The 288,358-nt window shown below is 37.2% G+C and overlaps 15 protein-coding genes, 2 long non-coding RNA genes and 1 pseudogene across 45 annotated transcripts; 6 read left to right on the top strand and 12 right to left on the bottom strand.

The window, feature by feature from the left end:
* Positions 1–59,791: 59,791 nt before the first annotated feature.
* On the bottom strand, positions 59,792–66,689 carry eef1a2 (eukaryotic translation elongation factor 1 alpha 2). Its single transcript, XM_027144641.2, has 8 exons — positions 66,536–66,689; positions 66,082–66,293; positions 65,494–65,673; positions 64,623–64,919; positions 64,378–64,528; positions 63,035–63,291; positions 62,508–62,742; positions 59,792–59,942 (listed from the first exon to the last, which is right to left on the bottom strand). The coding sequence occupies exons 2-8, from the start codon at positions 66,223–66,225 to the stop codon at positions 59,815–59,817; spliced, it is 1,392 nt and encodes a 463-aa protein (XP_027000442.1). The 5' UTR covers positions 66,226–66,293; positions 66,536–66,689; the 3' UTR covers positions 59,792–59,814.
* Positions 66,690–67,041: 352 nt separating this feature from the next.
* On the bottom strand, positions 67,042–70,584 carry LOC113641706 (MRG/MORF4L binding protein). Its single transcript, XM_027144620.2, has 5 exons — positions 70,363–70,584; positions 68,782–68,903; positions 68,537–68,618; positions 68,175–68,249; positions 67,042–68,054 (listed from the first exon to the last, which is right to left on the bottom strand). The coding sequence occupies exons 1-5, from the start codon at positions 70,496–70,498 to the stop codon at positions 67,843–67,845; spliced, it is 627 nt and encodes a 208-aa protein (XP_027000421.1). The 5' UTR covers positions 70,499–70,584; the 3' UTR covers positions 67,042–67,842.
* Positions 70,585–72,020: 1,436 nt separating this feature from the next.
* Positions 72,021–77,336, bottom strand: sac3d1 (SAC3 domain containing 1). Its single transcript, XM_027144653.2, has 4 exons — positions 77,087–77,336; positions 74,627–75,024; positions 73,793–74,069; positions 72,021–73,216 (listed from the first exon to the last, which is right to left on the bottom strand). The coding sequence occupies exons 2-4, from the start codon at positions 74,978–74,980 to the stop codon at positions 72,753–72,755; spliced, it is 1,095 nt and encodes a 364-aa protein (XP_027000454.2). The 5' UTR covers positions 74,981–75,024; positions 77,087–77,336; the 3' UTR covers positions 72,021–72,752.
* Positions 77,337–79,457: 2,121 nt separating this feature from the next.
* haus8 (HAUS augmin like complex subunit 8) lies at positions 79,458–85,575 on the bottom strand. 4 transcript variants are annotated; one of them, XM_027144649.2, is made up of 10 exons: positions 85,420–85,575; positions 84,359–84,420; positions 84,156–84,214; positions 83,904–84,054; positions 82,474–82,581; positions 82,279–82,379; positions 80,361–80,519; positions 80,137–80,278; positions 79,756–79,897; positions 79,458–79,640 (listed from the first exon to the last, which is right to left on the bottom strand). In XM_027144649.2, exons 1-10 carry the CDS (start codon positions 85,482–85,484, stop codon positions 79,520–79,522), a joined length of 1,110 nt encoding a protein of 369 aa, XP_027000450.1. In that variant the 5' UTR covers positions 85,485–85,575; the 3' UTR covers positions 79,458–79,519. The 4 variants fall into 4 exon arrangements, with proteins under 4 accessions (XP_027000450.1, XP_027000451.1, XP_027000452.1 ...); XM_027144650.2 differs by having other exon boundaries at positions 82,474–82,584; positions 83,925–84,054; XM_027144651.2 differs by having other exon boundaries at positions 83,925–84,054.
* A 704-nt stretch (positions 85,576–86,279) lies between these two features.
* snx21 (sorting nexin family member 21) lies at positions 86,280–90,636 on the top strand. 4 transcript variants are annotated; one of them, XM_047807394.1, is made up of 4 exons: positions 86,280–86,653; positions 87,788–88,059; positions 88,488–88,645; positions 89,079–90,636. In XM_047807394.1, exons 2-4 carry the CDS (start codon positions 87,798–87,800, stop codon positions 89,784–89,786), a joined length of 1,128 nt encoding a protein of 375 aa, XP_047663350.1. In that variant the 5' UTR covers positions 86,280–86,653; positions 87,788–87,797; the 3' UTR covers positions 89,787–90,636. The 4 variants fall into 4 exon arrangements, with proteins under 4 accessions (XP_047663350.1, XP_027000413.1, XP_027000415.1 ...); XM_027144612.2 differs by lacking the exon at positions 86,280–86,653 and adding an exon at positions 86,660–86,928; XM_027144614.2 differs by lacking the exon at positions 86,280–86,653 and adding an exon at positions 87,014–87,185.
* Positions 90,637–91,887: 1,251 nt separating this feature from the next.
* On the top strand, positions 91,888–94,011 carry wfdc2 (WAP four-disulfide core domain 2). 2 transcript variants are annotated; one of them, XM_027144944.2, is made up of 4 exons: positions 91,888–92,099; positions 92,204–92,329; positions 93,127–93,264; positions 93,482–94,011. In XM_027144944.2, the coding sequence occupies exons 2-4, from the start codon at positions 92,233–92,235 to the stop codon at positions 93,613–93,615; spliced, it is 369 nt and encodes a 122-aa protein (XP_027000745.1). In that variant the 5' UTR covers positions 91,888–92,099; positions 92,204–92,232; the 3' UTR covers positions 93,616–94,011. The 2 variants fall into 2 exon arrangements, with proteins under 2 accessions (XP_027000745.1, XP_027000744.1); XM_027144943.2 differs by having other exon boundaries at positions 91,888–92,329.
* Positions 94,012–94,900: 889 nt separating this feature from the next.
* Positions 94,901–105,710, bottom strand: pigt (phosphatidylinositol glycan anchor biosynthesis, class T). The gene is made up of 12 exons (XM_027144936.2): positions 105,310–105,710; positions 104,902–105,079; positions 104,458–104,585; positions 104,250–104,350; positions 102,885–102,971; positions 101,897–101,984; positions 101,682–101,779; positions 99,582–99,738; positions 97,154–97,354; positions 96,220–96,385; positions 95,969–96,052; positions 94,901–95,748 (listed from the first exon to the last, which is right to left on the bottom strand). The coding sequence occupies exons 1-12, from the start codon at positions 105,656–105,658 to the stop codon at positions 95,499–95,501; spliced, it is 1,887 nt and encodes a 628-aa protein (XP_027000737.1). The 5' UTR covers positions 105,659–105,710; the 3' UTR covers positions 94,901–95,498.
* A 1,247-nt stretch (positions 105,711–106,957) lies between these two features.
* Positions 106,958–137,541, top strand: phactr3a (phosphatase and actin regulator 3a). 3 transcript variants are annotated; one of them, XM_027144938.2, is made up of 12 exons: positions 106,958–107,244; positions 122,705–122,866; positions 123,442–123,597; positions 124,066–124,284; positions 124,372–124,591; positions 124,988–125,130; positions 125,328–125,481; positions 127,908–127,963; positions 130,217–130,278; positions 132,464–132,604; positions 132,738–132,814; positions 136,649–137,541. In XM_027144938.2, exons 1-12 carry the CDS (start codon positions 107,145–107,147, stop codon positions 136,662–136,664), a joined length of 1,506 nt encoding a protein of 501 aa, XP_027000739.2. In that variant the 5' UTR covers positions 106,958–107,144; the 3' UTR covers positions 136,665–137,541. The 3 variants fall into 3 exon arrangements, with proteins under 3 accessions (XP_027000739.2, XP_027000740.2, XP_027000742.2); XM_027144939.2 differs by lacking the exon at positions 106,958–107,244 and adding an exon at positions 120,497–120,669; XM_027144941.2 differs by lacking the exon at positions 106,958–107,244 and adding an exon at positions 121,295–122,099.
* A 153-nt stretch (positions 137,542–137,694) lies between these two features.
* On the bottom strand, positions 137,695–163,679 carry sycp2 (synaptonemal complex protein 2). Of its 8 annotated transcripts, none has more exons than XM_027144930.2 (48): positions 163,590–163,679; positions 162,957–162,996; positions 160,560–160,697; positions 160,102–160,230; positions 159,137–159,241; positions 159,008–159,032; positions 158,804–158,889; positions 158,537–158,631; positions 158,409–158,443; positions 157,676–157,818; positions 156,748–156,800; positions 156,606–156,651; positions 154,326–154,430; positions 154,117–154,180; positions 153,793–153,941; positions 153,497–153,571; positions 151,127–151,255; positions 150,083–150,188; positions 149,737–149,888; positions 149,586–149,660; positions 148,082–148,148; positions 147,934–147,985; positions 147,715–147,809; positions 147,324–147,574; positions 146,958–147,073; positions 146,832–146,868; positions 146,495–146,541; positions 146,322–146,364; positions 146,190–146,230; positions 146,048–146,096; positions 145,454–145,616; positions 145,042–145,106; positions 144,768–144,926; positions 144,411–144,672; positions 144,253–144,314; positions 143,876–144,137; positions 143,570–143,790; positions 142,659–142,904; positions 142,515–142,563; positions 142,219–142,389; positions 142,003–142,065; positions 141,484–141,623; positions 139,744–139,838; positions 139,550–139,649; positions 139,336–139,394; positions 138,370–138,448; positions 138,236–138,292; positions 137,695–138,146 (listed from the first exon to the last, which is right to left on the bottom strand). In XM_027144930.2, exons 2-48 carry the CDS (start codon positions 162,978–162,980, stop codon positions 138,075–138,077), a joined length of 4,857 nt encoding a protein of 1,618 aa, XP_027000731.2. In that variant the 5' UTR covers positions 162,981–162,996; positions 163,590–163,679; the 3' UTR covers positions 137,695–138,074. The 8 variants fall into 8 exon arrangements, 6 of the variants coding, with proteins under 6 accessions (XP_027000731.2, XP_047663149.1, XP_047663148.1 ...); XM_047807193.1 differs by lacking the exon at positions 163,590–163,679 and adding an exon at positions 163,423–163,571 and having other exon boundaries at positions 142,515–142,542; XM_047807192.1 differs by lacking the exon at positions 163,590–163,679 and adding an exon at positions 163,423–163,571 and having other exon boundaries at positions 146,048–146,093.
* A 111-nt stretch (positions 163,680–163,790) lies between these two features.
* Positions 163,791–166,117, bottom strand: ppp1r3da (protein phosphatase 1, regulatory subunit 3Da). 2 transcript variants are annotated; one of them, XM_027144704.2, is made up of 2 exons: positions 165,888–166,117; positions 163,791–165,672 (listed from the first exon to the last, which is right to left on the bottom strand). In XM_027144704.2, the coding sequence occupies exons 1-2, from the start codon at positions 165,901–165,903 to the stop codon at positions 164,735–164,737; spliced, it is 954 nt and encodes a 317-aa protein (XP_027000505.2). In that variant the 5' UTR covers positions 165,904–166,117; the 3' UTR covers positions 163,791–164,734. The 2 variants fall into 2 exon arrangements, with proteins under 2 accessions (XP_027000505.2, XP_027000506.2); XM_027144705.2 differs by having other exon boundaries at positions 165,901–166,116.
* A 364-nt stretch (positions 166,118–166,481) lies between these two features.
* On the top strand, positions 166,482–170,054 carry fam217ba (family with sequence similarity 217 member Ba). Its single transcript, XM_027145324.2, has 5 exons — positions 166,482–166,798; positions 166,942–167,158; positions 167,245–167,362; positions 167,443–167,510; positions 167,607–170,054. The coding sequence occupies exons 2-5, from the start codon at positions 167,052–167,054 to the stop codon at positions 168,937–168,939; spliced, it is 1,626 nt and encodes a 541-aa protein (XP_027001125.2). The 5' UTR covers positions 166,482–166,798; positions 166,942–167,051; the 3' UTR covers positions 168,940–170,054.
* Positions 170,055–173,789: 3,735 nt separating this feature from the next.
* Positions 173,790–174,859, bottom strand: LOC113641959 (protein BTG1-like). The gene is made up of 2 exons (XM_047807548.1): positions 174,722–174,859; positions 173,790–174,369 (listed from the first exon to the last, which is right to left on the bottom strand). The coding sequence occupies exons 1-2, from the start codon at positions 174,837–174,839 to the stop codon at positions 174,143–174,145; spliced, it is 345 nt and encodes a 114-aa protein (XP_047663504.1). The 5' UTR covers positions 174,840–174,859; the 3' UTR covers positions 173,790–174,142.
* Positions 174,860–183,445: 8,586 nt separating this feature from the next.
* On the top strand, positions 183,446–184,815 carry LOC113641747. The gene is made up of 3 exons (XR_007139328.1): positions 183,446–183,999; positions 184,191–184,253; positions 184,327–184,815. It is a non-coding gene; the product is annotated as an uncharacterized LOC113641747 (long non-coding RNA).
* Positions 184,816–186,621: 1,806 nt separating this feature from the next.
* LOC113641746 lies at positions 186,622–188,050 on the bottom strand (annotated as a pseudogene).
* A 4,026-nt stretch (positions 188,051–192,076) lies between these two features.
* On the bottom strand, positions 192,077–198,575 carry ttll9 (tubulin tyrosine ligase-like family, member 9). Of its 3 annotated transcripts, none has more exons than XM_027144711.2 (14): positions 198,421–198,575; positions 197,691–197,737; positions 196,870–196,962; positions 196,623–196,734; positions 196,316–196,501; positions 195,685–195,753; positions 195,475–195,565; positions 195,350–195,390; positions 195,104–195,191; positions 194,935–194,993; positions 194,049–194,245; positions 193,685–193,798; positions 193,347–193,471; positions 192,077–193,130 (listed from the first exon to the last, which is right to left on the bottom strand). In XM_027144711.2, the coding sequence occupies exons 1-14, from the start codon at positions 198,433–198,435 to the stop codon at positions 193,060–193,062; spliced, it is 1,308 nt and encodes a 435-aa protein (XP_027000512.1). In that variant the 5' UTR covers positions 198,436–198,575; the 3' UTR covers positions 192,077–193,059. The 3 variants fall into 3 exon arrangements, with proteins under 3 accessions (XP_027000512.1, XP_027000511.1, XP_027000513.1); XM_027144710.2 differs by having other exon boundaries at positions 197,691–197,796; positions 198,421–198,553; XM_027144712.2 differs by having other exon boundaries at positions 196,870–196,983; positions 198,421–198,531.
* A 7,717-nt stretch (positions 198,576–206,292) lies between these two features.
* On the bottom strand, positions 206,293–209,514 carry LOC125140013. The gene is made up of 2 exons (XR_007139199.1): positions 208,166–209,514; positions 206,293–207,532 (listed from the first exon to the last, which is right to left on the bottom strand). It is a non-coding gene; the product is annotated as an uncharacterized LOC125140013 (long non-coding RNA).
* A 358-nt stretch (positions 209,515–209,872) lies between these two features.
* On the bottom strand, positions 209,873–216,898 carry LOC113641707 (choline transporter-like protein 4). The gene is made up of 22 exons (XM_027144621.2): positions 216,723–216,898; positions 216,453–216,501; positions 214,699–214,772; positions 214,491–214,569; positions 214,223–214,322; positions 213,835–213,966; positions 213,669–213,729; positions 213,472–213,583; positions 213,300–213,383; positions 213,090–213,202; positions 212,837–212,959; positions 212,422–212,524; positions 212,185–212,277; positions 211,932–212,034; positions 211,426–211,685; positions 211,259–211,353; positions 211,061–211,170; positions 210,725–210,798; positions 210,503–210,573; positions 210,302–210,396; positions 210,087–210,171; positions 209,873–210,012 (listed from the first exon to the last, which is right to left on the bottom strand). The coding sequence occupies exons 1-22, from the start codon at positions 216,757–216,759 to the stop codon at positions 209,921–209,923; spliced, it is 2,145 nt and encodes a 714-aa protein (XP_027000422.1). The 5' UTR covers positions 216,760–216,898; the 3' UTR covers positions 209,873–209,920.
* A 7,240-nt stretch (positions 216,899–224,138) lies between these two features.
* On the top strand, positions 224,139–275,817 carry si:dkey-178k16.1 (protein 4.1). Of its 10 annotated transcripts, none has more exons than XM_047807332.1 (24): positions 224,142–224,379; positions 240,399–240,480; positions 242,396–242,557; positions 248,146–248,250; positions 256,978–257,020; positions 258,163–258,238; positions 259,139–259,357; positions 260,369–260,456; positions 261,347–261,499; positions 262,761–262,858; positions 263,050–263,225; positions 264,086–264,273; positions 264,824–264,862; positions 265,733–265,768; positions 266,180–266,332; positions 266,717–267,910; positions 268,904–268,954; positions 269,720–270,103; positions 270,481–270,726; positions 271,153–271,212; positions 271,765–271,854; positions 271,974–272,054; positions 272,162–272,278; positions 273,076–275,817. In XM_047807332.1, the coding sequence occupies exons 2-24, from the start codon at positions 240,409–240,411 to the stop codon at positions 273,079–273,081; spliced, it is 3,837 nt and encodes a 1,278-aa protein (XP_047663288.1). In that variant the 5' UTR covers positions 224,142–224,379; positions 240,399–240,408; the 3' UTR covers positions 273,082–275,817. The 10 variants fall into 10 exon arrangements, 9 of the variants coding, with proteins under 9 accessions (XP_047663288.1, XP_047663287.1, XP_047663289.1 ...); XM_047807331.1 differs by having other exon boundaries at positions 261,347–261,511; XM_047807333.1 differs by lacking the exon at positions 265,733–265,768 and having other exon boundaries at positions 261,347–261,511.
* Positions 275,818–288,358: the final 12,541 nt, after the last annotated feature.

Genomic DNA, 288,358 nt, shown 5'->3' with positions numbered 1-288,358 from the left:
CTGAGACAACCTAATACTGCTTAAGGAGTAGCCTCTTGTGAAATAGGAGGTCATATAAACACTAAACACATTCCTTAAAGGGCCTGGCTCTACAGAGCCAAAAAAGTCATACAGTGGTTGTGTTATATGGGTGTGTAACTAGGGCCAGCTTTCCAACAAGCTAGTACACCTCATAAAAGCAAGGGTGTGTAAGTTTGTTTGTATGTGGGACAGAAAGATCTTTAATATGTCATGACTTAAAGACTATAAGATACACACATAAAAGAATGTGTGCAAATATGAATCGGGTAATTGGGTAGATAGAAAAACAAATGAGTGTGTATTTTCCTTAAAAGTATATCTGCATATCCTGTTCAATAGCATGCATCACAGCCCTAGTTACACTTAGTGTGGGACAAAAAACAGTGCCAAATAGCAAAGTTGAGACATGCTAACCATGTTTGTGTGTGTGTCTTTAATCTTTGTTTTTTTGTCTCAGTTTACCTGCAGTTTTATGCCTATTTAACTAAGTGAATGAAAACCAAATACTGTAATTATACCTGCTCCTTTTATTAGACTGACAGTTCTTTGTGTAATTTTGTATTGAACAGTTTTATTATTTTTGTTTGGATAAATTATTTGGAATTTTTACAAAAATTACAGTATTTTTTAACAATAAAGTGTTTTTTTTTTTTCTTTAAAACACGTGTCATGCTCCAATAAGCTTCACAAACCTGAGCGTCCTTTCAGTTTGGGCGAACGTATCCCGAGGTGAAATTCCCAAGGTGGCATAGTGTCCTCTACATTTTAGCCATAGATTCAGGGCTTACAAATACTTCACTACATTTGGATTGATTTCACCCTAGATCAAAAACCACATTTCCGGCAGATATTTAAATATCATCATTGTGGCTTTTTTAAGTCACTTTGTAGCTTGAGCCTGCCAAGGATGAAAATGTCATAAAATTTGCGACTTGAAAACAGACAACAATTTCTGAGGATGTGAATGTTTTACTTATTAGTGTGTCATGACTGAAAAACCTGAAAAAGGTTTAGCATGTTAAGGTAAACATACTGCCTCCCTTTAATCTGCCCGACATTTACATAAGGTGGTATTAATATAAAACAAAAAACGATCAAATACCTTAGGTTCCCACAGTTTGTTTTTGTTTGTTTGGAAGGAAGGCAAACAGGTTTCCAAGGAACGTTTGTGTTGTCTTGACATGTACAATGTGAAGAACTATGCTGCTTTTAGTATCTTGGTCTGAGAGAGAGATTTTTTTTGTTATTTACAGTTTGGGATTATTGCTATTTTGTCCAGCACACCTGAGCTGCCTTAAAGATCTACAACTACCTGCTATTTTGGCATTATTTTTTGTCTATGTATGTATGTTTATTAATGCAAGAAATATCACACTTCATACTATTACTATATATACATATGCTGCATATTAATATTTATAGAGAGAGCTAGAAAGAGAGAGAAAGAGATCGAAAAAGAGAGACAGTGATAGCTTGCCAAATTCACCTGCCTGTCCTTGCTCAAGTATTTACTTTTCCCATAATTCAACAAAAGCCTAAACTAGGGATCATGATTGCCAGGAAGTCCGCCTACACTACTGGCCCTGCCCTTAGAAAGTTTCATGTTGGTAATGTCTCATTTCTGTTTAGAAACATGTCATATATAAGCTTCAGCATTGGTGGAACATTTAAAGGGTCTTTATGTAGATCCCTACAAGTATGTATGTAGATCCCTACAAGTAATAAGATTTTAGAGATCTTAAAACCTTTAACTATGCAGAAAAGTTTTTGGATTCCAAAGAAACGTTCTGACTTCTTAAGCTTTTTTCTTTTTGTTTGTTTTGCTGCACTTACAGTATGTTTCTCTGTATTATAAGATGGTCTTAAGTATCAGAATATAAGTTTATTTCCTTGATTACTAGTATTTAATCACAAATGATGTTACAGATTCAATTAAGGTTAAATTGTGAGTTTGGATTAAGATTGTAAGATTATATCTGGATATAATATTATGTTTTATCTGTATCTGATGGGACATTACAGTCCCATTAGATAATTTTGACTTATTTCCCTAAGGTAAAAACAAACACATTCAGAAGCACAGTAACATTGTATATTTTTTATTCTATGCTTTTTGGGAGAAATCCTACTGCATTCTGCATTTGCAGGGCAGTGCACAGGAGCGGACACAAAAAATGAACTTTAGTAAAGGATGATAATTCAGCTTAGTGGTTAGCACGTTCTCCTCACACCTCCAGGGTTGGGGGTTTGATTCCCGCTTCCGCCTTGTGTGTGTGTGGAGTTTGCATGTTCTCCCCGTGCCTCGGGGGTTTCCTCCGGAGGGTTTCCTCCGGGTACTCCGGTTTCTTCCCCCAGTCCAAATACATGCATGGTAGGTTGATTGGCATCTCTGGAAAATTGTCCGTAGTGTGTGAGTGAATGAGAGTGTGTGTGTGCCCTGCGATGGGTTGGCACTCCGTCCACGGTGTATCCTGCCTTGATGCCCGATGGCGCCTGAGATAGGCACAGGCTCCCCGTGACCTGAGAAGTTCAGATAAGTGGTAGAAAATTAATGAATGAACGAATGATAATTTATAGAAATACTGTATGTCACCTTAGAACCCATTTACACAATCTGCCATGAATCAAACACAGACTGACAATGCTTTGTAGTTAAAATATTTTGGAGCTTTGTGGATAAAAAAATTAACAAGACTAAGCTTGTATGTGCAGACTACATTTGAAACAATTTTGACATTTTTGCTATATGTTTTTTTTTTTTTACTTTTTATTTAAATCACTAGTAAATATATTACATTTTAAAGTCTGTGTGGCCCAAGAAGTGAAAAGGATGAAAATTTCCTACTATACTTAAAGCAACACAACGATGATCTAAAACAACGACTATATATTGATTTCTTATAACATGTGATAAATAAAATATAGCAATAATATATTTGACTTTGATAACTGTCTGATTTCCTACCATCCAACAAACCCTTTATTTGTTTTACAAAAAAAAATATTATTAGAATGCTTGCAAAATAAGTGTTCAATAACTCTCATAGTTTGTCATCACTATATTCTCTTGATTGGTATTAGTCCTGTTTTAACCTGATTTATTGTTATGCTGAGCTAACAGACTATAGCAAGCAAATTTCTGGAAAAAACATTAGTGATGGTGCCTAACAACACTAGGGTCTTTGGTTTAAGCCTTAGCTCAGGTTACACCATGTGCAAAGGTTTGCATTTTCTTCACATGTCCACATTGGGTTTATCTCATTTTGATGTCTCTCTCGACAGACAATCAACACATACATCATAATTAGGGGCGTGTGCAAAGACGCCAGGGAGGCAGTTAGACTCATGCTAACAATCCACTATAATTAAAGAGTAGCCAGTCAGTCTGTGCAATCCTCAGTAGAAGCAGAGGATTCAGTGATGAGTAAGTCCCATTCCTTTTTAGCTAATAAAGTAGTGGAACATTAGCACGAGCAATTAGTTACAAGTAATTCAAGTTCTAGTGAAAAAGGTCAACATACATTTATGACATAAAATGAATTTAGCAGTGAGAAATATTTGTGCTGATAACCTTTCTGGTGTTGAGATGATTCATATTCTTGCAGTTCATTATCCTGTGATAGTTTCATATGACAGGGATGTCTGAAACACAGGCACATATAGAGTATATAAATGAGTTTCCTTTTGAGTCCATGTCATCTCACGGAGTATTTCCTTGTCACTGTCTCCTCATGGTTGAACTAAACTGAAACGGTCCAGATGTCGAGAGGATGCTTTTCTTTTTGGTCTATTCAAAACAAATATAAATGTTTAGTGCCACTTTTACTTTTGCATATAGTGAGAATCCCTGTAACTTGACAAAACATAATTATTCATGACTTTATTCTTATATAGCTATTCAATTACAACTAAAAATCTTCATCTCTAATTAAATATATACCCTACAAAGGGCCCCCAGTTTTCAGTGCCAAAAATTTGAAAAGCCCCATTATCACATCGCATAAATTGTATTTATCATCCAGATAGTATCTCAAGTTTCTGACATTAACATTAGAATAAATACAGTATCAAGGAAGGTGGGTAGGTTTATCACTGTGATATCTTACCACATGAACTCCTCTCACTGTCCTCAAAACCAAGTACATGCAGTGCAGCACAAATACACTATTGTAATATCATATGACTAGATATTTTAGTGTTAGAAATAACTAGCTGTCATTGCTGTGTCTATTCTTTGAGTTTTCATTAATATTTTAGCAGTGGTATCACAAATTTGCAGTCTTGGAAAATCAATTGCCAAAAATTGTAACTAAAACTAACAATCGTAATCAAAACAGGCAAGAGATCTAAGATACCACAATCCAAAGAAATGTTATACATGTGTCAATGTTTTCATCCATACTGAGACCTGAAAAAAGACCGATAATTAAATTGCATTTATACAGAGTTAATAGTGCATTTATAGAGATGATACAGTATTTTTTTAAGAGCACATGCAGAAGCAAGCATATGTATAGGCAATTACCAAGATAAATTTGGTCTTCATGATTGAACATTGAACAGAAAAGACTTCATATCAATGTACAGTTATAGAAGAGAACTTTGACATTGGAGTGTCTGCCTGTTTTATGTTCCAGGAAGCACTCTTGTCTTTGTCACCTACTGGCTCTCCCTTTTAGTTTTAAGATCAGTCCCTGCTTGCTGAAGTCCATTCATTGTCTTTTACCGTCATCACATTCTCTCTCTCTCTCTCTCTCTCTCTCTCTCTCTCTCTCTCTCTCTCTCTCTCTCTCTCTCTCTCTCTCTCTCTCTCTCTCTCTCTCTCTCTCTCTCTCTCACACACACACACACACTCACTCTGTCAAGCTGCTCATACTACTCCAAGCTCCCATTGTTCCCACTTCTGCTCTTTTTACCCGATCCATGCTCATGTCCTATTTATTATCTCTATAAGGTGCAGGAGACTGGAAATACATGGGACTGCTCTGGACAGAACCACTTGAAGACCATGGTAGTGGCTTTGAATTGCTTTCGCTGTGGTCGGTTTTTATGCTCGGGTCGTCATCATTGAACATTTGATGGCTTAGGCAGGAAGGAATTTATGTTAAATCTATAAAAAAAAAATTCTGAAATTAACCAATGCTCCTACTTGTATATTGTTTAAAAGTTCCTGGTTGCCATTTACAGCATTTGGCAGACGTGTTTATCCAAAGTGACACTGAAGTCTTTATCAACACTGGTTTACTAGGTTGCAGACTTAAGATACCATCAACCTACATAATTTACCTGTATTTTTTAAGAATACATAAAAAAACAAACAGAGATAATAAGTGCTAGTTTAAGTGTTTTAAGAAGCGGTAGTTCTTCACCCCTTTTTTGAAGAATAGCAGCTCAGCTGTTCGAACATCTAGGGGGAGTTCACACAACCTTGGTGCCAGAATATAAAAAGAGTCTTGATGTATACCTACCTTTTACCCTGAAAGATGGTGGGACCAGTCGAGCAGTGCTAGTAAAGCACTGAGGGAGTGAGGTGCAGTGCAAGGAGTGACAAGAGCTTTGAGGTAAACGAGTGCTGGTCCATTTTTGGCTTTGAAGGCAAGCATCAGTGTTTTGAATCTAGTTGAAAACATGTAATCCACCTGCATTTTTGGATCATTTGCAGAGAATGAAATGAACTCGTACTTTGAACAGGTAGATCTGTGAGTTTCAGTAGTCCAGTCTCAAAATTACAAGAGCAATTTGTGCGGATAAAAATGGTTAAAATGTTCTGAGGTTGTAGAAAAGAAATCTACATGAGTATGTCACACATTAGCAACATGTGCGATAACGGGTAGTTGATTGTCCATGCTTACCCCAAGTTTGTGAGCAATGGCTGAAAGGGAGATCAGATTGTTGTGTAGGTATAGTGCAAGATCCTGACCTGGGGATGAATTACCTGGGATGACCAACTGTTTAGTTTTGCTCAAATTGAGTTTCAACTGATAAGTCTTTTATCCATGATATGTCCGCCAGACATGTTGACTTCCGAGCAGAAACCGTGGTATCTGAGGGAGGGAAGGAGAAGATAAGTTGAGTGTCATCAGCATAGCAGTGGTAAGAGAACCCAGGTGAGGTTATAACTTTGCCAAGAGAGTAAGTATATAGGGAGAAAAAAGGACTATGTACTGAGCCCCAGGGAACACCAGTTGAGAGTCTATGTAGAGCAGATATCAATTCTCTCCATGTTGCCTGATATGAGGCCGGGTAGAAAGCAAACCATTTCTATGCTGATCCATGAATCCCAAGACTCCTGAGGGTAGACAGGAGAGTCTCGTGGTAGACTGTAGTATCAAATGCTGCAGAAAGGTTGAAGATATGACTCTGGACTTTATTACTCACAAGCCCTTTTGCACAGCACATGACTACAAGTGTAACCCAGTTAAAAAAAATGCAAGAATTAGTTTGTGTATTATTAATGTTTTTGTTGGTCATTTGGTTGTTCCTTGTTCTGTTTACACTGGATGCCTTTCAAGACGCAACCCTCAATTTCATCCAGGCTTGGGACTGGCACAATTTCACGGATAGGCATTCAGATATGTTGTTGGATAGCCACCAAATATGGAATAAGGTACGCACATTATTTTTAGTTGTTGTTCCTGTGTGAGTGAAACAACTACTGAGGTTTTTGGTCTCAACAGCCCCAAGCATTATATTAGGCTTGCAATTTTTGTGTTTTGAATAAATTTGGCTGTTATAATTTGGACATTGGTAATTGAGAAAAGAAAGCACGAGTAAGCCATTTTGTGTGTAATTTGGGTTAAACATCTCAAGAGGGGTAAATGTGATTGTACAAATTTGAAATAGTGGGAAGTTCAGCACAGCAATTTAAATTTTGCATGTGTTTAATTTAATTTACAGCATCTGGGAGGTGCTCTTATCCAGAGATACTTACATTTTTATATAAGTGAGCAATTGAGAGTTAAGAGCCTTGTTCAGGGGCTTAGCAGTGGTACCTTGGTGGAGCAGGGATTGGAACTCAACCTTCTGAAAAGTAGACTGACACCTTAAACTCTAGGCTACCACATAACTTGCACAACACAAGGGAAACTATCATTTATTTCTAAAAAAATGTATGTTTTATTCATGGTGAGCCCAAAGCATACACTGTAAAAGTTTTAATGGGTGTTAAAGTAGGAATGCATTCATTTACTATATTCTGTTCTTAGTATTAGGTACTTGAGAAATAAGTTTTGTATTTAATCTGTAATTAATCAGATGATGTTTGCAATTAATTCTGTTAAATTAAGTTAGATCAGAAGGTTCATAATGAAGATACTTTCATTTTTCTAAGCTAAGTTGTTTGTTTAAAGATTTCCTGTGAAAACCAAAGCTATATATTTTAGTTAAAGGAAACTAAATCATAACTCCAAAGGGAGGGAATACTGTGATATCTGTCTATATCACATCATAAAAAACTGAGTCTATTTAGGGAGTGAGAGTTTTAGGCAGAGATAAATATGGAAGGAAGAGGAGAGGGATGGTTGCAGGCTGATGCAAAAGCTGCATTACTCATTTTTATTCAATACAATATTTGCTTCTTATGTTTGCTTATGACCTCAATAAAAATGCAGAAAGGGATTGTGGCCTGTGGTGAAGTACTGCTAAGATGCCTGAGTCTATACTTTGCTTTCAAATCTCTAATCACTCAGCACTTAAATCGTGCTGGTTTTGATGATTTGCACTATCCATAGCCACACTTCAGCTGACTTGTAATCTCACTCATGGTCCTACACAACCATACAATTTTTGTCCTTAGTTTTATGTCCATATCTGACTGTACAGAATGGTTCAGAATTTGAATGAGAAATTAAAAAATTCATAAAGATTTACAGGCAAATTAAATTAGTGCAACAATGCATTCAGCCCATGTACAAGTAAGGCACATGGGATGCTTTTTTACTTGTATTTTTAAAGCACATATAAACCTACAAAGAATAGTAGCTGGCACTAAAGAACATAATTACATTGGATGAGAAATCTTAAAATGAAAATGAAATGAAATCAGCAAGACAGATCTTGCAAGATGGAGGGTATCTCTCAGCTGCACTGACTTACCCTGTAGTCAGTAAAGTATTGTCTGTTAAAAATTCATAGCATTTTGGCATATAACATAAGTCTGTTTGATATGTTACAAAAAAACGTTAATCAAAATTTTACTTTGGTCCTTTCCCTTTTGTAAATGTTAAAAACATCCTAAAATGTGGTTGTGTGTAACACTACACTACAAAAGGATTACAATGTGGCCTAGAGTGTCTTTACAGTGATTTACACTGCCATCCGTGAGAAAACAGTCTGCTCTTGATCATCTCATGCAAGAGGGTTATCATCAAGTTTAAAACCTTAGCTGTGTTACATTCTGAGTACATTCTTCTGCATATGTGCAATATTCCCAGTTCCTGATTTTACTCCCCCCAAAAAATGTGTCCCTTGTGAGAGCACCGTTTAGCACCATAACAGGATTTGGGTTTTGTGCCACAGTTGTGCCATTTGCAGCTTTGAGTCCCAGAGGATGCAGCTGACCTCATTCTTCTTGGGAGGGTACAGACAATTAGGGTCCTCTTTCCTCATTGTTAGGGTGTGTGTTACACACTCATGCACAAAATGGAAACTTTTATTTTAATGTCAACGTGAAGTTAAGAAACTTCAGAATCCTCATATAAGAATATCCAAGTGTAGCAGTATACTTTTTGCTGTTAAAAGAAAGAGAAAAATCACATTATATCTATGTGTATATGTTTGCTAGGGAATGGTTTTGACTTCTCAAATTTGTGAGTCTTAGGCAATTGAACCTTTTTGGGAGAAATTGCAACTTCTGCACGATGACAACTATTCACTTTTTAAATTGTATAGTTTTTCTATTTATCTTTTATTTATATATATAGAATGATAGAAATATATATAAGTATATAAATAAAGAAGAATTTAGAATTAGCACCCACTGTGATTTAGTGACTTTTTTAAATTTTATCTTGAGTTTAAAAAAAATTTAAAGGCTAATAAATCAAAAGCTCTTGGAAATAATTGCTTTAGATTAGGTCTTCTTAATGGTGTGTCTAGACATACTGTATTCTGTTTCAGCACTTCGTGATAATTATGTGACATTCATGACCTCGGTAAGGGAAATGTTTTCCTCTCATGGCAAAAACGAGTCATTAACCCAGAGCTGACTCCTTAAAGCATGCCCTACTATAGCAATGTAGAGAAAGAGACCTTTAGATAACTTTAGATAGTTATACACATATTTCCTGGATTTCTTTCTTTCTTTCTTTTTTATTAAAAACAACAACAAAATTTCAACAGAAAAAAATCTTTCCTTAGTTGTGCACTTAACTGTGTACAAGTTTTCATAACATTTGACTTTGAATTCTTATGAAACCTTTAAACATTAGGTCACTTGAACAGAGAAAGAGGAAATGTAGTGCACTACTATAGCAACATGGTATGAAGAGGAGAGTCTTGAAGTAAGGAAGTAAGAGGAACATTGGTCTGATTTAGTATGACTTATTTTCCTGTCTGCCGATGAAGATTAAATAAATTGTGCTGAGCGCATCAAAATAAAGCATACATGAGTCCTTGTTGGCACATGGTGTTTCCACTTTATACATCTGAAATATATGAACCATTAAACCAATACCACTTTCTTCCAGGGCCTGCCAAACACTTATGTTCATGCTTATTCTGGGAATAAAGTTACATATTTAAGTAAGCAATGCTGCTATTATCAGGACTTGGAGCACCAGGGGGAGTGAGTTATACAAATATAGTCCATGACCTAAAAAAATATAGTTAAGCTTCACTGTACATTAGTCACTGTAGAAAAATGCCTTATGTGGCTAGGTATAGATTTCTGCTGTGCTGTGAGTTTAAGATGGAGACGCTTCCCATATGGACTCTCTAGATGTCATTAAGATGGTATGAAGGAAGAGAAAATGTTAGTGCTCATAGTCAGTAACTTAGGAGGAAACATTTCCACACCTCTTCTTTCAGTTATTTTGTGCATCTATTTCTAAACCAAGTCTATGTTCATTTTTTTATCCGTCACTCACTCAGTCACTCACGCACTCACACACTTTTTCCAAATATTTTTCTCTCACACAATTTTTTTTCTAAACCTTGCAGAGGATCATTTGGATGAACTTAGTCATCTGACATTTGCTTTATGCACTTATTAAAACGGGACTAACATCGAGAACAGAGCTACTGCCATCTTGTAAAATGCTACCCAGAACCGCTATCCAGCCCTGTGGTTTTCAAGAAAAATGTGTTGTCTGTAGAAAATGATATTTATTTGTTTATTTTGTTTTAGATTTTTGTTCGTTTTCCGTCTTTTTCTTGTTTTTCTTGTTTAAAAATCAGTGCAGGTTTTATATATATAAAAATATGTGCAGGATATCTGATGGAGGAAAAATAGAAATTAGAGATCTACTAAATCAGTTTTTTTAAACAATAATGCTGAGTAGAGAACTGCCAGAGAATAAGATTTTGTTCTAGCTCAGCTCCTCAGAGACATATCTAAGGTTATGCTCATTCATAGTGTGACAGCTCAATGAGGCAAGAAGTGAAATGTCTCTGTAAAGCCCTACAGAAAGAGGAAAGAGGAGGTAACAGAAACAGTGTGTTGGTTTTGTATGAGTTTTCTTTGTCTATGCCTCAGTGTTCTACATATGAAAATATCTTAGCCATAAGTCTCTCTTTTCTCTTGTCTAACCTTTATCCATTTATACATTTCTTCTCCTGTCATGTTTTCCATTCACATTTCACAACTTAACAAAATATCATAATCCAGTTAGGTTCATGCTGGGAACAGTGAGTATACTTTAAAGTTTTTATCACACTAAAAACTTCATTAGTGAATATATCTGTGTAGAAATGTGAAAAACATGAATGTATTTATGTACTTGTATGCTTATAGTATCTACTGACTACTGGCTTAAGGTTATATAAGGGTTAACAGATTGCTTACAGTAAATGGTTAGCAACAAACTGTACACTTATTAGTCAAACGTTTGTGAGTGCCTAAATATCACACCCATATATAAGCCTATATAAGAAAACAATTTTATAGGATGTCTTTGTATGCTGTAGCATTACAATTTGCCTTTTTAACTAAGTTTAACTAAGAGACCTAAACCTGTTCCCTGTGCACAAAACAAGGTCTTGGATTCTGATCCTTTATTTGATTGTGTTTGCCTAATTTATATTGTTCTAACATTATTTTTGGATATTTTGTTTCCTATTTCTTTAATCCTGGCCATCCTTCCTGGTGTCTTGGTTTAAAAAAAATAAATCCATAGAGATCATCCAAATAAGGCTCCCACTGGAGAAAAGGTTATAAGTGTCAAGTTTTTATTGTGAAAATAAGGGACATTTTATAAATATGTGTAGTAGGTGAGGCCCTCTACTGCTGACACTACTACTCACATGATTGCAAGCGAGAGTACGACACTGCATTGGTCTCTCTTGGGGATCTGATACTCATTTTGTTCTTGCCTTCCCAGATTCTGGAACAGTCTACTTATTATCCCATGATTATTTAGAGCAAAGTTTAGCCCATAACATGAAGTGAAAACTGCTTTCACCATTGTCTCTCTCTCCCCTGTCTTTCCGCCCATGTAGGAAGCCCTGAGGCTTAAAGTACCTTGACCATATTGGAGCCCTAGAGAGACTGTATTCGGCAAAATATGAGATTACCTTGAGATTGTGCCATTGATCATTTTGTAAGTATTGCTCGTGTTAGAGGCCATTTCTACCTCTTCCAGAGCCCAAATCTAGGGAGAAATATGTCTCTAAGACTCAGGCTTATCATTACAGCCATCTCCCAAAGAGGTGGGAGACTCTCACCTTGAATACATTACCAGAGTCTCAAATCTCTCACTGTTAACTATGGTATTATTACGCATTACCCTAGTTACCATCAAACAACCGATGTATCCACAAAATTAGACAAGTGAAGTACCTCTAAATTAATAAATTTTAGGGAGAGACAAATAGAAAACAGCTTTAATAACAACCTTGGGTAACTGTGAATATCTGGTTATGCCTTATGGATAATGCGCCATTGTGTTCTGAAGTGCTGAAAAAGTTCCTGCAGTTACTGTATGTGTAATTATTTAAATTAACAACATACTGAACTGCTCCTAACACATTCATCAGGTACAAGCATAAAAAAGATAAGGAATGATCTGTATGTCACATCAGGAAAAAAAAATCTAAACTTTCACCAACACTCAGTAAAGTGGAATTTGTCCAGTAAAGTGGAATTTCCTGGCCAGAACCAAAGGTCTCCAATGATTCTTCGGCTTTACAAAAGTCTACAAACAATTAATTCAAGGCTTCGGCTTGGTTGCTGCGCTACTGACCGCACTACTAAGAGGCAAGGCCAAAACCCTTAAGTGGACCGTGGAAGCATGACAAGCTTTTGAATCTCCAAGAGATTCATTGAAGCCCCTTTATCCTATGTTACACTGATCCTGATTTGCTGTTTTTGGTATAAGCAGATGCCTTAGAATGTAGTGTGAGGGTGTTCCCATCACAACCCCCAGATAAACACTCTAACTTTTTAGGTAAGTAAATTGGAAAGCAAAAAGTTTAAACCTTCATCAGGCAAGTTGGGGTCAAAACTTTAACTTTTCATCATCATCTTCTTACCCTGCTCCAAGAATGGTAAGCCAGCATATACAGAAAGCATATTTACTTTCACACCTCTTTGAAAACCACAATTTAAACAAAATCTTGAACCTATTCCTCAGTGTTGTTCTCTATCCTTTTTAGCCTTAGTTAAGAAAAGTTATTAAAAGATAATAAAGGTTGCTAATTATATATATGCTACCCATATATACACATGATACAAATCCAGAGAATACAAAATTTCTCTAGGCAAAATTTTACGAAATCTGTATATATTGGCAATGAAATAGAGGAGATAATTAATTAAATACATGGCATATGGGTTTGTACACCCATTAAATAAGAATATGCACCAGACCATCCTGACTCATCCTATTACTTCTGCTTGGAGTTCTTTAACCTGAGAAATAATTGCTGAAGAAGAGGATGGCCCCACATAGATAAAAATTGTTAGATCTAAAAATTGTTAGATTGTTTTCATTAACAATTAACAACAATGTTCTTCTTACAACAGTAATCATAAACAAGAAATAAATAAAGATGAACTGGTAATCATTAATATTACTATTACTTACAAGCACTGTAGTTACTAGCACTGTATTTATATATTTTTTTTTCTCTATTTGTCCTGCTGTGTCTTATATCTGTTGCAGTTCTCAATGATTGTTTTCCTAGTGTTAGTGTTCACATATGTATTACTTTGAATTTTCCCTCTCTATGGAATCATAATGGAATTATTTTATTAACACTAACAAAGTCACAATTGTTCTCCAAAGATGTTTGGTGGTGGCTAGTTTAAAAAAAATAAGATAATTTAAATACATCACAAAGCTATTTTCATCACCAAGTACAACATTTGTGTCTTCAAATATTATAGATTAAAACAACATTAACTTTGGAAACTTTATCAACCCCCTGAACCAGTAATTACTTCAATTATATAACGCTAGTGTTTTACTCCTCTGCTTAATCTTAATAGGTTGGAGTCTTTTGTTTTGTACACTTATCTAATTCCATTCCCTCTGGCGTGTGTGTGTGTGTGTGTGTGTGTGTGTGTGTGTGTGTGTGTGTGTGTGTGTGTGTGTGTGTGTGTGTGTGTGTGTGTGTGTGTGTGTGTGTGTGTGTGACTGGTATGTTTAAAATCATCTTTTGTTATTGAACGAGATGCTAATCAGCCTATTATCAGAGAAGATTAAAGAGGAAATGTGCAGGCTGGGTTATGAGTGTTTAAACATGACTTAACGAAACACAATACAGAGGAGACACAGACAGATTGCTAAAGAGAGTCTGAGAATGAAGAAAGAGAGGCAGAGAGAGGAAGTGAAAAGAAGAATAAGGAAGAAATACTAGCTTTTAAAATAAAAAAAGGTCAAAAAACTACCATGGTCTGACCAGCTACCAGCTGCCAAAACAGTCTGAGCTTGGCAAAGATGATATGCCATCTTGACCAGCTAAGCCTGTGTTTTGGCAGCTGGTAGCTGGGAAGATCAAGGTAGTTTTTTGTTTTTTTTTATAGCAGAAAGGTAAATACTAATGGAGACTTGCAATAGTAGACTGCACAAATTCAGGTCATTTACCCCTTTATTTTTTTATTCTCTAAATATATTACTGCAGTTGAAGCTGTGGCCAATGTTCTGTAAAACTGTGACCAGTGTAGCCTCAGACTTATTTTCATGAACGCTATTATAGTCCATTTGCCTTAAGTTTTGACATATGGACTTTTCTGTCTCATCATAGTGTTCCTGTCATCTTGATCCTTCCTGGCCAATTTCCTTGAACCTTTCTCATCAACAAAGCATTTCCAAGGGCAAAAATACAGACAGACATAATTACACATCAAATCACAATGTGACAATTTCCTGGGTTTGGTCTTCTTTATTGCAAAAATATTTTATTTCTCTCATTTCTTAATATTCACTTTTCAGCAATTTTATCTTTCACACACACAGCTCTGCTCTACTCATCTCTCTCTTGCATGTGGGTTGGTGAGGAGGACTGAAGGCACAAAGAGACACAATAGTAAAATTTTGCTAATAAGACACAGGTGAAAATCACCATATGTTGCATGCCCAGTTCAACCTGTCTCTATCCACAGCCGACCATGTCCCTCTAGCATCCAACTCTAGCTGTCTAGCCTGCAACTGACTCCCCCTGCCAGCAGGAAAGGTAATCTGCCACCACCATCTGCCTCTGGACCACCTCAAATTTAGATGTCTGAAGTGCCAAATACCAATGAGTGAGTTGCTCACAGAAATCCTTCATGCAGTGGAACATTGGGAGAAGGATGTGAACAGAATTCAGGGTAAAAGGGAGACCCAGCAGGTAGTATAGGAGCTTGAGGACCACCCAATTGATGGCTTTTATCCTTGATGGGGATAAAACCAGCCCTCTTTCAATCTGTGGAAAAAGAGGAGAGAAAAGAATCCCAACAATCCTGAATCCTGAAGTGAATTGGGGAGGCATGTGCCCATGGCCTATATGCTGCTGCCTATCATTACTATAAATGGAGGTCATTTAAATAAGCAGCAGAATAATGTGCAGGAGAGGATATGGATCAAATTTAGAATCCACCCAAAATCAAATCCACCCAAAACTGGATTGACTTGTTAAGCTTGGGCACCAAGACCATAGGCTTCTCCAATAACTCACTGTGGACTCATCTCATTGTGACTCCTTAGTGTGAAGCACAGCCTTATGTTTATCCCAAACTACAATTTTTTTGTGATTAGGTAACTAGTGTACATAGAAAACATGGAAGAGTCTCGGTGTGCAAACTGTTAATATTTGTTCTCTGGGACAATGAGAGGGAGACTTTTTTGGATTTACCTCTGGTCCCTGTGCCTCCCTCTCAGGAATCACCAATACCCAAGCCCCAGGAACCAAGGTTTCATGAGGGACTTTAAAACCCCAATATGTGGCCTTTCAAGTCAAGACTGTACTTTATTGTGTTTCTGCTGTTAGATCCCTTTTTCCAATTTAGAATAATGCCAAGGAGTCTTGTGATACCTCTTGTACAACAAATAACGGGCTCAATTCACTTACCATTATTGTGAACAATTTTGCAAATGTTTTTATGCCCCATCCATCTGTGGATGGTAAACACTGCTGCAAAACAATTTAATCCCAATAATCCTTTTTGTGACATGAGAAAAAGTGAGTAATCAGTCAGGATTTCTTTTGGAATCTCAACCTGGGCGATAACATGGAAAAGTGCCTCAGCAACACTGCATGCTGAGATGTTGTGCAGAGGCACTTCTCCCAGGTGTTGTGTTGCATAATCCTGCAGAACAAACACAAAGTGATATCATCATGTGCACATTTCTAATGACCTGATGTGGTCAGTGCCACCGGAAATGCCCAGCCATGGGATAAAGAAATCCTGATCTACACTCCATGTTGAGTTTAGGCCAATTTAAACAAATATGCATTTATGTAGAAGTATAACCTTTACCTTTGTCCTGTTTACAAATTCTCCCTGTGTCTGTATGGGTTTCCTCTGGATTCTCTGTTTTTCTTCCGCTTTGCTACAAAGTGGCTATGCTACATTGACAAATTTTACAATTGTAAAAGTGTACATAATGTCATAATGGGAACACCTTGACCCCAGTATTCCTGAGGTAGTTTCTGGATAACCACAGGATGAATTTTTTACTATCAGTGTTGTAATGTAACAAAGTACAAATACTTCGTTACTGTACTTAAGTAGAAATTTCACGTATCTGTACTTTACTTCGCTATTTAAATTTATGTCAACTTTCACTTTTACTCCACTACATTTCTAGATAAAATGTATACTTTTACTCCGCTATATTTCCACTAAGCATCTTCGTTACTTGTTACTACAAAATAAAATCAGAAGAAATGTGTGTGACTTCAATAAGGGAGGTTTGGCGAATCACTGCTCCACACACTCTATTTCAGCATAATGTTGCCAAAAGGAGGCAGAAGCACAACTGAAACCACCATGGAAGCACCTACTGGAGGACCTCCCGTTATCGTAGACCAGGGGTGGCCAACCGGTCAGAGACCAAAAGCCACATTTTTTACTGTGTTACCGCAAAGAGCCACATCATACACATGGGCACACATGATCATCACCTTTTTTCCCCTGCCATTTTGAGAGCAAACTTGACACAAATTGTTTACTCAAATGATCTTGCTCCTACTGGGAAACTTTTTTTTTCTTCCCTTTCTTCCCCCTACTGGGAAACTTTGAGGTATTTTCATCCCATTCACATGCGCGTTTGACTAAAATACCATATTGAACTCAAGTGAAGCGAACACACATATTAAAAAGACACAAATACAAACTTCGATATGAACGTAAGAGCCACATGAAACCAGGCAAAGAGCCGCATGCGGCTCGGGAGCCACGGGTGTGCCGCCCCTGTCGTAGACGACCACCCCAACGATAGTGGTGAACAGGGTGAAAAAGATAACGTTATACACCCGTGGCCGTATTTGCAAGAAATGTTTCTGTACGTTGGAATGAAAGATTCTTCCTACCGGATGAAGTGTCTCTTATGCCTACCAAAAATCACTGAAATTTTACTTTTTACTTTTACTTCAAATACTTAAGTACATTAAATATCAGAAAATGACTTTTGATACTTAAGTACAGTATATATCAGATTTTTTAAGACTTTTACTTGAGTAATGTTCTAAAAGGTGACTTTTACTTCTACCAAAGTCTTTTTCTAGTACGATACTTGTACTTTTACTCAAGTATTGCTTTCTAGTACTTTATACAACACTGGTTACTATAGACGAATGAACGATTGCTTTACACAAGAGTAAAGACTTCTGAACACAGTTAAATTAATTAATGAAAAGGGGGGGAAATAATGTTATCACTGAAGAAATATTTTTAAACTCATTGTAAAAATGTATGCATATTGATTGCAATGGGTTTGTGATTATAGATCTTCAATATAGATCTATATACCTTTTTGTATATACAATACAATATAGATCTATATACTTTTATTAGATCAACAGAAGGCAAAAACTGGGAGGTAGGCCTTGTTGCTACAATAAATGTAGTGATTATATTTTTTAGGCTTAAATGCCTAAAATTTTAGCTTAATTCCAAATATTTTTATCTGTCTGAAATGTACTTTTTTTAGACTCAGTTGATGACCTGCCAAAAGGGGAATGTTACTCCTTGTACTGGTATAATGGATTTTGTGTGCACATTGCATAAAAAGCCTCCCTGTACAATACATAAACTGTAAAACCCAAAAATTATTCCTTTGGCATTTTATATTGGATCTTGAACCATCTGCACCATTTCTGAGCTGCAGCTTCCCTGAGCTCTCAAAGGCATCACCTTAAAACCCATATCCCTTGAGAGTCAAACCATAACCAGCCCCATTCATCCTCATTTAACTCCATTCATCTGTGCCCAACCCCATTTGTCAGTTGCACTTGGCGGTTTCACACACATTCTTCCTGTCATGCCTGGACTAATCACAGCAATAAACTAGAATTATGACTTTATGTAAAAATTAATGTCCCACTTAAGCATGAAATATGAGTATGTTGCATATGAGTACAGTCTTATGGAAAGTAAAAAAAGAAATTACAAAATAAACAAAAAAAATATGAGAAAGTGAGAAGTGAATAGAAATGTGTCCACTGAAGGATCTGATGCATAGACCTTGGTATAAAGGAAGGATTAGAAGAATGGAAGGATTTTATATGTAATTTATTAATATTAGACTAGTACAGTCAGAATACTGATTAGTTTTATAACCTGATATGCTAAAGCATCTCTAGATCAAACAAGCTTTTCTTTAAAATATCAAACAAGATATACTATAAAAAGACATTCATAGGCTTTATATAAGGCAACTGTTCCAGCTCCACTCATAGGAGACAAATTGAAGGTTGAATCCTAAATGGGCAAAGGTGGTGTATATGTTGTGAAAATATATTGTCATAGTGCACTTAATCAGCTCTTGGACAAATCAGCTGTCAAAAATCATGTTTACTTTGGCTTTACCATTCCTTGAAAATGTATAGATCTAGGACCATGAATAAAAAAAGTCACTTTGTATTTTAAGAGAAGATGAAGCTTGACAAAGCCTTATATATTTCCCTAATTATTTTATATACAAGATATAGAATTCCCAAACATCTGTATTTTCCTTTTAGAAGGTTGTATCACAGATATGCAAATCAATCAGTGCCATACTATGTTTTAATATGTGCATTCAATGACTTTTCCTATGCAGAAAATCTTGAATATGAGATCGCTTTCTGCTAAAATATGGATAATCATTGATACTGTAGCCTTCCATCTGTTTAATCAGTGATTATCTGTCCACGTCTAGAGACAAACCAGATGCCGCAAGAGCCATTAAACATGCTCTCATTCACCAAAAGGGTGAGTGATTTTTTCAGTTGGCTGGTCCAGTGTAAAATGTCACTGCAATTAGTGGACAGGTGGTCCGAACTAAGAGGAAATGCCAAGCTCTCAATGTGGAGGGAAAATGGCAGTGCATAACCTTTCCACACAGAAGGAAATAACCAATAAACACCATCATATCACTGTTTACACAAAAGCCCTTTTGGGTCTGTCCTTTCAAAACTAGATTAAGTTCTGGTTTCTTTTTATTATTCCATTGTTGTTTTACAGACTTGGTGGAAGTGCTGTAAAAATGTAGAGCGAGTATCAGATGAACAGTTGGACAAAAAGGTTGCTGGAGATGTAAGGGACAATATGTAAAACTGTAGAGACATGGAGAGAGAAAACAGTAACAAAAAACTGACAAATAATTCATTCATTCATTCATTCATTTTCTATCGCTTATTCGAACTACCTTGGGTCACGGGGAGCCTGTGCCTATCTCAGGCTTCATTGGGGATCAAGGCAGTATACACCCTGGACGGAGTGCCAACCCATCGCAGGGCACACACACACACACACACACTCTAACAAATAATATTTGAAATAATTAAAAATAAAACATCAGAAGTGCTAAGCAAGCAGCATAAGCACAAATACAGTTGCCTACAATGCCATAAAATATGAACCATCTACAGGGGAAAATAGAGTGCTTATGGAAACTGCACAGTCTCAGACCTCAAGACCATACAGCAGATTGTGAGAACAGCTGAGATCATCACCTGTGGTTCTTAGAACAACCACCGCATCTGGAAGGCCACCAACATTGTGAACAACCCCTCACACTGCTCTCATGGACTCTTCATCCTCTTGCTCTTTGGCCTATCATCTACCACCACTACACCAGATTCAACAGACTCTTCTTCCCTGAAAAATTCAGATTATCAGTTTACTCTACAGCATTTGGAAGACTTGTCCAGTGCAATTTACATTTCATTTTTATTTTTATATTTTTAAACGACTAAGCAATTGAGAGTTAAGGTCCTTGCTCAGGGGCCCAGTGGCAGCTTCAAACTTATAACCTTACTATCGGTAGTCCTTAACCACTAGCTTACCACATTTGGACTTTTTAATGCTGCTATTCAATACTTTTTACTACTGCTATTCTTTTTGATACTTCCTCATAATTGATATTGTTGCTAAATTTCTTTTCATGGTCAATTGTTTGTCAAGATTGTTGTTTGCAGTGGTTCTCCCATAAAACACTGTTTTGTTCTAAACAATGAATGTGTATTGTGTAGTATCTTGTGTGATACTGTATTAAGGTATGTAGTGGTTAAAAATACAAATATATAAACATTCACAAACAATCTCTCACACTGTTACAAAAAGATAATCTATAAAACTAACTTACTCCTATATTTGACTAGATGTACTATAAACATATCACCTTGCAACCAGCTTTTTTTTATAAGAATTATTATTGTTGTTGTGTGGTATGAATGATACAAATCATTAAGTCTCTCACCTTTGTGCAGCCCACAATCAGGCCTTAATTCTGATGTTTTAAGTGATAAAACACTCATCACTAAATCACTTTTAAACATGTTTTAAGCTATTTTAGGGATGATAGGTGTATTTGAATTTCCACAATTCTTTGGGCCTGTAATACTGAGCTTGTTTTCTCTCGGTACACAAAGTGCATTCATTGACAGAATGCATAAGTTAATGTCTAGCCATCATTTGTAATGGACTTCCAAATGTTAGCATGGTTAATTAGCATAGAGAATGCCAAGCATCAGCCAGTTCATGATATTTTGCAAATGCAGCTTGATTAACTCTATCAAAGATAAAGACACATAATAACTAGTAATGGGCATAACTAGTGGTGGTGTTTACTATCTTATTAACTGCAAAACAAATGAAAAAACATCAACTACCATCATCAATTTCCCTGGTTGAGCTACTTCAATGTCGCCAGCTTATAATAACATAACATAACAGCATGTCTCTCTTAAATGATGGTCGGGCAGTGGCGGTGTGTGCCAGGCAAAGTTTTGGAGGAGGGGGGCAAGATGAGGCTGTGTGCTGGCTTGTTATATTATATGTGAAAATCAAAGAAACGAGTTGAATTTGACATGCAATCAGTTATTATGCATTTCACCATAGTTTTGCTGAAACAGCACTTAGTTCTAATGTATATGAGTGATACATTAGAGGAATTTCCCCAACTTTTCTTTTGTCATTTTTTTTCCTGGCCTACATGAAGTAGAACATTATGGAAGTGTCCTGTATAAGATGTGATAAGAGAATAAGACTGCAGAAGCCTTCTCTCCTGCTAGAAGAACAAATAAACAGTTCAATACATCGCAGGACTGGACATTCTCAGACACTCGTTAACAGGATAGCTGCGCATATGGAGACATACACAAGAAACATAGCATACATTCACACATAAGCACCAACATAACATAAATTCTTCACACGCACTATATTATTCCTCACATCTATATTTCTTTACCCATTCCTTTATGGACCATCCATAATGAACAGTTGTTTTCTTTTGGTACCCTGAGGCTGCACACCACCCTGGTAATATTATTCAGACCTGTGAGTGTTTAACTTCTATGTGTTTCTCTTACAGAGAGAAAAGAAAGATGAATGATGTGACTTCTAAAGGTCTAATGGCCCTGCAGAACTATATGGACCAAAAAGGACATAGAGTGTTATTCTGTAAGATCTTTATTTTATGGCCTCTCCATTATTGTTTCTGTAAAAAAAAAAAAAAGGAATGGAAGGAAAAAAGAAAGAAAAGAAAAAAAATCGGGTATGTCAAGTCTGATGTTGTTCTCACAAGATTAGAAAAAAGTAATACTATGTAAATGAATCCTATCAGTCAGGAAACAAATGAAGCCAACATTCTCAGAACATTTTATTAAGTGTACATGATACTACTGACAAGTTTTTTTTGATGGCTACGGTTTGTCACATCAAATATTCACTTTGTTTAGATTAGTGCTGCTCTTTATAGCTGTTTTTGTTGTTTGTTTGGTTTTTTTGTAGAAATGTTAGAGAATGTTTTAATTATTCTAATATAATTATTTAATTATTCCAATATATTACCTAAGGCTTTTGCACAGTTTTTCTGTTTTTTTTATTATTCTTTTAAACTTTTTAAACATTTATTCATTTATATTTTAGAAATATATAGATTAACCACAGTTTTTGTCATTTAATATGAATTTCTGAGTTGTGGAAATTATAAATGTCATATAGAGCTTCATTAATAGAGTTTTACACTGGCAAATCTCAAAGCTCAAAATATCCACTCCATTAGCCATTCCATTATTTGTGGACAAATTGGCAAATCCATTTTTTTTCAGCTCTCAAGTGTTTCAATCAGACTGTTCTTTAAAATTTAAATTATACATGAAATTAGCACATTTTAGAAGCTAAAACTAATTAAAACTAAACAAAAATCTCAGCGGTAATTTGGCTGTTTTGAGCTTGTTCAATCAAGATAACCGATCTGCCTTATCTCAAGAATGTTAATGCGTTAGCTGTGAATGTGTGTAATCATCTGGGTAATTAATTATTTCCTTAATGTTGTAAACCTCTGTCTCTAGCTGGAATCAGTATCAAAGAGGACTAGACATGCCGGTGGTGGAGGCATCCTTATTGACACCTCATACTTTTTATTATGAGTCAATCCATTCCAGATCATTTCTCATAATTAGGTATAGCAAGGTCATGTGTATAACACTAAAATGAAGCCAAAACAATAATAAACACATAGACTCTCTCTCTCTCTCTCTCTCTCTCTCTCTCTCTCTCTCTCTCTCTCTCTCTCTCTCTCTCTCTCTCTCTCTCTCTCTTTGATATGTGAATTGATTTAATAAGTTAATTAATAATTAATTTGGGGGGGATTGAGAAAAAGGAAATATTGAAAGAGACTGGGAGAAAGAGTGTGTCTTCGGTTTATATGACAAATCTTTCCACTGCTAGCCTACTGTATTTGAGAGGGGAGAATAGAAGGCTTTGTTGAAATGGATTCCTTACATTCCATACTCATTTAAACTGAAGAACCTGAGAGCCTTCCAGTTTGCCAATGTCCTATCACATGCACTTAGATAGGAACTCTGGTGTAGACCTGGCAAAAAAACTGAAATTAGAGGAGAGAAAAAAGACAGAGAGAGAGAGGGAGAGATTATAGTCTTTAGTGTCAATCATGCTCTCAAAGGAAAGCAAACTACAGTGCATCATGTGTCATGCCAGTTATGTAGTTTGACTTTGAATTCCACTTCCATGAGAAAAAAACACAAGGTCAAAGCATTGGATGAATCCTCATCAACATGAGGAAGCACCAGTGATCACGTCAAGATGTTTACTTGTCTCATTTTTTCACTTTCATCTGCCTATACACTTCATGCCCCTGTCCCCATCCTCTGTTACCAGAGAAAAGAAGGTCAACTTTTGAAGTAGCACTTTAAGATAAAATGAACAGTATTGGTAGTAATGACAAAAGAGAAGAGCTGAATCAGAACACATCAGAGGCACAACACGCATCAATATTCTTTTCCATACTCAGCTGAGATGAAAAGCAAAGAGGAGCATATATGAAAAGATAGCTAAGCAAAAATGCATCAGAGTGAAATTACTTCCGATCACTCAGATCTAATCTCCATTCCTCTCATCTCCGTCTTTCTGTATTTTCCACTCTCATTCAGTATCACTCTTTCTCCTTCAAAAATGTATCATTCGAGTCATATTTTCAGTGACATAAGGAAACATCCTAATTTTCATTCTAGCTCTCTCATGCAGACCAGACTAAGAGCACACACATGTATTTTATAGCTAATAACTAATTTACAAACCAATGACTCTTATCTCAGGTAACAATAATGATGATGACAATGAAAAATGTAGTCAAAGTACTTCATATGAATGAATAGCAGTCTGAATCTGCTTCAGTTTATTTTTGGGATAATGAAGACAATTTGATCTAGATCTATATTAAAAATAATTTACAGTGATCCCTCGTTTATCGCGGTTAATTGGGACCGGAACCCCTTCGCGATAGGGGAAAATCCGTGAAGTAGGATTGGGCCTAAGTTTAAACTTTTCACTGATGATCATCATCTTCCTCTTCCTCTTGGGCTCACTATAGGAATCTTTCGCAGGGGCACGGCACTTAGGAGGCATTGTAAGGGCTTAACGAAAAGTTAATTTCGAACACAATAAGATGATCTTGCGCCGGGATCTCTCTTTGTCTGGCATTCTGGGAAACCGTTTTTATTTTTATTTTTCAATGAGTATTTTGGAAAAATCAGCGATGCACTGAGGCTGCGAAACTTGAACCGCGAATTGGCGAGGGATTACTGTATAAATAAGAAGTAAATGCATAGCTATTAATGTATGCATTGTGTGTATTTACGGAATATTGTTAAAATGTGAAGAAATATTTACACTTTTAGTCATATTTTGTGTGACTTCTTTTGGTACCCAGGTCTGTCTGTCTACCCATCTCTATGGCACAGTTGTGACTAGTGAGTATGAACGTAGGCACGACTTTTCTTGGTTAAAATCTGTTATCAGAAAATCATTGTGCTTAGGTATTGGCCAATTTATATTCTCTGTTTAGGAACAGATAACATTCTAATTTACTTTGTTGAGCTGAGTTTTTCTATTCAGTGTTCTTCTATTCAGCTCTAGGTATCTTCGGGCTTTGTGATGGAGGCTCTGTCCATCACTACATTTAAAGTGGGCATGGAATTGAATGGATCTTTTTGAAATTTAATTATTAGTGGGTATTAGTGGTTATCTAGTATGTTTGCCTGACCATTGACCAATCAGGCAGGGAGAAGATTCAAGGCCAAAGAAAGCTGTAAAAGAGAGATAAAAAGGAATATCACTGCTATCGGCATGAGGTCACTGAGATATAAAAAAGAAAGAACAAGAGAAAGAGAGAGCGGAGAGAGGAGGATGAACAGAAGGCCTGTCAAGGAACATGTGCTACTGTTTGGTTAGGGACAGGTCTGTGATGTGATCCCATCTGGCCTCTAAACACAAACGGATTTGCAACAACACATAACCCCCCCCTGCTCCCGGCGACACACACCCACAAAACACACACATACACAACCACAAACACTTTTGAAAATACACAGTGGAATACAAAAAGTCATAGAGCACAGACACACACACACACACACACACACACACACACACACACACACACACACACACACACACACACATACACATGCATGCTGCATGCAGGAACAGATTGCAGTGGGACCAAGGCTTTTCTCTGTAGGGAATAAATGTCATTCGTTTTTATTCCCAAAACAATCTTCCATTCAGCACCATCACTAAGGTTTTCCTGACCATTTGGAACTGTCTGAATGTACCCACACACCCCTGGGCTATTTTACATAATCCCTTTATGAATAAACATTACAAAAAAGGGATCCTTGCCACTCAGAATGTTCAGGCAGTGATAAATATTCATTTGCTCACATTCACTTGGTTTGCTTGTTCTATACCATTCTCTTAATTGCCCTTCTAAACTCTGGCTAAAGTTGTTTAGATTATATTCACTGGAGGGTATACTCTGGGTTACGTTAAGAAAACCTTTTCAGGAACCAATAGACAAGCATCAAATTAATGAAATTTCCATGCTGTTTAAAATTTCATTATTTTTAGGAACAATAAGTATCAAATCTGTTATTATTATTAACAGAAAATGGAGCAAAAATGTGCTTACTCATCAGAATGTTGGTGTATAGTGCATTTTTACTTGAACACTGATAAATGCAACTACTTTTTATCTTTTTAGACCTGAGAAAATAGTGTTGTTCTTGCCATATTAACACATACACCTTTAATATTTCCTTATATTTATAGTTGTAGGACAAATATGGGTTAAATATCTTATTATCTACTATTCGATCAGATTATTAATTAATTTCAGTGGCAAAACGTCATTATGTAATAATATTTTCTCTCAATATCTTACATTCTAATTCACATTGAAATAATGGTCAGGTTGTTAATTAGTCAGCTGTTGGACAATGTATTGACAACATAGTGATTTATTAATTTTTAAATGAGAAAAATGAGCAATGAAATGAAAACTGGAATGAAATGTACAGTAGCACCAAAGCATTTAGTGTGTTAGCTTGGTATAGGAGCGTTTCCTGCATATTAACATAGTTCTAATCAAAAGTTTAACATTTTAATTATTTATTGTAAGTACACAGACAATGTGTACACAACCACCTCAGCTTTTCCTGACTCATGTAGGGAATTAATAACTAATGAATCCATCTGTTATGATGCAAACATCCCTCTAAACTCCAAAACAACATGACACAGGTTAATGCTCAAACACATTTGTTATCAGGGGAAATATCTGCACAGCAGAATTATGTCTCTATTTTCCGTCAAACAAAGGGAAGCACCGGTGAACAGACAAGTGTGACAGATGTGTGTATGGATTTAACATACACTATATGGCCAAATGTGATCGCACTATATCTACCTAACCATCACAATCATTTGTTTGTGTTTGCTATGTTTTAGAAGGTTTCAGTAGGGATTTGTGCTTATTCAACCATAGGAGATTTAGTAAAGGCAGGTATTAATGTCAGGCAATTCATCACGAAGGTGGGGTTGAGGTCAGGGCTCTGGGTAGGCAGTTTCAGTCTTCTACTCCAAATTTGGCAAATCATGTTTTCATGGATCTTGCTTTATTCACAGGCAGATGTTCATGCTGGAACAGGTTTGGGATCCTTAGTTACAGTGAAGTCTTAAAGCAAAAGCATACAGTACAAAGATATTCTTACAAGTGGTCCACACATGGGTGTGATGTTCCTGTGTCACTTACTTTTAGCCATATGGTGTAATATGGAGAAGGCAACTAATAGTTTTCTGCTGTTACACTACTGTAAATCCTTTTGCAGTTTAATCTGTTTTTAAAAAACTCTCATTTCTACTTCTACTAATCAACAAATACAATATACAATATCTCATGTCTCAAACATTGCGGGGTAGAATTTTTAGCATATAACGCAGGCTTTTGAGGCAATTAAAACTTGTATTAACTGTGGGCTTCTCCATTCATTGTTGTAACCTAAATCAATAGATACATCAGTAGTTACATACGTTTAGGCAAGTGACAATTCTGAAATGACATTTACCTGCATGTATGTTTATTGTTCCAATGTTGCACATTTTTTTGTTGTTGTTGAAATGTCAAAGATGGGTGGTTGTTTTTAAAACTGAAATAAACTGGGGATAGAAATTGCTGACCGAAGAATTAAACATAGACCAGTCAAAAAGACTAATGCAATGGAATATAAATGATAACATGACAGGCATTCAAATATCTAATTGTAGTCTTATATATTGCCTTTATTTTGTCAAACAAATAGTCTTAGTAGTTATCATCACATTAATCACCCCATTAATGGAAATGTGTATTAATTTTAACAATATTGCTCCCATGCTCATTATTCAGTGTCTTATACTGTAAAATAGTGCTTGATAAATAGCATATTCTTTGCATGTTATCTTTGCATCAGACTTTGAAAAAAATAGTGGTTAGGACTGCAAGTTAAACATTGTGGTTTATTAGAAAAAATGTCAAAAGGCATTTTTGTCGGGTGAAAATGTCTGATATGTACCCATCCTTAAAAACACACACACACTAGATACCTTAGACATCAGCAACTGCCAAGCATTATCACTGTTCTTTCATTTTATTTTATTTTTTTGCTGTGTATAAAATTTGCCTCTTTATCTTCTGTATTCTATAAAGAATAATCTTCAAGATCCTAAACAGTCTGGCTTTAAAGCAGCACAGGTTACAGAAACTGCCCTGTAGCTGCTCCATACTGCTAGATCAGCCAAACTGTCATCATTTCTTATCCTTCTTAACATTACAGCAGCCTTTGCCAAACACAATCACAGGACTCTCTTATCAATCCTATGAGTATTGACTTTCTTGGCACATTGTAGTGTAATGGTTTGCATATCTGGAGGGTTATAGTCATATAAGGTTGCATGGAGGGGATCCACATCTGCTCCATGTAGACTCTCCAATCATCTACTGCAACAAACACTGAATCGTTTACTGCTCTGCCTTCATACCTGCTCTCTCAATGAGTTCATATGATCACATGAGTTTTTAATACCACTGCTTTGCTGATGATACTGTAATCACCTCGCTCAGACACTCATGTTTTGGCATAGATATCAGCATGTCTGGCATCCATCTAATCATGGATGGCAGTCCTTCAGCTGAAACTAAATCCCAGCAAGACCGAGATAAACTGTATATCCCTGGTGATCTATCCTCATATTATGATCTAATGATTTTCCTGAACAACTCTCAGATCTCACAATCTTTCATTACACTCAACCTTGTGGTAGTTCTGGATAACCAACAATTCATGCCTCACATTGCTAATCAGTATCAGTCATCTGAGTTTATAATTTATAACACCAAGAGGATCTGGACATTTCTATATACACTGGCCATACGGATGTGTATTCAGTTTTCTCTTTATGCTCTGGATTTTCTCTGGTTTTCTCCTAAAGCTATGCCAGTAGGTAGACTGACAATGCTAAATTTCTTCGTGGTGTGGAAGAGTGTGTGAATTGTAAATATGTGGTATAGTGGCATCCCATTACAAATGTATTCATGCCTAATTCCTGATGTTCCAGGCTTACGGTCCAGACTCAAAATAAACCTAAGCAGAAAAAAGAGCTTAATAAAGATGAATGCAATTAATCTGTTTGTGCATCTGTGTATCCCTGTTATAGCACTATATCATTACTTGCATAATATTGTGTAATAAGGAAGTATCCCACATAAATATGTGCCATGGTTAGAGTCATGCAACTGTAGCCCTTTTTCTTTGTTAAATGTTCAACAAAAAACTTTTTTTTCCATTCAACTAAATCATCTATTTTTATGCAATTTACTTTCATTCCAGTGAGGCTAAAATTCAAGCAATGCCTTGACTTTTATTTTCTGGGTCAGATATTTTGACCTTAGAGTGAGTAAACAAAGTTGATATGCCTTTTCAATTCCTGCTCCTTAAATACCACAATAAGAGCTGAAATGGTTTTTTTTTTTTGTACAAAAATAGTGCAGTAAAAACAAAACCGCTTTCTTTAGTGATATTAAAATGTAATATATATTGTTGCATAGTCTGCAGATAATATTATTTGCATACTTTATGTAGAACTCTACTATTAATATCTTTTTAAATCAAGTGAGTGAAGACATTTAAGTAGCCATAGTAGAAAAATATTTATAAAAAATTTATAGTTTTTTTTTTTGCCAAAGTTGTTACAGACTTACTATATGTGCACCCCAAAGTCTGAAATGATTGTGCTCAAAGTCACAATAGTCACAATGCTTAACACATGAACAAATTCTGTATCTCACTCTGGATCAACACTGACCCTACTCTTGGGAGAATGCACCCAGTACACTGACTAGCTGATTTATTCTGTCAGGCTTTGTGCGGAATTAAACCAAACAAATGAAGGCCCCAATGTGTGCTATATCTATAAAGCAAGCAAGTGCTGTAAACCAGCCATGCCTTTACCAGGAATATCTGTATGAGAAATGGGTCATTCCAAAAGTTCATTTGGCCTATATATCTGCTAAATGTTTATATAATTCATATCTGGCCCTTATGTGTAATGATAGTTTTGAGTGGTGCAAGGATGCATGATTTTAAAGTGGTGCAAATTAGTGCAAAACACAGAAGAAAAAGTGACAGTACAATGGTGTTAACAATCACCATTGTACTGTCACTTTTTCTTCTGTGTTTTTCACTATTTTGCACCACTTTACAATCATGCATACTTGCACCACCCAAAAACTATCATTACACTTCTGTATGTCCATCCATGTTTATTCTGTGTGTGTATGTGTATATATATATATATATATATATATATATATATATATATATATATATATATATATATATATATATATATATATATATATATTCACATTTACATTTACATTTACAGCATTTGGCAGACGCCCTTATCCAGAGCGACGTACATAAGTGCTTAAATCTCTAACATTGAATACATTAATGCTGGTTCACTAGGTTACATACTTAAGATACCATGAGTTTAAAACATCTGTTCAAAGTTACAATGAAGAAGTGTCAAAGGTTTTTTTTTTTTTAATGCAAAAGATAAGGAAAGAAGTGCTAGTTGAAGTGTTTCCTGAATCGCCGCTTGAAAATAGCCAGTGACTCAGCTGTCCGGACCTCTAAGGGAAGTTCATTCCACCACCTTGGTGCCAAAACAGAGAAGAGTCTTGTAGTATACTTGCCTCTTACCCTGAGAGATGGTGGAACCAGTCGAGCAGTGCTGGTAGATTGGAGGGTGCGGGGTGCAGTGCGAGGAATGATGAGGGCTTTGAGGTAAGAGGGAGCTGGTCCATTTTTGGCTTTGTAGGCCAGCATCAGTGTTTTGAATCGGATGCATGCAGCTACCGGAAGCCAGTGGAGGGATCGCAGCAACGGGGTGGTATGCGAGAACGTTGGCAGGTTGAAAACAAGCAGCTGCATTTTGGATCATTTGCAGAGGACAGATTGCGTTCATAGGTAGACCTGCCAGCAGTGCATTGCAGTAATCCATTCTAGAAATAACAAGAGACTGAACAACTACCTGAGCAGTCTGTGTGGACAAAAATGGCCGAATCCTTCTAATGTTGTAGAGAAGAAACCGACATGAGCGAGTCACATTAGCAACATGAGAGGAAAAGGACAGTTGATTGTCCATGGTTACCCCAAGGTTGCGAGCTGTGGCTGAAGGGGAGATCAGATCGTTGTGCAAGGATATAGCAAGATCATGACCTGGGGATGAATCACCTGGGATGAACAGCAGTTCAGTTTTGCTAGGATTGAGCTTTAACTGATGAGCAGTCATCCATGATGAAATTTCTGCCAGACATGCTGAGATCCGGTCAGAAGCTGTGGCATCTGAGGGTGGGAAAGAGAAGATAAGTTGTGTATCGTCAGCATAGCAGTGGTAAGAGAACCCATGTGATGAAATAACTTCACCAAGAGTGTGAGTATACAGGGAGAAAAGAAGAGGACCAAGTACTGAGCCCTGTGAGACGCCAGTGGAGAGTCTGCGTGGAGCAGATGTCACTCCCCTCCATGTTACCTGATATGAGCGTCCTTCCAGGTAAGAAGCAAACCATTCCCAAGCTGATCCGCAAATCCCAAGACTCTTGAGGGTGGATAAGAGAGTCTTGTGGTTGACCGTGTCAAACGCTGCTGAAAGGTCAAGGAGGATAAGGATGGATGACAGTTTGGCTGATCTATATATATATCTATATATAGATCTGTATATATGCATAATGACATTCCTTTTGTACAGCTATCTGTCATACTACTTCATACTGTAACATAAAAAAACCACACTATATTTACCCTTATTCAGTTACATATTACAACACCTTCTGTATAACCTCATACCCTTATTTATTACACTGCCACTTGTATAAGCCATCTATGCACTTCTGGTTAGATGCTAACTGCATTTCATTGGCTCTGTACATGTACCTTGCACAATGACAATAAAGTTGTATCTAATCTAATCTGTGTATAGGCCAAATAAGTCTGACACAAAAAAAATATATATATATATATATGTCATACCTCCATTCTTAAAATAACTTTATTTATGATTTATTTAACTACTTCATAATCAAGAAGTAGTTACCTTTTTTACTTCTTAAATTATATATGAAGTGAATGCTGTCTTTTCTTTCACCTCTAGCTGGAGCCCTACCTGCCAATAAACACTACATGGGTCCAGGGATCTGATCCATGTGGAAACAGCAACCTGGTAGAGGTGATGTGGGGCAGTAGGTAGGAGTCCTACTTGCAGAACCTTCTTCTTAACTAGGATAACCCCTGCTGTCTCCATTTTCGAACATTTGCTAGCTATTTCTTCACTGAGAGGAAATCATTAGAGGTGAATCTGGATTGCTTTGCAAGAGTCAGTGCATTGTGTGACCAAGTCAGTCCCCTATTAACTTTTCTGCTATAGCTCTTTATTTCTTCTCTGCCTCACAGTCATGCGTTGTTGTCACTTTTCATTAGATTCAGGTTTCAATCAACAATCTTTATATTGCTGTCAGGAGGCATCCAGCAGGCTGAAGTGGTCAACACGGGGTAGGCAGCTGACCCTTTTTACTATGTATGACATCCAGAGACTGGGTATACTGTACACAGTCACTTGGAACTGGAGTCAAATCTGTCTTTGTTTATATATTGTACACAGTAGACATTTGTTTGGAGATACGAGTATGAATTTGAAAACCACTGATTAAAATTTCATTTACATATTGATATGGTAGACAACTTAAACTGTGGCATGGTTGGCAGCAGAACATTTGATTTTATTTGATCAAAACGTATTGGGACAGTTAGTGTTTTAAGGTAAATGAAACTTTATACACCTAATATTTATTACCCCTTGCTTGCAATAACTGCATCAAGCCGCCAACCCATCAACATCACCAAATTATTACATTCTCCTTTGTGATGATTTTCAAGGCTTAAACAGCTTATTTTAGTTGGTATGTATTTTAAAGATTTTAAGCCTTGAGTCTCCTCTTCAGGAGATGAAATGCATGGATTAAGATTTGGCCAGTCTAAACCTCCAATTTTTTCCCTAAACATGTTTGTTGTGCTGGCAGTGTGTTTTGGGTCAGTGTTTTGTTCAAAAGTTCTTGTAATGGATTCTTTAAAATGAATGAATCAACTTTGGACCACTGAATAACCTTTCTTGCTTAAAAACACTGCTAAGATAATCAGTGTAGCAGCAGTAACATTTGACATGAACATCACATCTGACAAATAATGGTTTATTTACTAGACGAGGTTTATTTCTGCCATAGACATATTCTGACAATGGGACTGGTGTTAGGGAAGCAGGTGATGGTCCAGTTGTCTTGTTATTCTGCATTGTTATATCTGGCATATTATGCAGGAAGCAAGATCAGACTGAAGTACAGTATCAGTCTTAGGCTATTAATAAAAGTCTTTAAACCTATGTTTTGTATGGATGATACCTTAGGGGGTATCGTAGGCCAAGTGATCTAATGCAGGCACATAGATATAAAGGCTCCAGAAGACCATGACTCAGTATAAGTGACTCATGTAAACAAAGCTCAACTTTGATCTTCTACAGCAGTATATTTGTTGTTAGTGATATGGATGTACCTGGCCATCCATTTATAATGTGGGTGTATAATTTATTTAGCTCATTGCAGGAAAAGCAGCGATTGGTGACATTGGACATGAGAACAGTACATAGCAGGGACAAAAAGGTGACAGTTTCAGGTTTCTATCTGGAGCAGAGCTGTCAAGGCAGAAGGCAGACAAGAAAGACATCCTATAGTCTGGTTCTCAGTGCCCTCCTGCCTCCCCATTAGAAGGTTCTTCAAGGTTCAGTACACCAAAACACAAATTACAGTAGGACTCCATTTCCATAACTTAATACTTCTACACAGTCTGAGTGTATCTGAAAAAGAATAATTCTTATACCATAGTTTGAAATGTCATTAGACACAATGGTAGGTAATAATGGACCAACCATGGTAAGTGATGAGCTGTCAGTGACACACTTGTCAAAAGTCCATGTTCCACAACTTAAATAGCTGGTTTCTCATTTGCTCAACAATGGTTTGATATTTCTGGATTTAACTTGGCATACTATGCTATCAGGCCAAGATGCAGGAACATGGCTTCACTGGGAGCTGAAGCAACACAGATGGCAGTACCGTGGTCATCACTTGGCAACAGACCATTTTGGGGATGACATATCCCAGGAAATTCAGCTATTCCTGGTTGAACTTGCATGTGGCAGTGTTCAGTCACATACCAGATTTGTGTAGTTTGCTTCTGACAGTTTTCAGTCCACCGGACCTTTCATGAGGAAGCATAGAATGTCATCCAGATAGGCTTTTACTCCAGCTACGTCTTTAAGGACATGACATCAGATTCTGAAATTATAAAAGGACAGAGATCAATCTGAAACAGACTCATTGTATCTAAAAAGTCTATCATGGGTTCTGAAGTCATAAGTCACTAGGTGTACATCATAAACACGAACATACAAATTGTTCTTTGAAAATGTGCATGAATCTGAACGAACACACTCCATTTGATCAGTAATTTCCTTAGCACTTTCCAACATTGGCTTGCCTTCCAGCAAGCAACATTCATGTATTGTTCATTCTAAGATTTCTTCATTATTTTAGCATATAGCACCAAAGTCACACAAAGTAACCATGTCACAGAAGTGCTGAAACATACTGTGCACACTATTGATACTTGCTATTGATAACATCCATCTCAAAGTGGACAGCCAAAACAGTTATGTACACCTGTTATATGAATTCCACTGAAAAATTTAGGTCAGTCTGCACTGCATTTGGTAAATGTGAATGTGACTGTAACTATTTGCACCATTTAAAATATTTCAAATATATGGTCTCATGGTTTTTAAATTTATATATGAATAAGAGGTGAGACAAGAAAATAAAATTAATTGGTTTCCTATATGCTATTTATTATGCACCACAGTCTCAAAATGATTATGTATTTTCTGGCTAGAGCAACGATTTTTGCTGTCTGGGACACATCGTACACATAGGTGCCATTGCATTCACTCTGCAAATATTATGTGCTCATATGGTTTCCAAAAAACCTTTGAAGGAGCTTTGTGTGGACAGATCAAAGTTTTGAAGACACACTGTACCCAGTGTTCAGCAAAAATGTGACATGAGACCATAGAACAGTGAAAAAAATCGTGTGATGTATGTATTTATATTTCCCAAAGGTTGAAATAAAACAAGCATTTTACCATATCAAACACTTTCTATGTATTTACTATGTATGTTGTGCATTCATATGACATTTGTGTGGATTAAGATTTTGAAGTATATAGCATATAAAAAGTCTGTTTTTGTGATTTCAGGAGAGTTTATCATTTAAATGTCAATGCCGTTTATGCTTCACTGTGACTGAAAATGAATTTGACTCCGAGCGTAAAGCAAGGGCACACTCAAGCAGGAGCTAAAATGAATTGGTTACACGGTCAGTGTGGACTGAAATGATTTTTCCACTAGAAATCATTGAGGTCTTGATTATATGAGGCTACACCTGACATGATGTACCCAGTGTGAACAGGGATTTTGAACTTGTGTTTAGATCAGCATATAATTAAAAAGCACTCATACTTTAAATTGTTTTACTATTTATATTATGTAAAGAATAATGTGATATACTTTACATGTCTTCAGGGAAGTATTTGAAAATCAAGTGCCTGAGTGTAAAAAGTCTTTGAAAATCCTTCATTATAACTTATTATAATAGTCTGTATGAACCCTGATATTCAAACAGCCAGAGCACATTGTAATTATAAATTGGAGTTTGATGATTCAGTTTAAATTTGAGCCAGTTATTTGCTTAATAAACTTAATATAGTGTTGTGTCTGAAATTGTTTACATACATTCTGTTGTAAATAATTACTGCACACTAACACTATCTGGTTTCTACTGGTGTTAGTGTTTGAAGACTATTAATATTGGACTCTGTTACACTATCTAATGAATATCAATTTTTAATCTTCTGGCTATATATTACATAAGCATAACATTGGGTCTTATGCATTATTGCTGCTTCTGCATATGCACACAAAACTTTACATCAAGTATAAACCAAATTTATATTTCATGTTTACTGTATCACACCAACCCAGCATAGATTTTTTTGTATAACAACACATCACTTACACAAACACATACATATTAACGTTCAAATGTTACAGTAGTTCCATATTATAAATCTGGAATATAAAAAAAATGTAGGGTGGGCAAAGCTGTGGGCACAGAAAGTTCTTAAGGTTTATTTGGTTTTATTTGGCAAAATATTATGTGAGTCCTTGTCCAAGAGCATAACTTTACATTTGTTATCAACCAGTCAGATAATATATGTGACCCAACAAAGCTTTTCTCAAACAAATAAAATTATCTAGTTATCTAGAAAATTCTTCTAGATCTATGTTGTCAAATGCTGTAGTTAGTTCAAGTAATACAAGTTGAAAGCCATAGACTTGGTTGGAAGCCAATAATATGTTTTTATTTTAACCAACATTGTCCCAGAACTGTGATCAAGCTTTAATTGTAATGTGCTAATAATTCGATGTAGCTTTATTGCAACAATTATCACCAGAGTAGACAATCACGTTAGAGTTATAATTAGTGTTATCAATCAGGATATCAGTGTGATTAGGCTGCCTTGATTGGTGATGTATTTTCCTTTACCTGTCAGTCATAATTCCAAAGGAAGTCTTGTTTTTGATTGGATTTTCACTTAATGTTGTTGTCGCTGTTGTTATTATTATCGCAATTGTCAGCCAATTCGTAGTTGACTGCCTTTCTCTTCTTTAGGACTCTGGGCAGCCTGACCTGAGAAATACATAGGTTTCTCAGGTTTCTCAACACAAAATAATCAAAGAAAATATATAGCTCAAAATAACAAACCAGGTTTGTGTAAGAACTTCTTGTCATAATGGGCTTATAATGGAAGCATTAGTTATATCTAACCACAAAACAAGGATAATTGTTTTTAAATTTCCAGGAAAGGGAATCAGAATGTTTTATTTTTTCCTGGATATAAATTCCACAATGTATGAAACCCTTTTAAGCCACTGTGAAGGGATATTACAGTTTGTTTTGTTTCAGGTATCCCTGCTCTGCGCTGCTTTGCTCATTAAAGGTTGCTCATACTGTATATTCCTTCCATCTGTGCTTGTATCTTCACCTTTGTTTCACAGTTTTTATACATGCTGCTGCCCAGTGTGCACAAGAGACATGTAGGAATGAGAAATTCTTTCTGATCACTGAGAAAATGTGTGTGTATAGCATATATATAAATATATATGTACTGTATATAGTCACAAAGCATCTTTACAGAAAACACCCTTTTAGATCGAAATAAAGAAAAATGTACTAAAAGTTTTCTTTTTGTTTGCTTTGTTTTTTTAGGCCTGGCCCAAAGCTTTTGAGATGGAGTACCAAGAGAAACAAAAAAGACATTTAGTACTGCTTGAATTTGTGATGGCATAGTCAAGTAATGAGATGACAGAGTCAAGTAAAGTTTATTCTGATATAGAAAAAACATCATATCACTGAGAAGGTTGTCTGTAGTGTTTCTTCTAAAGATTTTTAACAATGTATTACTATCAGAATTATCCACAGTTAAAATGTGTTGGTTTTTGCTGCATGTATAAAACATCCCTGCTGTTTAAGTGACAAAAGCTTTGATTCATTGTCAAATGCATTTCATAATAGCTCAAGCATAGCAACAACCATTAGGGTGGCACTGCTTGAAGATATATAGGACCCATTTATGGACATAAATGGCATTTTTTGACTATTGAAATTCCACCTAAAAGGTTTAAAAGCATTAGATGTTACATAAAGTGTTGCTTTGTAAAACTCATAGCCATTGTTTTTTAGAAAAAGCAACCCTCATATAGCCCATATATATGCTATATGTACAATGATTTGCTACAAATTGGAAAATTTAGCATTATACATTTTGCTATATCCATTATCTACCTTGAACTTCCTTCAAAAATGATTTCCAAATAATTCTGAAGTCTCAGAACTGATTGTAAAATGTGCATGTAGTTTTATTTGTAATTAGTAAATATCATTTTATCTGAGAGTGGTAAAGACTGCTGAAACTTGGTTGGAATTGTTTCGGCAACCAAGGACAAAATAGTGTCACTTCTAAACACAGCATTTTTGTGGCAAGTATTGTTTTTGGGGAAAAATCCCATATGGATGTGATGGACAGGTGTAAACATACTTTTGGAAATATAGCATGCTTCATGTTTAAATGGAGATGGTTTTTTGGTGCAGCTAATATATAGCAGGCTTTTTTAATTTGTGCAGTGTGCAAAGTTTTTTTGGCAGTGATTATAGACCAGATGTATCAGTAGCTGACTGCACTGACCTTGTACTCCTGTATCAGGCCTGATACTGATGCTGTGAGAATTACCATAACTTCAAGACAACTTCTTCTGACACTCCCCAGTGAGGACCATACTGACTAAGAAACATTCCTTACTGTTAGACCTAAGCTCAAACTATACAGCAAAACTACAGCTGCCATTCATGTACATGTACTTCTAGCATAGTTTAACAGAGAGATTGTTTGTGTTCTAAGCTAATATAAAAAGCTTTTCCCTGTCCGAGTTTCCCATTGCTTTGGCATATTATTTATTCCCTTATGCAAATTTTAGCTGCAACTGCTGAAGCCCAGGGAAATATGTTGTGCCAAACATGTCTGACCATGTGTGGACAGATCTGTGGCCTGTATCCCTCTTCATGAACATTTGTCTCCCTTACTTGCATGAGCCAAAACCTTCCTGAAGACCAGACCTTAATACATGCACTGAATTATTTAACACTCGCACTCAATTATTTAACAGTGTCTGGTATATTTGGATGGTTTGTTAAAAGTCTGCATGTTAGAGAAAAAGGTAGAGTATGTATCCTCAGGATGCTCTAAAAATCATTCAATTGATTTGTTATATTGTGCCTTTGTAAGATGAAGTTTCTGAAAATGTTTCTTTTACCTGGTTGCCAGTTTACCAGATAATACATAGATGTACCTACATAATAAAGAATACATTTTGGATTTTATATCAGACAATATCAATGTAAAATATTTTGGTTCACAAACTCTTTGGTTCAGAAACAGATGTAAATGCAACTTTTAATAAGGGCAATAAGGGCAAATACTGTGTAATTCAGGGGAAAAGGGCCTTGGTAAAAGTGGTGGCCAAGAACCTGATGGTCACTCTAACTGAGCTCCAGAGATCCTGTGTGGAGATGGGACAAAGTTCAGCCAGGACAACCCTCACTACAGCCTTCCCCAGATCAGGGCTTTATGGCAGAGTGGCTTGACAGAAGTTTCTCCTCAGTGCAAAACACACAAAAGCTTGCTTGGAGTTTGCTAAAAAGGACCTGAAGGACCTGAAGGACTCTCAACTGTAAAGCATAGTGGTAGCAGCATTTGAGTCTGAGAGGATTTGCAAAAGAAAATCCAACAATCCAGGTGAGCAATGCTTGTTATATTATACTCAAAAAGACTCAAGGCTGTAATTGTTGCCAAAAGGTAATAAAACTATGTACAGAGTAAAGGGTCTGAATACTTATGAGCAGGTGATAATTCTTTATTTTTTTCTTTTTTAATATTTTTTTTCCTTTTTAATAAATTTACAAACGGTTCTCGAACTTTAATTTGGGGTACTGAGTGTAAATGAATGAGAACAAAATAAATTTGAATGCATTGTATGAGTATAAATAACTCATCCCTCATTCTCAGTGTTTGCAGGATTTTACCAATCCTTCATTGTATATCTCGTTAGTTATGGTGCATGAACAGACTGTTATTTTACTACTGACTTTTTCACAATACATTACCCTCTTTATATGGCTCAGCACACTGCTCTTTATTTCATATCATTATAACAGAGTGATAAATACTGACAATGTAAGGGGTTTTATGCTAATGTAATTATTATTGACATATCTCTGGGAATTTAATCCTGCTTTTTTTTGCTTGCACATGCACATGTCGGGAAAGATCATATCTTTCCGATATCCATACTTGTATCTTTTAGACATTCAATTAACACCATTATACTGTGATAAGTGTGATATTTTTTAAGACTAGGTTATCATCCTGTGGAAATTTCAATCAGCTTTACAGTTGGCTATACGAATGCTTATGTCCCTTTTATATTTGGATTATTTCAGCCAAGATGCTTACAAGATAGATTTCCTCTGGTACTCTTTCATCTCTTCCTGAACCTGACTCCTTCTCCTCCCTACCCTTGGACCCACAGATACTTTCCTCTTCTCTCTTTCCTCAACCATGGATCTTCTCTTTTCTCTGTCCACTAAACCCAGAAAGGTTTTTCAACCATAGCAGCAGATGAGATTTAACAAGTCGTCCAGTCTTGCAATGCTCCAGACCATTTCAAAAGACTTTCTGCCCTTCATCACCACAATCAACAATGGATCCCTAACATCTGGTCATGTACCAACTACCTTCAAGAGAACAAGTGTTCTCATCCTGAAAAAAACTGCTCTGGATCCATCAGACTTCAATAACCACAAACTGGTTATACAAACAAATAAATTCTGTTTTTATTTTAAAATATCTTGACTGCATAGGGTACCCTTTTTGCTGTCTTTGAGAAACTACATACTTCTGGATCAGCCAAGCTGTCATCTGTCCTCTTCCTCCTTGAGCTTTCGGGTGGCATGATACGGTCAACCACAAGACTTTCTTATCCACCCTCAGGAGTCTTGGATTTTGTATATCACCACGGGAATTGGTTGCTTTCTACCTGGAAGGTTGCTTATATCAGGTAACAAGAAGGGAAGTGACATCTGCTCCATGCATATTCTCCACTGGTGTGCCACAGGACTCAGTAATTGGTCTTCTCCTTTTATTCCCATATAATCACTCTCTTAGCAAAATTATTTCCTCACATGGGTTCTCTTACCACTGCTATACTGATGACACTCAACTTATATTCTCCTTCCCTCCCTCAGATACAACAGGTTGTGCTGGGATCTCAGCATGTCTGGCAGACATATCAACACGGATGACGGCTCATCAGTTGAAACTCAATCCCAGCAAAAGTGAACTGCTGGTCATCCCAGGTGATTCATCCACAGTTCAGGATCTTGCAACATCCCTTATTCAGTCTCTTGTCATTTAGAGACTGGTAGTACTTACTGCTAGTAGGTCTATGTATGAAAGCACTTTGTCCTCTGCTAATGATGAAAAATGCAGCTGCACGACTTGTTTTCAAACTACCAAAGTCTCACAATCCACCCCACTGCTGCACTCATTCCACTGGCTTCCAGTAGCTGCACGTTTCAAATTAAAAACATGCTTGCCTACAAAGCCAAAAATGGACCAGCTCGCTCATACTTTAAAGCTCTCATCACACCTCACACTGCATCATGCTCCCTCAGATCTACTAGCACTGCTCGACTGGTCCCATCATCTCTGAGGGTGACTTAGGTATATAGCAAGACTCTTTTCTGTTCTGGCACTGAGGTATTGGAATGAACTTCTCATGTCCGAACAGCTGAATCACTGGCTAACTTCAAATGACGGGTAAAGACCTACCTCTTCGTGAAACAACTAGCATTTATTTTCCCTATAAAAAATCACTCTGGATAAGGGTGTCTGCCAAATGTAAAAGTTTATTTAACTGACTTTAATCTTGATAATCAGAATGAGTGAGCAAGCCAGAAATCCGCAAAGCTGTCAAAAAAAGAAAGACTCAAAAGAAAGCTCAATATTTCTCCACAACTTATTCCTTTAATGTTGCTTGACTCATCACAATTGTCCACTGAATAGCCACAAAGGAGGAGAAGATTAAGTCTTTGTTGATGTAGTGGAAATATATTCCAAATATCTCCTTCTCAATAGTATAACACCAATGGCAAACCTTCTTCCATTTTCTGTTTGCAAATGAAAAATTCTTGAACCTGTACTTAACAACAGGCATGCTTACTTTTTATTCTTTACAGCCTTGATCAACTCTGGTGCAGAAAATATTATGGCCACAAACCTGACTCAATAACTTCAAGTACCCAGGTCCATCACGTACTTATAAGAATTAAATTACTTTATTTGTATAGCACTTTTAACAATCCACATTATCTCAAATCAGTTTTACAATAGTACAGAAAGAGAATAAAAAATGTTAATAAAAATCAAGTTACTATACATCTTTAAATTCTATCCCAAGGAAATCAGATGTGAAGATGGCAACGAAAAAGTCCCTGAAATGACATGAGGAAGAACCAGACTCAGGTCCCATAACAACAACACCCAAATACAGAAAACACAAGGAATGTAGTCCTCTTCACATGTTAGAAGAACTGCAGACACATACATGGCACACACCTTCACAGTTCACCCCTTGGTTGTACCCTTAATGGTGCACCCCTTGGTTGTACCCTTAATGGTTCAGTTGCAATATCTCTAACACCGGAAGAAAACAGCCTTGAGGAATGGCCCCACTCTCAATACAGTGGTTTTGGATTTTGTTTTCCCTAAATAATAAAAACCTGTATTTAAAAACTGCATGCTGTGTTTACTTGTGTTATCTTTTACTAATATTTAAATTTGTTTGATGATCTGAACTATTATAGTGTGACAAACATGCAAAAAAAAAAAAAATCAAGAAAGGGACAAACACTTTTTCACACCACTGTATTTACCTACAGTAACTCTCATTGAAGAATTCTGCTGCCTTCACCCTAAGCATCCCATTTCATATCTTAGGTTTTCATTTAATTAATATGGCCATTACACATCACCCATAGAGATTAGTGTCAGATGTGGGATAGTGGAGTTTGCGCAGTGATGTCCTGTCACATCCAAACACCACTACGGCAGCAACAACAACTCCAGAGTGCATTCCCTCTCCAGTCTGGACTTTGTAATATACTCCAACCCACCTGACTCCTGAATTGCACCCATTATATTCATTAACCCTCTGCATGTAAATCATACTAGTTACACTCCTTCCATGGTGTTGCCAGTTCCTTGACTTTCTGAGTGCTATTTTCTGGTGTTGCTTCTATGGCTTCATACTTATCACCTGTCTGACTACATTTTTGTCTGCCAGTCTCGTTTGTTTTAATAATTAATTCTTGCAAGTGTATGCAATTGCCTCTCTCTCATTATGACCCCATTCACAGTCTCATTTTGTAATTTTGTGGTACTGAAAATGCTTTAAGAAATGTAACTAAATGTATTTAAAGTAAAACCTTATTCACAAAATAAAGATGCCTATGATTGTAGCTTTTTGACATTCTTCTCGTTCTCCTTGGCTGGAGATTCTCTTAAATGTGGTGATTGCTTGAGAAGAGGCACCAAGATGTTCAGAACTCCAGCATGACAGCAGAGTTGATGTTTTGCTTCCAATCCACTTAAGATCAGGTGTGTGCACAAAGACAAAAGGTTTCTCAGGTCATCAAGGTCCTTTTCCACCCCACAAACAATTACATCCTGTAAATGTCAGCATGTGCAGAATGCCAAAGAAAAAACAAGAATGTTGCATGACCTAGGGCTCATATTCCCACCACTGACACAACCTGCCTAGTCTGGTCACATCTCTCACATGGACTGTCTGTTCAAATCAGTTTCCCTATATTACAACTTGTGCATTTTATATGGTTATCGTAAATAATTTATGATAACAGTTTCTTAGGTTATTCCTTCGTTCAATATACACTAAGACACTGTTTTTATTTAGTCACCCACGCACTACAGTAAGTCCTGCATCGAATGTGCTAAACAAAAACACCTCAACTGGCATTATAAAATTTGGCCTTAAGTGCAAAAGCATTGTCATTAAAATTTAATCCTACATTTAAGAAGACTCATTAATGAGCAAGTGTTTCAGAGGTGTCTCAACTGTTTATAGTAATGAAAGGTAGAAGGACCGAAATTAAAATCTTATCCTTATTTAACTAATCATTATTTAAATCATAGAATGCATATTTAGGCCATGCCCATAAAATGAGGACATGCTGTGCTTCTATAAATTTTATGTAAGGACTTTAAAACAGTAATTTGTATCTGGATTCTTGTGATTTCTACGTTTTGCGATTTGTGTCCAGTATTTTGATCATGCATCTTGTCTTGCACTCTGCAGTGTGCAACACAATGGGATATGAAGCATTAGTCACCGCTACCATCTCAAGCCAAATTGTTTTCTTGCCAATTCACAACAAACCCAAATCTAATCTTAGTTCTATCTCAGGTAGTGCTTCTATTTGTCTCCAGTGGAGTTTGCAATTGAAGAGGGAACAATTACATGGAGCAATTACAACCATGCCATTAACTGTCTTAATTAAAGAACTTTTACTAAATGAGTAAAAGCTGTATGGAATTAGAATGAAATAAACAGTTACGGAATTTTAGTGACATTATCATTGGTTGCTTTATATGCATTTTTGGTGAGGTGTAATGAGGTGGGGTTCACCAGTTAACAGCAATTGTATTTTGTATTTAAGAATTATAATTATCTGTTACTTCTTACCAAGAGCATACCTTTAAAATACTTTTTTATTTCTAGCCTTTAATGAAAACATACAATATAGACAACTAGTTTTAAGCGGAAATTTCAGATTGTTTGCATTCCATGCATTGCATCCGTGACCATTTTATTTATGCACCGATTTTCTCAGCACAATTATTCCACTTGCTTTAAAATGGACTGTTTAAGACCTTCACCACTATTTATACAATAGGAAAATGCCAACTACCATTAACAACCTTAAAGAAGTTGAAAATCATTTAGAGCTTGGTTTAAAGAAGCAATAAGTGCCTTTCTACACAGTGCAGAACAGAGATCAAGCACAATTGTTAAACATCAAAACAATTTTTTCAAGAATTTTAAATGCTTAAATGACTGTAATTTTATAACCCTTTTATTGTGAAGGACCCAGAACATGTACATTTTTAGTTAAAAGAATTTTTTTTGGCACCTTTTAAAATGATAGTAAATGCTATTATGAACTACTGAAAAAACTACTAATCTTGTCCATTGTGCATACTTTTCTTTTTTTGTTTAAGTTGAAGGTATTTAGGATTGTATGGTGGCTGTGTGGTTGGAAATCACAAATCATTTGATTTTTGATTTGATTTGATTCTGTCTGGGGTTTTTTTTCACTAATTGTTTACCCAATTATTAATTTTACCTGTTTGTAGCCTACTTCCTATATAATCAATCACATAAGGTTATCTAGAACATTCAGGAGTATCACAAAACAGGAAAAAAGATCTAGTTCTAGTAAGTTATTTGTAAAAGAGTCATACTTGAATTCACTGTTGATAATCAAAGCACACACACATACTCGTAAGATGAGAAATTAGCAGAAGTCTACAATGATTCTCAAAACAACCACATGAAATGGCCTGTATTCAGCAAATTTTTCAACTTTTTTATTTATCAGTTTATGACAGTCAATCCTTTATGCTGCGCATTATTGCAAGCAAAGAAAAGCAATTAGAATTTGTGTTAATCCATATGCTTGAAGAGAGTTTGATTTGTAACGTTAAGCTCATTTTATGCCAGACGTGGTAAGCTCATAAGCCTATTTTACACAGGGCACAGTATGCATGTGGCACCACCTTCACTTCATTCCCTTTTTATTGAATGTGCCTCACATGGGTTATGTGCATGGCAAATCTACTTTTTTGCATGAATCATATTTCAGTCATTGGAAAACAACAAAGGGTTCAATATTCATGCTATATTTTTTAGTGTATGCCTATAAAGAGCACATGCCGTTTTCAGCCTTTAGCCATAGAGTAGACACTAGACTGGCTTTTTGTTTTTATCCTTTTCCTGCTTTATAAAGTTCAACTACCTTATTACACCAGTCCAATGACAGTTCTTTTGTCTTCCCCATGGTGCAGTATCCAGCCAAGTCAGTGCATCACCTCATGAGCTGAGAAAGCCACTGAGTATTTATGCACAGAATCTAATTACAATTTTACTGATCCACAGGTGTGAAAACCTCCTTTTAATAGCCATTTAAACCACTTTGTGCCAACCTGTGTGCTTATGTGAGTGTGCTTATGTGAGTGTGCTTATGTGAGTGTGCTTATGCTTATTGAATGTGCCCAAACATTCAAGGATATGTAAACGTTATGATCTAGGGTTGTTTAAAAATCAAACTTCATGAGAGTTCAAACTCTCAAAGCATGTAGGATATTACCATACAGTAATTTGTATTTCGTTTTTGTACTTATAAAAGTATTCCCATTCAAAGTGTGGCATGGTACAATTATCACAGTATTTCTCCCATGAATTGATTTCTGAAATCAATTCATTCTGTTATCTTTTGTTATCTTTTACAGCCTCTGCTTTCTTTCTAAATTTCTTCCATAGTGAATCTTTACCCCATCTGTCTCATTTTTAATTTTGAAAACAAAAGTAAGTCACAAGGTATGAGATAACATGACAGAAACAGACTGCAACACACAGTAAAAACACTTGTAAAAAAAACTCCCCAACACTTGTACAACACAGTAACCAGAAATCGGGCAGGAAAAATCACCAATGACCCTTCGCACCTTGGACACAACCTCTTTCAGCTCCTCCCTTCTGGTAGGTGCTACAGAACTTTACTTACTGTACTATAACTGCCAGACACAGGAACAGTTTATTTTCCCAGGCAATCACCCTGATCAACAACTCACCATAATTATATTGACTGCTTCATGTCTATAAGTACTGCATTATCAGGACTGTCAGTCATCACATCATCTGAATATATTATACACACTACTGCTTCTATATATTGTACAAAAAGCATAATATTGCACAATATTGTTATTTGCACTCCCACACTTTATGTACATAACCAATCGTTCAGATTCTATATTCATATTTAATACTCATTCTGTCTATATTGTGTCTCATCGTCTGCATTGTCTTGTATAGTTTGTATAGTATAGTGTTATTTATGTCTGTACTTTTGAGAGTCACAAACAGCTGGAACCAAATTCCTTGTGTGTGTCAACACACGGCCCATAAACCTGATTCTGATTCTGATTCTGATAACAACAATGTTTTTGGTTAAAATCTGCCTGGATGAAAACTCAGTGTATACAGGTGTATTGTCATGTATTGCAACTACAAAGACAGCACATGGCACATTTAGATTCTGGGAATTATTTAGTCCGCCCTTATGTATATCTTATGAACACTTGATGTAAAATTGTTTAGCGTTTCATGGGAAAAGTCTCAAAAGTCACTCGGGATCCGCAAATGAAAGTGGCTATTCATAGTTACTGGATAGCTGCTAAATATCCCAAATGTACAACTCAAAATTTTATTGACCACTACTAACACCCAGTCTCAACTTGTAAAACATGGAGGTGCTGGCATTTTGGAAACTAAAATATCAAAAAGTATTGCATAAACCTGCAGAACATGTAAGGAGCATAGATTCTCTACCTCTGAGCAATGAAAACAATAATATGGTCAACTTTCACCATATTTAGTACATCTGGACAGATTTATGTTAATCAAGAGCATACCTTTAACCAGTTTGTCTGCTGCCAGCTGTAAGATACACCCAGGGATCCATAACGATACAGGCAGCCATCTCAAACAAATCATTAGGTGCAATGATTACTTTGCATGGTAATAAAACAGCCAGAAAATATAACAGTCATTTCACAGGATAAAGAATAGTTCAAGGTTCAAAATTCATTCATGGTGAAATTCCCGTTTTCTACTGTGTATACTGTAGGAACATTATCACACATGCTGCCAAAATGTAGTTTGGTGGAATTCAGCATCTCTCATCACTTTTCCAATCACCAGATTTAAACACATCCACTTCCTTTACCTCTCAAAGACCTGGAAGACTTTGTTTTAAAGAATGCATTTAACTGTAAATATTTAGACCTTGGATGAGTTTTATTTATTTCAGTCAGGACCACTTTGTGAAATGACCATTTATTAGGTGATAGCATACAGTTAGTGTTGGAGCTATGGTTCTGTTCTGGGCAAGAATCCACGTGCCCATCCGTGCACATGCATGGACAGAGCGGGGAGAGCAGCAACTAGAATATAGAATAGACCCCCCGTATAACAGAACCATTAATCATGCATAGTATTAATATGCTCACTTACATGTTTTGAAAATAAATAAATAAATAGATGAATGAATGAATGAATGAATGAATGAATAAATAAATAAATAAATAAATAAATAAATAAATAAAGTAGAGTGAGAGCGGGAGAGAGAGAGAAACTAATACGTGATGATTTATAATGTAAACTGGTACAACAAACAACGGGTTCCGGCTGGGTGGAGTCGGGGTTGGAGGAGGGAGTTTAAATCACAGCAGCAGAGATGTGCTAGAAAGCGGCTCAGTGAATAGGAATTTAAAGGGTCGGATAATATGGATGTCGTAACCGGATTGGTTCGCATCATGAACAGCTGATTATCAGCTGATGCATCTTGAAGAGTTGGCCTGCCTGAACTAACGCGATGCTTGATAATTAGATCCTTGATATTAATACAATGTTACTAGTTTCTGATTTGTTTCTATCCTGTTTGAAACCTTAAACTATTTAACGGTTGAACATTGAAATCCTCCTGCTAGGCCATGATTGGCCAGGGATTCAAAGAAGCCATACAACCCCCCTTTAAAGGCACGACCTGCCAGAAGTCCAGGGCTCAAGTGCGGAAGGCAATGCCTCACCAAGGATGACAGGGACGCTGATGCCTCTTCCCCAGAAGAGCCCCATAATACTGCTAACCCGGTATCTTCTGTGTTTTAACAGGCCACCCAGGAGGGAAGCTTTGGGAGGGAACAGAAAGAGGACGACTGGCTGAAGCACTGTTTGGTATAGGTGTGGCAGATAGAAGGGGTGAAGACAGACCCCCCAGCAACGCCTGCCAACAATCTTCTTGCTTGTCAAGGAGGACCTCCTCTACTACTGGACAGAGCAGAGAGGGAAGCCCTGCGACTTCCTAGTGGTCCCCAAAGACACTCAACTCATGCTATACCTGGCCCAATCCCATCCACTGGGGGCTATCTGAGCCATGCAACACTTTACAAAAGCTGCGGAATTGGTTCACCTGGCCTGGAATGGATGCAGAGGTCAGAGACTTCTGTCAACAATGCCCCTACTGCCAGGGAACGGCCCTGCAGACCTCGGCACATTGCCTATCATTAGTTTCTCCTTTAAAAGGATCAGCATGGATGCCAATCGTACCTCCTCCTTCCCTACATACTCTTCACTGTCCGGGAGACCCCAGTGAACTACTGGGTTCACCCCAATCAAGCTTCTCTTTGGGTGCCAACCTTAAGGACTGCTGGATGTGGCCCGAGAAGCATGGACTGCCCAGCCTTCCCCTTTTCACCCCATTATGGACTTTGTCCAGGACATGCAGATCCGCATAGACAGCATTGCTCTAATTGTCTGGAAATACATACCTGGTCCTACTCCTGATCCCTAATGCGGCCTGCAAGTTTTTGGAAAAGTGGCAAGGACCCTACACAGTCCTCGAGAGGGTCGGTGAGGTCAACTACCACCTGCAACAGCCCAGTAAGCAAGCAGACACACAGCTATACCCTATTAATCTACTAAAAAAGATGTCTCCCGTGCCTGAAATGTCTGTTTTCACCTCTGCCATTACAGATCCCCAGGAGTGTGCCCTGGTGTGGAGGGGTGTTGATCTCACACCATCTCAACACCGGGACCTGACTGAACTGATTGAACAGTTCTCCAATGACTTCTCTCCCCTACCCGGCCACACACAGCTGGTCCAGCATGAGATCAAAACCCCTTCTGGGACAGTAGTGTGTCAGCAACCATATCCAGTTTCCGAGATAGATGGATGGATGGATGGATGGATGGATGGATGGATGGATGGATGGATGGATGGATGGATGGATGCTTTTTGATCATGGAGGAAATTTACGCATCCAGTAGCAACATACAGAGAAATAAGATTATTACAAACACACTAAACCACCACCCCCAGCCCCACCTAACTACGTGCACATAAGGTAAAAAAAATTCTGAAAAATAAAAATGTAAAATGTCCAGTATGAGAAAGTAGACAAGTAAATACAGAAAATCAGCAAGTAAAGACAAGTAAATACAGATAAAGGGTTGAAAGGTAATATTTTGCAATCTCTAACTCGAATTTGTACCCTATTGAAACGTTGATCTGAACTGAAGCGTGTTCACCTGCACAAATTTAAGAATAAAAACTTTCATGAAATGTCGTTTAACGTGTGGAGGACTGCTTCAACATTCTAGGTGCAATACTGACCCCTGGTGGCCATAGCGAGGAAATCAGTTTAAATGGATTATGCATTACACGTATTGATATATGTGTAAATTAGACAAAATTCTGTCATTTATTGGAAGGATAAATGTATAAATACACATTAAAAAAACAGTCTACTCTCAGAAGTAATAAGTGACATCGTCTGGAAATGACAAATATTTGTTATTAACTGTTTCAAATGCTTCAATTTATATCAACTGCTCTAATAAAACTACCCAGACATTATTAAAAATAAAGTTTGTAATATGTTGTGTTATAAGTTCAGAGTATTTCTTTTATTTTTAATATACATACCAGCGGTTTCCTTTCTGAGTCCAAGGATCTGTATTTTAGGTTGATTGGTATCTCCAAATTGTCCAGGGTGTGTGTGTGTGTGTGATCGTGGACAAAGTTTCAACCAATCACATGACACAGTGTCCACTGCCTTGTACCATGAGTCCCCTAGAATAGACTCCAGGCTACCTTCATAGGATAAGTATAAACGGTAAAGTAAATGGATGGATGGACATGTAGCTTTATCAATAACAGACATGACAGCACAGTCTAAATCAGCGGTGTCCAATCTTATCCACAAAGGGCCGATATTGTTGCAGGTTTTCATTCCAACCAAGCAGAAGTCGCACCTGATTCCACCCATTTAACCAGTTGTTCTTGGCTTTTAGTAGACTCTGGTGTGGCTTGTGCTTGGTTGGAATGAAAACCTGCACCCACACCGGCCCTTTCCGGATAAGATTGTACACCGCTGGTCTAAATGATTTATATATATATATAAAAAAAATGTACTTTGGGGGCAGGGCTGCTGGAAAAACCCTGTCCAGAGTATCACCCTAAAGAAGCTGGCTGAGTTTGGTGAAGATCCTCGAAAGCTTGCAGAGTTATTAACCTAAAAATTTTATAATGGGAAAAAAGGCCAATTTGAGACCCGGTACCATGAGTACCAGGACTCGGATCTCTTAGAAAAGGTTCCACAACATATCCGGTTCACAACATATCCGGTTCATGAAAGCCCTAAGAGCAGTTACTCTTGATAAATCTTTGTCTAAGAAAAATAAGCAAAACAGAATAATAAAATATGCATCATTACAGATTCTTTTATATAATTTTCCATATGCAGCTTTATACACAAACATCACTGCTTGATTCTGGATTACTTTCATAACTGTCACTGATCCTCCTTATTGAATATAGAAAGATACCCTAATAAGAGGCCAGTAATTTTATCTCTACGTGTTTTGCATTATTCTCCATCCATTTCTCTTCCATTCTTACAGTGAAGCATATACAGTGACATCTAAGAATAAAGATAGTACCAACTAGTGTATGAATATAGCATCATTTAGCAAACATTAATATCTATTAACATTTAAAAACAGTGTTCTATAAGCTTATGCTCTGGTCTTTTATTTGTAGATGTCACTGTATATGCTTCACTGGGTACATGTCAATGAGGTCTCTCAGTTTAAAAGTGATTTTCTCTTGTGCTCTTGCTCATGTTTTGGGTCATTGCCCTGCACAATGTTTGTGAACATTTCTATTCTTTCATAAACACCATGTTTAATTGAGTTTATCCCTAATTGTAAATTAATACATTTAGTAACAAACATTCTGATTAACCCCAAAGACCAGCTGTTTCTGAAAGTTTTTTTTTTTAATATATTCTTAGTTTCAAATCCTGCTGAAGACACCTTCTGCAAAAATCTTATAAAACATGTACATGATCTCAGTGATGTAAGGTATTGAGGTATCAAGAGAGGGGTACAAAACTATTTTTCAGAACATTAGATGTACCATGGAAAACAGTGAAGACCATCATCTTCAAATTTGACATATCTACAAAACAGAGATTAACAAAAGCAAAACAAAACATGATGGAAGGCAACCAAGAGAAATATAGTAAATTTAAAGATAAGTGCTGGTTACTACCTGCATGTCAGGGCAATCTGTTATATTGTTTATAATGTCGGTCTGTGGGCTACATTGACTAGTTAGAAGCCTTCTCTTACAAAAAAAAACAAAACTAACAAATCTTGGTGGTTGGTGGCAGCTTCATGCTACAGGACTGCTCCTCTTCAGCTGGGAATGTGGATTTAGTAAAGATCATGGATTCATGGTTAGCTATTACTAATCATAGCATGGCTAACCAAATACTAATCTATTTTGAGTAAGTACTCTGTTACTAAAGGTTCTTTATCAGTACTATTTAAGGGTTGTGTACCCACAGACATTTCTATTTGTTTTTAACTTGAATTTTGTTGGTTGCTATACAGCATTAAATATGGAAAAAGATCTTGCATCTTATTTATCATCAAATCTGCTTTATTTAAGAGGGGTGTGTACTTTGAATATCTATTGCATTACCTTGTTCATCATTCTGAAGACATCTATAACCTTTTTTCAATAAATTGTTTAAAATTTTTAGAATGTTTCTAGATATGTTTACTTTTGTGTACATACTGTATGTATATGTTACTTATGTATATGTTACTTTTTTCCCAGACCTGCCTGATCCATCCTGATACCCTGGAGGTGCTCACTGCTGCTGAGGAAGGCCTCACAGGATGGACTGCTGTGGTGGACTGAACCAACTGGAGCCCATGGCAGTGGCTTTATGCTGCTGTAGCTCCGAGTGGCTGTGAGCTCAAGTCTCCATCATCAAACATTTGATGTCTTTGGCAGGAAGGAATTTGTTAAATCTATAATGTCTTCAGAAATTACACAGATGCTTATATATTGATCAAATGTTCCTGGTTACACAATGCCACTAACTACATACAGTTGTAGAAAGGACATTAGTTAATCACTCTATCCTGTATTACCCTGATGAGGATGCAATGTGGATTGGGTGGCAGTCGAAGGCGGGGGCCTCGGCGACCCAATCCCCAGACACGGAATCTGGTACTAGGGACATGGAATGTCACCTCGCTGGGGGGAAAGGAGCCTGAGCTGGTGTGGGAGGTTGAGAGATACCGACTAGATATAGTTGGGCTCACCTCCACACACAGCTTGGGCTCTGTAATCCAACTCCTTGAGAGAGGCTGGACTCTCTACTACTCTGGAGTTGCCCATGGTGAGAGGCGGCGGGCTGGTGTGGGCTTGCTCATAGCCCCCCAGCTCAGCAACCATGTGTTGGAGTTCACCCCGGTGAACGAGAGGGTCGTTTCCCTGCGCCTTCGTGTCAGGGATAGGTCTCACACGGTTATTTGTGCTTATGGGCTAAATGGCAGTGTAGAGTTCCCGACCTTCTTGGCGTGTCTCGAAGGGGTGCTGGAAAGTGCTCCGACCGGGGACTCCATCGTTCTACTGGGGGACTTCAACGTTCACGTGGGCAGTGACAGTGACACCTGGAGGGGCGTGATTGGGAGGAACGGCCCCCCCGACCTGAACCCGAATGGTATTCTGTTATTGGACTTCTGTGCTAGTCACAGTTTGTCCATAACGAACACCATGTTCAAGCATAAGGGTGTCCATCAGTACACATGGCACCAGGACACCCTAGGTCGGAAGTCGATGATCGACTTTGTGGTTGTTTCATCTGACCTCCGGCCGTATGTCTTGGACACTCGGGTAAAGAGAGGGGTGGAGCTGTCAACTGATCACTACCTGGTGGTGAGTTGGATCCGATGGTGGAGGAGGAAGTTGGACAGACTTGGCAGACCCAAACATACTGTGAGGGTCTGCTGGGAACGTTTGACAGAGTCTCCGGTCAGAGAGATCTTCAACTCCCACCTCCGGCAGAGCTTCAACCAGATCCCGAGGGAGGTTGGAGACATTGAGTCCGAGTGGACCATGTTCTCCACCTCCATTGTCGACGCGGTCGCTCAGAGCTGTGGCCGTAAGGTCTCCGGTGCCTGTCGTGGTGGCAATCCCCGAACCCGGTGGTGGACCCTGGAAGTAAGGGATGCCGTCACGTTGAAGTACAGCGCTGAAGAACACTTGCTCTCTGACTACTAAAGCTTCTGTGTTGCATGACATAATCACTGATACAAACCTGGACGTGCTATTTCTGACTGAAACCTGGCAGATGCCTAATGACCTTCTCAACCTGAATCTCTTAACTCCCCCTAGGTACATCTACTTCGCTCAGCCACGTCTTCATCGTCGAGGTGGTGGGCTGGCTGTAGTTTGCCGTGAGACTATTAAGATTTCAAAGATAGAGTTGCATGACGTTACAGCATTTGAATATCTCGCGCTGAAAATGTCTGGCAAATCGTCACTGGCTGTAATCTTGATTTACTGACCCCCAAAATGTCATGCTGATTTGTTGTCTGATTTCTTCTCTGAGATCAGTGCGTTACTAACTCTTGTCTGTGGTACTTATTCATCTGTCATTTTGCTTGGTGATTTTAATATACATGAAAATACTGCTCAATGCAATGAATTGACGTCTGTCCTGGACTGTTTCAACCTAACCCAGCATGTAACTTTTGCTACTCATTGCAGGGGCCATATACTGGATCTCATATGTACATCTGGCTTAAATAATATTATTGTTAGTGGTTCTGATTTTGCTTTTTCAGATCATAAAATTATAAACTTCAGTTGTAGTTTTCCAATATCTATACCGCCTCTGAAGAAAATGCTGACCTATTGTAAAATCAATTCTGTAAATCCATCTTCTTTCTCTGATTCAATTAGGGCTTCCACCTTGTCAAAATGCCTACTGTCTAACTGTCCTTCAGAAATCTGTTGTATATACAATAATGCTTTGTCTCAAATACTTGAGAAGCATGCTCCCGTTAAAACTAGACTGGTTCCATCTACCCGGACTGCACCCTGGTTCACTCCTGAACTGCGAATGATAAAAACCGAGGGACACCGCCTAGAAAGGCTATACAGGAAAACTGGGCTTATTGTACACTCCTTGGCTTTTAAAGAACACTGGCATAAGTACCGTACTGCTCTTAACGATGCAAAATCCTCTTATTTTACCTCTACCATTAGGAATTCCAAGTGCAGGCCCAAGTCGCTCTTTGCTATGGTTAGCAAACTCACAAATCCACCACAACTTGCTATGTCGGGTTCTGTGGGGCTTGCAAATAGCTTTTCAAAATTCTTCTCTGACAAATTACAGTTAATCACTGCATCCATTGCCAAAAACACTCCTCATGTACGTGATTCAGATGTTCATTTAATGTTTGCTGATTCAGCTCATCCTACAAACTCTCTCTCTGCTTTCACTTTAACTACTCCAATTGCCATACGCGATTTAATTGCGAAGTTAAATTCCACATCCTGCCAACTTGATCCTATACCTACTGTTCTGCTTAAGTTGTGTGTCCCTGATGTTGCACCCTTTGTAACACATATGATTAACTGTAGTCTGTCGTCCGGCATTGTTCCAGCAGATCTAAAAATGGCTGTGGTGACGCCGATTCTTAAAAAACCAGGCCTAGACCACCTAAACATGGACAATTACAGACCGATATCCAACTTACCATTCATAAGCAAAGTGAAAGGGTTGTTGCTTCGCAATTGCGGTCATATTTGGATAAAAATGGCCTTTTTGAACCTTTTCAGTCTGGTTTTCGTCCAGCACACAGCACTGAAACGGCTCTTCTCCGGGTGGTTAACGACATTCTTCGGTCCATGGATGCTGGGCTGATAAACATCTTGCTGCTTCTTGATTTAAGCGCTGCTTTTGACACAGTCTGCCATGATTTAATGATCTCTAGGCTTTCTGACATTGGCATCACTGGCTCTGCACTTTCTTGGCTCATTTCCTACATTAGTGACAGAAAGTATTACATCACTATACAAGGGTTTAGATCTGCTACTGCTTCACTCACACAGGGTGTTCCTCAAGGTCCGGTTCTTGGCCCACTATTAATTATCATTTACATATATCCACTCGGTGACATCATACGCAAGCATGGACTTCAGTTCCACTGCTATGCAGACGATATTCAAATCTACCTCACCACCAGCTCCAATGCTCCATCTCTGCCTGATTCACTCACAGCATGTATCAGGGACATTAAATATTGGATGTCCTGGAATTTTCTTAAATTGAATGATAAAAAAACTGAGATATTATTGATTGGTTCTATTGCCACAGTCAAAACAATGAACCAGTCTTTTGATGTTCATGGAACTCACATTAAGCCTTCGTCATCGATCCGAAACCTTGGGGTTTTATTCGATTCAAATCTATCTTTTGGCCCTCACATTTCTTCTCTTGTTAAAAACTCTTTTTTCCATCTTCGTAATATTGCTCGTCTCCGATCTTCTCTCACCATAGCTGATACTGAAACCTTAATTCATGCATTAATCACTTCACGTCTGGACTATAGCAATGCCTTATTTCTTGGTCTTCCAAAAAAACTTATCGCAAGATTACAGTATGTTCAAAACTCAGCAGCAAGAGTTCTCACCTCCACTAGGCGCTCTGCTCACATTACTCCACTGCTTCATGACCTTCACTGGCTACCTGTAGCACCACGTATACACTTTAAGGTATTGCTTCTAACATTCAAAGCATTAAATAGTCTTGCTCCCCAATATCTGGCTGACCTACTTTCCCCTTACCGCCCTGTCCGGTCCCTTAGATCAGCTGAACTTGGTTTGTTGTCCATCCCTCCTTTCCGTCTGTCTACTGTTGGTGGAAGGTCATTTAGTATAAATGCTCCTCAATTATGGAATTCGCTGCCTCCTACACTACGAAACATCACATCTGTGGGTGCATTTAAGTCCCAGTTAAAAATATATCTATTTAACAAGCATTTCGGATAATGCAATTATGTATTATGTGTTGGGTATATGTAAGTGTCTGAATGTACTGTATTTGTGAAATGTAAAGCGACCTTGAGCTATGGAAAGGCGCTATATAAATAAAACTACTTCTTCTTCTTCTGAAGTAGGAGTCCTATCGAGCCTGGTTGGCTCAGGGGACTCCGGGGGCAGCTGATAGGTACCAAAGGGCCAAGCAAGCTTCAGCCCGGGTGGTTACGGAGGCAAAAACTCGGGTCTGGGAGTAGTTCGGTGAGGCCATGGAGAAGGACTATCGGTTGGCCTCGAAGAAATTCTGGCAAACCGTCCGGCGCCTCAGGAGGGGGAAGCAGTGCCCTGCTCACACTTTTTACAGTGGGAGTGGGAATCTGCTGACTTCGACTGGGGACATCCTCGGACGGTGGAAGGAATACTTCGAGGTTCTCCTCAACCCCACCAACATGTATTCCACTGAGGAAGCAGAGGGCGGGGGCTCAGTTGTGGACTCGTCGATTCCCCAAGCTGAGGTCACTGAGGTAGTTGAGAAGCTCCTCAGTGGCAAGGAACCGGGGGTGGATGAGATCCGCCCTGAGTACCTCAAGTCTCTGGATGTTGTTGGGCTGTCTTGGTTGACACGCCTCTGCAACATCGCGTGGAGTTTGGGGACAGTGCCTCTGGACTGGCAGACTGGGGTGGTGGTCCCTCTGTTTAAGAAGGGGGACCGGAGGGTGTGTTCCAACTATAGGGGGATCACACTCCTCAGCCTCCCCGGAAAAGTCTATGCCAGGGTGCTGGAGAGGTGAATTCGGCCGATAGTCGACCCTCGGATTCAGGAGGAACAATGTGGGTTTCGTCCCGGTCGTGGAACACTGGACCATCTCTATACCCTCGCCAGGTTGCTGGAGGGTTCATGGGAGTTTGCCCAACCAGTTCACATGTGTTTTGTGGATCTGGAGAAGGCTTTCGATTGTGTCCCTCGTGGTGATCTGTGGGGGGTGCTCTGGGAGTATGGGGTCCGGGGCCCTCTGTTAAGGGCTGTCCGGTCCCTATATGACCGGAGCAGGAGTTTGGTTCGCATTGCCGGCAGTAAGTCAGACTTGTTCCCGGTGCATGTTGGACTCCAGCAGGGCTGCCCTTTGTCACCGGTCCTGTTCATTATTTATATGGACCGGATTTCTAGGCGCAGTATGGGGCCGGAGGGAGTCCGGTTTGGGGACCACAGGATTTCGTCTCTGCTTTTTGCAGATGATGTTGTCGTGCTGGCTTCCTCAAACCAGGACCTTCAGCGTGCACTGGGACGGTTTACAGCCGAGTGTGAAGCGGCGGGGATGAGAATCAGCACCTCCAAGTCGGAGGCCATGGTTATCAGTCGGAAAAGGGTGGCTTGCCCCCTTGAGGTTGGTGGAGAGCTCCTGCCTCAAGTGTAGGAGTTTAAGTATCTTGGGGTCTCGTTTACGAGTGAGGGAAGGATGGAGTGGGAGATCGACAGGCGGATTGGTGTATCTTCTGCAGTGATGCGGTCGATATACCGATCTGCTGTGGTGAAGAAAGAACTGAGCCACAAGGCGAAGCTCTCTATTTACCAGTCGATCTACGTTCCTACCCTCACCTATGGTCATGAGCTTTGGGTCATGACTGAAAGGACGAGATCCCGGATACAGGCGGCCGAAATGAGTTTCCTCCGCAGGCTGGTTGGGCGCTCCCTTAGAGATAGGGTGAGGAGCTCGGTCACTCGGGAGGAGCTCAGAGTAAAGCCGCTGCTCCTCCACATCGAGAGGAGTCAGCTGAGGTGGCTCGGGCATCTGTTTCGGATGCCTCCTGGATGCCTCCCTAGGGAGGTGTTCCAGGCATGTCCAACCGAGAGGAGGCCCCGGGGAAGACCTAGGACACGCTGGAGGGACTATGTCTCTCGGCTGGCCTGGGAACGCCTCGGTATTCCCCCGGAAGAGCTGGAGGAAGTGTCTAGGGAGAGGGAAGTCTGGGCATCCCTGCTTAGACTGCTGCCCCCGTGACCCGGCCCCGGATAAGCGGTAGAAGCTGGATGGATGTAAAAGCTTCAAAATTGTTGCTATACTCATTTTACTCTGGCATTGACTTTATCTGGTCAAAATAACACCCATTAGTCCCAAGTCTCTCGTTCTTGAAAGGATTCCAAGCCCACTTGACTTAGTTTGCAGACACGTTCTTGTTCTTAATTTTAAACATCTCCTAATCAGTGGATATCTACTAATCAGTGCTTTACTAACTTGCATTTTCTAGAAAAAGTCTGTGAACCATCGACAGGCTATTAGAGAAACCAGTTGTATGTGACTAATGGCTAATCTTGCTATTAGTGAGTCTTCTTTGATTGGAGCAGAGGATAATTTGTTCATTTAGAAATCTGTTGAATAAAATTCTTTGATTCAGAATGGCAGTACAGAAAAAGTGTTATTAATGCATGAAGTGTGTGTTTAAAAGATTTCTTGAAATTGAGCTATTTAGAGTATATTTCATTATTAGAAAAAGGAAACACTGCACTTATTCACAAGTGCACTTAAAATTTATGATTAAGTGAATAATACATTAGAGGATATGACTTTCTCCTCATGCAATGCAAAGAAATTATGTCATAACAAGTCCTTTTAAACTATAGGGTAGAACCAATATAAAATTTCAAGCAAGCTTCTTTATTTCTCCAAAGCAAAGTGGCATCCACAGTTTTGTATAAATCCATGCATAACTCGTTTTCACCCTCATGATCACCTCTCTCATTTTATGACTGCAGCCCAAACCTCAAATAGAAACCTTCTATGTTCTAACCTTCTAGAAAGCAAACTATGTATGAATATTATACACATTTACATATACATACCATCTGTATTATAATACATATTATAGTCAAGTTATATAGACTTAGGTTTGAGAGCTTAAATTACAACAAAGCCATGGTAAACAATCAATAACTATTTTCTGGCATTCACAGTCAGATGACTATCATCCAATCAGTGATGTAGAATGAGACTGAAGTGCAATAGGCCAGGTGAGCATGCCCAGATATAATATGGGGACGGAAGGGAACAACAACATTTATTTGACAGCCTTCTGAGCTTTTTGGGCTGATTTAGTGATTTTGCAGCTCCCACCAATTTTCTTTTCTACATTCTTGATGACCCCAACAGCAACGGTTTGTCTCATATCTCGCACTGCAAAGCGTCCTGTAAATAGACCCAGGCAACAACATTATACTCACAGAATACAACATTAAAACATTAATCATATAATTGTTTCTACTCTGAGAGATCAGGTCATGGAATATTTTAGTAAATTTTTTTTTTTTTGTAATTTCTTGAAAATCTGTGGGGTAATCTTTGGTTTGCATGAGAATAATGACATTAATATATACACATTTATCACCCACTTTAATAGAAATACTTGTACACCTGCTCATTTATGCAGTTACCCAATCAGTCAATCCTAAGTAGCAGCACAATGCATAAAATCATGCAGGTACAGGTCAAGAGCTTCAGTTACTGTTCACATCAAACATCAGATCGGGGCCATGGTTGTTGGTGCCAGATAGAATGGGTTGAGTATTTCAGAAACTACTGATCTCCTGGTAATTTCACACATAAAGGTCACTAGTGTTTACACATAATGATGCGGGGGGGAAAAGCAGATGACGTCCTATGAAACACCTTGCTGATGAAAGAGATCAAAGGAAAATTGCCAGATTGGTTTGAGCTGTCAGGAACGACATATTAGCCCAATTTTATAATTCATAATTGAGATAAATTTACAAGCATGGTGAGCAGAAAAGCCTCTTAGAACACACAACATGGTGTTTCATCTCGGCTTCTCAGACCACATTTCTGTTATGCTAATTCCAGCATACAGACCACTCATCAGACTCCTTAAAACGGTTCTTCAAAACTCTAGGTAGAGTTAGCCTATGGACGTCTGTTGGACCAGACCACATTCCTAATAGAGTGCTCAGGGAATGTTCAGAACAGCTAGCAGATGTCTTCACTGTCATCTTCAATATTTCCCTGAGTAGCGCCATAGTTCCTTCGTGCCTCAAGACAACCACCATCGACCCCATGCCAAAGTGTACAGTGTCCTGCCTCAATAACTATCATTCTGTCGCACCGAAACCCATCGTGATAAAGTGCTTCGAGAGGCTTGTTATAAGGCGCATCATGACTCAGCTACTACCTTCACTGTCCCCCTGCAATTTGTGTAGTGCCCAAACAGCTCCTTGGACGATGCCATTGCCACAACCATTTATATGGCTCTCACCCACCTGGACAATACAGATACTCAAGTACAAATGCTGTTCATAGGTTTCAGTCTCAACACAATCATCCCTCAGCACCTGACTTAGAATGCCTGCTGGGCTTGAACTCCTCCCTCTGCAACTGATTCCTGGACTTCCTGACAGGGAGACCTTAGTTAGTCCGGATCAGGAACATCTCCAGCACGACCACGCTGAGCACTGGGGCCCCACGAGTGTGTAGCAATGCACAGCTCAAACCACATCATCAAGTTTGCTGAGGCCACCCCGTGGTGGATCTCATCAATAAGAATGACAAGTCAGCATACAGAGATGAGGTGCAACAGCTAACTGAGTCAAGAGAGGTGTAGAGCCAACAACATGTATCAAAACATTGACAAAACTAAAGAGATGGTTGTTGATTTTAGGAGAACATAGAGCGCCCACTCTCCGCTGAACCTCAGTGGATCTTCCACGGAGATTTCCATGTCAAATTCCTTGGTGTTCATCTGGCAGAAAACTCTGTCATTCAACAAAGTACAGCAATGCCTTTATTTCCACTAGTCAGTGCTATTTTGTGTATTTACCTTGTATTGTTTTGTGTTGTCTGTTTGCCTTTGTTTCACACTGTTGCACATTATGTGGCTAGGACTTAAGTCCTTAGCTCTGTGTTGTTTTATGTAGATTTCGATTGTTTTATTGTCCTGGAGAAATGCGGTGTACTACATCAGCTATATATGGTTGAAATGACAATACAGGATTCTCTTTACTTGAGAGGCTCTTGACTTGGATTGACTCTTGACATTGAACATTGCAGGAGATGGACTACAGCAACAGACCACATTGGGTTCCAGTCTTGTCAGCCAAGAACAGGAATCTGAGGCTATCATGGGCAGAGACTCTGATTTTCTCTTAGATTTTCTGATGCTTTACTGCACACCACTGTGGTAAAGAGCGATTACTGGAGTTACTATCTCTTTGGTGGCAGCTTGAATCTGGCCATTTGCCCTCTCTTATCAACAAAGTGTTTCCATCCACAGATGTTTCACAGTCACTCAATGTTTTTTTTTTTTGTTTTTCACACCATTTTGTATAAATTCTAGAAACCGTTGTTTGTGAAAATCCCAGATCCGCATATTATGAAATACTCAAACCAAACCAACTGGCACCAATAACCATGCCAAAGCTAAAGTCACCAAGATCAAACATTTTCTGCATATTACTTCTGACATGATTGGCTGATTAGATAACTGCATAAATAAGCAAAAATATACGTAAAATAATTACATGATAAGCCATAAGATCTTTCCTTTACCAAGACTGGCTGGCCAATTAGATATCACCAAGTTATGAATAAAATTCTCACATTTGCAGGTATTTACTATTTACAGAATACAATTTTTAACCATCTGTGTACTCATATTAGACCAGAGGTCAGTAAGGTTTAAATTAATGCTAATAAATATGTAATACAAAGTTATTTGTGAATGCTATAGAAGTATACGCTTACCCAAAGGAGGGTACTGAGAAAAACTCTCCACACACATGGGTTTCCCTGGAATCATGTCCACAATGGCAGCATCTCCAGACTTCAGGGACTTGGGGTTGTCTTCCAGCTTCTTCCCTGAGCGGCGGTCAATCTTCTCTCTCAGTTCAGCAAACTTGCAGGCGATGTGAGCTGTGTGACAGTCAAGGACGGGGGAGTAGCCGGCACTGATTTGCCCTGGATGATTTAGAATGATAACCTAATAAAAAAACAAGACAAAGAAAGAAACAGTGGTACAAAAATGGAAATTGATATCAGTTATCATGAGAAGACCTTCACAAATGCAATTCAATAGCTAAAGTGTTTACCATTAGTGTCTTATGTGTCATAGTCAATGAACTGAAGTACCTGACCTAGTATGCAGAACAATCCTGATCATTTTTATAGAAGAATGTTAATGAGACTAGAGATTATAACTTCATGATTGAAGCTGATTAAAATTAATGATGTGTTGACGTTTGACAGAATTTTCTTTAAAAAATTTATCTGACCTGTGCTGTAAAGCCTGCAGCTTCCTGGGGTGGATCTGACCGGCTATCTCCACACACATTTCCCCTGCGAATGTCCTTTACCGACACATTCTTCACATTGAATCCTACATTATCACCCGGCACCGCTTCACTCAGGGACTCATGGTGCATTTCCACAGACTTCACTTCTGTGGTGATATTGACAGGGGCAAAGGTCACCACCATGCCTGGACGCAGGATGCCAGTCTCCACTCTGCCCACAGGTACTGTCCCAATGCCTAGGGAAGGATGCAATAAGAGAGAAATCAAGCCTGCACTCTTGAGCCATTAAGGCATTTTTGACTGCCATGTATTAGCACATGACAAAGCACTGAATTTGTTATAAACTCAAACTCCATCTGACATAGTGTGAAATAGTACCCATCAGTTATAGAATTGATCGAGTTTGTTCGATAAAAGGAAAAAAAATATTCTCAAGTACAGTATATGCAGGTCATTCTGAAGCAACATACAGAAATACTCTACATTTACTTTCATTCATCTTCTACCGCTTATCCGAACTTCTCGGGTCACGGGGAGCCTGTGCCTATCTCAGGCGTCATCGGGCATCGAGGCAGGATACACACTGGATGGAGTGCCAACCCATCACAGGGCACACACACACTCATTCTACATTTACTTTGAGATCTTAAAATACAAGGTGTTTGAGTTGCTGTGATGCATAGTGTAGAAAACACAAAAATGTGATTCAACTAATAGCCAGACATCGACGCTTACTGTATATATTTTTAAGTATTATGATTCTTTCAAGTATACAAAGTTGTGCATAAGTATTAAACAGCTTTAACATTTCAATTTTGTAAGAACAAATTAAAATCTGGTCATTTTTACATTTAGTTAACATGAAATAGTCTTTAAAAATGATTTTGTTGAATAGTCATAAATACAGCTTCAGTATCTTCTGGGATATTTTTCTATCAGCTTTGTACATCTGCATCTGAACATTTTTGCTTTTGTTTTTTTTGCAAAAATTGTTCAATTCAATTCAAATGTATTTCTATTATATTGATTTTAACAACAGACATTATCACAGAGCATATTTAAGGAAATATAAATTTGGAATATAAACATTTTAAATTAAATTTTAACCCCAATGAGCTAGCTAGAAGCAACTGTGACAAAGAAAACCTCCCTGAAATGATACAACTGTTAAAGCTCTCTAAAGCATAATTATATCTAGTTTACACACCTAAAAGTGTGTGTGTATGTACAATATATTATTGCATACCCACTATGAGGTGTCAACACTAGGTATAAGCTGTATGTACCATATCATCATCAACATCATCTAAGTAGATGCAGACCTCCAATTTTGTAAACATCCTGCAGAGGAAGGCGTAAAGGCTTGTCAGTGGGACGTGTGGGAGGCATAATCGTGTCCAAGGCCTCAAGGAGAGTTATTCCGGTGGCATGCTGTTCCTTCCTCTCGAGTTTCCAGCCTTTAAACCATGTCATCTGTGGAGTACAGGGGTTTGCATATTCACATGTATTCCCCCACATAATAAATCATATATAATATAAAGTATGTACATGAGCCACAAAAACCTACATTAGTGGAAGGTTCCAGCATGTTGTCCCCATGCCATCCAGAAATAGGGACAAAGGGTACAGCGGCAGGGCTGTATCCAATCTTCTTGATGTAAGCACTGACCTCTTTAACAATCTCATCATAGCGCTTTTCACTGTAAGAAGGTTCTGTGGAGTCCATTTTGTTAACACCAACAATCAGCTGCTTGACACCCAGCGTGTATGCAAGCAGGGCATGTTCACGAGTCTGTCCATTCTTAGAGATACCTGCCTCAAACTCGCCTACCCCAGCTGCCACAATAAGAACAGCACAATCTGCCTGAAAGAGAGCAGAAAAAAGTTTTTTAAGCTCAGTGTCACTGAATAAATTATATGTATAATATAAACATAAAAAAAAAATCTTTGTAGTATTAATGGCATATTTAAATACAAAAATAGCAAAATGTGAGTTATTTCAACCTTTAAGTATGCACTTTGCTACTCCACAAACAAATGATACAAAGAAAGAAAGGTCACAATTGCCCTCCCATATGCTTTAATGGGTCAAAAAAGTCCATTTGGGCTCAAATAAAGATGTGCCTAGATCTTCTCACTGAAAACTTTCCACTCACTCACTCACTCATTTTCTACCGCTTATCCGAACTACTCGGGTCACGGGGAGCCTGTGCCTATCTCAGGCGTCATCGGGCATCGAGGCAGGATTGAAAACTTTCCAAACAGAGTCAATATCCTTAAAAAAATATTTTTAAAAAACTGAAATGTTATATTTAGTTATTCCAAACTATACATTATTTTTGTTGTTTTTGTTTCCAGTGGAGATTATTCACTGACAATACAACAATGTCAAAGGCTCAAACTTGGATCGCAAAATATATTTCTCCGCACTGCTTCACCTGGGAAGTCCCGGTAATCATATTCTTGATGAAATCTCTGTGTCCTGGAGCATCGATGATGGTGATGTAGTATTTAGAGGTTTCAAACTTCCAAAGGGAAATGTCTATTGTGATGCCTCTCTCTCGCTCTGCCTTCAGCTTGTCCAGAACCCAAGCATATTTAAATGAGCCTTTCCCCATCTGGGCAACAGAGAGAACATCATCTTTAAACAACATATTCACTAAAAAGCTATTAAAGAGATACAAAAATAATGATGTCTAAACAAAAACTCTGTTTAAATAAAAACTAAATTTTCAAATAAAGATCTGAAAGCTATGTATAACCTTAAAAATAATCATCACTATATTTACAGTACATGGTAAGGTACATGTGCTGACAAATATGCTGTAAACACATCAGGAAACACCATTGGAGTTCTTTATATTGTCACAAAAGTGTCTTAAGGCCCTGTGTAACCATGACTACAACTCCCAGAAATCATCTTGTTTCACTCAGTCCAAGGCTTCAAACAGTTCTGCCATTTTTTAAAATCCCTTGCTTTCAGAATTCATTGGAAGAGGAACAATTTTAATCAATTTTAATCTTACCTCCGCAGCTTCCTTTTCAAATTTCTCGATGGTTCTCTTGTCAATGCCCCCACACTTATAAATGAGGTGGCCAGTAGTGGTGGACTTCCCAGAATCGACATGGCCAATTACAACTATATTAATATGGATCTTCTCCTTTCCCATAACGAAGGAATCACAGATGTAAAGAAAACAGGTCCACACAGAGTTTCCCCCACAGTGGCGTTATACACCTAATAAATAATAATACCTTTTTAAATTAGTTTATGAACACATCCTATGGTGATCCTCAATACCCACATATTATAAATAAGGTATTCTTTTTAATCGATCATAAAAGGTTAACCTGATTATTATATTACACTGGATTTTTTTTTATTACGATAAACAATCATTTAAAACAAGAGGATCTCCTATAAATTCAACATCAAAAACCTATGTAAACATTCTTGGGCAGCTTCTTTTGGTCACTTACCTGCAGCTGAACCCAGGCAGCAGTGTGTACTTCTTCTGTATAACCAAGAATGTCTCTGACTAGGGAACGCAATGCAGCACTTTAAGGGAAGAGGGAAGGGGAGAGCATGAGAGAGAGAGAGAGAGAGAGAGAGAGAGAGAGAGAGAGAGAGAGAGAGAGAGAGAGAGAGAGAGAGAGAGAGAGAGAGAGAGAGAGAGAGAGAGAGAGAGAGAGAGAGAGAGCACGAGAGAGAGAGACTGATGATGGAGAACTGCAAAGGCAGCAGGACAAAGTAAGAAAGTAGAGATGAGAGAAAAACACCACACACAAACCTCAGTGACTCAGCATGTTGACCCAAATCTCTTTTGTTTTAAAATTTGATGAATCACTTTTTTCCTAAGTGAGTGGGCCTGGTATACACTGTTGAGACCAGCATCTGTCACCTTTGATTGTCTGATAAAATTCTAACCTATTTTGTATTCTTTATATTTTCTGATGCTCATGTGAATAAAGGAGAATACAACATATTCTAAGCATTAACCAGCACAAGCTGATATTTATTCTTTTATAAAAGAAACAACAAACCAACATTAAGCCTGAGTTAAGGCTTGCTCACATCTTTTTTTTGTTTGTTAAAATGGAAATTTAATAAAAGATGGTTGTAAAAAAAATAATAATAATAATAATAATAATAATAATTAAAAAAAAAAAACACCTATTGGATATGCGGGAACTTGAGTCCATCTTGCTTAGGTTACACACGTCATGTAACCTGAAACTCCAAAGCAAGTCATGACAGAAGCATTTTAAACAAGAACTGTATAGTAATCACTATGCAAGGTGTATTAAGAAGTAAGTACTAAGCACCCTATCCCTAACTATCATAGCAGTCACAGTCATTTTCAAAAAATGCTATCAAACATGTTCAGGTACAGAAATTACTCCATGAGGTCACTTGAACAAAAGGAGATTAAAACTACTACCTAAACTTACTTTCCAGGAAAAAACAGGGTAAGGTACATTTGCCTGTACTATAATCCACAACCTGGAAGCTTTTAAGATCTTCTCAAACCATTGCTTACACTTCCTATTGGAGTCCTGGTTAGTCTTCAGGAAGCTGTGTATACATGTGCACTGGTGTGTTCCCTCATACACCAAGCTTCTGGAGAAGCTCAAACAGAGAACCATCTATTCATACAGAAACAGTGCATCACAACACATCACTTTAATCATGCCTGAGACTATGGTTGGCCTAATGTAAGCCTTCTAATGTAAGCCCCTCAAGTCCATATGAGTTAGATCCTCCAAATGTCCCCTGCTGTCCTTCACTATGTTCTGCGACGTTTGGCTCCACCAGGGCTGGATGGGTTTCCGGTGCTCAGTGTTTTTTCTGTGGCCCGATTTCGCTTCCTTTTCTCACTGGCGGCCTCCTTAGAACCTGACTCAACTGAGTTCCCCTTCTCCCTTTCACGCTCTCGCTCCTTCTCCTTCTCTCTGCCACTGCTTGAGCGCTCGGCCATCTTTACTGAAGAGTTACTGCCTGATAGGACAAAGACAGGCCAAAGGTAACTATGTGGGAAAGTTGGCATTTATGAATAGATATATTATATATATATATATATATGGATTATATCTATTATATCTAGATTGCAGGGATTACCTTCTTCATGAGTGGCTGAAAGATCCCGCTCTTCTTTAAACTCTTCCTTTATATCATCCTCTGAACCGACTTTCCCTGTAGAAAGATGAAGAAAGAACAAACATTTTGTTAACACACAGCTCAGCTCAGACATCAGGTCCTAAAAGCTACAACTTTCATGTATGGATCACTGGGATGCAGTAATCCAGTATTTCAGCTTACATCATACTAACCTCCATCCTATTTTAAAATAAATAAATAAATAAATAAAGAAGCAAACGACAAACACAAAATTACAGAAAAGGACAGTACATGATAAGAAATAAGAAAGGCAATCAGAATACTGTAAAACATCATCAAGTAAAAAGTTGAAGTTAACTTACCTTCTCTAACCTCCTGTATTATGTCATCAGGCAAGACAAAGCTCTTTTCAGAGTTTGGAAAAGGGAGGATTTCAGACTCGTGCTGCAGAGCACAGAAAATAAAAGCTTGTTATGTTATATATATATATATATATATATATATATATATATATATATATATATATATATATATATATATATATATATATATATATATAACACCACCACTAAGAGTTCTATTTGATTCTCAGTAGAGGTTGACTTACCAGCGCCTGCATGTCATACATTGTTCCCAAGTGATCCCAGATGACCTTTGATGAAACCTGCCTTCCAATGTTTTGGCTAAATTTATCACGTATGCAAATCATGTGGAAATGACGATTGACCCCTGTGATTTAAAATAAAAGATAAATAAATACATAAAACAGCAAGAAGCCTTAGGGTCTAATAGTCACTACAGTTCAGTGCTGGTAGCAGCAAATTATCAGTCCATATTATCCATATCAGTACCATATTAATGATCATTAGATTATGACAGTAATTAGATTATTTTATGTTATTTTTTTATTAGTTTTTTTTTTTTAGATTTAAATAGTATATATATTTTTTCCCGTTATTATTGCATGTAAGCATCCCGGGGAAAACACTTTGTATAGGCTACAATTTTGACACTGTAGTAGTTTGTAATAAAAAAAAAAATCAAAGCAGGGATGTGCAAGACCATTTTATTTAGCTAGCTCTGTTTGTTTCCCCAGACTGCATAATGGCCATGACAAACGCTCACAAATCTTCATACATGTATGCAACTAGGGTTGGTTCTTTGTAAATAACCCATCTTAAAAACCTTAGAAAAAAATAAAGATGCGCTTTGCTCCAATATCAATAAGGTACTGGTTACTCTGTGTGTGTGTGTGTGTGTGTGTGTGTGTGTGTGTGTGTGTGTGTATATATATATATTATATATATATATATATATATATATATATATATATATATATATATATATATATATATATATATATATATATACACACACTGTGTAGAGCTGTGAATTGTTTTTACTGTCTGGACCAACATTTAATAATGAACTTTTCCTGTTAAGAGTTATGTTTTATCACAAAACTTCTATTGTAGAAAGCTCTTGATATTTTCTCCTCCTCTTTATATTTTAGAGCATAATCTGCTTTGATTGCTACCAATAAATCATCATCAATTGACCAGACTGCTGTAATTTATGGATTTCATTTCCAACACAGTAAATTAATGTGACAAAGTTAAGAAGTTACATAGCATCAAGCAATAAGAGACGTTGGTATAAGAGGTATGATCTGTATATTATTTATACTGATGCCTTTCTAATTCTAGAACATGAGATTTTCCCAATAAATAAACAAACAAACAATCAATGCAACACAGACAGATTCAGACTGTCATCATTATGGGCTTATTATATATAAATATCATTTTTTATTAAATTATTTAACAAAAATGTATTAATATGACAGAGGTTAAAGGCAGATGGTGTGTTAACTGTGATGTGTAGGAGGGCTGGTGGTGTCTGGATATTCTTTGTTTGTTTATCAGATTTTAACCGGAAAGCGTTAATTTGCAGGGCATTTAATCCGAATTTAAATGAATCAGAACTATATTTTATAAAATGACCAAACGAGCTACATTCGTTATTCTTATTTAACATGACTGAACTAAACTAAAGCGAACTAACTGATTCACTTATTCACTTATAGTGGAGTCTGTATCGGGAAAGCTGGAGATTGTTTACACTCCACACCGAGGATTTAAGGCCTACTGCGGAAAGACTGCACAATGACAACAGAAATGAAGCCTACCGACTGGTTTGTGCCCCAACATGGCGTGAAATAGACACACTTCCACCTCTTGACTCCATACCACTGACTCATCGGCAGCACAGGATTCGGAATCCACTTGTTTTTCGTCTGCTGACACTAATTCAGCTTCTCCCATGTTTCTATCCAAGCGTCTTCGCCTTTCTTCTTCTACTAGACGAGTTTATGGTTTTGGTTTGTTTTACCGAATCAGCTAATTATTGCGTTGTCGTCCCCCAATGGCCTGGAGTGAGAATAAGCGTTTAGAATACGAGCAGAAGTTTAAAATAATAATAATTAAAAAATAAAATAAAAAAAGCAAAATCTTACTATTTTTTTTGTCAGTGTTTCAAATAACACTGTTTACTATAATGTAAACGCAAACACTGAAAAAGACACACTATCAGCATCACATAAATTAATCGTAGCTTCTGTCTTTGTAGACACTTTATATTACCTCATGTAACTGCTGCTAAATACTGTGTTCATTCCAGTATTTCTGCACATACAATATTGTTTGAACATACAGTATGTACACTGGTCAGCGCTGATTTTGTGTATTGTCTTGTATTGTGACCAAAGGTGGAAAAGTTACTTGCAGAGGTAATTTGGTTAATGAGCTGCAAGACTGAACTGAACTGTACCGAACACAAGCACACACACACACACACACACACACACACACACACACACACACACACACACACACACACACACACACACACACACACACACACACACACACACAATCGACTGTCTGGATTGCAATGACACACCAAATACACAATCTTCCAATTTTACAGCCATGTCTACTTTGCACATGCTGTCTCACATTTCAGTCTATTACTGTTTTGCACAGTTACTTTAATATACCTTGTGTAACTGCTGCTATAATACTAATGTGCTCATTCCAGTATTTCTGCACACAAAATATTGTTTGAACATACAGTATGTACACTGGTTGGCGATGATTTTGTGTATTGTCTTGGTTTGCACGGTCTTTAGCTAGAACTAACTTACTAAGTCTTTGTCTTTGTTTTAAGTAGCACAGGGTCCTGGAGAAACATTGTCTCATTTCACTGTGTACTGCAACAGCTATATATGGTTGAAATGACATGACAATAAAAGCTTCTTGACTCTTGACTTGACTTTGACAGTTTTTGGGAAGAGGAGAGTCATGGCCTAATGGTTAGAGAGTCTGACTCCTAACCCTAAGGTTGTGAGTTCGACTCTCGGGCCGGCCATGACTGACGTGCCTTTGAGCAAGGCACCAAACCCCCCCAACTGCTCCCTGGGTGCCGCAGCATAAATGGCTGCCCACTGCTCACAGTGTTTGTGTGTTCACTGCTGTGTGTGCACGCACACTTTGGATGGGTCACCATACTTAGCCGTATGTCACGTCATGTCACTGAATCTTTAACATAGAAACTCAACTATCATGTTTTTGGGAGGTGGGGTGAACCCGGACAACCCAGAGGAAAACAACACGAACATGGAGGAAACATGCACTGACATTAATCTTGGCCCAAGATCAAACTAGAAACCAAGGAGCTAGTAGATATAGAAGACACTGCAGAAGCAATTTGAACAGAAAAGACACTTCTTTTGTTTTTGATATTTAATTAAATAATTTGAGATCAATAGAGGAATGAGATGACAGATCAGAATTTCAGCTTTTATTTTCTTATACTTACACCTAGTTGTGTTAAACAAAAGAACATATTTTGTTTGAACCCACTCATTTTTCAAGTAATCAAAAATAACGTGTTTCAAGTGGTCTGTTTTAATAACTGTTTATAGAATTAATGTGAATGTCTATTCTTGGATGCAGCCCTGGTTTTCGCCTGTGAAGACTGCATTTGTTGTTAAAAAAGATAAACCAACACCAAGACCACAAAACTGTAATTGTATAAATACAAGACAACAATTTGTGAACACCACGCCCTCCACCACAAAAAATTAAATAAATAAATAGAAGAAACTACTGGTTAAAACATTGTAACAGCTGTGAATAAATCACCAAAAAACAAGTCAGTGACATCAACAAACCAAGAAGCCAATGGGTAAAGGTATCAAAAAAACATTTTTTAAGAAGACTTAGAAAGGAGAAATATCAATCTCATACCACAAGATGAGATCTACTACTCAGCAGTAGCAATTATAAGGCCAGAATTTGCAAATAATTAGAGATACCACATAAGTTTGTAATTCTTAGGAAGGTCTAAGTCATATGAAGAAAAAATCAGAAAATTGTATTTTGCCAAAAACCATGAATAAAATTCTTTATTACTGTACACCTAAAAAAATGTAAAAACAAATTAAAAACAGTAAACTTACAGTATATAAAAAATGTAAATACCTTTGATTGAACCACCCTTTTTAAAATCACGTGTTCAGGCAATGCCATGAATGATGTTGCCAACTGAAAGGTCTTGTTGCTCATCATTCACCAATTTGTGCATTCGTTCACACTGCAGCTCTTTACAAGGGCTCTCACTAAAGGAGGCTTTAGAGAAGACAACGCAGTCCCCGCTCACTTGGAGTCCATGTGCCAGGCAAAGCTGCCCAGCCAGTGAACACTCCAGATCGAGAATGTCTGCTAACTTCTGGACGGGAAAGCGACAGTTTCGGCTGTTGTATCCATGGCTGTAGAGCAGAAGCAAATCTCTCCTGCAGGACAATAGGTGTCTATGAAGGGCACAGGCTTGTATGAAGTCCAGTTTTTGGGCCAGACGTAGGAGACGCACAGGGTTGCGCTCCATATAAGCCCAATTAATCGCCAGAGCCAACTGAACGGGAGGAGTGAGACGAATTTTGTCTGGCAGCTCAAGGGAACGCTGCAGTGTCCTTGTGGAACCTAAAAAAAAAACCCACACATAAGAATCCAACAAAACATTTGCAGATAATTCTCATGGAGGGAAGCCCCATAATAACACTTAATTTGTAATTAATTGCTCATTTGTATTTATGTAAAGCAAATTAGCCTTTTAAACAAAATTCATTTCATTAACCAATTTATCCTAGTCAGGGTCACCATAGATCTGGAGTTTATCCTGGTAAGACTTTTATGCGTCTGAAATTGCATACAATTAGAGTACATCCTAACCAATATATTCGTATTTGCCGACGTACTCCCTTCCACCATTTTTTATTCTGACAGCTCTTCCACATTGGTCCTTATGGGATAGTGAAGTGTCCATTAGTTCCACACTGCTAAATCTCAAATGAAGCAGTGGGTCATTAAGAAATATTTTGCCTAAAGTTTTACAAATATAATTTGGATATACTTGTTTTGCATTTTGTTTCGCCTACTGTATAATAGAGCCTTTTAGCACATGATCATTTGGTCTTTTTAATTGTCTCACATATCGACTGAAGTTACTAAGCTGACATTTGTCAAGATGTCAGCACAAGGAAACATTTATTCACCCACCCAGGTTGTAGAGCAGGCTGAGGGCCTGGAATTCTGCCTGATGCTCAAACTGTCCCTCGCTGTAGCATTCCAACAGCCAGCTTAGACACTCCTGCAGGTGTGTGTCATTTATATGTGGGTCGAAGAGCTGCAGAGGTGCACCACATAGTCGGTATGATGCGTAGAGATGGAAGCGCACTGTTCTCTCAAGCACCGCTACACACTCCCTGCCAGACACACGCTGGATGACCATGTCCTGCCGTACACTGCGCAAACGGTCGAACACAAAGCTGTAGACCTGTACAACATCCAGTGAAAAGACATGCATGACAAAAAAAACTTGAAAAAAATTGAACTTGACACCTGGTGAATTATTTACACAATGTACTTAAACAGAATATAATTCAGAGTTCAAATATTACGCATAAAATTGAAATTATAAGAGGCCAGTTTCTGCATTATCATTCCACATTCATCAGAAAGATGTCAACTGGTAAAGTTAAAGAGATAATGTGCTTAAACTGGAGTATAGGGAACCCCAGGAGTCTGTGAACCAACAGCCAGAGGATGTGCAATTTTCCTAATTTTGTTACAGTGCTTGAAACCACAATTATCAGTCTGCAAAAAATGACACCTGGAATCTGAAGACTCCAGTAGAGAGTACAATTTAAAATAAGGACCATCCTGGACAAAATGTTTACAAACAGGGATTAATTCCTGTAAAAGATTGTGCAGGTAACGTTGCGTAAGATGCTCCGAGTTCACTCTGACTACAATTTCTCCAATTTGCCTGGCTGCAGATTTGCTACTAACTACTATTCTTACAATGTAATAAATCTGCCCATAATTGCTAACCTCAGTCCAGGGCTGAAGTGTAGATGAGGCCGCTATCTCATCCACCAAGTAACACACTGTTTTGAACAGCACGTCTGGAGGTCGCAGGTCACAGGCTCTGGTGCTATCTTTACCAGCTGCAGGACGCGAGTACTCTTTAACAGTGCGGGAGAGATCAGCACGGGGCTTGCGATCTTTCTCTGTCCCACGTTCCATCTCAAAGCAATGCAACTGCCTCTCTGTCTCCCGCCGCCGAACCTCTGAGACAGGACACATAGTGGTACAGGTACCACAGGGAATTGAGTCTTCTGTCTTTGCTTCAGCCCCATGTCTCTCCTGACCGCTCATATTCTGAAAGCGTGACTTTCTGTGCATGGATCAAATTTCTGTTTTTGTTTCAACTGTGACAGATGTGTACACTGCAGAAAAGCAAAAGTAGAATACAACATATATTTTAATATTCATGTAGAAAACTGGAATCCTGTTTATATGCAGGTAATAGAAAATTAGACAAAGACACTTTGCATAACCATATCAAAATTCACCGGCTTAGGTAACAAATTGTTCATTCATTCATCCATCCATCCATCCATCCATCCATCCATCCATCCACAATGATGATGAATTCAAGAATACAAGGGACACTCATTTATTGCAGACACTATGCACACATCTTGAGGAGTGGAAAGAAACTAAGGATTTAAGCCAAAATGCCTGAATCCTTTCATATCACTAAAGCAGAAAAAGTGAAACAACCTTTACCTGCATTCTCAGGCCATTATACACTCACTGGCCTCTTTATTAGGTACACCTTACTAGTACTGGGTTGGACCCCCTTTTGCCTTCAGAACTGCCTTAATCCTTCATGGCATAGATTCAACAAGGTACTGGAAACATTCCTCAGAGATTTTAGTCCATATTGACATGATAGCATCACGCGGTTGAGGCAGATTTGTCGGCTGCACATCCATGATGCGAATCTCCCATTCCACCACATCCCAAAGGTGCTCTTTAGGACTGAGATCTGGTGACTGTGGAGGCCATTTGAGTACAGTGAACTCATTGTCATGTTCAAGAAACTAGTCTGAGATGATTCGCGCTTTATGACATGGTGCGTTATTCTGCTGGAAGTAGCCATCAGAAGATGGGTACACTGTGGTCATAAAGGGATGGACATGGTCAGCAACAATACTCTGGTAGGCTGTGGCATTGACACGATGCTCAATTGGTACTAATGGGCCCAAAGTGTGCCAAGAAAATATCCCCCACACCATTACTCCACCACCACCAGCCTGAACCGTTGACACAAGGCAGGATGGATCCATGCTTTCATGTTGTTCACGCCAAATTCTGACCATACCATCCGAATGTCGGAGCAGAAATCGGCAACATTTTTCCAATCTTCTATTGTCCAGTTTTGGTGATCCTGTACGAATTGTAGCCTCAGTTTCCTGTTCTTAGCTGTCAGGAGTGGCACCCGGTGTGGTCTTCTGCTGCTGTAGCCCATCCGCCTCAAGGTTCGATGTAACCCGGTGTGGTCTTCTGCTGCTGTAGCCCATTCGCCTCTGTGCGTTCAGAGATGCTCTTCTGCATAACTCGGTTGTAACGAGTGGTTATTTGAGTTACTGTTGCCTTTCTATCAGCTCGAACCAGTCTGGCCATTCTCCTCTGACCTCCGGCACCACTGGATATTTTCCCTTTTTCTGACCATTCTCTGTAAACCCTAGTGATGGTTGTGCATGACAATCCCAGTAGATCAGCAGTTTCTGAAATACTCAGACCAGCCCGTCTGGTACCAACAACCATGCCACGTTCAAAGTCACTTAAATCACCTTTCTTCCCCATTCTGACGCTCGGTTTGAACTGCAGCAGATCGTCTTGAATTTGCGTTAATGAGCAGTTGGACAGGTGTACCTAATAAAGTGGCCGGGTGAGTGTATAAGATGTACTACTTTAAGTGTACTGACTGTATGCAGATGCACTGTTTGTATGTTTTTCAGTGAAAAAGGCCCACCACAAGACCCCGACAGAAGATATTGGCAGTTGAGGGTTTATTTTCGGCACAGCGGTGACAAAGAAATAGTACTGATATATTAACACAACAGCTCTTATAAACTGCTCCTATTACATAGAGCTCTAGAAGTATTGCCAACTAGCTCACTATCTGTCTCTCTTACACACACTCACTCACTCGCGTGCCAGTTCTTATAAACTGCTCCTATTACATAGAGCTCTATAAGTATTGCCAACTAATTCACTCACACACACACACACACACTCACACTCACTCACTCTCTCTCTCTCACTCTCTCACACACACAAACACACACTCTCTCTCTCATTCACTCACACTCTACTGTTTTTTTATTGTGTGCTAAATCAAAAAAAGGTTTGTTCTTAAGTTGAAATAACTTTAGCACATAAAACACATATCCGCTTAATAAAATAAATAAACAAATAAAAAACAATTAACATACACACCTAAAGTAACCCACTCCGCGCTCCAGTTTAATACAAAACGCCACTACCTCTGGCGTGTTTACGTAAAACGCCATATCCGGGTGACCCCTGAACATTTACTGTGCAGTGTTGTGTTAACGCGGTTGGCGAAATAAGTAAATATAAGTAAGCCTGCACTAATAATGGTACACGGTCACTTAGTTGTTTATTAATGTTTTTGTTAAATGGAGTTCAAGAGTGCAAATAGCTGCATTGTGTGTTTGGCGATATTTTCACCCGGATGTTAATAAACATCATATTGTTTATAACCATAGATATATACACTAGATGTCGCCTTGGCTACGGCAGTACATTGGAACGAATGCGTCAATAGAGCCGCCATCTTGGTACAGGGGACCCCCTCTTAATGCATCAGCGTCAATGTAGGCAAAGAAATAAAATCACCATAAATCGTCATTAATGCGATTTTCTAGTTTTATTTGGTTCGTCACAACGGTCAGACATGTATTTATCTTTAGATATATATGGTTTATAACAAGCTCCTCAGTAAATAACATTATACACGTAGAATGAAATGCCAGCAAATGTTTTGATCCTTTTTTATTGTATATTAAATATATGAATATTACATCTGTACATGGATATTACACAGGTTCAGTCTCCTTTAAAATGTACTAAAATGTCTCATGTATATAATAAATACACATGATGGTTTATTGTATTCATTTTCCAAAAAATTTTGAATACAATTTAAACAAAGAAAGAATGAGCTGTACCTGTTGTTTACACTTACTTGTCATATTTCTGGAATATTTCCCCAAATATTCAGAATTTGTTTTTAATTTAATTTTTTTCTTATGAATTATATTAAATGACGCAGTTCTCCAATTTTTCTAATCACACTGCTCCTGGAGTCAAATTACAGTTTTCAAAAATGACTATTATGAAGATGATTATTATTACTATTATTATTATTATTATTATTATTATTATTATTATTATTATTATTATACATACATACAATGTACATATTTTTATACTAATCATTCTCTACACATATTGTGCCTTACACACATCTGCACCATTTCATTTGTGTATCTATATACACCTTACTGTATTTACACACATTATATATATATATATATTGCTTATTGCACTTCTTTTTAATGCCACAGCCTTATAACCTTCTACTTGTTCCTTTACAAGTGTCTGCACAATTATTTCAATGCCATGGAGAATCATTAACCTTAGAATCATTTACTTGTACTTTTCAACAATGTCCACACATCTCTGCACTGCTATAGCATTTATATTTATTTATTTACTAATCTATCTATCTATCTATCTATCTATCTATCTATCTATCTATCTATCTATCTATCTATCTATCTATCTATCATTATTGTCATCATCATCATCCATTTTGTTTATCTCCATTCAGTATTAAGGATATATGATTTAACTTTGAGAAAAAAATTAAGATGGTCTTAGGCAGTGTTGTGCTAAAAAAAATAGTAACTAGTTCACTCAAAAATTAACTCAATTACGTTATTGATTACTTACACCAAAAAGTAACGCGTTACTGTTAAAAGTAACTTTTTAGTTACTTTTTTAAAGAACGTTCTTTAATGTTCCCATTAATGCCATTTTATGCGTTATGGTCTATACAAACACAAAACCAGACATCCCATGTATCCCGGATGTTCCGGGAGTCTCCCGCATATTGGTTACAATCTGCCGGAATATAGAGCGAGCAAGCAAGAGCGCGCATGCGCGACAGAGACAAGTATTCAAGTATGTGCTCCAAACCTTGAAGAGGACGGTAGAGAGGGAGGGGTAAGTCAACCAATCAAATGTCAGTGTGTGCAGGCTATAGCCCATGTGGGCTACACTTCAGCCAAAATTAATTAATTTAAAAAAGTAACGGGTAACGCATCATATAGTAACGGTAATGGAGTTACTTTATTTTAAAAAAGTAACGTGTTAGAGTATTAGTTACTGTCAAAAGTAACGCCTTACTGCCCCACTGCTAGGTCTCTCTAACTGGTAATTGTTGTATGTAATGTTTTATACAATCAATAGGTGTACCTAATATTTTTGGTATATTTGGTATATACCAAATGGTATATTTATATTCCTAAACAAATAATAAATATTGCTTAATTATACATGCACCACTCATCTCACAAATTTTATACTGTACAAGTGAGGGGGGAAAAGAGATATTAGACTTTTTCACGTAATCTATACCAAGCCATAGCCATTAAGAATCATTAGTCTTAAGGAATTCCATGTTGAATCATATGATTGCCTAAAATCAAGAGTAAATGTTTACTGATGAGACTGCTGTAAGCAAAAGATGTCAATAAATAATCCAGACCACACAAAACAGTACTGATTTAAATGCTTTAATAATTACTCTACACATTTACAAAAAAAAAAATTAGACCAACTTTAATCTGAAAAGAGACTTTGTACTGTATTAAATCCAATCTTATCTTCCTCCAAACTCTGCTGGACCAGCACCTTTTCCTGACTCACTAGTGAGGACAGTTCTAACAGATCAGAAGATGTACTGCAAAATAAAGTAGGGGTTTGGATGAATTATAGCATGCAAAAGATCCAGTGAACAAGCATTGTTAATGTTATGTTACAGGAGATTGAGATTATTTATAGTGACATTGATATACCTCAGCAGATGCTGGTTAATCTCATGTGCTGCACTTTTTATCTCTTTAAGACATGCTGCAGTGCTTTCTCCTTCGGTGGAAACGTCTTTCATGTACTTCTCCAAGATACATTGACTCTGATTTAGACAGACAAGCGCTTTATCTAGAACATAAGAAATGGCCCAGAGTAAGATTAGGTTGTTGGACTTTGCAAATTGTGACCTGCTATTAATACATAGAACACTTTTGAAACAGAAAATACATTTTTACATACATTTTTAAAATACATTCTTCATTATCATAGACATAAATATGGATATTCTGCTGAATAAGCATAGTCTTTCCGATGAAAATTTTCAATTAAAACAGGTTTACTGTCCTTGGAAAAATCTTTTCACTTACCCAGAAACTCCTCTCTATTCTCTTCAACATGTAAGTTCTTTATAGGTAGCTCGTGCCGCGTTGTGTCTATGGCCGACGCAAACGTCTTGTACTCCTCTGTGAATTGCTGAGCGGTTTCAGCGACAGGTGTTAGCGCGACAATCTGAGAAAACACGCCATAAAGCATCACCTAAATATGAAAATACAGACACATTATTGTTTTTATTAATCTTTATAAATGTAACCTGCATGTCGAGTAAATCATTGAGCTGCTGCTGCTTTTTGAGAAGAAGACACTGCTGCTTCTTGTTCATGATTTTTGAGCGCAGCTTTTCCTCTTCTTCCATCAGAGTGAAGAGGTTTCTTTCTGCTTCTTCCTTAAGTTTGTGTGTGTTGTTTTCGATCTGGATAAAACAAAAGGTATCGACATGAGTAGCGGACTGATACGAAAGCAAAAAATATTTAAAAAGTGTACATTAGATGTACATTACCTAAACATTAGGTGTACATTACCCAAAACATTAGGTGTACTCTGGAATTGATTAGTTCATTCTGAACATATCAACATCTTAAATTATACCAGGGTGTGCACACTTATAGCTTACTGTAACTTTATGGGTGCTTTCACACCTATAGTTCGGTTCATTTGGTCCGGACCAAAACCAAAAAATGATACATTGTAGCTTTTTAGCAGTTTTGGTTCCTTTTCACACCACACTGGTCGTTCTGTTCCGCACCAGTTGAAACGAACCAAAATGCAGTCATGTGATAACATCCACATTACTCATTGGCCACATGTCTTTGAGCATATTTCCTAAACCGCTTCTCGATTGGTCAGAATAAACGTGCGGGAAATTTCAACGAAACTCCGGAAGTAAACAAAAAGAGGAAAATACAGGAATATTCAGCATACAGTACACCATGGAGAGACGACTGCGCGCTGCAATTATGTTCGTGGTTGTAATCTACTACATCGCTTGTATACAGCATTCTATGCAAAATCTTAATTTTCAGAATGAAGTGCGGATGCGGCTTGAAAATATAATTTTAATGCACTGCAAACGGCGAAGACACATCGCAAGACACTTCAGGAGGCGCCGAGCATTGCTTTTGCGAAACTGTGACATGCTTATCTTCCGAAAGTAAAGTATTGCCAACGACCCACTACTGCAGCTGGATTAGTCCAAAATGCGCAATACAGTTAGGTCTATTCGATCTCGGACCGTGTTCTCACCACAAATAAACCGTACCAGAGTTCGTTTGAAAGCGTACCGAGACCACCTCTTCAAGGAGCTTGTTTGGTGCGCACCAGAGTTCGATTGCTGCATTCTCACCTGCCCAAACGAACTGCACCACATGAGCAATCGAACTCTGGTATGATTCAACCGAACTAAACAAGGCAGGTGTGAAAGCACCCTATGTTTCCCTTAAATGTTTGACATAGATGATGGAAAACGTTCTGACATGACCTACATCTTTGTCGTCACAAAAAAGGCGGTGTATAAGAAAAGCTCGGAGGATCACCATTGACTCCAGCCACCCGTCCCACAGACTGCTCTCTCTGCTTCCCTCAGGAAGACGTCTCTGCAGCATCCGATCACGCTCTAGTCGACTGAGGGATAGCTTTTTCCCTCAGGCTATCAGACTAATTAACAGTCATAACTAACAGTCTACAGCATACTTTCATTTAACTTCAAGTTCAACACTGGACTATACACACACACTGCATTCATACTGCATTTATACACACTGGACTATACATACACACTGCATTTTATTTAATATAATAATCTGACAATAATCTCTCTTTTCCACTGAACATTTCTGTATCTGCACAGTCTGTTGCACCTTAACATATTACATTTTACAAGTACATATAGTATATAATGTGAGCACATTGCATCTTTTTCACATTTGCACATTTCACCTGGTAATGAGCATTTTGCACATTTTCACCCGTATGTAAACTGTTCTGCAATTTCTGGAGCACGCTCCCAAGAATTTCACTCGCCATGGCACATGTGTTGTGGTGATGTGACAATAAAAGTGACTTGACTTGAAACAACTGCCATTTTAACAGATATGTGAAGACTTTTTAGGTCTATTGTACATCACAATGTATTTTTTGTTTGTTTGATTATCCTCATCATCCTTGGATCTAACCTTAGCAGTGAGGAAGGCCAGCAGGAATGTTTCTAACTCCAGGTTCCTTTTTTTAGCACTGGGGTCCACTGCACTTGGTTGTGATGCTGGTGATGTATTTTCTGGGAAAACAAAAAAGCAAACTGTAAAACAAGACCACTCAGAGATATGCATTGTTTGTTCTCAATCCAGAGTCAAAAACACTTTAATTTGTACCTTTAATGACGGAGAGATCAAAGTCTGGACGCATGCAGTGACCATCCAGGACAGTTGACTGTAAGACATTTCCACCAAGACTTGATGACTCTAAAAGGCCGGGTATTACTGCTGATGGGAGTTTTAGAGTGATTAAAATCACCTAAAAACAATGACTGTAAATTCCAGATGTATTATCCAACAATAATATCACCATCAGCAATAGGTGCACATGTTAATTGTTTCTTATTTGTTTATTTATTTTATTAAGCGGATGTGTGTTTTATGTGCTAAAGTTATTTCAACTTAAGAACAAACCTTTTTTTTGATTTAGCACACAATTAAAAAACAGCAAAGTGTGTGTGTGTCAGTGGTTTAATTAAATCAAAGAATTTAACAATGAAAAACTGTAGACATTTTCCAGTTTGCACTTGCTGTCTCACATTTCAGCTGTTTGCAGTTTTGCACAATTACTTATATATCTCATATACTGTAACTGCTGCTATAATACTGTGTTCATTTCAGTATTTCTGCACACGCAATATTGATTAAACATACAGTATGTACACTGGTTGGTGCTGTTTCTGTTTATTTTCTTGAATTTTTTGTTTGTACTGTCTTTTGTCCTTCATGGTCTTGTCCTGTAGTGTTTGCACCAGGTCACACAGATGCACTTTATGTATCTAGGACTAACTTACTAAGTCCTTAGCACCATGTTCCTGGACAAAAGTCGTCTCATTTCACTGTGTACTGCGACAGCTATATCTGGCTGAAATGACAATAAAAGCTGCTTGACGTGACTTGTTTAACTGCACACCTTACAGTTCCATCTCCACCAAGAGAGACTGCAAAATCACTTTATTTCTTTTCATTTTTCCAGCTTCATTACTTCCTAATCTGCAAACTTTTCCTCAAACCAAAAGGATTCCAAAGATTCAACACCCATAATAATACATCTACAAATGCTGTAAGGTTCATCATCTCTGGCCAAGCTCAAGGAGTCTCAGCTCCAAGCAACTACATTGTGTAGCTTGTGGTTGTCTCCATTACTGCTATATTAGATTTTTCACAGAATATGAAAATGTGAATATAAATATCCTGATAATAGTGAATGAGAAAAGAAGCTCATGTTCTTGTGTTTTTTGGAACCAACAGTGAAATCTGACTGTCATCATTAACATTGGCTAGAAATAAAAATACTGCAACAACCGACAAACTCACCATGACATCATAAATATTTCATACATACATTATAAATTTCTACATTGTGGACATTTTCTAGTAACTATAGATAATATAGATAATAGATAATAAGTAACTATATTTAATAAAAACTGAGAAGCCAAAAAAAGCTATAAACAAATAAATAAATAAATGCTTGAGATAAGAAAAATAAAAGTGTGAGCATACAACTTATAAGATTTACAAGTGATAGAGGAGGAAAAACTTGCCATTTGTTTTCACAAACTTACACACGGAATTCTGATCAGGCGGAGCATGTAATGTCCGTCTCGGCGGTGTGCCAAATCTGTGTTTGTGGCCACTACCAACTTTAGGTGAAGCAGGTCTGGGTGGCACAAGGACAGACTCATTTGGTGTTTTCTAAATGAAAGAAACCAGAAAATGCAATCAAACCTTTGGCCACTTAGTATTATGCAAGATGATGCTAATGAGGAATATGAATATTTTCTCTTTTTTATTACCTTTACAACAGTCTTCTTTTCAGTCTGCATATAACGAGACTTCACAATTGTCCCTGAAGCTAAAATTAAATAGAAATATATAAATTTAAAAATAAATAAACAAATAAACAAATAAATAAATATATAGGATGGAATCATTACTACACAATAAGCAATATTGGGCAATATCTCAAATAACTTATAATGTGGTTTAATAGCTTTACGTTTGGCTTTTCTTTTTGCTCCACTGTTGTTTCCACAGCTGTCATCACTTACAGATGTCAAACTAAAACAAGAAAAAAAAAGTTACGTTTACGTTTTGTATGAAATAATGCAGACATAAAGAAAGAGAAATGTGGAAAGAAAATTAAATAAGCACAAAAATTAATTACCATAAAGAAAATTCATTTTAACACATCACAACATAATGGCAAGCTGGCAAGTTTCTGGCTCTTTATTACTTATTTTCAATCTTGCTTTTTTTGTGCAGTAGCTATTGTTTGTTTACAAGCTGCGGTTACATTCCTGTATTAAGAATCCTCAATGGCACAACAGCATTAAGTATCCTCAATAGCACAATTTATGGACTTGACTAGCGGATATTCTGCATAATCTAAGCTTTATGGAAGTGGTCTCAGGTGTCTTCAAGCATGGACAGAGCCATTCCGCTTCTTACAACAAGAGTCGTAGTTCTGTGTTATTGCCTTCGAAAAACAAAGAGATGCTCTAAAGGAAATGACTTTTTTATAGCACTTACAATGCAAGTGACAACAGAACCAAACTTATCTTGTGGAATTTCCACATTAAATGCAACTTTTGTGTATTGTCTTTTGTCTTTGTGTGTATTGTTTGTTTGCACTGTTTTTTTGTCCTGGGTCCTGCACTGTCTTTTTGTCTTGTGTCCCGCAATGTTAGTCCTTAACTCTGTTCTATGTAGCACAGGATCCTGGAGAAACGTTGTCTCATGTCACTGTGTACTGTAACAGCTATACTGTATGTGGCTGTAATGACAATAAAAGCTTCTTGACTCTTGACTAAAAGCCGAGAGTGTGTTTTAATCCATAAACAACTAGCTTTAGTGTTCGAGGACATGAGACTAGTTTTCATTAGCTTCACATAACAGTTTGTCTTGTGTTTTAGTGACTATTTAATAAAAGTTCAACAAACATCCTTCACAAGCGATTATATTTGTGTTTACTTTTGTCTCCCAACTATTATGTGTTTGACGAGAAAACACCAACAAATTCAATCCGGTTTAATAGGTAATAGAAACACTTGATCTTACTTAGAGGAGTCTTGTGAGGAAGTTTTCAGCACTTTCCGGACAGATTGCGTCTTTTTAGTTGCCATTATTCAGTTACTTTGCTTTTTCGCGGTTTCCTGCTTAGTTCTTCTTCGAACTAACTAACGTTCTAGGGCATTACTGCCACCTGTCGGCCATTAAGTGTAAACAAAACCATTGTCTGACGGTAATAACAAGAAAAGTCATTTTAGACTAATTCTATGTATCGGTTTTGTCCCAAATCTTTCAGAAAATGGGACAGATATCAGCAAAGACTGTATTTACACCAATATTCGGTTAATTCTAACGCATAATATGCTTTAATGACCACGTTGACTGCATTTACACTAACATTTTACTAAAATAACCCAAGACAGATAATTGATGAACAGTAAACAGGGAAAGCAGTTGCATTCAACAAAACATTTTATTATAGAACATATCCAGCAAATATGTGTAAATGCCTCTGAAGCTAAAATAAATGTTATGTTTAAGAGTGAATTTCCCAGCTACACTATTTACATGTTTGGCAAAACGTGGAAGATATTAGTGTCTGGGATATTAGTGATATCTGTTTGTAGTAGCTAGTTAAGTGTATCTAACGATAAACATAAAAAAAACATTGCTAATGCTGGATACATGAAATGCCAGAATTGAGTAGATTCATGAGAAGACAGCTGGATGGATGATTATGTGTGTTTATGTTATATTTCTCTTTACATCCACACAGAGTGTCAAAATAATGTGGTTAGAGTTCGGTACTGATGTGCTTTACTTGTAGTCGTGCTCTTATTTTGAAATCCGCTTTAGCAGGCTTTTTGTTCATTTGAATATAGTCTTCCATATTTCCATGTGCAAATGTGTTGCCTAAAGTTCACTCCCGAGAGATTTTTTTTTTTTTTTTTACTAAATTGTGTACATCTGGTTGTGAATGTAAAGAATTTAACTATATTTGATAGAACATATATATAAGTAGAAAGTTTTTTTATCTTTCTATTTATCTATCTTTGTTTATTCTGTTATTTGTACGTGTATAAGTAATTTAATCTTTGTAATATTTTAAAACGAATAAGCAACACAGAAAGCAGTGTGTAAGATAATATAGTGTATAATTGGCTGCCTTATTTTAGCCCCAAAGAACCCAGGAGTCTCCTGCTGAGCTCTGTGACTCCACATTATGCAAATCAGTACTTAACCATTTTAATATATGCACCTCGAGCACAGGAAATGAAGAAGCGTACGTCATTAACATTATAATAAACATTGATGTGTTGTGTTTGACACTATATGCATCTTTAATTTAGCTAAATTTGCACATACACGAGTGAATAATCTGTGCTTAAGTGTTTGTCACTGCCCTCGGACGTGTCCGCCTACTGAATGGGGCAATGTGGAAGAACTCCTGAAATCCAGCACTTCCAGCTCCGCCATATGCCTGTTGGTCTTTCTTGACTTCTGTCAAATTCGACATGAATGAGTTTAAGCTGTGTGTTTTTGTGACCTGCATCTCTGGTAATTTATTTCGATTTCCTTCTAAACATAGCTGTAATGAGATACAGGATTAATTTAAACTCCTGTCATCTGTTTTTAGCTTGCTAGCTATTTATTAGCAGGCGATTGGTATCCATAGCGATTTCCATATTCATGGGAAAAATAGCATGTTAATTAAAGTCCAAGTTCTGTTTGCTGTTAACAGTCTTAAAGCTTAGATTGAATTGTCTGTTGAAACGTGTTTGTCTTGGGTATTTTTCTGTGCCTGGAATCTACTAGTAAGCTAGCTGAGGTGTTTAACACTAGTGTTTTCAAGCGACATGCTGTTTTTTTTTACTTTATATATATATAATATCAGGTGTGAACGATGAGTCTAGTTTATACACACGCTATAGAATGATTGTGTTGGTTTAAGCCTTCCCCAAAAATACTAATATTTTTCTACCTTGGAGCTAAATTTCTGTCAGCAGCAACAAGTGGGCTGTAGCTTGAACCGCAAAGTTTTTCCATAGAGTTGATTTATTCTATTCTAAATTCACTCCCCAAACTTAAAACTAGTTGCCTGGTTCAGTTGTTGTTTTTTTAAGTCTCGTGTTCTTACTGCTGTCTATGAATTAAACATAAACGCAGCTCGTTTTCTTCCATGGTTTGTTCTCTGGTTTCACAGATCATGGAATATCAGCAAAGGGTACAGCTTTCACTCTTTCCATTGCAACCCATGCAGGCTGTTAGAGAGCTACTATTTTTTTCTATCTACTATTTTTTTATCTATTTATTTCTATTTTTAAATTGTTTTTTGAAGGCGAGATATGACATTTGAGAATTTTGGAGTTTTTCAGATTTGCATTGGCTCTCATATTCACAGTGATATATTTTCCAGTACTGTCCTGATGGCCACCAAGCTGCTGGACAGACTTCGTCGCTCGCTGTTCAAAGAAGGAGAGCTTCAGGTGGACGCAGATGACACTGATGACTTTCCAGAAAGCTCGGAACTTGAGGATGACACTGACAGTATTTCAGCCAGGCTTAGTGGGACACTCTGCTTTGACGGTGATGGTGTTCTGGATTCAGAAGAGGCAGCCGAAACATCTGGCCCAGACAGTGATTCAGACTGCTTCACAGAGTCCATAGATAACGCATGCAGCAGCACAGGTTTGTCTTAAATACTTACATTTATTTACTTTCTGCTTACATAGCTGTAGACTATTACATTAAAATTATTGCATAACTACTGCTAGTTTCTGTAACTGCATTTGAATTGGTTGCGTGCTTAAGGGGAAAGTAAATTCTGTAAATTGTGGTTTACGGTGAGTCTGTGGGTTGGTGAGTTGTCTGGAAATTTGAAGCAGTCACACATGCTTGCTTCCATGAACTTTATAAAAACTTGCTTCTAAGCAGTAATGTGAAGTAAGGAATTCTGCTGGTCAGTCAGCATTATGAGAAAAAAACTTGTTAATAGATGGACAGAAATATCAGAAGGCAGTTACTTTCACTTCTTGATTTTACAAAAAAAGAGTTGCGGAAACTGTCAGTTCTCTTGATGTTTCCCATTTCCATTGAATTTCTGTTGGACTTTTCAGATATAAGCCCCACTGGCCCGTCTCTGAAGGGCTCCAGCATGCTCACCCGACAGCTACAGGAGAGCTGGAGAAATCTGCGTGCTCGCTGTGTGTTGGAAAAGCTTCTTTTTGAAGTGACTGATGCTAGCGTAGTGCAAGAGGCAAACTCCAAATATGTGGTAAGCAGCAGTATTATTTATCTGTACAGCTTGATATAATCGGATGTAATTACATAGCCTCTTTAATAGGGCTATTTTAAGATGCATTGTCATAATCCATTGGCAGCGGTCAGGGTTGTGACAGTCAGGGTTAATGGCTTAGGAAAATATAGATCTGAACACAGAAACATAGGATTAGAAAGAGTTTACACTTTTGGTAACCTGTTTACACAAGTTGTCATTATGAAGTTACAGATCACATCTGAAACAAACCAGTTAGGGCAAAGCAGAAGATAGATAAACAGTAGTCAAAAAGGAAGTCTGTGACATTATCCTTCCTCTTTGAACTGCTCTTTATATATATATATTTATAAGGTGGGTGTTACGTCTAGGCATACAGTGGCTATGTACATGTTTGTGAAATTAATGCATATGAGTCATGTCTTTCAAACAGCTTTACACAATTCATATCATCCTGTCTGGCACATTTGACAAAGCCCCTGCAGTCATTGCACGTCGCTACTCTGATTTTGAGCGGCTTCACCATCTCCTGCGCAGGCATCACAGAGAAGCAATGGAAGGAGTCCACTTTCCACGCAAGAAGCTGCGCCGAAATTTTGCAGCCGAAACCATTGGCAAGAGGAGCCGTTCTTTCGAACAGTATCTCTCTCACCTGCACTCGCTCACTGAGGTGCGAGCTTCACCTGCTTTCCTGGAGTTCTTTTACCTGGGCGAGCTGCGCAGAGGGCTGATGCTGGTGTGTTCTGGTCGCTACGAGGAAGCGCTGAGCACTCTTGTTAACGCACTGCACCTCCAGGAGAAACTGGACTCACCACACAAAATTCACCAACTCTTCACACACTCTGCGGTGGCGAGTTGCTACCAAGAGCTAGAGAGGCTGAGCGAGGCACAGGAGCACTGTGAGCAAGCTCTCAACAAACTGGTTCCCTTGATAGACCTGCAAAAGTCACCACAAAAACTCCACCCATTGCTTGTGCCACTTCTGCAGACCAATGTCCGGCTGTGCTGGAAGATTTCCAAGGACAAGCGACGCTGGGAGGCGCTACTGCTTGAGATCCAAGCGCTCGGTATTGATGTTGAGAATCAGCCTGATTTGAAGGAGTGTATAGTTAAAGAGAACCTTTTGGAAAGTGAGGGATAGTTCAGGTCAAACTCATGTAGGGCATTTTAACACTGATGGTGGCGACAGTCAGAATGCAAACTGAGGGATTCATTAATTTGCAGAGAATAATCACTATTTTTTATCATGTTCTGCACACTAGTAAATAGTCACTACATTCGTCTGAGTTTATGCAGTGAATTAGAAATTGAAATGGTTCAAGCACAGCCTTAGTAGAAATCTATTTATATGGAGTATGATATTTTTATATTGTACCGAAATGTTATTGGGTGCAAAATAAAGTGCAGTACAATGTTACATGAATGCACACAATTCAACTGCAATAAGGGAAATATGTCCATAGAGAACTTTAATATTTACTGAATGTTTTTTTTCCGTTTTTACTCACTAATTTCCTACAAATTTCTATACTAACTATAATTGAGCTATTACTTCACAGAAATATACACTTTATTGTTTAATGCTTCAAACTTTAGATGTTTTGTGGATTTTTCTTCATTATTGAGATAAAAATGAATTTATGGTAGTATTAGCTCTAAATTTATTGGCAGTTGCATTTCTGTAGTGAATCCTTGCAGTCTATACTTAATTCATGTGGTTAAAGAACTGTTGGCTGACATTTTTTGCAATATTTTATATACAGTAGATGTTTTTAAACAAATATTTCAATTAGCTGGCACATATGCACTATATTATCCTCACCACAAAGAACATTTTGTTTTATTTATTAGTATTTTTGGCTGTAAATGTTTAAAGCAAAAAGGGAAACAGTCAAATTCATGCACTCCTTTTTCAGCCACTTTTAGTTTATATAAGACATGTGAATGAATTCCTTTTCTATTTTCATCTAATAAAATACATTTCATATGAACATGTGTAATAGCTCTTTGTACACAGTCTTTAACATCTGCCTCTATGTACTGTATACACAGCCGTTGATCGAAAACGCACTGAAACAACCTTTCACCATAGTATTTGAGGAGATCAGTAGGGGTCAGTAAAGACAGAATGAGTGGGATTTGCTGGAATATTGGGATGGAGGATAGATCAGTTTTGGTTTCAGACTGCAGACTAAATGCAAATTTCACCTTTATTTATTTTTCATTCATTCATTAGATTTTATTTTCAGCAGGTCTGAAAATATAGATAGAGGCACTGATAGAGCTAGTGTTCTGCAGAGACAGATCCAATTTTTTTTATATGTAGGCCTGCCTTACTATAGACTAATCAGGTTTAAGTAGAACAGTTCAGGTTTGCTCAATGCTAGACAACTTATAGACAGTATAACACGAAGCTAGAGGTAAAAGTCACTATTAAACTATCACTAGTCACTATTTTATATGTATATATATATATATATATATATATATATATATATATATATATATATATATATAATTCTGTTTAGGATTTCATGCGGTTCAGACCATTTATTATCATAGTTTGGGTGTGGATTCTAAAGCCGGTGCTGTCTGGTTTGGACAGAATATTTCTAACTGGATTCAACTTTCATGCCTGATTAAAAACGAAGATTGGCTTTAGTTGTGTGTGGGTTGACTTTGGTTGCAGAAACATTTTTTAATTTTCAATATCTGCAAAACAAATGTTGACGTGTTACTTTTATAACTAACAGCATATTCAATAAAATTCAAATATCCATCTTAATCTTTGTTAAATAAATGGTGATATTCTTTTAAAATGCAAATAGTTAAACGTTATTTAAGACTATAGTATATGTTTAATTTATTTATTTTTTTAAAAAACATTTTTATATGCTACTCTATTACATAGAGGTCTATAGGTATTGCCAACTCGCTCACTCTTTCTCTCTCTCTCACCCACACACCCTCACAAACATCCACCCACTCCCCCCCCCCCCACACACACACACACTCACACACACACACACACACACACACACACACACACACACACACACACACACAAAACCCGTAGCAACAAAGCAACCTGAGATCATTTTTAATTTATAATGTGCTGCCGACTCCCGGTAATATGAGTGACAACTACCCATGACGACGACAAGTGGGCGTGTCCAGCAATGCGACAAAGTTTACAATAGTCAAACATTATGCAAATATGGAGCGACTCGGCAAAGCAACGACCAATGGGACTGGAGACAGTAGATCGCTCGTGATACGTAGGAAACAAACTGCTTCTCCATCATCTCCTATCATATGACACATATATCCACTGCTGAATTCTACATACAAACTCTCACCGTCCATTAATAAACGTTATTACTATGGCAAACAGTAGTAGGAACGTCTACCAGCGTCTTCACAGCACTCATACGCAAACTCATAGCACACTCAGGTTAGTGGGGACTTTAGGATTTTAAACGGCAGGCATAAGGACCATGCAGACCGCTCACTTCCACCTTCAGTCCATTCCCTTTATCCATCCTTCTTTTCCTTCAGTTCAGTCCTGTTAGACGGTGCAAGGAAAAATGAAGCTGAAGCTCCTCTCTGTGTTTACTGTTGTGCTCTTAACCCTGCACGAATGGCCGAATCAGAGCAAAGGAGCCGCAGCACTTACCTGCACAGGTGAGAGCCTCTCAACTCACACTGCACTTTATCAGCTTCATACTAAACTTTTAGCCAGTTTTCATACTGAACACGTCTAATGCATGGATGATCAGAGCAACATGGACTTCAACTTCTTTACTCAAGTGTGTGTGTGTGTGTGTGTGTGTGTGTGTGTGTGTGTGTGTGTGTGTGTGTGTGTGTGTGTGTGTGTGTGTGTACTATACAATACATCATATAATGCATATAATACATCTATATAATACAATATCTACACTGGAGACTTTTGTACTTTTAAAATACATCTTTCAGCCAGAGACCTGAATGTATTATACATATATATTACATATAGATATTATATATAATATAAAGGAACAGGGACTTAATTAGATTACGTTATAGAGTGAAGATTTAAAGGTACACTGAACACACCATTCTAGGTGAAATACACACTGGAGGTAAATCTTGTACTACCCCTGTGTCATTTAACACCTTTTAAATCATTAAATACCTTTATACACAGAGGATTTTTGGTTCAACCATGTCTTTTACTGTCCGTGTTAAATAATAAACTCTTTACTTTTTGTCTTTAAAAAGTGGAACATTTTATCACAGCATGCACAGTACAAAGTAGGAACCTTATATGTATTAGTGGCACTGACAAAAAAATTCCAGGACAAAAGAGACATTTGGAAATTTCCTGTTATACATAATTTTAGGATGTGGCCACCATGTAGTGTTATTGTTCCATACTGGTTATATATGATATTAGGATGCAGTCAGATTTTTCGCTTTCAGTGTGTCGTCTTGTTCTGTAGTTAAACCAGGAATCTGTCCTCGACGGACATGGGGATCGGGCATGTGTGCTGAATACTGCACTAAGGACAACGACTGTCCCAATGAGGAGAAATGCTGCCATAACGGATGTGGGCACGAGTGCATCAGCCCTTATACAGGTGAATAATTTCAAAAGAATAAGTTTATATATGGATTCCAAACTAAAATGAAAAACATACTTTAATGTAAGAATAAATAAATGCAGGTTGAGAATTATAACTCATTTCTAAATGCATCTACACAACTACTTCTTATGTCCACTTCAGTGTTTCCAGCATTCATATGCACACTTACACGTGTGGCAGTGTGTTCAAGTTTTTGGTCTGTCTTTAACAGTGAAGCCTGGACGATGCCCTATGCCTAAGGGGACCCCGATGTGTGCAGAGTATTGCTATCATGATGGAGAGTGTCCCGGAGAGCAGAAGTGCTGCAGGACTACATGTGGCCATGCTTGTAGTGAACCCTGCTAATTAGATTTGGTACATGGAGACATTCAAACCAATAAAGAGCAATCCTCTTCTGAGAGATCATCCTTTTTAAGTGCAAAAAGTCAAGTAAAATCCCTCAGAAACAGCCTTGATAGGTTTAAACCAAATAAACTATGTCGGAAGGTAGATCTCAACCAAGTGGTTGAATGACAATGGGAGGAAATGTGTATACAATTGCTTATAGTTCAGTTAATGAGAGTATGGGTGAATAATATCCATTCTGAACTTTTTGGAAACTTAGCAGGTTGGTGATCATTTAACTATATTTAAACACCATTTTTATTCTGACTGAGACATGTACCTATGAATTCAATGGAATATGTTTTTCCATTGATTTTTTTGTAACACCATTATTAAAACCCATTGTATCTTTTGGTATGTTTCAGTGTTTCAGAGGATTTTATTTCTTAAAGCACAAAAGCAAACTTTAGGCATGACATTTAGAATTGTTGTTAGTTTTAAATTCATGTTCCAGTGCCAGTACAAATGGAAACATTTATTATCTTTTCACAAAACCACACCGTCTTGGTAAGACAGATGTTAGTAAGTATTATAGCAATAGCATCAGTGTTCAGGAATGTAAAAGACGTCTTGGTCTCGACTTGAGACCAAAATATGTGGCAAACTTTGGCAAAGAAAAGGCCTTCTGTGTTTAACGTCTCCTACAGCTTGGCAGAACCTCTAGAGGGCCAGACAGAATAAATACAACAGCATGTGAAAAGGTTCTTAGGAAAGAAAACAACAAGGAATTTTAGGTATCAATTACCTTAAAGAGAGACTAACAACAGAAATAGTGGTTAGCATTTATCTCCAAGGTCAGACAAGTACAATCTAGGGATAAGTAAGAAATCTTAAACCTTTTCTGCATAACCTCATCTGCATAATGTATGAAGAAATAACACCTTTATTTAAGCTTCTAACTTATGAACACTCCTAACACACATGTAGCTGCCTTAAGTCACTCATAGAGGTTTATAAAGGCTTGTCAGCAACCTGCAGTGTCTAAAAAATCTAGAATTTCCAAGATTAACTGATATGTGCTGTAAGTTTTAATTATTATATATTACCAATTGTTCATATTTATGCTGTCTGCTTGAATGGATTAAGCAACTGAGTGTGCTTAAAAGCGCTGCCTGGAACAAAAAGAAATCCACCGAATGCCAGAAACAACAATACTGGATGAACACTTTGTTCTCCAACTACTTAAGTAAAAAGCTCCATTTGCTGACGGAGTACCTCATAATTTAAATTTGGTTACACATCCATGTGATTTATAAAGAACAGAAGGGTCAATTTAATACATTTTATATCCCTACCTACATGCATTCGTTTGCATATCTAAGAACAGTCAGAACAGCATTCCAATAAAAGGCCCTTTTGTTTTTTGAGGAAACAAGCCTTGAAACTTCCAAAGGCAAGCAATTTCATAACATTCATTAACATTCATATAACACAATGAATGAGGTTTTTTCTTGATTTTTACTCAATCTGCACTGGACTTGAAAAACAGAATGATTAATGGCTTGATCATTCCCAAAGTACATTAATTCGAAGGGTTCTCATTTCACCCTGCTTCATGTTTGTCTTCCAGATGAATGGAATACGAATACACAGTCATACACTTTTAAATACCCAGAAGTATATTAATCCCTCTTGCTTTAAAACAAACTGAAATAGTTTGTTTTCTCCAGTGTTAACAGACTTAAAACCATAGACCTACACCATTTGGTTCTTAGTAAAGCTTTAAGTTGCAGTAATGTTCTTGCTGACTTCTCCTCTCCGCTCAAGAACTTGAGATTCCCCAGTATAAAGATGTCCATAGAGTAAAAGCTGCCTAATCATTTCCATAGTTCATTTGATGTCCTTCACAGCGGTGGTACTCCCCGAATACGGCGGATAACGTTGGCTAGGCGTTTAGCTAGCGGCAGGCTCGATTCTTCCACCTGGAAGGTGCGGGTCAGTAGGTTGTAGAAAGAGCCGTAGGCCACAGCCACAACCGTGCAAGTAAGACAGATGACATTATAGGGCATGCTGAAATCAGGTGTTGGCAAATTAACCAGCAAAGGCTCCGTGTAGACACGCACAAAGTAGCTTGACTCCTCTTTGGTATGGAAACTAGAAAGTTAAATGGGGAAAAGAAAAGTTTTTTTTTTTCTTATTGTCTAAAGAAAATCATTTTAACACTAACTTTACTGTTCTGCAATCAAATAGCATCTGTTTGTATTAATTTATTAGTCCTTTAAATGTGAACTTTTGACATGGATTTTCTATCATCTCACATATTGCACATGGACATGTAACAAATTGAGCCATCCCTAACAAGGAATGTACTCACAAGCTGCTGAAAAGCGGACGTTCCTGAGTGCTGTTGATGTCCATAGCGACAGCGCTTGGCACAAGAGCACTTATCACAGATGATCTAGAAGACAATTTTGGATTCAAACAGGGTGTTTTTTTTTTTAATGTAAATATCACACTTGCATCCCTTAAAGTTAAGATCAAAGCTATTTCTGCCCAGATTAGATTATGGAACAATTGTATATCGTTGACATACAAAATAAAAAAAATAAAAAAAAAGAGTCCTACCCGACATAGAAACCATGGTTAGGATCCGGAGTGTATTCTGTCCATTTTAGCAGGGCTCTTTCAAACTGCACCGTCACCTCAGTGACAGAATGAGGGGGTAACTGCACGAGCATCTCGAGAAGATGAGGACGCAAGCGGTCTTTTGACGGTTGGTAGTGAATGTAGCCTTTTGAGGGGGGAAAAATAAATAAATGAAAATCGAAGTGTAACAATTCATGAAATCTATTCAAATTGACCCAGTTTGGATCAAATCCAAAATCTAAAATCTTATATGAAATGAAAATTTCATATAAATTCTATAAGCATTTAACCACTTGTTCTTCATATATTGTGCTAACCAGATGCTGGAGGGACAGACAAATGGACAGACACACAGACAACTCAAAAACAAATTGCTGATGTGGTAGAGCCATAAAACTTAAAGTACCTGCCGCTTGATGAATCACTGCGGTTGCTACCCCAGTTTACTGATTTGAAGTGGACTTCTAAAAGTCTCAGACTACTACTAGAAACTATATATTAATCAGTTAATCAAACAAATCATTCTTTACACTAATACACTAAATTACATTTTAAAAGCACACGTGTGTTATCACAGTCACAATGTTTATAAAAATCTATAAAATTGCATTGAGTGCTCAGATTTTAATAGACGATTTCTGAAACACTTATTTGTAATCAAAAATAATCCTCATTTGTAATCCTCAATAACCAATATATAAAAATCTGTAGTCTTTATTATACTACTAATTATATATATATATAAAATCATTTCTACCTTTGAACTGTATTAATTTATGTGAATGTATTTTACTCAACCCCAAATATAATGAAACAATGTAAGAAAGCAAATCAAAGCTTTTGTCCTGGGGCTGGATTAAGTGACCGGAAAAACTGGCATCACAGAAACATATGGTAAATCAATAGGTCTTACTTGGCTTGTTTTCCCGTGACTTGCTGGTGATGGTGAGTGTGTGAATATATAGTCGCAGATACCACGGCACTGACTCCAGCAGGAGAACAGGGAAAGCTCGGTATGGATGATTGTTATAGATTAGAGTGTGTATCTCGCCATTCTGGAGTCCAAACCCTGCCACATAGCGCTCTGCGTGGAGCATTGGACGTAGCATGTCTCCTGCAATAGATGATGCCAGAAACCAAAAAACTTTATAAACTATTCTCAGTAATATAAGGTGTATAAGGTGGTAATTGTATAAGGAGCAAAATCCTATTGAATCTTTAGTGGAGAAGACATGATACATTTTACGACTTATTCATCAAAGTTGCATATAGTGTATGTTAAGTTGCAAATTCATGTATGATTAGAGCATGTGTAAATACCAGTATAACATTTTACCAAACTAAAACGTGCTGATTTGAAATTATAATAATTATAGCAATTAAGTAGAACATTAAAAAAAATCTTCTACTAAAATAGGTTTAGTGTCAACATGTTATTTCTGAAAACTTGAATCAAAATGTGCAGCTCTATACTGATTTCTCTGTGTTTGCACCTCATTCACCAAGGTGGTCAGAACTTTACATGGAGTCAGTTTTATACTGAGCTGCTCTGGTCACCCAGTCATTTTTAATAAGGTTCTACATTAACTGCTTGCTTAATTGATAATAACAATGCTCAGTGATTTCTCGCCTTTTACCCCTCATTCTTCCCTAGTCTGATATTCCTGAATGGTGGACTAACTCCAGTAAGAAGGGACTTAAGCCCAAAAGGGAATCTATCCTGATAAATGCTTGGTCTTTGGTCCTGTAGTGCATTCTGTATACTATGATGTTGGAGCTGGTGACGTGGTCGAGTGTCAGCTGCTGACGGAGAGGAGGCAGTTGAACTGGCTACTTATGTGTGTTTCTTTGTGCTTTCAGTAGCTGCTAGCAGCAGAGAGAGAGAGAGATTGGGAGAGAGAGAGAGAGAGAGAGAGAGAGAGAGAGAGAGAGAGAGAGAGAGAGAGAGAGCATTGTCGGAGTTTGACAGAGTGAAAGCCGTGAGTTAGTAATAGCCACTCTTTTGCTTGGTCCTTTTTTTTTGTTGAGTTTTTGAAAGTCGGCTGAAAATCCTGATAAGAATAAATGTGTGCACACACTATTCGGCTTGTCTGTATCCACTACATAAAAATTCTAGTCCATAGTAAGCGTAGTAACTATTTCATGGTAATTGCCTATCACTCCATCCAACTAAGGCTTCTCTGAGAATATTTGTTGATTTGTTCACTACAGCAGTACTGTTACTCATTAGTGCTTTATTTTAGCACCTAAATAATTGTTCTTAAAAAAACAAACAACAACAAAAAAACAATAAACACAACTTGAACACTTGAACTGGACTTGAACTTGGACTCTAACTTATGCCATCCAATTTGGGGTTATGGCTCACACAGTTCAACAACCGAGGCTGAGTGGTTCTTTCTCTCTGTACCATTTGCTTTTCGCTGCAACTTTACCTAAATTTGCTAACAGCAGAATGTCAATCCCACTGACTCCAGTTGCTGAGCCCTTGGGTTCTTTATTGTTCTTTGGTTTGAGATCAGAACAAATCACCTGACTGGAACCTGTCCTGAGACACTGCAATGCACTGATCCATTCAGACAACATTGTGACATCAATTACCAGGATGTTATGAAGTGACATGGCTCATTTCTGCCAGCAACTCACCTACCAGAAATGCACAACAGTGGCGTCCCACATCTTGGTCAATGACAAACAGGCTTATATTCATAACGACATGATATTTATCTCCCTAGGAGATTATTTAGTATTCAAAGAATGACAGTTACATTCTTAATTAGCATTGTCCCATTCAAGTTTGCGTTCCTGTAATTCCTACATTAAATGTATTTAAGGATTAGGGTGTGTTTCATAACACTTAGTTGCATGACATAATTAATGGGTTTTCACATAGTAGAAGTTGATTCATAAGGTTTACTCAAATCACCCCTTGTTATGATGCATGAATCAGATAGAGCTTCATTCATACCTCATTTTGTTCACTCAGACTGCATTTGTTTCTGCACAACTTTGATGAATAAGGGCCACTGTTTTTCTGGGAATGGATTTGGATGTGAATGAATGGAGTTAAGCAATTTTAAGAACACTTTTATTCTTCTTCACTGCTATTTTAATATTAAACTCCACTTGTCTCTTTTTTTAAGATTTTTTAAAATTAATTAAATACTTTTTTTTAACCCCTTGTAATATGGAGGACAATCAAACACAGTGGCACACACATCTGTTACGGAACATTACATTTTCCCCCTCACTTAAGAGGCCACATCCAAACCACATGCCTGATGTTAATAAGCCAGCGACAAAGCTGTCTGGCGGATGAATTCGAGTAGTTATACACTTACCGCCTTCTCCTTTCCAGCGCATTAAGAGATTGAGAGAACGTAGCTGGCCAAAAGTCTCTGCTTTGGTTAGATCATACACAGCATAAGTCCTGCGATCCCCCAGAACAACAGTGGTGTCAAGGGTAGGTGTGGCTGGGCTCAGGTCAAACAGCTCACCCTGATTGATATATGAAAGCAACACAACATGAGCACACAGAGGAGAGAAAAAATATTATGCTTATAACTACTGCTCCCTGTAGGTCAGAAAAAAATACAACACTGGCAAGGACCTGCAAATCTGAAGTCAGCTTCATGCCTGTAATTATTTTTCTTCTTTTCTCATGATCTTCCTGTTGTTAAGAACAATCCAAGTATGTATCAGTTACTATAGCACCAAATAATTTGCATCTTTTCCCTGATTTTATGTTAATGAATATATTTAAATTATCATACTGTTGCAACAGTCTCTAACTGCTGAGGTAATTTTCTTGCAGTTCTTGAACCCTTTAGTAGCATTCCAGATGAGACTGTAGTGTCTCTATGCTGCAAATGCTGCTTGCCCTTTTTAAATCCAGATGTAGGACCTTTACTCCAGGCTAACTGGCTTGGGGTTTGTTAAAGTGCCTTCTGCACTCGAGCAATATTCCCTGAAGAGAATACTGGCTGTTGCATGGGGCTCTTCACCGCTCACCTGCACAGCAAGGTGAGATTCTATATAATTTCACTCTGAAATGCTTAAAAGATGGTCTCAGCTGACTGCCCAAACAATGAAGTCAAGAAGAGAGTCTTGTGCATGCAGGTCACAGCCATCTGACAGTGTTAGGTACAAGTGTTGATGAGCCAGCACCGTTACTACCATTCCACTCCTTAGCAACAGCACTGCATATGACATGCATAGGATGTAATCTGATGCAATTCTGACCTTGGGCTCCTTAAAGGCTGCCACCAAATTTGACCGGACAATATGCATGCTGTAATAATACATGTTGAGGAAGGTAATGCTGCTATCACTTTAGCTTGTGAGAATGAGTGAGGTAAGTCATCCTCAACTGGTTGAGACCAAATTCTAAGACAATGTATTAATAGTCTAAATAATGTAGTCAGCAATAAAGTCCCAAATAATTATTAGAAACGATGTAGCATTACAACTGCAGGGGAAAAACCCATTCAATGGCATTTTAGAAAGAGGAAGAAGATGAATAGAGCTGCCACTCAATTCCCAAAATGTTATGTGGTAATATAAGGGAATTTTAATCCAATCCCTCTTACTGTGAGTGATTTCCAAGAAAAATGAGCGTGCGGCAATTATGGATTTTACATAAGAAACAGATATATATTTTTATCTTACTAACTCAGGAACAATTTCTGATTGCAGAAATATAAGCTAGACCTAGACTAGTAAAGTGAACATGGACACCGTGCCAAGCAAAGACGATCTCAAAAAAGTAGTGAAATATTCTCAGACCACACTCTAAAGGAAGTCAATTCAGTTTTACTGTATAATCAGATTAGCTAACCTAATTAGCTAGTGCTAATTCTTAGCTAAAACCTGATATGAGATGATCTTAAACTGAAGCATAAGATCTGTGGGGAAAATGCCTGTGTGTCTTGTGACAGGTTTCAAACCAGACTTGTGTGGACATTTAATTACATATTGTTTTACTGAGTGAATCAGTTGAAACTTAGTGTTGTTCATTAATATAGACATGATCATAGACATATTCAGAAAAAACTCAGAGCAGTACCATCAAGTAGGCACATATGGCTGCCAACATTGTCCCGTTTTTTCTTAAAAAAATTGAATTGATTCTAATCTATCATTAACATAACCTTTGCTACATGCAAATGTTTGTCATAATGTGCAGTGGAAAAAATGAACAGTATTGTGATTAAAAATAGATGTTGGTTCATCTGTAATTTTCCATAGCTCTAAAATTGTTGTATAATACAGTGTGTGTTTCAAATAACGTCACGCGTATTTATTTTTTTTTAGCTATTCTGTGTTGCAAAAGGACAAAAATAACACATGGCAGATGTTTAGAAAATTAAACAGGCGGCTCTGTCAGTGATGGCAGCACATTGCCCTTTGAATAACACCACAGTTCAAAGCTAGAAAGTTACCTCAGGGTTGTCTGTGACATCCACATAGATTTTGCTAGAAGATGCTAGAGGACAAGCCTCGGTCAGAGTGCGAGAGAACATCTTGAAAAGGGACCAATCTGAGAAAAAGTATGTATATTTTAAGTATGTATATGTATACACTTGTGCTGCAAGTTCTAGTCTGTCATATGTAGCTGAAAGAAAATACTACAAGGAAAAAGAAATGTTACTCTTACCCTTTTTGCCTTGGCCAGAGGTGTAGAGATCAAACACTACACTTAGGGTCTGTCTTAGTTCCCATGCTGTGTCTGAACACTGCCGATCCTAAGAGAAGATAAGAGAAGATAAAATACAGCAATACTTAATAGAGCTAAATGTGTATGCTGAAATCAACAGGTTTGTCAGCTACGACGCTCCAACTCAGGGCAATGTAGCGTAATCAAATACTTCAGATTTTAATCATTAATATTTTTAATTATCGCACAACACCAGAGCTACATGAAAAATCAGACAATTTAAAACACCCCCGAGGCACGGGGAGAACATGCAAGTTCCACACACACAAGGCGGAGGCGGGAATCGAACCCCCAACCCTGGAGGTGTGAGGTGAATGTTTCCTCCCCCGGTCCAAAGACATGCATGGTAGGTTGATTGGCATCTCTGGAAAATTGTCCGTAGTGTGTGAGTGAATGAGAGTGTGTGTGCCCTGTGATGGGTTGGCACTCCGTCCAGGGTGTATCCTGCCTTGATGCCCGATGACGCCTGAGATAGGCACAGGCTCTCCGTGACCCGAGAAGTTCGGATAAGCGGTAGAAAATGAATGAATGAATTTAAAAACACACAGTCCCTCATTCATACACTTAAATCAGGGGCACTCTAATCATATCTTCACACATGCTCAGACACACAAGCATTCAGGCTCACACATGCATGCGCTTGTGCACACATGCTCACACACTCGTGTGCTCGCTTGCGCACACACACTCGTGAACTTGAAAAGTTGAATATAATGACAATAATAATGAGTATATTTGTAATCTTACAAATAAATGTGTTTAAAAAAAATAATAAAACTATATCATACATACTGTACTTGTAATGTTACAGGAAATAGAGGATAAGTCCACACCCTGTAACTGGGCTGCCAATTGCTAGCCCCAGTTGAAGGGTTTATATGATTGTTTCTATAAAAGCACTTGTTTTATAAGATTTAAGAGACCTTACCTTACAGATGGGCCTTATATGCACAGCCTCTGAGTGAAAACTGCTGTGGAAAAGCTTCTCCGACTTCATCAGCACTGCTAGACCAGCCTGCATACAGAAAAGAAGGCTAAGTTAATTACCATGCTGTGAATCATAAGCAATGTTTCCTCTATTTTTTTTTTCTCTGAACAAAACTATTTTCTGTTGGATAGGTCTTGTGTCATTTGAGTAGAAATAACCCATGAGCTGCAGTTACCCCTGCCTATGAAGCTTTAATCCAGCCTGGGAAGACAACGCTCGACATAAATATGCTAACAAAATTATTGGGTGATTGTCAAAAAATTATACAATGGGCTGAAATTTAGCATGTTAGCATGCTTTTCTGATAACTACCTATGAACTATGAAATACTTCAAAAATAACAAGTAGTAAAGTAATGGTAAATTTGATTTTCTTCAAAAGTTGATAGTAAAATGAGCTCAAAATTAGTATGTACATGATGGCTTCCATGAACTACATAATACTTCATACCTACAGCCACACAAAATCAAACAAACATTGAAGACAATATTGTCTGAATTATGTTTAGGAACAGGACTAGATCTGCTGTACCATATATTTATAAAACAACCTATAAATTATATTATAGTAAAGACTTTAACTATTGTATATGGTGTAAAGCCAAGCTTCCTGGAGCAATCCTGAAATAGTTCAGCCAAAAAACATGCCCATAAACTGGCATTATTAAATCTTCTCTACTACACATTTGTCAATTTGTCATTATCGTCCCATAATTGTTGAACATGCCATAGCAAAACTTAGTTAAAGTTAGTCCCCACTTTAACTGCTGCTGTTCTTCTGTGAAGTCTTTCCAATAGATTCTGGAACATGGTGGTGGCTACGAGAGCAGTAGTGAATGCACTGAAGTCAGGTGAGAAGGTATGAAGTGCAGTTCAACCAACACAATGGTGTTTATTTGGGTTGAGTTCAGTTCTCTGTGCAAACCACTCAACTTTTTCTACATCAACCTTGACAAACAATGTCTTTGCTTGAACAGGTTCAGGGTCTTCCCCTTAGTTCCAGTGAAGGGATATTTTAACGCTACACCATGCAAAGACATCTTAGACAATTGTGTGATTTCAATTTTGTGGCAAAAAGATCCACATATGGGTGTCAGATGTCCAAAAACCTTCAGGTAAATATTGTAATATTAAACAGATAATGTATTCATTGTGCATTAATGCAATCTTGAACTATAAATAGTGACAAATATTACATGCCCCCTGTTATAGACTTATTTCTACTAGACTTTTCAAATCACCTAAATAAATAAAAACATACTGGATCACAAGGAGTGGTAATGGTGGTAAAAGGAAGACCAATTACCTTGGAGCCACAAGGAAGAAGCTTCTTCCAAGGGGTCAGATTCTCTGTACACACAATTTCCCTTGGCAATGTGGCGTAACGAAGGAAACGATGATCAGTTACTGTATAAAAAAAAAAAAAAAAAAAGGACAAATGTACAAATTTGAAAAACAGCCAAAAAAAATTAAAAAATAAAACGCATTTTTTAAAATGAATGACATACTCATACCATTTCCCAGTCCCAGGGGTTTGAAAGAGGCACTAGGCTCCACAGTGTTGGTTGAGTCAATGAAATTTAAAGAAGCACAGAAGATGCCTGACAGAACATTGGTGAGCTCCTTCCAGTTCTCATCAACACTAAAAAAAAAAAACAAATTCAAATTAAACAGTATTAGTACTGTTAAAATTGTAATAATAATTTTCTATTTCAATTAAAGCCATAATAGCCTACAAATATACAGCATTTTTATAGCTTTTTTAAGGTCATGGTTTCTGATCCACGCCTACATCAGTACCGAAACATTATGCACATTCTTACTGGAATAAATCCTTCCCATTTCAAAGATGTTCTCCTGCTACCCATTAAATGGTCTAACATTATTACCATATATCAATTTAGAAATCATTGTAATAATGATGGGAAATGACAATCGTTGCCGTTAACTCTACATACTCCAGCACTGTGTCGTGGAACCAAACCCAGAGCTCGGCTCCAGGAGGAGCAGGAATGAACGGCTGCCCCCACTGCATGGTTCTCCAGTAGCCCTGGGTGAAGGAGATGTGAAGCTCTCGCACTGAGAATTTTGACAGCACCTGGCCCAGGGACTTTGGGAAGAGCCGGTAATGGGACACTAAGGAAAGTGTGAGAGAGAAAGGAAAAAAAAAAACAGCATGTAAGTACATCTCTTAGGACATATACTGTGTGTGTCTGCAGGTTCAGTATGACACTGCTCTTGGATTACATATTCAACTTGGTGATTTTTTATTGCTGATAATTTGTTGCATTATTATTATAAAAGGGATGGAGGTGACTTTATGAAAACAAAAACAGTTATAATGCACTCAGTGGCCTAAAGACAACCTTTCTTTCCTTGTAAAAAATCCGTTTCCAATTGTGTGCGAAACTGGAAACTCGCATAGATGTCTCCTGAATGAAGGGGACGAATCACTAGTTCCTCCTGAAAGGTGTCTTTAGTTGTGAAAGATTTGTTATCATTCATCCCAGATTCAGCGTCGGTGCCTTTAAACGCAGCGTCTGTCTCGTGTTCAGCCTGAACCTCCTCATTTCTGCTTTCTTCAACGTGCTGGTCGACTTCATCTCCTCTGTCTGACTCGTTTGAGTTTTCCACATGGTCACATTTACAAGTAAGGATTAGACTGACAAATATCCAAATAAACACCGCAGACCAAGCCCACTTGCGCGGCGCCATTTTTTTGCGAGGAAGGATTTCTTTCAACTGCGCTTCCGTATTGCAGTCATCTGAGCTAACCAATGAAAGGAGGGTGTGTTTATCCGATCATCATGGCGTAGGTCTGTGCAGAACGCTGTCATATGCACGGTGTCTGTCCTACAAAGGGCCAAAGGAATATGAATAATTAAATAAGGAAAATACTATTTCATTTTATATTTTTTTTTTACATACAAATACATATGTACACAGTGCGGGCCAAAATACTGACTACTAGTAAAAATGAAAATAAATAAATAAATAAATAAATATTTACATTAATTATTATTATTATTATTATTATTATTATTATTATTATTATTATTATTATTATTATTATTATTGTTATTATTATTATTATTATTATTGTAATTATTATTATTACATGAAATTCAATTTTCAATATGAGATGGTTTGTGCAAAACCATATTATCAATTTAGCTCGAAACCATCAGCGTGTTTCTGAACACATACTTTAATAAAAGAGGAGGGAAATCTGACCTTTTGTACAATGTAGTTATGGTCAACATCCTAAAGAAATAATACAGTCTTGAATATTAAAATATTAAGATTATTTTACGTTTAATTTTTATGCTTTAAATATAAATAGTTTAAATGTTTTCTAATCTGTTAATTTATTTCTAACAAAATCCTAGATTACAGATCCTAAAGTATCAGATAGACAGACAGACAGACAGACAGACAGACAGATAGACAGACAAATAGATAGATAGATAGATAGATAGATAGATAGATAGATAGATAGATAGATAGATAGATAGATAGATAGATAGATAGATAGATAGAAATTTTGTAAAAGAAAATAAAAAAATTAATAAAAAAAAAAAAACACAGATTAAGCGCCTGGGGTTTAAAATCCGTGCCTCTCTGGAATAACATACATACAGTCAACGATTTGTATCACTATACTTTGAACACCATTTTATCATAGTCAGCTGTAACCCAAGCCTGTGCCTGTAGGCCTGTAGTGTCAGCCTGCAACCACTGGGATGATTTAGGGCTATTTCAATTGTGTACATACGTTCTATGCCATTTAAATAAAACGCCCCATTAATAAAGGCCCATAAAACAAAAACCAGAGTTGACGCTGTCCAGTGGGCTGAACAAAACTCCTACAACAATAACAGCTCATGCAAATCCCTGCACACTCTCTCTGTGTAATCTACAGGAGGGCATTCATTCATTAATTCTCTCTCTCTCTCTCTCTCTCTCTCTCTCTCTCTCTCTCTCTCTCTCTCTCTCTCTCTCTCTCTCTCTCTCTCTCCTTACACACACACGCACGCACGCACACACTCACACACACTGCCTGCGCTTCCAGTACAAGCATGCTCGCCGGATGCTTGGACCGAATCTCGTCGCCTTCACCTTCTCTATGAGCTGACCTTGACTGCCTCTTACAGTTCAACATATTTTTTATTTATAATCCCTGCGCTGTACCGCGTCCTCCATGGCTTCCTCGGACGACAAATGCATGCTGCACAGAGGCAGGTCTCAAAGTGACCCGAACATCCTCAGCGAGTCGGGCATCGATTCCACACACAGTGCAGGTGAGCCAATATGAATTATTATTGCCGTCGGATGCCATTAGCACGAGTGCTGAAAGAGAATCGCGTTTCAGTTTCTGCGCGCAATGGACTCTCTAACCGGCGTTAAAGAGGCATTTACTTAAGCGGTGCTGATGTTGCGAAACGGAGAGCGCGAGAACATTGAAAGAGGATAAATTAAATCACCAGGATGGTCTTCGAGCTCAGGCTTTGGAAAAAAAAAACACAAATCAATGCACATCTGATCATGCTCTGTAATAATATGATTGCTTTATGGATGTCACTCTCTTACTCCATGATGAAGCAGACAGAACGGGTTGTGTTGCTTTGTATTTTCACTCAAGACAGAGGCATATCCTTTGTCTTTCTATAGTGCCACAGCCTATCATCTATCCTCATATAAGATCAGGTTTGTTCAGTAAATACAGAATAATGGTTGTACAGTATATTAAGCCGTAGGAATGGCTGGGGATCTGATGCCTGATGCTATTTATCACTTGCCGACTGCGCATTGTTGCCTCTACAAGGATGAAGCATTGACAGGAATAAGTCAGTCAGTATGAGGATAAGGATAAGGATTGGTGGAAATTGGACTTCATACACTGGAAAGCACTTTTCTGACATACACGATGTCCAAATTGCACTATTCACATGGTTTCTTAACCTTCTGTCTGATGCGCAGTACATAGCCCATGCACAGTATTGCTTATACTCTAGCATAAAGACCCTTAATGAAGTTTTGTACAGTACACTTAAATACAGTGACTTGCTTTACCAACAGAATGGGTTATTCTAAGAAACTTGTAGCAAATCAATTGCCATATGTAAAGTTAAATTGGTACTATACTGAAATTTGCAAACTCAAATTCAATAAACTCATATACATGCATTCTTAAAAATAAGTCATGCCATCCATATTAACAATTTAATCCTGATTGTGACCTCAGTGCTAATGAAGCAAGGCCCTCTTGTTCTGGCACACTTGACACTCAGCAGGTGTCCAGCACAAAGGCACAATTGTAATGCACCCCAGTTTGTTAGTCTGTGTATGTAGGCATGCACAGACTCTTTTTCTTACTCTTTCTCTTTCTGTAGTCTTGATGAGTATGGCTTATTACACAGTGTGGCCAATAGAAGAATTGTGTCGGGGTACATTGCAGTTTCTGCTTGATTATGTTGTTCATATCTATGAAACTAGTGATACACCAGTGAGCAAAAATACCCGGTGAAAGTGACTTTGGTCAACAATCTGGCAAGCAGATCAGGTATTAATATCACCCCAAGTGGGAAGCAGCTTCATATATTTCATACATGACAGTATTCAAGGGGTGTGTGTGACTCATAGAGAACAGTTTAATCTGTGCTATTCTTGGGGAAATTATGATTAACAGCTCTGTCGAGAAGGCTACTCTCTATTTTATTAAAAATTATTAATTTTAATATGTATGGCGTATAGAAATTATAATTAATTGTAACTTCCAGAAAAAACACATATGCCAGAAGTGATTAGAAAGAAGCTGAGAGGAGATTAATAGAGTGAGTCTTCTGAGGTTTGATAATGACTCTTGGTTCTCATTGACTTATGATAGTATAAGGTAATGTGGTTAATGGATCAGTTTCTCCCTTGACCAAGTGATAATTAATTAAAAAGCTTAACTCCATGTTCCAATACTCTAGCATGCACTTTGGTTGTGCAAGAGACTTGCTGCAGAATTGGAGGAAAGTTTTCAGTGCTTGCTCTTATCCATACAATGAAGTTCTTTAAAGGCTGTTGTTCTTTCTCCTGTGGGAGCTCCTGGTTTACGTAAAAAAACAACAACACATGTACAGTATGTAGTATTTAATATTGAATCATACTGTTGGGCTAAACTTGTCTGTCATCATGTCACACATTAACCATGGCTCTTGATCTTGGGACTGCAGATAGTTTCTCTGCTCTTGAATAAGCACCAGCAATATTTTGAGCAGAAGTAAAACATTTATTTCAAGTTTGGTTCCTGAGGACCTCACAGTTATTATGTTCAGTCTGGATTCTCTCATTAAAGTGTCTTCAGTTCGGTTCACAGAGGACCTCCTGCTACATTCTTAAGCATGCTGCTTATATTAAAGGAAGCAGATTAGCCTATTTGCAGGAAAAGCTGGACTGAATGACAGTGACAACAGGTGAAAAATGTCAGAGAGCAAGGTGTCAGAATGAACAGCAGCGCATGTAGGAGGACTCTTGGGCTGCTGCCACCAAATGCTTTAAAATAGATCATTTTTGTTTCCTTCAGCTTTTACACAGATCTTATATATGAAATGTGACTGAACACAGTCCACATAGTATATGAGTGGAATTTATTTACAGCTCCTAATGAGTGATAACCTTTTTATTATTATGATACAGTCTGATACACAGAATACCAGGATGATTAGGACACTTAACAATTCACAAAGATAACACCATGTAACATCACTAATTAATACATAATTAAACATAAACTCTGTTTCCTTAGGCAATATTTATTTGGTGGTAATTATGCTGCTGAGATTTATTAAACCATGTATGGCAAAAGACAGTATTAAAACCCTGTTTAGTGCCTGTTAATTGAGGTTATCCTGAAATGCTGCTGTTTGTAGGTGTTTTAATTCCCACTCATTTGTCTTTTGGGACTGATTTTAATACAGATTTGTCACTGGGGCCTATGTCCCTGAGTGCTAGTCAGAAATGCATCCTAGCCACTTTTCTCCTAGAGGTGGGCTATGACTCATCACTTGCTTCTAAAACCATTTCAAGAGAGTGCTGGTTCACTAAAGCAAGGTGCTGTATATTGTGTGATATAATGTGCAGTTCAAAGCTTTGCATTTAGTCTGACCCTTAATCAGTCTGACCCTTTGCATTCAGTCTCACCCCAGAATTTATAACAGTTTATGATGGATGAATGAGAAATATAGCTTTTTCACTCAACCTGTTCATATATGATTTAATCATGAATCTTAGTATTTTCTATTTAACTCCTTAATTTTTTCAAGACTTATAAAATGACATTGTGGGATATTTCTATCAACCTGTTTTACAGCATAATGGCTTCAAAGTGAGCTGAGCTGTGAAAGATGAGATCATAGAATCACTAGGGTCAGCAGGTGTCGTGATGCAGCTTGTACCCTAATATAGCAGACACAATGCAATATTGATGGGAAAGTGACAAAAATATCTGCGTTCTTCAGAAGGTACTCTTTATCTGAACAGAGGTTGCTGCCATTCACTAATATAAGGAAATATCCGTGGCCTTTTGCAGTGAATACACCTGAAATGCAGCTAAGATTCCAATCAATGAATAGCTGGCAAAAACTATGCTGCGTATAGTCTATATAAAACAGATACGAAACTTTCAACATATAAAAAGAAGATGCAATATGTAAGACCTTAAATTGCTGTTTTATTATTCAGTTATTTTAACAGAAATTTATCCTATAAATATTTTGAATTATACAGTAATTACAGTAAGGAGAGTGAAGAATGTAAATCTGAACCCACCAAGTTTGTTTGTTTCATTGTGTTTATTGTGTTAATGATCTAGCATCTCCATCTATCTATCTAGCATCTTAATGATCTGACATTCCAAGTCAGAACTCCCACTCTTACTTTATTTAACAATGCACAAATTATTCAGTCACGTCTACTATACATGAGGAGTTCTTTCCTCATCCCCTGTAGTCCACTGACTTCTGTCTTTTTTCAGGTGTGAAGACAGAACAAAACAACAAGCTCAGCAGCTTCCCCGGAGATGTAGCAAGGAGCAGATTATGTGTTTGACAGTGTGTCTTTTTCTGCTGTGTGTGTGAGAGAGGATAGGAGGGATAGGAGGTCTTATGCAGCTAGATGTCATCGACTCTCTGATTCATGTTTCTGAGAATCAGAGATTTGTTCCTTGGCTGCAACTAAAACTCAGGCTATCCAGTCAAACCAATTTTAATGGACATCCCATATATATTTATTGTCTTAAGATAAAATTTTTTTGAAAGTCTTCAGTGTGCACAAATGTGTGTGTGTGTCTGTGTGCAGTTCTTTTGCAGTTTTTTTTCAAGTGACGTGAGTGTGTGTGTGTGTACAGTGTGTGTGTGTGTGTGTGTGTGTGTGTGTGTGTGTGTGTGTGTGTGTGTGTGTGTGTGTGTGTGTGTGTGTGTGTGCACGACGGGAAAGCTCCGAAAGATGCCATAGCCCACTAAGACCAGGAGTCAAAGCAAGCAAAAATGGCAGTGCTCTCTGGGTGGGAGGAATGACATTACTCCGGAGTGTTTAGGGCCTTGCTCAAGGACAGAAACGTGGCTGCTTGGCATTGCTGTCGCTTGAACCTCAAGCGACTTCTAATCAGTAACCCAGAGCCACCAATGCCCTTCCAATTCATCTCCAAGTATAGGCCTTTATTAGCCCATGTATGAGGAAATTGGCATTAAACATTTTCATGAGTCTTGGAGGAAGAACCTCCAGCACCCTCCCTGGCTGCTGTCATATTACAGGTGAGGACCAGCTAGTGAAAATCAACTGTCAAATTGCAATATTGTGAGAAATTGATGTAAAAAAAACAACATCAACAACAACCGAGATGTATAGAGAGAATACAGCATTCAGGATATAAATATCAGGCAATACACTACACAGAATCGTGATATAAATATAATCAGAGACTGTTGATTAGCTATTCATTTTAAAATCATCTGCTATTTATCTCAAAGTAGCTGCTAATATGATAATTTAAACCCATTGATCTTAGGTACACAGTAGCAAAAATAGCTGGCTGTATGTAAAGTATCTCATTATATCAAACCCAAGCAATACAGGTGAACATTTTTTTATATGAATATTTTTCCCTGCTTGATGTTTGGGTCTGTTTAACAGGCTTCATGTGCTTTGAACCAAAGTTAATTTTAGCACTACACTTGCAAATGTCAACTTGATCTCACAATATGGAGCTTCTGTATGTCTGAGCAGGTCATGCCTTGGAGAATTTGTTTTGGCATTTTGCACTATGCATTGGGATCTAGGCTTTGAAATATTTAATCAATTAACTGTTATTAAAAGCACTAAGCAGCTTGATATCCAACAGCCTGCTGGGAGAAACCTATGATTCATCAGTTTATGCAATTTGTTAAAACACAGTACACTCAGTGGTGCAATTTGAGATTCAGAGGACTCACCATGCTTGCAACAAAAATATGATTCATTCCATGTAAACTATGAGATAGTCCTGCTTATAACTAGAAGTGTGTTTCTAAAAATGTGCAATATGAAACCCTTAGTGTCTCCTTTCACAATGACTACAGTGACTACAACACCTTATTCGATTTGGCGTAGTATCAATAAACATCCACAATAAGTTTTGTTGGGCAATTACTTCAAAGATGGTCATGAACCAAGAGTCACACTGACATAGCCCTTCTTGGGGCAAGATGGTTTCTACTAATTGAAAAAGAGAAACAGTCATTTAATAATCAGGTTTTTCTGTTTAAAAGTAGCATTGAGGTATAACACTTCTTTTTATAGTTCAACATGCAGGCCAGAATAGAGGGGGGAAAACACTCTTAAATGTCTTATGAAGTCTTCATAGAGAGTCGGTCATGGCTGATCAGTGATCAGTGGTGACCTTCAATAGATGCACTGCACCCAGTTACAACAGTGCTAATAATGTCTGTAGGTGAGGGATGGGATAATGCTTTTTTCTAATAGCATAGAATGTTCTGGAAGTGCCATTGTCTATTCAAAGGCTGATTCATAACAGTTCATAGTTGTCGACATTAGCCGGGCTCTGCTGGGTGGTAATGATTCAGTAGATGCTGAAGTCACCCACTGAGGCATTGTATGTGTTAAACTGTAAGAGCATCACTGTGACGCAGCCTAAAGAGAATAGGATAGAGCTTGAGCTTGGGAGAGACAAGAGAGAGAGAGAGAGAGAGAGAGAGAGAGAGAGAGAGAGAGAGAGAGAGAGAGAGAGAGAGAGAGAGAGAGAGAGAGACAGAGAGAGAGACAGAGACAGAGAGAGAGAAGGGGGTGGGGGGGTAAAGGAATAAAGAGGGGGAAGGGAGGCAGAAAGGAACAATGAGGAGAGACAGTCTGGTGGAAATTACTTTTAAGTTGCTCTTAAGCAGCATGTATAGAATCACTGAGCAAATATAAGAATGTTTAGTGTAAACAGTAAAGACATTCTGAATATGCTACAGTTTAACTGTGTTGTATTTGACATGCTCAGTAGGTAAACTGGTTGAAACTACACTATGGGTTCATGCCGCATCATGCTGTATCAGTACACTGTAAAAGATACTTTGCAAATTGTAATTGCTGATATTTCCTATGTGTGTTTATAAAAGGCTAAGATTTGCTTTATTTATTTTTTCAGTGAATGAAGCACTGACAGCAATTCTTATGGCCTGCTCATTCATTCAAACACCTACACAGACACAGATTTCAAGTACAACCCACTCAAAAGCATTCTAGTATTTCTGCTTCTCTTGTGGTAGCATTCAGATTGGATAGTGTGAGCAGAAAAAGCTCATTCTGTACATCAGTGGTTTCAGGACCATAGAGTGTACCTCAGCAACAGATTACAAATATTCACAGACACACACACATGTTTTCTGAAAATTTTGTACACTCTTAGTTGTTCATTCTGGAGGCATTCTGTAAGGTTCAGTGCAGATAAATTATTTTGCTTAATTTATTTGCATTATTAGGTTGTATTGACATACAGTTTATTGTAGCAACGTGCCGCTTAGCTTTAACAGGCTTCACTGTTAAAACATGATGGGCTCTTATATTGTAGTTGCTTTGTGTTTTTATATCCCTTTTTCCCTAGTGACCATAAATAGATAATGAGTTATAATGCATTGACTTTACTTTGGCTTTAAACCTATTGTATTAACTCTTCTTATCCTTAATTTACTTTTGTAAACCTATGCAAAAGATCATTTACCTAAAATAAACCTCTAGCCACACTCAAGTCAACTCAACAAATAAGATGTTACAGCGTATGTGTATATAGGATAATTCAATTGAGGGGAAATGACATCAGAATATTTTTATCACTACTAAGTAAGGACAAAAAGAGCTAAGGAGAAAAATAATGCTTGTGACTTAATAATAGTGACTTATAAGACCACCAGAGCATGTGCCTGTATACTAGATCCCTGTGGCTACCACATGTCTAGGTGAAATTTACCTACACCTGGATTTAATGGATTCAAACGCAGTTTTACTCTCCACACATTTCATGTTACCACACAATAGTGGTATCTACTTTATTTTGATAAGAGTTTATTTCAATGAATAATTGCTATGAGAGATTTCTTTCAGCTTTCATATACTATAGATTTTCAGTGGGTGAGGTGTTTACATGCACATGAATAGTATTTGGTGGCATTGACTTTTAGATGCATTATTTAAATGTTTGGGATAGCCTTCAACAAGCTTCTCATACTACTTATAATTTTTTGCCAATTCCTCCTTACACAAGTAGTCTAAATCAGTCAGATTTATGGGCCTCCCGAAATGCTTTTCAGTTCATTCTACAAATTTCCTATAAAAATCACTTCAGGGCTTTGTGATGGCCATGCCAGTATTTCATTTTTATTGTTTTTAAGCCACTTTGTTAACCCAGTCTTGACTTTAGGAACTTTGAACGACCGAGTTTATCTTTCTGGCTGATTCCTTGAAGAGCTGATTCAGTATTTCCCAAATAACCCCCTTCATGATGTCACTTAGTGCACTAGTCCTCTTTCTAGAAAATGTCCAGACAACATGATGATGGACGCTTAAGGTAGGTTTATAAAATCAGAAGCTTACAAAAGTCATTAAATCAATTTCTGGAATTTTCCGTACTGTAATAAATCAGTCACCATGATGTATGTAAACCTGTGACCCACTGAAATCCTGATATTATGAATTTAACCTGAAATAGATCCGTGTCTAATGAATTGTTTATAAAATGAACTCTGATGTAAACAACATACATGTAGTAGAGGTAATTGACTTGCCAAAAGAACTGGAGGGTAACATAAAATGTGTGTGGGAAAAAATGTGATTGATTATCTTAAGCCTGAGTGTATGTACAATTGTGGCTTATAGTGTAAAGTACATAAAAATAAATTCCTTTGTGCATTTAGAAAGTAAAAATCTTATGAACCATTTATATAGGACCTTTTTATCAGCTGACAATGTTCATTAGAGTGAATAACTGACAACAGGTTTGAGTGTTTAGATATTATTATTTGCTATTATTATTATTATTATTATTATTATTATTATTATTATTATTATTATTATTATTATTATTTGTGCTACACGTTGTATTATGTAGCATAATTATATTATTGTATCGTAAAAACATTCCAGACTTAATCTTGTTTCATCATTGATGTTCTGTTAGTTTAAAATAATTCAAGTGTAAGTACAGTATCATTAGAGAAACATTTTATGATTTGATCCACTTGGAGATTTAATATGGATACTATACCAGAGGCAGTTTTCGATGGACAGATGGCTCGACAGTTGTTGAGCTTGAGGGTAAATGACCAGAAGTAGTTTTCAGCCTTCTTTACAAAAAACAAAACAAAAAAACTAGGAATCTCATATCTTGAATGCTACAGTTGGAGGTAGAAATAGCTTGTGAATATGAAAAGTATTTGTCAAATAATGCAAAACTTAATAAGGTGTCAAAATGTATACACGTAATAGAAAATTACATAACATAGCTGTTGCTAGCTTCCATGATGTATTGAAATATAAGACATTCGTGGCAGTGTGGGATTTACCAAGTTAAAAGCTTTTAGTTTGTCACATGAAAGTAATAGTGGAGGCTGGAGATACATTTGTAGTGGGTTCTTTGGCATGTATTCAATATTAAAAGCACATTCTATTGTGTTATTAGATATTCATAGCTTGAGGTTTTGATGCTCTCAAACCTGTTGACTGGGTCCGAACTAATGGAAGTACATTTGCGTTGATCCATCATGTATCCCAATCAGCCATAACATTAAAACCACTGACAGGTAAAGTGAATAACATTATCACATTACAATGGCACTTAGCAGGAAAAATTGGCGAGCATAAGGATCTAAGCGACTTTGACAAGGCTGTTTTGTTGCATGCTTCTTTTATGATGCTTTTTCCAGGCTTGTTTATTTAGATGTTCAGTTGTAATTTGGGGCTTTGTTTTTATCTGTTCTGGTAATTGACTTTTCCAGTCTTTCTTCTTTTATTTTGTTGGCAGTGTGTTCTGATGTTACGTGACAAAGTTCTGACAAATAAGATTGGATGCATTTTTCTATAAATTGGCAGACAGAATATTTCTGTTGAGTTCTGTATTCATTCTGCTCCTACCATCATAAGCTACATCATCAATAAAGATTAGTGAGTCTGTTCCAGAAGCTGCCATGTAAGCCCAGGCTATGATACTACAGTACCTCCACCCTGCATGACAGCTGAGTTCATATGTTTTGGATCATGAGAAGATGCTTGCTTTCTCCATACTTTGTCCTTTCCATTACTTTGGTAGAGATTAATCTCGGTTCCAGACATTTTGTGGCTCATCACTGTATTTCTTTGCAAATTCCAATCTATTCTGATTTTTACCTCTGATGAGTGGTTTGTATTTTGAGGTATGGCCTCAATATTTATGCTGTTGAAGTTCTTTGAATGGTTGATAGTTATACCTTCACCCTTGGAGCTTGTTGATGATGTCGATGATGTTGTTGTTGATGAACAGTCACTGACTGTTGTTTTGTGGTTTTCATCAGAGCTCTGTTTCTTTCATCAACTGTTGTTTTCCTTGGCCAATCTGTTCAGTTACTGGTTATTAAAGGTAGGGTCTCCGATGTTTAAAATCCAATGTTGACATATAAAATCACCAAAATAAACACGCCCCTAACCCAATTGGGTCCCACCCCTGTATTGATAGCTCTGCCCACACATACATACGTAACCCAGGCAACTAATGGAAAGAAATGTGTCTTTATCATAGCTGAAGGGAAGAACAATATGATTGCAGATAAACAAACAAGCAAAAATGACACACAAGTATAATCATGCAAAGGACGGCATTTGTTAGTTCTGTGAAACAAAACCAACGCTACTCACCTATCGAGAAGGAAAAAAGCCCCTCAGCGTCTTAAGTAAAGTTGACTGAATATTCACAGATTTGACATTCCCGAGTCAATACCTCCTGAGCCTAAACGCTGTTACTAGCAAAACGCAGTTGTAGCTGCCTCTCTACATTACTGTGATAGAAAAGAGGTGTTATTTGTGTAGTAACAGCGTTTAGCTCAGGAGTTATTGACTCGGGAAACTCCAATCTGTGAATATGCAGCCAACTTGCTGCTCCTTCAGTTCTCTCCAGCACTGGAAAGCTGATCCTATATGAACAGGGGTCCTGCTTCTTGCCTTATCGTAAGCCTTTCCTCACTTTCTTTCTTTGTTTTTATCCTCCATGTCATTGTTAAAACCGCTTTTTGCTAATGTCACACATGTGCACTGAACACTTTCTCCGCACATGTTGACATGACAAGCCCCTTTCTGCTCATTGGCTACACGTTTGTTTTGATTTTTGTTTTGTTTGGCGGCCCAACGTAGTTTTCTGAAGCATTTCTCAAACATCGGAGAAGTTAACTGGTGGTTTCTTTCTTTTTTCAGGACATTCCAAATTGTTGAATTGACTATGCCAGATATTTGGACAAAGGTTTGAACAAAAGTTTGAGTTTACAGTACATCTAGATGTAAATTTCAGCTGTAAGCTGAAATGATTATTTACATTATATCATAACCATGTTTTGAACTCAAAACCAAATGTCTTTGGTAAAAACATAAATAGATATAGTAGTTACGGTATCTGCCACTCTTTTTTGTACCATTTCAATAATTCTGTGTTTTTTTCTCTTTTGGTTAATTGGTTCAGACATAAAGGTTAGAGAAAGGTTGGTGTCTGGCCAGACCTTATCTCATAATCTCATACACAGACAAGGTGGTCAATGCAGCACCGAGGGTGTGTATATTCTGGCTCCAGTCAAATGTTAACTCTTGATTCAGCACTCTCTGTAGAGAACAATTCTGAGACACAATGCCAGTCTGCTCTCGGTCGGGTCAGACGCTACCAACACTGTAATGCATATTTGGCTGAGCAGACAAAAAGAGATGGCCACCAAGACCGCAATATTAAGCCATGCAGTCAGTAATGAATTGAAAAAAGTCGCTCTCTTTCATCTCTGGTGTGGCATTACAATAACAGCCTCTCAGCATTTGCGTAGCATGGCCTCAAAGGCTGAGAATGAATGAATAGATTACACAGGCATCAAAGTATAGCCAGCCAGCCAGCCAATACTTTATGGAAGCTATCTTCTAATGACTTCTCTTTCTTGCAGTTTCAATTTCAAAGTCATGTGTGGGTATTCTGTACAATGTATATGTAAATTAGGTATCCTGTGTATTGTGTATACTGTAAATCCTGTATATTATTGTGATAAACTAGGACGTTTAATATATTTTTTAGTCATAAAGAGTATAAATGGTGTCTGCATGTCTAATGTCTAGCAAATCCATTTTAACTATATACGTTTACATATTACAACATATGTAGGTTTACTTTAATATGTATATGTTAAGGTACAAATTAATCTTTTTCATAAAAAAACAAACAAACACATTTAATCAAAAATTATAACTACACATTGCCATATATCCTAAGTTGAGCTAAATGTTAGGCGAAATGGTCAGCAAAAGCAAAAGAGTATTGAATGCTGAATTGTCTTTTTTTTTTTTTTTTGGTCTGTCAGGATTTTCTATTTTAAAGACAAAATTAGTCGAAGTAATAGGAATAACAGTCTTTGGGGAAAATAAAAAAAGCATTTCTAAAAATAATGCTCCATTTTTTTATTAAGTTTATGCTTGCCCAGCATTTAATTCTACTGAATTTATAAATTTAGAGCTGCAGCTGTGGCATTTCAAAGAGGCTGTAACAAAATTCTTTTAGCACATACACTCTTTAGGTGCATATTACTGTTTCATTTCACTTCCTAGATATGACCGTTACTATAAAAAATCTGACAGCACCCTATACCCTGTCCACCACTGAGTAGATTACTTAAAGTGATGCATTACATACATCATGCATCAGGCACAGCAGTTTTGCTGGAATTTTTGTAAATACCTCAGTATCACATTTCAGATGTTAGCAGACCTGTGGTTAAAAAAAAACCCAGACCTGTGATTATAGATTAAAAGATAAAATGATTAATGGAAAATATCCATGGAAAAAAGATGAACTATCTTGCCTAACCAACATGTAAGATGTGTAATACAATGGTCACTTTATGTTTACAGTGTATTAAATCTTAAAACTTTGATACAACTGATATAAGACCAGCTGCAAGATGATCATTTTCTTGGGCTGATAACATATAGTGATGTCTACAGTGCATCTGTATGCCTACAACTATCATAGTTAAAAGTGTTTTAAAAAAAATCTTTCCATTCCAGTGTATATTTTAGATGGTATTTATTATTCTCTTTAGTATTCTGGAGTCATGGTGTGATTACAATCCTTTGCTTTGCACTTTGTCATCACCTTCATGAATAAGCTGATCTCCCATGGATTTTTTCAAACCCTCCCATGCACTAAGCTAGAATGGGTGAACCTTTTCCAGTTCACTCAGGGTTTTTTGTTTGATTGTTTACTAAAGCTAATAATAATAATAATAATAATAATAATAATAATAATAATAATGCATGTCATCTCGGCTGTACAGTTTTGACCCACCCATATATCCCATTATGAAGGGTGGTGTACTTGATTATATGTTTATTATGAATTGCTGGCACATGATTGGCTATTTGTGATCTTCTGCAAGCACTTCCGTATAGCAACAGCCTCCCTTCTCTTTGTAGCCCCACCCTCCCCCACATCCCTCTACAGTGGACTTTTACGTAGCAACAGCTCGCGCAGCTCAGTCTAGAACCCCCTATATTGTACTGTACTAAGGTTATATTAGAAAAAATGCAATGCATGTAGCAAGCACAGTTATGTAAAATATATATTGCGCATTCTCCAAAATGATGCGCCATACTGCACACTTAGCATCCATCTGTTGTTAATTAATGACTTAGGAGATGTTTTGGTATTTACCAGGTTGTTGTAGCCTGTTGTCAGAATAAAAAGCTATAAAAATGGTGTCCGGATTCTAGTAGTATGTGGTATGCAACGTATAATAAGTATGCAGCAAGCGGTTTGGGACACAGCCTCTGTCCCTGAGGGGAGCGCGCTGCTCGGTTACGCGTCAGGAGGAGCTGCAACCATGTTCCGCGCACGATTTGCGGAACCACGGCAGGTTTTGCGGTTTTGTAGGTCTTGGCCCGGGTCTTCTTGTTTGAATTGGGCAGACACAGGCTCCGTGAGGCTGTAGAGCCAGGTCTCAGGTCCACACACTCAGTACAGAGAGCAGCGGAGCTCTCCTGATTTACACTGACGGCGCCTCTACACACAAAACGCTATTTTGGGAACAGACAGACTTTGACTCGGGTGCTGAGAGAACGAGCCGCTTCGTTGTGTGTGTGTGTGTGTGTGTGTGTGTGTGTGTGTGAGAGAGAGAGAGAGAGAGAGAGAGAGAGAGAGAGAGAGAGAGAGAGTGAGTGTGTGTGTTTGACCATGAATTGCCTTGCTCGCAGTCGTGGGTGGGGTGCCGTTAGGTTTCTATCTGTCTGTCTGTCTGTCTGTCTGTCTATCTATCTATCTATCTATCTATCTATCTATCTATCTATCTATCTATCTATCTATCTATCTATCTATCTATCTCTGTCTGTCTGTCTGTCTGTCTGTCTGTCTGTCTGTCTGCCTGCCTGCCTGCCTGCCTGCCTGTCGATCTACTGTATCTATTTATCTGTGTCTATCTATCTATCTATCTATCTATCTATCTATCTATCTATCTATCTATCTATCTATCTATCTATCTATCTATCTATCTGTCTGTCTGTCTGTCGGTCTGACTATCTGTTTGTCTGTCTGTCTGTCTGTCTGTCTGTCTGTCTGTCGGTCTGACTATCTGTTTGTCTGTCTGTCTGTCTGTCATGAGCTCACTGATTAAGCAACCAGGCTGTGTTTATGGCCACAATATAGGTATTAACATTGGTAGTTAATAACAAACTAGAGAAATGCAATGTAATGTCTGTTATAAATTTGTTACTGTAAATAAAGTTCAAAAAGGGTTTGCTAACCTTTTTGCTGTGATCAGTGGAGTCAGGGAATAGTTTGCTGTTGGGTCGAATTTGATTTTGTGTGATCCTGTAGGACATAACACTTGTTGACAAATTGGATGAAATGAACTTTTGCATTTCCCAGCGATGTTATATTGAGAATTCTGTTATTATTCAAGCTAGCCTGTTACATGAAGCTTTGGTAACTGCAATGAATACTATTACTTCTACTACTACTACTACTAATAATAATATTAGTAATAGTAATAATATTAATAATCATAATAAATGTGTTGCTGAGATGGTTAGATGGAAGGCCGTTCCTGGCCTCCTCTGGTCTGACTGTATGATATAAGTGCATCAGATGCAGCAATGCTGCACCTTTTTGACCTTGGGCAGCACTTTAGACACAATATACCCCTAGCTTCCCTTTTCTGATGCACAGCTTGTGTTAATCATCCTCTAGACCTTCATCAGTCTAAAGTACACTTTTTAGCTGTATATTTTTGATTAATGCACTTCTACTGGCTTGGTTATGACAAGCAATGCTGCAAAACCTGATCATCTTACCAGTGCCACACACACGTGTGACTACTAAATAATGTCTGGTCAACAGTATGGTACCTTACACAATACTGTATATAGCCTGGTATGTAATTTTCAGTTTTAAATAAATAATATAAAGTAGTACAGAGAGCTTATGTGTCTGTAGACCTGTTAAATCTGTGATCAGATTGGCCTTTATGTGTAGAGCTTCCCTCCTATATCCTATTGCTGACTCACATGCAGTTAGATGTATGAGTAAACGCATTACAAGCTCACTCCTACTGCCTTTCTGCAGTTCTCATGGGGCTATTGGTCATAGCTCATTATAACATTATTATGTTGTGTAACATTGTTGGTTGCTAAATATAAATAAACAGAAACAGACCAAAATTGAAAGAAGCTCTTAATGCATAAATGAAACTTTAGATAAATGTACAGTACATTTTCTGGTTCCTTTGTATGACAAAGACATGCCTTAAATAAGTCTTGCACTGTACTGGATGTACTTTGAAAATCAATGCTGTCTGTTTCATAAGGATCACTGACAATAGTTCTATAGTTCTTTATTTGAACACTGACATGATCAGATATCTGATTATTATGGCACGATCAGATTATAACAGTTACCTGTGTATAGAAAACATACTGTATGTACTATACACGCTGATTACTCCTGTTCTCTTCTCTCCTTCTTTTTGTGTGTTGTAGATGTGATGGAGCAGCAGAGGGTGGTGCGCTCCAGCTGCCTGGTGAGCAGTGTGCACACTCCTCCCATCCGCCGTCACAGCAAGCTGGCTACGCTGGGGCGTCTCTTCCGGCCTTGGAAGTGGAGGAAAAAGAAGAACGAGAAGATGAAGCAGAGCTCCACAGGTGAGGGATGACATAAGAGAGCCAGTTCAGGGTTTTAAATGATCTTATAGAAAAAGAAAACATACATATACAATGTATTTACAGCACACATTTGAAAATAAATAGCAAATAATATTAATATTAGTAATATTAATTAGTAATGTTTATTCTAATAATATTAACAGGTAGATTTACCTTATCTGAAGTATATTGAGTATGGCCAACTTTGTGTTTAATTTACTGACATCATATATGATTAAAGGGGTAAAATATCGTGTGAAATAGAAAAATAGAAAACCTTTTATATGTACACCTTGTAGTATATTGAAACTGGGATCCTACAGAACACCAGTGCTGGCTAATTAGATCTGCATCAAAGGCTAATCTCTCCTCTATCCTGTCTACTCTATTGAGCCATAAAAATAAATAAAATCAAAATATAAATAAAATCAACACTTTATATATGAGTGTGTGTCTATTTAGTAATATTAAAACAAGCTATGCTGTATAATTCATGGTCCAAAGTTATTCATGTACACATGTTAAAGCATTAATTAGTGTGACTAATTTAAAGCTCTGTGTATGTGTGTGTGTAGATGTGGCCTTAGCCAGTGGCCTCCACTCTCTGAATATCAGCTCTCCCATTCAGAGTGTTTCGGATGCGGAGCTCCGGTTACCTGGCTCACATGGGCCTATTCTCAGCATCAGCAGCATGGAGTATCTCAGCTCAGAACATGAGCACCTGCCTACTGGTGAGGATTTTTAGCAGCACACTCTAACCCATACCTTAGCATTACAACAGTGTGGCATTATGTGTCATTAATTTTGAAAAAAACCAGTTCATTTCCAACAAATTGTCTCTGTGTATATAAACCTAAACACATAATAAGCCTATATGCATAAAAATCAAATAGGCAGAAACTATATAAGGAAAGTACATGAAAAGCATTGGACATATATTGAATACATTCTGCAAATTTGAGGGGGTTGTCAGTTTACATAAATTTCTTCAAGATTGTAACTGTAGGTCCAATCACCCTTACTGTACTTACAAAAAGAGCAAATTTTGTTACTTGTAATTATTAGGAAACATCAATAAACACATCTTTGAAACCAGAATAATTATTTTTGCAAACTATACACTAAGGACAATAAGTGGTGATGATGGTAGTTACGTGGGTCTGTTGAGCTTCAACAAACATTGCACTCTTGCCTGCCAGTCCCTGATTCCATAGAAGACGGTGCATCAATAGAAGAGCCTAACAACACTGATGAGGAGGAGGAGGAGGAAGAGGAGGAAGAGCTTAGTCCTGTAGATAATGATGAGTGCAGAGATCCTAATATAGAGGAAATCGAGGAAGATGAAGACGAAGTGCCTAAACGACAGTCTCCTCTGAGTAATCATTGCTTTCAGGTCGCTCAGCTTAACAATGAGGAAGGTGAGTTGGGTCGAATTAACATGGTTTACAGTTTCAAGAAATATTTGGGCCGCTGAAACTCTTTCATATTTACATATTTTTGTTCAGACCCTGCTAGCTTCACTCTCACAGCAGTGCCTCAGCCCAACACATTTCTCCCTAAAGAGTTGCCCAGGGTACCAGAAGGTCCTAGTCCTGTTCTTCTCCGAGGGCCTTTTTCCAATGCAGTGAGTTCACCTCATATAGGAACCCTGCATCCTCCTTTGCCCCCTAGCAGTATCATTGAGGAACTACACCGAGCCCTGGCAACCAAGCTTCGGCAAGATAGGTGAGTGAGGCTTGCTGGTCTGTTCTGCTTTACTAGTTACCACTATAGTGGTAGATTCAAACACATGCTTGAAAATTCTTACTCATCCAAGATGCTGGGTTGAGGAGGTAGGTTTGTAGGGTGAGAAAATAAATGCTCTATATCAAGTCAAGAAGTCAAGAAGCTTTTATTGTTATTTAAACCATATATAGCTATTGCAGTACATAATGAAATGAGACAACATTTCTTCAGGACCATAATTATAGTTTATATTTGAGACTTAGGAAGCTAAAGCACAACTCCTAAAAAAAAAAGGAATGGGCAAGGTGGTAGAAACTGGTAAAGTATAAACATAGGATAAGGTCTGTCATAAAGGTTTGGATCGTATATATTTATGTATGTATATGTTGCCTGCAGTACGGAGCGAGAGCCAAGTGGGGAGGTGGAAATAAGGAAGGAAGCAGAGGAGAATAAAGAGAACATGAGACAAAGCAACTGCTTCACTGATGCCTCAGGAATCATATATGACATCGACAGCTGGAACGAGTCTGTCATTTCTGGTGAATAGCTCTTTAAAATACAGTATGCCAATATTCACAAAGACATGCTAATCATGAAATGGCATTGGGTAATTTTGTGACTTTTCTTTGCTTATGAATAATACCTTCTATGACACAAAGGTACGTCTACTTGTGTCAGGATATAACAATATTTACCAATACTACATTCACTTCTATTTGTATGTGTTTGCGTACAGGCACATTGCCACGGCGAATGCGAAAGGAGCTGCTGGCTGTGAAGTTGCGGAATCGGCCCAGCAAACAGGAACTGGAAGACAGGAACATCTTCCCTGTGCGCAGTGACCAGGAGAGACAAGAAATTCGCCAGCAGATTGAAATGAAGCTTGCCAAGTAAGCATTCACTACAGTGGCACCCCTTTATTGCAAATTTATAAAGGTTTTAAGTATTGAAGGAGTCTAGAAAGAAGTTTATATATATATATATATATATATATATATATATATATATATATATATATATATATATATATATATAACCAACTGATGTATCAAAACCTAAATAAACGTTCTATAAAATGTTAGCTCCTAAAGGGGAAAAATTCTGGACATCATTACAGTGAGATCAAAGTAAAATAAAAATTGCCCAGTTACGCAATTAATGTAATCTTACAACGAATAAAGTTTAAAGTAGTGTATAGTGTATAGTATAGTATTTTTGGAACTGGTTGTTTGTGTAATCGAAGCCTTTATCACAATAGAAGAGTTTTAGGCCATGCTCCAGTTTTATACCGATTATTATTTGTCTGCACCATGAGAAAAATGTTTAACATCTTTAGAAGGTTGGGTTGTAAGATCATTTTGATTTGTGCTACTATAAACCATGAAAACAATTGTAGCATGAATTTTATTTCTTATCAAGCACATATACAAATATGCTTTTAAATATAACAATACACAATACTGAAAATGATTCTTGGTGTTTTTCACCACTGAATGAAAAACATATAGTACATGTTCTTCTCATAAACACACGTCTGTGCTGATTCTTCGAAGTAACTGATGATCCTTACTCTTTGCTGTTTATTTTCAAAATATTTTGGCCAGAACATATGTCTCAAGCATAATGTTAGAAACTGTTTTGGACTGGAAGCAGATGGGAGGGCAAAAGAAAGAGCTTTTGGTCACATCAGCTATATGCAAATTGGCTGTATGCATATATCAAGTCAAAAAGCTCATTTCAACCATATATAGATGGTGCAGTACAGTATACAGTGAAATGAAACAGCAACAAGGATCATGGTGTTATAAAAGGCAGAGCTACATAAAACAACACAGTGCTAAGTACACAATGCAGTCCTTCTTAAAGTGCATGTGTGCAAACATATGCAATATATAATACTAAACTAAACAAAGTCGATAATAATAATAGTGTGTCAGGTAAATTTTTCTATGGAAATTAGCTGGTAAATTTTTCAAAACATCTTAGAGAAAAAAGTAGGTAAATAAGAATAAAAAAGGGGGATTAATAAACCGTAGATTATAGTCAATGTAAGACAGACCATTATAATTCAGGTTTTGAGGGAATCAAAAACAACATGAATTTGGCTTGAAATGGTGTGAAAATAAAACCAAGCCAAATCCCTGAGGTACATCATGATTTCTCACAGAACGAGACACCCAGTGCTTCATCAATGCAGTCTTACAACCTTACTATTTATAACCTTGCAGTTTGCTGCACTTCTGCAGGAGTAAGACATGCATCCTATTTTTATCCTTTTTATTCATTCCATCATTCCTCAGCTGATATTAGGCTTATTACTGCCATCTTTACAAATGAAACCTTTACTTTGGTTGCATCTTGAAATATGAAATGTTTCTGGATATATTTCATTGTAACATGTTGTGATCATGGATCCCTGGAGCTTTACAGCCAGCCAGTCACAAATGTTTTTGGCTTGAAATGACATTGCGTAAATGAAATCTCTTTAATTCCATTCCATTAACTACGCCACAGGTTCTTCATACATATTGATCATTCATATTTTCTATATTTTCATACTGTATGTATAATTTCTAACTTTTAAGAATAATACGGTAAGAAAAAAAAGCAACATGTTTGTTGTTACAGTTGACCTGGCAGATGTTCGTTTCATCCCTTACAGTGTTGTGGAAAATGACAGGGGTCATTATATAAGGTCAGCTTCCAGGGCTCCATTGAGAGTGAATCTCAAATTTACCTCATGAAATATTAATGCTGTTACATCTGTGCTTTTGTGGAAATCCCCACCAAAATTTGCAGACATTGAGAAGACTTATTTATTGGCCAGGATGTATATCATAGAAGATGGAAAGAATGTCTTTTTTAGGTGTAGACTGTAGTTCGTTTGTGTCTTTTTTATCTTAGACGATATTTTATCGCACAATATTAGTTGATTAGTTGATATTACTAAACACAGCTAAGCCCTAATTTGTTCTAGCTACTGTACATTTATTTTTGAATTTTAAAAAAGGGGATAAACTCTTCCTTTACCCCTGAATAGACCAGTATGTGGAAATCACATGGGTGACAAGTTGCTCTTGCAGATCCAGTTAAAAGAGGCTTTGCATCGAACACTTGTGCTTCTGCGAGGCTTGGCGCATACTGTCCAATATTTGCTCCTTGATTTATCAAACCAAATGTGGAGAATATCTCAGTTAGGCTTAAAATACTTTGGGCTTCACTGTCACTTTAGGCTTGCCATAAGCTCTTAATTTACAGATACATAGGAAATCGTTATATCCTTGTTTCACATTGTGATTTTGGTTCTTTTCCACAGGAGACTCAGTCAACGGCCGGCCGTTGAGGAACTTGAGAGCCGAAATATCTTAAAACGTAAGTGTTTTGTGTAATCATAGCCAAACGGGCAAAAAAGTTTCAAGCTTTTTGATCATGAGCTAGAGACCGGTTTAAAATGTAGAAAGTGGCCATAATAGGGATTTACCCTATGGTCATTGTTATGGTTTATTTGTATAGTGCTTTTTACAATAGACATTGTCTCAAAGCAGCTTTACAGAACATAAACACAGAGCAGAAGGTAAACATAATTAATGATAAAGGAATTAACGAATAATAAAAGAAATAAGAATTAACAGAATGAAAATTCTAGATTATTATTAGTTGTATATAGTTCACAGTGTGTATGTATTTAATCCCCTATGAGCAAGTCTGAGGTGACTCAGGCAGCAGTGGCAAGGAAAAACTCCCTTAAATTGGTAAAGGAAGAAACCTTGAGAGGAACCGGACTCAAGGGGGAACCCATCCTCATATGGGTGACACTGGGGTGTGATTGTAATATACAGTCAGTTAAATGTTGTATTGGTGTAAGGTTCAAGGACTTCTGATCTCCTGAGTACCAAAGAGTCTAACTGGAGATGTCTTAGGATTCTTAGAGTCGGCCTCGGCTCAGTGGACGTCCAAAGGCTTCGTCCCACAGAGGACGTTGGGAGCTGGTACAGTGTCTGGATGCCTCGGGATGGGTACAAAGAGAGAAGCAGTGGAAAGGGATTAACATATCTGCTGTTCATAAAAATGTGCTGGTCTGATGTACTGGTGCATGATATTATGGGATGTATTATGTGTACGCCTGACTAAAGAGATGAGTTTTTAATCTACATTTAAACTGGGAAAGTGTGTCTGAGCCCCGAACACTATCAGGAAGACTATTCCAAAGTTTGGGAGCTAAATAAGAAAACGCTCTACCACCTTTAGTAGACTTAGATATTCTGGGAACTACCAAAAGTCCTGAGTTTTGTGATCTCAGAGAGCGTGAAGGATTGTAACGTGTTAGAAGAGTAGTTAGATACATGGGAGCTAAACCATTAAGAGCCTTGTACGTAAGTAGCAGCAGTTTGTAGTCAATTCTATATTAACAGGTAGCCAGTGTAGAGATGATAAAATTGGGGTTATATGGTCATACTTTCTTGTCCTAGTGAGAACTCTGGCAGCTGCATTTTGGACTAACTGTAACCTATTTATTAAAGATGCAGGACAACCACCTAGTAATGCATTACAATAGTCCAGTCTAGAGGTCATGAACGCATGAACTAGCTTCTCAGCATCAGATACAGACAGGATGTTTCTCAGCTTGGCAATGTTTCTAAGGTGGAAGAAGGCTGTTTTGGTAGTATGAGCGATGTGATTTTTAAAAGACAAGTTACTGTCTAATATAACACCAAGGTCTTTCACTGTCGAGCTACTAGTAACGGTACATCCCTCTAAATGGGAGTTAAGTTGTGAGAGTTTCTGTGCACTGGTTTTTGGACCTATGAGTAGTATTTCTGTCTTATCGGAGTTTAACAATAGAAAGTTGCAGCTCATCCAGTCTTTTATCTCTCTAAGGCACTGAGTTAATTTGGACACTGTGGCTATTTCATCTGGTTTTGATGAGATATATAACTGTGTGTCATCAGCATAACAATGGAAACTAATCCCATGTCTTCTAATAATGTTCCCTAATGGAAGCATGTATATAGAGAAAAGCAGAGGTCCTAGAACTGATCCTTGAGGGACCCCATAATTAACTGGTAGTAAACTGGAGGATTCACCATTTAATTCTACAAAATGGTATCGGTCAGACAGGTAGGATCTAAACCAGCTTAAAGCCTGACCATGAATACCTGTGTAATATTGTAAGCGATCTAGAAGAATGTTGTGATCTATAGTGTCGAATGAAGCTAAGAACAAGTCGTTTGTAACTTTAACAAGTGCAGTTTCTGTGCTATGATGGGGCCTGAAATTATATATATATTACACTTTCTACATATAGCCTGGGTAACAGCCTAGGTATTTTGAGACTCTTGGTTTATTAGTGTTTATCTAATCAAAACTAAGTTAAATTGTCATACCCTTAATTGTCACATTAAATAGGATGTACTATTCACTTAAGTGAAGCAACAAATTAAGCGTTTCATGTAAAATTATTAGCAAATAACAGATTAAATAATAATAAATAATACTGCATAAAGTTAGGTGATAACAGCCTGACTCCTGTTTTTATATTGTTCAGCAGAATCTAATGAAAGGGTTGCTTTTGCAGCAGTCATGTGCCACTATGTCATGTATCATTGCTAATGTGATTCTTTGTAGAGCGTAATGACCAGACAGAGCAAGAGGAGAGGAGAGAAATAAAACAGAGACTAAACAGAAAGGTACGGCAACATACAAACATTACACACCTATTTCAATTCAATTAACATTTATTTGTATAACGTTGTCTCCAAGAAGTTTTACAGAACATAAATATAATACAAAAAATTTAATATACAAATTATATATATATTATAAAAATGGCAACTATAATCAATTAAATTTATTTGTATAGCGCTTTTAACAATCGACAGTTTTACAGAAGCATAAAGCATATACAGTGATGTGAAAAATTGTTGGCCCCTTCTGATTTTTCAGTCTGGAAAAGGTTATAAGACATTTCTAAAGCTTTTTTTGGACTCCAGTGAGCCACAAATGGCGCAGACATGGAACGGTGGTGAACCTTCCCAGGAGTGGCTGGTCGACCAAAATTACTCCAAGAGCGCAGCGACGACTCATCTAAGATGTCACAAAAGACCCCACAACAACATCCAAAGAACTGCAGGCCTCACTTGCCTCAGTTAAGGTCCTTGTTCATGACTCCACCATAAGAAAGAGACTGGGCAAAAATGGCCTGCATGGCAGAGTTCCAAGACGAAAACCACTGCTGAGCAAAAAGAACATAAAGGCTCGTCTCAGATTTGCCAGAAAACATCTTGATCATGAAGACTTTTGGAAAGATATTCTGTGGATTGGTACAAAATTTTAACTTTTTGGAAGGTGTGTCCCATTACATGTGGTGTAAAAGTAACACTGCATTTCAGAAAAAGAACATCATACCAACAGTAAAATATGGTGGTGGTAGTGTGATGGTCTAGGGCTGTTTGGCTGCTACAGGTCCTGGAAGACTTGCTGTGATAAATGGAACCATGAATTCTGCTGTCTAACAAAAAATCCTGACGTTCAATGTGCATCCATCTGTTTGTGACCTTAAGCTGAAGCAAACTTGGGTTCTGCAGCAGGACAATGATCCAAAACACACCAGCAAGTCCACCTCTGAATGGCTGAAGAAAAATAAAATGAAGACTTTGGAGTGGCCTAGTCTAAGTCCTGACCTGAATCCTATTGAGATGCTGTGGCATGACCTTAAAAAGGCAGTTAATGCTCGAAAATCCTCCAATGTGGCTGAATTATAACAATTCTGCAAAGATTAGTGGACCACAATTCCTCCACAGCGCTTTAACAAACTCATTGCAAGTTATCACAAACGCTTGTTTGCAGTTCTTGCTGCTAAGTGTGGCTGGGTGATCTGAAACGTTAAAGTATGGCAAACATGCAAAAAAATAAAAAAATCAGGGAGGGGGCCAACATTTTTTCACCCCACTGTATGTTTTTGGAATAGATATAACATTTTTCATGTCATCTCGATTCTAACAACATACTGTACATATGAGTTTTTTACTGTGAATAAAAATGTTTTTAAAGCTTAGCAGTGCTTTTTTGTTTTTGTGTAGTGAATAGTAAGCTTGTTAAAGGTGCCCTTCCACACAAAACCGTTTTTACTTGTATTTTTTGATATGTGTTAGGTCCATATGTGTTTGGGAATGTGAAAATGAACTGCTACCTCCCCTGTCAGCTCTAGCCTCTGAAAAGAAATAAGTGGAGAAATCAGGTCAGTTAGAAAAGCTGCTCAGTGTTACGTGGAATTGATGGAGCTCATTACTATTCATGAGCTCTCCCACTTGAGACCGCGCCCACAGAATTCGTGTAGCTCAGTGAGTTTCCTATACAGCAAGGATGGCTGAACGTCAATATACCTGAAGAAGCCATTCTGCCGCAATTCCAGGTGATTGTAAACAAAGTTCCTCTAGCCTAGGCTAATTATTGCGCTGGGTGAATGAACAGTCATGCTCTCATATCCTAGCGGTTAGCCAATGGGAACCAAGCAGTATTGCTCATTGAATATTAATGAGAAATGGCACGAATCGAGCTGAGTCTTCCTGCAGGCTTTCTATACCACACTAGGATGGCTTGAAACAAGGTAACCAAGGCATTTTTTTCACAAAACATGTTACAGAGTCCATGGTAAACGTCAGACATTACCACAAAAGTAATGAAATAAGTGTGGCAGGGCACCTTTAAGCATTTTCCATTTTAGTCAATTATTGAATAGGCTCAAATGATAAAACTACACATCTTGAGTGTACAGTACATCGGTGTCACATGCAGCATGCTCAGTGTTATTGAAAAGGACACACCTGGTTGTTATTTGAGCAAAATATACAATATGTTGCATCTGATTTTTAGCTGAATCAGCGGCCCACAGTTGATGAACTGAGGGAGAGAAAGATCCTGATTCGCTTTAGTGACTATGTAGAGGTTGCTAAAGCCCAGGATTATGACAGAAGAGCAGACAAACCCTGGACTAGACTGTCTGCAGCTGACAAGGTAAATGACAACAAGCCATCTGCTTATAAAGGTCTACAGTCAGATTTCAAATTGTGCTTCTCTTTTGGCCTTTCACAGGAAAAAACAGAATTATTGTGCAACTTAAAGTGAACTATTATGTGTCTTCTTGCAGGCTGCCATCCGGAAAGAGCTGAATGAGTTCAAAAGCACTGAGATGGAGGTACATGCATCAAGCAAGCACCTAACAAGGTCAGTGTACAAGGCTGTGTCCATGCTATTTATAGCTACTATAGCACTACAGAGCTAAAGATGCATAGGAAATGCTCATATAACTTGTACCTAAAGTGTGTGTGACTGGAACGTTTTGGAAAGAACTGAACACTAAGTGTTTAGAAAAAAGATTTAAAAAAAAAAAACCCTTAAGTGTTTTTAGGCTTTTCTGAATGAAAGTGAAAAGTGAAAGTGACGTGACATACGGCTAAGTACGGTGGCCCATACTCAGAATTTGTTCTCTGCATTTGACTCATCCAAAGTTCACACACACGGCAGTGAACACACACACACACACCGCGTACACACACCTGGAGCAGTGGGCAGCCGTTTATGCTGCGGCGCCCGGGGAGCAGTTTGGGGGTATGGTGCCTTGCTCAAGGGCACCTCAGTCGTGGCCGGCCCGAGACTCGAACCCACAACCATAGGATTACGAGTCAGACTCTCTAACTATTAGCTCACGACTTGCCCAATGGGGGAACCTGTAAAGCAGCCATGTCCAATCTTATCCACAAAGGGCCGGTGTGGGGGCAGGTTTTCATTCCAACCAAGCAGAAGCCACACCAGAGTCTACTAAAAGCCAATAACACTGGTAGTAGACTCTGGGGTGGCTTCTGCTTGGTTGGAATGAAAACCTGCACCCACACCGGCCCTTTGTGGATAAGATTGGAGATGGCTGCTGTAAAGGGTCTGTGTATAACTCTACAGTAGAGGGTTTCCCTATCAGAGAGACTTCCACTTAGAACCCCTACAGGAGGCAAAAAATGCTTAACTGTCCAAAGTTCCCTTAAAAATGTTCTGCCTTAACCATGTGTAGTTCTATACAACATATCATCAGTTGCACCACCTGAAAGGAAGTTTGATCCTAAGACAAATCTAAAATCTAAATCATTATTTAAAAAAAACTTAGCAAGAGAAAATATGGTAAATATAGGCAGATTTATTCAGTATTTCCTATTATCTTTAGTATCTAGAATCTTTTTTTTTTTTTTTTTTTTTTACTAATTTTAAGCTTTATATTTTCTTATTCTATTGCCATATAATTTAGTTTCTTTCTACAAATACATTAAGTGAAATTATCTGCCAATGGAACACAAGTATTTCTGTTTGAAACCCATCCATCCATTATTTTACTCCACTTATCCTTTTGGGTCACGGGGAACCTGAGCTTATCCCAGGAGACTCAGGCCACAAGGCAGGTTTCACCCTGGACAGGATGTAATCACAGATACACTCACACCCATTCAGACACTATGACGATTTAGAGATGCCAATCAGAATACAACTCATGTTTTTGGACTGGGGAGGAAACCGGAGAACACAGAGGAATCCCCAGAGACATTGAGAGAACGTGCAAACTCCACACATGCACATGGGGAACAAACCTCCACCTTGGAGGTGTAAGGCAAACGTGTTTCAATTTTGAAATGATAAAAAAAAGCCTGGAAATAGGTTTAATAAACTTACATTTTGTTTATAGTGAAATACTAGATAGATTTGAATATATTTAAGGTATAATCACTGAGATTTTTTTGTAGCGTATGTTGAGTGTCTAGTGCTAAGTGTCACTAAGTGACTTTAGTTATTACCAGCAAATCAGAAACAAGAGCCATGATCAAGAGTCAGACAAGTGAGGAGTTAGAATCTCGTTTTCAGGGTATTTCTTTCTATGAAGGAATACTTATATGATTTTCCGGGAAAACTTTCTACTAATATTGCTGGGGAATGATCATTTAAAAACATTCATGCACATATTTACACACAACTCTATTTAAAAGCAGTTGTGTGTAAATATGTGCGTGACCCGGACTGAAGTGAAAATTTCCACTGGACTGTTTTACAAACTGTAATTTACTTTTTCACATATGAATGTGGATAAATGGATGAATCACTCATAACTTACCAGGGGAGTGCACGACACAGCGAATGTATGTTTTGAAATGTCTATGCCAATAAAAACTATGTATAATTTTACAGTCAAAAGGCTGTATAGAAAGGCCAAAATCTGGTAAAAAGAAAAAAAGAAAACAGATCTGACAAAAAACAAGAAAAACTCTGCCCAGGTGTTCGTGAACCAATCATATGATAAGACCGGTCAATTTTGTTTAAATTAAAATGTTTAGACAACTGTTGACTAGAAAGCTCTCGTATACTATGTACACCTGTGCTGTGTAGGACATAAAAGGAAGCCAACTATTGTATAAACACATTAAATATACGGTATAAGGTACTTTGTAGATTGAATCATACTATAAACTTATATTTCTCTCACTGGCTTGAATAAACTGTTATACAATATTAAAAGAAGACAGTCTGGTAAACCATAATGAACTTAAATACCACCTGTGTCATGACTGCTGCATTCGTTCCTGAATTAAAGTGCTGAATGACTTACTAATTTCTTATTTTGGTTGAAATTGAAATAAATCATTAAATTAAACTTAACAAAATAAGCCAAGATGTTGGAAACATTCCAACCTCAGATTCTCAGAAGCATATTGAACCTTATGATGGATGAGCGACAACAGCAGAAGACCACGATGGGATCCAATTCAGTGAGCCAAGAACAAAAAGTGCACCTGAAATATATGTTGAGGTTGAAATGTTTCCAGCATCTTGTGGAATATATGTTTTGACAGTTCTAGTATAGAGTCATAATAAAGTGCTCAGTTAATGTTTAAAATTGCAATGACACACAATTTAGCTTGTATGATTTAAAGCACAACAGAATCAAGATTAGTATTTTTATTAGTAAATTTACACATGCTTAGGAGCACGAGTAAAGTGGGAACTAATTTTTTTTGTAAATGTATGAACAAATATTAATATTGGGCTTAATAAATGATGTCCAGTCACTGTAAAAGTTAGTTTTATACAAAATTAACTTTTAAAGATTTGCTGCCATATGATATAATTAACCCTCTCAGGGTTTAGATACAGCAAAGCACAATATAAAAAGTGCATGTCTTCTAATAGTATCATGTTAATGAACATCTGTGAGTAGGGTTGCCAGGTTCCACATGGAATGACCAAAAGTCCACATATACCCCAAGGCACACCAATGTTAACTTGTTTTTAACAAAAATATTTTGAAAATATAAAAACAAAATCTATCTATTCCCAAACATTGGTAAGTCTCAAGGCATTTGGTGGTGTTGTAGTTGGGATGTGAATTCTGATGAAACCTGGCAACTTCTCCTCGCAGGTCTACAGGAGTCTTTATTGGCAGGGCAATGCTATCCATAAAACTGCCTGTTCAGACTGTATGCAAGACAATGTTGTAAACACCTCACCAGCATGTCATAAGAGGACCTGGTTTTGGTGATTGGGCAATGCAGGTCTGACATTTTGCCTGGTGGACCCACCAGTGATTCAGTGCAAGATTTAACTTCATAATCAGTCATGTTAACTAAAACAGCAGCAGACAGACAGTCTAAAACCACTCAGTATAGCCTGTATACTGGATCAGTGAAAATCCTTTATGAATTCCAGCATACAAAAGAGAAAATTTGGTGCTATGAATTGCACTTTAACATCCATTTTGAGCTTGGCACTGATGCATGCTGACAGAGGCTAAGTCAGATGATGCTGACAGAGGCTATTTTTCAGATGATGCTGAAACCAGTATAGAACAACATGGTTGAATATTGGCTATATAACGGTGTATATTATGTATACACCGGTGTAAATATTCAACGGTGTTTAATGTCAACTGGTGCAAACTGGATCTCCATATTACTAGCAGTCAAATAACACAAGCTTAGTGATCATGAAAGTCAGCTTTGCTAATATCTGCTATATTTATCCATGCAGGTTTCACAGGCCGTAGAAGCGGATTTTCTTCTGTGAAGAAAGTTAAAATAGACATACTGTGGCGAAATCCTGGAGATGACGTCATCCATGGGAAGTTCTTATCTTTACAGCTTTCCTGGTCTTGGGTGCAGTGAATAAAAGAAGCTCCATACCAGGGGCACAGCACCCTGAGGAGAGAACAGCGGATGTGGACCTCCGCTTTGCAGCTGGAGAAGAGGGGCCATTATGAAAGGATTTGTGATGTTAAAACTGAGTTTTTAAATAACTGCTGAAAGAAATCTCTGAGTGAAAGTTTGTGTGCATGCGAGATCCACTTTAATGGAAAGAAGAAAAAAAGTCACTTGAGGGGTCGTATGCCTATTAATTAAAGTGTTTCATATGAAATGTACAAAATGCAGTCTGTTCAAACAACAGAGTGGTTAATATCTTTATTTGAGGAAAAAAGACAGAAAAAGACTTTTACGCAATCTGACTTCAGAAAAGTGCTTTGTCTTATTGTCAGTTATGAGTGTCCAGTGCCCCGGACTTTCACCTTACATGGTGTAGTACTGATCGAGCAGACAGTTTTGTTTTAATGGTGGTAAGCAACCCAAACAAAGTTACATGTGCCAATACGTTAATCTTAATTAATCTTTTCTGAATGCATATAAGGTGTCCTACCTTCTCTAGAACTCTAAAGGGTTTGTTGATTTTTCCCTGTGGAGGAGCCCTTAGGTTATACATAGAACCCTGGGACAGACTTTACCCTTACAAAAGGCTTCAGATATAAACCCTTTAGAAAACAAGACCCATTATCTATCCAGTGAACTCTTGAAGAACATGTCGTAGTCTAAACTGTCAGGACATAAGCTCAGAGTCAGAATTTATAGACCCAGAAATCCATCAATTTACACACAACCTATGAACTCATCATCCGTACTGCAGTGTTGTAGTAATAACGACATTAGATATTGATTCAAATTAATAAGCTGGAGATTGCACCAAAGGCACTGGCTTAAACATTTTTATCTGTAGTGAAAAAAGACAAGATTCCTGTTATGCATTTCTGCTGTGAATATACGTTTTTGTTGTTTTATTTAGTAACTGACCAGTAAACATACCTTTGGGAAGTGAATGTAAGTGTCAGGGGTAACATTTATTCATGAATAAATTTTTTTACATTTTATGCTTTGACAACTGTCTCTTTCATAAGATGTTTTTTTTTTCTACAGCTGTTCATTATTAATATTTAAAAGCACCGTGTTTCAGAGTTAAAACGACAAATCTGTCCAACAGGACCATAACAAATATACAAAATCAAAGTCATAAATAATCAACATTATAAATAGCATTGTGGTTTAAAATGATATTGAACATATATTGCTCTAAAATAAGAACCTGCATTTAAACCATCTTGAACATTACTTCCTCCAGTTGGTTTCTATTGTTAAAGCATAGGCACATCTGAAAGGAACAAGGTCTGTAGTCCTCTACGTACACTTTGCAACTCTTCCTCATGCTACATATAGAACAAAGCATTTTAGTAAGACAAAATAAAAGACAGTTGTTTTTGATGAACAGAAATTCTGATGCAATTCTTCTACCCACCATCTGTCTGACTAGATGATCCTGAACAGATTTCATATCTTTCTTCATCAAATGCATCTGGAATTACATCAACAGTCTTACTTTCCGTGTCCTTAATGGTTAACGTAATTTGTCTCAAAGCATTAAACACTCACCTGTGAAAAAAAGATCTGTTCCTCGTAGTCCAAGTTTCGTCCTAGATTAGTTTCAATTGTGCTTCTTAAATTATTTAGCCTGAGAAAAAAAGTCAATGTCGCAAAATTAACCAATACTAATGTCTGTAAATACAGTGGGGAAAAAACAAAACAAACAAACAAAAAACTTAAGCTAGCTCAATGCACTGTTGCCAGGTGATTGGCTGTTTAAATGTACATGAATGTGCAGGTATAAAGGTGTTCCTAATAAAGTGCTTATTACTAATATGAACATTTGTAGTATAAATTATAATAAATACCCCCATCCTGGCATTGTGACACAGTGCAAATTAGTTACCAGTTAGCAATTCGCAAAACATAACATCCTTTGTGGACCTTTGTGGCAATCTTTCTAATTTTTTTTATTTAATATATAAAAATAAATTCAATTATTTTTGCATGAGCTCAAGCCAAATATATGATAGAAATGTGGTTATTTCATTGTAAGGCAGTGATTATGTTGGGTACCTTGAACACGCCACTCAATTACAATGATTACAAATTTCTCATTTGTGCGACCATCACACTGAACATTATAGCCCAGCTGTATGTTATTAAGTGAATTATATGGAAGCCTGCAACACAGTGGCACAGCAGATAGAGTTGCTACCTCACAGCCCCAGAGTTCCTTTATTCTACCCTGGAATCAGGTTGATATCTGCATGTAATTTGTCTGCATATTCTTCCCATGTTCATGTGGATTTCCACAGGGATGTGTGGTTTCCTCTCACCATACAAAAAATGCCGGTAGGTGGACTGGCTAAGATACTGTTCCTAGTTGTAAATGAGTGTGTGAATATGTGTGCGCACATGGTGCCTTATGATAGAGTGACGTTTCATCTAGGACACATTTCCAAATTACACAAACTGTTGCTAAGTTAGATATTAATATCTGAATAATTACTGCTGTTTAAACAGATGTCTCACCTTTCTGTTCCTCTTTCCTTGTAAGCATGGAAATCCAGGGCTTGCTTCTTCCAGTAAGCCTTAAAATAGTCAAACGGAAATATATTAGACGTAAGACTGAACTGAAGGTTATTACTATTTCTTAATACTACAGTTGGAGTAAGTATAATATTTAATATACTATTTTACATTATAGTTTGTGTGTGTGTGTGTGTGTGTGTGTGTGGTTTTGTACAGCCAGCTCTGCCTCCATGTTCCGTAGAGATGTGTCATCTTGTTCTAAGTTTTTCATTTCATCCATTAGAACTTGTTTAACTGCCTCCAGCCTCTTAAACCTACATGAATGTTTACAGGAAAAATGTCTATGTTTAGAAAATGAGACACTTAAAATATACAAGTATTTGTGACCCTGTTGCTCTAAATCCTGACCTGTACTCTTGCACTTTCATGGTTATATTGGAAACATGTTGCCTGCAGACCTTTAGGGACTGTTTGGTGAAGAGATCCATTCTCCTTGAGCGGTTCTAAGATGCAGTCAATATTGCAAAACACCATCAGTGCCTGTATTTACTAGCTCTCTTAAATATTTGTTATATGACAGAAATATTTGATAATTGTAATTATGAACCTAAACTTTATCTCTAGATATTTAAAATGCAGCAGTCATAGTTTATCATCCATTTTTTGGCAAAGACACCATAAATGGCTCCATCAATTAATATTATTATTATTATTGTTGTTGTTGTTTACGTTCTACCAGTCGTCAGTGGCAGTATAACCGTAAATGCTCTTCTTGCAACATGCCAAGATGTTCTCGAAAGTCACAAAATGTATCTACTATGTTCCTTCCTTTTAATGGTCCAACTGGCATACTAAAGGCTAATATTAGGGCCCAGCTCATGTGCCCTGCTGTTCATGGAGGTGACACTTCAATCAATTTTACAACTGAGCATATGATACTATTAAACATGCACATCAGATAAACAGTAATATCATATGCTCTTGTCAACAAGTAATTATTACATCTGCATGTATGTCTGTGGATAATGTACTTAAAACGAAAGAGTAAGTTTTGAGCTACTATGTACTACTCTAAATAAGCAATTTAAGGGTGGCCATCACAGCTGATTTGGAGCCTGTCACCTACATCTGCCAATTGCTGGTGGTTGAACTGGGTCATGTTGTGGTTTCCACTAAAGCAGATTTTGAGTAGTGAAGGTTGGGTGTAGGTTTGTTTTTGGTTAAATAAATTTCCTGGACCTAGTCACACCGATGACACCTTGTGCATACTCCACCACAAAGGAGTTATGGACCCTGGCCTAAAAGCCATTGTGTGTGGCTTTGGCTTCAGAATCAGCGATTTTAGTCAGATACTCCTTGAATCATCTTTACACCCTTGGAGAAAGCCCTAAGACATTTGCAGGATGTTGACCAGCATCAAGGCGAAGCATTCATGATTTGCAGCCTGTACAGTCTTGATGTGGTTGCCTTCATAATTGAGGTCTAGGCCTACATAGCTGCTCTTTCACATTAAGTGCAGGGATCATCCAAGCGTGTCTACTTTTTGCAAAAGGCCAATAACTAATCAGTGGGCACACAGCTAATGGCTAGTTTTTGGCTACAGGAGATTCCTGAACTGCCTCAAAAACATAGATTCATTGTGCCTTATTCAATGTTTCTGGATTGGTGAAGGAACCTATTCCTAGATATACTATTTTTATCCTGTATACAGGCATGTCTGAATGGGTGTCTCATTTGATGCATTAACAAATTTAGCTAGCAAGCTCATAGTCGATGCTCAGACAGTTTTGTTCAGCATCTTCATGAGGTCTGGGAGAGTTGAGAAAAGTAAAATTAGTGATGGTGCTGTAGGTATATACAGAAATCCCGAATTCTGAAACATTTCATGACTTTGTGGGAAATCTCATCATGTTGAACATATCTAAGTGTTAAACACTGGCCCTGCTGGTTAGGACGGATAAAACAGAAGTTGATTTGTTGAGTAAAATTCTTGTTGATTTATGATATATAAATTAAGCTATTACATTAAATAGTTCTGTTCTCAGATCTGCCATAAAGTGATATTACTCAATTTCTGTCAATATTAATTATTTTAACTCTGCTTAAGCTGTTCCCCATTTATTCAATAATGTTTGGGACTTCATCTACCTCAACTTTTCTTGTAAGTTCAGAGCTGAACTGGCGACAGACATAAGTTATCTCCTGAGATGTGCTCACTTCAGGCTGTACAAGATCCATATCTGCCTCCCAACAGCTCGACACCACTGTGGACCGCACTTCAGTAACTGTTAATATATCAAACCCCATTAAACACACAACACATTTTAAAAACATTTAAACATTTAACTAACAACCATCACAGTAAAAAATCATTCACAATCAGTTTTTATGCACAAAATCATCATAAACATGTTACTATGTTACTTGGTGGGTAGTAATAATCATGCTGAAGGCATGTTACAGTCTGACAAACCTTAAACATTTTATACTTTTCTTCTGTTAATTTGTGACCAATACATGCATTAATATTCAAACTGTAAAGCCATCATATTTTCCTGCCATTCCAAATATCTAGCTACAACTGTTACTTGAACAAAATATAAATTGCACTGTGGCTTATACTTTGTGGATTCTTTTTACTTGTACTTCTGTGTCCTTTCTCTTTACCTGATCCCTTGTCTTTATCCCCTTCCTCAGTGCTGCTGTCAACATCTATGGGTTGTTTAGAGCCTGTACCCCAAAAGAGGTTTCTATTACATTTCTGACACACTCATTAGTTATAGTTAATTTATGCTCTCATGTCAAATAGGGGTAGAGAGATTATCAGAAAGGATTTTCTCTGCCATATGTTTTATATACATTATGCACTATAGCAATAATAACCTTTTTTCTTAGACTGTAGTGTGACATTAGGTTTGAACAGTTTTCTTGGCTTCATTCTAACAGCGGGTTTAGTGTGCCTGGCTTTAATCCTCTTGTCACATTCACTACCATCTTGTTCAGAAAGACTTGTTGAACTGCAGGAGCTGTGCCAAGTACGTTTGGTTGTTGGACCTGATGATACAGTTGGTTAGATGATATTTGTAAACAGGGGAAAATTAAATATATATATATATATATATATATATATATATATATATATATATATATATATATATATATATATATATATATATTACCTGATTCTGCCTTTTTAAAACTGCTTCCCTGAACAGATGCAGGTGTTTTCTGAGTGGGGCAATGTATTATTACAGACAGCATTTACACATGGTTAAACATAAAACTTATAGCCAAGTTTAGCACAGGACAAAAACCCTCTCTACCTCAAGTTCAGTGCAGATTGTAGCTATATTGTTCATAGATGTGTGTGATGATTGGCTTAGTGACACCAAAGAGACCACAGACTCTTTATCATAGCATGTCTGCAAGATACTTTTGTTTGAGCTATTTAGAAAGCCTCTAAGATCTTCTTCTTTGTCTGGAGAGTTGAGCATGGAAGGACATTTCTTCCTACCAGTGGAGGCAATGATTGGGTGAAGGAATGGCTGTTCTGGTCTCAGCTCAGCATTCTGAAACAGACCAGTGGAATAAGCCACAGAATACATTATTATAAAAGCATTTTAACAATTCAATTTATACTATGCCCAATCAGAAGAACAGCTGTTATATTTTTTTAAGGAATTTTAAATGTGCAACATTAAATGATAAATGCATTTATTTATTTTTTAATTTTATTTTTTTTTAATTTACAGAAGTTTCTATAAAGCTGCTTTGAGACATGTTGAATTTCAAATGAATGTATGGATTACAATTTATTCAAGTAAACTTAATTTAATTGTTTATGTTAGAAAATAGCAAGTAAATATACAATAACATAATTTTCATTTAATCTGATTATTCTGTTAACAATGTAATTAGTCTGTCTTGTTCCTATAGTTAATAGAAGCAGTTCTCTATAAGACCAAAAACATAAGCAACATAGACAATAGACAGAAATAGATATCAATAGACATATTGCCCTGCCATATTAAAATATTGTACAGCCCTATTGCACAAAAGTGTACTTTACCCAAAAGTAGACATTTACACACTCGTCAGCCCTTTTGCTGGTAGTTCAATAAATATTAAATAAAATGAATAAAACATGGAATCCGTAAAGTCCATGTTTGGTGGCTTTTCATCATTGACATACAGTACTTCATTTTGGAGCACCGCTGCTTCTTGCTACACATACCTCTTGAGCACTTTGTTGCTGAACAAAAGGGGTTACAAAAGGGTGAGAAAGTCTTTTGGCAATATCCGGTCCTCCTGAAGATTTATAAAAGGAAAAAGCTTGAATCCCTTTAAGATGGCTAGGCAAGTCCAGGGGAGGAGAAATGGCACCAACAGGAGAGATGCACAAGGGTGGGAGGGGTGTCAGAGGAGAGCTGGGTAAAGATGCATTTTTCTCTTCAGCTAAAAAAAAACAAAAACCCACACATACCTTAAACATCAAATAGCATCATCCTTTCTTTTAGATATAAAGTAGCTAATTACTTACATCTCTTCTTCTCAATGGATAATGGAGAAAGGCAGAAAGAGGTGTTTTTGGAGGCCCAAGTTTCTTTTGTTAAAACTGGAGAAAGCAAATTCTTCCTGTTCTTTGACCATTCAGAACCCAATATTTCGCTGACCCCTTTTTCCTCTAAAAAATTGTCATTTGTCACTGGATGTGTAGTGGTAATTCCTGGTGTTTCCTTCTTTTTCTCAGATTGTTCAATTATGCCATCTATCTTTCCTTCTTGTGCTATGGCCTGAGACGTCTGTAATTGTTTTACCGTTCAATTCCATTAATTCGAAGTAGACCAAATCTTCAGTTGAAGAAAAAAATAAGAAAATGTAATATTCAGATTTTTGTGTAAAGGAAAAAGTCCATACCTTAGACATAGGGTTCAGAGGTGCAAGAGCAGGTCTCAGCATGGCTGTTTTCTTCTCCACAGCTAATGCCAGACAAAGATATAAATAAATTAGCACCAAAAAGACAAAGCTGTAATATTAGCTTTAATAGCAAAAAAACAAACAAACAACAAACTTACATTTATTTATGCTAGAAGGCAGAGTAGAAAGACCTAAAGGAGTGATTTTAGGGGCCAAAACATTTTCCTTTCCTTTGGTAGACCCAAGAACAGTTGCAGTCATCTTCTTTTGCTTTGATTTTTCATAATCAGTTAATTTTTTCCCCTCTTTCTCGTTCAGCAACTTATGCACTTCATTTGACCTGACTTCACTGTTTCTTTTAACAGGTGGTTTGACTATAGCAGGCCTCTGAGGCTTTTCTGGCTGTTTGATGATGAATTTCTGTTTAATGAGACACGAGTTCAACATGTCACTGAGTAGCAAACACACAAAGGACTAGAGTTCAGACTTTTTATAGAGATGTGACAGAATCCTGCCTTTGCTGGAGCTGGTTCATCGGTTTCTAACTCACTGTCAGACACCTCTCTGTAGGATCTGGCTATGACTGAAGTTCTCTTCGGCCTGACTGTGGGCTTTCTGTTGGCAACATTCTTGGATGTCTTATTCTTTTCTTCTACAAGCTTTTTCTGCCTTTTCTGAAATTTAGTTAAACTCAGCACAGTCCAGCACAAAAAAAACGAGACATATCAGTATGAAACAAAATATTGACACTTAATTAGACAGCATTAAAAAGAAAATCATGTCACTTACCCACTTTTGTTTAGGCAATGCTTGTGCACACTTTGGTGAGGGAATGGGTATGTTTGGGGTTTCAACTAAAAGAGAGTAAGAATTTTATTTACAGCTTCTTTCACCATTCATAAGACAAGGCAATATTGAGGAAATGGTGAGTAAAATACAAAAATGCAAAGCTCAGGGTCTCATTTAAAGATCTTTCCATAAAGTTAGGGTTGAATGTATCTGTAATCCAAAACCAAGCCAAAAATCCCCAAGATTTTAACATTTTGGTCAGTTATTTATGAATGTTGAAAAAACACCAAACACCTGTAAAAACACCAAACATGTTCATAAACACACTAACTCTTTCACTCTGTCTGCTTTTATAGAAGTATAGGACTTTTCCCCCCAAAACAAGAATAGCATGGCTGTGCAAAAGGCATACATGTGAAGGTTGTGGGCGGATGAGTGGGCTTAACTGGCTGTCTCGTGTAGTCTGCCACTTTAGGCTTGGGTTTCCTGTTAGCTGATTTTAGCCAGCTAATTTCTGTCATATTGTCGGTATCAGTGTCACTGAACAGATGCTTCTTCACATTATGACCAGCTGGCTAAACATACACACATACAAAAACATACAAAAAAAAAGCATAAAAATACATTTTGAAGTAGGACTGTACAAACCAGACCACAACAATATATAGTCTCCCTTGAAACATCAAGACCACATCTTTTGTTTTGTTTTGTTTTGTACCACAGTGATAAAAGGTATGGAAAAAGAAATCATCTGCTCATGGTCCAAAACATGTGATATTATAGGTCAAGCAGTGGAAGTAGTGTCACGGGTTGGGCTTGCTTGTCAGCTTTTGATGTGACATGCAGAATATATGTTCCTATATTTTTGCTCACCCAAGAATGGGTGCCATCGAAGGGGCCGTGTACTAAGTGGTTTAACAAATGAAATGTCTTCAATGTGTTTTATAACAAAAAATTGGACTTGGATTTTCTAGAAATTGGTCTTACATAATAATAATTTTCTGACCTTCATGGGAGTACACTTCTTAGAGGTGCTGGAAAGACTCATGGAACTGCTGAGAACATTAAAGTAACAAGAACAGACAATTCAAAAGTCACTTTCACCTTTAAACTGTCCACAACCAAACTTTATTCAGAAAGTTGATTACCTTCTTTTTATTCCAGATATTTCAAAAGACCTATTTTGTTTCTAGAAAGACAACAAAGTGAATCAGGACTACATTAAACAGCACAAACAATGTCACAAAATACACTTGTAACGCAAAAAAATAGGCTTTTACCTCACTGAGCTCTGGCAAATTAAGACCGAATGCATAAATGTTCCTGGCAAAAACAATAAAAATTCAATCAGTCGACAACATAACAAAAATGCCTATAGATAACAAATCCTATTAGTATTACACGATATTTCAAATTCCTATTGATTTCCAAGAACTTAATATTAATGTAGTACTTATTCTGATTTGATGGTTTCTTAGATTGATTAGCAGAGATCTTGGCCTGGAACACAGCAAACCCATTTTGTTAATAAGTGTAAATATGTGTAAGTAAGTAAGTAAGTAAGTAAGTAAGTAAGTAAGTAAGTAAGTAAGTAAGTAAGTAAGTAAGCAAGCAAGCAAGCAAGTAAGTAAGTAAGTAAGTAAGTAAGTAAGTAAGTAAATGGGTGGGGGGGGGGGGAGAGAGAGAGAGAGAGAGAGAGAGAGAGAGAGAGAGAGAGAGAGAGAGAGAGATAAGAGTCTCTTAGTATTTTAACCATCAAGATAAACCAGTAGCATTTTGATAAAACTTACAACCGAATTTGGACACCAACTCTTGTTGAAAATATATCTACCAAAGAAAGCAGAAACAGACTAAATATATAATAGACAACTAAAGTGAAAATAATATAATGCATCGTATTTAATGCAACTTTTTACCCGCTAGTTGGTGCAATGTTAAACAAGGGGGCATGCTCCTGTGCTGCTGTACTAATGGCAGTGCGATTATAATGGCTATTTATCTGCTTCACCATGCTCTTGGCTGCTTTCTCTGTCTTTTTAAAGAAACAGACACAAAGAAACAGAAATAGTCAATACGGTTATCTCAATTATTTAAATCTCATTCATTCAGATGCACTAAACCCCATCACATTCAGGAGGCTGTACTAGGGGTGTGTGTGTGTTTGTGTGTACAAAGGTCAGTTTAAACAGTATTCAATTAACATCATAATATATTTACAATTATTTGTTCATTGTTCATAAGTTTTATAAATCACAAGAATGTGAGGAGGATGTTTTTCTCACTGTATTGTTGCTCATGCAAGTTCCATTTCTCTTAGCCGATGCACTCTGTTCAGCTGTACCAAGTTCAGTTTGCGTGAGACTTTTTACAAGCCCAGCCTCTTTTCCAGCAGCAAAGTGCTCTTGTGGGTGTTGCTCCTGCTGCTCACGCTCTCTCAGGACCTGCTCTAGTCTTTGAGTTAGCTGAGTATGAAGCTGTTTGTGGCTTAGTCCCCCAGAGCTGCTCTGGGCTGACAGTGGCTGCTGTGGAGGTTCTATAGCAGAGACAGATGCAGAGCAATAAACAGTTTTGATCACTAAATGATCTCTGACATGAACACCACTAAGAGTGGTCTGGTGCTGCTAGTAGACAGCTGATGCACGTAAACTAATGAGAAATTGACACTAATGTCACCTGATCTGAACTGACGTGAGGATTCACGCTGACATGGAAATAATGACCCAGACATAGAAATTCTCTTTTTGTAAAAGCAGCTAGGACTTGGTAATCTGGCAATGGAGTAAAACAAAATCAATATTCACATGCAATGGTGTCCACAAATAAAATCTGAATTAAATACTGAAATGTTTTATAAATAACAAAAAAAAATAAAATAAAATAAAAAAAACTTACATTGAAGTTTCTTTCCACACAGCTGGCTGGGTGTCTAGTACTATACCGTTATCTTTTAGAAAACAAACAAAAAAAATGTGAATAAAATATTTGACAGATTATTAGACCTAAAATAATCCTTTAGAGTGAACAGATGGCATTACTATACCTAAAGGCTCTTCTTGGAGCTCTTGGTCAGTTTGCACCATTTTCACTACTTTCTCCACAGGAATGTGCTACAAAGAAAGTATTTTTAATATTACGGCTGTAGAATGATAAAACAGATAGAAAGAGAGACACTGACAAATTTATTGTTATTTTAGCTTTATATTTTAGTCTACTGCTTTATGCGTGTTGAAGTTAAAATTTGATTAAAGTCTCAAAATGCAAACATTCAAATTTAATTTGAGATTATTTACATTTACAAGTTCAAATAAATGGTGTTAAAATAACAGCATGTTTTTTTATGTGGTCCTTCTTTTTTAAGGGACCAAAAGGTAACCAAACAACTGGCTGCTCAGTTGTTCCATACCTAATTATTTCACTTACAAATTATTCTTTATATGCTACCTCTAGGTAAAAAAATCATAAACATGGTTTTAGTTTTTTCACTGTTATGCTGATAACCCACAGGTTCAGCAATGCCAAATGTGAGACATCATAATAATGCTGAGAAATGTGTGAAATGATATTAGACACTGGATGCTTATTAACTTCCTTCTGCTTAAGTCTGGCAAGTCAGAAGTTCCCATTCTTCCTAAGATTTTTTCCATCACAAAAATATTGCTAAGAAAAATAATACCAATACATGATACAGAAATTCATGCCTTTGTTACTCCTGGGTTGGAACACTGAAATTCTTGCTTTTTTTGGAGGTTCCATTAAGTGCATAAATACACCCTTATTGCAGCAACCAGACTAGAACTTACTGTACTAGAAAAAGAAAACATGATATCACCCCTATCTTATCCACTGGCTCTCAGTCAAATTTTCAAAGATTATAAAATTCCATTTTGCCTTAAATAGCACTAAAATGTCAACTTAATGTTTAAGTCTCCTTTTATTAATAGATTTTCTTTGTTAAATATGTGGATCCGGGCAGTTCACAGTTTTGGTAAACTGATGTTTGGATGCAGTCACACATTCAATGGAGTGGAAAGGCACTTTATGTCTCAGGCTGCTCTTATTCTGTTTTATTTTCTGGCTCTTCCATTAAGTTTGCTGTCATTGATAGTATTGCCAGAGTCCATGTTTGCACTTTGCAGACAATAAACAGCTTTTTAAACAATGAGACAAAAGCCTACCTAATAATCTGTGTTCTCTCTCTTCCCCAGAAATGACTTCTATGTGCATACTTATAAATTGTTCATATTTTCCTGTTTTCTTTTGCTAAGTCTGGTTCATTTTAAGGTTTCTTCCTCATTTAGTGTAAGTGAGTTCTCCTTTATCATTATGAACAAATGTTTTAATTTTAAATATATTTCCAGAATATAACTATTTCTGAATATCTGCTTTGTGACAATGTTCATTTTTAAAACCCTATTAAACCTAAATAAAATGTAATTAGATAGAGCTAAACAGGACTAAAATAATAACTAAAATATACTATGTTTGGCAGCTAAAATAACAACGTTTTGTCAATGTCCAAACATTTGTATTAAACTGTACCTTACCCGAAGATATTTTCCCACACCTTGTAATCCTTCCTGGTATGGATGTACATTTGGGCTCTGTAGATCGGGAACTGCCTATTTACACACAGACACACAACTCATATATAGGTTTGGCGTTTTAGTGGAATATACATTGCAAATTAATACACACCTGTTTATTTGTGCTTTCCTTTTCCACAATAACTGTCTGCAAACTGTGAGATAATTTGGCAGTTAAAGGCTCTTTCATTTCCAATGCTTTCCTCTTCTCTGAGGAAGCGATCAACTCTAAAGCTGGTTTCAACTTTGACTTCCGTGAGGCAGCTTCGGAGAGACACCATAGAAAACAAAGAAAAAATACTATACAATACTAATATATACTATATATTTATTCCTCTCTATATATATACACACTTTTTACAGTGCTGGCATCAGTGAAACTATGATGAGACACAAATGAGAGAAATACTCTCTCATGAATATTTTATTTCTATACAGTAACGTACGGTTTGGCTTACATTCAGGCAACACACAGCTGAACAGGCTTCTGCCAACTTTACGTCCTGCACTACCAGAGACATACATACATGACTCTGATACCTTTCTACATAATGGGGTTATCATCTGGAAAAAAGAGACCAATCATCATTAGGAAAATTTCACATTCACATCTCTACCCACCATATAAGTGTATTCTTCATCCTGTGAGACTGAGAACATCTCACAGAAAACATTTTATGGCCATTGTCAATAGCTGAGGCTAATGCAAAAGTATATATTAATAAGCTCTTTTGATATCACGGATCCATTTTTTTCCTTTTATTTATCAAATTTTAAACAGAGGTAACTTTGCCTTTTGTCTTGATCTCTGACAAAACTTATGCAAAATTCCTGTTTTTTCATTTTCAATGCTACCTCTATCAAACATGAATGTGACATCCCACGTTTAAATATGTATGAATTTCACTGTTACAATTGTGGGCAGTGAGTGGGTGGGAAAAAAAGACTTTTTCCACCTGCACACGTTTCTAAGGTCTTCGTTCTGTGTCGTACTGCTGTGTGTGAAAGTCCTAGGATATCAGCAGTTCTAAAATGCATCTGAAAAACTCAGCCCAGCCCATCTGGCAGTAACAACCGTGCCACTATCAAAGTCACAGTGATCACACTTATCCTGCTACATTGTGTTTGATGTAATCACACAAGTAACTGCAGCTCTTGATTTGTATCTGCATGCATTTATGCATTGTGCTGCTGCCACACAATTAGCTGTAAAATAACTACATAAATGGGCAGATGTGCAGGTGTTCCTATTAATGTGAATGGTCAGGGTATGTTAACAGAATCTAATAATTTACTAAGATTTGTATAAACAAACAAACAAACAAACAAACAAAAAAATAAAAATAAGTATGAAGACAAATATACAACGGGGTGCCACAAATGTTAAAAAAAATTATATTATATTATATAAACTTATATACTAAATTTAAATTATATAAACTAATATACTAAAAATCAAATGTTGTATATTTTAGCATGTCATAGAATTAGAATATTATTGCCTGCTGGTTGAGGTGTTGGTTATCTCTGTCCTCTGATATCAGTGACTGACAGTAGGCGTCACTCCTCACTGAAGAAGGTACAGTTTTTTCCACATGATGAGAGGAACCCTGACTCTCAGGAAAAAGAACCTGTTTACATGACAAAAATCCAGCAGTCAACAAACTCCAATTTTACATCAACCTTAACCATGGCAGGATGCAACATGTGTTTTTATTTGTAGAAAATTAATGTTTAAGTGTGGTTTATCGTAGTTTGGAATGTAAACTGCAACAACTTTAGGGTTCATACAGACATCATCACATCACGAGTTCCTACAATAAAAATGTCACTTTTTAAAAATCTAAATCAAGCAGAATGCATGTAGGCCTACATATAAACAACATACAAGAGGAAAAACTCAAACAGGTAAGTGACATGAGCATGATTTAAGACTGGAGAAAGAACAAATAACGAATGTTAGAATTACAGTGTTAGGACTTATTGCGGCCCACAAAAAAGTTAAGTAAAAGTTTAAAGGTAAGAGAGTAAGTGTTTACCTAACATGGTACAGTAAACATGGTCAAGGAAGACACACACTGAGCTTTACTTGATCATGAGTAATTGTTTGTCAAGTCAAGTAACTTTTATGGTCATTTCAACCATATATAGCGGACACAGCACATAGTGAAATGAAACAACGTTCCTCCAGGACCACAATGCTACATAAAACAACATACAGCTATGTAAAACAACACAGAGCTACATAGAACAACACAGAGCTAAGGACTGAAAATAAGTTATCCTAGCAGTGTGTACTCGTGCAAGCCATTAAGCGTAGAAGTCGTTAATCTGGGAGGATGGCGTCACTGTCACAGACAGGTGATGTTGTCTTGTCGTTTATGATGGCCTGGACAGTGTCAAACTAAAACTCTGCCCAGGACATATAATCATTTATGTGAGCCTCTGAAGGGCCATAAACTATGGCTATTAATTATGTGTAATGTATTCAGATCTATTTTACCAATTAACACTAATAACTGTTTCTGAAAACAGGATGTTTCTTGAAAAAGCTTTTCAATTGTATGCAGTATGAGATGTCAAAGTTTATTATATTGTGTAATGATTCAAACACATGTTTTCAATATATCAAACCTATTGTGAGATTTATTTTTGTTTGTTTGCAAAGTTCATGTGCATCACCCATCTCTGCAGCTTTTGTACTTTTATTTTTTTTTTAAAAATCTCTTCACTGAGTGTTACCTGTTGATTAGGAGTTAATCACACTGAAGACATGAAATACGTTTCTGAATCATTTTTCCCACCAAGGTCTCACATGCATGAAACAGCACATACAATGAATGGAAATAGCAAGTCTACACAACCCTGTTAAAATGTCAGATTTTAGTAATGTAGAAAAATTAAACCAAGACAAATCATTTAAGAACTTTTTCTACTCGATGTGAATTTACAATGTAAATAAATGTAGAAAAAAGTGAGTAACATTTTAATGGAAAAAGGAAGGAACTTTCCTAATTGTGAACACTTCTAAATTAATACTTATTCATATTTTGGTTTATTAAAAGCTGTTTTAAGTCATGAAGTTGCTTTTGGTTTATTAAAACATTCAGAGTTTTGGGAGCATGGCACATATTCTCGTGTTTGGTGATGTACTTTTTGAAGATATCTTTTAGAATTATGGAATTATTAATTGGTCATTTTTTCCCATTTGGTTTAAGGTGATTTACTTATGCTTGGAAGTTTTTGTCTTGTCCTTTTATCAATTTTGGAGGGACGTCCTGTTCTTGGTAAGGACACTTATTTGTTAAGGATGGAATTTACAGTGTTCCATGGTACAACTGATGTTGTGCTCTTCAGCAGTCGGATAAAACAAGATGATGTGAGAAAAATTGATTAGATTGCTGATTGTTTTCCCATGTAATTTTACTCATTGTAATTTCATATTCAGGGTGGAAAATGTTTTATCGTAATTAATAGTAAAATCATTTATCTTGTTTTTTTTTTTTTTTTTTTACATCACCTACCATTTTAACAGTATGTACATTTTTATACCTATAATGTTTATTCTAGTGTAAGAAAGCAAGAATGAAGGCTATCCAGCGTTGCATGCAAAGTATGTGAGATTGCTACATCTGCGTCTTCTACTACTTCAATATACTGATCACACACACACACACACACACACACACATATATATATATATATATATATATATATATATATATATATATACATATAAATCTTCTTGCATGAGTCCCAGGATGCTATCAGACACCAGTTTGTGTTATCACAATCTTTGACCATGTGGCATGCTTAGACAAATTATTATTTAAAGAAACCACATTCATTTCTAAGTTAGCAACATTTCTCACCTGTGAATCTCCTTCATCCAAAATTATCTGAACAGTGGTTTTTACCACTGATGTGGTAGTCTTTCCAATAAACTTCTGTAATTGCAGCACATTAAAAGAAATATTCTGTATTTTCAGTTATACATTCAACTCATTTTTGCTTTCTTTTTACACTAGTAAACTAGCTATGAACTAATTACCTAGGTAGTGATATTATATCTATTGTGCTCCTAATGTGTACAAACATCTCTGGTTCAGCCATTATTTGTATAATCGATAAGTAAATATGTGAACAAACAGCAAATGCCACAACTCACTTTATTCTTGGTTTCTCCGTAGACTTTTTTGGTGGCCTTGAGGATGTCTAAGGAGGAACTGAAATGGATGTGGAGTCTGGTGCCCTCAATACTGCTCAGACACACTGGCTCAGTTAGAACCAGCTGCAGCACTTTTATATCTTTCTCTTCTAGGAATCAAAAGCCAGACAAAATATAATGGAGAGTGTACTCTCTCTACTAGGCATAACCATACTCTTTAAGCTTAACAGGTTCAAATCTATGAAAACAACATTAAAATGGCCTGTACTGAGTGTACCAGCATAAGTTTGACTAGACTTGCTTAATTTGTATACTTTATCTTACCTTCCACTGTGTAACTGTGGACCTCATTATCTGTTATGCACAGAGTGTCCCACTGGATGTCGTGCTGGGAAATAAGTCATGAAAAAAAAAAAAAAAAAAAAAAAAAAGCCAGAAAATCCAAAATCCATCAGCTAGGGCTGCATGGTGTAGAAATTAATGTGAAAAGATGTTAAAATACAATAACAAGAACAAACCCTATAAAAAAATACCTTTGATTCATCATCAGCAAGGCAGAAATAGAAGGAAATACTCTGGCTTCCTACATTGAAGTCAATCCAGAACTCATGAAGGTTTTCATCCACAGGCATGAGCAACTGTAAGAACATGTTTTTAGGAACTGCACAATTTACTATAAAGCTGTTTTAAGTCATGAAGTTGCTTTAAATTTGTTGTCATTAATAAGAAAACAGAAATTTTCAAATGATGCTTATTCGGTGACATCCCACACACAATCTGATATATCTGCTGTCTGAATCATCTGATTACTACATGACAGCACAGCACTTTATAGACTTATAGTCATCAACGTCATGTGAAAAAGGGTTTGCTAGCCCACCTGAGGATTGCATAAATGCAGTGGGAATGTATCATGTGTCAAATGAACTTACTCAGTCTAATCAGAACTGCAGTTTTTTCCCCTGAGGAGGTTTCAAAATATTCAAATGACAAATTTGGAAATGCGACATTGTGTGCTAAAATTAAAAACTATGTTTGTAAAAAAACAAAAATTAAATGCATGAGATACATAGCCATATAAAAAATAACGATGAAGTATTATAAGTAGTAATGTAAAAATTGTTATAAAACAAGTAAAAAAAAAAAAAAAGTAGTAATAGAAAACTGGCAAGATAACTAAATATAGAAATATTTTTATTATTGATCGGCATGTAATCTTTGAGACACCGATAGTCTCATGTGGGAATTTTTTTATCTGTCTATTAAGCTACCCTTTAACATTGTATGACAAAAGAGCTTTGGAATTCAAAGGGAAACCTGTAACTGATCCTGTAGATATAATTAATCTGTAACAATCCTCTGACATGTCATACAGCGCCATCTTGTGGGTATTCATGATATGAAATTGATAGTGTGGCTTCAAGCGGATAAGCATACTCCTAGGCTATAAACTTTAGGATACACTACAGCCAGTATATTTTTAATTACTAATAGAAAATATATTTTATGAAATAAACATATTGCCGGTGTCTTAGGTACTAAATGCACCCTGCATGGATTAAGGTTTCTGGGTCCCACCCCTGGAACAAGCCCTAAAGGTGGAGTCAGCATGGTTATCTATTTAATGCAATCAGGATCAGCCTGTAATGACAACAAGAAGCTTTCTTGTAGGCACACCACCTTAGAGATAAAGGCGTACAATCGACGGATTGACTAAACCCTTACAAATGAATCTAGCCATGGGGAATGGTATGTCAATTTTTGGCAGGCAAAGAGCCAGTGTTCGTGTGTGAAATGAAAAGTAACAAACGTCCTGATCGGGGTTGGCATCTGTCCTCTCTGGAGTTAAAAGTGGAGCTTCAAACAGGTGTTTGGATGAACAAACAAGTAAGTTGGCACACTGCTTTTGTCCTGGTACTCTATCTCAAGATCTCTTGCCCCACTTGGATTTACAATATGTATTCAAATGTCTTTATCCTCCAATAGAAGCCTGTGATGCTCAGAATTCACAATTAACTTGCATCCATTTGTGTGCATGATTGAAAGAAAAGAAAATGGAGAAGAAATTAACTTAAGCTAGGGTGATGATATAACTACATGCCAAAAAAAAAAAGGTTTGAGTTTGACGTAAACTGCTCTCATTTTTTCACACCATGCCTCGTTTGCACTGTTTCATCAAAATGGACATTTCGGGCACAAAATCCTCCACAGACTCAACTTTTGTATCTAATGATTTAGTTGTTCCTTCTTTGTTATTTGGAGTAGCACACATGCAGAGCTTAATTTCTTGTTCTCGAAGGTGAGTTTGTTATATGACACTGCAAATGTATTTTCATGTTGTCTATAGTATGTTATTGAACAAAACCTGTAGGATTCATACATTTCATTGGAATATTGATTTTAGTTTATTTATTTAATGTTGCAATCAATCCATTTTTTTTATGTTGTTTTGGTACCTGACACCATTCTATCATCCATATAGATGCAGCCCACTAACCCATATACCCTTTACTGATGGATAGGGGCTGTGTACCCTGCATCCTGTGATATGAACATGAAGAAGCCAGACAGACTTTGTGAGAATAGAGATCACTGAAAGAAATGTCAATATCTATGGATGGTGTGCTAAATTCATCAAAACCTTTATATGTTTAGAAACATAATCTCCCCCAGATCTTCAAATTCTGCAAATTTCTGTGTATATATTTGAAATCTGCTTTTGTGTCTTGATTCAGTGGTTTATTCCATGTTGTCAGCATTGTGGAAATAACAGAGCCTTAATTACTCTTGATGAATTTCCACAATCAACTTACCACATGCTTGTCTAAAAACACCTCCAGACAAGGATAGGAGTATACACTGCAAAAAGAAAAAACATTTTAGTATGAATAAGTCCATTGGTATGATATGGTTAAGGAAATAGAAACTGCCTAAGAGGTAATAAATGTACAGTACCTTCGGTCATCACCTTGCATTCCATTTACTAGATTTAAAAATTTTCGGCAATCCTGGGGGGAAAAAATAGCACAATCATGCATGCATTGCATTGATCCTACTTTTTCCATTTTAGGATGCTTTAAGGATGCGTCAATTAAAAAAAGAAAAAGAAAAGATTTGACAGATTTCTTTTAGTTTTAATTCAGTTTATCAGAATTTCTGAGACGGGTTATTTACATATACCATGTTGACTCTCACTATAAACAATCTAGAAGTTTCTAGAAATTGAATCAATGGCTTGTGGAAGTTTCTGACTGGCCGGTGGAATATTTAGAGTAAATTGGGAAAGCACTTGTAGCTGTAAAAGGACCTTTAGACAGATCAACGGGTTTAACTGAAATTACTTTCACAAATAAAAGGTTTAACCGAATACCAAGAAAACAATAAACAAACTGGTGAAGAAATTTGAAGTATTAGGTAGCAGATATGTAGCTACACCATCAAGGGAGTCCTACAGTATGATGGCCTGGAAGACTACCATTTGAGGAATTAGTCCCTACTACAAAAAGGGCATGGAGGATATGGAGGGAAAAAAGGGTGAGGTTTTAAACTGAACAACCCCATCCCAAATGTGAAGCAAATCAAAGGTGAAAGAAGCCCTTTTTTTTTAGATATTATTTTGAAATGTCTTCTTACATAAATAAACTAGACTACTATATCCAGTAACTGACTTAACAACAGAATGGCATGGTAAGATTAATTGGGTGGAGTTGTGACTGTGACTACAGAATGTCATATCCAGGAGGAAAAGCTAACGAATGAACAAAACGTTAAAAATCCATTTAATGAATGAATCTGATACTTAATTTTAGATTTAGTTGTATGTCAATAGTTAGACCAGGTCCTTCCTTGTAAATGGTAAAAAATAAGAGTTTCATTCACTCACAGTCTCAAACTCTGTGTCCTGAATCTTGTTGAATGCAGAGGCAACAAATTTCATTCTGAACCACAGATCAGCCAGCTGCCTTCTTTGGGCACGAGAAGTCATTCTACACAGAGCCTCCATCAAAGCCACCTGAAGATCATAATCTACACAGTACCAGGCATGTACATTAAAACATTTTACAGGCAATACAAACAAATATTTATTGTGCTGTCTGTGTGACCACATTTTCATCTCAAAGAATAACGCTTGATGTAAAACACTTTAAAGGTGCAGATTCATACCATAAATACAAGACTATCAATCTAACAATCTATGGCAAAATGCCCTTAAGCTTTTTGAATGCTTTGAGTTGCATTCCCTCTTTACCCCTAATTTTAACAACTGGCTAATCAAAAGCTTTGTTGAGTCCTTACATCATATATAATAAGTAGAACAGCCAATACATTTTTTAGGGTAAAATTATATATTATAAAATTATAACTATATATTTTTGTGTCTGTTATGTTTTTTGTTGTGTTTGTCCAAAAACATTGAATAAAAGTATACTGTCTTTTTCTCATTACCTTATTGTATATGCACTTTAGACTCAACTCAATTTCTAATACAGAAAGCTGAAAGAACTAAAGCTGAAATGCACAAAATGAAATGCATGCTAACATAAAATTGTTGGAGCTGTGAAAAACTGAATTTAGCGCAGATCTATAATAATGCATTTAGCAAATTAATCACCAACCTCCTCCCTTGATAATTCGACTAGCCAAATCACTCCTGTAGGCAAAGAAGTATGAATTTATTAAACACATGTAAAATTGTATTTTACATTAAGATTATGTTTAAATATGATAAACATATTGTGTGTACATGACAATTGATGCCTCTTGAGATGACAAGATCTTTTTCTCTTTCTTCAGTTGTAATGGGATCTTCCCTAAAATCATATTCAGTTTCCTCACCGCCTGATTTCAACAAAACCATGTAAAATTGTCAGAATTATTCTTTGAGACAGCTTCTGGGTATAAAATCTACAATTTATCTCTGGTAACAAACATTTAAAGGCTACCCCAATTTACAATGTGACAGTGTAGTATGTAATTTTTTTTAAATAATGAATTTTATGACATACTGTACCTCTTTTTGAATCAGAATGTTAACTTGGGGATCAGAAGCCAATTTGCCAATGTGATGGAGCAGGGATTCTGTTACTTGGAAAGTACCTTGCAAAACACATTAAACAGGATTAGATTTCAATGTTTCAACGTGGGAAGCCTTCTTGTTTTATTATTAGCCTTCTTGCCTAATTATATTTGAATTCTGATTTAAAAAGGACCTTACCCTCTTTACAACTTTCATGAATGACCTAAAGGAGCATACAAGAAATTGGAAAGGACAGTCATTCTGTCCAGTTTAAACACTGCTGGTATGTCTGAAATAATTAGTTTATCAGTAGCAACACTAGCTTACCATCAATGCATCAAAGAAGTCTTCAGCTAAGTTTACAAACAGCTCGTTCCTTGTCGGTCCAGCTTCAACCCATATCTTTCTGACTTTCTCAAACCACTGTACCAGGTAAACATAAAGTCATAATGAAATTATTCTAAACTGCATTTGACATAGGGCTGCATTTGATTAAATGGGAATCATTATATTTTATCTCACAATTTTCACTCATAATATTTGAACACACCAATATTGTTGAGACCCCTATATACATGAATTACATGAATTATTATATACACTTCCTACACTGCACTAGTACAATTTCTGTAGTGGACTGTGAGAACCACCTTTTTCTATATAAAGCAATTTAAATGCTGAATTTAAATGCTGAAATGCTGGCATATTTGCACAAATAATTGCTATTTAATATAAAAATTATTTCAAAGTTAAGATTATTCTAGGAAGCAATATGAATGACTGGTTAAAACATCATGACAGTATATCTGTTCTGCCCCTGTAGGTAAACTTCTGTCTTTATAAACACTTTCTAGGTCAGAAAGAATCAATGACAGCCATTACTCCTTGGCCCATTAATTTCTCAATTTGTTTCAAAAACGGAATAAATAATAATTGTTTATCTATACTCGACAAATGGTCTTTCATTTTTCTGCAAACATGCATTTAGTTTTTGTTGAATGTATGGCTTAGCTTTCGAAATATTTATTCCTCCTTTCATTTCTTTCACCAGACCAGAGTAGTGAGCTTGAGCTGTATGTATAAGGTAGAATGTCTATGTCCACTGATCACAACAAATTAGGGGTAACAGTGGTTCTGTGCCCAAGTGCAAAGACTGCAAGATCAATTTGCTTCTAAATCAAACTTAACTCAAACACAAACCAAGACATTTAATTATATATAGATTAGTGATTTTATTATTATTTTTTTTGTGCAGCTCAAATATGACATAACAGTAATACCATCATACTTATCTTTTTCACAAGTCCTTGTGACACCATCAATGATAAACCTTTACCCTCTGGAAAGACCAGTGTGTTCCCCAATTTAGGAAAGATGGTAAATACCACAGAAGCATTCTTCACATTCTTCTGGTCCAGTTCCTACATAGAGCATACAACAGTCAATTATCAGTCACAACAATAAAAACATCAAGAACATTATCTCATTACAATGGATATATTGGGCAGCAAATGAATAGTCAGTTTTTGAAGCTGTTGTTTTGAGAGCAGAAATAATTCTAAAGATTCGATTGACTTTAACAAGGGAAAATTATGCTACAAGTTAGTCTGAGCATCTCTGGAAACCAGTGGTTAGTACCAGCCAAAATGGTCCAAGGAAGACCAACTATCACTAGTTTTAATGTCATGGTTGTTTGATGTACACCCGCACACACATACTATGTTTAGATAGAAATATAAAAATTACTCACCTTGTTAATTAGTTTGTCCAGTTTTGAGATGAACTGCCTGGAACATTTTGAAGTAATACCTTCTCTGGTCTCAATTAGTAAAAACTCCTCCAAAGGTTGAAAGTTGTTTTTCAAAGCCTGGTCTACAAATTCCTCCACCTGAATGCACATGTTCAAAAAGTGCATGCATTTATAGTACAAAAAATAAGTTGAAAATGATGGCGCAGACATATTTTTGGGCATACACAAACGATTATTCGATATTTTCTGCACATTTTCTTATCCATTTTCTACAAAACTAAATAAATTGAACAGCATACTAAGATAAATGCATACTTGCATTTATACACAAATCCAGACACCTCACTAAAGTGTAGAACATACATAAATTTTATACATATATTATATATTATTCCTACCTAAAGAATGCATTTATTTATAAAATGTAAGAATTAAAGTATGTTTTTTGGGGAACTGCTCTTAAAAGGATAGAGCTGGTTGGAGCAGCACATTTGTGCAATGAGCCTGTGGGCACATTATTATTATCAATTAATTCATTTACATATATATAATACTTATATTTATACTATATATATATACACACATATATATACTTATATTTATACTATATATATATATATATACGTATATATATGTATATATACGTATATATATGTATATATACGTATATATACATATATATACGTATATATACACTCACATAAAAGTACATATTGTATATAATGTGTAATGTGTAGTGCATTGTAAATATGTCTAATAGTACACTGTGTGTACTGACTATGTATGAGCATATTGCATCCTTTTCACATTTGCACATTTCACCTGGTATTGAGCATTTTGCACGTTTTCACCCGTATGTAAGCTGTTCTTAATTTCTGTTTAATTACTGTATGTAAATTGTTCTGCAATTTCTGTAGCACACTTCCAAGAATTTCACTCACCATGGCACGTGTTGTGGTGATGTCACAATAAAAGTGACTTGAATTGACTTAATTTTTGATTCAAGTTATAATGTATAATAAAACCAAATGTGACCTAATATGCATATTATTATTTCATCAGCGGATTTACACAAACAAGCTTAACATTTATGAACTAATCAAGTCAAGAAAATGAGGACCATTCTCAGTCATGGTTGATGAACCTCATTCAAATAAAACATATGCAGTTATTGACAAGCTGCTGATCAATTTTGTTTGAAAAGATTTTACAATCATCCGTTCTCGCAATCCTACCACCTGCCCACTGGATCCACTCCCTTCCATTATGCTCCAGAACATCTTACAAGCCCTTCTGCCCTTCATCACCATGATCATCAATGGATCCCTAAAATCTGGTTATGTACCAACTAACTTCAAGTCTGGAAAGACTGTACATCTTTAGAGTGATGTTCAGCAGCCTTGGCTTGTAGACGGATGACAGGATCACACACATCTTCTTTAGAGAAAATACATATAGAGTACAAAATCAGAGGAAAGATTATAAGGATGACTAGAGATAGTGGCTCAATTTTTTTGGAGGCCTTTTGAATATATGGGGAGGAGAAGAAGAAGATGATGCTCAGGTTGCACAGGAGGAGGGAGACTTCATACTCGAGGATGAATCTGCCAAAAGTGAATCGAGGTAAAGTACCAAGACCTTTTTGGTATTTTAAACGAGGACTGTGGCCTGGAATACTAACTTCCCAGACATAAAAGATGTGCATTGTTCAAGCTGATTGTTCAAGAAAGAACATACTGTATGACCAAACACACAAACAAATTCATACACAAACATAATAACAAACACGCTCTGCAAACACACCTTCTCTTTTGTTCTGTTAGCTTGTTTAAATTCAGATGCTGACAAGTTTGTGTTGTGAAGGTGAAAATAAAATAAAAAAAACATCTGGGTGTGTTTGAGATTTTTTTTGCAAATGACAGGTTATGTGATGTTAATGTGCCCATCACTGGACTGAGATAGACTACTTTACTTCAACTTATATAAGAAGAACATAGAGACTTTCAAGGAGAGGTGTGTGAAAGCTCTCCAAGTAGTTTGAAATTCTTGGTTTTCTCTTCATATTAATCAAATCAGAAGTACCTAGTAACTAGCTACTTGAGTAGTTTTTTCATCTAATACTTTATTACTCTTCCTCAAGTAAATATTAAGATTTTACTTTATTTTAAGATAATATTTTACTAGACTACAGATTTTGGATACTCATACCCACCTCTGCACTTAAAAACTGTAATGATTTTTTTTCATAAACAGAATAAGATGGCACTATTTCCAAAATATAAAACTGTGACTGAAACCACAGCAACCCTGACTAAGACTTTGCACTTCACACGTTTTTCATGTAAATAAATAAACAAACAAACAAACAAACAAATAAATGGAAACATAAATTCTCACCTGTTTATCCTGAAGGCGTGCCATCACATCTGTATTTTACCTACAAATATATGGCTGATTCAATGCTTTACAAGTAGACCATATTATGAATAAACAAATCTATAAATCAATATCACAGTCTAAATTACAAATGCAAAGATCAGAAGAAAACAGTGAACCACATGAGATGTTCTCACTATATACAAAAGCTGGTAATTTCGTTATCCGTTAACTTTACGTTGTTTGCAGCTAAAGGTTAGCCACATAGCTGTACTACTTATTATATATTAATATCCGAACACTAAATATGTATTAAATACCACACTGATCAAAATAAACCTATATTTATTAACAAAACCATAACTTATTCCTCGTGATATTAATATATAAACTTAGCGAGCTCCGTTAGATAATAAGGCCATTATTAGCCATTAGCTAATAAGGACTCGGACGACATACAGTATACCTAGTTTTATGCAGTATTTACCTCAGGTCTGAGCAGCACCATAACGTTATTTAAATCTTAAAGTAAATCCGAGATCATACCGACTGTCTTTGAAATTCTTCAAATAAATGTGAAATATGAAATAAATAAAAATAACAGAAGACTTTTGAATGCTCAAACCAATTTCAGGAGCAATTGTGTCATAGTACCTGTTTTTCTCCACAAACACTGAGCGGGAACAAAAACCCCGAGCAACGACATCCATTAGCACTGACAATAAGCCGGTTTTTTTTTTTTTTTTTAAATATTCAAATCTATGTAAACTAAGTGACTCGTTCTGGTTATTTTGACTCCATGAACTGCTAAAAATATAACCAACAAACAAACAAATAAATAAAGTGCTGCAATACTTGCTATTAAAAGATTTTATTATAATAAACATTATTAAAATTGAAATGTAAATATTGCACTGATTTATAAAACACACAGCTGTGTGATAAGGTGCAGGCATGTCGATAATTGTGACAACGTACTTTATTATGCGAACAGTTTGACATAATTGCGTATTTTTTTCATCTTAAAAAAAAAGTACGACCAAATATCTTCTGAACGAGTGCATTACAGGGAAGAGTCGTTTAGAGTCGTTTAGACACGAGTGATCCGTTCACTTCAATGATTCAGTTTAAAAAAATCACTCACGTATTGCACGTCGCTCTAGCTAATAACAGTGAGTGGAGAATGGAGAAGTATTTACTGTTAAATTTACAAATCTGTGAGTTTAATTTAATGCAATTTACCGACTTATATCAATTTCTCAGACACTTTAGGTAAAAAAAAGGATTGTGCAAAAAGTTTTAGAACAGTTTTTTTTAAACATTCTTAGCCTACATTATATTCAGTAGTTTTAGCTCACATTAAAATATTAGTGCATTTTTTAGTATTTTGCCCTATGACAAAAAGTTAGGCTGGTTGCTCAGCTGTATATAACTATAAAGATACATAGTCATGGTAGTTATTTGGACATCTGAGATCTGATTCTGTCAGGCACTATGTCATAGCTTTTTGGCAAACAGATTGTTACTTGATTTTAATACAATAAACGTGCTCAGTGGCCACTAAATTAGGTTAAGTGTACATAGTGCTAAAACCTAAGATACACTCCTGTGCCTGAGACACTTGTGCCAATACCATACACAACTGTGCCACAACCATGTTAATGTCTGGTGTGTTGAGAATGTTCCAACACCCAAATAATACAGTATGCATCTACAGTATGTTTACCAAATACAAAAGCAGATGTAGTGAACAAAGTGGCCAGTGAATGTACAGTATACATACAGTGACTCAGAGCAAATCAGACAAAATGTATCATGCTGTCTTCACATTCCTTAGGCACAGGGATTTTGTAGCTTTGGCAGACTAACTTGTAATTTTGTCCCTCATTGTTGTCCCAAAACTGAGTGCCCTGCACTTTATAACAGATTGCAAACTCCAACACTGCTCCAGGGTGTAAGATGAATGGTGGAACTGGAAGATGGAACCGAAAACTGTCACAGCTACTGGAAAGGCCTTCCATGTATTTATTGGCAACCCATGAAGCCTTGGTGTCAGCACAACTCTTCCAGTTTGTGAAAGAATAACGAATGATAACCTCTTTTTCAAAGGCCAGGTTAACCACTTGGACGATCCCAATGATGCCTGGCTCATAACATAAAACACGTTCCAAGCACACTTGCTTTTTACACAAACGTTCCAGGAAATTTGAACAGTCTCCAGGTTGCTCAGGGAACACAGGTTTCAAATATGGTAGGGAAATCTCCAAGCTCTTGTTGGCTGCTAGTTCTGCATTCATTAAAAGTCTAAAGAGAACATGTTCTGGTACAAATGGATCTTCTCCACTTCTGAAAACCTTAACGTTTTCTAAGTTCATGCCCAGTGAGTCCACAAATCGGACACCGATTCTACGACTGAGTCTTCGCCTTTCTGAGGGTGACGGTAGAGAATGGGCCCGTCTCTGGATGATGGGTTTGGGAGGAGGTTCACATGAGAAACTGCGGCCTGTTGGTCTCAGCTGTGGCGGTGTGGTACTAGGTGGACAAATTTTCACAGGCTTTCTTTCTTCTTTGGGGTTTGACCATGTTTTGTCTCTAAGCTTCAGAGGGGAAACTTGCTTTGAGACACCAGACACCCCAACAAAAAATAGCTCATCATCCGATTCCCCTGAGGATGTTTCGTCCTGGCTGTGTGTTGTAGAACAAGCCATATCCAAAGTACGACAATGATTTTCTACACCTGGAGGTAAATAAAGTGGATCATTTATTTAGTTTCATTACACATTAACACATTGACAATAAATAAGTGACAAACCCAAGTAAAGAGGACTGTACTGATAAATAAGTGTTTACGTCTGAGCAGAAATCAGGTGCAATGCCTTTTCCAACATTTTCTCTAGTTCAGTAATTCCACGTTATTGAAATGTTACCTATGAAGCAGTTTGTGCGTCATACCATATCGTCTCACCATAAATTTCCAATCCGATGTATTTTGATATTTTTGTTCATCTGCAGATCCTCCAGTATTGTTTGCATATTACATCGTTCGCGAAACAATGAAGGTAATTTATGTTAAACTGAACAACGTAAGCCTAAAGCATTGCTCTTACAAACTGCGCAAAGCCTGCAGAAGTGTACTTCTACTGAAGTGTCTTTCTTCGAGTCGGTTCTTTGAGCCGGTTCTTTCAGACGAACATTTTGAGCCGATTGCATGTGAACCGGTTTCCTCTTTTTTTTTAAAACGTATTACTTTATATTTGTTTATCCCTTACTACGGATAAACAAATAATATATTATTATACACATATCACATATATTAGTGTGATAAAATATTTTTTTAGCGTATGATTCCTTTAACAATTCTATCCATAAAAAGAACAGTGACTTGTTAAATTTTATTCGAGGTAGACAAAAAAAAAAATGAAAGTGAGACTTTTCTTTTTTCAAACGAGTCGGCTCTAGACAAAATGATCTGACTCGTTAAAGAGTCGGCTCTTCACAAAATGCTCTGACTACTTAAAGAGTCGGAATTGCCGTCACTAGCACACACACGCTGAGGAGGCGTGTCTGCTGCACTACTCCTTTATGGGTAATGAAGTTGCTTACATTAAAAGAATTAAGTAGCGTTTGTGAACACTGTCCCAAACCTACTTCAGTGTCTAAATCACGAGAATATCATGTTTTTCTGCTTGCATTGACAATATGAACCGGTGCAATTGTTTGTGGCAAAATATCCAGCCGCTTGATTTCTTTTGACGGCGCACGTCATTTCCCGTGATGCAGCTCGTCACAGTAGCGCTGAACATGGAGAGCGTAAACAAGCTGAAAAATCCTTCAGTGATCGCTAACAATTTGGTCAATTGAAGGTATGTTTTATACCTAGAATGCTGTTAGCTGCACTTAAGCTTGGCTGTTGGAGTCAGGTTGTAGGAGGAGGTACATTTTACTACTGTTTTCACTGTTCCGACCTTTAATAACCTGCTGTTTTTTTTCTGTTTACCGTTTCCAGGCGTGTAGAGATTATTACGTCGTGACATTCTGCAATGGAGAGAGCAAGACGTGTTCATTGGTTTAAATGGGACAATTATTGGCAACATTAGCTCTGGTGGGTTTGTTGCAATGGGACCCATTCTACAGGAAAGGACAACATCCACGATCCTGAAGAGGGTCCCAGTTAAAGAGAAGGTTAGAGTAAAAAATACAGAAAATACTGCAGTTGTAACCAGGTAACTATGAAGATCATTGCATATAACTGCTTCCATATATAGAACCTAATCTCATTAAGGTTGTTTTTTAATTTTTTTATGTGCAGTAACAATAAAACCGGAGACAAAAAAGTCATTCAGAACCAGAACCCACAGAAGAAAAGCTCGGTGCATAAGAATGTCATTTCCGGGCAGGACAAGGCGCCTTTACCCAGAGCTGAAATTGTAAGTTTGCCTTTTTGGGTGCACAGAGAACATACAATTATAACATATATAATTATTTTGCCTTTATTGTGAATTGTCAGAATGGCCAGCACAGGAACCGATCCAAGCATGTCAAGAGTCCTAACACTGGCACATACAAGTTGCTTCAGTGAGTTTGCCTCTTTAAAGTGTCATTGTATATATCTATATTGTATACCAATGTTTGTTTCCAAACAAACCTATGCTGTGCTCTGTATGTTTATAGCACACAGTTTGAAGCTGATATAAGGTATCCACGGTCCAAGCCATCTCCGTCAGAATGTGCAGAGAAGAGGCCGAAAGTGCCGCAACAGTTCCCATGCTGCAGTGGGGTTGAGATGAACTATGCAGCCCGAGAAAAGAGCCGGCGTGCTTTGTCACTTCCGCTGGCTCCTCATCAGATCCGCTTGCCTGAAAATGTCCTAGACCTTGAGTCCCTGCGCCTCTTGGACCATAAAGAGGATGACACAGACAGTGCTAGTGACCTGTCAGATTCAGAGAGGCTCCCTGTGCTGCCTTCTCCCTGCACCCCTCCTCAGCTCAATCTCAGAGCAGAAATTGTTGACTCAGTAGATCTGCATCCACATATCCCAGGCCCCAGGACAGTGCAGACAGAAAGTGATAGCTACAATTATCCTGATTTCCTACCTCCACCTTTTAACACCTGGAGCCTGAGGCAACTTGCCATCTTCTTGAACACGGAAGGGAAACGTGCACCGCGTCCAAAACCGGTTGGCCAGCTGGAGATGTTTTTGGAACGTCTGCTGCAGCTAGAGTGGCATCAGATCCAGACCATTCAGAATGAGAACAGCCAACCCATGGCAACCTATGTACGTTCTAAAGGTCGTGCCCCTAGTGGTCCACAAATAGCCAGCCTTTCTCGGCCTCATACAGCACCTCCATCACGCCTTAGCTCCCCCAAAAGCATGCGTCAGGGTCAGCGCCCTTTCCCTCTTACTTCTCTGTCATCCCTGGGAAGCCCATCATCATGCCAGCTCACTCGCTGCCTCTACTGCCACGTACGCTCCCCGCTGTGCAACGGCATCTGTTCTTCATATACCTACCAGCGCCATTCCCGTCTCAGCCCACTGCTGGAGCGCAAAACTTCACCAAGTATCACACACAAAAGAAGCAGCAGCGAAAGTAGGGCTTCAGCCTCAGACAACAAAGCCATGGGTAGACCTCAGTATCCTGTAAGCCCAAAAAGTCCAAAAAAACAAATGGAGGTTTCTGGAAATCTGCAAAAAGTTTCTCAGGAACTGAGTATGAAGAGCAAAAGACAGCAATCAGTCTGGAAAGGGCACAGTGGGCAGGTCGCTGAAGCAGAGGATCACAAAGATCCACCTTTAGGCACGAGAAATGCACTTGACAAGCGAGTCGTTGCTGCTAATAAACGAGACTTCCGGCTTTCAGGAAAGAGAGAACAAAAAGAAGTGCAGCAGACAGAGGTTGGGGGCAGTGGTGCAATGTCTGGGGTTAAAAGAATGGTCAGTGATGATAATAGCATTAAAGGGACCAGGGCAGATAGAAAGCTAAAAAATGCCTACTTATCCAAGTAAAATAATTACAATGATCATGCATTAATTCTCAAAAACTTGCTAAGCAACCAGAGTGCACAATATGTCAGAATAAATATTTATCTGCGAAGTAATATTTTGCATTGCATTGTATTTACTGCAATCTAGTTTTTTGATGACAGCTAATATTTTGGTCTAAAAGGTGTGATACTTTCATTGTATTAGTTTCTCCTTTATTTTGCAAATGAGGGTTATTTTATTTGGATCTTTTTTATTTTTTATTTATTTGGATATGTTGTATGACCCATAAAAAGACAGTTACTACTAATGCTAAGTTATATTTAAGGCCTATACATTAAACACTTGATTAAGATTAGTGAACATTAGTGTTTAAGTGGTTTTTGCTGTCCTGTTGCCAGCATCTTAAAGTTTGTTTGGACCTCGTATAGTTCTGATATACATTAAAGAATGTATATTTTTGACACAAATAATGAATGTTTTGTAGTGGATATATACGTATTTTTGTATGTAAGGGCTTTTCTCTGTTGAATATAAGCAATCATTTTTTGCTATGTTGTCCATATTCTTGTCCATAGTTTTATTTATTGCCCTTTGGTAGTTGTTATACACCATTTACTGTATATCGCTTCATCTTGTATAATACTCCATATTCTCTATTTTGAGCAATATCTTGTATTTCCTAGCTATAGTTTTCATATCATGTTGTAGTATGTTAAAAAAGCTGTAATCGTCAAATCACAAAATGTAGTTTTAGGAGCATGTCTATTATTTAAGTATTCTTTGTCTTTTTATTTCTTTTCATTTTATTTCTTGGTAAAAATGCACACAGTTGTTCATTGTTCTTTGCTGTTGCATGTGTTCATTTTATTGGTAAAGTAATGTTAGTGATTGAACAGTTCATATGATTTAAAGATAAACACCTTACTTGAAAAATGTTGGACGGCGCCTGATTGAGATAGTAGGCTACTTGCCACTGTATTTCTGCACTTAAACTTTTAGTAATTTAATTTTAATATTTGTGTGTCAAAGGCATTTGTGAAGGCAACTGGTAAAAACTTGTTCATGGACCATCGTTCTTTTGTCTTGCTAAATGCACTATTTGATGAGAAATGTTATAAAAATGATTCATGACCTCATCAGACTATATCTTTTATGTCTCATCTACATATTATTTAACACATCAAGTCATGGCTGATTGGCTGAATATTGAAATGTATGTTCAGTCAAATATAAATACAATTATAAACTGTACTTAAATAAGATAAATTATACATTAAAGAGCTGTGGCTGCATAAATATTCACCCTTGGTGTGAATACTTGGTGTTCTAGTGTAAACTGTTGCTATCAGAAATTGTCTTATAATAATTAATGGAAGTTGTCCTGTGAGCAAATAACGTGTCACGTGGCATGGTTAGGCAACATATTTATACAAACACCATGAAGAGCAAGTATCTATCAGAACAAAGTTAATAGGAAAATATCAATCATGGACCACCATTAAATCTATTATTAAGAAATGGATATAATAAGGCACAACTACAGCATTAGACAGAGGATAAACTATTTCAATTTCAGGTTGTAAGACATATTATGACATAATGCCATAGTAGTTTAATGCTGTCAAGTCAAGAAGCTTTTATTGTCATTTCAACCATATATATTGTAGCTGTTGCAGTACACAGTGAAATGAGACAACATTTCTCCAGGAACATGGTGCTACATAAAACAAAGACAGAGCTAAGGACTTAGTAAGTTAGTCCTAGTCACATAAATTGCATCTGTGTGACCTGGTGCAAACAGTGCAGGACAAAAGACGGTGCAAACAAACAATATACAACAAAAGCGCTGACCAGTGTACATACTGTATGTTCAAACAATATTGTATGTGCAGAAATACTAGAATGAACACATTAGTATTATAGCAGCAGTTACACAAGGTATTTTAAAGTAATTGTGCAAAGCAGTAATATACTGAAATGTGAGACAGCATGTGCAAAGCACAAAAACAGTGAAAACCAGCATGTAAACAGTTTGATATGATGGTGCTGTAGACATGGCTGTAAAATTAAAAGAGTGTGTATTTGGTGTGAGTCATTGCAATCCATACAGTCGATTGTGCGTGTGTGTGTGTGTGTGTGTGTGTGTGTGTGTGTGTGTGTGTGTGTGTGTGTGTGTGTTTATATTGTGCTTGATACAGTTCAGTTCAGTCTTGCAGCTCATTAACCAAATTACCTCTGCAAGTAATTTTTCCACCTTTGGCCACAACACAGTAGACCTTGCCTTGCTTTTTCTAGCAGCACTTGGCATTGAATCAGCTGTTTGCTTTAATCCCCATTTAGGGGAGCTTGCTGAATAGACAAAAGTTCTTTCTTAGCCTATGAGGCACATTTTCTGTGTTGTTCATTATATAAGAGATTAAGAAATTTATGATATTCATTTTGCATTCATAACACCACACACAAATAAAAAGTGGTGACCAACCATAACAATTTTGTGACATAGCTGACAGTGTTGCTGCCTTGCATTTCCGGGGTCCCCAGTTCAATTGTAGATTGACTTTGGCAAATAACCCACAGTTGTGAAGGAGTGTGTTAGAACTACAGTAGCATCAAATATCCAGGCAATGAGGTCATGGTCATGAGGTTATGACTTTGGCTAGAAAAAGAACACACAACACTCCACTAGATATTGGAAGCAGTCTGGGACATAAAGAAGTAAAACACTGTTACTGTGCATTAGATATGCGTGGATCAGTTCAAACGTCACCCGAATCCACTGCTTCAAATAAATCATCCACCTTTTTAAATGAACGTTTGTTTATTAATGAAACAAAAGGTTCTTTTTTGGCCAGATTAAGCTACATATTAATAGCATAAACACAGGCTTTACAGACTTTAGCTGGAATGTCACTGTTTCTGTCAACTTCCCGAACAATGACTGGATATCGGCTATTAGCAAAATACAATTTAGAATATTGTATTGCAAATTTCCAAAAATACATAAAGTTTTTTCCCCAATAACCCATAGCATAGGCTACAGAACACCCCATATATTTACAGTGCCTTGCAAAAGTATTCATACGCACTGAACCTTTTCACATTTTGACACGTTACATCCTCAAACAAAAATGTCTTTTATTAGGATTTTATGTGGCACGTAATTGTGAAGTGGAAGGAAAATGATAAATGGTGTCCAAATCTTTTTACAAGTAAATATCTGAAAAGTGTTGCATGCATTTGTGTTCAGCACCACTGAGTCAATACTTTGTAGAGCCACCTTTTGCTGCAATTACAGCTGCAAGTCTTTTGGGGTATGTCTCTACCAGCATTGCATATCTAGAGAGTGAAATTTTTGCCCATTCTTCTTTGCAAAATAACTCAGGCTCAGTCAGATTGGATGGCGAGCGTCTGTGAACAGCGATTTTCAAGTCTTGCCACAGATTCTCAATTGGATTTTGGTCTCCACTTTGACAAGGCCATTCTAACACATGAATATGCTTTGATCAAATCCACTCCATTGTAGCTCTGGCTGTATGTTAAGGTCATTGTCTTGCTGGAGGGTGAACCTCCACCCCAGTCTCAAGTCTTTTGCAGACTCTAACAGGTTTTCATCTAAGATTGCCCTGTAAACGGGATCGCAAACTGCAAACGGGATTTATTATGGCTTTCTTTCAACAATGGCTTCTTCCATAAAGACCAGGATTTGTGGAGTGCACGACTAATAGTTTCTGTCCTGTGGCCAGATTCGCCCACCTGAGCTGTGGATCTCTGCAGCTCCTGCAAAGTTACCATGGGCTTCTTGGCTGCTTCTCTGATTAATGCTTTCCTTGTATGGCCTATCAGTTTAGGTAGACAACCAAGTCTTGGTTTAAAATCTGTTTTCAAATGGCACTGTTTTCAAATCTGGACTGACCTCTTTGCAATACACAGATCCAGACAAGCATAAACACAGCAAGCAAGTGGCAAGATCTAGGGGGATATCATTGACTTTATATTAAATACTTTTCAAACTTAAATATTAACACTGATGTATGTGTTTATATATAAATTAAACAATCACCTGCTTCTTTTTTCTCTACTGCTGAACCTTCAAAGAAAGTTGTAGGAAAAAATAAAGATTGGTTTATACATCATTCATTATGCTCCTAAATGCTTCTTAAATTTGTCCTTTCCAGTTTTCCAGTAGGGAAATTTAGCCACAGATTATCCAGCAATGCAGCTGAAATGAAAGCCCATTGCTTGTCATTATGAAGAGAAAAACATTTGAACATTTTGCATTGTTTAAAGTGATCTATCTTATGTGATATGTGATACATCAGAACCTATAACAATGAAGTGAAGCATTGTCATACCATTATTTATTTATTTTTTATTCTGTTTGACTTGTCAGCAGGCTACTAATTCCTAAATATGAGTTGTAGGTTCCTAATATGAATACATACAGCCTTTTAGCAGACGCTCTTTTCCAGAGCGACTTACATTTTCATCTCATTTTATACAAATGAGCAATTAAGTGTAAAAGTCCTTGCTCAGGGGCACAGAAGTAGTAGCTTGGTGGACTTGGGATATGAACCCACAACCTAATGATTGTCAATCAAACTCCTTATCCACTAAGCTACTAAAATCCCCTGCACTGATTTTGAATAATGATCCCTTAGACTGCCATTCATTATCAATTATCAATCAATATCATTATTTACTTGAGATAAATTACTGGAATGACCTTTAAAAATGTGACTGAGTGGGAGCTGGTAAATGTGAAGTAGACAAAAGTATATTAAGGAGTGGAAAGCAGCCCATTATGTAACATACCAACTGGTCAAGCTTAACCCCAATTCACTATTAACAAAGTTAAAATGATTGAGGAACTGTACAGATTTGTGTCACGTCCCCTGAATAAGATGTTTGACTACTGCAGCTGCTACAAAAAAACACCAACATTAATTGATGATTTTATATATTGTTAGAAAACAATGGTAGAAAATGGTATGAAAATCACTATATCATGCTGAAAGTTCTTAAATTAATATTAAACACATTGATTATTGATTAATTTTATATACATAGAATATAGAAAATAAAATATAGAAAAAATGGATGCATCCTCATGAAAATCACTTCATCATACTGAAGCACTCTGACGAATTTTTTGTTCAGTTCTTAGTTTCCCATTACAGCTGGCTTCTTGAACGTTTGCAGTGTCTGTGGCAGGTGATAAGGACTCCTAAGGGACACAACTGGATCCATTTTCACTGATGCGATAAGACACTTCGTGCGGGTCCACCCACACTGTCAGCTCGCATGGAAACAAGACAAAACGTTCCTCCTTTGTAATGCCAACAGCCCGGGCAGCTTTGTTTAACAAAGGGTCCATTTTGTGGTTTATCTGCAAGCACCTGTAGCCTGACCCTCTGCAAGGGTCTTGGGGAAACCAGTGTTTCTCATAGTAATCTGAAAGAAAAGAGACAAAGCATGGTAAGAAAAGATCCTCAATACTATTTTCTATTTTCTGTCACGCTGCCCTCACCAAGCAGACTGCAGGCAGTCCTCACGCTACCGTCCAGGATCAGGCACTAGACTAAGTGAATTATGGCTATAGTAATCATCAATTTTGTTTAAAAACTTATATTTGTATATGTTATACATAGTTGTACTGTATATGGAGGTCAAGTAGCCATAAGTAATTTTATAAGTATAACTCAATGAATTTATCTCATCAATAAAAATCTGATCAAACTATCTGTAGAAATGTGAATGTCTAGAGGAAAAAACAGGCTGTAATGATTATTGAAACTCCTCGTACCAAGTAGCGTCTTCTGCAGGGAAAAGCTAAAGTGATGAAGACGATCTTCAGTAAGAAGGCCAGTCATCCTGACCAGACTGGTAACGAAGTCAGCAGCCGTAGAGACTTCTGTTTTCATGTTTTCGGCTGCTTTAATATTGATGACTCCTGTAAAAAGAGCGATGGATTAGAAACACGATAGATTCGAGCTACAGTCGGGAAATCCGTCTGTTACTTTTCAGGATGAAAGTTACCTGAAGAAATGTCTTGTTAGGCGACTTGTATTCAGAGAGCAGATTTTATCAAGTGCGCGCAAAGTTTCTGCTTTTTGTAAATAAACATTCTGGTTGTCTCAGTGCAAAGAGTTCAAACGTCAACAAACTAGATTCGTCTCTTGAAGACTCTCATGACGTAGCCAGTGTTTACATTTAAATCAACATTTAAAACTAATGAAGTATAAACCGAGTAAAACTACAAAGCCACATACATGAACAAAAATCACACATTTTTCTAAGTATTGTACATTTTCCTCTCTATTTCCGTCTCCCAGCCTGACGTGTGTTTAAGTCTGAGGTAAAAGTGGTTCAGCTCTCACTCTGTGTAGCATAAATCCCTTCAGACTGCTATAGAGTGAATGATCACATCCCCTGTTCTTTGTTACAGACGGGAAGAAAAGTCACAATACATATTAAACGCTATACAATTAGATTGTCGTGTCGGACCGTGCGCTGGTGTAGTCTACGTGATACGCAGGTATACGCCGTATACCCACTAGGAAAGGCCAAGAATTTCCGTATACCCACTTAAAAAGCGTGAGGATACGTAACAATATCGTTTTGTGACAGAACTTTCATTCATAATTTCACCCCGTCTGTATTGTGAACACAGACTGTGGTTGCGATTGCGCATCACTTTTGGATTATTGGGGCTTTTGTGGCCTGTGACCTGATCTGACGTCACCGCTACCAAGGAGGAAAATTAGTTGCTTGGCGGTGTTATTGGCGCAAATTTGAAATTAACTAACGAATGTAAAAGAAGATATGAAACGAAAGCAGACTCAAACTACACTCTGAGTGTTTTCGGAAGCCTACACCTAAAGCTACATCCGCTTCGGGTGACATTTCACCCACAGCCCGAGTACAAATATATTTGGAAAGCTTTGTAAACTACCAGTTCATTCAGTTCATAATATTCTGCAATGAGTGTTGGTGATAGAACTGAACAAATGTTTATTGTTCACTCTTAAATGTACATTGAAAATTGACAGCTGATAAAACCTGTGCTCCAGGTCCCATATTCATATAACATTTAAGGCTAAATTTCCTTCACCCTCACCAATTTGTTCCAAAACTGTATGAGTTTCTTTCTTCTGTTTAACACAAAATATGATATTTTGAAAAATGTTGGTAATCAGACAGTTGGCAGCACCCATTGACTTTCATAGTCTATATTTTTTCCTACGGTGAAAGTCAATGGGTGCTGCCAACTGTCTGATTACACTAAGCCTTAAATGTTATATGAATATGGGACCTGGAGCACAGGTTTTATCAGCTGAATGTCTTTTGTTGTTTATAATAAATTGGAATGTTGATAACACATAAGCAGTCTTTAATAATGCTCTAAATTACATATAGATGCATATTTTATGCATTAGTGAGTGTGGTGGTGCCTATGGGGTGTCGCTCTAGGATGGGTGCGGAGGGGGGGGGGGGATCACAGTATACTCACTACAAAAAAATTAGACTATACCACAGGGACCGTGTATTATAAAGAGAAAAAGACAAAATATTTCTGATCTAAACTCCTATAGATATGTGTATATTCACAAATCTAGTGCATTAGGGAAGCATATTGTCTGCTATGATGTATTAAGTATAAAATGCACAACAACAAAGTGTCTAATTGACGTTTCTAGCGAAACCTTGTTTTATTTATTGCTGGAGCCATTTCTTTGGCCATGCAATTATTGGCCTCCGAGTGGCAGCAGATTCAAGGTGATAAGAACTCACTCACTCACTCACTCATTTTCTACCGCTTATCCGACTACCTCGGATCACGGGGAGCTTGTGCCTATCTCAGGCGTCATCGGGCATCAAGGCAGGATACACCCTGGACGGAGTGCCAACCCATCGCAGGGCGCACACACACTCTCATTCACTCAATCACACGCTACGGACAATTTTTCCAGAGATGTTAATCAACCTACCTAACAGCACCTTTCAAACTCAGCTTTAACAACAAATGACACTGAAAAATCGTTCTCAGAAATATCTTCAAAACATAAACAATTAAGGAATTTCATCCTTTTTTATTTCTCCTTGTGAGATATACATAAAAAAGTACAAAGACAATTCTGTACCAGAATAAATATTGGCTTCAATTTTCACCACCAGCTTGTGTTTTTAAAAACCATATAGTGTGTTAGTTGTCATACAGTGAACATTTATTAAAACGTCTTGCCAAATGGTTTAACGTTTTAGACTCTTGTTATTCTGTTTATGAACCAATTTCCGTAACGCAAAACTGACAACAATAATTAGCTATGCTAAACTAGCCGTCTAGCTAATCTTGCTAACATTCCTAATCGGCTTGACTTTAATATACTCTAAGTAAACTTTAAGAACAAGTTAAAATTATTATTTAATACATTTAAATACACTTGTAATCGAGTCTGTTGACCCTGATACTATCATTATTGACTGTAGTGTTGTAACTTTATGTCCGCTAACTTTAGCATAATGATCGTGTATGTACATTGATAGCCTAATATCGATTAGCCGATCAGGTCGCGTTTCTCTAAACCACATAAAACCAGATTCCTCATCGCGTTTTCGCATGTTTAGTGATATATAAAAGCGCTTTAAACACTTGATACTTAAGCGAAGCAAAGAGAAAAGTCGTACAGTCCACTCCATCCGGGCTCGGGATCCACATCCTGGTGCTGCGTCGCGTCTCCTCCGAAGTTCATCATCGCTGCAGGTGTAGAGTCGGTGTAGAGATGAAAATACAGGCGGAGAATAAGCAAAATATCGGTGTAGAAATATTGCAGTCTTGCGAGCTTCACCACCGCGACACTTGTGATTTAAAAAGTGATTTAAACATAAACAAATGTCATTACCAGGTCGACGTGTCATGTGACACCAAAAAAGCGCCCAGTGAGCAGAGGATTCGGGAAAAGTCTTACTGATGGTTTCTATAATATATAAATGATTAAGGTGATATGATTTATATGATTAAGGTGAATAAATTGCATATATTATACAGTCATTTGTCAAAATAAGGACATCCCATAATTTATGGGATTTTTGGGCCATAAAAGTTGTCATAAACTAATGTCTAGAGTAAATAAAGTATTTTTGAATTCTAGGTTTGAAGCTGAAATCCTACATTATGTTGGTGACATTATCATGAGATCAGTAATAAAAAGTCTGCAAGACCCATTTTAATTGCACATTTATTTTTTGCACAAATTCACCATTACATTACCAGGAAATGCAGTATAATAGACAACAGACCATCTTAAAAGAGTGATGAGTAATATTGTTTTTATGTCACAACTCATGTCTCATCATACATTATTCATTACCAACAGTATAATTATCTTTCTTTAAATTAGAAAAAACAGCACGGCACTTCTATAATAAATACATTGAGACTTTATGCGTAATTATTATTCAGTTGACTTTTTTTCATATGACTTTGAATTAGATTTATTTACAGCATTAGATTTTTTATATAGTCTATAATATATATTCCCACATTTCTAGTTCATCTTGTTCAATATCCAAAACATAAAGAGTGCTGACATTTTTAGATATGAAATAAACACTAATTTGATTCCCAACTGTGACCTAAATTCGTCTGTCATTCAAGTATAGGCAATAGATTTTATATCTTGGAAAGTAAGCTATAGTCAGTATAATGTCTTCATTAGTCTGCAATAAATCTACATGCAATGTTGACCTGATGTTTCTGAGCTTACATTTTAACACTGCGTAAAACACATCCATGTCCATTTTCTGTAAGACTCTTTTCACTGGAATCAGTCTGGCTTTTCTCTTGAATCTCAACTTCACAGCCTGCTTGCCTCTCATCTTATTTTGTGGGGCAATAGGTCACACTTTTGCCCTTTTCAGCGCAATGAAAGTGAAAGTGACATGACATACGCTAAGTACAGTGGCCCATACTCAGAATTTGTTCTCTGCATTTAACCCATCCGAAGTGCACACACACACAGCAGTGAACACACACACACCGTGAACACACACCCGGAGCAGTGAGCAGCCATTTTTATGCTGCGGCGCCCGGGGAGCAGTTACTGGGGGTACCTTGCTCAAGGGCACCTCAGTCGTGGCCGGCCCAAGACTCGAACCCACAACCTTTGGGTTACGAATCAGACTCTCTAACCATTAGGCCACGAACATACATATAGACACAAAAATGCACACATAAAATGTCCACTAACACACGCACCCAAAACACACACTCACACACCACACACACACACACACACACACAAATTGGGCATTGCATCTCATTAGGCCTCCAAAAAAAAAAGCTACACATTTGTAAATATTTCACACTTTTGAAATGCCTTTGCCAAGCGGAGGGCAAAATATGATCTGCCGAAACACACGCACACACACACACACAGTGGCCTATCCCAGTGAGGAGCCCATCCCTTCTAGGTCTAAGGGTCCCATCCCCTCTTAGAAGTCCATCCCCTTTGAGGATTCCACCCCCTTCCCAGAGTCCACGCCGTTCTACAATTCCTCTGCCCCGACCTCAGTATCATGTCAGCATAGAAGACATAGTGCCTGGTCAGCCTTAAGCTCGTGCCATCCAGTGGCACGGCAGGGCAGGAGGAGGAGGGACGAAGAGGACATCGATCAAGAAGCCCCTCCTAGTAGAAGGTGGCACGTGGATCCTGATGGGGAGGTGGATTTTATCAGTAGGCCCATCCAAATTTCTGCTAGAATGATTTCTGCGTTAATGATAGAGCTGTAAATTTAGTTCATTGTCTTCACCTCATATTTATCACCTCATATTCGTCACAAGAGGTATGATGTATGCAATATTGTATATATTATCTTGTGCTCTTTTAGATATGTAAATATGTATATATTATTTTATATTATTAGGATTTTAAGATTGAATTTAAGAAGTAAATGTAGTGCACCCTTTCAGCATTACCTACAACATTAATGTACAGTTTGTTAATGTATTTATACCACAGCACTTTGCCAATTGTAGCATTACTCTGTGATTAATTATTCTGGAAATTATAAATATGAACAATAAAATTAACCTTCATTAAACTGCAGCTGGAACTGCCAATGCTACCAAAATAATACTAATAAAATAGTCCTGAAATATTTAAAAATAAAGCACAATTTATTCCAATGATATTTAAGCATTGGTTTTGGTATAAATTTATTCATATCTGTACTAAGCTTACAGTTTCTAAATAGCTTTTTAAATAATCAATAAATTATATTTTTTTTGTTCAACACTCGTGTCTCAGGTGTCTCTTTCTTGTAAAACATCATAAGCAGTTTTCATTGGTTTCAACTATAATTACACTGTAGAAAATGTCCATCAGCTGAAACCCCGATGTTCAGAAGTAATTACAGTGTTTTCCACTAACAAACAAATATATTTCTGCCAGCAGTCTGAACCTGTTAGATCTGTATAATTAACAATCTGGTGGTGTTGTAATGACACATAAACTGATAACAAGTGAATCTCAAGATGCAATTTTACTAGTACATGTTAAGTTTATTCTCACAAGTGTTTACAGCATGTTGGTCAACTATTTAATTTACAGATGAGACCTTGGAGCTAACGCACCATGAGGAAGTAATTTCTAAGGTCTTCTATGTTTCATGCTAAGTTCTATATCAGCTCGGAATATAGAAGAAATGCTATCAGAGGGATGCTGTGGTCAGACAGAAAGAAGGGTTTTATGTACCAGGTATATACCAGGTTTAATAATTAAACACAACACTTTTTGCATGGTGCTCCATTTATGTTAATATCTTTTTGGAAAAAACACAGTAATTTACAAGTCAACAGCCAAAAACTTTACATTTACTTTTATAGTTACTGTTAAATATGTGATACTGTTACATATGTGACATTACTGTACATTGAACATCATTTGTTCATTGTTTTTTGGTAAAAAGCTGGGAGCTGTGGCTGCCTGAGATTTACTTTAAAACAGTATTGCTGTACTCTATATCAGTATAAATATATGTGTGGAGGAGAGAACATGTGTGTGTGTGTGTGTGTGTGTGTGTGTGTGTGTGTGTGTGTGTGTGTGTGTGTGTGTGTGTGTGTGTGTGTGTGTGTGTGTGCATGTGTGTGCACCTGTGTGGGTGTTAAGGATATAACAATTATAATACAAATCAAGATTAAAATGAAGATGTCCATGCTGAGAGAATGAGGAGTCTTTGCTGATTCATTGATAGAGGTAAGTGTTAACACGTTCTTAACATCTGGTCTCACCAATCTGAAGGAAGGAGTACACACACACACACACACACACACACACACACACACACACACACACACACACACACACACACACACACACACACACACACACACACATGCATCTGCATGGCTTTACTCCATCCCCCAACCAGCCAGTTCAGCTCTATCTTATATTTCTTCTATTTTTTCCTTATACTATCAGCACCTGACTCCGGTCCCTGAGGCTGATCACTGTGCCTTCACACACACCAGGCTTTAGAGATACATGTTGGTATAGTGGACAGGGCCGTCCCTAGTGGGGTGAAAAGTGGTGACAATTACAGGGGCCCCCACTCCCCAGGGGGCCCCACAAAATACAGCAGCTATACATTATTAAATTATTATATAATTGTTAGACTATTATTTATACTATATAAAATTTGATTTGATATATAGGCCCCTGTTCTGTGAATAATTCTAATATTAATAATAGTCGTATTCCACAGATCTTAATGAAAACCACAGAAATATACAATTTGATATAAGTGATGTAAAAGGTCATGAAGGGTTAATGATCAAACCGATATACATATAATAATCATTCGGATCATTTTCATAGTTGTTTCAAAGTTCATTACTGATTGAAATTTGTTTGTTTGCTCTTTTGTTTGTTTTCATCTATAATGTTATATTTGAATATTTTGCTTTAACTGATATTCAGTAAAAACCTTTATTTACATTTATTTGTTATCTGTTTTGTTATATTTGAAGAAACCCCTATTACATTACATGTGGGCCTCCATGCTCATATATTGTACAATAAATTATATTAGTGGAGGGGTGTGGGGGCCACATCAATTTTTTTTCAGGGGGCCCGAATCCTTTAGCTACGGCCCTGATAGTGGATGCTGCCACTGCGAGTAAGAAACCGACTTCACCTGTCGTTATTGCGCATGCGCGGCTGCAACACCTGCATTCGCCGTAGCGACGCCCTTTGACTGATATAAAGAGCTGAGCCTGTAAAACGGCAGCGCTAAGACCCAGTGAATTCACCTCACGCGTGCAAGGATGTCGGTGTTCTCGTGTGCTCCTCTAGTCCAAGCGTTTAGTTCACAAAGCTCCAGTCGCACTTGTCAGCACTTGAGTATCAGAGTGCAAAACCAGACACGGCTGCGAACCGGGTGGGAACTGGGAAGACGGTATATAAGCAAAGTGCACTCGCCGAGCAGAGGCAGGGAATCAGGTCTGAATGTGCAGAAGAGACAAGCACGAGTTACTGTGAAATATAACAGAAAGGAGCTGCAGAGGCGTCTGGGTGTAGAGAAGTGGATAGACTCGGGGTTAGACGAACTCTACTTGGGACGGGTGAGTACTGCTTGCTTAAGAACTCCATTGCAAGCATTTAAAATGGGTTTGTTTGAACCTGATTGAGTTCATGGGCAAATTCTAGGAAGGGTGGTGACCTGTCAATAACGTGGTCTGAGTGATGAACATCAGCCTGAACTGGATATGATTTTATATCTCAACTCAATTACATACATTACAGCACTGTCCGAAATTGTTTAGCTAAAATTCCTTAAACCGTTTCCCATTCAATTTCAATGGTGGTGCTAAACCACTACGGCTGCGATATATTTTCGGCCGCTGACTCTCTTGTGGCGCTGTTTCCGCCATCTGCGCGTGCGCCGTGAGATTACGTGCACTGCTCGACTCCCGTTCGTTTCACACAGCAGTATCGGCTCGTCGATCACAGGTAAGTTGCCTTAAAATGACTCGTTTGTGTTTTATAGGTAATGCTCAGCTCCTATTAGCTTCTCTGCGAACATTTTTTTCTTGTTATTGTTCTTGGACACATCGTCTGTGGTTTATTCAGTATTCATATTAATTCAATATTAATTATAAATCAATATTAATTCTGAAATCAGGTTTGCAGGGTAATTACCTACTAAACGATGAATGAACGTGTCCATTCTTTTTTCTGATTTTTTTTTGTAGTGTCTATATGTTTACATGTATTACAATAATTTTAAATTACTTTATTTTTGTCCTTTTGGAGTGTTTGTTTGATGATAGCGTGATTTAATTATTAATGAGCAATTATAAACAAACAGTGTATAATGTTTTATAGAGATTATTGTAAGGTTTTGTTTTAAACAGACATGCTAATATCTAACATTTACTACTCTTTCTGTATTACAAAAAATCTGTGTTTTTCTCAGGGTGCATTAAGGTCGTGTTCCGTAAGGGACCACTCAGATGTCTCCTTCGGGAGCTGACCAAAGAGGCCAGGGTGATCAAAGATAACCCAGCTCTTCAGGACAAGTCGGCACCAAAGAAGGAGGAGCTCGTCAGGCAAAACGCTCTTGCTGTGGTCCGTCAGAGAATAGGGGATACCTCTGACAAAACAAGTACAAGGCAAAATCTTTCCGATGGCTTCTTGAAAATGACACAGGTTACACCATCTACCTACTAAAGAACCTTCAGCAGGAAGAGGCCATGGGGGTCTTTACGGCAGAAGGACCCAGCGAGAGCAGTCTGTTATCCTTTTCTAATTATGCCCGCAGTTTTAACGAAATTCAGTCTCTTCCCAGTTATTTGTCCCTAAATCCAAGTGCACCAGCAGCCTCGTCGGAGGGTGACCAGCTGGTTGGTTTCGGTGCTCATGTATGTGGAAAGATTTGGAACAACAGGGCTGATGGTTATGCATCCTTTATATTGGGGGCAACTTATGTCCCAGAAACACGGATGTACAAGCTGCAGCAATACCTGTGAAATCAGATGCAGACTGCCCATGGTTGCCTCAAGTACAGCGTCTAAGCCAACAGGTCAGTTGTTTATTTTTGCTTCTGTGAAGGAATTGTTTGCCATTGTGTCCACTAGTATGAATAACATCATAGCTTGTTTTACAGGCACACTATACTTTTAATTAATATAGTATAATTAATTAATATATAATATCAATACGATATAATTTATGAAATCCAAATACACTGAAAATGTTGTCTTTTACCAACAGAAATGGATGATGACGGGTTATGGAGTGCGCTGCTGAACTTCTCCCCCTCCAAGCTACTGTACAGTTGAGTGATCTAATTGAAGTGCTCATGTTCACTACAAACACTTCATGTATTGATTATTGGTTTTTATCGCAGAGGTATTTTAGAACATACAAAGTGGCAAATATATACTGGACGTGGCAAATTGGTAAGAGTCACACATTTAGATTTACCATCTGAAATTATTTGACCAACTTTTCCAAGGACATGGCTACATGGGATGCTGCTGGGAGGCCGGTGCCACTCTAATCCTTACAACCCCAAGTCTGATCTTAACTCTGAAAGCTCTGTTACTTTACTACTACATATTTAATGGATTATATGTATCTCATCCATGTTGTGTGACAGCAGAGTGTCAGCAAGAATCAAAGGAAAGGTGTACAAGACTGTACTGAGACCAGCTTTGTTGTATGGGTTAGAGACTGTAGCAGTGAGGAAAAGACACAAGGTAGAGATGACAGTAGCAGACATGAGGATGTTGAGGTTCTCTTTAGGAGTGACGAGGATGGACAGTATTAGGAACGAGCACATCAGAGGGACAGCTCAGGTTGGCTGTTTTGGGGACAACATCAGAGACGCTAGATTGAGATGGTTTGAATAATGTGCAGAGGAGGGAGATGGTTATATTGGTAGACGGATGTTGGAGATATAGCTGCCAGGTAAGAGGTCAAGAGGAAGGCAAAGAGGAGATGTGTTAAATGAGGACATGAAGGTAACTGGTGCAAAAGTAGAGGATGCAGAGGATAGAGTTAGGTGGAAACAGTTTATTCGCTGTCACAACCCCTAACGCGAAAAGCCAAAAGCAGAGGAAGATTTAGCTACTTCATCTTTAGTTGGTTGGCTCAGATATATCCTGGATGGGTAATTTATTACAGTCAGTCTATAAGCTAGTTTAACTTGGGGAGTTTTAAATAAACCAGTTAAACTGGAGAAACCCCACAGAAGCACTAGGAGAACACACATCTGTACACAGACAGTAATCAACTTTCAGGATAGGGCCAGGAATTCTGAGGGGACAAGATAAGTTCAAAATCAGGCCAGTATGTTGCACTAAATTATCTTCCCACTAACCCATTGCCATTCCATATTCAAAACCTACTTGTTAATTGTTTTTTCAAACTTACACCCTACTTGCATTGCATTTGTTTCTTCGTTTGTCTCAATTATGTCTCTGGCTCTCTCCTCAGCTTTGCTCCTGTGTGGATTTGCTATGTATATAGACACTGTACAGCTGCATGCCTGTGGTGATCAACATGTCCAGTGCAACAGCAGTCAACCTCTCTCCTCACGGCTGATCTCTTCAGCCTCTTCTGTGGCCTTTTCCTTTTCCAGTACACTGTGAGTATTAACAATACCACCATGTGCATATGCAAAGACACTCAAGCATTGCAGAACACATTGCGATGGCTTTGAAATTGACTTATTATAAATTGTAATCTTATGCACTCTGCTCTACTCGAACAGTCTTAGATATCTTATTGCTGGGTCACAGTTACTTACTAACTGTTGATGACTTTGTTAACGTACTGTATAATCTTGCTTTTGGATGTTCATTTGATCATTTTTAAAATGACCAGACTTACTAGTCTAACTTTTCAACATGAAGTCACATGGAGTGATGTAGTTCTTTCTAATCAGTTCTCAGGGCTTTACATTGTGTCTTTAATGGTGATCATTCTGGGTTTCATAATGTTTAATATTGTCCTTGCACGAAACCAAATTCCTGAACCAGCATCTGAGGAGGAAGGACATAACAACCAGGCTGCTGAGACCAATGATGAGAGGCAAGCGGGCTGTGAAGTTGAGAATCAAGAGAAAAGCCAGACTGATTCCAGTGGAAATAGTCTAAAGTGATCTATCTTTTGTGCTATTGTCATACCATTATTTATTTATTTTTTATCCTGTTTGACTTATCAGCAGGCTATTAATGCCTAAATATGAGTTGTAGGTTCCTAATATGAATACATACAGCCTTATAGCAGATGCTCTTTTCCAGAGCGACTTACATTTTTATTTCATTTTATACAAATGAGCAATTAAGTGTTAAAGGCCTTGCTCAGGGGCATAGAAGTGGCACAGTAGCTTGGTGGACTTGGGATATGAACCCACAACCTTAACCCCAATTCACTATTAACAAAGTTAAAATGATTGGGGAACTGTACAGATTTGTCACATCCCCTGAATAAGATATTTGACTACTGCAGCTGCTACCAAAAAAAAACACCAACACATGAATTGATTATATATTGTTAGGGAAAAAATGGTAGAAAATGGTATGAAAATCACTTCATCATACTAAAAGTTCTTAAATTAACATTAAACACATTAATTGATTTGATTTTATATATTATTAGGAAAAAAAATGGTAGCATCCACATGGAAATCGCTTCATCATACTGAAGCACTCAGTCGAATTTTTTGTTCAGTTCTTAGTTTTCCATTACAGCTGGCTTCTTGACCTTTTGCAGTGTCTATGGCAGGTGATAAGGACTCATAAAGGACACAACTGGATCCATTTTCACCGATGTGATAAGACACTTCGTGCGGGTCCACCCACCCACACTCTTAGCTCGCATGGAAGCCAGACAAAAAGTTCCTCCTTTGTAATGCCAACAGCCCGGGCAGCTTTGTTTATCAAAGGGTTCATTTTGTGGTTTATCCGCAAGCACCTGTAGCCTGACCCTCTGTAAGGGTCTTGGGGAAACCAGTGTTTCTCATAGTAATCTGAAAGAAAAGAGACAAAACATGGTAAGAAAAGATCCTCAATACTATTTTCTATTTTCTGTCATGCTGCCCTCACCAAGCAGACTGCAGGCAGTCCTCACGCTACCGCCCAGGTCCAGGATCAGGCACTAGACTAAGTGAATTATGGCTATAGTAATCATCAATTTTGTTTAAAAACTTATATTTGTATATGTTATACATAGTACTTGTATATGGAGGCCTACAGCAGATTAGAAATTCCCACTTACTTTTTTGTTCTTTTTGGTTTAAATTAGTTTCCCTTTCAGATCAGGCACAATGTAGACATTTAGGAAGCCAAATAACCATAAGTAATTTTATAAGTATAACTCAGTGCATTTATCTCATCAATTAAAGTCTGATCAAACTATCTGTAGAAATGTGAATGTCTAGAGGAAAAAGCAGGCTGTAATGATTATTGAAACTCCTCGTACCAAGTAGCGTCTTCTGCAGGGAAAAGCTAAACTGATGAACGCGATCTTCAGTAAGAAGGCCAGTCATCCTGACCAGACTGGTAACGAAATCAGCAGCCGTAGAGACTTCTGTTTTCATGTTTTCGGCTGCTTTAATATTGATGACTCCTGTAAAAAGAGCGATGGATTAGAAACACGACGGATTCGAGCTACAGTCGGGAAATCCGTCTGTTACTTTTCAGGATGAAAGTGTTACCTGAAGAAATGTCTTGTTAGGCGACTTGTATTCAGACAGCAGTGAGTATACACTAATTTCCAGCTCTGCGGTTTTATCAAGTGCGCGCAAAGTTTCTGCTTTTTGTAAATAAATATTCTGGTTGTCTCAGTGCAAAGAGTTCAAACGTCAACAAACTAGATTCGTCTTTAGTCTTGAAGACTCTCATGACGTACCCAGTGTTTACATTTAAAACTAATGAAGTATAAACCGAGTAAAACTACAAAGCCACGTACATGAACAAAAATCACACGTTGTTCTAAGTATTGTATATTTTCCTCTCTATTTCCGTCTCCCAGCCTGACGTGTGTTTAAAGCCCTATTCGGACGGGATTAGTTTTACGTGGGAGTAAAGTAATTATTACCAGAGCTTCTCGGTGATTTTAGTCCCGTCCGAATGTGCCATCCCGGTAATCATTATGGACAATGTCAGTAAAGATTACGGCGACTTTTACCTTCTGTAAAAAGGTCCTGAAAAATTACCTCAGGTAATACTGATCCCGTCCGAATCGACCCGCTGTAAATATGTACGCTAAAATTCCGTCATTTCCTGTTTAAAAGTAGTCTTTGGCGCGTTTTGCAAGCATGGAGGCGCTTGAAACAGGAAGCAACGTCATACGCACATGACGACAAAGTAGTTACTGTGGTGCGTAAAGCGAGTTACCCCTCCCACTTCTGCTAGTTTTACTGAGATGTCTTGTCCCGTCCGAATTGGCCATTTAATATTACAGACGTCCTGAGGTAAAATTGCATTACTCCACGTCCCCACGTAAAACTAGTCCCGTCCGAATAGGGCTTTTGTCTGAGGTAAAAGTGGTTCAGTTCTCACTCTGTGAGTAGCAAAAAGATTTCCTCATTTCTGATCTAAACTCCTATAGATATGCGTATATTCACAAATCTAGTGCATTAGGGAAGCATGTTGTCTGTTATGATGTATTAAGTATAAAATGCACAACAACAAAGTGTCTAATTGACGAAATGCTCCTCCCTCTCTGTGTCTGAAGCATTTAAAGCGTGGATCCTTTATCATTTAACAGCAATATCGCAACATGTCGTTACTTTTTTAACCTCGTACACTGCTATTTGCTAAAAAACAGAATGAGGTTGTGGGAGACGAAGAAGAGAGAAAACAGTTTTGAATGAACAAAATAGATTTGAATGAACAAAGTGAAGTTGTAGGATAGTGAGATCTGTATACCAGTGTAACACTGCATCCTGTAGCATGTAGCCTATAAATGCAGCTATATAACACTTAACTCCAGTCATTTCAACTGCCTATATTTCCTATAACCACACTGGGACATAGGAAATATAACTTTTGGTTTAAAATATGAAAGATTAAAAGTTTAAGATGAAAATAAGAAGGATGCCAGTTTCACCAGAAGCACCTTTCCCCTGAATTTACAAGTAAGTGTGAGCTAATCAACATGGAATAAAGTGTGGCTTGTTCAGGGTCTGTTTCCAATAGTTGAGTAAAAATACACAGAGAATTTGGCCATATATTGTGTAAAACTTCACTTAAACAATATTAATTTCTTGTCTATAGGAATGTTTATAAAGGTAATATTGCAGTCATGTGCTTATACTGCAGATCATCATGCATGTCATTAGTCATATATAATACATTTTTGTGTACTTGTGCTTGTTTAGTATTGCTAAAATATACACAATCAATTACAATAAACTGTCCTGCTTAATATTGTGTAGGTTTTCTTTCCAGAAACATCCTAGAAGATTTTCTAGACATTCTTATTGTAAAATGTCAACGAAGAGAACTGACTGTTTAGTTTCTGCCTAATATGTCCCACCCTTTGACAGGTGCTATTGCAAGGAGATGATCAATACTATTCACTTCACCTGGCAGTAGTTTAAATGTTATGGCTGATTATTTTATCTTTTTTAGATATGATTTTAATGTTACTGAATCCCTGAGTCTCCATTGATCTAACTGGGACTCTCAAAACAGCAGGGCTAGTGTGTACAAATGTGTACATGATAATTTTGTTTCAGTGTAGCCAGTTAACCTACTGATATGTTTTTTAGATATGTGAAAAAACCTTAGAACCTGTAGAAAGAATGGATCTTACACCATGCAGTATAATCATGAGACTTTTTTGGTGCTTGTTTCAGGTTAACTTTCCCTTCCACTGTACCGTCAAGCATAAGGCAAATGATTCATCTTTGTTTTCTAGTTAAGACTCTTGTGGACGTTTTGAGACAATAGCACACTGGTAGGCATGAGCAAGAGTAAAAGTGTTCACAATTTATTTGTGCTGTTACACAACAGGATGACTACTCGTGTAACATGAGAGAGGAGGGGCACAGAGAATTCATTACATTGAATTTTTATGAACATGCTTCAAACACAGCAAACTGAAGGAAGGAAAACACTCAATCATTGGCAGGATGCACAACTCCTAATCATCTCCTTATCAGGATAATTTTACCCTTACCCAGGTTTGCCTAGAGTCATTTATGAGCCAGCTTTTCTCCAGCTTATTCTGTCTCTCTAATATTTTATACAAATAATCTCTGGTAATAATGATTTTTAGTCACAACCAACTTCTAGTCCTGCACACAGAAGGTCAGAACTTCACAAACAGCTTCTTAGTAAAAAAAAAAAAAATCCATCACAATTCCCTCCTTCTGTCCCTGGGACAATACACAACATTTTCATTATCATTAATGATTACCAAAAAATGTAAGAGATTGGAGACATAAAATGCTAGATAACAGTACACATAATTGATCAAGAATACAAGTGTATCAGTGTAATCTATCATTCTCTTTTGCGGGGTTACAATGAACACTATAAAATTTCTAACCCTTTTGTAAGTAAGTGTTTTTTCAACTTGAGAATCATTGGCTTTGGCTCCTGTTCTGTATAGAACATGTAAAAACATCTAGAACGTCCATTCACCTACACACACATTTTATGTATGAGGTAATAAAAGTGGACATTATATGTGAAATCAAGTAAACATGGTAAAAATTAAATAAACATTTTACTTCTCCCAAATTCACTTGGTTTGTGATATTACAGAAACTGTTAAGTTTGCAACATTTCAAGCTCCAGTCTGCTTCTATGTATATTCCACATAGTTTTATTCTCTTTTTAGTTTGTGAAACTACAAAATGTTTTTAGAACCTGCACAATATGTTTAAAGCGTTATATATTGTTTCTCTATCTCTCTCTCTTTTCTCACACACACTCTCTCTCTCTCTCTCTCTCTCTCTCTCTCTCTCTCTCTCTCTCTCTCTCATGTTGTGTAGACTGGGATGAATTTGTGTTCAATGGGGTTCATTTATCATTTCTAGAAAATACTCCATGTTAAATTTTATTCTCCAATTTCTTTAGATCAAAGTCCCGAAACTTCAGTGATGGAAACCTTGTTTTATTTATTGCTGGAGCCATTTCTTTGGCCATGCAATTATTGGCCTCTGAGTGGCAGCAGATTCAAGGTGATAAAAACTTAAGGTGTGTATAGTAAAGCAAGTTATAGGAATGAGATGAGGCGTGAAGATTTTGACTTTGTTGTGTACCTTGGTACGAACATGTTTATTATGGGGGATAAGTGAATTTGAACTCTTTTAGGGTAAAGCACAGACAATGTACTAGAACAAAAAGGATTTGGATTTATTGCATGCATTAATAAACTGCTTACTGTACATTTATATTTGCTTATTCAAGATAAACATTATTTATTCCACCCATGTCTTGATTATATGTATTTTAATTACAAATATCACATTTTATCACAAAAAAAATCTAATCTATGATATAAATATAAAGATTAACCTGAACATTTGTGTCCAGTGTGAGCACCTTTAGAGCTGTCTAACCTTTTTTTTTTACGACAAATTACATATATCGTAATGTAATTTGTCGTAAAAAAAAGGTTAGACAGCTCTAAAGGTGATATTATATCGTAAAAAAAAGGTTAGATAGCTCTAAAGGTGCTCACACTGGACACAAATATAAAGATTAACCTGAACATTTGTGTCCAGTGTGAGCACCTTTAGAGCTGTCTAACCTTTTTTTTTATGACCTTTCAATTATATAGTTAAAGAAAAATAATTAGCCTACAGTTCTATGTTTCATATGGAAAGATGCCAATGTAACTGAATGTAAAGCAATCAATTTGGTACTGTATAAGACAAAAAATTCAAAAACAATGAATAAATAGAGGGCACGGTGGCTTAGTGGTTAGCACGTTTGCCTCACACCTCCAGGGTTGGGGGTTCGATTCCTGCCTCCGCCTTGTGTGTGTGGAGTTTGCATGTTCTCCCAGTGCCTCGGGGGTTTCCTCCGGGTGCTCCGGTTTCCTCCCCGGTCCAAAGACATGCATGGTAGGTTGATTGGCATCTCTGGAAAATTGTCAGTAATGTGTGATTGCATGAGTGAATGAGTGTGTGTCCTGCGATGGGTTGGCACTCCGTCCAGGGTGTATCCTGCCTCGATGCCAGATGACGCCTGGCTCCCTGTGACCCGAGAAGATCGGATAAGCGGTAGTAAATGAAAATGAATGAATGAATAATCCAATGTTGATAAGTAGAGTAATAGTTTTTTATGAAAGTGGCATGTTTCTCTCAGCATCAAATACTGTTAAAAGGTATACTATATATAATAAAAGATCAGTCACACCTCAGATTTTATCTAACAGAGAAGTACAATCTAATCTAAACAGAGATAGTCCAGTCAAGTCTCAAGAAAATTAATAAATAATTGAATAAATACATTTCACATTTGCTAATACATTTAAGACCATATCGTACATGAAAGGATCATGGAAAAAAAAAGTTTAATGCATAAGGAATTCATGTTAAATCAATCATTTTGCCTCATATTTCTATGGTATGTACAGTACTGTTCATCCACTGGGGGCTGAATACAAATGCACACCACACTTTTCAGATATTTATTTGTAAAAAAAAATTTGGACACCATTTATAATTTTCATTCCATTTCACAATTATGTGCCACTTTCTTTCGGACTATTTCATAAAATCCCAATAAAATACACTTTTCTTTGTGGTTGTTACATGTGAACAATTTTGAAAAGTTTAGTGGGTATGAATACGTTTGTAAGGCACTGTATAGTCCTACTACAAAAATGGTTTCAATTTAGCCTAAACGCCAACTATGTTAGTGTACTTATCTTATTTGGCAAAAACAGAATAACATCAGCTTTGCCAGGATTCATTCATTTGCAGGCGATTCCGCTGTTTCTCTACAACATGGCCTGCAACACTAAATGCGTTTGTTCGCATCGCTTGTTACAGGAATTGCACAAGATTTTCTGATAGCAAGCCGCTATACCCGTGGCCATCGATCTTGTTTCTCCCAGAACAAAAGCAACGACTTGTGATAGAACAACACTACAGTGCAATATTTTGCATTCATATTCTTTTCTGTCCTGGAAGTGGCTTCAAGAGCTGTTGCAGCTGTTTCTTCCGATCATTCACACAGCCTGTTTACAACAGAGACAGCAAAATACAGATTACCACAAGTCAAGTCAGTCATATATTTGGAAAAGTCACATGGAAAATTATTAATTAGAAAGAATTATGAGAAATCCAAAAGGATATTTGTCAGTGATTCATTTCAGAGTACTAATTTATAGCTATGGTGTAACATACTAATAATATTTCTTAAACTACTGTTTAGTTTCTATTAAAATAATCACCAAGATGTGTATTAGCTATTTGGTAGGTGCTCCCCAGAGCCTCCAAGCCAACATCTTCTCTGTAGACTGGTCCATCATTCCACATGAGGTCAAATCCACCAACCTGCTTTTCCCTACCAGTGAGACTGAGAGTAAAAGCATGGTTTTGAATGGCACTGGTTCTGGCAATGGTTCTGTATTGTACACATTTTAGTTAATAAAGGTGGTTGATTTAATGTTGTATAAGTATACTGCTCAAACATCTATATATCAAACCATGGAAAAAGAGGAACATGATTGCAAATGATAATGCCACCAGTTTAGATATTTTACATTTAAATAATTTTGGCACACCATACCAGCCTTCCATGTCTACAATATGCAAAGTGTCTTCTAGCAGTCTATACTTTAACTCATAATCCTCTTGACTGCTGGCAGTGAGAGAAGGGGAAGCGTTCACCTCTAACAGCCACCTGCAACAAGACAAGAATATGTTACATCTGCAAGGGAGCCTCGGATAAGTGGTAGAAAATGAGTGAGTGAGTGCAAGGGAGCCTGTTTTGTGGGTCAACTTGAAAAATATAATGTGTTTTAAAAGAACATATATTGTAAAATATATATGTGAATATATCTCAAAACACAGCTATGAATTATAGTCCTTGATCAATTTAAGCTGAATGGTGCATTCATGTGAATTTTAATAAAACATTTGAGCAAACTTACGGCTTAAGATCCTGGTCCAGCAGAATGTCATATCCATACAACTCAAAACAATGTTTGTCATTAATGATGACCTTCTGCACACTCTGTATGCTGCGGATAAAGATGTTGTCAATATCTTTGAAAAGAGCCTCCACTGCCTCTCTGCCATGTTTTGCAGTCATGTATCTTCGCAACTGTTGCATCTGCCATTTGCAACCCTGCAAAGAAAGTTAGACTTATTTATATTACTTATAGTCAGTTTTGTAATAAGGTATACTCATAAGGTACATTTACAGACTAAACCATTTTAGTACACCCTTTTCTGCTCAAGAAACAAGAAAAAATGAACAATTGTAATAGTGACAGTGTCATGTCAACTTCATCTTTGAAATCCATTACCCAATAACATAGCCATCCTACTGACATTGCCACAATGAACTATAATCCTCAGCTACACACATCACTAATTAGTTCACTGGTTAGTCTCTGGAGTTCTAATCACATACTCACTACTTAAAAGAGACATTAATGCAACATTTGAGAAACATTTGTGACATAAAGTTCAGTATTACCTATTATGACTACACAAACCCTTTTGACTATTATACACTGTTTAACTTGTTGTCCATTTCCTGGTTTTGGTATTTGAGTATGATTTTTCCCCCCCATGATATCCTGTTTGCTGATCTTCTTAACCCTTAACCCTCTGCTTGTTAATTTACTTGAAATTCCCTAACATTTTTGACTTGATAGTAAGTAGATACAAAGATTTAAATAAAGAACAATTATACTTCCATCCTATTTAAAAAAAAGGAAAAGAACCCATGTTATTTAAACATAGCATTTCATATACTCATTATATTAGAAAAGTAAAATAACATCCTAATAACAATGCAGCAATTCATACCTTCTCAGGATCATAGTCTGGAGCCGTTTTTTGTACTGCCACGTTAGTAAGATGGACATCTGATTGTAAATTAAAGTTAAAGCTGGTTCATTGATGTATTTCATACTTGTAACTTCTGTTTGCGAAATGAGCAAATTCTAAAAACAAAAGGTGCACATACAAAGGATACACTGATCACCAATACTGCTAAGGGAGAACCTGGTGTTGGAGAATCTGGCAAATCCATCTCTATACAGCCAAGCTTTGAGTGGGAGATACTGTATTGAGATGGGAAATATATCATATGGGTTTCTGTTTGGGTTTTCATACCATTTTTACATAATTCCAATACTGTCTGTGAAAAAATAAACATTAAATCACAATATGGTGTAAGTCAATTCTCTTTATCCAAACACAATTCCATAATCTCACTTACTGAAGTTACAAGAACGTAGACTCTTAGATCAAATTTCCTGCCTGTGAATAAATATGAGTTCTAATCAAAAAGTGCTGACAATGCAAATGAAGTAAAAATATAGAGAGGTCAACTGACTGACACACCATTTATGAGATATGGGTTCTCAATGTAACGTTGGGCAACGTGGCTCTCAACCTGAGCTTCATCTTTTTGTTCCTCAGTACGGATTCGGTCCTATTAATAATAGTATTATTATTTTTGTTGTTAAATTTAAAAAAAGCATTATTTCTCAACATTTCAATACATTCAGGCAGATTTCTCAACATGCCAGTACATTCAGGCATACGCTATACCTTTTTCCATTCTATAATATCCTTTAGTTTTCGAAAAAGAAAGATTCCCTTCCCCTGTGATCGGGCCGCCTGCATAGGATGATAACAGCTATTATTGCAATGTTAAAAAAAACACATAGAGAACAGTTCATGTATTTAAACAATTTAAACAAAGTATGTACTGATGCTGAATTCCAGTACTGCAGGATCTAAAACTAAAGAATTTTAAGTAAAATTCAAGTGTAGACTGTCAGCTAATTCCCACAACATTAGCCAATTGCTCATGCTGTTCTACATAACTAAGGAAAAAAATCAACATAAACTGCCCTAGTAAGTTGTTGGGTCACCATATGGCACCTAAACAGCTCTGTTGGCATGAACGCCATTCTTCTAGCACATACTTTAATATACAGTACTTTAAGCCCTGTCGATGGTGCCATTGTCATCCAGGGAAATACAATTACCATCTGGATGGAAATGTAAATAACCTCACATAATAACTGACTTTAAATCAATTTACCCTGATAGTCAATTTTCATTTAAAATCCGGTGTGCTGCTATATCTAGAAACAACAAGAACTGTGCCACTTACTTATGAGCTAGTGTAAAATGACATTTATTTTGGTGTATAAGTGTAAGGCTTTATACTTACAGGCTTCATAATCCAGACGTTACCTGGACTTCTCTTAAACTCCTCAACAAACAAATGGTATTCACTGGGTAGTTCAAAGGTACACGGAAAGAAGTCACATTTAGCTGCCTCCAGACGGCCAGCTTCACGTTCAAGCATTTTTTTATAGCGCTTTAAATTCTTCACCATCAGGTTCTTGCGTGTCAACTGTGAAGAAGAAACAACTCTAGTAGTAAACTTATCTTCCACAAATGCATTTCCACTCAGAAAACTGCAAACTGACAAAACCTTTCTAGTGTTCATAAATAGCTGTGCTGCTCTAACTAACCTCATAGTGGTTTCGAAAATGACAAATTCTAACATGCTCCTCCATGTAAGAATGGTCAAAGTTCTCTCTGAGCCACCCTACATCACACCAGTTGAAGTCCCATTCTGCATCCCTATACATTTACACAGACAACAATGAACTATATTATATAAAGATTAAAGTCAGACCACATAGCACTCAAGAATGCAGCACTCTCATTTGTTTGGCCTCAAGGAACAGGTTCACACCACTGCTTTTTAAGACTCACTCCTTGACTTCGACCCAGCCTGGTCTCTGGCGAAGAACATCCAGGATTGTGTTTGTCAGGCCACATCTGAAGCGCACACAAGTCCTCCCTTCCCTGTCAGGAGAAAGAAATTATCTAAAGTGTATTTAAGACACACACACACACACACACACACACACACACACACACACACACACACACACACACACACACACACACACACACAAACAGAACTGCCATGACAAACAAACTACACCAAAAACATAGCAACTGAAAATGCACTCTGAGAGAAAATATCACCATTATGCCAAAATGTAAGACACTGATAAACTCCCACATACTGTATGCTGGAAGAGCAAAGTGAAGTCATTCGATCACTCTGCCCAAGGCTGAATTTGTGGTATCCTGTAGTCATCTTAGGTACAACTAGTGATGCAAGCCTTAAATATTTATATTTTTAATGGGAATATTCCTGAATATTTCTGTGTAGAGTTTTGCATGTTGTCCCTGCCAGTCTCATGGTTTTGCCCCACTTTCAGTGATTTCCTGCCTGCCTGACTACACTAAATTGCACCAAGGTGTAAATGAGTCTATGAATGTATGTGTGTGCTGGATTGGCTGGGTGTATTTCAGGATACCTGAACAGGTTTCATATCCACTACAACTTTTTTTTTTTGAACTTATTTCTTTTGCATTAACCTTGTTAGCGACTATACATAGGTTTTCTTGCTTTGGCAAAAATATGTAATGTGACATTTGTGTCAATAAAGACTTATTAAACGAGAAACTTAAAAACAGATAGATAGGAATATTTTCCAATATGTAATCATAAACAGACTCACCCATCTCTTTTCTTCTGGTAACCGTGAGCACCCTTGTTTCCTGCTGCCTGCAGGGAATGAGAAGTTTGCAGGGCTCTCAAGTTTTGAAGACAGGCAAGCATGACCTCTGTGTGTATGTGTGTATGCGTGTGTGTGTGTTTGAGAGAGAGAAATAGAGATATTATGACTGGTGTTGTTTATTGTAAGTGTTTGTTGCCTTTTTGGACTCCTTTATCATTTGTAATGTTGCTCCCATTTAAAACAGTTCGGCTCAAGCCAAAAACATTTTTAGGGTCATGATTGCTTCGTGTTGAGGTTTTGTTCAAACCGACCATCGAAAATACCCTCGCTAATGAATGTTTTTTTTTTTCATTGGTTGTTGCGTTAAATCTTACCCAGATAGTGCTATTTTCTGATTGGCTATTGTGTAGCCTCTTTTATTTTTTTGATTGCTGATAAGTGTCAGGCTCGACTAAGCGGTGCGGACTGGCACCTGCGGCATATTAAATATATGATAAATAGTCCAAAAGTTTTTCTGCGTGAGAAATACGATGTGTGGCGGGAGCGCGTGACAAAAGACCGAAATGAGTGACTGTCACTCTCAATGCGTGACACTTGACAGCCCTCAGTTTGCTTTAGTAACTTTAGAAGCTATAAGTTAACCAGCCAGCTAGGCAGCACTTCAATCTAACACGTTATTCTACCGTGTATCAGTCATCAGATGAAGTTCATTCGTATTTATTTTTCCTACCTTGTTTTTCGACATTTTTGTTTCAAGTTTGTGGCTTTATGGATCTTCTACAACAATTCTTTATGTTCCTCGATTATTAGTGTCCTTTTCGTTGTCATAGCCACCACAGACCGTGGCAAATGGGGCGGGGCGAGAAGAATTAACCACGCCCATGGCATGTCCAAAGAGCTTGCGCTTGTGTGTGTGTGTGTGTGTGTGTGTGTGTGTGTGTTTGGTGAACATCATGCGACTTTATGAAGATTTAGTTGCATATTTTCAGTAGGCTATGTATGAAACCCGCCTGAAACGGTCAGCATCCGAATAAAAAGAAAGGAAAAAACCCCGGAAAAACCGGGGGCGGAAACGGTTTGTAAGATGATGTAAGATTTTATTTCTACTTCTGTATTCACGAAACATTCGCTATGTTTCCCTACATTTTTATAACTGATTTTTTGGGTGTATATCGGTATCTTGGCAACGCCGTCAATTTGACGTTTAGTAGACTCGCCATCTAGGGCCCATTATTTTCAAAATAAAAGTCTTCGTCTCGGATTCTCACCCGGATTTATCTGTTCTAAGGGACCTTTGCCCAAGTTCAGTATCTGTCTGAATCTTCATCAATCTGTCTTAAAGTATCTGATTCTGTACTTAAGTATCAAAAGTAATCTTCGGATATTTAATGTACTTGAAAGTAAAAGTAAAAAGTAAAATTTCAGTGATTTTCGGTAGGCATAAGAGCAGGGGCGGTTCTAGGATTTCATCTTTAGGGGGTTTTAGCCCTCAGTGAGAATTTAAAACAAGAAGAGTTATATATTATATATTATATGACTACATAGTAAGCCAAAAGCTACGGTATTATTTAAAATGGCAAAAGTGGACACCAAAATTTTATGCATGATGTAATGATGCCAGTTTTGAATCAAATCAGTTCATATTATGTGTGCATTCACTACAGTGTGTCCAATGAATGCTGTCTTTAATAAAAAAAAATATTCACAAGACAAAAGTCCAAAACAATAAATGTTATTTTTATTTAGTATTTAATGGATTGTTTGCATTAATATTTTGTTTGTGCTAAAAACTCTGGTAAAGAATAGTGAAATTTCACTGCTTTTGGTTGCCGTCTTTGCAGTTTTCCGCCGATTAACGTTATAGATAAACGCCTCCAGCTCTGACTGCGCGTGCTTCCGCGTGAGCATGCGTGCGTGAGTGCGTAATGCAATCTAGGAGCAGTGATTCACCAAATCTCCCTTATTGCAGTCGCACACAATTCTTCTAATTTTATTTTGTAGTAACGAGTAACGAAGATGCTTAGTGGAAATATAACATATAATACATATAATATATAATATAACGTGAGTAAAAGTATACCTTTTATCTAGGAAATGTAGTGGAGTAAAAGTGAAAGTTGACATAAATTTGAATAGCGAAGTAAAGTACAGATACTTGACATTTCTACAGTAACGAAGTATTTGTGCTCCGTTACATTACAACACTGGTATCCGACTGTTTATTAGGTGTTGCTAACCAATCAATATATTTTTTACTATTGTTTATCCATTCCTATATCTGAAAACATCAAATGTTATATCAAACAACTGTTATATAGTCATACTGTATATAGAGTATAAAACACATACAGATGGGTATATTATATTGTTAAATATTGTTTGAACATTCAGTATTCACATACAGTATTTACACTGGTTGGTCGGCGCTGTTTCTGTTACTGTATATTGTCTTTTGTGTATTGTATTTTTTTTGTACTTTTTGTATTGTCTTGTAACTTTTTGTCTACACTGTCTTTTGTCCTGCACGGTCTTGTCTGTCTTGTCCTGCTCTGTTTGCACCAGGTTGCACAGTTGCACTTTATGTGGCTAAGACTACTTACAAGTCCTTAACCCTGTCTTTGTTTTTATGTAGCACCATGATCCTGGAGAAACGTTGTCTCATTTCGCTATGTTCTGAAACAGCTATATATGGTTGAAATGACAATAAAAGCTTCTTGACTTGACTTGACTTTTATGAAGCACCATGGTCCTGGAGAAACATTGTTTCATTTCACTCTGAAATTAATCAGCTATACATGGGTGAACTGACAATAAAAGTTTGACTTGACTTGACTTGCAACTCCACACTCCAGCTAGATGGAGACACAAACTTTTTCTTTGTTAAAATATTTTTTTCTTTGTTAAGAAGTGCTTTGCTGTTTATTTAATGTTGTTGAGTTAATTCCTGCATGTACATTGCACAGAATTAATAAAATCTGCTCATTCATACAGTCACTCATTCAGTCACTCACTTTCAGTAACTGCTTTATTCTGGTCAGGGTTATGATCCTAGCACATTATACTTTTTATTTATTTGTTTGTTTGATATAATAGCTTTTTCTGTGTGTGCCAAAATGTCCATATTAAATAACAGTTTAATTGTCTGTAAGTTACAGTTTAATTGTCTGTAATATTCTGTACCAAGGGAATATACTCCACTTATGCCAAGAAGCAACTATTCAAAAGACATTTGCTTGAGTAGAATAAAAAAGCACAAGTAAGACATAGTACAGTGAGGTACTGAGTAAGGTATTTATCTCAACTGAAGACATATGGGAAAGACATATATGCCAATGCTCTGAACCATCATCAGTGTTCTGAGAAGAATCATTACAGTATAATTACAGAGGCATGCAGAATTTATGCCAAAGCTCTTACAGTACAATATGCTCTTACAGTTTTGTGGACAGAATTCCGCATTATTCTTTTTATTACTTACTTTCTTTTCAAGGCTTAGATGATTTTTTTCATGCCTTCTATTTTAACAGGTTGAAAAGTTGCACGATATTGCCCACTCAAAGGTTTCTCTCAATTATCAGATATTTTCACTGAAATAAGGGCTGGTGCTCCAACATAAAAAACAGCAATGACAAAAAGCAAAACATACAGTCCATTATATTTTTCAAGATTCAAATGATAGGTTCAGGTCTTTGTTGAAAATGGATAATCTTTAGCACTTCATTCTTCTGCTCAACGAGAAAGGTAAAGCAAGTCATGGAAGTAAGAAGCCAGAGACAAAGTTTGTATGTATATATATATATATATATATATATATATATAGATAGATAGATATATATATATATATATATATATATATATATACAGTACTTGCTCGCCACTTCGCGGTTCAAGTTTTGCGGCCTCAGTGCATCGCGGATTTTTCAAAAATATTCATCGAAAAATAAAAATGAAATAATACCGTCATATCGGCAGCTGTATTGCGGAAAGCAGCATTGTTTCATCGTGACGCATGAGAGAAACAGTTTCCCAGGATGCCAGACAAAGAGAGAAACTCTCTCATGCCTCTTTTCCACCGGAAAGAACCGGGTGCTGGTTCAGAGCTAGCACTGGTGCTTTTTCAAAGTTGGTTCCACTGGCGAACCTTCTAAGAACCGGTTCGCCTTTCCACCGGCTAGAGAGTCATCACAGGGCCGAGTCTGATGTCACTGTATACGTGTCACGTGTCCCAGCAACTTTAGCTCAGTGGTTCAGAGCCGGTGCTTTGGCGGTCGAAACAGAAAGAACTGGTTCTAAATTAGGCTCTGGCTCCAAACCAGCACTCAAACTGCCTCGGTGGAAAAGGGGCATCAGAGGCTTTGTACATACCCACGGGCACTCAGACAAGGCACGTGATTGATTCCCGAATGAGAATGAGAGCACGAGTGGATGTATCCCATGAGCTGATTGGCTGCGCATCATCGCATCCTCTCCCTGCTTCTTCCCTTGTTGTATCTCGTTAAGCCCTTACAATGCCTCCTAAGCGCCATGTATAATATTAAGGTTTTATAATTAAACAGATTTAAGTAAAATATATATATATATATATATATATATATATATATATATATATATATATATATATATATATATAAAGTATAAACACATATTTTAAACATTCTGGTACCCACACACACATACGGAAATTCCTAGGGGGGTCAATCCTACTTCGCGGATTTTCATTTTCATGGTTCCAGTCTTCATTTACCGCAGTAAACGAGGGATCACTGTATATATACACATACAAATACACCTCACTTAATGCTATCAGAGAACCGGGAAGGCAGAGAACACAACCCTTTCAAGCTTATGTTTTGGTGTCTCACTATGGGATTTTTTTAACTCTTCTATTGCCAGATAGCCTGTATCAAACTCGCCTGCCAACCAATTTCCGGCAAACATCCAGAGAACTGTCAGTATGTGCTAGTATCTGCGCTAACATCTAGAATATAAAATCTTGCAAAAGTGTGCAGTGAGGACCAACTTGCCTCCTCACAAATATCCTGTATTGAGACCTCTTTAAAGAGAGCCTACAAAGTTGACATCCCCCTTGTTGAGTGTGCACGTGAACCAGGTGGATATGTAAGACCATTACTGGAATACGTCAGGGAAATCACTTTCACTATTCAGTGCGATAATCGCTGTTTTCTGATTAGTCTTCCTGAATGCGGTTTAGACCAAAACACAAACAGATGATCACTTTCTCTGAACCCTTCGGTTCTGTCCATGTAAACACGAAGAGCACACGCTGGGCATATGGAATTCAACCTTTGCTGATCTGGTGATGCAAATGGTGGGAAATAGAATGGTCTTAGCTCAAGAGGAACAACAGAATTAATGACTTTTGGCATAAATGCATGTGGCTTCAACACAACCCCTGCATCCCCCTGCATAAATTGCATACATGCAGAAAGTGCATCAACTTCACGCACACGTTTTGATGAAGCCAAGGCAAACAGCAGCACTGTTTTATATAATACTTTAAACTCAGCTTTGTCCAGTGGCTTGAATGGGGCCACCGTAAGAGCATCAAGTACCAGTTCTAAATCCCATGAGGGAAAAAGGGGTCTTGAAACAGGAAAAGCACAAAGCGTGACCTTCATAAAGAGGCACACTAGAAGATGCTGCCCAACAGTCTTACCATCAAACTCTATGTGACATTCTGATATGCTGATATAGCAGCTAGGAACACTTTTATCTTTGAGAAGGCTTTCCCTTGATCTATCAAATCCTGAAGAAATGATAGTTTCACTGACTCTGAGCACCGAAAGGGAATTTTGTGTTTACTTACGCACTATTGCTCAAACACGCCCAATTTACATATATACAGAGATCTGATATACGTACAAGGCTCTAGTGTTTTGTATAGTTCTAATAACACTTTTGGGCAAACCAGTTGCACTCAAATGAAACCACTCACTGCCCAGGTCCATAGTGCCAGGCGCTCTGGTTGAGGATAAAAATCTCTACCCCTGTCTTAGACAGCAGTTCTCTGCTCAGCTTTTCGTATAGCAACCAACCTCTGGCAAACAACACAACCAACAGCACGGAGATATTAATATCTGTCTCAATCCCTCCAACCTCACTCTATTGAGAACTGTGAATATTAATGTTACCGGGGGAAATGCATAAAGGAGAGTACGTGGCCATTCGTGTGCCAGCACATCTATCCCAGAGATGCATGCTAATCTTTCATGGAGAAGAAAAGAGGGTGCTGCACATTGATGTGTTCGACTACTTCCCTGTTCAGTTTTCAATTCCTGTAGAGAGGATTGACCCTGAAAAACAGATCCGCACGTACCCATGGTACGTTGCTCTCACAGATAAGAGGTTTGCACTGGCCCACAATATCAGTCTGCGTGCCAACAAGTGCAAGAGAAGCTGAGACTACTTTCTCCAGAAAAAAGCTGCCAGACTGCCTTCATTTTCATCGTCACTACCTGAGAGGGATGGGGGAAGCTGGTGGGTCGGTCTGTGCTGTCCCAGGCTGACAGTTCTTGTGCCTCCAGACACGCTTTTGTTCCTGATCTCGACTCTGACCCACTGCATTCATCCGTGGTGGTCTCTGCCGCCAGGGAATGATAAGCTGGGAGGTGGGCGAGCCGCCTCTTTAGCATAAGTCAGGTGAGGTTTGTGGCAGAGTTGTGCTTTGTATCTTTCTAGGCAGACAGAGCTGCAATGCCTTATTGTTTCTGTTCTTGCATCTCTTTTGCAGCTGGGCCAGAGCAGAACCAAAATACCTCGCATCACCTAGCGTGCCAGACACATCGTCCTGTAGCTTCACTTGGTTTGCGGTCAGCATAGAGATAGCGTTCAGGGCTCTGATTGGGAAGGTAATGTAGCCGCTAAGCGATTAGGATGCAAATATGCGGCTACTAACGAAGGTCTTTCTTTACTCCCTAAAAGTCAAGAACAGATCCCTCTTGAATGGGCATTTAGCCTGTGAAAGTTATATTGTTCCGGCTGACAGCGACTTCCTCCAGGAGATCTGGAAAAATTGGGCGGAGCAGATCAACACTAAGTCGGTGGGAGACTGGTGCCCCGCCCGAGGTCTAAATCTACCTCTTTGTCAGAGAGAATATCTGATTGTCCCTCAGTTTCGAAATTCAAGTCAATGTCCTCTTTCTCTTTGTCCGTGTTAGGTATGTAAGGGAAGGGAACACAAACTTTGAGCTGTTCACCCCAGGATAAAGTTGCCTTGGTGCTCTACACTGATACTGTAGGTACCTGTGGGGTGACAGTTGGAATGGGGCTAGCAGACACAAGGAGGTCCTAGACTGACAGACTAGCTTGGCATGCTGGCCTGACAGGCTAGCTTGGTATGCTAGCCTGCGGCAAAGGCTGTTCATAGTGAAATGCATGCAACACTTGCAAGAGCCATAACTCATGATTCAGTATAAGGAATGTAAGGCATCTGGTGTGAAGCTAGAAGGTTTTTTAATTATGTAATGACACTGTGCAGCTCCTCTTATACTGAAGAAGCCACTCCCCAGACACAACCGTCATGTCTGACAGCCAATAGGGACTGAGATTCACATTTGTCCTGTGGAGCATAGGTTTCGCTGTCTCATTCTGCGTATTCCTCAAAATCCGTAATGCGATAGGGATTTTGAGGAATACGCAGAATGAGACACCGAAACCTATGCTCCACAGGACAAATGTGAATCTCAGTTTGATATTATTATTAATATCAATATGCAAACATCATTAGTGATAAGTCACATATATATGTCACATTCAATAGCAATGTCACGTGTGTGTGTGTGTGTGTGTGTGTGTGTGTGTGTGTGTGTGTGTGTGTGTGTGTGTGTGTGTGTGTGATACAATTAGCTTGATTATCTGGCCATTAAAATTCATGTGGAAGTCATGGTTTCTTTACTCCTGCTGTTATTTTGAATCTTGTTCAAGATTTGTTGTAGTGTTTGTTCAGGTTTATGTTAATAAAGCAGTGCATCAGTTTGCATAAAAAAATCCTACAATGTAAACTTTTTATATCCACTGGGATTTCCACTGAAATCCAATCCAACATTTTTTTGCTGCTCTCAGGCCTTTGGTGATATTAGATTTTGCAGTGGGACCATCTCTAAAAAATGTAAACGTTATAAACACAGCATGGAAGTATGTCCCTGGTACTTAGATGTACAGTATCTAGATTTTTGTCGATCCAAAAGAGGAAACAAAAAATCCAAGGAATCCAATCTGCATTTGTATCTGACTTGTCGCATGACTGTAAAATGGCAGACATACTGTAGAATCTGTAGACATCTAAATACATTCTACCTCTAACATCAAGAAAGATAAATTATATCAGTCCAGAAGTAGCCATTCAAACCCAAGCCTTGACTCAACTCCCACCATGCTTGACCAATGAACATATGTTTTTGCTCATTAGCAGAGCTTTTCTTTTTCCACACTCTGACCTTCCAATTTCAATCTAGCCTTCTGATTATTGGTTTGTATCTTGTGGTATATCCTCTATGTTTGTGCTTCCAAAGTCACTCCAAGAGTTGACATTCCGAGATATTGTTTAAACAATCAAGCTAACAGAGAACATATGGGCAAAATCTTTATCCTTAGCTCACGTCTATACTACAGTTTTATTGAATTAAATTGTATTAAGACCAAATTAACATGAAATAACTGAAATAACTAGCACGTGTTAAAAGAAATACCATAGAAAATAGACTCACAGTGGTGAATTAATCTATATAATGTCCAAGTGGTAGTAGTAGACACATTCTTTTTCTTTTTAGGAGAAACTGGTGATCTGTGACAAGGCTAATAATCATTAGTGAACGCTGATGTTATGGCACTTACAACACTTTGCTTTGTTTACATGCGAGAAACAAAGTCCCATGGAGCATTAACAAAAACATTGGCATTATAATTATAATACAAAATTCAAGATTAAAATTAGATATATTTAAATGTGTATGTATTTATCCCCAATGAGCAAGTCTGAGGTGACTCAGGCAGCAGTGGCAAGGAAAAACTCCCTTGAACGGAAGGAAGAAACCTTGAGAGGAACCAGACTCAACGGGGAACCCATCCTCATATGGGTGACACTGGGGTGTGTGCTTATAAATATACAGTCTGACAAATGTTGTATTGATGCAAAAGACTGCATGGAGTCGGTATCTCCTGTTTAGTATCGCAGAGTCTAACTGGAGCTGGTAGATCTGTAGATGCCTCAGGATTCTCACAGAGTCGGCCTCATCTCAGTGGAGGTCCAAAATCTTCATCGCACCGCTTATTGTCATAGTTCTGAGAGGACCTAAGAAGAACCTCATAGGCTCTTTTCCGTGACGACTTTTTGACGACAACGCTTGACTAGGGTTGATAGCAGAGGGGACCGAAGCTTCAATTCTTCGGATGAAATAAGAGGTTGTTGGTAAGCCATAAGAGGCTTTAAACGGAGATATGCCTGTGGCTTTGTGGAGTTGTGATTAGAACTCTGGTGTTGGGCACAGGCGGTGCATGCCCCCACAAACTGGCGGATGTCCTGGCGGAGGATGGGCCACCAGAAACACTGCTGAATGGTAGCCAAGTTGCAGGACACACTGGGGTGACAAAACAGAGGCGAACTATGACACCCCTGGAGATCCTGGGAGCACAGATTGTTAGGAACAAAAAGTCGGTTTTCAGGAAATTGCTGGGAGTGGTTTGCCCAGATGTGGCCTGTCAGACCCTCCTCTTGATGTCCAGTTGAAGAATGCGAACAGTCACTGACATGGGAAGGACTTTGGTGCTAAATTCTTCTGGGGAGTGTAGGTTTGAGAGGGCATCGGGATTACCATTTTTGGACCCTGTGAGATAGGACAAGGTGAAGTTAAAATTGCTTATTGGATAATCAAAAGCCATCTGATGGGAATTGATAACTTTCCATGAGTGTGGTTTTCACAGGGAGGTACATATATAAACAGCAAACATTTTGGAGACAAAATCTAGACACTTGAAATCCTGGTATTTTGATGGTATAGGTTGTAGGTTGAGCAAAGCAGAAGTTTGATGGATATTTAAGCTCATTTTCATGGGACAATACACCTTAATTCTGCACAAATTTCAATTATGATCCTTGTATTTAGTCATGACAAAATCTTTTATTTTATCTTTTAACCTAACTAATTTGCAGTCGCAAATACATTTCCATTCGTTACTTGGTTTTACCTTACTGTGAGTGCAAAAGAAAACGGCAGCCAATTAATTAGTATACTGTAGGGGTAACATTAGTATACCGTACTGTAAATGCTCTAGTGTGGCAAATAGCCATTAAGCGATACTGTACTTTGTATCGCTTAAATTGTAAAACACTTTCTAGCAATCAATAATAAATATAATAAATATAATAAACTAGCAATCAACTCTAAATAATGTAGTAAAATAAATAAACAAATAAAAACAGCATGCTAATAATTAGGCATTAAATTTGGCATATATACCAAAATATGAGCAGAATACATGTCACGTGATGTCAGCAGAATACCCACGAGGCAGTTCCCCTCATTGTGCTGAGTGTTTAGATCACATGTCCATGTCGTAGTAATTCTGTGATGCCTTTTAATGTTGGGGACGGGGCTGCATGTGACGTCACGTGGTGTCGAGTGATGTAACCAGAATACACGGTGGGGTGCCAATACTTTTGGAGAAAGGTGGCTAGTGAGGGTTTGGACATTTCATGTTAATTCTGCAGTCATTATGGGATTCTCATTATATCACAGTACATGCAATTCTTCATGTCGAATTTGTTCCAAATTTTGGAATCTGGAAAAGTGTGGAGTGGATAGGTACATCTGTTCAGAGTCTCCTTTACATCTACAGTGACTAGGAGAGCACTAGAGAAATGGTGCCTGAGCTCTGCGCATGTAGCATGTATGAGAGCTTAGAGGAATTTTAAGAATTCCGCATTCAAGTCTATGGCATTTTTGGGATGCTCGATCGCCCACTATGGGAAAACCGAAGTCCATCCGTACCCCGAATTAGAACTTCGTCCAGAGTAAAGTCCTAAAGAAGCTGACCAAGTTGGTGTAAATCGCTCTAAAGCTTGCAGAGTTATAAACCTCCAAACCTTTGAATGGGGTCCTATGTAAAAATAAGCCACTTTGAGATTCCGTACCGGGAATGCTGGTATTCCGATTCTAAAAGCAAATGTAGAAAAGTCTTCTACAAGCCTATAAACCTTCTGCAACCCAGCATAACTGCTACTCCTCCTAGGGCTTTCGAGCCACATGCACCAAAATTGGGAATGTCGTAGAACTTTGGCTGAAGTTGGTTGCTGTTACTTTTCTAAGTGATCCAAATTGGCCTTTTTTTTGGCATAGACACCCATTATAAATTTTAGAGGTTTATAACTCGGCAAGGTTTTAGCTATCTACACTAGACTCGGCCAGCTTCTTTAGGAAGTTACTCTGGACAAAGTTTTAAATTGGTGTACCGACTGGCCTTTCAGTTTTCCTGAAGCCCCACCCCCAAATATGCAAAATCAAAAAACTTTCCACAACATTGACATGTGACATATCAAAACACTCAGCACAATGAGATGAATTGCGTCACAGGTATTCGGTTGACATCATATGCTCGTGTACGCTCGCCTCCAAAAGTATTGGCACCCCAGCATACCGGCCTTTGGGAATATTTGGGGTTTCCATAAAGCCAAGGTGTAGCACAAATTCAGATTCTATTCTATTAAGGTAATAGATTACATATCATGAACATTTTAACATACATGAAGCATTTGCATCTCGGGTCAGCTTAGGGTTTTGGCAGAAAGCAATAGTAAGTTATTAGTTTATCTTACCTGGACCACCAACGATTGCATACCAAACCACAACAACGATACTAAGGCAGCAAAAGACATCAGTAAGTTCCCTAAAAGAAAAAAATGCATTAGTGTCTACATGTCAGCCTACGTAAGTCCTAAGTGGTCATGCATAATTATGTTTCTTTCTTGTTTTATCGTTTAACAGCAACCTTTTAACTACACCACAGTCACCCCACACTGACTCAAATGAAGACTGTATGTCAGTTTGAACTTTGTCAAATATCTATTCATGCTTTAAAGTGGACTTTGATAATAAGCCTGGGATATGTATGCGATCAACCTTGTTGGCTATCAAAAGAAGGATTTCTTTAAAACAACGCAGACAAAATCAAAATCAAACAGCCTTTAGTCTTTATTTTTTTAAATAAATTAGGAATTATGAGTTGCTCTGCTGTTGCAGGATCTGCATCAAGCTCCTTGACATGTAGGGTCGCTGTAGCGTCCCATCATTGCGCTCCAGGTCATCCACTAAAGAGAGAACAAAACATGAGCGACCATTCTACTGAACTAAAAATAAGACTTTTTTGATAGATGCTACTTACTAATGCAGATGGTGAATGCGTCCACACCCATGCTGTACACACTGAAGCACCCCTGGGCTATAAAGTACGATCCAATCATCACCATCTGTAACAAAAAAGTTTGTGAAAATTTGTATCACTGAAAAATCTAACATCTATTCTAATTTATGTGTTCATATGCGTGTGTGTGTTTTAAAATATTTCAAAACGTGTTAGGTGGTTATGGTAGAACGTACAGTAACAGGAAACCAGCTATTGTACATGAAGTCGGCCTGAAAAATGTCAGATGACACTTTTATGTCTCCATTGAAGAAGCAGAAGGCCAAGACACCTTAAAAGATATAGTAACTAATTCTCAGACAGTTGATCATCTCCTGCACAGGTTTTTATTGTAGTATAAATTTGATTTTGCTGTAATGTGACCTTGTGTTTTATACCTATTGCACCAGCCACCAGCAGTCTCCCAAAAAACAGCAGCAAGTCCGTCACCCAGTCTACCACCAGCACCCTGTGAATCATAATGAATTACATGCAATTAAACAAAGTACATGAAAGTAATTTGTCAAAAGAGAATTCAAGCTCTGATTTAACACACAATGTACACACTCATACACAGTAAAACAAAACAAACGTGTGAGGGATATTTTGTGACAGCTTACCGTTCCTTGTTCCTCCCGCAGAGCATAATATAGTTTTTAGCCGATATAAAGTAATCGTCTCCATATATAGCCATCTGTATATTAAATCACAAGGACATGGAAACACACACAATTAGTCAAGTTGTACACTTCTCTGTTGCCAACCTATAATAAATATTACTAATATAGCATAATGCTATATACGGTTGTCACAAAATGTTATAGGTGACATTAGGGCAACAAAAGGCTCACTAGACTTTTAAAATAATATAATACTTTAGTTGTCTGACGTAAACAATACATGTGCTATGTTAAAATAATTACTAAACTACATTTGTAATTAAATGAATTGCTGACCATTGTGTAAGTGTATCTGTTGAAATATTTGATGACTTTATCCAAGGCCCAAAAGAACAATTTTAGCACCAGCTTCAGAGGGTAGCAATAAAAATAGCATCTCTTTCCACCTGGGAGAACAATGGCATATTAGTTATTAGTGTTATAAAACAGCAACATAAATTATTAGTAAGAAGAAGACTGTAAATATATTTTTACTTTTGGTCACATCTTTAAGATATTGAAGAACAATCCGGATGCTCTGGAACATGGTGACGAAGACAGCACCAAATGCCATGGTGCCAGTGTGGTACCTACAAAAAGCAACGAAAGTGTTTAAAAAAGGTTGTGAAAAAAGTAGAAATGCACAAAGGAATGTACGTTACCGTAATGTCTGGAAGAGTCCTTTGGACACAGTATATCGGCCAATATTCTGAGGATTACTCAGAGACCAGTAGTAGGTGCTAAAGGTCCTGGCTAGTGTACACTGGCCCAGTGTGTTGATGAAATGTAGACACCAAAAAAATGCCAGCGCATTATAAATTTGCAGGTATCTCGCATTTCTTTGAAAAAAGCCATGTTCATCATCATATCGAACAAAGGCACAGCGCACTGGACACTCGGGATAGTCAGATGCCTTGAAAGTCTAAACAGAAAATGAGAATGAGAGGGGCAAATACAGGAAGAGAGAACAGGGTGCACAATCTGATATAAATCAAAATTAATCACTAGTACAAATTAGCAACTCTAGCTGTAATGTGACTCTCATTCTGTTCACAAAGAGGCTCAAAATTTCTGTCTATGAACCTAGTCATATGAATGTGTGTGTGTGTGTGTGTGTGTGTGTGTGTGTGTGTGTGTGTGTGTGTGTGTGTGTGTGTGTGTGTGTAACCTCTGGGAAACATTTGTCAGTGCCTCTTATGGTAATACACTCTGCCTTTGATGAGTTCAGGGCAATAAGGTTGTATACTGGCAGTCCAGAAGTAGCCAAATTTCTAAAGCAATAGTCAAGGTCACAGATCTCATACACTAGTAATATAAAGCTATTTTTAGATCTTTTCATAGTTTTAACTATATTACTTATTCACTGTTCTGTACTGAATGAGAGTAGATACAGGAAAGATAAGTGAGTACAGGAAGGATACATCGTTGTCACAGTGCAGAAGGTCACACAGAGTGTGACCAGCAGAAAGGTAACCAGTGGGTATGACATTGTAGACAACATCACAGTCATCGCTCTGCAAACAGCACAAATCCCACAAGTCAACAACGACAAAAAGGCAAAACTTAAACACAAAAATGGACACATCATGATTGACTAGTTAAATGTCAATAACAGAAAGTCTGGATTGCATTTTTTTTGTGTGCTAAAGAATACTTACTTGCTACACTCTCTCACCACTGCCAGAGCAGATGAGAGTCCTTTTCTTAAACACGATACAAACAACATTAACAGGAAAAACTCCAGAAAGCACAGAATCACCACTGTAACACACACACACCAGATAAAAGGTTATTTTTCTGCTCTAGAAAATACAGTAAATGCAGAATTTGCTTGTTTACATTATGTGCTTTCTAAGAAATGCATTTCAAGAAGAAGTGTATTTCAAGTACTGCATTGTATTGCAACTATAAAAAAAATTGACTTAAAGGTCACAGCTTTGTTTACATAGCAAAGAGGGGTGGGGCTACTAGGTGCTGATGTTGGATGATTTTTTTTATTTGGACACCACTATTGTCTGTTTGACTTTATGTCACTTTAGAGTTTGGGATAAAAAAAAAAAAAGAACTACTCACAGAGGGCCAGCCAGATCTCCTTCACTCGAAAATATTCTGAGAACTTAGACTGGAGGCTTAGGTCTCCAAATTTAAGCTCTGAGTTCATTAGGTTCTGGTATGCCTGATAACAATGGTAAATACCTATTACAGAGAGCACAGACAAGTTACTCACTCAGTTATCGATTTGCTCACCTTCAGGACTTGCAAGCAAATGAGTAAATCAGCATCAGCAGTATGCCAGAATCAGTGTTGAGGAAAATCAGAAACCTACCATATGCTCCCACGGACAGAACACCAGTGACGAGAAGTACGACCACCACAGGCGCACAGCATCGCATCAGCTGGAGCAGCACCATACTGACCACCAATGCAATCACAAGAGCTCTGAGAGAGGAAGAGGAATGTATAAATGCATACGCAATTTATAATCTGTGAGTGTATAATTTATATAATCACTGCCATTGACAGGAAATTTACTTACATTAATATCCAATACCATGTAAAGGCAAGGTCCTCGATGATCCTAACTTCCATTGATTTAGCATTAAACCCTGTAGTGAGAGATCTGTAAACACAAAATATATGTATCAGAACAAGACATTTATACAAACATAGCAACAAACAGTGTGTGTGCATACGTGTAGTAAAGTTACCTCGTAGCATACATTATGTCATTGATTGTTTTTTCTACCAAAACTGATCCAAATACAGTGAAGTTTGGTGGAACATCTTTTGGGTCAAAACTAGGTAGACATTTCCCATGAACTACAGAAAGAGAAAAATCATTAAAGAACAAAGCACACAAATGGGTGAGTGATTGTCATCTATTCGGCATGTACGTGGTCAGGACCTTTTTTGCTTGGCAGATAATATGCTGGGCACAGGTGTTTATCCAGGATTTCTTGCACTGTCTGTGAAAGAAATTATATTAAAATCTGTACTAGCAAAATTCAATGCAGAATATTACCAAGGCATCAATATAGAAATATTGATATAGAGCTAACTGCCCATCTTACCAATGTGGTCGTGGCAAGGACCAAACTGGGGTCACAGAATTCCTGCTGGAAAAATTCACTTGGTTTTGCATCAGCAGCTAATGCCTCAGGAGGCAAAAACCAAAATGCTGAGGGACACTTTTGAACACACACCTATGCATGCACCCACACACACACACACACACACACACACACAGAGCAAAGGAAATGGTTAGAGGCCCGATAGAGGAATAATTTTCTGATATATGTTACATTATCTTCTGCAGCTAATGACAGGATGTTAGAAATATTAAAAAAAAACAAAAAAACATTAGTTTGCTTGTCAAAGCTGCAAATTTACTACATACTGTATATCCTATTAAACTTTGTCTTCATCTAAGTAAAAATATGTGAAGGTGTGTTAACGTACTTGTGTCGTTGGGCAAAGAAGGCCTTTGAATGTTACAGCTGTTACTTTGACCTCAGGGACACACTTCAATACGTCAAAATAAAACAAATTGGGTTTTTCACTGATAAGAAAGAGATACAAAAATACAAATGAGGCTTTGCACAGACGCATAAACATGATTAACACATTTTAATTGTATTGATATGTTAAAATTGTTTTATATTACTTTTGTATATGGATGGTATATCTGTAAATATCAATAGGATACTCATGTATCTGAGAGGCTTACAGATTTGGTCCAATTCCACAGAATTGTCCAGCAGAGTTTTGCTCATAGATTATAAATTGGGGGTTTCCATAAAGCCAAGCTGTAGCACAAATTCAGACAAGATAATAGATTACAAATCATGAACAGTTTAATACACATAAAGCGTTTGCATCTCTGTTCAGTTTAGGGTTTTGGCAGAAAGCAATAGTAATTTATTAGTTTATCTTACCTGCACCGCCAAGGATTGCATACCCAACCACAGCAACAACGAAAAGAAGGCAGCAAAAGACATCAGTTAGTGCCCTAAAAGAAAAAAAAAATGCATTAGTGTATACACATCAGCCTACAGCAAGTCTTAAGTGGTCATGCATTATTATATTGTTTCTTTCTTGCTTGACTTAATGTTCTCGTGATCTCGACATAACAAGCTCTTTTCTCATGATCACCACTGAATTTTCTCGTTATCTTAACATAATAAAACTTGTTTGTTTTTTTGTGTTTACGTGGACCTCGGCACAAGAGCATCTTCGAGAGGCAGCAAAAGCTCAATAATGCAGCATCATGGATGATCGCATTCGCTTTTACTTTAATTAGGGACTCAGTGATTGACAATTTCTACATAAGTGTATGATACTTAATATGGAGGCTGTCTTCTAAGCCACAGAACAGTAAATAACTACAAAACAATTATTTTTTAATAAATGCATGACAAAATGAATATATGAGAATAAAGGTTTAACATTTTAATAATCCATTACATATTATAAATGGGGTACATAATGGAAAAGCAAAATGGAAAAGCCAGAATTCGCTACAGTGTTATTTTTAAAAATCCATTATAAAAATTACAGTCCCAATTGTTATTTAATCAAATAATTTCTGATCATTTCAGGATGACATACTCTATGGTCCCAATAAAGATCATCCCATTTCACTTTTGATTTTTTTTTAATAATTCCTCTTCAAATTCAGCATATCTGTCAATAAAGTTGTGACTGGAAGCACTATTTAATCCATTACAAAATGAACATGTCAAAATATTGGGTCAGAATAATGCTATGCTCAGAATAAACAGCAAACAATTTTAATGTGATTTTTTTTGAAGTAATAGCTTTTCAATGTCAGATCATTTCATAATGGCCTATTTACGGTCACTAAAGTAGTTTTACTCTGGACATTTTTAACAATCACTCTTAAAATTCACTGCATCTGTCAAATGAATTGTGCCAGGAGGCATTTTTTAATCCATGATACAATTTACATTTCAAATTGTTAGTTGATCAACCCAAATCAGATCACTTCAGGATCATTAATACTCTATGCAAAAAAGAAAAGATCAATCAATGTTACTGTAGAATTTGAAGATAATGTTCATTGAAAGTTACAATGTCTGTAATCCATTAAAAATTTATAATTATACTCATTAATTTAGATTCATGATAAAATGCTTGATTAATCTTTATTTTAAAGATTCACTTGTCGAGATCGTGAGAAAACGACTTTTGTTATGTCGATATAATGAGAAAACAAGAAAAGAAATGTAATAACGCATAGCCTCTTAAGACTTCCGTATTAGTCTGATTATGCAGAATTATAGCTACAGATGATTAAAATGATGTTACCCTATTGCCTTAATTTATCATTTTCACACAGGTCTAACACAAAGGTTGTAACATCATCGGTGCACCTTCCTCTTTTCGCCACCAGAGGGAGTCCTCACCCGAATACTAGCGCCACGCGGTCACTCGGTTACTTTCATTTTATGGATGTTTATCTCGCACGTGACGTTTACATTTTGTGAAATACTAATTATTTTTTCATAGCAAGCTTTCCCCTTTTGCTTACTGTGTCGTGATCTAGTTTTTTGTATTGCATCTTATTTCACGTTATTGATTGTCTGCTACTTTCTATTAAATAAATATTTATAAATATAAATATTTTGTTTTCTGAAATAAAAATGATGTAAAATGCTCCAACATTTACCTTTTAGAAACAGGGCCCCTGAATGTCGGATCATATGGGGCAGGTTCCCCTGGAAGAGAAATTCAGTGTTTAATTTATATATATATATATATATATATATATATATATATATATATATATATATATGGTAAATGCATGAACTATAAACGAGAACTAATTTATTTAATAATAAATCAGTGCACTAATAATTGTACTCAAAACATCAGGACACATAACGAGGCTTATGTCATGACTTATGTTTCAAAAACCGCGATCGATTTCAAAACTCACCAAAATTTTCCATCTCGTTTATTTTGATTTTCTTCATTGTTATTGTACTGTGAAATCAGAAAGAAAAAAATGTCTCTGTATTTTAGTACTAATAGTGACTGTTAGTGTTCTGATTACGTTAGCAGTAAATCGCACGAGTCTAAACAATCACTGGAATGTTATTGAATGTTATCACCATGACAACCAGCTCAGCATTCTACACCAAATTAGAATCAGAATGTGCTTCATTTTTACCGTCAGTTGTGACACACGGACATGTGGCTCTGTGGTTTTTTTTTTGTTTTTGTTTTGTTTTTGTTTGGTTGTTTTTTCTGGCTAGAGAAGAAACGGAATTAACTTTAAATTATAAACGAGGTGGAAATAGGCACAGAACACACAGTACTATGTGACTGTGGCTTTTGTACCTCGGACACAACACTCACAATAGACGAGTGTCAAATCTATCGAGGACAATGCAACCTAGATTTGACAGATAGTGTGCCAATACTTTTGGAGGTGAGCGTGTGATGTATTGTGGTGAAGTCACGTGACGTCTACTGCGTACATATGACGTCACGTGACATCATCAGAATAGCCGTGACGCAATTCCCCTCGTCCTGATGGTTTTGATTTGCCCATGTTGAGGGAATTTTTTGATTCCACTTATTTTGGGCAGAATTTTTGGGATTTCTGGTCCCAAAGGCCCATCAGTACCCCAATTAAACTGCTCACAGGGTCAGGGTTAGGGTTAGGGTTAGATGCAATGGCATGGCAGCAATGAATATTGTCAAGACTCAAAATGTTATACAATGACTTGTTGTACTTAACACCATTACTATACCATGCAAAATAAACAGTCAAAGCATTAAACTAAATAAGGTTTTACTCAATAATTGTGGTTTAAGAAGAATTCAGTTGGTTTATGGCTCCATTTGCTAGCTAGCCATCCTCGGATGCCTTCATCTACTCATATACAGTACCAAATGTAAGAAAATAAGTAAACTATACAGAAATCATTAATATAAACATGTTGCTGGTACATGAGTTCAATGCACAGTTGATGTCAATAACCTCACTACTTCAAAATAAACTAATTGTAAATTAAATTAATTGCTGCCTTCATCTATTCTTATAATTCATATATTCATGCATGCACTTCAGAAATATTTTATTATCCATTAATAATTAAATTGAAGTGTTATTCTTAAGCGAGATCTATATTATTCTCTATCTGGGAAGCCTATATTTTCCTTCTAATGGAAGCTCCTGTTCTTTGACATACTGGTATTAAACATTCCTACTAAGATGAAGTTTGTGGTAAATTAGAGAAACTTTGTGGATAAAAGGTGAACAGCCACCACACAAGACAAATAGCTGATATATCAGCATACAAATGCTGGATTTTTCTTCTGCCTTTTATTTTTTCTATGTAACCCACCTGGTGCGTGAGTCACTACTGTGTCAGCAAGAATGACTGGAAAGCTGCTCTCCCAATTTACGTCAATACTATCATGAGTAGCTACTGTATAGAATGCATTATGTTTTTTATGGAGAAGATCCCATGACATGGCACAAATAAAAAACAATTTTGTTTGTGCATGTTTGCTAAGGGATGTTGGCACCCCCACCCAATGTTAACAGATTTTAAACTGTTAAAAACTGAAGGATATGGTAGATCAAGACTTTAAGACATATCTTTTTGATTTGTACAGCCATTATTCCAAGTTTTGTTTGCTAAACAGTAAATTATTTATTTAATTATCGGCACTATTACTTTGAATACACACAGAAGCAGAAAAAAACGTTTTTTCAAGTGACTAGTTCTAAACAACCCTGTCCTTTACAGGCACGTCGATGGAACTATAAAATTACATCTGGATAAGGTCATTTTATGCACAACACATTCAGTGCGTTCTGATATTGTTTAAGATTGCACACTGCTAGACGTGTTGTGCTTGTCTGCATTACCAAAGGAGGAGACGAACCAATGTGCTTTGTGGTGGAAGGCTCAATTGTTAATGTAAATCAAACGTCCATTCACAAACCTACCCTAACTTTTTATTTTTAAATGACGGATATTCGGAAATGAACTGATAGTAAAGTTAATCATTTTGCCCTAAATGTTGATTAACTTTAAAAATTGCAGTAATAGCATGATAAATAAAGCTTACCCTTTGCCATTAAAATGCTAAAGTTAAATTAAAATGTTTTCTTTCAATATATTTTTTTAAATAAATAAACTTTTCATCATGTTGTGTTCTTTCTTGTGTTTTGATTTAAATAGACTGCATGTATAGACGAGTATCTCAGAACCTTATATGTATTTATTATGGAACACACGCTGCTCAGTAGCACATGTAAAACATTTAGTATCCCTTGTTACTCTTTGTAGTACATAGCAGTAATAACTTGGTAGCCCCTCAATGGAGTCAACATCCAATTACACCATGAGTGTATACAACCCTTATACAAAGATTGATTTTGGCACTATTTTTGCACCCCTGTCTCTGAACTGGATGTGCCAGACCTATTAACATGTTCCTTGGTGATTTTATGATTTGAATGCATTCATACTGTATTTCATTATTATCACATTTAAAAAATAAGTATATAAAGATACAATGAATTTTATAGGTGTATTGTCCTTCACACCTACGTGTGTGTGGACCTTTTCAAAGAACTCGTTTAAATATAAAAGATACACAAAAAATATTGTAAAACATTAAATCTTATAGATAACTTTCACTCTCCCCTGAACACACTCACAAACTATAAAATAATTGCTGTAAATATATTTTCGGTGTATAAGGAGATAGGGTTATGTTTTATTGAGAGCTAAGAATTTGTTTCTGAGAACAAATTTGAAGTTTCTGAGATAGAAGCTAATGATAAATGCAATGAAATGTGGAGCAAGATCTGTTTTTTATCCCCATCATACCGAGAGAATGTATGTCTAGTAAACAGAAGAACCTATGGAATGTGAAAAGGCTAGTAAAAATAAAGAAGTTACACAACCATACATTGTACAGTCAAGTCAAGAAGCTTTTATTGTCATTTCAACCAACCATATATAGCTATTGCAGAACATAGCGAAATGAGAAAATGTTTCTCCAGGATCATGGTGCTACAGCTAAGGACATGTAAGCAGTCTTAGCCACATAAAGTGCAACTATGCAAACTGGTGCAAACAGTGCAGGACAAGACAGACAAGACCGTGCAGGACAAAAGACAGTGCAGGACAAAATATAGTGTAGACAAAAAGTTACAAGACAATACAAAAAGTACAAAAAATACAATACACAAAAGACAATAAACAGTAACAGAAATAGCGCCGCACAAGAGTGGTCCAACTCCAGTGAAGGATACTCAGCAGAGACTCAAAACACTCCTGATAGGAAACATTTGACCAATAAGTTAGAAAATTACTACAGTATGATATCTGATTTGCTAAAACATTGAATTTCACCAATTTGCAGTTGTAGCTTTTGTTTGTACTTGCTCATGACGTTTTCTAAGCAATTTAGTTGATTCATTTCTCAAAATATAAACAAACTAGTAGACTAAGTTAAGTCACCATAATGAACAGTTTCTTAGCAGCAGGTTCGTGGGATAATATATAGAATTGTGCAAAAAACTGCAAATGACTGAAATATTGTATAGTATGTGCGAAATGGCTGAGATATTGTACAATATGTGCAAAAACGGCAGAAATGTTGGACAGTTTGTGCAAACAGCAGAAAAGTGTGCATAACAGCATGTAAACAGTTTGATGGATTGTAAGCAGCATGTAAACAGTTTGTTGTGTCAGTGTGTTTGTTTTGTGAGGGTCTATGCAGTCCATACAGATGATGTGTGTGTATGTTGTGCTCAGTACAATTCAGTTCAGTTATTGAGAAGTCTGATGGCTTGTGGGAAGAAACTGTTACACAGTCTGGTCGTGAGGGCCCGAATGCTTCGGTACCTTTTTCCAAAATGCAGGAGGGTGAAGAGTGTGTGAGGGGTGTGTGGGGTCATCCACAATGCTTTTGGCTTTGCGGATGCAGCGTGTGGTGTAAGTGTCCATGATAGAGGGAAGAGAGACCCCAATGATCTTCTCCGCTGTCCTCACTATTTGCTGCAGGGTTTTGTGATCCGAGATCGTACAGTTCCCAAACCAGACGGTGATGCAGCTGCTCAGAATGCTCTCAATGGTCCCTCTGTAGAACATGGTCAGGATGGGGGGAGGGAGATGTGCCTTTCTCAGCCTTCGTAGGAAGTAGAGACGCTGCTGGGCTTTCTTGGTGATGGCGCTGGTGTTGAGTGACCAGGTGAGGTTCTCCGCTAGATGAACTTTGAAATTCGGTGCTCTTGATGATCTCTACGGATGATCCGATGATCTACTGTCCATGTGAAAAATCAGAATCAATAAAAATAAAAATAAAATAAGGAATAAAGATTTTTAAAAATAAAGTCAAAAAATGAAAATAAAAAAGAATTTTCTTTACAGATAGGAAAGGTTAGATAAGAGTATGACTATTATGAAAAAGTCCAAATATGTGCAATTGTAGTGCAATATATCCTGTACAAAAAAAAAAAAACTTTGTTAGAGGTATTGTGTGTTGACTGCAGAGGTTGGGTCACTATTACTGTTAGTGTATACAATGAGTTCCAAGATACTGTCTTCTGAGTTGCATTTTTCTACATATTTTGTATTGTTCCTGCTTGAGATCCATACTGTGACACATTTAATTTTAGTGTTGTCAGAATCCAATTTTATTTCTAGAAGGGAACTGTAAAAAAAGGATGTGTTACATTATGAGGACAAAGAAATTCAGTTTATTACATTAGACACTTGACACTTTTCACAATATCAGGTGGTGTGCATGGAGTCAAAGATTGCTAAAAATGCTTTTTTACCAGTAGAGAGCAAGTGTCCTCAGTTTCAGACATGAAAGAAATCAGGATAAAAATACTGTTTCACTGTTTTGATCTAACATACTTGCTGGTTCTAGTATATTGCAGCAGACTATTGCATTCCAGTGTAAACAGCTCATAAATGGACAATTCAGAAGCAACTTTATGGTGGCTGTGAGACATTTCACTCTTTTGCCTGACAGTCATAACAGATGAACATAACCTCATCATTGATGGTCTACCTGGTTTTAGGACAAGCAAGGCATTCACATTTTAGAGACAAAACTCCCAGTGAAATAATTCAGAAGTATGAGGCCTGCTTGTCTTTTAAGGTGAGGTCTGCATTAAGGGAACATCTTGCAGCCTCCTTTGTGAATGCTCTGCACAATGTTATTAATACCAGCACTCCAGACTGCTACTCCAAGATGCAGAAAATAGAACTCTTGTTCCATACACTTTAGGCAGAGCTGCTCATAACAGGGATTTTTTACAGTTACAGATTTTTACAGGTAAATATCATGAAAGAGAAATACAGAAGCCATTTGCCCTGAAAAAGGTTGTCTGCTTTGATGCACAGTGATATGTGGATGCTAACCACACACTGTAGATATTTGACCACAGACCTGCAGTTGAACTGTGGTTGCAGAGAGCATGTTACAGGGTCAATCAAAGGGAAATATGTCAGATTGAATTGAAAAAGAATATGTGATAGAGAACAACTTGGATGGACTTTTAATTATATGAGAGCACCATACCATTTATTCAGGTACTTTCATTCATATACAGTACAAGTTCCAATGTATCACCCGGAGAATCTGCTTGAAGTTTCCACCCCCTTTTATCAAATACACAATCTCTCTCTCTCTCTCTCTCTCTCTCTCTCTCTCTCTCTCTCTCTCTCTCTCTCTCTCTCTCTCTCTCTCTCTCACACACACACACACACACACACACACACACACACACACACACACGCACACACACACACACGCACACACACTCACACACAGGAGAGATTTGTATTAATATCTGTTAACAGAGTAAGTTACATGTTTTATATGTTGACCCAAAAAAATCCTAGTTCAATGCCAATAAGTTCAGTGCCTGCAAAAATGATAATAAAAAAACAGTAGACTATGCACAGAAGTTTAGTTTGAAGTTTAAAGTTTGGAAGCTGTATATACTTTGGTTTCAATAACCGTAAATATGACCCTTTGTTGGAGGATCTGTAATAATGAGGGCCTGTTTTCCTGGTATGTTTGTTAGGATACATGAGCCCACTTACACAAAGTCACCTTGGTCCTTTCAGAAAGATTGTAATAAGCCCTAGGGAGATGCCATCCATAATGGTGTGATGCACTGCATACACATTTAGACAATGAGGCTGACCATGGTTGGAGAACCACAGTGAATAATAAGCTGATTTGGCGTTAATGAAATCCTTGCCATACCCTTCACAGATCTGAGACATATCTTCTGGGTGCAGACCAGAGTCTTCTTATACTATGTTTTGCCAGGGCATTGCACTGTGGCATAATGATGAGTTGCCCTCATACATTATAAATTCACTATATCTGATGTATTTGACTTTGATAGTGTTGTCCATATTGACCCACACGAACAGGTAAGACAAACTTGGCAGCCAATAATACCAACCTTATTTCTAGCTTGTTGTTGCTCCTCATGCCCAAATAAGCTCATAAAGCCAAGCACTCCAATGTGTGCAAGAAGGGTGAATGCATCCCAAATGTCCTGCTTCATGGTACTTGAAAATAGCATGTAAACCAATTCAGTCCTCTGAAATCTAGAATCAGGAAAAACAATTGTCCTTGTTCTACATAAGAAAATTACTCTAGAGAAAGGTTTTGCACTCGTAAAAACCAGGAATCTTTCCAGGAATTTTGCATGCTGATTAACTTATTAGAATAGTTCACTCCAATAGAATAGACTCAAATACTGTGAAAGTTACCTGAAATAAATGACAAATTATTCAACAAAGAAGTAAAAAATAGGTATTATTTTACTGTGAAATCAATTTCCCAGAATAACTGAAGATTAGAAAAAGGCTTTGATATTGATCATTATGTAGTAGAGGATTGGTTCATTTTTCTTTTCAGCAATATATGTCAGTAATGGTCACACTTTCTGATATTTGTATCTCCTAGTATAGAACTACAACATGTTTATTTTCATCCTCCACCTCTGCACTCCACTGTGCATGCACAATATCCATCATCATGGTGCAGACTTTGGAGATCATTTGATTGTTTACTGCCATAAAACTTGGTTGTATCGTTAAAACAGAGATGATGCAGATAAGTACATTAATAGTCTACATTCTAATAATTGCTGTAAATGTCAAAGACAGTGACATACAGTAGGCTAATTTCCTTTACATATGGAAGGAAATATGAAAGTTACCTTGTGACATCACATACAGAGATTCTTTTATTGTTATTGTAAAGATCTAAGAATATACAGGATGCTGTTATCCTGCCTGTCTGTTTAATGGACAAGCAGAAACTAGCGCCATTCAAAGCTCCCTCTATAGGTGTTTCCGCTGTTGGCACGCGCACCCGCCCCTTCAGCGCCTTTCCTCATCCATCTCACCGGCTATTCTTCCCTTTTTTTTCGTCCTCTTTCCTTTTCTCTCTCTGTCTCTCACTTGGACCGATTTGGCTCAACAAAGCGAACGGAAGCACGGTGTCTGCCTGAGCACATTTGCTGTCCCGCAACCTCCATGCTCTTCTTCTGGACGAAAATCCGACCGTCATCCCTAGAAATAGAGGTATTTCTATTGTTTATTTCAGTGCGCCGCTGTGGTTTGTGTGGGCGCGTGATGTTCAGTTCTGGTGAATATACTGTATGGTCCTCGTGTTAGCACATCGGCAGATGATAAACCAGTGTAATGTCACTGGATTGCACGTTTTTGCTTGTGTAAATGCTTTTAATCTTAAGTATTCAGACGTTACCAAATTTCGGCACCAGGCCGGTGCGGCACAGCAGGGATTTACTGTGACCAGTATTTTAATTATTTACTTATTTATTTATGTTTTACTTCTGACACAATTTTGATATGTTTTATTTAACGTAATATGAAAAACAGTGGTTTCCTGTGATTCCTTATTTCGGATAATTTAACAAATTAGAGGCAACCCCTTATCCCCCACCCCCCTTCTCAACACACACACACACACACACACACACACACACACACACACACACACACACACACACACACACACACACACACACACACACACACACACACCACGACCTCTTAAACTAGCTAGACAGAAACCCTGCACCATTCAAAACAAAGCCTGCCTCCCTTTATATAACCCACTAGATCTACTGAATAGTAATGATAAATAATAATAATGGTCATTGATAATAATAATAATAATACATTTTTTTATTATTTGTATGCACACCACTGACCGGTCACTTTTCTACCCTTTCCTGGGACCTAATAACCTTTTCCCAAAGCCAGAAACCTTAATTAAGAAATATGTCAGACTAAATTTAGATGTGTAAGACAACTGTTTTATGTCTGATCAGGTATAAGGGGGTAATTATAAGTTGTCTTAGGCTTGCTGTTTTAATGAAAGAGAGGGCGTGGCACTAAAGAGAGAAGCAAATAATTGGTGATGAAGCTTGAGGAAATAACACAAGCATGAACTCTATAGACTATGTGACAATGACAGAGATGCACATAAAAGACGCTACTGATTTAACACATTAATTAGTAAAGTAGGTGATTAAAGCAACGTATAAGCGAGAAGCAGGGAATTTAAATGTACAATAAACACCCTGGCATTGTAACTAAATACTAATAATAAGTACTATACCTAATGATTTCCTATTGCGTTTATTTCAGTTGTTCTATTTTCTCACTTTATTTGTCTGTGTACTGTTTGAATGGTTGCCATACTAGCAGGTTAGTTATCAAGAGAAAAAACTGAGGCAGTTGTGCATGTGCTTGGGCCACTAGGGGACCATTGATGGTTATAGTTTAATGGGCGGTAGTTAGAGTGAATTAGCCATTATGCTAAACCACACACACCACCTAAAAACATGAATGCCTTATTAGAACACAAGCCAACAAAAATAGTGCGGATGTCAAAGAATCTGAAATAAATTCTAAAATGTCTAGGTTTGAATTATTGTTGTAATCAATAAACATTATAGTAGATGATAACTGTTATTTATTTATTTATTTATTTATTTATTTATTTATTTATTTATTTATTTATTTATTTATTTAATAATGACCGCTAAATAGTAATAATGAAATCAGAGCTAAAATGGGTCTTGCAATCTCTTAAGGGGATTGTACATTTGAATCCCAACCCTGCAAATGCCTTTTGTGGCCTGGAACCAATAGAGCAAAATTTGCCATACTCTTGTTCTAACTGTCCTGTCAATCAGAGTGACACCAGACAGTCATTGGCATCTGTGATGCCATGCATGCCAAACAGGACAGATAGTGCTTTAATTTGAGGGTGTCACACTGCCCTAGGATGCAGCATGGGCAGAGGTTTAAATATCAGATTTTCTGGCTTGATGGGTCTTGAACCATGAGTTACCCTTCATGTGTTACCATAATGCTAGGATGTTTATTGCCGAGGGTTCATTGCTGTAGAATCCTTCATTGGCATTGAATCATTTTCCCCTGAAGGACAAATGTGCAAGTCCTTTTTTTCTAAAAGTTTAGGATTACTAAAAGCGTGGAGCTGTAACATAATGAAGGACACTGATAATTAAGCACAGGAGGTCTATACACCTCTTGACATTATTGATTATGGGACGAGGCCAAACAGGCACACAAGAAATCATTTTACACTGGGGATGCTGAAATTTTAAACAGCATAAATGTAACACACTCTGTCATGTAATATATGAATGATCATCAAATTAAATGATTGAATTCTCAAAACAAAAGGTGTTGAATTTACAGTTCAATATTTACATGTTTATTTAACACATTTGCAAGGTGTCTTGATTATGACTGCTTTGTAACAGCCAGGAAGTTTCCTGACACAAGAGTTACAGCATTATATACAGTTGTTGCCTCACCACAAGTGGAGGCAACAACTGATGAGACCACAGTGCTGCTTGTAACCAGAAAGTGATATAATCTGTCCTGAAGATTTGAGTCTCTTGACTTGACTGTTCCATGACATTAAATGTAAATTGTTCTAAACCTGTCCTTGTGTTGTTTATTAATAAATAGAAAATTGTAATCTTTGACATATTTCTGGTGTAGGATGATTCTATCTCCTTTATATAATCTTAAAAAAAATAAATAAAATAAAATAATGTTTTCAATTATTATTACATTTATTTAAATGTGTTCAATAAAGTGAAATGTAGTACCAGTATTTAATTTACAATACATTTGGCTTAAATTAATTTAAAATTATAGTTTAGTTAATTTATAAATTTACTACATAAATATAAGGTATTTATATATATATATATATATATATATATACGTATATATATATATATATATATATATACGTATATATATATATATATACATATATTTATATATACGTATATATATATATATATATATATATATATATATATATATATATATATACGTATATATACATATATATATATACATATATATATAAGTGGAGTATTTATATATACGTATATATATACATATATATATAAGTGGAGTATTTATATATACGTATATATATATATATATATATATAAATATATATATATATATATATATATATATATATATATATATATAACCAGTAGTTTTGATTTTCTTCTGTTGTCATTCCTTTAGCTTACTCTTTGTTTAGATGGATCTCTAAGGACTTAATAAGAAAGATCTCTGCTCCACTCAGTGTGCATCTGCTCTACTCTGTGTGCCTACTAATGCCCTCAGGACTGACACACACAGCAAACATTTCCTCTTAATTTTCTGTCTGTATGGATTGGCGACTGAACATTGTACCTTCCTGAGTCTAAATGGTGTTCTGTATCCTCTGTGTGCTGACCCATGGGAGGGCAGCTTGGATGGGAAAGTGTGCATGAATAAGATATGGGTCAGGGTTTAAGGTGTTGTATATCCTCTCTGCTCTGTAGATGGAAGGAGATATAAAATGATGGCTTTCACAGTGGTTGGTGATGGATTCTTACATATCCTGACTAGAGCTCATGCGGCATTCAAATGGTGTTTTAATTCTGACAGTATAATTTGACTTCAGAGCAATGAGTCAGTGTAATTTCCTTTTTTAGGAGCTCAAAATCTTTTCTGAAAAAAGAAGGATAGGAAAATATCCAACTCATTAGGCAAGTAAGCTTTGATGATTTGGCAATTCAGATGAGGTTTAATTCTGAATTGATTTGAATCTGCCTCTGGTAATATCCCTGTAATATCCACCTTCCTCTTAAAAGTAGACACTTTACTCTGAGCCTTTATCTGAAGAATTAGCACACAACTCCATTAGTATGTGGTTTAGAGTTTAGGGATAATGGATTGGTGGCATCTACTACTTTATAGTGATTATCTTTAAAGTACTTAAATGATGATCAATTGTTAAATTAACATATGCAGTAAGTAAAAACTTTGCACTGCAATCCACTATTCAGATGTTTTTACCCGTCCCCTCATTTGCCCAAAATTTAACTTACTTAGCTTTTAACGCATATGTGTAGTATATACTATAGCTTTATTGTAAACTAGTTATAGAAACTGATTCATAGCAGTGTCCATAGCTGTCATGGATTTAGGTATTTAAGTATTGATTATAATTTGTGTAATGGGAATGGGATAGTTTTGGTATCAGTTAATATACCTTCTAGAAATTGGCTGAATTGTTTCTTTGTATATAGACGATTGCCATTATATTTACCACTGCCAATCATATGTCTTAGCTGTCTGGTAGTGTGTTACACCAGATTTCTCCACCTGTTTCTTTTGTGATGGCAATTTTAGTAATTGGTCAAAACCAGGGCTGTTCAATGGCATAGCCATAATAGGGAGAATGAATACCATTTTGCTCAGCATTCAAATATAGGCCAACATGTAATTGCATTCCCAATAATTATACCAGCGTTCCCAGTAATTATACCACTGCTGCTCTCCTTCTCTGCCCCTCGGAACAGAGCATTGATCCACTCTGGTTACAGATAGGAAGGGAAATGGAATGGATGTGCCAGTGGAATTGATTTGCAGTGGATTTATTCAAGTCGCGTGTGATGTTGTGGTGCTCATATTTCAAGAGCTCATTTCTTGTCAGATTTTAAAGTTAAATAAAACAGAATTTTAAAGGTTGTAAACATATCATTAATTAGAACTTGTAAAAAAAAGTAATAGCTTATTTTTGAGCACATTTTAATGATCATTTCTGACAAGTGGATTATAAATAATATAAATAATATTTAGATTATGTACTAAAAATGCTATAAATAATCAGAGTTATCTGTTTATTTTTCAATAGACCTTCAACTAATACACATTGTCACAAAGCAGCTTTAGAGAAATTCAGATGATGCTCTAGATATCTAATTAGACAAAAGTGACTATTCCAAGAAAAAACTCATGAAAAAGTTGAACTTTGTGACAACATGAAGAATTGAGTGGAACCAAGTTCAGAAGGGAAGCCATCCAATGGAAAGCCAGTTTAAATTCATTACAGAGAAAAGGCAAATTGTACCAAATGTGTTAAGCGGATGTAGAAAGTACTGCATGGCATAGTTTTAATGATTACAACAACAGCGCTTAGAAAGTAAAGATGACAAATTATCCACTAGAACGGTAAGTCTTAGTCATAAATATTTTTGAATTTTCCAAATTGGAATTTGAATTTTTTTTTTTAAATGTTAGGGTATCCATGTGAGGATGCATGAATCCCTAGGACATGTACTGTACTGTGTATACCCTTAGGTGGAACCTGTTTTATGATCGGTGTTCATGTCATCAGCTTGGTATGGTGAAAACTGTCTAGATCTCAAAATACTAACATTTTTTCATGAACTGCTAGGTCAAAGCATGTCCCCATTTACACTAAAGATGTAAGTAGCAATGTAATCTCATTATTCCCATGTGGGCCAGAAAAAAAATGGAATAGAACTAAGGATATCTATCTCTCTGTGGGCTCATAAACTTATTTTGACCTTTCTAAAAGGTGCAAATTGCCTCCATCCAATTGTTCAAAGAGTGTGAGAGTGTATTGCAGTACTGGGTAATACATTTACATCCAAACATTAAACAACATGTTCATTAAACCATAGTGGCCATCTTATCCACTGAGCAACTGTTCGTCTTTCATTGAGGAAATCTATGTGGAAATCAATGTTCACTATCAAGACACTGGCCTGACACCATTGTGTGGTGGACATCATTGTCATGGCCTATACGCCGTCACTCCGTAAGGTCTCTTACTCATGGGCATTACATAGAATCTTTAATGAAGTCGGTGCTACTTGCACCTGCTTAATATAATAATTGACATTTATTTGGTAATGTAACTCATTTCAAGCTCCAGAGCTCTTAAAGATGATGGCATTTATGAGACTTGAAAAAAATCATTATTCTCACGGCGGGCCAAAAACTGAAAGGTCCCCTGCCTAAAAAGTTCAAAAGTTTCCTAGTTATGCAATGACAGTTCATTTTAAATCACCATGGCAACTGTGTCTTACAAAGAGCATCTCACTGTTTTACTTCCCATTATCCCATCAGTGAGTAGTGTGTGTGTATGTTGTCATTTTCCACTGTTCAGATGTCATATTAAAAGCCTGTTGTTTTTAAAGACCTGCAGATTCGAGATGGCTTTGAAATAGTATCCCTCTGTGAAAACAGTGAAGATTTTTTTCAAACATTGTGTTTGTTTGTAGCGTTAATGTCATAAGAAGGAGGGTACAAAAAAATCCTTATTTCACAGAGGACAACACGAATAGATGCTAATCATTAAGTGAATTTGCAATTTTGGGTAAAATTGGGTAAATGATCATGAACTCTTATCATCTAATTAATGTTGTCTATGGATATGCTTACAGGACGAGTTGTCTGTTTGTTGGAGTTATCTCTGTGTCCTTGAAGTGTACACAGCCAGGATACTTGAACACATATTTCTTATTATATCCCTGTGGATACGTTTAGACAAATCTCATTTGTTTATTTGTTTGTTTAATTTTATAGCTTGTTTCTATTGACTGTTCAGCATGCATTCACTTGTTTAATGCTTGCAATAACATATGATGTTATATACCGATATAATCATTACATTTCCGTTTCACATCTATTTTCTTTTAACGTTGCTTTTAAAAATGTCAGATTAAAAACAGCACAGTGCATGATGTTTTGATGCAACAGCAATCTATTTCTTCAACTATTAAGGTGGAACAGTTTTATTACATTTATTACATTTTAATTTGGCCAACTGCATACACATTGGTTGAAATTGTACTAGAGTACAAAAGTGACACAAGGTAGATGACATGGTTAGGTGTAAATGTGCAATAGTGATATGCAGGTTGTTGATATTTGTTCTGTTATTAGTAAGGTATGAATGGTTTTAAATATTATTTAATGTGTTGCTTTACTATATTATGATGACAAGTGGGAACCAGAGGAATTCACTCTAAGCAGTCTAAGAATAGTTCTTTTATAAGTTGCATCTGTCAAATCCACGGTTATCAAAATGTGTATCACATATTCCCTTGCTTCTCTGGAGTTTTTATTTTGACTACAAATGCATTTCAGTCTTAGTAGCTGCCAATAAAGCGCTCAGAAAAGTTAAATACAGATGAAGATCTTGAGTTGTAATAGATGGTGGCTCTCAAAGAGGAAATTTCTAACATCACTGTAATGTGCAAAAGTTGAGGATCCACAAATTGTGGTTACAGAAGATATGAACATCTAGAGCACTATAAGTGAGCAGGTAACAATACTCAATATTCTTGCCTACAGAAGGGTTTAGGCTGCTTGTCCATTGAAGAATGATTTCTCAACAAATTTTGTTAAGAGCGTTGCATAAGAAGACACTCTTCTAGTGCCAGGAGCTGATTAGAAGGAGTGGGATGAGGTCATTGCCTCTTTTTTATTTAGCAAGTGTTTGAATATTGATGTGCTTAGGTCTGCAAATAAAAAATGGGTTAAACCTGCATAGAACAAATAGGTTTGCCTTCACCATATTTAATCCAAATTATGCAATATATTTTAGATTGTCTTGGAAGTAATCAGTTCAATGTGAAAAGTCACCACAGAGAATTCTCACACATTACTTTCTGCAGACGAAATCTATGGAGTATTTTTTTATACATGTATATTCTGTATATCTTCTCTTAAAGTGTTGCATGTTAGGCTCAGGTTGCTCAGGTGCCATCCTACAGCTTTTTTGCTCTGTGGCCATGACTTTCCACTATGAGAAATGGATTTCTTTAACAGATTGCACCACAGATGAGTGATTGCACTCAGAGTGACAGTGAGCCACTTGCAAACCCGGCTCCCCTTTCCTCCCAACAGAAATGCTGCAGGGAGGGTGTGCAGAGGAAGATAGTTGAGAACAAATGGCATAGTATGGCCGTCATTTTGTGAGAAATTGTTCGCACCGTTTTTCTGGCTCTTGGGGCATTTATCTAAGCAAGCCAGTACCATCAATTGTTTTGTTGCTGTTAAAAAGAAACCAACATAAAAGCTGTATATGGATGTTTTGTTCCTCAGTTTGTAGATTATAATACTAAAAAAATATATATATATATATATATATAGTACACACACACACACACACACACACACACACACACACACACACACACACACACACACACACACACACACACACACACATGTTGGTGTATATCCTCCAGAACGAGCAATACAGTAAATGATATCTAAACATAATGAACATATCTGATCTATTTTGTTTCAGCAATAAAATGTTGTTTGTTTTTGGAACAAACGGGAGTTTTGAATTTAGTGAGTAATTCAATCTATGACTGCGCTGTGTCTGATACACAGAACAACATCATTAAATAGTAGTCGAACTTAAGACAAGTTTTAAAACATTTTTTTGAGGTGTAATGAATGTCTGCAAAAATAGAACAGCTTTAAATAGTGTCATACCTCATGAATTTTATTTTCCCCAACAGTAAACAATACATAGAAGTTTACAGACACCATGAAACAGCTAGAATGCATCAATCTGTGTGATTATATTGCTGCATATAATGCTTAAATAATAGTGTGGTGAAGCTTTAAGTAGTAAAGAATAATATCAAAAAGGAAACAAATGCTCTGCTTCATGTTATTGTGATAAAACTGTGTTCCTAACTGTATGAAACTGAGCCAGGGTTCAATTTTGTTATTGCTGTATGGGGTATATGGTGAGGTGTGTCTGTGTGACAAACGGGACCAAACTAAAGATAACGTTCATTATGTTAAAAACAAACAATGAAGCAGAAAGCACCCTTATCTATGCACACACACTTATTGCTCTGCTAATTCATCATGCCCATCAAGATGGTTTCATCATCTAATGTGGATATGGCATCACATTCTTGAGCATTGGCATTTTTCTGGCCCAAGAATGACAGAGTGAAATAGGCTGCTCCCTTTGGGCTGTCACAGACTTCATGAAATTTATGTCCATATGGACTGATGAAGTGCCAGAATCTTGCTGTGTCCTCTATGCTCAGTATGGCAAAGCTAGCAAGGGGGTGCCTAAAGTTCTATTTCATAGTGTATACACTATATAATTCACTGGGCACTTCAGGAACGCTAAAGGTTATGTTTTGTGTTCTCAATTTATAAGCAACAAATATAATCCTTCCCAAGATACTTATATCCACAGAAATATCAGCAAATGGATTATTTCTCATTTCTTTTGTCATCAGTATTCAAGGCACATTGCTTCTTTGCAGGATTATCCAGAATCACACTGACTTCTGACAAGAATATAATAGATAAAAGCACAGTGGGGCAACCAGAACAACTAAGGGCAATGAGATCACAGCTAAACAGTTATATCTCTACAAACAGAACTTACAGCACATAAAAGTACTTAAATCTTGCTATTGACATTTTAATGACCTATTTTCTCTTGACAGATGCACTTTTAGTTTTGTGCTCCACTGGACCATGAACTTGCAAACATGTTAACATGCAACCTCAAAGGCTGATATGAATGGCTCAAACCATGCAAAGGATCCAGATAGATGACAAAGCATTCGATGTGAAAATAGATAGTGAATAATTGACTGCTTATTCCTCTCATATTTATGATATTTTTTATTAACCTATTTGTTTTTAAAACCATATTCCCCCATTGTCTAAACATTATTAGAAATTAGTCATTTTCTGGACCTTAGTGTTTAGAACCTTGTATTCAAGCACTCCAAAGCAGTGTAGTAAAGAAGAAAAAAAACATTTCCTTATAGTATGTGATATGATGTGTCCTCTTAGGTTTAAACTGTATTTCAGTATCCTCCTATACGTTCACAGACGGCTTCAAAGTGCCAGGCTAAAGTGCTAGGGCTTGTAAGTATAATAGGAAAAGGATATTTTATTTTATCAAAATACACTTATGGGATGGAATGGCAGTCTCAGCATCACATCGCAGCATGCACACATATGTCAGACATGTTATTCACACCTAGGGGCATTTTTGCTAAGTCAATCCACCAACCAATATGTCTTTCAGAGGTGCGAGAAAAACAGAGACCATGGGGAAACCCCACACATACATGGGAAAATGAACAGAAATACAAAGGGAATACAAAGGGAAAATGAACAGAAACTCCAAATAGCAACAAGATTGAACCATGCTGTTTCCATGGGAATTTGAATAATTTATTTTCTTATGACCTATGCTAGTCATAGCAGCATGCTACTTAAGCCAATAACAAACTAAACGTATGTCCCCTGTTACATACATAGAGATACACCAATTGCCTTCTCTTAACCCGTTTGAATGTAGCAGATCAGATGTTATTGACATTTGTAAGCAGTTATCTTCCATGTATGTAGTACTTATAAAAAGAGTCTACAGTACAGTAATAATGACTGAATCCTTTTATATGATGACAGATTCCCCTAAGGGAAAATAGCAATAGGGAACTTAATAATGATGTGTAAAGAGCTGTATTGCACTGCAGTCTTTCTGTATTGAGCTATAATATCTAATCAACTTTATAATCTAATGACATTATTTTGTCAGATAGTATATTTTAAATTAAATGGTCCTCAAGTTACTGTTTCAAAAGTGCTCCAAACTATTTTCTTATCATGGCTGAAAAACAACAAACTGGATAAGAGTCCCCGCATCTGACTGCCTGTTATCTTTTACAGATGTCTGATTTAATTTACCTGTGTCATGATTAGACAAAGGCGAGTGAGGATCCAAATGCAGTTTGTCCTTTTATTAAGACAAAACAAGAAACAAGCAACAGATAAGCAGGCAAAAACAGGGCAGAACACTGAGCAGAACAGGGAACAGGAACAGAAACATAAACAGACAAAATACTACAACGACTAACACCAGGGAAGTGGACAGACAGAGAAGATATAGTGAACAAGAACCAATCACAAGGCGGAGACAATCAAAGTCTAAGAAAAAAACACCTGGGGAAGAAATTGAGTGCAATTAATGTCCATGGTAACAAATGAGTGGGCGGGGCCAACAATTAACAGCAGGGAATGACAGCAGACAGAAACAAAGCAAAACACAGACAGACTCATTACAGACCCACACCCCCCGGTTCGGCTGGCTCCGACGACCTGGTTGGCCCATCTGGTATCCGACCTCATCGGGGTTTCCGCCAGTTTGGAGATCAGCCGGTTCGCACGGGCCTCAGCTGAGCTTGCCAGTATGGTAGCCATGTGAACCGGCTCGGTCACAGGTGTGCACGGGACTGAGCTGGACGGAGTCATTGTAGGGCATTCGGGCGATGATGAGATCACTTTCCTTTGAGTCTGCTTCTTCTTAAGGTTTATTCCTCCTGTCGTTTATTGGCACCTTTGCCGCTGTCTTGCTCATTAGGGATAAATGTAAGCATTTTAAATTTATATCCTTAATTTATATATTTCTGTAAAGCTGATTTGTGACATTGTCTATTGTTAAAAGCACTATACAAAAAAATGAAACTGAATTGAATGTTACTGTTGTGTATTCTGTCACTCACTCACTCATTTTCTACCGCTTTATCCGAACTACCTCGGGTCACGGGGAGCCTGTGCCTATCTCAGGCGTCATCGGGCATCAAGGCAGGATACACCCTGGCTGGAGCGCCAACCCATCGCAGGGCACACACTCACTCTCATTGTTGTGTATTCTATATATAGAAATGATTGTGGACATTACAATATAAAATTCTCGACCTGGAGGACGCTGCATAAATGGATGCCAGTTTTGTCTTGAGACAAAGGCTGTTTCATTAAAACACCAGCCTGGAGACAGCTATCTCCTAAGGCCTTTGTGGTTAAATTTTAAGTCAGTGCCAGATATCTTTCTGACTGTTAGGAATCTCATTTTTTCTTCAAAGGATACAGTAATATATAAAAAAATCATTTCCATCTCAAAGCTTCAGAGCTTCCATCTAAGCTTTGTCATCTTCTCAAGTACCTGGTTATTGTCTTTTTAAAATCTCCTGGCTTATGCACAGATAGAGTTTTATTGTTGAAATGCCATGTGTGTGCTTTGAAGCTTTACACTTGAAATCCCTAGACAAGCAGTCGGTTGTGGAAATGTTAATCATAGATTTGTGACTCTACGAGTGTGGTTACGAATATGACATTATCAATCATCCATTTTCAAAAGACAGAATTAATTCAATGAGATTAATCATACAGAGAAAAACATACATGTTGGCTTACACACATCTGCCTCACACACAACTGTATCTGTTCATTCTTTCATATTTCTAGAGGTTGTCTGGAAGAATATAAGACTTTTTCCTGGACATTCCGAATACTGTATATGTTTGATAATCTGCAGAATTACAGATAAAACAGTACAGATATATTTAGAACAAAAAATATTTAGTACAAATATTTAGTACAAAATCGATGGCATCGATGACGGATTCTGTATCACTTATAGGCCTCTTTGGGCAAAGATGTTTGCCAAGTGAATAAATCTAAATTGAGGAAAAGAAAAGAAAAACAGATATATATTTTATATATAATAGGGCTGACTGGTGGAGCAGTCTGAATGAGTGTGTGAATGTTAGTGAATGGACTGTAATGGACCCATTCAGTGAATTCTCCCAGCCTGTATGCAGTCTTTCCAGGATGCTAGATACATGTGTTATGTAAGCTAGTTTTGTACATCAGTTGCAGTGCAAATATGGAAATGAGAATAGATGTCCATGGCTTAATGCTTATGAATATACAGTATAATCAGTTAGAGCATGATTCTAAGTGGAATGAATAAGCATGCTAATCACTTATATATTTAGGTTGTGTTGTAACACTGTTATATATGGATTTACTGTGGTGAAAAAATATCGGTATAGCAGGCAAGATGAGTGATGTAATACAAGTGTTTGTATTTAGACAATTTATTTCTGTGCCACAGGCATGCTGAATTGCATCTCTTTGAGCTAATTAACGGCTCATTACTTAGTAGTTACCATTGTAATTTACATTTTTTGCAGTCTTTCTGGGACATAACAAGCATTAGGAATGTGTTATATGTTTGGAATGATTTCCCCCCCTGTTTAACTGTTGTACACAATCTTTTGCTAATCCTTTGCCTTTACATCATATAGTTATATTGGACTGCACTATGATGTTGCATGTGCAAAAATAAGGCATTATTTTAAAATCTATAAGTGTACATAAACCAGTCAGGCATAACATGCAACAATAAATTCAGTTCTTGAAGCAGTTTTGGAAGCAAGAAAATGGGTCAGTGCATCTCCAAAATCCACACATCTTGTGGGGTGTTCTTGGTTTGTACCTACAAAAGTTATGCAGAGAAGGGCAACCAGTGAACCACTGCCAGGTTCATGGGAATCCATTACTCATTGATGGGCATGCTAAGTTAAGGCTAGTCTGTCTGGCCTGATCCCACAAAAGAGTTAAAGCTGGTTATGAGAAAGCATAGTGGTCTGGTGGAGTCCATGCCTTTTTGGTGGCTCAAGGGGAAACCTACACAATATTAGACAGGTGGTTTATTGCTATGGCTGTTTGGTGTATATTAACTACATACAGTATGTGCTTTGGCATACTCTTGTGATATTAGGCACATGCCTAATGTTAACGAATCTTATTTTACTTCTTGTAAGGCAAGATTTTTTTTTAGCTACATAGAGTATTTTGAGGTGTAACAGAATATTGGTGAATTTCTTTTGGACTGTATTTTTCTAAATGAAAAATAATGATTAATAAAGCAAACAAACAAAAAAAACAAAACACATGATATCTAAATTTCATTTGTCTAATAGAATTAGGGGTTCTGCAGAGGCAGCCTATCCTTTTACTTAACATAGGAAGTATGTGGAGTACCTTCATTTCATCTTCATGATTGTCCTCACTGGTTATTTTATTACTTTAACTACAGTTTTAAGAATTCTGGCCACATTTTATGCTTCCACTTACTATATGTATTCACTACTTTTAACAACGATTATAGCCAATATCCATGAAAAGCTCCATCTGAGACTACAGAAAAGTAATTTATATTTCACAGCTCTCTGGTATACAGCTACAAAACCAGTCATTGTTTCAAGAGGCTGGACAGCACCTAGAATTATTCACCATGTACTGAATATCTGTGGGAATCCAATGAAGTGCAGGCCACTTTGAGTCAGTGTAAATGTTTATTCCCATTAGATATCTCATTTTTGTAGAGACTCTTTGCCTTTACATGATTCTAGTAAAATGATATGTAAATTTTGATGATTAGAACATACCAAGTGATGCATAAATGAAAAATCTCTGGCATTAACAGTGGGTTTGCAATCTGACCACTGGTAGATATTTTAAGTGGAAAAAATACTTTTAAACACTGGTATCCTGTCTGTGCCAATTGTCTCTGATTATTAATTCACTATGTCATGTTACATTTTTTTTCCACGTGTTTTTCAATGAGCAGTTCTGTTCTTTATTACCTACAACATGTAGTGATTAAATCATTAGTCATACTCATAGTATGTGCACAACAGATGGTCTTAAAAATATCAAAATATGCTCCAGAAATATGATGAGACTGTAAGCCAAGAAAGAACCTGTTAAAATGACTGAGACACATTTTGGACATTATCTCATCAAACTATAGATGAGAATATATAATTGAATCGGTAATATTTGATATTTCATTAGATTTTCACTTTCTAGTTGCTTCCTGTCTGTTTCTCTCATACTCCATGTAACAAGTCACAGCAGTTGTCACACCAGAGGGCTTAATTTATGGCATCACTTGTAATGGCATCGGAGAGTGAGAGCGTGTGTGTGAGAGAGATATGCAGAGTGCCACTGGCGTAACTTTCTGTGAAACATTCACAGCATTGCTTTGCGCTAAGTGTTTTTCACTACACCGAGAATTAAAGCAGTGAGTGCATATGCTTGCATGTCAGTAAATTAGCCATGGTCCTGAAGGTAGAGAGAGAGCACAGGGTTGATTCTGTGATTAGGTGCAGTGTGAGGGAGGTTTGTGGAAGGAAAAATTGACTGTGTAGTGCATGTGGGTGTAGACAGCCATTAAAATATATGTAGCTTTTCAAGCCACAGTAAAGTGAATTTAATTTCAGCAAACAGTACATGCCAAATGAAGACTTTTGTCTTGCCACATCAGTAGGAATAATATAGGTTTAATGTAATTTCTCTGATTGCTGAACTTACCCGCTGGGCTTTAGGTTTATACCATTTTCCACATTTATTTCATGCCTGTTTACTGGATTTATGTGATGTCTTATTTATTTACATTGATCCCTTAGTTCCACGATGCAGATAAATCTTATTAAATAATTGTAATCATTTAAAACCATCCAACCATATCACAAATAATAAGACATGCCAGTATTTTACATTATTAAACTGTTTTCCCCTTCCAGCTCCTAATTACTTGCAGGAATATTTTAGCAAAAGTTTTCCAAAATAAATATCACTAATGTCCAGTACAATAATACAATAAGAAGAATACTGTTTTGAGTAGTAATGACTCAATGCTAAATAGTGTCCTTTTATTCAGTAGTGACGTGGGAATGGTGGGAAACAAAATTTATTCAATAGTCTTTAATGATTGTTAAATTGGACCATAAGAGCTTTAGTGATATAAAGATTTGGAAACATCAGTAAAAAAAAAAAAAAGCTGTTGAGTGTCTTAAATGATAAATGTTAACTAATTTGGTGTATTAAGGCACCATGACATTGGGCTATGAAAGTATTAATTACTTTTGTTACTTACTAAGCAATTTCGGAAAATATTCTTAACTGAAGAATCAGAAAACTGCACACCATTATTTGAATCGGTAATGGTATGACAGAAAATAATGTATACTCATCAGCTCTGAAAAATTAGCAAATATTTCTGGATTACATAAATGTGATCCACTATGTAGAGCTCTCCTGAAAATGTACTTTTACCATTTTATTTCAAGGATCTTACCTACCTGAAAGTAATTTCAGTGTTTCAATATACTGTGTTGGACATCAAGCACTGCTCAAACATCCCATGTGGGTGTATGTGTGTAGAGAGGTCTGCTTGTGGGACCTGTCATATGCTGTTTCCTGTCAATCTTGTACCTATTTTCATCTTGTTGGAAAATAAAATTGGTGATGGTGTTTGCATCGTATAACATCTTATCACTTAATGTGCCTCTGTGTAGGACTGTAAGAATGTCAGAGAAGGGTTCCACTTCTGATGTGAAGAACGCCATGGAGGGAGACGGCAAAAGAACAAGAGATCAGGTAGGACCGGAAAATAATGTAGTTCCGTCCAATACAATCTTACATTATTATTTAGTGTAATAGGATGCATCATACACTGGATACAAATTTTGACTGGTATTTATAGACTGATTAATTTTAAATACAAGTATTTTAAATTATAATGGATTCTAAAATACCCCCAAAAGTGTACTTTTCATTTACAGCTTGTAATATATGTGAACATTGTTGTAATGTACTGGAATGTAATGTATGTCAATGCAGTTCTAAGATTAAATGGAGGACTGCCAAGGCAGTTTCCTTGGGAACTAGTGTTTTTATGCTCTTACAAATAGCAAATACAAAGATGTCCTTTATGAAAATAGAGGTAGTGCTCACATTCTCCAGTCAGCATAGCCTCCTCACTTGAATCCCTGTGTTTGGTGGTGGTTGTCAGTAAATCTGCAAGTGACTACCTATTTTCATATATGATGCTGAGATGCTACAGCACGTTTAGTGAGATGCACCATGGGAAGTGTGGTCACACTCTTATTTGAGCGAATCTAATCACACTTACTTCTTTAATTGTTTTGCTTTGACACTGCAGCACCAACATGATCCATGCTGTTTCCTGTGTAACTCTATCTATCTCCTGTTGCTATTGTTAGTATAGTGTGGCAGCAGACAAGGGCACCTAAAGGTACCTGGCTGCTTTAAATATCTTGTTTATCGCTGTCAAAAAGAGGTGATCATTTTGTGCATTCAGTGCCTGTAGGATTACTGTCCTCTTTGCATGTCCATTAAGAGCAGCTGTGGGACTGCAATAGGTATGACCCACAGATAAAAAAAGCATCATCTACTTTGAGAAGAAGCTGTCTCTCTTAAATATTTGAGCTTTTAGCTTATCACATATACACATGCAGAGCTTCAGTAGGTAGCCTTTGTCACATATACATTACAGCACAGTGAAATTCTTTCTTTACATATATTAAAGAACTTTCTTTACCAACTTTGGAATCTGAGATCAGTGTGCAGGGTCAGACATGATAGCACCCCTGGAGCAGTGAGGGTTAAGGGTCATGCTCAAGGGCCCAACAGAACCCTGATCCTCAATCAACAACCCAAGCACCTTAACCATTTGAGCAACCGTGGCCCCTTCATTATCCTGTATCACTGATGAGGCCACCCAGTGTCTCTGCTGAAGCCTACTGAAAATCTCACCCCTAGTGCTTCTGCATCTGCTACTGCAGCCAGCATTTTTGTTGTTGCAGGCACAGCCGCACCCTTGCATTATAGTCTGATTGCTTTGATGGTAGACTAAATAAGATTCTTTGCAAGATTCTCAAATTCAGAGAATAAGAAACAACCACTGAGGGCAAAGAGCAGCTACATCTTCTGTTTTAATGCAGCAAAGCTGATGCTTGTTTCAGTTTTTGCTGCAGTAATGTGTTAAAGCATGAGCTTACTCATTTTGTTTTTAGTAGGCTCAGCAGTCATTAATGTTCACTTCAGTTCCTGTTTCTGAATTATTCCAACAATTCAGCATCAAAGGCACATATTGTATAGTCAGTAGCATTCACAAAGTGTTCAGAAGATGAAGATGTGATGGTACAGGAACCTTTTGTAGGCTATACACTTTGGGTTAAGATTACGGCATCAACAACTTTGCTATTTGTACGGGACAAAGAAGTGAACATGTGAGAAATCAGTTCTCAGTTTTCAAGGAAATCACTAAAGGTGGTCTAGAATGTAAGAATGTACAGCTAAATGATGGCTAAAGTTCCTACATTCCTGGTGTCATATTAGCTATTATCATTTTGATTGTGGCCAATGAAGTTTTATCATAAGGTCTGTCTATAATTTTATGAAACATTTCAAAAGTATTTTAAAGAACTTGTCATACTTCATATACACTATATGACAATTGTGTGTGCTGTACTTGCACTTTACTTTTTAGGATCATGACTCAAAGTCGGATGAGCACCGAGACACAGATGACTCATCTGAGAAAACATCCAGCAGGATGTCTAGATCCCCACAGAAATCCTCCAAAAAACCAAAGACAGTGCCTGTGAAAGTCACACTGTTGGATGGATCTGAATATGAAACTGGAGTGGAGGTATGGCAGTTACTGTCTTATGTGGCTTAATGTGTGCCTTTTTTTTCACAGCTTTTACATCTTTCACAGTAAAATACTACATTAAATTCAAGCTCTGTTTCCAACTCGTGGGCTGTTCCTGCTATACAGTATAGTGGTTACTAACTTCCAAAAGTAGTCAATTGAAGGACAACCAGTGAACTAGCAACTTGACTCAATGATGTGCTTGGATAATAATAATAATAATAATAATAATAATAATAATAATAATAATAATAATAATAATAATAATAATGTGTATAAACATCAAAATTTACAAAAAAAAAACCCAACAACACTTGGATGTTATCAAGAATAAAGACATGAATTATACACTAATGCAGGATTGCAAAGTGGCCAGTGCAAATATACAATTAGAAATTATACATATATTACAACCGAAAGAAAAAATTAACTGTACATTAGTGCAGGATATACAATAGTGGACCAGTGTGAGAAAGGAAGGTGCATTATAACAGTAAGATTTGTGAACATTAAGGTAATGTATCTGAGCAGTGGTGGGGTAGTTTATTAATGTCCAAGGTGGCGAATAACAGACCATGCTGGGTCCTGGGTGTTGTTGATTGGGCCAGTTGCGGATGGAAAGGAACTGTTTTTGTGGCGTGATGGTTAAGACTTTATAGGACGCAGATTCTGCCAGAGGGCAATGCCTCAAAGAGATTGTGTCCAGAATGAGAAGGGTCAGCCACAATCTTAACTGTGCACTTTAGGGTCCTGGTTGTGCAAAGATCCTGAAGAGGTGGTAGATTGCAACTGGTCACCTTATCAGCAGACCGAATTCAATTCAATTCAATTTAATTTATTTGTATAGCGCCTTTAAGAATTCCCATTGTCTCAAAGCAGCTTTACAATAGTATGGAAACAGAAGAGATAAATGAATATATACAAATAAAGTTTAAAATTAATTAAAAAAACATTAACTTAAAAGTTTAAATATTATCTATATATATTTATCCCTATCCCTAATGAGCAAGCCGGTGGTGACAGCGGGAAGGAAAAACTCCCTGAGATGATATGGAGAAGAAACCTTGAGAGGAACCAGGCCCAGAAAGGAACCCATCCTCATTTGGGTGACATTGGACAGTAAATAATGTAAATGTAAATAATGTCCGTTCTACAATAGTTTATAATGGTGCAACCGAGAGCTCCTGAAGAATTAATGGGTCATCACAAGCTCTGAGTTCATCACAGATCTAATTGCTGATAAAGACCAGACCAAACAGCTGACTGACACATTGGTTCAAAGAAGGCATGACAGTCTCTGAGCAGCTCCATTCATAACAATCCCATGAGACACTGGCTGACCATGCAGATCAATCCCTGGCAGGGTGACCACTGAGCGACGAGACTCCAACCAGGGGTAACAAATCAAAATTAACGAAATAGCTCCTTAAGAAGAGACGATCAGACTAGGAACTCGGCACACCGGAAGCTCGGAGTGGCATGTGTAGCACGAGAGAGAGAGAGAGAGAGAGAGAGAGAGAGAGAGAGAGAGAGAGAGAGAGAGAGAGAGAGAGAGAAATTGTTAGGTATGATTGTAATGAGGTGATGGACAATGTAAATTATGTGCAAATAGCAGACAGGGACAGCTACAATACCTAGGGTGTAGCGAAACACTGACTCTAAATAGTCAGTCACCTGATCAAGTTCGGTGGGGTCCAATCATGGATGTTAATTCTGGGAGACTGTTGGTTAATCTCTCTGAAGTAGCAGACATAAATATTCGTTTAACATTGTGGCATGGCAAATTGCAATATCGTGTCCACAGCGCATTTTAAACAAAATGAGATAATGGTTTGTGATATCTTCTGATTGTGCCAGAGTGAAAATAATTTCTATATTTAATCCAAAGGTTAGAATGAGATAAAGTGTGTGACCTCCATTATGAGTGAGTCCTATTACATTCTGGTTAACCCTTACTGAATCTAAGATGAAAACAACTGCTGTTATCAGCGGCAGCCCACACTCTGGACATGCAAATTTGCAAATCATACTTAATAATTACGTACCATTGACTTGAATCAGTTTAGAATTTTAAAAAGATATGAAGAGTGTTTCCTCCGCTAGCTGTTTGCAACAGGAAACACACAAGCCTCTCCTGAAGAGGAATAAAATTAACTGTGACAGGAAAGTAAAGAATTTAAAAAGCGATAATGTACAAAATTAACTAAAAAGAGAAAATAAAAAACAGTATAATTTAAACGCAGAGACAGGCATGAAATCTTGCGGTAAACAATTCAAATACACTCTGCATTCTGCTCTTTGCCAGTGGCAATGTACCAGGTGAGTATAGACTCAACAATGGAGGTGTTGAAGTTCACCATCATAGCCTTTGGTAGGTTGAACTTCTTCAGCTGTCGTAGGAAGTACATCCGCTGCTGTGCTTTTATAACTAGATAGTTTATGTTCAACTCCCACCTGATGTCCTAGATAATGGTGGTTCCCAGGTAGCGGAAGTAGTCCACGGTTGTGACAGGTGAGTCACACAGAGTGACAGGGTGACATTTTTGTCTGAGTCTGGCTGTGAATCTGGGTTTGTTATTCTAGTAACTTACCCTGGTCCGTGATGGTACACAGCTATCCTCATAGAAACTTATATGATTTTACTGTCTCTGTGTACTCATCCAGACTGTTGGTGTGGAGGATCTTCAGACATAACTGAAGATCCTCCACCGTCTCCCTAGTCCACTGTTTTGATGTCTTCACAACAGGTTTGGAGAGCTTTAATTTCTTCCTGTATGCAGGAATGAAATGGACCAAGAGTGTTCTAGTGCAGCTTGTAGGACATCATGATATGCATTGTTTACTGTAGTGTAACAGTGATTCAGAATGATTTCTTCTGTAGTCGGGCATTTAATAGATTGTCTGTTTTTGGAGAGTTCCTGTGTAAGGTTATCTATGTTGATTTCATGCGCTACAACTTTAAAACCCACAGCCCTGTTTCTCTTTCAAACATTCTGCCACCATCATGATTATCACCTCAAATCAAAATCTCTGACCTTACATTTAAGTTTATTAAGTAATCTAGAAAATGTAAAAGACTGGTTTGCAAAACATTGAATTCCACAATGACAGATTTTTTATAAATCAAACACTGGCTCTAATAGCAACAGCTATGGTCATGGTCATGGTAATGGTCTTAGAGCTACAGTAGTGCGAGTGCAAGAACTACGCCAGAGCAATGTATCAGGATAGTCAAAAGAATAAAATAAATGTACTTTATTAATCTTTATGTGTCTTGTCTGAATTTGATTAATAATAGCACTCAAATTCTTCTTTAATATTTCTAATATTCATATGTAAATGAAATAATTGAAATGAAAGAGTAGGTTGTGAGCTTCTCTGATGATCTCATTTGCGAATCAGGCAACCCCTACTTTTAGAACCCCTACAGTAGACCTTCATAAGGGGATGGTTACTGACCATGGGTGTGCTGATAGCTGGATATGCTCTACCCACTGCTGACAAATGACTTAATGTGACAGGTTCTCTGCTCTAAGGAATCATCAAGGGGAGGAGTGGATTTTTTTATGTTGATAAATTTATGGCTATTTCTTAGTTGTCTGATCTTCAGGAAGCACTTTCATTGGCTGTAGATTAGTGCAGTGTCAGCCTATATTGTCTTGGGGCTTTCCTCCTTCCTGTTCTGTATTATGTTGGCCTTTAACAAATCCTTGAATATGTTGGACTTATTCAGTGTAATAACTGATGAGTCATATAACTAGAGAGACACAGCATCCATTCTAAGGTCTAAGGGCACTTGTACTATCAACCACTAAGGATGGCACAATAGATAGCAAATGTACCACACCAGCCTTAAAGCTAAATTAAATTATAGAGGTGGTAAATTAGTACTCTGTGTGCAGTCGTTTGGGAAAATAATGCTACTGTACTTCAAATAAACAAAGAAGTAGGCGGCTGTGTGGTGTGTGCATTAATATGCGCAAAGTGTGGCAGCATCTCTAGTGAGTTCTCTGACAGGAGTAACCGAAGCATCAGCTCATTCATATTCTGATTACCTCTATTAGAATGTGCTGAATGCGTGTACAGTACTTGAAGCGAAAAATTATTTTCCCTAGTAAAAGATCTCCCACTGGTAATTGATTCCTCATTCTAATTTTATTCCTGGGCTCATACATCATTAATACTAATAAACTCTCTTATGCTAATACTAATAAACTCTCTTATGAACTCTCTTCACGTCAACACTTTCACATGAAGTTGATATCAGGGACATATATATAAGTCTAGGTATAATGTTAAGGGTGATATTACATCAATATCCGTAGTTAATTGCATAAAATCAGCAGATTGTTAGCATTAATGCTTTAAGACATGCTGAAGATATTTAGCATGAATATGAATCAATAAATATTGCATGATGTGGACATATCTGATAGTGTACAGAGAACAATAACTGAGGTTCGCCCCTGTATTTGTACTTGAAAGTAATAACCATGCTTTCAGATAAGACTTTATTCAAGAATCAACCTTGGCAACAAGTGTGATCGGGCCTTTTGTGTTGAATCTGCTATAAGGCTGAAAAAATGTCATACACATGTATGTGGCTTCTATTCATTTGTTGAAAACTGGATTGACTGCTCTGATGTAGTTCTATTAGATAGTAATTTCAAATTTGTCCTATTATTTATAGTTCCACTGTACATTGTTCATGTGTTTTTCTTTGCTTACTAAAACATAGCTACTGAAGTTTTTTGTATAGTAGGAGCTCTGGTCACCACTCCCCAACCTCTCTGTAAAAACATTGAGTCATGGAGCTTTTAGAGGTAGGGAGGAGGCACACAGACACAAAAGGAAGAAAAGCCCTTCTCGTCACTTCTGTTCCCATGGAAACAGCTGCTTCTTCTCCCTGTTGCTGTGGGAACTGTGTTCCCTGGGCGGTGAATGCTTGGTGTCTTTGTAGAGTGGCACTTTAAAAGCCGGCATCTTAAGTACTTCGCTCCATGCCTTGCTTTTCTCAAAGAGAAAGAAAAGAATAACCTTGGGGTCTTGACAACATTTTAGTGCATATCTATCTATCTATCTATCTATCTATCTATCTATCTATCTATCTATCTATCTATCTATCTATCTATCTATCTATCTATCTATCTATCTATCTATCTATCTATCTATCTATCTTCCCCATGTTTTTCTTACCATAAATATTAATAACACTATTAATTCTTCATATTTGTTTCATTAGTCTAAGAAAGGTCTAAAATTCAGGTATTGTAGAGGAATTTCTGATACTTGCTAGAATTACTATCAAACACACCACAAGATGTTTTGAACTTGCTCTGGCCCAGTTTTGGTGGTGTCTTCTTTTGAAATGTCTTCTAACCATTACAATTTGGTTTCTATTCTTCCTGATTTCAACACATTAATTTTGAGAACTGACTGTTCACTTGCCGAATATCCTACCTCTTGACAGGTCATAATACCTTATGACAAGATCATAATCAATGTTACTCACTTCAATTTAACAAAATTAAGTTTATGTATATAATACATTTTTTTCTGTGTGTTTTGCATGTGTGCTGCGGCAGAAATCATGTAAAGGTCAATTCTTGCTGGATATGGTGTGTGAGCATCTGAACCTGCTGGAGAAGGACTACTTTGGCCTGAACTTCTGTGATGCTGACAGTCAAAAGGTTGGGCTTCCTACACAATACAACAGAGCTAAACCCATCATAAGAAGCAGATCTATCTATCTATCTATCTATCTATCTATCTATCTATCTATCTATCTATCTATCTATCTATCTATCTATCTATCTATCTATCTATCTATCCATCTATCTATCTATCTATCTATCTATCTATCTATCTATCTATCTATCTATCTATCTATCTATCTATCTATCTATCTATCTATCTATCTATCTATCTATTTATATATAATAGTAATGAATAATAGTGATCTACCTTTCTGTCACGTCCAGCCATAGTTTATTATGTGTGCCTTTTCAACTTTGAGTAGAAAAAAAATCTGACAATGTTTGTGATTGGAACTCTATTAGAATTTTGCAGTTTCATATTATTGACTTTTGTAATATTGATCCTTACTTTACCATGAATACTGAAGAAAGTATGTCAACAGTCATTGTTTCTAATGTACATATACTAATATAGAGTTACTTTTTGGGGAGATAGCTCTACTTAATTATAGTTGATGTGCAATGTTAATAATGTACCAATGTAACTGGTTGCAAAATATGGTTACATTAACCTAATATACTATACTACTATAATAAAAAGTTATCACCTTTTGATAAAAATATGTGCTATGAAATTTGTAACAATTAATTTGTAATGTAGATGTATTACAGAAATCAACATGAAAAACAGGCTTAATTATACCCTTGTTGCTGACTGGAAGAGCAATGACTGCTGACTTACAAAGACACTTGCAAGGCTGCTACTCCCAAAGAAAGATGATGGAATGAACAAAATATTAGACATGTTGGACTGACTTACTGCTTACAGGGAGGTGATGCCCTAGATGCAAATGGAGATGCATACCACAAGAAAAATTCTGGGAAAAGAGAAAATACTTCACTTACTTGGCACAGGATTTCTAGAGGGGTATGATCAAAATGTCAGCCAAAGCACATGTCACTAAACAAAACACCTATAAAAGCACCTATTGTGTTAAAATAACTGGGTTCAGCTGTCACTGAGACAGTTTGTACCAGAATGGATTGTGGAGAGAAACTGACTTGATCTTTATGTCAGGATATTAAACAAAGATAAAATATAGAACATAGAAAATGAAGATAGTGAAAAAGCATTCGGGTGTTGCTGATAGAAGGGTTTTTTAACAAAGGGAGTTAAAATATCAGGCACGGTGGTGCAAACTGCATGTTATGTACTGTAGAAACCTGTGAAGTTCCACTAGATTAGTGTCAGCTGTGGCTTTAAAGATCAGGTAGAATCATGAACACTGACAACAACAAAGTCATAATAATCAAAGTCTTAAAAGCAGCCACTTACATCTACAGGGCCACATTGTGTTAACAAATAAGAACCTTCCTTATGAAAACAAAAAGGACAGTAAAGGAACAAAACAGAGAAACACAAAGTCCAAATATGAGAAGCTTGGCTTTAGTTGGAAGACTACAAAAATTTATAGTGATGAATTTCAATGATCACATTAATAGTAAATAACTTTTATACATGTACAGTATATGGTGCAGCAAACCATCCATCCATCCATCCATCTTCTACCGCTTATCCGGGGCCGGGTCGCGGGGGCAGCAGACTAAGCAGGGATGCCAAGACTTCCCTCTCACCAGACATTCCTCCTTCCCAGGCCAGCCGATAGACATAGTCCCTCCAGTGTGTCCTAGGTCTTCCTCGGGGCCTCCTCCCGGTTGGACATGCCTGGAACACCTCCCCGGGGAGGCGTCTAGGAGGCATCCGAAACAGATGCCCAGGCCACCTCAGCTGACTCCTCTTGATGTGGAGGAGCAGCGGCTCTACTCTGAGTTCCTCCCGAGTGACCGAGCTCCTCACCCTATCTCTAAGGGAGTGCCCAGCCACCCTACGGAGGAAAATCATTTCGGCCACCGGGATCTTGTCTTTTCGGTCATGACCCAAAGCTCATGACCATAGGTGAGGGCAGGAACGTAGATCGACTGGTAAATAGAGAGCTTCGCCTTGCGGCTCAGCTCTTTCTTTACCACATCAGACCTATATAACGACCGCATCACTGATCACACCGATCTCCCGCTCCATCCTTCCCTCACTCGTGAACAAGACCCCAAGATACTTAAACTCCTCCACTTAAGGCACACTGATGGTCCTGATTTGAAGAAGCCAACAGGACAACATCATCTGCAAAAAGCAGAGATGAAATCCTGTGGTCCCCAAAACGGACTTCCTCCGGCCCCCGACTGCACCTAGAAATCTTGTCCATATAAATAATGAACAGGACCGGTGACAAAGGGCAGCCCTGTCTGAGTCCAACATGCACTGGGAAAAAGTCTGACTTACTGCCAGCTATGCGAACCAAACTCCTGCTCCGGTCATATAGGGACCAGACAGCCCTTAGCAGAGGGCCCCGGACCCCATACTCCCAGAGCACCGGGCATAATTCATTAGCAAACTCCCAGAGCATACAGGCATAATTCATTAGCAAATAGCGAAGGAAAACAACTCTCATTTTGATGAGGCAAAGTCCACCAAATTGGTTACAGAATGGACACTCCAAATGAAAAGTAGCCGGGCGAATAACAAGAAGCTTTTCCACCGTAGAAGTATGTGCCAAATCCTTTGGTTCTCTTCCAAGGGTCAGCTTGCTAACTGTCTGACAAAAAATCCTCTCTTAAACAGTGACAGACAAGGTATATGGGAATTAAATGTTGCGAAAATAATGACCAAAATGTCCCCTTGACGAGATCCTCGGTGAAGAACGGGTGATGGACAATATCTTCTGCAAAGGTGGTATGCGGCATGATGTCCTCTACAAAGGTTGGCTGGTGGTGGGGCAAGGATTAATGTCATTCTCTGTTTAGTCAGCAGGCTGAGTCAGACTATATGCTCTAAAGTGAGGAATGACAACACCTTCTGTGGAGTCAGTAGGTGGAGTGGCAACTCTAGAGTGGAGTGGGATAACCATGCTCTTGCTGGTATAAGGGGATATGATGAAAGGGGAAATGAACTGTATAATCACCTTAGCTGCAACTCCTCACAGACAGAAGGCATATCTTTAGGTGGACAGTAGAGGCAATGGAGTAGGACTTAAGCCGGGCAGGAGAAGCCTCTGCACAGGCTTTCTACTTGACAGAATGCATCCATTCTATCCTTGGAGTGGTCTGTGCTATCCTGACTGACTGTGGGGGCCTCATTAATACTAAACCTGAGAAATGGCCAACAAAAACCTATTTTCTGTCAACATTAAAGGCTCAGTTGGATACCCTACCCACGGAGAGGGTAGGTGTATGAAATGCAGAGCAACTAAGAATGTTGATGTGCAGTTCCCCTTGCTGGCCACCTCGGCTGCTATGATGAATCAGCGTAGTGCATAAAGACATTTTTTTTTTGTTTCTGATACCCCTGCAGGGTCAGGAAGAGACCTGCAGCATATATAATCCCAGCATGTTTAACTGGCCTTAGATGTTCATATTGAGAGCAGCACTGGCACAAGGATTTACACAGGTAGTGGAGTAACCTGCTTGTAAATGCAACTGTATTCTGTGATGGGGAAGAATGCATTTAATGCGACATGTCTCCAGAAGTGAGCTTCATAGACTTATTTTCTTACTCTGCTTCCTAAGAATAAGAGGTGTGCCTTGCATTGGCTTCTTTCCGTTTCTTAGAGAGCCTTCATTATTTCTTTCAGCTTTCCCGGTTGTTAAGACACAACATTATATATATATATATATATAATGTGTGTGTGTGTGTGTGTGTGTGTGTGTGTGTGTGTGTGTGTGTGTGTGTGTGTGTATGTGTGTGTGTGTGTGTTGTATAAATGTATATTTAATATTTACATATTTACTATGAAAATATGTTTATATTTACTATGAAAAATTACTATTTACTATGTAAATTTCTGCACAAAATGAAAAAAAAATATACACTGAAAAATTCACTTGTAATCACTAAAAAACTACAGGTAGAGCCCTGAAATAATAGTTATCATAATTGAAGACCATGCATTAAACCATGTTTTTTGGAGGTGGTATTTCCAATCCTGATGGACTAGAATCTGCCATAAAGTCCAGGATTCATTTTCAGGATCAAGTGTTTAAGTCTGGTAGGCTCAGATTTCCTATGAGTCAATGTGTATTAATATCATTATTAATCCAGCTAGGACAAAGTCAGGTAGTAGGCATACTGGAATGAGTTGAAAGATTCTTCTTTATGTGTTTCTTTACTAGTGGCTCAAAGCATGTCATGATTAGTGTGAATAAAACAGGCTGGCAGTCATTGAGGCAGGGCACAGATTATTTTACTTGGCACATGGATAGTGGTGGTTGTCTTGAAGCACTAAGAACTGCTTGGCTCAGTGAGATGTTAAAGATATGATTTAGGACATCTGCAAGCTGATCAGTACATTCCCTGATCAGCCCAGTCAGGTATGTTTTCAGGACCAGTAGCTTTCTTAAGTTAACTGTAGATATTTTCCTGACATCCATTGGAGGCTGACAGATTACTTGGTTCATGGATCTAAGAGGTGGTTGCTGGCACATTGGTCCTCCAACCATATGTATAATACATTTAGTGTGTGTAGGAGTTGCTATCACAGAAGTGTGATGTGGCAGATCTGTAATGGCCTCAACGCTTTGTCACATACACCATGTGGCCTTGGCGTTTAGAAACAGAAACACAAATCTGCAGTCATCCACAATTTCTGATTTGTGCACTTGCTGTTGTAGCCAGTCACTGATACTGTATGTTCCTACAAATCTGTGGCATGGTCATATGTAGCAGTCTCTCTGAACATTCTGTGTGCACAAAATAGTCCCTCAGGACAGGTTCTCACCTGTTGCATTTGAAGTGCACCATTTTCTTCTTCCTTATATTCTATTTCTACCTCTACATCTTGCCCTATGTGACAAATGTTGTCTGTACCACCTTATGATCCAGAACTGAGCAAAGACTTGTGACCAATTATGTTTGCCCTGGTTAAGACCTGGTTTATTTCATTAAGCCATTAAGGGTTATCAGGTGTTTTTTCATTGTTATGCATCTTCATTAGTATGCTATTGTATTGTCTGCCATTATTTCTCACTCTTGTCAAAAGTACTGGCAGATCTAATATGGAAGTAATGTTAATAATGTAAGCAGTTTTAACATTAAAAGTTTCAACTCATTTTTATTTATTTATCCCTAGTAATATTTCCTTATCATTGTGTAGCTTGCTCACTACCCCCAAATGGCTGTTTCACGTTCTTCTGCCCTACATGGAATATAAAATTATAAAGCCATACCTAAAACCCTCCTGAAAGGTAAAGTGTGAAAAGTCAGTTCAATGCCTCTGTGTTTCCACTAAAGATTATAATATTGTCACATTTTCTGTGATCATTAACAGGAGCAGTCATTTTAGTGAATGCTATTGTAGCTTCGTTCTGAAATCATTCATGAATTGTATCTAAACTTCAGTTTGAGAATAGTTCTGGGGAAAAGGTATGGTGGTTATCTCACTGACAACAGTAAGTTTATACAAACATGTACATACTCTGCCTAAGCAAGAGAATGAACCTATTTAGTGGATGTTTTATCCATCTGTGAAGGACTGTGTAATGAAGCATCTATGGAAACAAGATCCATATGTGGAGTATTTATTGAAAACTATAATCTGAAACAGGAAGCAAAGACATGGTCGATAAACAGGCACAGCTCAGGTAAATCAGAATGACAATCTGTTTGGCAAACAAATCCAAATCACAATAGAATTCACGAGAAAATAGAGAATCAGGACTCGGTTAAAACACAGTGATCAAAATGAGAACGATGGAACAAGGCTTGGTATGCAGATAGACTGACAATTATTTGCACCAAAAGTGGCATGAGCTTAGTTTAAACCCTGGAAGTAGCTGGGTAAAACAGAAGTGCTAGTATTCGGGCAAGGGGTCCCTCAGGAGTGTTGGAGGGGGAATTGCAGGTGGCGTTTTTACAGACTGCCTATAATTCCTGGTTTGTTCGACCTGTTACCATTGAATTGAGCCATGCCATTACTCGTGCCATTAGCTTTTTGATGAATAACCTCTAACCTCTTTGTGAATATACTGAGGCTAATGTGTTCTCCAGAAGTCCATATTTTTGGATGAAATGTATGTCAGCAAACTGGATTATGGTAGTATACAGTATGAGATTTGTGGTATTAACAATCCTTCAATAATCTGTATGAAATTGATCTGTATGAGATAAATGCCTACTGATAATTGCTGTCATGATTGTCTGAATTCTGAATTTTTGCAGAGAATTCTAATAGTTTGCCATAACTGTATGTAGTAATCTGGTTATAGCACAGGTAGAAAAAGGATGTCTCAAATTACTGGAGCCATTTCTGCCTCATGCTTCTAGAAGAGAAGAGAATGTCTTTGCACTCCGGATGATAGTCTGAAGTTAAAAGTAGAGCAAAAACGGCCCATCTGGCTTGACTGACCCCAAAACATTTGGCTGTACAAAAATGCATCTGATTAAGGACAGCAAGGTTTTCAGTTTCACCAACAGTTTACATCACAGTTTCATTTAGTTAGGGACAAAGATAGAAGATAAAAATTATTTGCCTGAATAACCTTGTTTCTTGCTTCTCTCACATCTACTTCAGAAACACTCACTTTTATGACAGATGGAAGGCTCTGCATGATTCAGAAGTAATGTTAACATGAAAGCATGTCTTTTTCTGGCAGAGATTTGTTAATCATCTGTTCTAATTCTGTAACCAGGATTATTTGACATGCAACAGTTTATCAAGTAGATAACAAAAGTGTTTTATACAAACTGCTTGGTTAAAATATATAAAATAAACATTGTTCATTGAATCAGATTTACTGATCAGGCCTGTCTGATCTGAGAACTGTTTAGGCATCAGGTATTAGGCATCTAATTCCATCATGTTGTACTATATGGCCAAGTTTGTGGACACTTGATTTTCACACATACAATATGCATGTTGACCATCCAACTGCTGATTCCGTTTGCTCTTATAGCAACTTCCACTTTTCTAGTAGGTTTTGGAGCATGGCTGGGGGATTTTCACATTCAACCACAATAGCATTAGTTAAGTCAGTCACTGATGCTGGGCAGGGAGGCCTAACACATTGTTGGAATCTCAATTATCTCAAAGGTGTTTAGTGGGATTGAGGTCACAGCTCTCTGGAGCCCACACAAACCTTGGCAAACCACATCTTTATGGTACTCAGTGAACTAAGCACTGTATCATTTCTATACTGGTTTCAATCACAACTATTGCTAATAATATGCTTCTATTCAATGAAAAAATAAAGTTTATGTTTTTACAGTACTGTATCTATTCCATGATTTTAATGGATATTGTCAGACATTAGATACTTTTCAGCAGGTTGTTGAGTTTCTTTAGAATAGTGAATTTTCTTTATTAAAACAAAGTGAATGAAGTCTGTTTTTTTTTTTTTTTTTTTAAAAAGAGGGATATATTTCTGCAAGCCCAGTGTGCAGAGAGTAAGGGCTCTGCTAAGACAGACAGGAGTACATGGGTGAGGTAGTGTGAAGTTATAGACAGCAGCATGTGGAGTGGGGATCTAACAGTTACTAGGATCAGAGTGAAAAGATGTATAACATATTTATAGAAGTGATATGGATTATATAAATATAATTTATAATGTACACCAGAATAAATATATACATTGCAATATACTGTAAAGTAGTTTAGTATATTTGCATTTATTCTACTTACAGCTGTATTAGAACATGGACAGTTTTGACAGTGAGTATTTAAAACGCTCCAGCTGAAATACATTATGGTGACTTTAGTTCAAACAAGTGTGTATACGTGTGTGTGGTGAAATATTCTCTATAGTACTGAAGTATTATCTGAACTTTTTCAAAACTAAATGTATTTGCAGTTTTGTTTATTAGTTTAATTCTGACGTAAAAATGAATATGTAAATCAGACATTATTATTTCAGTCATGACAACACTGTGAATAAAGTTAATGAGCTTTTATTGATGGGAATGTTATGTAGGTAGGTTTAGTCTTGGGAGATTAGATCTACAATGCTGTGGCTGCTGCTTTGAACTTGCATACACAAAGATATTAGGAACATAGTGCTGCTGTAGGGTAAGACAGAACAAACCCCTCTGTAGCAGATGGTGTTTGGGAGAAGAAGGGTAAGGAGGAACCAAGCCTGGGAGATAAGTTGGGATAATAAAGGTTTAGGGAAGGGAAAATGCGGCAGAAAACCTAGGGCTCTGGGGTCTAGAAAACTAATCAGTGTAGAGTTTCATAGCTGAATTAGACATTTTCATTTACATAAACCTACAATATGTACTGAATTTTAATTGATAATTTACTTTTAATTTTAATTGCAATTGCAATTGAATTTCTTATGTCCTACAGATTGTGAATTTAAATACAATATGTAATCACTTATATGTAGTTCTGTAAATACTTCCATATTATAGAGCATGTTTTATTGGTGGCATAGGGAAAATACAGAGACTGTAACCTTTAAAAATCTTTAAGGATGCCTTTTAATAGGCATGAGAAGACTCTATCAACATCTAAACAGTTGGTGTTGAATATTAAAATGTTTATCTAGTGGAATATGTCACATTATTGCTCTTGACAGGGCAGAGACACATTATTTCACTATGATGAAAGGTTTGCTAGCCTCTCTGTGATACAAAAATGCTCAGTAATTTCATGAGAGTTTCCCCCTTTCTTACAGAACTGGCTGGACCCATCAAAAGAGATCAAAAAACAGATTCGGGGTAAGTTTAGAGAAAAAATATTTTATTAATAATTATCTGTAACACTTTCTATTCATAAACAACAACCAAACATACTACTACTAAAACAAAATTAAATGGGACCATAATAGCATATAGTGGCTTACTATAATGTACAGTTAGCATTCATCAAGCACGATTTGGACAGACACATGCACACCAGTAGCCACTGGTGGTCAATTTGCAAGGCTCTGGCAGCCTTCCTCCTGTAACTCCACATTACAAAAGAGCAGATACCGGTACCACTGATTGGTTTTTACACTTCTACGGCCATGTCCGGTTCTCATTGTATAACAGCTTATCCCCCAGGATCTTCGCCATTAGTCACTACCGAAACTGTTATGGAAGACACAATAAACCTCGTTGTGATAGCCACCTTGGATGTGTCATTCTGATAGAGCTGTGTAACCTGATTGTGTTGCATGTATTGCATCATGCTACAAGTAGTGACAAGGAGCATAAAAAAACACAAAAGATAAGAGAGCAATTTTCTGTGGCCACCACCTTTTTGGGGTTGTCTTGCTTTTGCCTCTCCAGTACATCTGTCATCACTTTCATTTACTGTACAGCAAAGCAGGTCAAACTAATTAATAATCACGTATGCTTCCTAACTGATTAATATTCCTGAAGTTAGTATTCCTGTGATGGTTTAGGTTTCCCTTCTTTTTTAGCACTGTATGAGTATATGTATTTAAATATTTAAATGCCATTGTAATATCTTCAAGAATTCTTAGTAATCTAAAAACACATTTGAAATTCTCCTAAGTTGTAAATTGCACACATCCTTGCTATTAAAATCTTTAAACCCTCATTTTATTATTCACTTATTTCTTATTATATAAGTGTTAAAATCAGTAACTAGTAGAAAACATATGAACTTAAATACTTGAGAGTGAAGAATGTTAATCTGGATCTGATGGGTTCTTGGACTTTAAGGGGACTAAATCCTCTACATGTTGTAACAAAATATAATAATAATTTAGATATTTAATCCTGTAGTTATAAAATGCCGAAGATAAAATATAATGAATTTGCATTCACGAAAAGTGTCATGAAACAGATATATTCTTAGACTTAAAGTCAAGACCTTTTCTTACCCAGTTGTTTTTGCTGTTGGAATGCAGTAGGCTCCTGGCAGTTTTCATTTGCTGTCAAGTTCTATCCTCCTGACCCCTCACAGCTGATAGAAGACATCACTCGGTGAGTGTGCTACAATAACCTGCAATTTATCTTTTAGACCGGATTTTCTACATCTAGCTGGTCGATTTTGTCCTATAACCAGCAATCTCTATGATTATGTAACATCTGACTCTTTTTACTGTTTTTACAAGGGGTGTTGATAAATTGAGAGATACTAACATCGTAATGAAAAAATATAATGATGTGCATTGTGAAATTTTGTGAATTTTAATCATGCATGTATTGCTATTGCACTGTGCTCCCAGTCTGCACAACCCATAAAGTTATGAATATCATACTGGCCACAAGAACGCATTCTTTCTTGGAGAACCTGCGTCATATGCACTTATATTGTCTGATGACAGCAACAACCGTGCTATACAAGTATACACTGTATAACAAATAAAATGAGCTGTTCAGTAGATTTCTTACTTTGGAGCTTTATTTTTGCTCCTTAATCTCTAGGTCAGACAGTTTATATATATATATATATATATATACACACAGAAAAAAAATTTATTTCGTGAATTTAATTTTAAGATTTGGTGAAAGTGTAATGCATAAAAATATCTGTTCATATCAATTAATATTTAATGTTTTGTTTTATGCTGCCAAAACTTATTTTGCATGGTTAGTTTCGGAAATAAATGTCTTTTCATTTATCATTTATCTTTTTTCTTTTTCTAATTTTGTTCCACCTATTCTGAAAATCAGATCAAATGAAACCAGTATCAAGAAATGAATAAAAGGTGACTGAAGTGACTAAAAACATCCCCACATTTCTAATATCTTATGCTTTTATTGAAGCTATCATATACAGTATGATTAGTGTCATTAGTGGATCACTAAACCCACTAAACAAAAGGCAATATACTGGTTGTTTTCTGAATGGGTGTGGTGCTTTTGTGTCTGTGTGTTTAGGTATTACCTGTGTCTACAGTTAAGAGAGGACATGCTGTCAGGGCGCTTGCCATGTTCATTTGTCACACACGCTTTGCTTGGGTCATATGCGGTTCAGGCGGAACTGGGAGATTATGACCCAGATGATCATGGGCTTGACTACATCAGCAACTTCCACTTTGCTCCTAACCAGACACGTGAGCTGGAAGAGAGGGTTATGGAACTCCACCGCACCTACAGGCAAGAAAGCATACCAGACTACAAACATTCACATTCACACCTAAATGCAAATGCACACCCAGTTAGACAGAACATTTTCCTTCCAATTTTCTTTTCTTTTTTTTTTTTTCATTTTCTTTTTTTTTCTTTTTCTTTTTTTTAATTTTTTTATTTTATTAAGTACAATATTATTATCACAGTAAAATGAAAAATAAAATAAAATAAATAAATGCCAGTAAGTAGATTGGAACTAGGTGTGTGTGTGTGTGTGTGTGTGTGTGTGTGTGTGTGTGTGTGTGTGTGTGTGTGTGTCTGTGTGTGTGTCTGTGCTTGTGTACATGTGTAAGTAGGTGTCCCTCATTCCATGTTCTACCGTAGGTGAATAAATGAATGAATGAATGAATGGCACACCACTTTCAGGCAATATAAAGAATGTACATGCAATTCCATCTACTCCATCTTTTACCTGTAAAAGATAGGAGTCATTTGATGATAAAAAAAACAACTCTCATCTTTTAATTGCATTTTCCCACCTTTAGAATAATCACAAACCATGTAAATGGATTTTATGTGTCCATTCTTGAATTGAATAATATCGAATGATTAGTTCAGTGATTAACTAACGATCTAAGAAACCACAATACACAATGCATGTTCTGGAAACAGTATATGAGCGTAACAGAGCTAGTATTATTTGTTATTTATCATATTTGGTTATGGACAGAAATGATAATGGAATACACCTTAACATGTAACTAATATCAATAAATACATTGATAAACCACCAAATATATGTATTCATAATGTAACAGCTATATTTTAGTCAAGATCATTTATTTTGTGCTCTGAGACAAAGCTGTTCAAATCAGTGCCATCCGAGAGGGGTACTCAGGTTTAAATGATTTATTTCAGTTCATTTTGATTGTTCTTGGAATAATTAGGACTACGGTAATTAGAATGATTATGTTCACAATTGTGGTACTATTTGATGTTACTGATGATAATGATGGTAATTATTGTGCTCTGCTGCAGGGGCATGAGTCCTGCGGAAGCTGAGATGAACTTCCTGGAGAATGCTAAAAAGCTCTCAATGTACGGAGTTGATCTTCATCATGCTAAGGTGCACATCTGCAGCTATTTTTAGTATTTAATCATATGTAAAGGTATCAGTAATAACCTGATAATTTGACATAGATTTTTTCATTTGAATTAATGAAGCTCTCTTGAAAAATCTAAAGAAATGAGAACAAAATAATAAAACAAAAAAAAAACAAAAAAAATAAAACAAATAAAACATTATAAATAAAATACAATTATTTTACACTGTTATACGGACGACTCAAGGATATACAGGCATCTATCAATCATTTAAGAAATCCAAGAATACATGATCACATCATAGCTGTTTTCACTGCCTGAACTCAACTATTTCTCTTTACACACACACACACACACACACACACACACACACACACACACACACACACACACACACACACACACACACACACACACACACACACACACACACACACACACACACACACACACTTAAACATAACTTAAACTTAAAAACCACAGCAGTTGTGTTTTGACTTGTTTCTGTATGCCCTTTGGATTTACTTTATTTGGCCTGCTTGTTGGTTGCTAAAATTGTGCCTGTTCCTGACATTGTTTGGTATTTCTTTGAAATATTTTGATTGATTGATTCAGTAAACATTATCAGCCAGACGAGACCTAACTAAAAATGACAGGCACACTGATTTTCTTTATTCTCAAGTGCATATTTCACCTGTAAAGAGCAAGGCATGTTTGCAGCACAGCTTAGTAATTATTTATTAATTACTTATTAATTTAAAAAAATACCACTGATTGTAAATCTCAGAAAGAGAAAATTTCAATGAACTAAATAGTGAAAAAGTGCCTCCTGAATGTGGTGATAAATGACCATTTTGTGTGTGTGTGTGTGTGTGTGTGTGTGTGTGCGTGTGTGTGTGTGTTATTTTACAGGACTCTGAGGGCATTGACATAATGTTAGGAGTGTGTTCAAGTGGTCTGCTAATCTACAGAGACCGTTTGCGCATTAACCGTTTTGCCTGGCCCAAGATTCTCAAAATCTCTTATAAGAGAAGCAATTTTTACATCAAAATCCGCCCTGGAGAGGTAGAGAAAAAGGTCTTTTGATTTTTCTTTCATTATTTTCTTTTTAGAGATTGTTTGTAAATGCATTTGTGCAGGATTTTTAATTAAGTCATTTAATTTGTCATTAATTAAATCATTGTACTGACAATGATTGGGAAAATGTGACTTTAACAACTTTTTCAGAAGTAGATAGACCATTTGATATATAGTTATGGGAAGATTATAATAAGCCTAATGTTCTAAAGGTTTAAGTTAAGCAAGTCAACCTGTTCTGATCCTCTTTGATTATAGAAGGTGCTCTGGTCAAGTAAGCAGTAAAAGAAGATGTGTATGTGGGCATTTCAACGTCTACATCTAGAAGCTAAGAGAGATGTATGATGCCTTAATAAACAGTCTGCTGTGGTTGTTGTGACCATCTTAAGAATAGTCAGTTCATTTTGAGCTCCTGTTATGGTGAACGTTCATGCAGTATAAGGCTGATTATGGCCGTTATATATAAGGCCGTTATCAATTGTCTTTTTCCTTTGAGGTAAAGTTTATAAAAATTCAACGAACAGCCTCCTCAGTCTACTCACAAGCTATTCATATAGCTTCAGCTTTAAATACTGAACATCTTTATTTGTTATGGCACAGGCAGCATATATATATAAACTCCTATAAAATATATTTGATGTTAGATTTGGGTTTGGATAGTGTGCGAGTGTATGTGGGGTGTAGCATCTGTGTAGTCTTTTAGGTCAGTCAACATCTCTTAGGTTTAAGACTATTCTTGTGTGAGACAGTCCCAAGCTACAAGCCGGAGAATATAGCAAGATATCAATAAAGTGTGGTCTCATGATATTTATCTGCATGTCTGTGTTACAGAGAGAGGGGGAGAGAGTGAGAGAGAGAGAGAGAGAGAGAGAGAGAGAGAGAGAGAAAAGTATCTGTAATATCTTCAGAAGTAGTTTCTACAACAAATGCAGCTTATTCATTCTTTTCACGTTCTCCTAATTGAACCTAAATATTGTACCAAAGCCTTTGTGCTTCTTTTTTGTTGCAATTCATTCTAAAGGTATTATAATGCCTGAACTTCATATCTAAATTTGCAATCAGTAGCGTATGGGAATGCTTTACAAACTAATTGAGTGAATTTTGTTCTGTGATTCTTATTGTGTTCAAGGCATTAATGTGTGCATGGTATAGTCTTGCTATCACTGATTCCACCACCTTATTTTAGTAACACACTTCCCTTCTCCCCTCACCCACTTCCACACATACATACACTCCCCTGCACCCCCAGTATGAACAGTTTGAGAGCACCATTGGCTTTAAGCTGCCCAACCATCGAGCTTCCAAACGCTTGTGGAAGGTCTGCATTGAACACCACACCTTTTTCAGGTAGGCGTTCCTCACTTATCATCACTTAGCAATTTAAAATTATTATGTTGACCAGAAAGACTGACTTACTGTAAGCCAATTTGCAACCCTAAGACATTTCATACAGTTGAGTTAGTAATATATTCCCCTGTAAGACCCTCCTAACTGAATTCGCAGTGTATTGTTAGCGTATTTTCTGGTCATTGCCATAGGTTGGTCTCACCTGAACCCCCACCCAAAGGTTTTTTGGTGATTGGCTCAAAGTTCCGGTATAGTGGGCGGACCCAGGCCCAGACACGCCAGGCAAGTGCATTAATTGACAGGCCAGCCCCTCAGTTTGAACGATCGGCTAGTCGGAGGTACTTACTGTCACGCAGTCTTGAAGGAGGTATGTCTAATTGATTTATATCATAACCGAACAATATTAAGATATTAAAATGATTAAAATAATTATTGTACACTAATGTACACTTTAACATATAACTAATGCTTCTGAGCATTCTTCATTAAAAAGTGCACCCTAAAGATGCACCAGTTGAGAGTTTGCTTTAGTATTTCATAATTTTTGGTATTATACATAGAAATGTAGTGTGTGTTTCTCCAAACAAACAGGAACATGATTAATTACATAAAGATATGTTAAATTTTAATTACTATTGTTACCACAGACCAAACAAAATGAGAAGAGCAATTAATTAAGGAAAGCTAACTCATTGTGGAACATGTTAACTGCTCATTTTCAGATCCTAATGGGACTCTAAATCAGTCTTTATTAGAGACAGGTTCATTTGGAGGTTAACCCTGTTAAGCCTTAAGAAAATAAAGGAAAACACAAACAATGCTAGCATTAGTTAGAAACACAAAAGAAGGCATTTACATATAAATTTACCTTGCAGCTTTTATAAATATTTGTAATTAATTTTGCAAACTGTATTTACACCCAATTCCCCCAAATAATTGCCAGTTTTGTGTAGATTTGTGACATTATGTATAAATCCAGTTCAGTCTATTGCAGTTGCAGGTCCTAACAATGCAAAATATCTATTAAAAAATCTGAGAAAAAAAATCTATTTTCTCAAGTCTGCATCATAAAAATACAACAAATAAAATAAAAATAGACAAAAAGTGTGACATACTATTTAAATAATAATCTTGTGCAAAGCATGGAGCTATATGATTTGAAATTAATGGTGACACAAACAGCACAAGTATGGGTTTTATGACATTTTTGGCTCTTTTTGCTGTCAGCATCTGCTCTGGGTGATACGATGGACAGACTCTCCCAACACACCTCCAGTGACCCTGCATATAGCCTTTCCAGAGACGATCTGGACCGGGACTTCATGGAGCCTAGTCAGGAGCTGGAAGTGGACCAGCAGCATAAGCAGACTGTAGATAAGAGATCAGAGAGAGATGCTACTCCATCAAAGGCCATGGTACAGTAGTGTTATTGATAATATGCAGATCTATATCTCATTAAGCGAATTCAAATGTCAAATTTCTTAAATTGATTTATTAGAAGAATATATTAAATAAGATGTAATACATGCAAAATTGACTAAAATCCTGCCTAGATGTTAAATTATGGCATTTATTGTGTGCATATTAAGATGTGAATATTCCTTTTAAGTCTACACTTAACGCCAGGAGTCCAACCCACATTACGTTAACACCAGACTCATCTCTGGCCTTGCCTTATCTGCTAATAAAAATGTAATTCATCTCCTCTTAAGGCTTTTCCCTCTGTCAAATGGCATTTCCTCCCTATCTCCCTGTCCTCTTTCTCGCTCTACTGATATTGCTCCCTGTCTCTACCGCTGCTCTGTATATGTATCTGTATCCAGCTATTTTTATTTTTCTCAAGTTCTGAATATAACTTTACTGTGTCTTTCACCAAATCTGACAGTATACGTCCATCTCTTTCTCCTCCTAAGATTCACCCCTGCTTTCTACTAATAGCTTTTTCCTCTTTTCTTTTGCTGACAGGGGGAGGAGCCAGGCTCTCCTCTAGACTCTAAAGCTGAGGTATTTTGTGGTGTCTACCATTTGTCTGTCTAAGTATTTTTATGTGAACCTTGATCATGCAAAAGAAAATCTATTATTAAGAACAGTTAGATTTTTAGCAGTGCCATAGATCAAGATGTTCATACATATGTCTTTTCATGCCTCTCAAAGCAATCCATATGTTTGTAGTGCAATCAGAGATTAGAATGTGTTTTGTGTTTTGTAATCTTTACGTCACCTTTAAAATATTAGGGTCTTCATTTATAATCTTACTTAATTTTAAAAATCACTTAAAAGGCTCTGACTTCTGAATCATTTTGATACTTGCTACTTGGCATTTTGGTATGTGCTATGTGATGTAATGGAAGAGAAAATCTAAATCAGATATATATATACACATATTGCTAAATTACATTAGGTCATTTTGACAGAGATGAATCAATGTGTTTCTTGCATATTAATTACTTCTTTCGTACCATTTAGCATATTTAAGGGTGACATCCTTGCTTTAAGAAATCTCAGTTTAAATATTCAAGTCTGCATCTATTTAAGTAGAGTCCTAGTCATTTGTGTCATTGGTCTGGGTGCATTTTTTTTTTTTTTTTTTTTTTTTTTACAAATTTGTGATCAATCTTCTTTCTAAATTGTACATTTGGATCACTATGTCTAGGAACAATGACACAACTCTGTATACTCTCTTCAGTTCCATGGCTGAATTTAGTGTATTTCTATAAGATTTGTTCTTTTTGTTTGGCTGCCTTCCCTGTAAATTCAACCATGCTCTGCTTACTTGTCTTCACTCCTAAAACTGTTTCCCCTCCACCTCTACTGTGCTGTGCCTGGCCTTGCCACTCCTTGCACCATATCTCATCCACTCATACCTTTGCCCAGTCGGACCAGGATTTGGCCCCTCGCCCTAAACAGGAGGTACTACTTCTGGCACATCCATTGCCTGAATTGTTGTTGTCTGAAAGGATTGTTTAAAAAAAAAAAAAAAAAGACAGACAGACAGACAGATTTTCTGTCAATGCAGGTTCTGGGCCAAATTGGAGATCCATTATCTACCAAAGCATGTGGTATATGTTCATATGTTGTTGTTTTTTTATTAAAGCAATATGTGAGTTGCTACATAGATTTTTTTTAAACCTGAGATAAAACATTATTACTTAATAGGTAGCACTCACAACAGGTATATTTACCGAAGTGCCTTTGAAATGAAATGAAAACTAAAAAGTGAGATTTTTGCTTATTTCCAAGTTGCTTATTTTCATCTATTTCAATCTACATTTCATGTGAAGCAATGAAGAAGTTTGCATTCTTGCTTGGCTTGCTTTGTAGCAGTTCCTGGATAAACCTGAAGATGTACTGCAAAAACATCAGGCAAGTATCAACGAATTGAAGAGAGCGCTGAGGGAGCCCAACAGCAAGCTTGTCCACAGAGAGAAACGTCTGTCTGTGACATCTTCTGGCAGCACTCCAGAGAAAAAAACTGTGAGTTTGGGAGGCTTGTAAGAGACTGTAAAGTAGGTACATGATATGTTTTATGTAGATTTCAGCATTCACTGGCTAAATGCAGACAATGAATACTAATCAAAGATTTCTAGGATGAATTAACAAAACACAACATGAATTCCGTGTTTTATGGTTGATCAATTATGTGTCTTTATGCTTAGAGGGTATATGATTATGATATGATTATGTTTGAAACACAATTAGTGATTTTAAGCACAATCCATTTATTAGCAGACATAAAGGACTTACATAGTATAACTTACCTGCACTTTTACTTTTATAGCATATCTTATTTTAGTCGTAGAGCATATATAAGCGACACACACAAGCCATTGAAACTGTTCACTCTATATTGATATATAGGCATCTGAGGAACCCGTATTTATTGAGGAGCAAGATGCTTGTCAAACAGACCTGACCATCAGTTCAAAAGTGGAAAAGCACAAGAAGACTGATAGAATAGAGTCACCAATCCTTCAGCATGAAGGAGATCAAGCTATTAGTGGAAAAATCTGTATGACTCATGGTGGCCCAATGGGAAGCCATTCCAGAAAATCAAATAAGAACTCCATGCCATCCCCAGAGAAGCCTCAAAGAACCAAGATTTATGCATTAAAGAATGAACATATCCATGAAACCCATTCTACGGGCAAGAACATTAATCGCAATGGACTTCCACATGAGAATTATTTGGAGAACAATATTCATGGGAATGGTTATGATGAATATCCAACAGAAAGTACTTGGACTGAAAGGAGATATGTTGGCGCAACTCATGTAGAAGATAGTGTAAACCTAGATTTTTGGAAATATGAGAAAAAACAGGGTGAGGTTTCCCCTAATGCAGTAATAGACAAACATATGAGAGATCAATATAATGGAAGCAGATGGGATAAACCAACTTTGGAAAGTACAGGCAACAAAATTAAAGCCAGTAGTAAAACCAAAACAACTGAAAACAAGGTAGATCTAAGGGGCGATTCAGTTAAGAGTAACACTGCTGAACCAGAGCCAAAACGAGTTGTTCCCTTGAAACCTGAGAGGTCAAAAAAACTTAAAGGACATGGATCCAAAGATCAAAGTGAAAGAGATGCAATTTTTTCCAATTTATTTGAGGAGACAAAAGGAACAAAATCAGAAGAATCATGTGGAATTGAAAAACTACCAACTTTTTTCACACAGACAAATATGACTTCAGTCATGGATAGCACTGCAGAAGCTCCTAAACGAGACTACACAGCTAATGGCTATGTTAGGGAAACCAGCAAACGCAGCCATCTGTCACAAACATGCAGGAAACAATTTCAGAATACAGAAGACAATACAGATCAGAGACTTAGTGAAGATGATGACCAGGTCTGCTTTGAAGATACTTCCCCACTGTCTGATTTCCCATCAAACTTAATATTTTCTGGCTTTGAGCAAATGACTCCTTTGTATTCTTATGTAAAGCCCCAGAAGTCTAGAGAGATGCGACAAAAACAGACTTCTCCTACTGACTCCAGCTTCAGCCTTCTCAAGAGCTCCAGCTTAGAATCAGCCCAAAAGAAACCATCGGTAACAACTGCTTGGCATCTGCTAGTCTCTCACAGGAACTATAGGCATCGCATGAATCTGCACATCCTTATGTTATCGTTTTAATCTTTAAGTGCATACATCTGTACAGCATAATCACCTTTATCTGAGGAGAGATGGGTGAAACGCCCACTTCTAACGTTAACCATTGGCTGATAAAAAAATGCTATGTCATGACCGATTGGATAAGGATCCACTTCTTTTCCCTTTCCCTTCTCTCCACAGCTCAACATCTGCTTGCCCATATGAGACAGCCCATAGGATCCTCCATATAATTTTCATTGCTTAAGCATTACGCTCGCCTTTCCTTTAATCGACCACTGTATATATGGACTTTCCTTTCAACAGCCTTTCTCTGCTACCATTGTTATTTATTAAAAGAGGACTGGTTGTTGCTAGGAATTAAATACAGCATACCATTATGCTAGAATGGCATTTTTGATAATTGCCAGGGCTTTCACATAGGAGACTTACAAAAATGGCTAATTGCTTTTGCGCAGAGTACTGTACGTAATTAATTGAATGAACTAGGCTTTGCATCTTGAATGTAATTATATCCTGATATAGAGTAAAAGGCTTATGATTTTCCATTGTGATAGAAATGAGCATGGGATGCTGATGTACTAACCTGCATTTCAGTTTCATGGGATCTTAAGCTTTTTTTTTTTTTTTTTTTAACTTGGGTGTTTAATGTCATTTCAAATGAATTAAGTTGGCCCTTAAAAAGGAACAGATCTCATTGGACAGTGAACTACTGATAAAACTTTTAGTTTGTAATGTATTTTGGAGCTGGATGTCAAAGAATTCTGAAGACTTAATTTGTGCTACTGTAAGTTAATGTAGTTTTGGAGATCTCCACATATTTGTGTGCAGCTGGGATATACTTACACTTAGTAATTGGTTCAAGGTCCATTATCCCGTCCAGCCCTCATTGCTCTAACTTGGACTCCTTTTCCTATTATTTAATCTCACCAGGAACCCCTTCCCACCCCAGCAATTCATGCGGAACCTCAGGAGGAAGTCCAGGTGCCTCATTTTTCCGCTCATCTTTTCAACTTGCAGCATCTTGCTAATTCATGAGTTTAAGCTCTTTGTCATTAGCTCCATGGGGCCATTTCTGTTTTCATAATCAGCATGCCTTCAATTGTGTCATTCGAAAGTCACATCATAATCACAAAAAGTAATTTGTCCCATTGTGTCTGATGAAGCTATGGGGCAAGTAACTTTTGTTTCACTGCATGTAACTCATGTACCTACATAGAAAATAGGCTTTAAAGAATAAGCAGTGAGCCAAGTCTTTTCTGTATATTGATACCTCAGAGAATACTAAATGTAATGATTTCTGCTAAGTAATTCAATTTTTAATTCTGCTAATGGAGTAAGGAGCAATGCCTGCATATATCTGGCTCAGTTCCTCCTCAGAGACATGTACCAGTTCTAAAAAAAAAAAAAAAAAAAATTGTACTAAATCCATTTTTTCAGTCTAACTAAAAATAATTTTCTGGATTACTAAAATACAACATTCTGTTATTTAGATTATGATTTATATATTTAAATGCTACTGAAATTGTCAAATTTGATGTCAATAATTAACTTTTTAAGTGATCATTTTTGTCCAGATGGACTCAAATGAATACTGTACATTTATTTATATACTTATGTTAATTCAGCTCTGGGGATTTTTACTACACTACATTCACAACATTGACTTGGTATACTTGTGTTACTGTTTATGCACCATATGCTTTTAGTTTTCTTTCTCAAAGTTCTATTCTTTCTTTGTTTCTTCAGAGAGAGCTATGGGAACGGCGTCTTGGATCAGTGTCCGAGGATGACCCAGACCAAGAGAATCTATATTTCAAGGAGACCCATCTGGGCATTGAACGTAAATGCTCTAGCATCACTGTTAGCTCCACGTCCAGTTTAGAGGCTGAGGTTGACTTCACTGTCCTCATGGACCTTCAAACAGGGATGGAAGAGTTCTCTAGAGGAATGACAGAGTTAGGAGAGAAGGACATCTCGCCTGAACTTTCAGACCGGGCAGCACATCCAGCTTTTATGCTAGGGTCTGAGCCGATCATCATTCCACAAGAGAAACCCACAGAACTATTAAGGTCGGTTGAAGAACTGAAACCCATCGTCGATCAGAAGATTGTGGAGCAGCGTAAGCCTGAGGTAGATAGTCCCACTTTCTTATTAGAGTAGTTACTACTTCGCAACCTGATGGAGAGATGCCTTAATGTCTTCGATCACTTCATTTTTTTTTTGCATCCTACAGGGCATCAAACCAAAGCATGAATTTACTTGGGAATTTCAGTTCATGATTGATTCTCATTCTGTTCCATATGATGCTGTCTTCCATAGTCAAATATCAGTCCTTCCAGGTCTGCTTTCTTTAATTTCAGAATTCAGTTATGTTTATCATGGCTTCTTATTCTTTTCTTTTAAATCATGCCTCATTTTATGCTGCCGAGACATTTTAGCTGACTTGATTATTGAGGGCCTAGCGAGGACTTGACCTTTTGTTACTGTCTCTTCCTTTCCCTTTCAAGCCTTTTGTGCCAAAAAAAGCTCCAAGGTCAGTGAAGGCTGCTCAGGCTTTAAAAAAGGAATCTGCAGAGCACATTCATATCCAGTCAGTAAGGCAAGATGGTTCAGACACAGCATCTGTACAGCTTCACAGCAGAGAGAGCAGTGACCTCATTGCCTCTCAAGCTCTAAGAAAAACAGAAGTCAAGATTGAGACACAGCCAAATGGGTCAGAGGTTACCACAACCATTATGGAGATAGCAGACCAGGTATGAATATTTTACTCTGTTTTATTCTATAAGAAAAACTCTACAAACAAAGTGATTCCATGAGTGAAAATGAACTTTTATATATAAATACAATATTGTAATACTGTAGGGGGAAATGCACTATCATGACACAACAAGGAGGTTATTGAGTACGGACTCTAAAATGCAATTTCAAGGATCTCCATCACAAAAGACCTGTAAAGAAAAACAGAAATAAAATGATACTGTAAAGAAAAAGGCGATGCCAATATTATCTCTCTGTTAATTATTTTTTGATATATAGAGAGTTGAAATTCCCATATTGTAGTGAATGAAAGATTAAGTTCAAGAATGATTGCCAGAACTAAATTGTGACCTAATGAGCTTATAATACTGATATATATGAGCTTTTTAAGGATGTAATATTCAGATGTTTTGCTGTTATAGGATCATGGTATAAGTGGTCTGCGGGAAGCCCCATTCTCAGTGACAGAGAGGATCTCTCCTGTAAGTATGTCCAAGCATATACCAGCATTCATGTAAAGTGCTGGGCAGATATCTACTCAGTTTATGAAAGAATAGGGTTGTTGTAAATAAATGATTTTTGTGATTGCTTTCAGCAAAAATCTCTAATTTTCAGTATTTTTGCTTTGGATCAATGGCTCAGAACTATTTAATAATAATGTAAAACTGAGGCACAAGGTATTTTTCTTGCTGAGATGCTTTTCTGGTGCATGCTGAGATGCTTTTCTGCTCACCATGGTTATAACGAGTTTGTATTCAATTTACTGTGTCCTTCCTGGCATTAATGCATTGTGCTGTTGCCACATGATTGGCTGATTAGATTACGGCATAAATGTGCAGCTACCCGTTTATGTTATATTATATTATATTATATTATATTATATTATATTATATTATATTATATTATATTATATTATATTATATTGACTGCATTGTGTAGTTTATTTTCATTTTAAACTATGTAGGTTTTATTAATATTTAGCCATTCCTACAGAATTTGTTATTCTTTTCTTTTCTTTTCTTTTTTTCGGTAAGGTAAGCTTCGGATCTTTAGCCAGAGAGGGTTCTGGGTCTCCTTTATTTGTAACAGAGAATGTGACATCAGCCACAACAAATGTTACCAAAGTAACAGCACTACACCAGAAATGAACATAATTTACACCTCAAATTACTGTAAAAGCTCTAACAATAGTGAGTCTGATGATAGAGAGTAAGCATTCTGATTTACCAGTGTTTGTTTATAGACAGTAAAAGGAGGATACTCAGAGACAAGAATCGAGAAGAGGATTATCATTACTGGAGATGATGATGTTGACCAAGATCAAGTAAGTTAAAAGAAAGTTAGTATAAAAGAAACTGAAAACATGAAGCGTAGTATTTATTTTCTAGGGATTCTGTAATCATTCGAATCGAGAGTTCCTTTTTTTTACAGGCACTTGCCATGGCAATAAAAGAAGCCAAGCAGCAGCATCCTGACATGTTGGTAACTAAGGCCATAGTTGTCAGGGAAACAGAATCTTCCAAACAAGATGCACATGAGCAATTCAAGGTATTTGTCATAATCATACAGTAGTCTCTAAGAGCCTAAATAACCCACATATTCCTTTTGCAATCAGGTGTTATTTTAGAGGTCAAACATTAAAATGCTTGCTAGCTAGCATAGCTAAGCAGTGCAGTAGTTGTTGTGACAAACAGAATCTGCCAGAAGTTTCGTCCTATTTTGTTCCAGAACTTTCTCTTGTGCTATTAGAAGGTCAAAATAATAATTTAAAGATAAGGTAGAGGTTTGGTGAATTATAGGCTATTATCCAAACAAATTAGGAGATGCTCCTCTCATTACCACTAACATAAATATTAAATATGTTTATTAATTAAACATTTTAGTTTAGTTTATTTCTGGATAAAAATAAATACAACAGCTCTGTCAGATTTAACCTGTCACATCCTCTGCTATGTTGCTTCACCTACATAAGCGAAGACTTGTTTTCGAACACAAAAATAGACACTAAGCAGAAAAGGGACCCGGCTAAAAAAAAAATTGGGGGTTGCACAATTCAGTGCACTCAGTGCCAGTCCTAAGCCCAGATAACTATAAATCCTGTGTAAAACTGGTGCCAAACCAAATACTGTATGTGGATCAATGTGCTGTGGTGACTTATAGCAGCAGCAGCAGCAATGAAAGAAGGAAAAAACACTTAGACTAGCCCTAATTTTAATGAGAATGATAATACACTTTCTTAACGATAATACATGTTTTAGATATTATACCACCTGAGACAATTCTTCTAATACAAGTCATAATAATTGTATTTTGATTTTTAATATATTGTTATTGCCCATTTTCAGTCCTGATCTCTTAGGCTGTCAGGACTATCCATAGGAGAAGTACTGTATTTTAAACCACCTACTGGTTGTGGATCATGGACACTCACTACCCATCAATCCTAACCTACAGGATCCAGCGCCTTCCTGGTGGCAAACAGATATACATCCATTCTGTCCCAATTCAAATCTCACATCTGTGTATCCATCTGTCTTTACATTTAATGTGGTCATTTTCTCTGTCTGGTTCTCAAATACAATGTGGCAAAAGTGGCATTGTGTATGCCATGCTGGACCATTCAAGCATTTGAAACTAACTTTTTCTTTGGATATAGTGGATAAGGTAAACGGGAAGGTAACAAATGAGCTTATTTTGCAAACATCAGACTAGAGGAAAACTAACTTGTCTCATAACACAAAACACGTTTCTGTTACTTGACTAGCTAAAGCTACAATGCTGTTAAATTCGAGCTCTCAGACCATTTATGTGTACATGGAGGGATGGCCACATGAAAGAATCTAAAAGATGGGCACCATCGGACCAAATACAGCGGATCAGCGCACTCATCAGATAGGCACATATGGTGTTGACAGGGCATGGACAGATTGCTGGACACAAGGACAAACATTTGTGCCAATTATTAAAGGAAGACACGTCTGAGACGCAGTGGCTTTCTGAGGGGAAAAAAAGAGAGGACCAGAAATCTCTGAAACATTTGACAGCTATGAAACAGGATAACAAATACTCAACACAAAGTGAAGATAACCAATGTCATTGTTGTGAAGATAAGTACTCTGTAAACATCTCTACATGGCCTTGTTCTTTGGAAATATGATGTTGTACTTAATCAGATTACAAAATGATAAATTCATTTATATGAGGTGCTAAGGTGAAAACCGATTCCCTGTTACTCCCTTACAAGCTAAAAAGTAATACATATTTCACAAGAAATTCCCTTAATATACATTAGTAAGAAAAATCTGACACTTCTTTCCAATTGGGATTTAATCAATTTAGCAATGATTTAATATGAACATGTTTATATGAATTGATTTGCACAAGAATTAAAAAGCCAATGATATTTTCTTTTATATAGGTATTTTAAACAAAGAAAAATTGTCAAGCCCCAGATATATATATACTGATCCTAGTAAAGCAGAATAAAGTGTGTTGAATAATTGTGTCATGTGCATGTCAAACTGCCCGATTATTAAATCCGCTAGTTTTTAGGGGAAAAAATAAAAGAAGATACAGATGCTATTATTTTGCTTTACAAATACCTCCACTCTCATTTTTTTTCTTTCTTTGTCTTTTTTTGCTCATGCTAATCCAACATGTCCCATAAAGAGATGTCTTTACAGTTTCACAGTGTTTCAATATAATGATTGCTTACTCTGTGGTAGATGTCATGAACGTTTTATTTCTATTTGCAGTGGACTGTATGTGCAGTGATTCTCCTTAAAAATTCTTCCCTCTGTAACAATAGTGCTGGAACAGCCTAAAGACTGAATGAAGATTTATCTGTTGTAGTGTTTTATAAGTGAATGGGCCTTAAATGGTACTTGCGTTACTGTGCTTTAAAATGATACTTGGGGATACTGTGTAAGGATGAAGAAATCTCCTGCTCAGATTTTCATTAGAAAGCTGAAAGTGACTTGTAGAGGTTTGTGTTATGGACCTTTAACAAAGAAACGTACCATGTGAATGTTTCATATAGGCACACCTTTCTCAACTTGAAAATGTCATGAGTAGAATTAGAGCATTAAAGCATTAAAGCAGTACATTTACAGACTTAAAGTGGAGTGGTTTTCCAGACAAGGCTGAAAATAAAATTCACAATTGTAGAGGAATAAAAAAATGGATTTCATCCTATTTACTTTCCTAGCTTTAGATCCTTGATTAATTAAGATGTTACCCTTCACTAATTAACACTTAAATTCAAAGTTAGAAAACTGTAATTACAACTTATAGAAATCATCAAAAATCAACTTATTTTTAAACATATTTCTAATTTCTGCTTTTATCAGGCCACATACTGTAGTTTGTATCTAAGGTTCATTTGTAATATAGTGAACATTAATAGAGCTATAGCTAATCAAAATAAACTTATACTTGAAATTGAATTTTTAGCCCATTGTCTTTAATTTTAGTTTTACAATAGCATTAGTATTTGGGTATTGTAGCCTACACTTAACTGTAGTTAATAGAGAAAACATTCAGCAATCTGGATACATTGTGCCATTTAGCCCAAAATGTCATGGCTGGAAAACAGCCCCTGATTTTCTTTACAAGAGTACTTAAGTGCCATGGAAAGCTGCTAACTTCATTCCAAACCATTCATCCACTTCTTAACCCAGAGCTTATGAATGATTTAGCAGTGTGCTAATGCTATCTTAACTATCATGCTTGTTAGTTTACAGTAGCTTTCACTCATTTCTTGTACTGATGAAGGATTAAAGAAAACAAAGTGAATTGTTTGGTAAGGAGTTGTTGACATATTGGGCAGATGTTGCTTCCATTGCAGTTCAGGGTTCATAACCTCACTCTACCTTTTGTAATAATTTCATGTGCCATGGAGGTCTTGTGCTCAAGGACAGATAACCTCAGTAATGAACACAGCTCTGCATTTCTGCATATGATCTTCTACTCTTTTTGCATTTACACTTTCACTTGTACTCTGTAATTCCTACTGCTTGGTTTCCTGTGTTTGCTGTACAGTGGTCTACATGAAATAAATTGGCCAATTATTGCCATGTGGTGTCATATATTAATATGCTTCTGTCATGCATTTGGTCTACTAGTTAAGTTTACATTTCCATTATTTAGCAGATGCCCTAATCCAGAGCAACTTAAATCTTTTTTTTTTAATTTTTTTTTTAAATCTTATTTTATACAACTGAGCAATTGTGGGTTAAGGGCCTTGCTCAGGGGCTCAGCAGTGGCAGAACTCACAACCTTCTGTTTTGTAGTCCAGCACCTTAACCTCTAGGCTACCACATCCCACATTAAGTAACTAATTAGTTATTGGTTTAATTAGTTGATTAATTAAATACTTAGTGAATTAAAACTGAACATGAACAGAAGCAGGAAGGAGCACATCTAAACACTACACTTCACTACAATATAGTGGGCAGATCCATATTCAGTGTTCAGAACACTAAAGAATAAATGTGCAATCATATCCTCCACATATTTCATGTCATATTTTTAACACCATTTCAGAACTTGAATACTGTATGTCCAAATGATCTCAGTCATGGTGCTTTGTTTATTGAAAGACTTATTGCCGTTCTAAAGACAGCAAAGAAAGAATTCAAGCTAAGCAACTGTGTGGTTGGTACAAATGGTTGGTGCGCAATGTGCCCAATTAACCACAGCAACTTCCAACACAATGTGATACCTAATTCTCAAAGTAATTATGTAGGGTTTAGAATTTAATCACAAGCATGAGTTTTTTTTTTCTGTAATACAATCAGGGGCCTTATACACCTAAACCTACACCTAAACATGACATACCTTGGGGACATTACATATCATCAGGATATAAAAAACTTAAAAAGGAAAAGTAGGAGAATCTAGAAAATGTATCTGATTGACTACTTATGATGTTAAAATCTTAAAGACAAAAGAAAGAATAAGGCATTGTGTAGTCAGTAGTCAGTCAAGTGATGATGTACTGATGCTGACTGTGGTAGATTCAGAGAATAGATAGATTTAGCTAAATAGTTCATTATTCATTATCCCTTAAGATGTAAACATGTAAAAAAGAGTTATAGGATAATAAAAAGTCTGGTATCAGCATTTCAAATTAGGTGAACCATAAAAGAAAATCAAGTTTTATGAGCCATTAGAAATGTGTCATAATAAAGTGGAAGCGGATCTGTGTTTAAAACAACTAAAATCTCCAAAGCTGCTAGAACCTCATGTTCTACTGTATATGTACTATACACTGCATCTCAATGTAGAATGCATTGTCTTTTAAATATACATTCATACACGCATTATATTAAGCAGGCTATCGCAGTGATTAACCAAGTTATTGGTTGTTATGAGTGAAATTTTATCTAACATTATGTCTGTGCCAGGTTAAAGAAGCCAGAATACCTGATAAGTGTTAAACAACTTAGTACATTCATTCATTTTCTACCGCTTTTATCCGAACTACTCGGGTCACGGGGAGCCTGTGCCTAGCTCAGGCATCATTGGGCGTCAGTGCCAACCCATCGCAGGGCACACACACATACTCTCATTCACTCACGCAATCACACACTACGGACAATTTTCCAGAGATGCAGATCAACCTACCATGCATGTCTTTGGGCCGGGGGAGGAAACCGGAGTACCCGGAGGAAACCCCCGAGGCTCGGGGAGAACATGCAAACTCCACATACACAAGGCGGAGGCGGGAATCGAACTCCGAACCCTGGAGGTGTGAGGCAAACGTGCTAACCACTAAGCCACCGTGCCCCCCAACTTAGTACATTAGGTTAGCAAAATGAAAGGAACAGGTAGTGTTAAAGTAAATTCAAATAAACAAGTTGTAGAGTATTGTACTTGTGACACCAAGGGGAAATTTGGTGTCACATCAGCTGCGACACAAGAGAACTAACATAACAGCAGAATACGATTTAAGGTTCACATTAAACTAAAAAAAAACAGAATCAATAAAGAACAAATATGCAAATAACTCTCCAGGTTGTTCACAGGGATAACAAGTGTATAAGTATTCGACTGATTATTAAAAAATCACAATATGCACTGCAGTGGATATGCACTGGACACTATTGTCCTTGTCATTCTGTTCTCTGAAGAACACTAACCTGCATCACACTGAAATGTTCTCTTCCACTTCTTTAGTATTGTGACACGTTGACTCTATCGTTCAAAATTCCAGTTTTTGATTATATTCCACTTCTCAAATTCTTTCTGATCATATATTTTGTTCGGATGTGGATGTGAAGCTTTCTGATCCTACAACCCTGTCCTCTGAGGAGGCAACACTTGCATCAGTAAGAAAGAAATGGGATACTGATTGAAGTGTTTATGTCTATTTCCTAGCCTAAAGATTGGCAAATGTCATGATTTCTCCATATACAGTACAGTACAGTAGTGGCATTACATCTAAATACCAGTGCATTTTTAAAAGGCCGATCATAAAATCTGAGTTGAAAATGTTTGCTAAACATACCTGTTATTATTGCCTAATAATAATAATAATAATAATAATAATAATAATAATAATAATAATAATAATAATAATAATAATAATAATAAGTAATAATTTTTACTTAAATAATCTATACTTGTATTAATTATTTCACATATCTACATATTTATATTGCTTTTTTATTGACATTTTTCAAGTCAAGACAATAGGCTTTAGGTCAAATAATCTGCCCTAAATTGATTATTAGTTTTCTGAGTGTTGATATTGTGGCTATACAGAACTGGGAGTGAGCACTTGGGATTATTGGGCACGATTTTATCATGTTTCTAAATGTTTAAATTATCGCTTTTAGCAGTTATACAGATTGGCCTTCCTAATTATGACTAATTTAACATAGTGCTAAGTGTGTAATGTAATGTAGTATGCAACATTCCTGTAAGATCAGAGACGAATATATCAGGCAAGATTTTTATAATCCTTATAAAGTCCTTCCCATTTCTCTTTAGTATTCATTCCTCGTATAGAGTTTATCAAGGGAACTTGTGTTGTTTTGCCCTGAACCTCACTTCAGGATGATAAAATTTGAACTGTGGTAAGTATTTTTTGACTCTGCATCTCAAAATAAGAAATAAACAGAGTTTATTTTGATTTTGTTCAAATATATCTAAGACTTCAATTAAATTATCAAAACATCCAAGACTGAAAACATGTTCCTTACCAATTTATCAGCACAGAGGCCAGGATCAGTACATTTCCTTAATGCAGTACAAGAGAATTACACCAGAAGTCGGAATCGTTCATTACTATTTATAGCAATGCAACATCTGTGTTTATGTGACACATCTGTTTATAATCTGCATTGTTTTCACCTCAAACTTACATTTAAGAACTTTGAAATGAGCCAACCATGTAACCTGGCTTTTTATTAGTTTCTATTAGAATTGTTTTGATGGTGTTAAATACCAGCTGTTGTGTTAATGATTGTATTTACACAACAGGTGGAGCTTTTCTGAAAGCTGTAGAAGGAGTATCCAGAAGTGTGGAATGCCTTTAAGTGTGGAAGTAGTCTTTATTAGTCTTTTTTCTGTAAACAAAACCTAATAGGCCCAATAATGTGGGACAAAAAAAGTATTTTAATCAACACAAGATAATGAGCTATAGCAGGGACTTTTCTGCTATAAGTATTTGTTTTCATTACTTTTAAAATGATTTATTTTATTTATTTGCCTGACAGATTTATGTATCAGACAGCAAACCTCTTTTTGGTGTGAAAAGAACAGAAACTGCTATTTATGTAATTACTCTCTCACTCACTCACTCACTCATTTTCTACCGCTTATCCGAACTACCTCGGGTCATGGGGAGCCTGTGCCTAACTCAGGCGTCATCGGGCATCAAGACAGGATACACCCTGGACGGAGTGCCAACCCATCGCAGGGCACACACACACTCTCATTCACTCACACACACACACTACGGACAATTTTCCAGAGACGCCAATCAACCTACCATGCATGTCTTTGGACTGGGGGAGGAAACCGGAGTACCCGGAGGAAACCCCCGAGGCACGGGAAGAACATGCAAACTCCACACACACAAGGCGGAGGAGGGAATCGAACCCCGACCCTGGAGGTGTCAAAGAATTGGAGTTTGATATTGTGTGGGGAAGTCGTGGCCTAATGGTTAGAGAGTCTGAGGTTGTGGGTTCACCGGGCGCTGCAGCATAAATGGCTGCCCACTGCTCCGGGTGTGTGTTCACGGTGTGTGTGTGTTCACTGCTGTGTGTGTGTACTTTGGATGGGTTAAATGCAAAGAACGAATTCTGAGTATGGGTCACCGTACTTAGCCGTATGTCACATCACTTATTCACTTATTCTTATTTACTGGGAATGAAACACAACTATGCTTTACATTGTGCACTATAATCCTGACACCACTAGATGTCACTGTGCTTCCATGGTAACAATGAGTCCTGCTTCATACAGCTGCAAAGATCAATACTTTCTGCTAAGCACCTAAAAACCTCCGTCTGTTCCATAAAAGAGCTTTTCATACTGCTTTTGTTATTCATGCAAAAGTGCAGAACAAGACTTAATTTAAACCAGTCATTCACTGTATTTAGCCAATCGTGGTTGTTGACATGACAAATAAGAATATTAAGCCAGGGTTTAGAAAGTACAGTGTGAACGTTAGAATATGAATACGTGGGATTAATCGTTAATTGTTAACTATGAGCAGTGTGAAACGTGAGCAGTATGAAACGTGTTTAACCAGAGTATACAATGACCCAGTGTTAACTATTTCATGTGTGAAATGCCCCAAGGAGTTCTTGACACACACTGAAGTCATACTTGAGTAGTGTATGAGGATTGAGGAGATGTCTCACACACACACGCACACACACACACACACACACACACACACACACACACACACACACACACACACACACACACACACACACACACACACACACACACACACACACACACACACACACACACACACACACACACACACAAATTGCTGTGTATTTGTATTAGCTCAAGACATTTTATTTCTTTCTTTAAGTATTACAGTACCACACACCATGCTGTTTACACAAACATTATAGCCACCTATTCACAGGAAGAAATACACAGACATTTTGCTTCGCCTGACATTTAGCAAGCATTTTGCTTGTCACTAGTCAGAGAGAATGAAAATAATTCTGAACTTTTTCTTTACTGTAGTGGCAGAAAACCAATTTTAAGGGCTTTTCAGTTATGAGCTGTTGGTTGACTGCATAGATTTTGACAAACACACAAACACAGACGGATTAGCCATAGCAATGATTGGGTTGTTGCCCATAGGCCTGTAGGTGGCCTTGAAATGTAACCTGTTTATTTTTCTCCCAGTTTAGAAATAAATGTGTGATAGATTTAAAATAATTTGAAACAATGTGATTCAATGTAAACAATATTTAGACTATTAAACATGGTTTTAAGCAAGGAAAGCCTTGGTACCTGTGGTGAGGTAAAACTCCCTTAGTTGGAAGTTTTACCTCACCACAGGTACCTCAGTCACCACAGGCTTGATCACTGTAGATAAATACAAACACATCTAAATATAAGTCTAATATTAATCTTGAATTTTTGTATTAATTTTTGTATTATTAATCTTTGTATAAAATAATATTATGATTCTTATGTTCTGTAAAACTGTTGAGACAATGTGCATTGTTAATTGAATTGAAAAGCACACATTGAAAGAGATGGTATTGTACTCACCAGGAACATAAAACATACTGCTTAATTGCTGTCCAAAAAGTCATTGGTAGAGCACTCAAACATGAGGAACTCTGTTTATGTATGTTCAGCCTGCACAAATGGTTGAGAGGCAAGAGACATTCAACTCAGGATTGAAATGCTACAGACATTTATCTCACACTTGAAATGCTTGCAAATTACTGGCATGATGTTTCCCAGAGAGTTTGACCCATTCTTGGGAGGCACCTTTATAAAATATGGCCACAATTCAGGAGAAAGGTATCCTACTTACTATGAGAGGAGTTCATTGATGTAATGGATGAAATGGCTAAGAATGCATAATATTATCTTTGATAATATTCTCTTATTGCACATTGATCCATTTACATTTTTCTTTTGATTTATAAAAAGGCTTGTTGATGAATGATTTTTGCTTTCTAGTGCTTTGTAGTCTTTAAAATGTCAATCAGGTGAACGCTTTGATGAAATAAATGTATTTCGATTGTGGAATGGAACTGATGTTTGGAACTGAATGTCTCTGTGAAATACAGAGGCCATCAAGACTATATGTAGTAGAAGAATCCACTGAGCCATTATATCCCCTCTGCAGTGCACTTGTTAAATTTAGTTGGAGAACATGTTGTGCCAAGAACTGCTTAGAAGCTCTGAGTTATTTTGACACATTGTAAGGTTTATACAGCTTGTGGTCATTTTGCTCTTACAGGCAGAAAGCAATTTAATTCTGAGGCATCACTGACATGTCATTATTGTCCTGTTGGGCTATCACTGACCAAGGAGCTGACCAACCTTTCTGTGGTACTTCTCAGTTCTAAAGGCACACCACACTGTAAGATACTAGTATGATTGAATGTACTGTCAGTGGCTTATCAAAATGATTTAGTCAACAACACAGTCAATTTAGTCCAGTTCAGCTATTTATAACAAATAGAAACTTATGCATTTGCAGAAGAAATTCTAGGATTTTGGTTTTTATTCTCTCTTTTCTAACCTGTATTTTGCTCATCTTTCTGATCTTGCCAGTAACAAATTCTGAAGGAGGACGTGAACTTGAATGATAATGACCCAGAGGAATCTCACATTTCTGGCATAGCTGACAACAGGATCAGATGAAGTGAGAGTGTTGGATTGATGAAATGGAAGCAGGAAAAATATCTGGTTTAATGTAAAGCTAATTTTTTTTACACTTGGTGGTAAGCAGAGGCTATCCTGAACACCATTGTTCTTAAATCTGCGAAACAGATAATAGTTATGTTCTGTATAGGTTTTAAATATTTCCTAAAAATCTGAGAAAATGTGAGTTTCTGTAATAAACTGATTCATATGATTAACCTTAACTAACCTCTGGTAAGTTATATGAAGTCTTGCTTCCTGACAACACCAGAACATATATTACACACTTGACTTTATTTATACTATAAATAATATTTCATAAACAAAACTAAAATTTTAGGGTTATTCCAAAGCACAAGACCTTTCCCAGTTGATCATGATAAGACCCATGTAAATATCTCTTACCTCTTACATTTACATGTCCAACATGGTAATTTATATATATTATATATAAGTTCTAGTAGGTTTGTTAGTAAGTTTGAAAGTTTCATGTTTTATAAAATGGCTTCTTTTACGTACCGATACATTAAATTATGTAACCAAATATTATGCTATTAAACTGCAAATGCTGAAAAATAATCTTCTGTAAATTCAGCAACTACTGAACAACTTCATTAATTGGTTATTAACATTACTGGTGATAAGTGACATGAAATACAAAAAAAAAATAATCACCAAAAATTAATCTTTAATAATTAACACAAATAGTTTAACCACATCTAGGGTCTAACATAACTGAATTCAGAAAACACATGGGTGCCAAACAGCAATTGCATCTGTACAGTACACCACCACAATGGATTTGAAACAAAACAATTAAAATGTGTAGACACTGCCTTTCCTTGCAAATCCAATGCTTTAAATCAACTACAGAATTATCTCCTTAATTTGTAATGAAATAGTGAAGAAATGGTCTGCACTTGGCCATGAATCTGCTTATCTGTTAATTGTTAAATTAATTTTGCACCTGTGAAAATGGAGGGACTACTGTATGTAAAAATGGAAGAAATCTTTCATTCCTAAATGCAATTTTTTAATTCTGATGTTAAACCCAATTTCAGTGACATGTTTATTGCAACTCCATCTCTTGTGTCATTTTCCAGCTCCCCGCTTCTAACTTATGGTCCCAACTGTATAACAATAGGATTGAATGCCACACACCATACTGTAGGTGGTTTAATTATGTTCCACTGTCATGCTTCCAGCTAAATCAGATGTAGAGCAAAACTGCGGTAAAAAACCTTTTGTTTTGGTTACTTCTGATCCAGAGCTCACATCAAACAGGACACAATGATTAATGCCTGTCAGTGTGCTCATGTTGTGAGGATAAAAAAAGATGGATTATTGTCTGTCCTACCATTGTGTCCTTAATCTTTAACCTTATAATAGCTCATTATTTTTTAAATCCAAAGTAGCATAATGAAATTAAAGTTGTATGACAATACTAAGACTGTGAACCCGGACACTTTAATGAGAATTCTGTTTTGTTTGAATTTTGTTGCAGTGTCACCACATTCATTTCTGTCCAAATTTACATTCATTTCTTACCAAGCTCTTGTATTTATGACAGGAGAGTCAGACCACTGAAAAAAGCCTTCTTCAGCACACTCTGAAGTGGGATTTTCACTGGGATTAATAGTGTTTCATAGCAAAAAAATTATTTCGAATAGTCTAAACCGATATTTGGTTTTCTTAAGGCTGCACAGCTGTATACTCCCAATCCCTATGAATTTATACATGTGGAAATGCTCTTACTTTAACAATTAAACAAAAGTTTGAGTCTCTTTTTATTCTGACCACATTACTTCTTTGACAATGATGGTTCACCACTATCCTTACAGTTATTCATAATGCACTGGACAGTTCTTAACCCAGTTTTAGTAGATTCGGCATTCTCAGTTAATTTCTTTGCTTGATGCAGGCTAATATTTAGACCCTTTTGAGACATTTTTTTTATGACCACAGGATATTTTTTGTTTAAAAACAGTGCATCAGTGAAGTTTGAATAACTTGTTGCAGATTGAAACCTATTAATCACTGCAGTAATTATCCAATGGTAGGCCCTGACATATTTGCCTAGCTAAATCCAGGTGGTGACTTTTTTGGCCAAGCAATGTATTTCATGTTAGTTTTGGGGATATGCACTAGGGTTAGGATATACACCTAACCCATCATTGTAATTTTTTAATAAATATGAATGCCAGTATGTGCAAAGGAGCAGGTAGGGCCAACCATATTCTATGTATCAGCCATTTATAAAATGTATATTTCCATTCACAAGCCTTTATAATGGAATACATTTGAATTTATTTTTGCAAAAAATTGGACAGTGAGGGTGTGGTTTTGAATGGAGTGTGTAGTCCAGGATAATAATTAATGCAGTTAATTTTGATTGGTGTGTGTTGCAGATAGACAGAAAAAATTAGAGAACCTTTGGTTGACCTGAGATGTGAACAATAAATGTGTGTGTGTGTGTGTGTGTGTGTGTGTGTGTGTGTGTGTGTGTGTGTGTGTGTGTGTGTGTGTGTGTGTTTTGTTGTTATTTCACAAACAAGGCATTGAAAAGTGCCCCAGTACACATGGAGAGAAAATTAAAGATAAGAGTCAAGTCATGCCCTCTCTAAGCCTGTCTTCCATGTCCTTTTTCCTTGATACCAAAAACAACCCAGGGTTCTACATTAGTGCTGAAACCTAGGCTTGGTAAATATACCAATCCTAATTGTGACTTTACTCTTATAAATGCACATACCAAGACTTCACAGTTTGGCTCAGCCCACTGGCACTCCAGTAGCAGCCTCATCGGTTGGAGCTGCATAATTATCCAAAAGTGTTTATAGTGCTTTTTGAGTGTGCTGTCTCTAAATTCCCCCTACACCCCATTTTCAACCCATCCATGCTTCTCGGAAATGAGTCTCTTCGAAACCCACTTCTCAGGCATGATCTCCAGAATGGTAAGTTCCCTCTCTTTCTTCTTTTTAATCTCATGCTTTTTCTCTCTCTCCATAGGTGCAACCTCATGGAACCATGGGTGCAGGAGGAAGGCATAGCAGACAGTGGCTTTAGGCGGAAGCAGGGCATTTCCAGAAACAAGGTTCTCCATACGAAGATATAAAAGTGAAAATCCTTTCTTGTTCTTTTAGAATTCTGGTCTTCCAAATAATCCACTAGACACTACTGTACCTATCTAATAAAACAAGTGTGATTTTATTTCAGACTTGTTCTGATGTTGTTATTATTGTCATCAATCTATTGGCTCCTTCTATACATACTGTATACATGTATAGCTTTGTAAAACAGTTTTACACCCTTAGGTTCTATACTGTACACAGCATGTATGATGTATGATACAGAACACTATTTACCTTTTGACTACAATATAATTCAGTGTCCTTGCAGAGCTTTTAAAAGGCATCTTTAAATGAATAATTTGGTTATATGTTTATGTTTAGTGCACCAGTGAAACCTATAAATGCACTACTGAAGCCAACAAGCTTTTGTGTTTTCAGGAGTCTGTGAATTTTGAGTTTTATTTTGTATAACTCAGATTACATAAAACACAATTATGTCAGAATGGGCACATATATATTTATATTCTAAATATAAATTATAGACTAGCAATTTATGAAAGCTGAGACTAGTCTTGTCCCAAATGAAGCAAGAAAAACATACTCAACTTATACACAGTTTAGACACACAGACTGGCTCAGCGGGAGACTGGCAGATATGCTGTTCGTAGCACCAACGTTCTTGTTCTCTGCTTTTCACCTCATTGCAATGAAGCATGAGCAGGTGGCAGCTCTCATTCATTACCGCTCATTCTTTCTGACGTTTCCTCACATTCAAAATCAGTGCTCCATTCTTAAAAAAATGAACTCAGTTTACCTTAAATTTATCTGCGTCAGACATCAACAGCTAGGACGTTTCCAACAAGTTATTTTTCATTCATGAAAAACAGTGAATATTAATATAACATAACGGTCTGAATGAATATAACAGTCTATAGCATTCAAGGAAGTATTTAAAAGCGAAGCCACAATGTGCCGAGCATCAGTACCTCAAGGACAATTCACTCCCTTTTAATCCTATAGCTCACATTCTCTACCACAATCAAACAAAACCATGTGATCTCCAAGCAGGTTTGATTGGCCTCGAAAAAAGGGCTTTCCTCAGATTCTGTCTCCATTTGGCAGATGCTTATTTCATTTCATGGGTTTATCTGTCAGGAAAACAACAGATCTTTCAGTTGCACTGACCTTAACACCTCATTTACTTCATCACACACTTTGATCCCCTTGCAATGAGTCTTGATAGATCTTTGCCCTGACCCCTGTATCTAGCCATTTCATCTATTCTGGTTCTACACCTTTCTTTGATCATGAAAACCATCTTCATGCTTGGTATAAACGAAAGATAAATTTACATTTCATTTACAGCATTTGGTAGACGCCCTTATCCAGAGCGACGTACATAAGTGCTTAAGTCTCTATCATTGAATACATTAATGCTGGTTCACTAGGTTATATTCTTAAGATACTATGAGTTTAAAACATTTGTTCAAAGTTACAATGAAAAAGTGTAAAATTTTTATTTTTATTTTTTTTTTAAATGCAAAAGATAGGGAAAGAAGTGCTAGTTGAAGTGTTTCCTGAATAAGTAGGTCTTCAATCGCCGCTTGAAAATAGCCAGTGACTCAGCTGTCCGGACCTTTAGGGGAAGTTCGTTTCACCACCTTGGTGCCAGAACAGAGAAGAGTCTTGTAGTATACTTGCCTCTTACCCTGAGAGATGGTGGAACCAACTGAGCAGTGCTGGTAGATCGGAGGGTGCGGGGTGCAGTGCGAGGAGTGATGAGGGCTTTTAGGTAAGAGGGAGCTGGTCCATTTTTGGCTTTGTAGGCCAGCATCAGTGTTTTGAATCTGATGCATGCAGCTACCGGAAGCCAGTGGGGGGATCGCAGCAGCGGGGTGGTACAGTATGCGAGATCTTTGGCAGGTTGAAAACAAGTCGGGCAGCTGCATTTTGGATCATATAGTCATATTATGCTGAACAGATGTTTGCTAAGTTTGCTAATACAGAGTTATATAATGACCATTAACTTTAACTCAGTATTAATGCTGAAAAAACTAGTAAATAGCAAACAGAACAAATATGTGTCCGAAGCACAGAGGGAGACAATACATGGCTTTGATGACACAACTACTGTTCAGGAGAGCTTTTTTTTAATAGTAAACAGATCCAAAATCACTAGGCAAAGACAGTTCAACAGGAAACGGGTGAGATTAATCCTGACACATTAGGGAAGCAAGCAGTGATGAGACAGCAATGGAGACAAGACATTAATAAAAACAATCCACACATAGTAATGTGAGCAAAGCAATGAAAACATGGAACAGACGCAAACCTATAGTTACCACCTAAAGTAACTGGTGGGGCCTTCTGCTGGGTTAGTTGAACAGGTGTTCTCTTGTTATTGTTTAGCAGGGTTTATTGCTCTGCAGATAAGCAATTTTAGAATGGATAAAGGTTTATACTGCTATGACTCGGATTATCACTGCGATTGACCAGTATTTGAGTGGAAAGGCATGAGTGGGGGTGCAATGTTACATGGTGGATGGTAGTGGCAATGTAATTTGGATAAGTAATGTGTTATGGATGACAATTGTGTATATTTGTTTAATACATAATCCACACAGTCCAACAGCACTTTCATAAATGACATGAATAGTTCTGTGACACAAGAAAGAGTGCACAGCTGTGATTT

Source organism: Tachysurus fulvidraco, chromosome 23, assembly GCF_022655615.1.
Source record: "Tachysurus fulvidraco isolate hzauxx_2018 chromosome 23, HZAU_PFXX_2.0, whole genome shotgun sequence".
Classification (NCBI taxonomy): Eukaryota; Metazoa; Chordata; class Actinopteri; order Siluriformes; family Bagridae; genus Tachysurus; species Tachysurus fulvidraco.
The sequence above is the reverse complement of the archived record's forward strand: the minus strand, read 5'-3'. Positions and strand labels throughout refer to the sequence as shown.

Coding starts and splice junctions, on each gene's coding strand:
- eef1a2 (XM_027144641.2), bottom strand. CDS start 66,225: ATGGGAAAGGAGAAGATCCATATTAATATAGTTGTAATTGGCCATGTC. Junction 63,292..64,377: donor GGATGTTTACAAAATTGGAG/GTCTGCATCTAC, acceptor ATCCTTCCCTAG/GCATTGGGACAGTACCTGTG. Junction 62,743..63,034: donor CTGCAGGCTTTACAGCACAG/GTCAGATAAATT, acceptor TTTTTTTATTAG/GTTATCATTCTAAATCATCC.
- LOC113641706 (XM_027144620.2), bottom strand. CDS start 70,498: ATGGGAGAAGCTGAATTAGTGTCAGCAGACGAAAAACAAGTGGATTCC. Junction 68,619..68,781: donor TGTATGACATGCAGGCGCTG/GTAAGTCAACCT, acceptor TGTGCTCTGCAG/CACGAGTCTGAAATCCTCCC. Junction 68,055..68,174: donor TTCAGCCACTCATGAAGAAG/GTAATCCCTGCA, acceptor TTGTCCTATCAG/GCAGTAACTCTTCAGTAAAG.
- sac3d1 (XM_027144653.2), bottom strand. CDS start 74,980: ATGCACAGAAAGTCACGCTTTCAGAATATGAGCGGTCAGGAGAGACAT. Junction 74,070..74,626: donor CACTTCAGCCCTGGACTGAG/GTTAGCAATTAT, acceptor GATGTTGTACAG/GTCTACAGCTTTGTGTTCGA. Junction 73,217..73,792: donor CAGCCTGCTCTACAACCTGG/GTGGGTGAATAA, acceptor TTTTTTTTTTAG/GTTCCACAAGGACACTGCAG.
- haus8 (XM_027144649.2), bottom strand. CDS start 85,484: ATGGCAACTAAAAAGACGCAATCTGTCCGGAAAGTGCTGAAAACTTCC. Junction 84,421..85,419: donor TCCTCACAAGACTCCTCTAA/GTAAGATCAAGT, acceptor TTCTTGTTTTAG/TTTGACATCTGTAAGTGATG. Junction 84,055..84,155: donor AAAAGAAGACTGTTGTAAAG/GTAATAAAAAAG, acceptor TCTTTCATTTAG/AAAACACCAAATGAGTCTGT.
- snx21 (XM_047807394.1), top strand. CDS start 87,798: ATGGCCACCAAGCTGCTGGACAGACTTCGTCGCTCGCTGTTCAAAGAA. Junction 88,060..88,487: donor TAACGCATGCAGCAGCACAG/GTTTGTCTTAAA, acceptor TGGACTTTTCAG/ATATAAGCCCCACTGGCCCG. Junction 88,646..89,078: donor AGGCAAACTCCAAATATGTG/GTAAGCAGCAGT, acceptor TCTTTCAAACAG/CTTTACACAATTCATATCAT.
- wfdc2 (XM_027144944.2), top strand. CDS start 92,233: ATGAAGCTGAAGCTCCTCTCTGTGTTTACTGTTGTGCTCTTAACCCTG. Junction 92,330..93,126: donor CGCAGCACTTACCTGCACAG/GTGAGAGCCTCT, acceptor CTTGTTCTGTAG/TTAAACCAGGAATCTGTCCT. Junction 93,265..93,481: donor GTGCATCAGCCCTTATACAG/GTGAATAATTTC, acceptor TGTCTTTAACAG/TGAAGCCTGGACGATGCCCT.
- pigt (XM_027144936.2), bottom strand. CDS start 105,658: ATGGCGCCGCGCAAGTGGGCTTGGTCTGCGGTGTTTATTTGGATATTT. Junction 102,972..104,249: donor TTCTTCCTTGTGGCTCCAAG/GTAATTGGTCTT, acceptor TTCTGTATGCAG/GCTGGTCTAGCAGTGCTGAT. Junction 101,780..101,896: donor CTCTGGCCAAGGCAAAAAGG/GTAAGAGTAACA, acceptor ACTTTTTCTCAG/ATTGGTCCCTTTTCAAGATG.
- phactr3a (XM_027144938.2), top strand. CDS start 107,145: ATGGCTTCCTCGGACGACAAATGCATGCTGCACAGAGGCAGGTCTCAA. Junction 125,131..125,327: donor GAACGAGTCTGTCATTTCTG/GTGAATAGCTCT, acceptor GTTTGCGTACAG/GCACATTGCCACGGCGAATG. Junction 125,482..127,907: donor ATTGAAATGAAGCTTGCCAA/GTAAGCATTCAC, acceptor TCTTTTCCACAG/GAGACTCAGTCAACGGCCGG.
- sycp2 (XM_027144930.2), bottom strand. CDS start 162,980: ATGGCACGCCTTCAGGATAAACAG. Junction 159,033..159,136: donor ACTTCTTTGATGCATTGATG/GTAAGCTAGTGT, acceptor ATGCTCCTTTAG/GTCATTCATGAAAGTTGTAA. Junction 158,632..158,803: donor ACATTCTGATTCAAAAAGAG/GTACAGTATGTC, acceptor TGTTGAAATCAG/GCGGTGAGGAAACTGAATAT.
- fam217ba (XM_027145324.2), top strand. CDS start 167,052: ATGGGACCCATTCTACAGGAAAGGACAACATCCACGATCCTGAAGAGG. Junction 167,159..167,244: donor AATACTGCAGTTGTAACCAG/GTAACTATGAAG, acceptor TTTTATGTGCAG/TAACAATAAAACCGGAGACA. Junction 167,511..167,606: donor GGCACATACAAGTTGCTTCA/GTGAGTTTGCCT, acceptor GTATGTTTATAG/CACACAGTTTGAAGCTGATA.
- LOC113641959 (XM_047807548.1), bottom strand. CDS start 174,839: ATGAAAACAGAAGTCTCTACGGCTGCTGACTTCGTTACCAGTCTGGTC. Junction 174,370..174,721: donor CCTGCAGAAGACGCTACTTG/GTACGAGGAGTT, acceptor CTTTTCTTTCAG/ATTACTATGAGAAACACTGG.
- ttll9 (XM_027144710.2), bottom strand. CDS start 197,791: ATGCTTGCCTGTCTTCAAAACTTGAGAGCCCTGCAAACTTCTCATTCC. Junction 193,472..193,684: donor ATTGTAGACATGGAAGGCTG/GTATGGTGTGCC, acceptor TTTTACTCTCAG/TCTCACTGGTAGGGAAAAGC. Junction 193,131..193,346: donor AATAGCTAATACACATCTTG/GTGATTATTTTA, acceptor TGTTGTAAACAG/GCTGTGTGAATGATCGGAAG.
- LOC113641707 (XM_027144621.2), bottom strand. CDS start 216,759: ATGAAGAAAATCAAAATAAACGAGATGGAAAATTTTG. Junction 211,171..211,258: donor TCTTAAAGATGTGACCAAAA/GTAAAAATATAT, acceptor TTGTTCTCCCAG/GTGGAAAGAGATGCTATTTT. Junction 210,172..210,301: donor ATAGCTGGTTTCCTGTTACT/GTACGTTCTACC, acceptor TTTTTGTTACAG/ATGGTGATGATTGGATCGTA.
- si:dkey-178k16.1 (XM_047807331.1), top strand. CDS start 240,409: ATGTCAGAGAAGGGTTCCACTTCTGATGTGAAGAACGCCATGGAGGGA. Junction 248,251..256,977: donor GTGATGCTGACAGTCAAAAG/GTTGGGCTTCCT, acceptor CCTTTCTTACAG/AACTGGCTGGACCCATCAAA. Junction 270,104..270,480: donor TGGAGCAGCGTAAGCCTGAG/GTAGATAGTCCC, acceptor TTCCCTTTCAAG/CCTTTTGTGCCAAAAAAAGC.